General features: G+C 50.9%; 2 protein-coding genes, 1 non-coding gene and 1 pseudogene across 3 annotated transcripts; 2 read left to right on the top strand and 2 right to left on the bottom strand.

The window, feature by feature from the left end:
• Nucleotides 1-23,476, top strand: part of LOC132574436 (probable cation-transporting ATPase 13A5) — a 61,397-nt pseudogene extending 37,921 nt beyond the window's left edge.
• Nucleotides 6,923-6,997, bottom strand: TRNAN-GUU (transfer RNA asparagine (anticodon GUU)). The gene has a single exon. It is a non-coding gene; the product is annotated as a tRNA-Asn (tRNA).
• A 37,008-nt stretch (nt 23,477-60,484) lies between the features above and the next one.
• Nucleotides 60,485-142,192, top strand: LOC132574435 (probable cation-transporting ATPase 13A5). Its single transcript, XM_060242790.1, has 30 exons — nt 60,485-60,547; nt 65,776-65,949; nt 70,914-71,054; nt 72,221-72,291; nt 73,505-73,585; nt 74,988-75,057; nt 76,848-76,982; nt 81,180-81,252; nt 82,374-82,505; nt 99,998-100,168; nt 101,365-101,522; nt 101,937-102,125; nt 103,147-103,208; nt 104,489-104,639; nt 107,234-107,320; nt 107,810-107,975; nt 111,878-111,986; nt 112,614-112,738; nt 114,931-115,094; nt 116,692-116,805; nt 118,298-118,377; nt 129,571-129,613; nt 131,505-131,614; nt 132,682-132,778; nt 135,567-135,639; nt 135,969-136,143; nt 136,295-136,485; nt 139,920-140,008; nt 140,492-140,572; nt 141,986-142,192. The coding sequence occupies exons 1-30, from the start codon at nt 60,485-60,487 to the stop codon at nt 142,190-142,192; spliced, it is 3,582 nt and encodes a 1,193-aa protein (XP_060098773.1).
• Nucleotides 142,193-143,113: 921 nt separating this feature from the next.
• LOC132574434 (uncharacterized) lies at nt 143,114-271,315 on the bottom strand. Its single transcript, XM_060242788.1, has 68 exons — nt 271,248-271,315; nt 266,978-267,030; nt 266,750-266,899; nt 264,456-264,521; nt 263,432-263,610; nt 261,083-261,164; nt 252,357-252,419; nt 246,811-246,876; nt 244,374-244,433; nt 244,046-244,105; nt 242,646-242,887; nt 242,275-242,558; nt 241,906-242,183; nt 240,469-241,067; nt 237,843-238,413; nt 235,562-235,761; nt 234,985-235,455; nt 234,586-234,872; nt 231,037-231,265; nt 228,389-228,451; nt 228,181-228,269; nt 227,592-227,654; nt 227,038-227,103; nt 226,470-226,549; nt 224,056-224,205; nt 221,932-222,191; nt 221,762-221,843; nt 219,105-219,167; nt 218,575-218,643; nt 217,730-217,792; nt 217,519-217,581; nt 217,227-217,295; nt 212,536-212,777; nt 212,165-212,448; nt 211,791-212,068; nt 207,410-208,008; nt 202,743-203,316; nt 200,225-200,424; nt 198,670-199,050; nt 195,963-196,249; nt 192,739-193,010; nt 191,568-191,711; nt 190,011-190,273; nt 188,924-189,008; nt 184,625-184,750; nt 182,771-183,024; nt 180,603-180,783; nt 180,282-180,390; nt 177,938-178,032; nt 177,348-177,524; nt 175,215-175,417; nt 174,357-174,498; nt 173,115-173,365; nt 166,576-166,743; nt 165,127-165,254; nt 162,468-162,736; nt 158,996-159,213; nt 158,155-158,299; nt 155,445-155,695; nt 153,690-153,819; nt 151,597-151,771; nt 148,879-149,058; nt 146,416-146,546; nt 146,047-146,246; nt 145,712-145,850; nt 145,441-145,572; nt 144,377-144,473; nt 143,114-143,319 (listed from the first exon to the last, which is right to left on the bottom strand). Exons 1-68 carry the CDS (start codon nt 271,313-271,315, stop codon nt 143,217-143,219), a joined length of 12,801 nt encoding a protein of 4,266 aa, XP_060098771.1. The 3' UTR covers nt 143,114-143,216.
• Nucleotides 271,316-284,697: the final 13,382 nt, after the last annotated feature.

Genomic DNA, 284,697 nt, shown 5'->3' with positions numbered 1-284,697 from the left:
TCAGGGGGTGTGGCCTAATATGCAAATAAATTCCTGCTGGGCTTTCTCTACAAAAAAAGCCTTGCTTATCAAACCTGAATTAATGTTGTTAATTTAGCAGCATACAATGCATTTTATTTTTATAAGCAGAACTGCAAATCGAACTAGTACCTGAGAAAGAGAGAGGGAGAGAGCAAATGGCTGCACTCTAGGTCTATACACTGGAACAGTTTCGGTTCCCAAATGTGCCTCCAGGTTTGCTGGAGAGTTTAGGCCTCCCTTTTGGAGATGGCTGATCTTTGCCAGCAGGGATGGAGAGGCCACCTGACTTCTAAGTCTTGAGGCACAGGCCACTCTTCAGCCCTGACAAGATCACTGAAACCAGCCTTGCTGCTTTCCAGGGGACAACCTCCAGACAGCCGTCACAGTCGCTAAGAACTCAACATGATTTCCAACAGTAGCAAAGTGATCCTTGTGGAAGCCAATGAGCCAGAGGGGTCGATCCCAGCATCCCTTACCTGGCAGCTGATGGAGGACAAGCACCCACACCCCGCAGAGGGGAAAGTAAGCCAGCGACTGCAGGAGGCCCTTGGTTGCCCTGGGCGACAACTCCCTGGGGTGCCGTGAACTGGGGACCTCTGGGACAGTGGAAGGGGAACCCAGGGCCGTGCTAGGAAGTTCGTCCTTGTAAGATGGCGGGTTCTAAGCATCGAGGTGGGGGTGATAACAAGCTCTTTACTGAGTACAACGTGGGAGTGGCTGCACTACTAAGACTGGGGAAATGGAGCCAACGGGGCCAAACTTATGTACATCTCCGGGTTCCTGCGTAAGCACGTTATTGGGTCATTCAAACCGGTGGGGGCTTGTGATTGGTCCAGGGCAGCAGGGATTTCAATCCTGCTGCCCATTGTTCCAAGACCCCAAGCTCAGTCTATAAGGCTCCCATGAGCCAGGCAGGAACACCCATAGTCTTTACTGAAGTCCACATGCACAGCAGTCCCGCTGCCTCCCTGGCCCTTGCCCATGTGGGGAGGCGTCTAGGAGGCATTTCAGTCACAGACCCCGGGCCTTCAGGGAGAGCGCCGAGCTTCAGCCCCTGCTGCGCTGGTGGGGCCAGTCACCGAGGCATCTTGCGCAAAGCGAGGGAGGTGAAATGACCCAAGTTTCCTAGGGCAGCCATGTTGGTTTGCAGCACCTCAGAGACCCACCAGATTTCCCAGCTCCCCTCCCCCACCCCTCTCCCCCCTTCAGACTAGGACTACATCACTCAGAGATCTCCATTCGGACTCTCAACAGCTATATGCCCCAAATCCTGTTGTTTTTAAGGCTCTCATGGACTTGACTCAAAGTGAGACAAAATCCTGTCGGCTGGATCCAGTAGGTGCCTTGCAGCAGGACTGCTGTGTATGTGGACTTTCTGTCAATTGGAGAGCCAGTTTGGTGTAGCAATTAAGTGTGTGGACTCTTCTCTGGGAGAACTGGGTTGGATTCCCCCCTCCTCCACTTGCACCTGCTGGAATGGCCTTGGGTCAGCCATAGCTGTCTTATCTGGGAGAACCGGGTTTGATTCCCCACTCCTCCACTTGCACCTGCTGGAATGGCCTTGGGTCAGCCATAGCTCTCTTATCTGGGAGAACCGGGTTTGATTCCCCCCTCCTCCACCTGCAGCTGCTGGAATGGCCTTGGGTCAGCCAGAGCTCTCTTATCTGGGAGAACCGGGTTGGATTCCCCCCTCCTCCACTTGCACCTGCTGGAATGCCTTGGTTCAGCCATAGCTCTCTTATCTGGGAAACTGGGTTGGATTCCCCCCTCCTCCACTTGCACCTGCTGGAATGGCCTTGGGTCAGCCAGAGCTCTCTTATCTGGGAGAACCAGGTTTGATTCCCCATTCCTCCACTTGCACTTGCTGGAATGGTCTTGGGTCAGCCAGAGCTCTCTTATCTGGGAGAACTGGGTTTGATTCCCCACTCCTCCACTTGCACCTGCTGGAATGGCCTTAGGTCAGCCATAGCTCTGGCAGAGGTTGTCCTTGAAAGGGCAGCTGCTGTGAGAGCTCTCTCAGCCCCACCCACCTTACAGGGTGTCTGTTGTGGGGGAGGAAGGGAAAGGAGATTGTGAGCCGCTCTGAGACTCTGTCTTTAAAAGGGCAGCTTCTGGGAGAGCTCTTTTAGCCCCATCCACCTCATAGGGTGTTTGTTGTGGGGGAGGAAGGGAAAGGAGATTGTGAGCCGCTCTGAGACTCTTTGGAGTGGAGGGCAGGATATAAATCCAATATCTTCATCTACCTCACAGGGTGTCTGTTGTGGGGGAGGAAGGTAGAGGAGATTGTGAGCCGCTCTGAGACTCTTTGGAGTGGAGGGCGGGATATAAATCCAATATCTTCTTCTTCTTTGTTATTTGATTTGCCTTTTCCACTCCCTCTTCCCAGAAGAAAAAAAGTGGTTTCCAGAGCCCGCCCCTGCCCCTTTTTTCACTTGCACTGTGGAGTAATTCTCACTCGCTTCCCAGGACCTCTGCATCCCCATCGAGGAGAAGGCTGAGCAGGCACCGAGTTCCATTTTGCCATGACTGGGAAATCCTACCAGGTCCTCACGAAATACTTCAGCAGTTTGGTCCCAAAGGTAAGTTGCAAGCAGGGCGGGGAACACCCTGGCTGGGGGAGACTTTCCCTTCCTTCCTTCACGTCCCTTGCTTGGGAAATGAGTCCCTTTGGGATGGAGCCTTTGCACAGAAAGCAGACGGGGGGCTTTCTTCTTGTGGGATAAAGGGGAGGGGCTCTCTTGCTAGGAAAGGCATTTCTGGGCTTGTGAGCGGCACGTTTACCTTTCCACAGGTACTTCTGAATGGGACGGTTTTTTGCCAGGATGTCTCCTGGGCAGAAGTCCAGTCTTGTGGAGGAATTTCAGAAGCTGAAGTAGGTGTCTTGCTGGAATGTGTGTGGGTGGGAAGGGAAAGAAAAGGGCTTTCTCACAGAGGACCCTGCTTGGTGTCACCTGCTCCTCTGGCTTCTGTACGTGCCCTTCTCTCGAGCCACTTTGACCGTGGAGGCTGACCCAGAGATGACAAGGGGTGGGGCTTCCCCACACCCTCATTTCCCTCTCTTCAACCTGCCTGTTTCTTGGGGGGGGGGGGGTGGTGGTGGTCTGTTCCGTATGTGTTTTGCCCCCTCTAGTGGCTGATTCTATATTACACCGGGTAATGTCCAGCCTATCTCCATACAGATTTAAACTGCAGATTTTTATGCTGGATGTAAACTGGTATGATATTGAATTGGCCGCAAGAAGGGGGGAAAGCATGGGGAACAACAAAAAGAAAACAGCCCTGAAAAGACAGGAATTTATCAGAGAGGAGAATGAGAATACAGGAAAGCACAGCAATGCCTTTGCCTGGAAGGCTGATTGTGTCCCCCGCCTGTCTTTGAGGGACGGTCTTCATGACTCTGGGACCCTGACTGAATATCAGGGGTGAGGCCCCCACCACTTTCATTCCCACCCAGCCCACTCTGACGAAGAATTTAGCCCCCAGTTCTTATCATGCACCGACAACAGAAATAATGCCTGCAACTATATTTGTATGTTTTTAAAATGATGCTTCTAAAAATTATTTTAAATTATTTTTTTAAATTCTGTTTTTACTGTAATTGCTTTACTACAATTGTTTTTAATATGCCGTGCATCGCCTGGAGCCCTGCTATGGAAGGGGTTGGGCAGTCCAGACATTTACATCACCCGATCAGTCAGTCCTTCAAAAACATGCTGCCTTTGTGTCCTGACTTGGCTCTCTTGCCCACCTTCTCTTGGGCCTTGGCCACCGTCTTCTCCAAGTGCTCCTGACAGCTGATTCCACTGACCCAAGGCAGGTGTGAACAGGACTCGATCTACCTGTTTTGTGAGGGGGGGGGGCGCAAAATTAAAAAATGGCGCCCTCTTATGGGCCATTCTATCTTATGCTCCCATAGAATACAATGGGCTCCATACCCAATTTGGCGCCCCCCCCATTGGTGCCCAGGGCAAGCACCCCCCCTGCCCCCCTCCCCTAGATCCGGCCCTGGGTGTGAAACAACCTGACCTCATGGAGTTTAATTGGAATTTCTTCCGGAAAAGCCTCCGTCATCTTGAGTCACCCTTTTCAGGGCCTTTGGCCTCAGATGAACTTAGAAGAAGATGAAGAAGAACACAGATTTATACCCCGCCCTTTTCTCTGAATCAGAGACTCAGAGTGGCTTACAATCTCCTTTATCCTCTCCCCCAACAACAGACACCCTGTGAGGTGGGTGGGGCTGAGAGGGCTCTCCCAGAAGCTGCTCTTTCAAGGACAACCTCTGCCAGAGCTATGGCTGACCCAAGGCCATTCCAGCAGGTGCAAGTGGAGGAGTGGGGAATCCAACCTGGTTCTCCCAGATAAGAGACCTATGGCTGACCCAAGGCCATTCCAGCAGGTGCAAGTGGAGGAATGGGGAATCAGCTGGGTGAGCAGAGCGATGCTGGCATGGAAAGTTGTTTCTAGCTGGGGATCAAAAGACCTCCAAGCTCCTACACCTGGATGTTTCCCAGCCCTGTTCCTCTTTTGAGGCTGCAAAGGAGTAGCATAGATGCAACGAGGCAGCTTGCCTTTTCGAGAGCTAATAACTTGAGCAACCTCATTTGCCTGGTGGCGTTCTACCTTTGGCTTCCTGTGAAGGCCTGGCCTTTTCTCCGCCTCCCAGAGCCGCTCCTTTCATCCCCAGAGCACCTCTGGAACATGCCCGCTGGAGGGCACCCCCCCCTCACTTGAGTTTGGCAGTCCTAACTGTGCCCCCCCTCCCAAGTGCAGAACCCCCAGCAACCCCGGAGGTCGTCGGTGGAGCTTTGCTTCTGCTGCAGGGACCTCTGGCTCGTGGGGGCGGGGGGGAAACTTGCAGAGTTCCAAGATCTATGGAGTTAGGATCATTCCAAACGGAAGTGCTGCCCACAGAGATCGTGTCTGGGGGGGGGGGGCTGAGCACCACTCCCCCCGCAAGCTGTCTAACACTGACCTTCTGTTTTAGAGTTGCCAACCTCCAGGTGGGACCTGGAGATCTCCTGCTTTTGCAGCTGGTCTCCAGCTGGCAGAGAGAAGAAGACATTGGATTTATATTCCACTCTCCACTCAAGAGTCGCAGAGCGACTCACAATCTCCTTTATCTCCCTCCCCCACAACAGACACGTTGTGAGGTGGGTGGGGCTGAGAAGACTCTCACAGCAGCTGCCCTTTCAAGGACAACCTCTGCCAGAGCTACGGCTGACCCAAGGCCATTCCTGCAGGTGCAAGTGGAGGAGCGGGGAATCAAACCTGGTTCTCCCAGATAAGAGTCTGCACACTTCACCACTACACCAAACTGGCTCTCGCCCGCAGAAAATGGCTGCTTTGGAGGGTGGACTCTGGGGCATTGCAGCATGCTGAAGCCCCTCCCCTCCCCAAACCCTGCCCTCTCCTAGCTCCACCCCCAAAGTCTCCAGGTATTTTCCAGACCAGACATGGCACCCCTAGGTCCCCTCCAGCGGTGAGTGCGTCCTGTGATGCTGCTTGCTGCCTTTGGCTCCTTGCTGTGTGTGCCCGAGTGGTGGCAACGGCTGTCTCTTCTGGCGTCACTGGCACTTCCTCCTTCAGGACGGCTGGTCCACGCCAGGCTGGCAAAACAGAGATCTGTCCATCCCTGGGTGCGTCCGTTTGCAGACTCCCCTGATTCCAATGTACAAATGACTGGCTAATTTGTCTTCCCTCTTCTATTCCAGTTACTATGTGGGGATGTGCGGAGATGGAGCCAACGACTGCGGGGTAGGTTGCCCTCCAACTGTCCCCCCCCCTTTGGCTTAGCAATGCTGATGCCTTCCCGCGATGGGCAGGTGGCAGTGGGCATTCCCCCCCCCCCAAAAAAGGACGTATTTGTTGTTGTGTTGGGGGAGGGAATGGATTTGTGGGACTCATTAATAATAATAATAATAATAATAAATTTTATTTATATCCCGCCCTCCCCGCCTAGGCAGGCTCAGGGCGGCTGACAAGAGTTCGATAAAATTATACAATATAAAAATTAGATCGTATTTGTGCAACACGTTGTTTATGAAGTCATCTCTTGGCACATTAGTTTGCCTGCAGCAGAGAGCTCGTCCGAAGTTGAGTGAGAGATGCAGGACAGAGGGCAGCTGAAAGGGTAGGGGGGCAGGAACAGGGCTGGAGGGTGTATTTCTTTTTCAGCAGATGTCATAGATTAATGATGTGGGATCTGAAAAATGTCCCTGTTCTCCCCCCCCCCCCCGGGGGCTCCCCAAGGCAGGTGCCTCTGAACTTGATGTTGGAGGGTCAGGCACCAGCCCTGGTTTTAGGAAAGAAAGAATCATTTTGCAGTAGAACCAAGTGGGAGTCCAGTCACACTTCTTTAATGCCAACCAAGTTTTATTCCGGCCATAAGCTTTCTTGTGCCCACATGTGCTTCAGACCAACACGGCTGCATCTATCATTTGGCAGACATGTGCCGTGAAATAGCCCCATTGCCAGGTTCAGACACAGTGAATCCAGGATCAGATTTCATGCCGATTACAAAAGAGGCCGTCGTATAGAAAATCGCTAAGTAACAATTTTATATTATGCTCAAACATACATATTTTACGACATTTTATTCAATCTTAAAGCAGTGTATACAATTGCAGCAACACTTGTCTGTTTCTTCCCTCCAAAAAATAAAGTCCATAACACAGTCAAAAGCGTGTCCAGAAATTCTTTCCAATAGAGGGATCAGGAAATCTTTATAGCCTTCATAAAGAAGCCCCTTCTAGATTCCAAGACATATGAACGTATGAAGCTGCCTTATACTGAATCACACCCTGGGTCCATCAAAGTCAGTATTGTCTTCTCAGACTGGCAGCGGCTCTCCAGGGTCTCAAGCTGAGGTTTTTCACGCCTATTTGCCTGGACCCTTTTGAGTTGGAGATGCCGGGGACTGAACCTGGGACCTTCTGCTTAACAAGCAGATGCTCTACCACTGAGCCACCATCCCTCCCTAAAGGTCCCTAAGACTTTTCAATTCTGTTCTTCAGTTGTCAGTCTGTTAAATGGAAGTGATTTCCATTTAACCGATTTCAGTGAACTTCTCATACAGACACAAAGTTCACAGCTTACAACAATGAATCAATGGGGTTTGATTCATTGTTGTAAGCCAGGGGTGGCCAAAGGTAGCTCTCCAGATGTTTTTTGCCTACAACTCCCATCAGCCCCAGCCATTGGCCATGCAGGAGAGCTACCGTTGGCCATCCCTGTTGTAAGCTATGAACCATGTGTCTGTATGAGAAGTTCATTGCAATCAAGTTCCATTTAATTGTTGAAATCCATTTAACAGACTGACAACTGAAGAAGAACAGAATTGAAACGTGTTGGAATCTAGAAGGGGCATCTTTACGAAGGCTGTAAAGATTTCCTGATCCCTCTATTGGAAAGAATTTCTGGACACACTACTGACTGTGTTATGGACTTTATTTTTTGGAGGGAAGAAACATCGCGGTTGTATACACTGGTTTAAGATTGAATACAGTGTTGTAAAACATATATGTTTGAGCATAATATAAAATTGTTACTTAGCAGTTTTCTGATTGCTTTGACGCTAAGACCCCTTATTTTGGGCAGACGACAAAATAGGAGCTTTTGGGTGCTGGCCCCAATCCCGAGACCAGAAAAGCTGAATGCTGCACCACACCATGTACAGACCGAACAAGTGTACAGCGCTACTTATTTATGTCTATCAATGTTTGCCATCAGGCCAAGAAGAAATGTCCTGTTCCTTTAGCAGAAGTTTAATCTAATGCAGAAAAGGGCAGCTTATTAAAAGGACTCAGAGGCAGCAGTTTCAAAGCTGGCCACCTTCCAATATCTGCCCAAAGCAGCTGTAGATTAGTGTTGCAAAAACTGCCTGAATTTCAGATTTCATGCCTCTCCCCCAACCCCCCCCCACAAGATTCCTCTTGTTACCTCCATTTTGTTACAAGTGATGTGCAGAGAACTTAGGGTTACCGACCCCCAGGAGAGGGGGGGGGGGAACCATACAATGAACTGTGGAATAATAACGAACACCACTACAGAAGTAATAATAGCAATAGCTGTTCAATCTCTTAAGACTATATTTACTATTGTTTCTATTTACTGTTACTGTTATATTACTGTTATTGACTTTTTTTTTAAATGCTTACTATTGTTACTTCCGTAGTGGGGTTCGTTATGATCCCACAGTTCATTTGTATGTTTTTGCTCCTTACTGTGATACTCTCAGGTTGCCAGCCCCCAGGTGGGGCCTGGATATCTCCCAGAAGTATAACTGATCTCCAGAAGACAGAGATCAGTTCCCCTGGAGAAAAGGGAAAGGGGGGGGGGGATTCATGGCCTTATGATATGGACCTGGCATGCGTGACCGAGACCTGGGTGCACGAAGGGGAGACTGTAGCTCTCTCCCAGTTGGTTCCCCCAGGATTCTCGGTCGTTCACCAGTCCCGGACTAGCGGGCGGGGGGGAGGGGTGGCTATACTCATACGAGAGGCTTACTCCTTTCGGGCCCTCCCGCCTCCGGAGATCGGGGGCATTGAATGTGCCGGTTTGGCGTGGGACGTTGGGGAGGGGTTGGCAGTTTGGCTGGTGTACCGACCGCCTAACGCACCAGCCGGCGCCTTACCATCCCTGATGGAGGCCGTAGCAGGCTGGGCATTGGAGTACCCAAGGCTTTTGATCCTGGGTGACTTCAATGTCCATGCCGATGACATGTCCTCTAGTCAGGCGATGGACCTAGTGTCATCCATGGCGACGCTAGGACTCTCCCAGTTTGTTACAACGCCTACCCACCAGGCGGGGCACATGCTAGACCTGATCTTCGCGGCGGGAATTTTAGTGGACGATATTACTGCTCAGACAGTGCCATGGTCGGACCACTATGCTCTTAAGGCTCGTATGAATAGGCTGTGAGGCTTTTGCGAAATTTTTTGCAGATAAAGTCGCGTCGCTCCGCCGCGACACCCCCGCCATATTGGAGACAGTATCCGAACCCGAGGCTCCTTGCCTGTCTTCAGATTGTATTCTGGATGGTTTCGGCGCTCTCAGCTTGGAGGAAGTTGACAGGATCCTCTTGTCTGCACGCCCTACAACTTGCAATTCGGACCCTTGCCCCTCCTGGCTTATTAAATCTTGCCAGAGGGAGCTTAGGTATCCTATACGGGATATCATAAATAGATCCCTGATGGAAGGGCAATTTCCAACGCCTCTTAAGGAGGCAGTGGTCCGTCCCCTCTTAAAAAAACCAACACTGGATCCGGCCGAATTGGCACACTATCGGCCGGTCTCGAATTTACCCTTTTTGGGTAAACTCATTGAGAGGGCAGTGGCGTTGCAACTACAGAGTTTCCTGGAGGATGCTTCCGTCCTTGACTCCCATCAGTCGGGCTTCCGCCCAGGTCATGGGACGGAGACAGTGCTGGTTGCCCTGGTGGATGATCTCCAGCGGCATCTGGACCGAGGCGGCTCGGCGGTACTGATGCTGTTAGACCTGTCGGCAGCGTTCGACACGGTCGACCATCGGTTGCTGACTTGCCGTCTTGCCGACGTGGGGATTCAGGGGTTGGCTTTACAATGGCTTACCTCTTTCCTCAAAGGTCGGGGACAAAGAGTGGCGATTGGGGGTGAATTGTCCCAAAGATACCCGCTGGATTGCGGGGTCCCTCAGGGAGCAGTTCTATCCCCGATGTTGTTTAACATCTATATGCGCCCTCTTACCCAGATTGCCCGGAGATATGGGCTGGGTTGCCACCAGTACGCTGATGACACCCAGCTCTATCTACTTATGGACGGCCGGCCTGCCTGTGTCCCAGAAAACCTGGACCTGGCATTGCAGGCCGTGTCTAGATGGCTCAGGCTGAGCGGGCTGAAGCTAAATCCGACGAAGACAGAGGTCCTTTGCCTGGGTCGCCGTGGCCCAGGGAGGGAGATTCCCTTACCGGCCCTCGATGGTGTGCCTCTGTCAGCGGCACACAGGGTTAGGAGCCTGGGGGTGCTACTGGAGCCTACCCTAACTATGGAGGCCCAGATAGCAGCCACTGCCAAGTCCGCATTTTTTCATCTTAGGCGGGCAAGGCAGTTGGCCCCTTTCCTGGAGGGCGACGACCTGGCAACAGTGATCCATGCAACGGTCACCTCGAGGCTGGATTACTGCAATGCCCTCTACATGGGGCTGCCCTTGTGCCGAACCCGGAAGTTGCAGCTAGTGCAGAATGCCGCTGCCCGGCTGTTGTTAGGGCTCCCTAGACGGGAGCACATCCAGCCGGGGCTTCGAGGACTGCACTGGCTGCCGATAACATACCGAGTTCGGTACAAGGTGCTGGTTATGACCTTTAAAGCCCTTTATGGTCTGGAACCTGCCTACCTTAGGGACCGTCTCTCCCCACATGTCCCCCAGAGAGTGCTGAGGTCGGGGTCTCAGAACCTCCTTATAATCCCTGGGCCAAAGGAGGCCCGTCTGAAAGCGACCAGGGACAGGGCCTTCTCGATTGCAGCTCCCTGTTGGTGGAATCAGCTCCCGGAGGAGGTGAGGGCCCTGCGGAACCTTGAACAGTTCCGCAGGGCCTGTAAAACAACCCTCTTCCGGTTGGCATATAATTAACTGTGAGCAGAATGCCTGAATATTAAATCTTAAACATCAGATTACCGAATATTGGAAATTTGAAGGACTGATTTAAGTAATAGTAGCATAGTGTATATCAATGTGAGTTTTATGTATTTTTAGGCTTTTATGTATTTTATTGTATAATTTTAATTGTATTTAAATCGACCTTTGTTAGCTTTTATTGTTGTAAGCCGCCCTGAGCCCACCTCGGTGGGGTAGGGCGGGATATAAATCGAACAAAGTAAAGTAAAGTAAGTAAGTAAAGTTATCCCCTGCTGAGCTCCCTCTTCCAGCCCCACCCTCTCCAGCCCCTACCCCCAAATCTCCAGGAATTTCACAACCTGGAGTTGGCAGCTCCAGCAACGGAGAAGGCCTGGCCTGAGTTTGGGGGCTTCCAAACCCCCCACCGTGAGAGATCCGCAGGGGCTCCTGCTCCGTGCCTGGCCGCTACCGCTTCACGCTCTTCCCTTCTCCCCTTCTAGGCTCTGAAAATGGCCCATGCCGGGATCTCCCTTTCAGAGCAGGAGGCCTCAGTGGCCTCGCCCTTCACCTCTCAGATCCCCAACATCCAGTGTGTGCCAGAGCTGATCAGGTATTTATTTATTTTATTTATTTATTTATTTAATGAACTTATATCCCGCCCTTCTCACCGAAGTGTCTCAGGGCGGCTCACAACATAATGATTCATACAATTCCATTTAAAACATTTACAGATACAATAAAAGCATAGTTCATAAAACAAGATAAAATAAAGCCAGCGGTCTATAAGAGCATTTTGTTCCATCCAAAGATGTTCCATCCAGTATCAGTTAGGTGTTATAGGCCTGCTGGAAGAGGGCTGTCTTGCAGGCCCTGCGGAACTGCCCTAGGTCCCGCAGGGCCCGCACCTCCTCCGGCAGCTGGTTCCACCAGTAAGGTGCCGCTGTTGAGAAGGCCCGATCCCTGGTGGATTTTAGGCGGGCCTCCTTTGGCCCAGGGACTACCAGCAGATTTTGTGAGCCGGAACGTAGTACTCTCTGGGGAACGTGTGGGAAGAGACGGTCCCTAAGGTAGGCAGGTCCTAGGCCATACAGGGCTTTAAAGGTAATGACCAACACCTTGTACTGGACTCGGAATGTTACTGGCAGCCAGTGCAGATCCCGGAGCCCCGGCCGAATGTGCTCCCATCTTGGGAGCCCTAATAGCAGCCGGGCAGCAGCGTTCTGCACCAACTGCAGTTTCTGGGTCCGGCACAAGGGTAGCCCCATGTAGAGGGCATTACAGTAGTCCAACCTCGAGGTGACCGTAGCATGAATCACTGTTGCTAGGTCGTCGCGCTCCAGGAAGGGGGCCAACTGTCTCGCCCGCCTAAGGTGAAAAAAAGTGGTACCCCTTCCCTCCCTCCTTGGGGGTGGCACAAGCAGGGCGGGCCAGAGAAGGGCAGAGAGGCCTGGTCGGGGAGGGGCCAGGAATGGAGCTCCCAGCAGGCCTCTAAAATGAGGGTCCTGGCAGGGCGGGGGGGGGTCATTTGGATTTATTGATTTGATTTCACGCCCCCACCTTTGCCCCCTGAGCATCCCTCTTGACTTGCAGCATCCTTGGCTTGGTCTCTATGTTGCCAGGGGCTTCTTTCCCAAGTCCCAGAACGACCAGCTTCTCTCCTGGGCAGTTGCCCCCGGACCTTCTCCGGGGTGGGTGGAAGGGCTGGAGGCATCTCCAGGGCTGACTCTGCTTCTGGGGGTGCCTGAACTGCTCTTCGGCCTCTGTGGGGCTTTGAGCAGGGCCCGGCTACAGCCCTCCAAGAGCCTGTCCATCTCTCCCCCTAGAGAAGGCCGAGCCTCCCTCGTGTCCTCCTTTGCGGTGTTTAAATATCTGACTGTTTACGCCTTGATCCAGTTCGTGGGGATAGCTCTGCTTTATTGGGTAAGTACCTCAACATCTCTGGAGAGCTGAGAACAACTTCCAGCTAACACTGGAATCCTGAGCTGGAGGGAAGGGATCGCTTTGTCCCAAGCAATTGGAAGGTGGCATGAGGAGGGGCGCGGCTTCCTGTGGGCTTCCTCTCTTGTCTCTGGCAAACAGGTTGGAGGTTTTTAAGTGCTACAAAAGCCTGTGGGACCCACAAACAGCCACCAGGGAGGACTGAGGACACCCACCCCACCTGGCCCAGAAACAGTTTTTGACTTTCTGAAGGAGAGGTTTGTTTTCCTGCCAAAGAGCTGAAAGGGAGCGGCCAGTCCAGCCTCCAGGAAGGACCTCTTTAGGCAACCAGTAATTAAAATGTGGAATTTGCTGCCAGAGGATGTAGTGATGGCCACGGGTATAGAGAGCTTTAAAAGGGGATTAGATTCAGGGAGGAGGAGAGGTCCCTCAGTAGCTTCTAGCCATTGAGACTGAGGGCGCCTCCATGAAGAAGAAGAAGATGCTATTGGATTTATATCCCGCCCTCCACTCCGAAGAGTCTCAGAGCAGCTCACAATCTCCTTTACCTTCCTCCCCCACAACAGACACCCTGTGAGGTAGATGAAGATATTGGATTTATATCCCGCCCTCCACTCCAAAGAGTCTCAGAGCGGCTCACAATCTCCTTTCCCTCCCCCCCCCACAACAGACACCCTGTGAGGTGGATGAAGATATTGGATTTATATCCCGCCCTCCACTCCGAAGAGTCTCAGAGCGGCTCACAATCTCCTTTCCCTTCCTCCCCCACAACAGACACCCTGTGAGGTGGGTGGGGCTGAGAGGGCTCTCACAGCAGCTGCCCTTTCAAGGACAACTCCTACGAGAGCTCTGGCTGACCCAAGGCCATTCCAGCAGGTGCAAGCGGAGGAGTGGGGAATCAAACCCAGTTCTCCCAGATTAGAGTCCGCACGCTTAACCACTGCACCAAACTGGCTCTCTACACCAAACATGGTCAGAGGCACTAAACCCTCTCAATCCCAGAGCCAGGAGGCAACATCAAAGGAAGGCCTTCTCCTCTCAGCTGTGTGTTGGCCTTCCAGAGGGACTACTTGGCCACTGTGTGAGGCAGGAGGCTGGACTAGATGGACCCTCCCTGGTCTGACCCAGCAGGGCTCTTCCTATGTTCTTCTCAGGGGAAGGCCTCGGCCTCTCTGCCCTGTTGTTGGCCCTCCAGAGGAACTGAGTGGCCACTGTGGGAGACAGGAGGCTGGACTAGACGGACCCTCCCTGGTCTGATCCAGCAGGGCTCTTCTGATGTTCTTCTCAGAGGAAGGCCTCAGCCTCTCTGCCTCTTGCCCACCAGAGGAACTGGTTGGCCACTGTGTGAGACAGGAGGCTGGACTAGATGGACCCTCCCTGGTCTGACCCAGCAGGGCTCTTCTGATGTTCTTCTCAGGAGAAGGCCTCGGCCTCTCTGCCCTGTTGTTGGCCCTCCAGAGGAACTGAGTGGCCACTGTGGGAGACAGGAGGCTGGACTAGACGGACCCTCCCTGGTCTGATCCAGCAGGGCTCTTCTGATGTTCTTCTCAGAGGAAGGCCTCAGCCTCTCTGCCTCTTGCCCACCAGAGGAACTGGTTGGCCACTGTGTGAGACAGGAGGCTGGACTAGATGGACCCTCCCTGGTCTGACCCAGCAGGGCTCTTCCTATGTTCTTCTCAAAGGAAGGCCTCGGCCTCTCTGCCCTGTTGTTGGCCCTCCAGAGGAACTGAGTGGCCACTGTGGGAGACAGGAGGCTGGACTAGACGGACCCTCCCTGGTCTGATCCAGCAGGGCTCTTCTGATGTTCTTCTCAGAGGAAGGCCTCAGCCTCTCTGCCTCTTGCCCACCAGAGGAACTGGTTGGCCACTGTGTGAGACAGGAGGCTGGACTAGATGGACCCTCCCTGGTCTGACCCAGCAGGGCTCTTCTGATGTTCTTCTCAGGGGAAGGCCTCGGCCTCTCTGCCCTGTTGTGGGCCCTCCAGAGGAACTGGCTGGCCCCTGTGTGAGATAGGAGGCTGGACTAGACAGACCCTCCCTGGTCTGATCCAGCAGGGCTCTTCTGATGTTCTTCTCAGAGGAAGGCCTCAGCCTCTCTGCCCTCTTGCCCACCAGAGGGACTGGTTGGCCACTGTGTGAGACAGGAGGCTGGACTAGATGGACCCTCCCTGGTCTGATCCAGCAGGGCTCTTCTGATGTTCTTCTCAAAGGAAGGCCTCGACCTCTCTGCCCTGTTGTTGGCCCTCCAGAGGAACTGGTTGGTCACTGTGTGAGACAGGAGGCTGGACTAGATGGACCCTCACTGCTCTGATCCAGCAGGGCTCTTCTGATGTTCTTCTCAAAGGAAGGCCTCGACCTCTCTGCCCTGTTGTTGGCCCTCCAGAGGAACTGGTTGGTCACTGTGTGAGACAGGAGGCTGGACTAGATGGACCCTCACTGGTCTGATCCAGCAGGGCTCTTCTGATGCTCTTCTCAGGGGAAGGCCTTGGCCTCTCTGCCCTGTTGTTGGCCCTCCAAAGGAACTGGCTGGCCACTGTGTGAGGCAGGAGGCTGGACTAGATGGACCCTCCCTGGTCTGATCCAGCAGGGCTCTTCAGATGTTCTTCTCAGGGGAAGGCTTCGGCCTCTCTGCCCTGTTGCTGGCCCTCCAGAGGAACTGGCTGGCCACTGTGTGAGACAGGAGGGTGGACTAGATGGACCTTCACTGGTCTGGTCCAGCAGGGCTCTTCTGATGTTCTTATGAAGGCCTCAGCCTCTCTGCCCTGTTATTGGCACTCCAGAGGAATTGCTGGAAGGACCCCCTCCTGGTCTGATTCAGTTGGACTTTGCTTACATCTTTATGTTTGTAAGTCTCGAGGCATGATCTGCCCATACAAAGCCTCCCTGTCTGGTTATATCTTGGCCCCTCCCCAGATAATCTCCCAGGGCAATTTATTTTCCTCTGCAGAAACTGCCCTTCACATTTGGTAGCCCCTCCTTCCACACAGAAGCCTGATCCTGCAGCTGACAAAAGATCCCTGCAGAGCTTGCTCTTTCTCAGGAGTCCTGCAGCATTTAAACTTCCTGGAAATGTTGTAAGCGGAGAACAGATTCCACACAGGGCAGCAGGGCCCAAGACCAGCCTCTTCAGTCCTCAGGCTTCTGTTGGGCCATCTGCTATTTATTTCCACAAGCACGGGTGGGGGGGTGTGAGAAATTCCTAGACTCTGGGGCCTGACTAGGGTGAACATAAGAGAAGCCATGTTGGATCAGGCCAATGGCCCATCCATTCCAACACTCTGTACCACATAGTGACCAAAAAAACCAGGTGCCATCAGGAGGTCCACCAGTGGGGCCAGGACACTAGAAGCCCTCCCACTGTTTCCCCCACCCGCCAAACTCCAAGAATACAGAGCATCACTGTCCCAGACAGAGAGTCTCTCCTGTGGCTGGATGGTTGGATGTGCCATTCAAGGTTTAGGGAGGGGATGTGTAGGGTGGCCAGCGTTTGGTGCCAACATTCCGGGAGATGTGGGGAAGGGAGGAGCTTCAGTGGGGTGCAGTGCCCCAGAGTCCAAAGCAGCCATTTGCTCCAAGGGAAGTGATCTCTGTAGCAGTCTGGAGACTGCAGGTAAAACCAGGAGGTCTCCCGGCTACATCGGTAAGTTGGCAGCTCTCGGCCTGGTCTCTTGAGGGCTTTCCTGGTGCTAATGACTTGGGAACCCCTACAGCACCCGGACACTGAGGTGGGTTGTGTATGGGGGAGGGGGCCCTCTGGCAGCCATTTGTGGGTATCTTTTTCAGACCCCCCCTCCCAGTATCCTCTTAAGACATGGAGGCTGTCCCCTTTTGGCTGCACCTGTAGCAAGGAAAGCTTTGGCTGAGCTGGTTTTTCCCTTGCAGCAACTCCAGATCCTGGGGCGTAACCAGTTCCTTGTCCAGGACATCGGCATCACCATCGTCGTCTGCCTGACAAGTAAGCAGGCCGATTTCCCCACTGCCTGGTCCTGGGGCCTGAAGGCCTCTCCTGTCGCTGGAAGGCTGGATGTGCCATTCAGGGTGTAGGGAGGGGGTGTGAATTGGGCCAGCGGGTATTGTGGAAGGGGGGAGGTCAACTCTGCCTACCAGCTCAGTGCAAGCCAAGTTTCTGTCTTCTTGGCTACCTCTTGAGGCAGCTGTGTGGGGCCTGCTCTAGAAGACTGTGGAGTGGGAAGAGAGAAGGGGGCTCTGCCAGTGGCCCCCTGACTCCCCCCCACCACTGCCATCTTCCCTTTTCTTCCCACACTAGTGAGCTGGACCCACGCCTACCCCAAGCTGGCCCCCTACCGGCCCTCCGGCCAGCTCCTGTCTCCACCCCTGCTGCTCTCTGTGGTCCTCAACGTTTGCTTCACTGTGGTGGTGCAGGTCGGGGGCTTCCTGCTGGTGAAGCAGCAGCCCTGGTACATGAAGATTCGCAGCCACAGGTAGCTCCCTCACCTGCTTAATGGGGGGGGGGGACTGGAGGGCAGGAGGCAGCTTTCAGCTGTGGGGGCGTTGCGGGACAGGTGCTGGCTCCCAAGGAGTGCTGGGGCAGGCAGAAGTGGTGAGGATCAGGCCAGAAGTGGAGGGAACTGTTTGTGGGGGTTTTCTTCCCTTCCAGAGGATGCCCTTTAGCCAACCAGACTGTGACCCCAGACCTTGGCAATGTGATGGCCAACTCCACGGAGCCCTACCATCAGGTGCTGAGCTACGAGGACGTCACTCTCTGGCCGCTGGTCACTATCAACTGCCTCATCGTGGCCTTCGTCTTCTCCAAGGGGGAGCCTTTCCGGAAGCCCATCTACACCAACTGTGAGCCCCGCTTCTTCATCCCATCTGGGGCAGGCCCAGAAGCTGCAGCCCCCGCCCCCCCGTTGGGCCGGGAGGACCTGGCTGGAATTCCAAGGGGGGGGGAGACAAGAGCTGAGGGGTCCAGGGGGGCATTCTTCCCAGGAGCTCAGAGGAGTTCCAGGGGTTATTCCAGCCCTGTGAAGTTGGCCTCTCTTACTCCCCCAGTAGTGAAGAGGAGGAGAGTGGCTTGCTTGAGACCTGCTGAGATTTGAACCTGGGACTCTCTCCTGCTCTTGGGAAGGCAGACCACATCAGCATGGGCCAGTGATGGCAAGGAAAAGCAGAACATAAGAGAAGCCCTGTTGGATCGGGCCAATGGCCCTTCCAGTCCAACACTCTGTGTCACATAAGAACATAAGAGAAGCCCTGTTGGATCAGGCCAATGGCCCATCCAGTCCAACACTCTGTCACAAAGTGGCCAAAAAACCCAGGTGTCATCAGGAGGTCCACCAGTGGGGCCAGGACACTAGAAGCCCTCCCATTGTGCCCCCCAAGCACCAAGAATACAGAGCATCACTGCCCCAGACACAAGAACATAAGAGAAGCCATGTTGGATCAGGCCAATGGCCCCTCCAGTCCAACACTTTGTGTCACATAAGAACATAAGAGAAGCCCTGTTGGATCAGGCCAGTGGCCCCTCCAGTCCAACACTCTGTGTCACATAAGAACATAAGAGAAGCCCTGTTGGATCAGGCCAATGGCCCATCCAGTCCAACACTCAGGGTCACATAAGAACATAAGAGAAGCCCTGTTGGATCAGGCCAAAGGCCCCTCCAGTCCAACACTCTGTGTCACGTAAGAACATAAGAGAAGCCCTGTTGGATCAGGCCAGTGGCCCCTCCAGTCCAACACTCTGTGTCACATAAGAACATAAGAGAAGCCCTGTTGGATCAGGCCAGTGGCCCATCCAGTCCAACACTCTGTGTCACATAAGAGAAGCCCTGTTGGATCAGGCCAATGGCCCCTTCAGCCCTAAACTCTGTGTCACATAAGAACATAAGAGAAGCCCTGTTGGATCAGGCCAATGGCCTCTCCAGTCCAACACTCTGTGTCCCATAAGAACATAAGAGAAGCCCTGTTGGATCAGGCCAATGGCCCATCCAGTCCAACACTCTGTGTCACATAAGAGAAGCCATGTTGGATCAGGCCAATGGCCCCTTCAGCCCAAAACTCTGTGTCACATAAGAGAAGCCCTGTTGGATCAGGCCAATGGCCCATCCAGTCCAATACTCTGTGTCACACAAGGGCCAAAAAACCCCAGGTGCCATCAGGAGGTCCACCAGTGGGGCCAGGACACTAGAAACCCTCCCACTGTGCCCCTTCCCCAAGCACCAAGAATACAGAGCATCACTGCCCCAGACAGAGAGTTCCAGGCAGCAGGTAATAGGAAAGCCCCCAGCCTGAGTTCCTGGAGAGCTCCTGCCAATCTGAATAGTCTTTAGTGGACCAGGATAAGACACTTCCATGTGTTCCTCTGCTTGGCATGGAGAAGGTCGCAGGTCCAACCCACAGCAGCTCTAGGTGAAAGGGCCAGGAAACAGGTGATGGGAAAGACCTCACCATCTGCAAGTCCTTGAAGGGCTGTCATATAGAGGAGGGTGTGGAATTGTTTTCTGTGGCTCCAGAAGGTAGGACCCAGAACCAGCGGGTTGAAATTAAATTGGAAGAGTTTCTGGCTCAACATTAGGAAGAACTTCCTGACCCTTAGAGCGATTCCTCCATGAAACAGGCTTCCTCCTCAGGAGGTGGTGGGCTCTCCTTCCTTGCAGGTTTTTCAGCAGAGGCTAGATGGCCATTGGACAGCAATGTGGATCTGGTGAACTTAGGGGGAGGTGTTTGGGTGTAAGAACATAAGAGAAGCCATGTTGGATCAGGTCAGTGGCCCATCCAGTCCAACACTGTTCCACACAGTAGCCAAAAAAAGGAGGTTCACAAATGGGGCCTAGAAGCCCTTCCACTTTGCCCCCCCCTCCAGCAAGCACAAAGAATACAGAGCATCACTGCCCCCAGACAGTTCCAATAATATGCTGTGGCTAATAGCCACTGATGGACCTCTGCTCCATATTGTTATCCAAACCCCTCTTGAAGGTGGCTATGCTAGTAGCCGCCACCACCTCCTGTGGCAGTGAATTCCACATGTTAATCATCCTTTGGGTGTAGAAGGACTTCCTTTTATCCGTTCTAACCCGACTGCTCAGCAATTTCATCGAATGCCCACGAGTTCTTGTATTGCGAGAAAGGGAGAAAAGGACTTCTTTCTCTACTTTCTCCATCCATGCATAATCTTGCAACCTCTATCATGTCACCCCGCAGTCGACGTTTCTCCAAGCTAAAGAGCCCCAAGCGTTTTAAACCTTTCTTCATAGGGAAAGTGTTCCAACCCTTTAATCATTCTAGTTGCCCTTTCCTGGACTTTTTCCAGTGCTATAATATCCTTTTTGAGGTGCGGCGACCAGAATTGTACACAGTACTCCAAATGTTTCCTGTGTTGTGCAGGGGTTTTGGACTAGATGACCCTTCCAACTCTATGAGTCTATGATTCCTCTCCGTGAGACCCTGGGGAGGGATCCCTTGCCCCTCGGAGCAGACCACAGACCAGTGCCCTGGATCCAGTGATCCTGACATCTCCGAGGGCTAAACAGCAAGGAATGCTTTTTCTCCCCCATCACGCTAGCTCAAGTGCATCCCACCCCCCATGACTCTGGCAGGCAGAGGATGGACCGGAGGCCATGCCAGAGGGAACAGTCTTCTCACCGTACAGGCTGAACACAGGGAATTCCCACCCGCAGCATGTGCAGAGGGCAATTTGCTAAGATGGAGCTCAAAAGAATTCTACACAGCACGTCCTCCATAGCATCTCCATGACCGGAGGCAGTCTACCTTTGGAGGGGGGGGTGCAAAGAGGGCTGTGGCCTGCTTGGGGGCTTCCTGAAGGCCCCCTCTCTCACTGCTGCTGGATACTCTCAGCCAATGCTTCCCTCTAAGCTGTGGAGCGTTGTGAGCAAAAATTCTACTTTGTGAACTACTGGCATGAAAGTTGGGATCTGCTGCATACATTAGCTTGCTCTGGGGCCATTTTTCCTGAGCTAGGACAAAAATGTGTGAGCTGGAGGCTAAAAATCGGTGAGCTAGCTCACACTAACTCAGCTTAGAGGGAACACTGCTCTCAATTCCCAGCCCCTGGCTCTGCTTCTGCTGTTCCCTGGGGGCTCACCAGGTGCTGTCTCCCTTTGGGTCCCTTAGATGCCTTCAGCACGGCCCTCTGCCTGCAGCTCGGAGTCGCCCTTTTCCTGTTCTTTGCTGACTTTGAGAGCATCTACAAGGGCATGGAGGTGAGTGCGGGAGGCACCGACTGGCAGGCTGCAAAGAGCTTCCACTTGAGCTTTTCCACCGGCTCTCAAGCTGGTTCACTCATTTGTTGGGAGCACCACCCTACCAGGAGAGGAGGCCGTGTCTTGGCCTCTGCTGCCTTTGCAGGGCCCGGATGCGGCCTCCAACCAGGCTGGACCGCTGGGCATTGTGGCTCTGGCAGCCAGCCCCAGGAGGCTCTCTTGGACCCATGCAGGGGCCTGCTGGCAAAGGAGGGCTGACCAGACAGGGTATTGGGGACTGGCAGCGTGGTGCAGTGGGAAGAGGGCTGGACTAGGAGCTGGGAGACCTGGGCTCAGATCCCCCACTCTGCCATGACTTTGTGCTGGTCACTCCCTCTCAGGCTGGCCTACCTTACCAGGTGGTTGTTTTGAGGTTGCAGGGTGGGGGTGGCAGCCACATTGATTGCCCTAAGGAACTTGGTAGGCAGACAGGATGGGAGTGACAGAACAATCTCTGAGGGGGGTTTCTTTCTTCCCAGTTTCTCTGCACCCCGATGATCTGGAGGGTTTACATCCTGATAACGCTCGTGGTCTTGTTCTCTGTCTCGTTCTTCGTAGAGGTAAGCAGACATCCCTCCCCCCATTCTTTCCCTCCTGGAAATGATCTCCACTCTTCCCTTCTAAGCAGGGAGCACTGTGGCTGGCACACTATGTGTGTGTGTGTTTGTGGGGGGGGAGTAGGAAAAGGGTCCCTCTCGCACAGCCAGAATGAGATCCCAAGATGCACACGCAAGCTGGACACGATGCTGATCTCCCCCACACATCTGGATGGTGCTGGCCAACCTCTTGTTTTCACGTATCCGCACTAATAAAGGCAGGGCGTTTGGTTCCTCACAGTCTTGCTGCCACGTGGGATTCCCCTCCGTCGTCCTGTATGTAAAATGGGGAGCAGAGTGAGCCCTGCCTAGAGGGGCTTGCAGTCAGCGCCATCCAGGCAAAAACTCCATCTCCGCCCGCCCCCCCTATGACCCAGATTTCTAACTCAGAAAATAAAACTTGGAATCTCAAAATCGGCCACCCGCTTCAGAAAGCTGCCCTGAGCCCACCTCGAGGGATAGGGTGGGGGTATAAGTCCCTTTCAAGGACAGAGTCTCAGAGCGGCCTACAGTCTCCTTTATCTTCTTCCCCCACAACCCTGTGAGGTGGGTGGGACTGAGAGAGCTCCCCCAGAAGCTGCCCTTTCAGGGACAACCTGTGCCAGAGCTGTGGCTGACTCAAGGCCATTCCAGCAGGTGCAAGTGGAGGAGGGGGGAATCAAACCCAGTTCTCCCAGATAAGAGTCTGCTCACTTAACCAAGACACCGAACTGGAGGAGGGGACACTGTCTCTTGCATTCCTCTTGCCCTCCCCGCCTGACAACGCTGGCTTTTGAGCCTGGGATGCGTGGAAAGGAAGATGCCCAGTCCTGGATCCTTCTTGCTGCCCCAGCCCAGCCTCCCCGGTCGCATGCAAGGGGGTGTCGTTCGCAGAAGGTCTTTACAATGAGGCAGGCTAGAAGCTGCATCCCTCTTTTCTGGGGGGGCTCTTGAATTCCGGGTTCTGAGTTGCACACCTTGGACAAGGAGGCACCAGCCAGAATGGCAGACCGAGAGGCAGCCTGGTGTCGTGGTTAAGAACGGTGGCCTCTAATCTGGAGAACCGGGCAGTGTGTGTGGGGGGAGCTTGATTTTCCTCTCCTCCTCCTCCATGTGAAGGCAGCTGGGTGACCTTCCTTGAGCCAATCCCATTCTCTCAGGGTTGTCTCAGCCCCACCCACCTCACAGGGTGTCTGTTGTGGGGGAGGAAGGGAAAGGAGATTGTAGGCCGCTCTCAGACTCTGTCCTTGAAAGGGCAGCTTCTGGGGGAGCTCTCTCAGCCCCACCCACCTCACAGGGTGTCTGTTGTGGGGGAGGAAGGGTAAGGAGATTGTAGGCTGCTCTCAGACTCTGTCCTTGAAAGGGCAGCTTCTGGGGGAGCTCTCTCAGCCCCACCCACCTCACAGGGTGTCTGTTGTGGGGGAGGAAGGGTAAGGAGATTGTAGGCCGCTCTCAGACTCTGTCCTTGAAAGGGCAGCTTCTGGGGGAGCTCTCTCAGCCCCACCCACCTCACAGGGTGCCTGTTGCGGGGAAGGGAAGGGGAAGGGAAAGGTGATTGTGAGCCGCTCTTAGGAGAGAGAAAAGTGGGGTATAAAACCCAGCCCTTCTACTACTGCATGAGAGGAAGAAGAACATAAGAACATAAGAGAAGCCATGTTGGATCAGGCCAATGGCCCATCCAGTCCAACACGCTGTCTCACACAGTGGCCAATATATGTTTGTGTGTGTATATCTGTGTGTGTGTGGCCAAAAGGGATTGGGGGGGGCGCATTCTTGGGGAGGAGCGTGTGCCAGCAAAGATCTTGGGTGATGCCCTGTGGAGCTTCCTTCAGTAGAACGCAGATCTGGGCTGACTGGGACCTCTGGAGGGATGCGTCAAGATCCCAGATCCGGCCCAGTGCTCCTTCACTCTCTCCTTTTTCTCAGGATGGGCTCCTGCAGAACCGCCGCCTGTGGTTGTGGATCAAGGCGCTGTTTGGGTTCCGCTCCTCCAGCCAGTACCGGGTCTTGCAGAGGCAGCTCCTCCAGGACCCCAGCTGGCCTCCCATGAACCGAAGGGACTTTGCAGAGCCCGGCCAGGGAGGGGCCTACGTCAACCCCGCCTACGAGGGGGAGGAGTCCGCCAAAAAGTAGCGGCCGGAAAAGTGGCTGTCCGCTGAAAAGCAGCTGCTCCGTGCTGGTTCTTACCAGGAAGTCATCCTGGTCTGGGAGGCGCAACCTGAGAGCCAGCCTGGCAAAGTGGATTGAGTGTCTATTGAGGATCTGGAAGACTCAGGTTCGAATCCCCCCTCTGCCATGGAAGCTCTGCTTTGTGACCTTGGGCCGGTCACATACTCTCAGCCTCACCTGCCTCCCAGGGTTGTGGGTGGGAGGAAAAAATGGAGGAGAAGAGAAGAACGTAAGTCAGTTTGGGCCAGCCCCGTAGCCAGGATTTGAAGAATTGGGGGGCCCTGATTTTTTTCAGGGGGCACATAGTGGCCCCAACCTCCATGGCCTTCTCTCCTACCACCGCTGAGGAGGAAAGCTGCCAGTCCGCTGCCATACAGCCTCCCCCCTCCCCACAGCTGCCCCAAGGTGATCCCTTTCCACCCCACTTCCAGCAGCTCCGATGGGGAGCCACTCAGAGGTTTAGATACGTGCCGCACAGTCTCCTGCCCTTACCTGCAGCATGAGCCAGCTAGGCAAGCCCGGCAGAACAAGGGGTGGTGGTGGAAGGCACCACCAAGTCGCAGCTGACTTCTGGGGCTACAAGGCTTCCAATTCGGATTTCTTCCTGTCGGAGGGTGAGCCGAGGCTGCCCAAGAGCAGCTCCCACCCTCACTCGGGTGGCCAGCGAGACTAGGCCAGAAAACCCCTGCAGGAGAACATCACCTCTCTACTGATCCCCAGCCCCGGACTGCAGCCGGGACCTCCACTTGTGTGCGCCAGCCTGCCCTACCCTGCCCTGTCTGCAATGGAGCCATCCGCCCCCTACCCCCGCCGCCCCACTTGAGGGCCAGAACGGCCTCTTCTTGCAGGCGCCCTCCAGTCCAACGTCAGCCCAACGTGGAGCTTAACTTTCAGTCCTGGGTGCTGAAAGTGCCCCGTTGTTTCTGCTTGCTGAGGGGTCAGAGATTTCTTCCAGCCCCTAAGCAAGCAGAAGCAACCTGGAGCTTAACTTTCAGTCCTGGGCTCCGAAAGTGCCCTGTTGTTTCTGCTTGCTGAGGGGTCAGAGAATTCTGATGATGGCAGAATGGAGAAGGATGCAGCTGAGGCACTGGGGGCTGGTTAGGGGCCCCCAGTCAGGGGCCCTGCCTAGCAGTCAGGAGGCTGTGCCCCCACAGGCCCCCTTATAGCTATGGGCCTGGTTTGGGCCCCACAGGGGAGGCAGGCAGGGTATGAATGACAATAAATAAAGCTCTGTCTCTCATATGGAGGGCTGGGACAGCTTCTTCTCCCAGCCTTTCCTCTCGGTTGTCTCTTCCTGGAGAAGGATTTGGTCTGCCTCAGCTCAGGGCCTTGTCTGCTGTGGCCCCACTTTGTGGCGCACTCTTCCTTGGAAAGGGCCCCTCAGCTGATATTACCACACTTTGCATCCTTAACAGGCCGCCCTGAGCCTGTTTTTGTCAGTTTGGTGTAGCGGTTAAGTGCATGGACTCTTATCTGGGAGAACTGGGTTTGATTCCCCACTCCTCCACTTGCACCTGCTGGAATGGCCTCGGGTCAGCCATAGCTCTCATAGGAGTTGTCTTTGAAATGGCAGTTTCTGTCAGAGCTCTCTCAGCCCCACCCACCACACAGGGTGTTTGTTGTGTGGTGAGAAGATATAGGAGATTGTAAGCCACTCTGAGTCTCTGATTCAGAGAGAAGGGCGGGGTATAAATCTGCAATTCTTCTTCATATAAATTGAATAAAATAAAAAATAAATAAAACGTGGAGGCCTTGAATCTTTCCTCTTGGGCCATGGGCAGGCCTGGGTGGTGTTCTCAGGGTGGTGCCATTTTTGGGGTCCTTTCTTCTGTAAACTGCTTTTGCCTCCTTTGGTAAAGGGGTAGGGGGGCAGTGGGAGATACAGACTAATTCAGGGGTGGCCAATGGTAGCTCTCCAGATGTTTTTTGCTTACAACTCTCATCAGCCCCAGCTAGCATGGCCAATGTCTGGGGCTGATGGGGGTTGTAGGCAAAAAACATCTGGAGAGCTACCGTTGACCACCCTTGGACTAATCAATAAATAAAATGCCACTGTCTTCTTCACAAACAGTTTCCCCTTTTCTTTTAAAACCCTTTTTCCTTTTGGAGAAATAAAGGGAAAAGTTGCAGGCTGAATTCTGAGGGTTCCTAAAAAGACAGAAATCTGACCACCGGTGCTGTTGCCTTTGCTGTCCCCACCTTCTCAGCGCAGAGCTGTAGGCAGGGGCCAGACTCCCCCCCTCCCGCCCCCCACACCCCTAGTAATCTGCCTGCCAGGCATCCCCCCCACTGCCTCGGAGCAGGAGAGGTGGGGGGCTCAGAGGAGACCAGGAAGCCCCTCTCTGTCTGCGGGGGGGGGGGGGGATGCCCAGGGCAGAGGCCAGCATGAGGGAGGAGGAGGGTCCCACCTGACCCTTGGAGGGCCCTTAAAGGAGATGTTGCTTTTCTGGGTCCACAGAACTGTTTGGGGACAAGATGCGTTTTCTGATGGGACAGATTGGAAGCGACGGCCAGGTTTTTGCAGCGTGTTCCTTCAAGAACTGTCCTGTTTTTTAATCCCCCCCCCAGAAGCCCCGTTTGCCCATTGCCCTCTTCTCTCCCTACATGCCGGGAGCGGCAGCATAAAGCACAACACTGCAATCCTCTGGTGCTGCACAGCTGGGGCTTCCCCGACCGAGGAGATCAGGCGGCAGGCTGGCTTGCTGCTCCTTTTGCTCTCGAGTAGCTGCTGGGTCTGAATGGAAACGCCAAGCAGGCTTGGGGGTGAGTCACTGCTGGGCTGTTGCTTTGTGTCGAGGTGTGAACTCCCCCGCCTGCCTCCTCTTTCCAGCAATTCTGATGAGGCAAGGCTCCCGGATGGACGTGGGAGAGAGAGAGAGAGGCTCCTGCCCTGCGTGGAGGGCGGATTCAAGTGAAAGAGCTGAGTCAGACTTTTGGTCTGCTGGGCACTCACTTTCTCTCCAGCCCTGGGTCTCCAGAGCTTTCCTTGGATCTCTGTGGGATAAGCAGGGGCTCTCTCACCTGATGACTCCCTCACCTGTCCTTGTGTGAGGAGGACACGACCATGTGAGTCTCACTTCAGGGCTTTGGTTAAGAACATAAGAGAAGCCATGTTGGATCAGGCCAATGGCCCATCCAGTCCAACACTCTGTGTCACATAAGAACATAAGAGAAGCCATGTTGGATCAGGCCAATGGCCCATCCAGTCCAACACTCTGTGTCACACAGTGGCCAAAAAAATTATATATATATATATACACACACACTGTGGCTAATAGCCACTGATGGACCTCTACTCCATATTTTTATCTAAACCCCTCTTGAAGGTGGCCATGCTTGTGGCCACCACCCCCTCCTGTGGCAGTGAATTCCACATGTTAATCACCCTTTGGGTGAAGAAGGACTTCCTTTTATCCGTTTTAACCTGTCTGCTCAGGGATGGCCAGTGTGGTCGAGCACTTTGAGTTTTCTTTGAGTTTAACTTTGTTCACTTCTGTCCTGCCTCTGCTCCCATCTGGTTTCATGCCTGGTGATGGGACTGAAATGATGGGTGACGTGTGGCTTTGGGTGCCATCAGGCCTGCTGTCCTTTTGTGCCACCTTCTGGAACCAAGAGAGGCTGGTCTGTGGTGACCCTGCCAGGAGGGCAGGTTTCAGAGGGTGGTGCTGGGGGAGTGCTGCTCTGGCCTACAGGGTTCCCCCGGCTTCCATCTTGTCCCCCACCTGCTTCACAAGGTCTCCATAAAGCCACGGGGACAGGCCAGCCAGAGATCTGGGCCGAGTTGCCACCAATAGGCAGACAAAACTCAGCTCCATCTTGTGCTACTCGTGGAAACCACAAACAGGTGCCTGGTGGCAGTTTTGGAACAGATGAGGGCTAACAAGCTGCGACTTAATCCTGCCACAACAGAGGGGGGGAAGGGAAAGGAGATTATAGGCCACTCTGAGACTCTGTCCTTGAAAGGGCAGCTGCTGTGAGAACCCTCTCATCCCCACCCACCTCACACGATGTCTGTTGTGGGGCAGGGAGATAAAGGAGATTGCGAGCCGCTCTGAGACTCTTGAGTGGAGGGCGGAATATAAATCCAATGTCGTCTTCTTCTTCTTCTTCTAGAAATAGTTACAAACAACTCCAGTTGAAACGAAACAAAAGCACAAACTCCAAACTTCTTTCCCCTCCCCACCTCAGAAGATGGCTGCCCTTTCAGAGAATGGGATCTGCGATTGCTACAGAGCTCCCGCACCCCTAATCTCCAGGGATTTGCCTAGGCAGAGTTGGCAGCTGAACTTCTGACAGCTACGATTATCAGGCCAGGTATTCCCCCCACCTCCCTCTGCCCCACCCTGAGTGTCAGATCGGCATCTCAACGCCAAGGTTGTGGGTGAGCCATGTTGTGTCACCAGCAAAGGCTCGCCCAGGGCATGGCTCCGATGGGCACAGGATGGCTGGCTCCACCTGAGGAAATCCCCAGAGATCTGTGGGTGCAACCCCGGGAGGGCAGGGCTTGGGGAAGAGGGCCTCAGGGCAACACAGGGCCAGAGACCACCCACCCCCCCGCTCCTGAGCACCCTTTTTCTTCAGGAAACTGGATCTCTGTAGTCTGAGGATGAGCTGGAATTCCAGGGGAATCCCCAGGTCCATCATCTTTCACATGTGAAACCCCAGGCCCATTTGTAGTATCCCCCAATCCACCTATGACAGAGTCTAGGGGTTGAGTCTGGGGTGGGGGATCCCCCGCCCCTAATCAGGCTGGATGGGCAAACTGGAAACTGCGGTGTATTGATTAGCAAACACTAGAAATAAACCCCTGCTTTTTATGTTGCAAATAAATGCTTAAGCAATTTCTTTCATAATGATGCAATTATATTATTATCATCACAAACCAAAGTTCATTAAATGTCCATAGAAAAATCAAAAAGTTATTTCACACCACTCTTGTAAGGTAGTACTTTCAGAATCAGAATGTTATTTCACATCACTCTTGTAAGGTAGTGCTTTACAGTCCACTGTCTCAGTTCTCCTTTGCTTGAAGGACGTAGACAGCACCACGCTTGTATAGGATTCCTCCTATGGGTAGCTTCCCACCCCCCAAGTTTATTTCTTTGATTCGGACACTGCCACACGAAGAGCGAATCCGGTGCGTGCCTCGGCAGGCTGTGTTGCCATGTTTGTGGAGCAGGGTTGCCAACTCCCTGCTGGGGGATTTAAGGGTGGAGTCTGGGAAGAGGGGGGCTAAGGGGAGAAGAGGGACCCCTGCTGGACAGAAGGCCACACACTGTCTCCTGCCCTCTGAACTGGCACTTTTCTCAAGGGGAGAAGAAGAAGACTGCAGATTTACACCCCGCACTTCTCTCTGAATCAGAGACTCAGAGCGGCTTACACTCTCCTATATCTTCTCCCCCCACAATAGATGCCCTGCGAGGTGGGTGGGGCTGAGAGAGTTCTCATAGAAGCTGCCCTTTCAAGGACAACTCCTGAGAGAGCCTTGGCTGACCTAAGGCCATACCAGCAGCTGCAAGTGGAGGAGTGGGGAAGCAAACCCGGTTCTCCCTGATAAGAGTCCACACTCTTATCCACTACACCAAACTGGCTCTCTACATCAAACTGGCTCTTGAGAGTCCCTTGGACTGCAAGAAGATCAAATCAACAGGGCATAGAGGCCAAGGCCTTCATAAGAACATCAGAAGAGCCCTGCTGGGTCAGACCAGGGAGAGTCCCTCCAGTCCAGCCTCCTGCCTCACACAGTGGCCAGCCAGTTCCTCTGGAGGGCCAAAAACAGGGCAGAGAGGCTGAGGCCTTCATAAGAACATCAGAAGAGCCCTGCTGGGTCAGACCAGTGAGGGCGTATCTAGTCCAGCTAGTCTCACTCAGTGACCAACCAATTTCTTTGGAAAGCCAACAATAGAAGTCGCATTATGCCTAGCAGTCCTTCCTTCCTTCCTGGAGCTTTTTTTCCCCTTGCTTCCCTTCTGTCTTGTTTCTTGAAGCTTATTCTACATTGAAAGTGAAGATGAATACTATAGCTCAAGGGTGGCCAAACTTGCTTAACATAAGAGCCGCACAGAATAAACAAGAGATGTTTGAGAGCCGCAAGACATGAATGTCAGATGTTTGAGAGCCACAAGGAAGGAAGGTAGGAAAATAGATGGGGGAGAGGGGTGGAGGAGAGGTGGAAAGAAAGCAACTTTAACTTTAAATGCATTCCCCAAACCACTCGCTGGCTTGGTGAAATGATTTAAAGAGACAAATGCTTTCTCCAAGCTGGCCCACAGGACAGTGGGGACTTCAAGAGCCACACAATATGCATGAGAAAGCCACATGTGGCTCCCGAGCCACAGTTTGGCCACCCCTGCTATAAATCCATGGCTACCAACACTTTTTTCAAAGCTGAATTTGGCTGAAAAGTGCCGTGTTCAAGAACGTGGAGCCCCCTGTCCAGACCCACCCATGGGACAGAGTGTGAGAATAAAAGGAAAGGGCTGGGTGTGGAGATTCAGCTGAGCCCGGCAGGACACAGAGAAGTGGTGATATGGGAGGACCTCAAATTACATTGTTTGGCTTCTCCTGTTTGCTTTTTGGGGTGACAAGGCTTGGAACAAGACTGGATTGAGCCCCTTGGAGCATCTCATGGGGAAGACAGAAGCAGGGGGAGTGTGCCACCCACACGGACAAGGAGGCCGTGTCGACGCTGCTGAACAAACGGACGCTGCTATTGCAGACCTGTGAGGAGCTGCAACCAGAGAGAAGAACAGATTTCTACAGGGTTTTGTAAGATTTTGTGCTGTGTTGGAGCTGGTGCTTTGTGGCCACGAGGAAGGAAAGGAAAGGTCCCCTGTGCAAGCGCCAGTCGTTTCTGACTCTAGGGTGACGCTGCTTTCACAACGTTTTCACAGCAGACTTTTTACAGGGTGGTTTGCCATTGCCTTCCCCAGTCTTTTACACTTTTCCCCCGGCAAGCTGGGTACTTATTTGACCGACCTCGGAAGGATGGAAGGCTGAGTCAACCTTGAGCCAGCTACCTGAACCAGCTTCCGCTGGGATCAAACTCAGGTCATGAGCAGAGAGTTCAGATCACAGTACTGCAGGACTGCTGCTTTACCACTCTGCGCCACAGGGCCTGCGGCCGTGAGGAAGCTTTCCGTAAATGCAGACAGGTTTGCTTCAATGGCTTCTGCCTCTGGGCTTCACCCGCAGGGAGAGGGCTGTGGGATGCTGAGGCCTTTCAAACGCACACTGTCTTGACATTTTCAGTGAGTTATCTACCACGACCCCAAGATCTCTCTCTTGGTCAGTCTCTGCCAGTTCACACCCCATCAACTTGTATTTGTAGCTGGGATTCTTGGCCCCAATGTGCATTACTTTGCACTTAGCCACATTTAACCTCATCTGCCACGTTGACGCCCACTCACCCAGCCTCAACAGGTCCCTTTGGAGTGCCTCACAATCCTCTCTGGTTCTCACCACCCTGAACGATTTAGTGTCATCCGCAAACTTGGCCACTTCACTGCTCACTCCCAACTCTAAATCATTTATGAACAAGTTAAAGAGCATGGGACCCAGTACTGAGCCCTGCGGAAACATAAAAGAAGCCATGTTGGATCAGGCCAACAGCCCATCCAGTCCAACACTCTGTGTCACACAGTGGCCAAAAAACCTAGGCACCATCAGGAGGTCCATCAGTGGGGCCAGAGAACTCCAGAAGCCCTCCCACTGTTGGCTGCGGAATATGGTGCTTCCGGATGGCTCAACAGCCCCTGGGTCCACACTCTTTATGTCCAAGTAAATACAACAATGAGAACCATCAGTGGATATATGAAAACCACTCTGACCTACTGGCCACCCACCTCGTGCCACATCGCTCCCCCCACATGTCCAAAGGGAAGATGCTCGTCTCATGGATATAGAAAGATCATGGAAGACAGAGAGTTGCCTGTTCCCTAAAGACATGGCTGACGTGGGCCCTTCCAGATTAAGATCCTGACACCCAGCAATAAGACCTGAGCAAATCCTGCAATCACAAAATCACCAGTGATGGTGGCTGAATGTTCTGAATATTGCAAGGGGCAAGGACAGAAAACTAGAGTTCATTTGCTCTGGTTTCGCCCACATTTGCCACCCTCTGCCTTTCCCATCCCACCGTGTACCAGCTGCCACAGCTTGGCCCGCATCTATAGACCAGACTGAATGGTTTTGATAGTCATTCCTTTTCCCTAGGGAATCCTGGGAACTGTAGTTGTCTGAGAGGGGACAAGTTTCCTAGTAAGGGATCCTCTGCCCTCTTGCCAGACTTCAGTTCCCAGAATTCTGTGGGGCAAACCAAGGCATGAGTCTCCTTTTCCTCAGGTTAAACTCACAACAGCCCTGCAAGGTAGGTTTCCTCAGCTAGTAGGAATTAGAATGGGAATTCCCAACTTTGTTGAGCCTATGGGCAATGTTGGTCTTCTGAGGAAGGGTCTTGGAAGCCACCACCAAAAGGCCAGCAGGGGAGGAAGGGAGAAGACTTTGCCCAACGCCTGCTCGAGAGCAGCCAAGCCCATGGTGTGCTCCATCACCTGAGACAGCCAGCCAGACTTTTCCATGGTGAACTTTAATATATTTCCTTGGCTTTGTGACACAATCTACACTCCAGTCAAGCCCTGTATTGGCAGCAGAGACCGGAATATCTGTGAGTTGTGGTCCGGATATCAGCCCCAGCATCAAGGGCTGCTAATTGGGGCTGCATTCTTGAGAGGAACAAGGCGGTGCTGTTGCTGGGTGACTGAAGGCTATTTCTTTTTCCTTATGGAAAGGTTAAAAAAGAAAGCAAAACACCGACTGATCTGAAGAATACTTGAAGTTTCCTGGCATCCCTAATCACTCGTGTCGTCCTCTTTATTGCTGTATTGCAAAAAAAAAAAAAAGAAGAAGGGAAAGGACACACTGAAGAAGATGAAGATATTGGATTTATATCCCGCCCTCCACTCAGAAGAGTCTCAGAGCGGCTCACAATCTCCTTTCTCTTCCTCCCCCACAACAGACACCCTGTGAGGTAGATGAAGATATTGGATTTATATCCCGCCCTTCACTCTGAAGAGTCTCAGAGCAGCTCACAATCTCCTTTCCCTTCCTCCCCCACAACAGACACTCTGTGAGGTAGATGAAGGTATTGGATTTATATCCCACCCTCCACTCCGAAGAATCTCAGAGCGGCTCACAATCTCCTTTCCCTTCCTCCCCCACAACAGACACCCTGTGAGGTAGATGAAAATATTGGATTTATATCCCGCCCTCCACTCCGAGGAGTCTCAGAGCAGCTCACAATCTCCTTTCCCTTCCTCCCCCACAACACACACCCTGTGAGGTAGATGAAGATACTGGATTTATATCCCGCCCTCCACTCCGAAGAGTCTCCGAGCGGCTCACAATCTCCTTTCTCTTCCTCCCCCACAACAGACACCCTGTGGGGTAGATGAAGATATTGGATTTATATCCCGCCCTCCACTCCGAGGAGTCTCAGAGCAGCTCACAATCTCCTTTCCCTTCCTCCCCCACAACACACACCCTGTGAGGTAGATGAAGATACTGGATTTATATCCCGCCCTCCACTCCGAAGAGTCTCAGAGGGGCTCACAATCTCCTTTCTCTTCCTCCCCCACAACAGACACCCTGTGGGGTAGATGAAGATATTGGATTTATATCCCGCCCTCCACTCCGAAGAGTCCCAGAGCGGCTCACAATCTCCTTTCCCTTCCTCCCCCACAACAGACACCCTGTGAGGTGGGTGGGGCTGAGAGGGCTCTCACAGCAGCTGCCCTTTCAAGGACAACCACTGCAAGAGCTATGGCTGACCCAAGGCCACTCCAGCAGGTGCAAGTGGAGGAGTGGGGAATCCAACCCAGTTCCCCCAGATAAGAGTCTGCACACTTAACTGCTACACCAAACTACACCACACTTAACCACTACTCCACACTGCCCAGAGCCTGACTTTTTCCTGTTTTTAGGACATCCAATGGATAACACCTCTCCTTTGGGTGAGTTGTCAGCTGTCAGCAGGTACAGGTCGTTGGGCACAGGCTTTGCACAGGGGTCTTAGCCCAAACTTAGCTCCCCTGACCCCCTAAAGCCAAGAAAAAACACTCAGCCGTTCCCCTCTGCAGCACTCGCCTAATTCGGAGGGCTCTGTATTCTTGTGCTTGGCGGGGGGAGTTTTTTTGGCCACTGTGTGACACAGAGTGTTGGACTGGATGGGCCATTGGCCTGATCCAACACGGCTTCTCTTATGTTCTTATGTGACACAGATTGTTCGACTGGAGGGGCCACTGGCCTGATCCAACAGGGCTTCTCTTATGTTCTTATGTGACACAGATTGTTCGACTGGAGGGGCCACTGGCCTGATCCAACAGGGCTTCTCTTATGTTCTTATGACTGGAGGGGCCACTGACCTGATCCAACATGGCTTCTCTTATGTGACACAGAGTGCTGGAGTGGAGGGGCCATTGGCCTGATCCAACAGGGCTTTTCTTATGTTCTTATGTTACACAGAGTGTTGGACTGGATGGGCCATTGGCCTGATCCAACATGGCTTCTCTTATGTTCTTATGTGACACAGAGTGTTGGACTGGATGGGCCATTGGCCTGATCCAACATGGCTTCTCTTATGTTCTTATGTGACACAGATTGTTCGACTGGAGGGGCCACTGGCCTGATCCAACAGGGCTTCTCTTATGTTCTTATGACTGGAGGGGCCACTGACCTGATCCAACATGGCTTCTCTTATGTGACACAGAGTGCTGGAGTGGAGGGGCCATTGGCCTGATCCAACATGGCTTCTCTTATGTTCTTATGTGACGCAGAGTGTTGGACTGGAGGGGCCATTGGCCTGTTCCAACACGGCTTCTCTTATGTTCTTATGTGACACAGAGTGTTGGACTGGATGGGCCATTGGCCTGATCCAACATGGCTTCTCTTATGTTCTTATGTGACACAGATTGTTCGACTGGAGGGGCCACTGGCCTGATCCAACAGGGCTTCTCTTATGTTCTTATGACTGGAGGGGCCACTGACCTGATCCAGCATGGCTTCTCTTATGTGACACAGAGTGCTGAAGTGGAGGGGCCATTGGCCTGATCCAACATGGCTTCTCTTATGTTCTTATGTGACGCAGAGTGTTGGACTGGAGGGGCCATTGGCCTGTGCCATAGAGAAATAACGATTGCCATTTTAAAAGGGAGAAAAACTGTCAAAATTGTTAAAATTCAATATCTTTGCTCAGGAAGAAGGGAGAAAAACGGAACTAGTCTCATCTGAAAGAACTGGCTCTAAGCTATTGGATTGGATGCTAAACTTTATGTGGGGATTTTTTTAAGGTTTGGTGATTTTTTATATGTCAGTAGAAAGAATAACACGTGCAAGAGCCCAATCATTTGACAAGATGCAGTCTCAATTTGACGCTCTGGAGGCAAAAATGTTAAAAGCTATGGACAAATTGCATTTTGCAATAAAAAAAGATATTAAAAAAGAAGTTGGAGACCTTAGGAAGGAGATAGAGGGTTTTAAGGAAGAGACTCAAAATAAAGTGAAAGAGGTAGAGATGAAAGTGGATACACAGGCCTCTGCCTTGCTAAAAATTCAAGAAAAGGTCATAATACACGACTGTAAGTTGCTGGAGTCACAAGTGCGTCTAAGAGGGGTACCTGAAAAAGAAGAGACAGATTTAAAAGGCTATATGGTGGATATCATCACTGAGTACATAGAAGAAGACCCTGACAGATTTAAGAGTATGTTGGAGGGTGCCTATAGAGTCAACTCAGTTTATGCGAAAAATAAAGGCCTGCCAAGAGACATCGTCATAAGATTAAGATCAAAAGAGGTGGCAGAGAAAATCTTGAGGAAAGGGTACCAAAAAGCCTGGGCAATAGAAGGGAGCAGAGTTAAAATAATGAAAGAGCTACCAAGAGAAGTGATCAGCGATAGGAAAAAGTACAAGAAGCTAACCGATCAGTTGCGTGCAGAGGGCACAAGATATAGATGGATAATACCAGAGGGTCTTGGATTTGAACAAAATGGCAAAAGGATTACAATAAGAAGCGAACAAGAGATGCATAGCTTTTTTGAAGAAAATAAAGAACCAACATCATAATGGAGTACAAATTACTATCTTGGAATATAAATGGACTAAATTCACCACAGAAAAGAAGGAGAACATTTCATTGGATTAAAAAGCAAAAATGTAATATAATTTGTTTACAGGAAGTTCATATACAACGCAAGGACAGTAAATTTTTGTGGAATAGAAATTTGGGGTTGGAATTTTTTTCACTAGCAGAGCAAAAGAAAAGAGGGGTGGTTTTTTACATTAAAGAACAACTTGACCCAAAATTAATCTTTAAAGATAAAGATGGAAGATATATTGCTGTTGAGGTGACGATAGAGGCGAAAAAAACGTTACTACTAGGACTTTATGCACCCAATGGAGCGAAAGACAAATTCTTTAAAGACATAAATCGACAAATGGACGAAGAGACCTATGACCAGGTATTGATGATGGGCGATTTTAATGGGACAATACAAAATAACCTTGACAGATCAAGTCCAAAGAAGAATGATAAAGAAGGGAAGCTGCCCAATTCTTTCTTTGAGTTGATTAAACAGGAAAATCTAGAAGACATTTGGAGAAAGTTCAACCCTGAGGTAAGAGACTATACATTTTTCTCAGCAAGGCATAATTCTTTTTCCAGAATTGACATGTTGTGGGGTTCCCAAGGCTTGGGCCTCATAACAAAAAAAATTGAGATTCTTCCAAAGGTTTGGGCGGACCATAATCCAATATGCTGGTCCACAAAATTGCAAAGAAAATCAAGAAGATGGAGAATTAATGAGGATTTACTACAAAATAAAGACACTGTGTCATTCTTAGAAAAGGAGACTGCAGCATTCTTCCAAATAAATGAAACGGATGATATGGAGTATCAAACAGTATGGGACACTTATAAAGCAGTAATGAGGGGTATATTAATTACATTGAATAATAAAGACAAAAGAGCAAGAGAAGAAAGGCTGTCAGCACTGCAAAATGAAATAAATAAAAAAGAAAAGGACTTAAAAAAAAGACCAGGGAAGAAAAAATTAATAAAAGAAATTACGATATTACAATCCCAAGTTAAACATTTGCTGAATAAAGAACTAGAATGGAATTTAAAAAATTTGAAACAGAAATCGTTTGAAAGTGCAAACAAACCTGGTAAATACCTGGCCTGGCAATTAAAAAAGAAGAAAGAAAATAAGACTATAAATAAAATCATGGCAAATGGAAAAACAGTAGTGGACCAAGAAGGAATTAAAAGAGAATTCTTTAAATACTATGCAAACTTATTCAAGGGTGTGAACGTAAGTAAAGAAAAAGTGGAAGAGTATCTACGAAATATTCAGGTGGCACCTTTGACGGAATATATGAAAAAAATATTAAATGACCCAATAGAGAAAATTGAAATAGAAGCAGCAATAAAAGCAATGCAAGAGGGTAAAGCTCCAGGGCCAGATGGATTTACATCAAAATTTTACAAATCTCTTAAGGATGAATTAACACCCAAACTGTTGAAGTTGTTAAACACGATAAGAGAAGAAGGGAAAATCCCAAAGACTTGGAGGGAAGCTGTAATCTTTTTGATTCCTAAGGAAGATAAAGATAGCACAAACGTAAAAAATTATAGACCAATCTCATTGTTGAATAATGACTATAAGATCTATGCAAGAATCTTAGCAGAGCGACTGAAACAATACCTGACCAACTTTATAAACAAAGACCAAGCGGGATTTCTTCCTAAAAGACAAATAAGGGACAATGTAAGAGCTGTTATTAATGTCGTGGAATACTATGAAAAGCACCCGGAAAAAGAAGTGGCCTTATTTTTTGTTGACGCAGAGAAAGCCTTTGACAACTTAAATTGGGACTTTATGTTTGCGGTAATGGAAAAAATTAATTTAGGGGAACAATTTATAAAAATGACAAGAGCAATATATACAGATCAGCATGCAAAATTGTGTATAAATGCAGACCTTACCAAAGAATTGAAAGTGAGCAAAGGAACAAGGCAAGGATGCCCGCTATCACCATTGTTGTTTATAATGACTCTTGAAATTCTGTTACAACAAATTCAAAAAGATGAAAAAATAGAAGGTCTAAAAATTAGAAGATTCTCTTATAAATACAAAGCTTTTGCAGACGATATAGTGTTCATAATGGAGAATCCAGTTCAAGTGTCACCACTGCTGTTAGCTAAGATAAAAGAGTACGGAGAACTAGCAGGATTATACATAAATAAGGAGAAATCAAAATTCCTCTGTAAAGACATGCAACCAAATAAAACAAAAGAACTACAAAAGGTGACAGGTTGTGAAGTCACAACCAAAGTTAGGTACCTTGGAATAGAGATAACAATGAAGAACATTGATTTATTCAAAAACAATTATGAAAAACTGTGGTGTAAGATGGACAAAGATTTGATGAAATGGAATAAACTCAACTTGTCCTTACTGGGCAGGATAGCTGCAATCAAAATGAATATTTTGCCAAGGATAATGTATTTGTTTCAAACCATCCCGATTGTAAAAGAAGCAAAACAATTCAACAAATGGCAAAGGAAAATTTCTGATTTCATTTGGGCCGGAAAGAAACCAAGGATAAAGATGAAGATCTTAACGGATGCCAAAGAGAGAGGAGGTTTTCAACTTCCCGATCTAAGACTATATCACGATGCAGTTTGTTTGACATGGATAAAAGATTGGATAATGCTGTTAGACAAAAAACCTTTGTGGTTAGAAGCTCACGGAAATAGATTCGGCTGGCATGCATACATGTACTATGGGAAGAATAAAATGGATGGTTTTTTCTCTCACCACTATGTCAGAAATACATTACTAAATACTTGGATAAAATACAAGAAATACGGGGACGAGAGAAAACCACTATGGATAGTGCCAGCAGAAGTAATAAAAATAACAGCTGATTCTGAAGAAAAAAGAGAAATGTCATATAACCAACTGCTTAAGATTCAAGGAGATAAAATTGAATTAAAAACCTCAGAAGAGTTAAATAACAATTATGACTGGTTTCAAATGCAACAAATTAAAAGTTTGATGGAAAACGACATAAAATCAGAGGGAATTAGACGAGAACAAACAGAACTGGAAAGGGTCCTGTTAGGTGACAATGAAAAATTGATATCAAAAGTATATAAGTTATTATTGAAATGGTCTACAGAAGAAGAAGTAGTAAAGTCTCAAATGGTCAAATGGGCAATTAATGTGAATAGAGAAATACAAATGGAAACATGGGAGCACCTCTGGAAGAACTCAATGAAGATATCAACTTGTCAAAGCATTAAGGAGAACTGTTTTAAAATGATGTATAGGTGGTATATGACTCCGAAAAAATTGGCTAAGATAAGTAAGAAAATGTCGGATAGATGTTGGAAATGTAAAAAACATGAAGGTTCTTTCTTCCATATGTGGTGGACATGTGAAAAAGCGAAAGAATTCTGGAAGATGATACAACAAGAAATCACCAAAATTTTGGGTTATGATTTTAAGAAAATTGCAGAGACGTTTTTACTTGGATTACAATTAGAAAAATACCCAAAAGAAGATAGGACTTTAATTTGGTACCTGTTATCAGCTGCTAGGACTTTGTACGCGCAGCTTTGGAAGCAAGAAAAAATACCAGAGAAATGGGAATGGACCATGAAAGTTTTATCGTGGTGTGAAATGGACAAATTAACCAGAACACTAAGAGACTATGATCTAGAGATATTCAAAAGGGAGTGGAGAAAATTTAAAGGATATATGGAGAAAACTTGGAAAGTAAAGAAATATTGGACAATTTTTTAGTTGTAAGAATATATATATGGAACTTTGAGCAGTCAGAAGTGCCTTTAGTATGGATTTGAACTTATAACCTCGGGGAAGTCAATATTGGAGGGAGGGGGGATGGAAATGTCATATGGGTTAATGTGAAAAAAGGAAAAAAAAAAATAAGAAATAGATAAGTTTTGTAACCATATGCTACCAATAAATTGTTTAAAACACGTCAACACGGCTTCTCTTATGTTCTTATGTGACACAGAGTGTTGGACTGGATGGGCCATTGGCCTGATCCAACACGGCTTCTCTTATGTTCTTATGTGACACAGATTGTTCGACTGGAGGGGCCACTGGCCTGATCCAACAGGGCTTCTCTTATGTTCTTATGACTGGAGGGGCCACTGACCTGATCCAGCATGGCTTCTCTTATGTGACACAGAGTGCTGGAGTGGAGAGGCCATTGGCCTGATCCAACAGGGCTTTTCTTATGTTCTTATGTGACACAGAGTGTTGGACTGGAGGGGCCATTGGCCTGATCCAACAGGGCTTTTCTTATGTTCTTATGTGACACAGAGTGTTGGACTGGAGGGGCCATTGGCCTGATCCAACATGGCTTCTCTTATGTTCTTATGTGACGCAGAGTGTTGGATTGGATGGGCCACTGGCCTGATCCAACAGGGCTTCTCTTATGTTCTTATGTGACACAGCCGCCCTGAGCCACTTGTGGGAAGGGCGGGATATAAATCCCGAATAAATTTTTTTAAAAAAGAGTGTTGGACTGGATGGCCCATTGGCCTGATCCAACATGGCTCACGCTAACTCAACTTAGAGGGAACACTGACTATAATATAGAGGGTTCAACACATAGAAGAAGTGAGGTGGTAGTGATCATAGCTCTTGGAGGGTGTTTTGAGGAAAAGCATCAGATGCTTTGCTGCAAATCTGGTGGCTCTACCTCAAAGAACATCCCCCCAGAGCCCCAGATGCCCGCAGATCAATTCCCCATAGGGAATAATTTTTAAGCTGCGCCTTGCCAAAGGCTGAGCACATCTCACAGAGGTCTGAGAGGAGCAGAGCAGCTCTGATAGCTGAGACAGCTGGAGAAATTGCTGAGAATTTCTGAGTTTTGAAGGACTTCATTCTAAGGTTTGTGGGGCTGCCTAATATTCTAAGGTGTGATAGCTGGGGAACTGCTCTTTGTTTGGTTGACTGCTCTTTGTTTGGTTGGCTGGCCTAAGGGTGAAAGAGATTGAGAGTGATTGCTGCTGATTGCTGAGGAGTGCCTCTGCTCCACCTCTTTGCATTTTAAGCTGCGCCTTGCCAAAGGGCTCTTGGCCTGTGGCTCTTCGCCTAGGGGCTCTCTAAGGACCAGGAACTCAGATCCCTGATTTCCTTGTTCTCCCGATAAGGTAAGTTGAGGTAAGGTAAGTTGACCCTCCAGAAGGGGAGCCACTTAAACAAACAGCATTTAAAGAGGACCGTATATTTTAATATATATATATATATATATATCATGAAGATAGAATGCCAGCAGGGGGTTGGGGGCTTTCCAGTGTTTTGCACTGAGTGTCACATGTATGACTATCTGCCCAAAGGACAGAAGTCTTGGGTGTGTGCTCGATGCAAGGAGCTCCTGGTCCTCAGGGAACGAGTTTGTACCCTTGAGGCCGAGGTGACTGCCCTGGAGAAGCAGAGACGGTCAGTTAGGCACTTGGGGAAGACTCTCGGGGGCGTATTAGATGAGCCCCGCTCTGAACGTAGCAGCCCCGTTGCTGCCAGAGAGCGAGAGGGTCGAGAGGGAACAGGGCACCGGGCTGAGGACAAGGGGAATGCGCCCTCAGAAGGGACCTCTTCTTCGTTTGGTGAGCGGGTATCCTTTCGCGCCAAGGAACCATCCCTGAGAAGGGGGAGGGGGGGGGGTTGGTAGTTGGTGATTCGATCCTTAGGCAAGTAGACAGCTGGGTGGCGAAACCGCGTACTGACCGTATGGTGACTTGCCTGCCTGGTGCGAAGGTAGCGGACATTACGCGTGTAGTAGATAGACTGATAGACAGTGCTGGGGAGGAGCCTGTGGTCGTGGTGCATGTTGGCACCAACGATGTGGGGAAATGCAGTCGTGAGGTCCTGGAGGAAAAATTTAGGCTGCTAGGCAGGAGACTTAAGGCCAGGACCTCCAAGGTAGCCTTCTCAGAAGTGCTACCTGTTCCACGTGCAGGGCAGGAGAGACAGGCACAAATTAGAAGTCTCAATGTGTGGATGAGACGATGGTGTAAGGAGGAAGGGTTTAAGTTTGTTAGGCACTGGGATGCTTTCTGGAACAAGCGGGAGCTGTACAAAAGAGACGGTCTCCACTTGTCCCCGGATGGAACCAGGCTGCTGGCGCTTAAAATCAAAAAGGTGGCAGAGCAGTTTTTAAACTAAATCTTGGGGGAAAGCCGACAGGAGATGAAATGTCTCTGGTTCGGGAGGACTCGTCTCAAAGAGATGAAGGGTTAGCTGCTATTTTTCTACTGGGTAACGGACCAGAGTAGTCCACTGTGAGGGTGACAAACAATATGGACTGTCTGCCAGAGTCTCGAGGCGGCAGGAGGAAGGTGGCGGGCCTAGCTCGCCTGGGAAATTATAGATGTTTGTATGCAAATGCTAGAAGTGTTCGAAGTAAAATTGGTGAATTGGAATGTTTAGTGTTGGGAGAAAACATAGACATTGTGGGAATTTCAGAAACTTGGTGGAATGAGGAGAATCAGTGGGACACGGTGATTCCTGGATATAAGCTATATTGGAAGGATAGGGAGGGAAGGGTTGGAGGTGGGGTGGCTCTGTATGTCAGAGAAGATATATGGTCCAGTAAGACTGAGATCAGAGAATTAGATTCACTTTTAGAAATGCTTTGGGTTGAAATAGAGGGCCCAAAAGGAAATTTAACTATGGGAGTTTGTTATCGCCCACCAAATCAAAAGAGAGAGGACGATTATAATATGATGGAAGGCTTAAAGATAGCAGCTAAACGTAAAAACTGTGTCATAATAGGTGATTTTAACTACCCGCAGATTGATTGGGTCAATATGTGTTCTGGTCGAGAGAAAGAGATTGAGTTTCTTGATGCTCTCAATGACTGTGCTATGGAGCAGATGGTCTCAGAACCTACCAGGGGTGGGGCGATTTTGGATTTGGTCCTAAGTAATGCCCAAGACTTGGTGAGAGATGTAAAAGTGATTGCGCCACTCAGGGTGACCAGACCGTCCCGGGCTCCCGGGATTGTCCCTCCCCCGCGCCCCAAATCCCGCCTCCCGGCTTAGCTATACCGGGACCATTAAAAGTCCCGGTTTAGCTAAAATGGATCCAATGGTGAGGGCTCCACGTTACCTGCCAGCCTGCCCAGCCACTAGGGAGCAGTCTTGAAGTGGTCTGGGGGCGTGGCAGGCAGCTAGGGGCCCTCACCATTGGTCCGTGGGACGTGGCTGCCCACCCCCGCTTCCCGCGCTGTACTTTCTCTTCCTCCTACTCTGATCTGGGCTGGGCAGCAGACGAGGAGCTCGATCTGCTTTCCTTGCCCATTGCAGAGAGAGAGAGAGAGAAAGAAAGAGAGAGAGAGAAGAAAAAAGAGAGGAGAAGAAGAGGAAAACCCTACACTACAGTAAGTGTGGCCTTCCCCCCTTCCCCCCATTTGCCGAAGCCTGCTGGGCGGCTGGGCCCGCCGAGCAATCCGCGGCCTCGCCTGCCCTTCCCTGCCCTCCCCCCTCCCCCGCTAACCTGCTGGGCGGCTGGGCGCCGCGGCCCAGGCCGCCGAGCAATCCGCGGCCTCGCCTACCCTTCCCTGCCCGCTTCCCCCCCCCCCCCCCCCGTGCAGGGCAGACTCGCAGCACCAAGCCTCCCTATAAGCAGCTGCTTGCCAGGCTCACGGAGCCCAGCCGCGCTGTAGCGGCCAGTTCCCAGAGCCCAGGTCGTAGAGCGCGCTTGCCGGCTGAGCCTCCCTGCAGCAGTCACTTACCAGAGCCCCAGTCCCCAGCCTGGCTTGCAGGGCCCAGCCGCGCTGTCGCGGCTGCTTTCTAGATCTCAGGCCAGGCTTGCCAGCCAAGCTCTGCTATGCTGACCACTTCCCTGGAATAGTTCCATTCCCTTTGATGCATCTCTGCTTGTGGCCTCGGGGGAGGAAAGGAAGGGGGGGAGCATTACACATTTTTTAAAAAAAAAAAAACCTTTAAGAGAGAGAGGGGGGGGGGAAACCAGGGGAAAATCTCAGCTGATGACCCAGGACGGAGTAAGGTAACGGCAGCACGGAAGGGAAGGGAAAGCAGCTGAGGCGCATTCATTCCCTTCGCCTTGCTCACGGGCCCCTCTTCATGCTTGCAATTTGTGTCTTCCCCCTTTAAAACTCTTTATTTACCTCCTCCAAAATCGCGTTCCCTCAATCTCAGCCATCCTTCGTGTGTAATGAGAGCTTCCCCCCCCCCCTTTGTTTTTTTGGCAGTCCTGCACTTCCGTGACTGGCTTTTTCTGCCCACCGGTCAGAATCCGTTTATCTTGTCTGTCCTTCCATCCCGGCAGCACAGAGGCTCTTGTTTTCTTTCCCCTCCCTGTTAGAAGCCTCTTTTTGACCTCGTTTTGGGACGCTGTTTTCCACCACCCTCCCACTCTTTCGGATTCCCTAGCTGACCACCCCCTCCCCCAGCTTTTTCTTATCCTTTCCACCTCCTTGGTGATCTAGCTGTCCATTTAAAATGTTTACATTCCCTTTGGTGCCACCTTCTGAGGGCAGCTTCCTGGAGCTGTCCCTTGTGTTCTGGAACTTAAAAGAGAAAGGTAATGAGGTAAATAAGCTGTTTTCTTTTTCTTTTTCCCCCAATTGGCTTAAATAGAATTTGTGCAGTCAAGCACTTAGCATAGGTGAGGTGAGTGAGGCCATCAATTATCAGTTATGTTTCCACAGCCTTTAGATGCAAATCTCCCCCCCTTTTTGGGGGAGAGGGGTGTCTAAGTGAAGCAAATACTTAGGGCATAGTATACTCTAGATATATTCATGTCAGAGAATGAAGGTGTAGCATATTTGTTTGTTCTTGTTTGATTTCTATGAAAGGATTAGTTTTCCACCCATGACCCACAGACTATTGTTGTTTCACAGGCTGCATCCTGCTAACTTATTCTCCTGCTACTGCATAAGCACATGCTGTATAACCAACTGTAATAATTTTTCCAAAGTTACATATTTTAACAAAACAGAGGCTAAGTCAGTACCCTTTCCCCTTAAATAAGAGAGACACAGCTACTTGTGTGATTATTCAACTTGCGTGGGATTTGCGTGGGAATAAACAGTCCTTAAGGCATACCAGCCTCATGTCATATAGGGCTTTAAAGATCAATACCAGCACATTTGATTGGCCCTGGAAGGAAACTGAGAGCCAGTATAGGTGGAACAAGACTGCAGTGGTATGGTTCTTATAGAGTTGCCTAACTCCAGGTGTGGCCTGGAGAGCTCCCATCTCCAAACTATAGAGATTGGTTTCCCCTGGAAGAAATGTAGGGTTGCCAATCCCCAGTTGAGGGCAGGGGATCTCCTGGTTTGAGGACCATCCCCTGCTTCAGGGCTATGAGAAAGGGGGGAGGAGGGAAATGTCTGCTGGGCATTGTATTATGCCCTGTGGACACTGGTTCCCATAATGGAGTATAATGGGTATAATGGAGAATCGATCTATGGGTATCTGGGGCTTGGGGGCACCTGTTTTTTGAGGTAGATGCACCAAATTTTTGGCATAGCAGCTGGTGTCTCTCCTTAAACACCTCCCAGTTTCAAAAAGATTGAACCAAGGGGTCCAATTCTAAGAGCCCTAAAAGAAGGTGCTTCCATTCTCCATTACTTAAAATGGAAGGAAGGCAGTTAAAAAGAGTGCCGTCCCTTTAAATGTGATGACCAGAACTCCCTTTGGAGTTCAATTATGCTTGTCACAGCCTTGATCTTGGCTCCACCCCTAATGTCTCCTGGCTCCACCCCAAAGTCCCCAGATATTTCTTGAATTGGACTTGGCAACCCTAGGCCCCAGTGTAAGGCCCAGCACCTCGAGTTTCCTCGCGTCTTCCGGGAGGGGCTGCAGCGAATGAGCGTGGCGGAAAAGTAGCGAGTCGACCTTAGAATCAGCCTCACCCGAGAGGGAGCAAAGCAGACTTTTCAGCACAGGTGCTGTTTCAGGCAGAGGTAAGGCTTGCTGTTGCTATCTTCATGGGGAACTCCAAATCGATCAGGAAGAATGCTTTCTGGAGACCAGCCAGAGCAGTTTGCCTCTCCTCCCAGTGGGAGTACAGCCCTGGTCGGAGTTACTCCAGAGAAGCCCTGTCGAGCTGCATTACAGGACGTCACTAACTGCAGCCCGGCTGAAGTCCAGCCCGGTTAGGTCTGGACACCGCTCTTTCTGGGAAGGGCAGATCCATACAGGCAGCAGTGTTGGTCTGAAGTAGTGGAACAAAATAGGAGTCAATTCCACCTTTAAGACCAACTTCGTTTTATTCAGAACGTAAGCTTTCGTGTGCATGCACACTTCTTCAGACGCGGAATGAGGTGCAGTAAGCAGACACATATAGCTGGTGGGGTTTGGAATGCCAGGTGGTACAAAATTAAAACCCAATAGCAGAATAGTGAAATTTTACTATGTTACGTTCTGAATAAAATTAAGTTGATCTTAAAGGTGTAATTGACCCCTATTTTGTTCTGGGAAGGGAAGGAATCTTTTTCAAAGTATCTTTGTGAAGCCTTTTGAACTGTGCTATTCTATTGCTTGCATAGAAAAGCCCTCTGGAATAATTTAGTTTAGCTTAGCTTGTGGAAAGCCAGGAGTGTAGGTGCCTTCTGACCTCAGGCACACCATATGCAGGGTCCAGAATGGAGAAGGCACACGTACAGGCCAGCCATTGGAAGGACTGCAGAATGGCAGTAATATGCATGCCCCATCTAGCTGCCTATAAGAGCCACGACATGGCACTCTGCACCAGCTGGATTTCTGAATTGGTTTGGTGGGGAGAGCAATGCACAGTGCACTACAGTAGTCTAGTCTCAGTGTCACCGTGGCATGGCCAGATGAGCTGATTCAAATTCAAAAAACCTTTAATGGCATAAAATGCTGATTCAAGAGTTGGCTAGGCTGAGTTGGCTTCCCTGCCAGATATTTCTGTCTCTGTGTTAACTTCCATTAAGTTACTTCCAACTTATGGCAACCCTAAGAACTTCCTATTGTTAACAACCTTGCTCAGGTCTTGCAAGCTGAGGGCCATGGGTTTCTTCATTGAATCAACCCATCACATGCTTGGTCTTCATCTTTTCCCAGCATTATTGTCTTTAGTTGTAGATTTTTCAGGCTGTATGGCTGTGGTCTTGGCATTGTAGAACCTGATGTTTTGCCAGCATCTGTGACTGGCATCTTCAGAAGTATAACACAGAAGGCTAGAGTTCTCTCTGTGAGAAGTGAGAAGAAGATGGTAGGCAAATATTTTATAACTACTCAGGAAGGTGGGGTAGGGCTGTCGGTCACTTCCGGGTTCCTGTCCTGCATCTCGACCTGTGTTATTAGTGACAGGCTGCTTCGGCGTGCCGCTGCGCCGGCCCCCTGGGCCCCACAACGATGGGACCGATGCCACAGGGACGGGCTCGAAACACTCTATAACCCCTCAAAAGAACAGCAGTCTAGCTCGCTTCCCCCGAGCCCTGCCGCTATAAGCCTCAAGGGGGCTCATTTTGCGGCATCTCCCGGCGGGAGGGTGGCACCCGCACGGGACGCATATCAAATGAAAGAGGGGGCGCAGGGCTATCAGAAACAGCCGGCAGAGGGAGTCGGGAGAGCACCCCACTGGGGGATCCACACCCCGAAAGTGATGAAGGTGGCGCAGATAGAGCCAACAGAGCAAACAGGACAAAATAAATAGGCTGCATTATGCAGCACAGTTGAGAAAGTGCCTTATCCCATATACTGATGAAGTATATACAGGATTTCAGAACAAAATTGTTTCCGGCGGTGATATTTGGGGGATTTTTGGGGATGTCACAGGAAGTGCTGTGAAGTCACTTCCTGTTTCCGGCAGTGGCATTTGGGGGAAATGATGTCATTTGGGGGAAATGATGTCACAGGAAGTGATGTCACTTCCCATTTCCGGCAGGTGACGCGGGGAAATGATGTCACAGGAAGTGATGTCACTTCCTGTTTCCTGTGGTGGCATGCCATCACCGGAAGTGACGTCACCGGAAGTGACGTCACTTCCTGTTTCCGGCGACGCACGCGCTTCGCGCGCGCACACCCCTACCTCCCCCCCCCCCAACGTGTCCCTGGCTGGCCTTCAGACATTATGGTCACCCTAGCGCCACTTGGGAGCAGTGACCATAACGTTATTGATTTCACCGTTTGTATAAATAGGGAGTTGTCCAAAAAGACCGCCACAACCACGTTTAACTTTAAAAGGGGTAAATACACTGAGATGAGGAGGCATGTGAGGAGGAAACTGAAAGGAAAGGTACATACGGTCAAAACCCTTGGGGAAGCTTGGATGCTATTTAAAACAATAATCCTAGAAGCTCAGATAAAATACATACCACAAGTTAGGAAAGGCACAAACAGGCATAAGAAAAGGCCTGCGTGGTTAACAAACAAAGTAATGGAAGCTGTAAAAGGTAAGAAGAACTCCTTTAAGCGGTGGAAAACCAGTCCAAGTGAGATTAGTAAAAGGGAACACAGGCTGTTGCAAATCAAATGCAAGACTGTGATCAGGCAGGCAAAAAGGGACTATGAGGAGCATATTGCAAAAAACATAAAGACCAACAATAAAACTTTCTTCAAATATATTAGAAGTAGGAAACCAGCCAGGGAGGCAGTGGGGCCCTTGGATGACCATGGGGTAAAAGGATTACTGAAGGAGGATAGGGAAATGGCTGAGAAGCTAAATGAATTTTTTGCCTCCGTCTTCACTGTGGAAGATGAGAACTTTTTGCCCGCCCCAGAACCACTAATTTTGGAAGGGGTATTGAAAGACCTGAGTCAGATTGAGGTGACAAAAGAGGAGGTCCTACAACTGATAGACAAATTAAAAACTAATAAGTCACCGGGTCCGGATGGCATACATCCGAGAGTTCTGAAAGAACTCAAAGCTGAACTTGTGGATCTTCTAACAAAAATCTGTAATCTTTCATTGAAATCTGCCTCCGTTCCTGAGGACTGGAAGGTAGCAAATGTCACCCCCATCTTTAAAAAAGGTTCCAGAGGAGACCCGGGAAATTACAGGCCTGTCAGTCTGACTTCAATACCGGGAAAGTTGGTAGAAACCATTATCAAGGACAGAATGAGTAGGCACATTGATGAACACGGGTTATTGAGGAAGACTCAGCATGGGTTCTGCAAGGGAAGATCTTGCCTCACTAACCTGTTACATTTCTTTGAGGGGGTGAACAAACATGTGGACAAAGGAGACCCAATAGATGTTGTTTACCTTGACTTCCAGAAAGCTTTTGATAAAGTTCCTCATCAAAGGCTCCTTAGAAAGCTTGAGAGTCATGGAGTAAAAGGACAGGTCCTCTTGTGGATCAAAAACTGGCTGAGTAATAGGAAGCAGAGAGTGAGTATAAATGGGCAGTCTTCGCAGTGGAGGATGGTAAGCAGTGGGGTGCCGCAAGGCTCGGTACTGGGTCCCATGCTCTTTAACTTGTTCATAAATGATTTAGAGTTGGGAGTGAGCAGTGAAGTGGCCAAGTTTGCGGATGACACAAAATTGTTCAGGGTGGTGAGAACCAGAGAGGATTGTGAGGAACTCCAAAGGGATCTGTTGAGGCTGGGTGAGTGGGCGTCAACGTGGCAGATGCGGTTCAATGTGGCCAAGTGCAAAGTAATGCACATTGGGGCCAAGAATCCCAGCTACAAATACAAGTTGATGGGGTGTGAACTGGCAGAGACTGACCAAGAGAGAGATCTTGGGGTCGTGGTAGATAACTCACTGAAAATGTCAAGACAGTGTGCGTTTGCAATAAAAAAGGCCAACGCCATGCTTGGAATTATTAGGAAGGGAACTGAAAACAAATCAGCCAGTATCATAATGCCCCTGTATAAATCGATGGTGCGGTCTCATTTGGAGTACTGTGTGCAGTTCTGGTCGCCGCACCTCAAAAAGGATATTATAGCATTGGAGAAAGTCCAGAGAAGGGCAACTAGAATGATTAAAGGGCTGGAGCACTTTCCCTATGAAGAAAGGTTGAAACGCTTGGGACTCTTTAGCTTGGAGAAACGTCGACTGCGGGGTGACATGATAGAGGTTTACAAGATAATGCATGGGATGGAGAAAGTAGAGAAAGAAGTACTTTTCTCCCTTTCTCACAATACAAGAACTCGTGGGCATTCGATGAAATTGCTGAGCAGACAGGTTAAAACGGATAAAAGGAAGTACTTCTTCACCCAAAGGGTGATTAACATGTGGAATTCACTGCCACAGGAGGTGGTGGCGGCCACAAGTATAGCCACCTTCAAGAAGGGTTTAGATAAATATATGGAGCACAGGTCCATCAGTGGCTATTAGCCACAGTGTATGTGTGTATATAAAATTTTTTGCCACTGTGTGACACAGAGTGTTGGACTTGATGGGCCGTTGGCCTGATCCAACATGGCTTCTCTTATGTTCTTATGTTCTAATAATAGAGTGCCCAGTAGACATTCCGCCCCCCCCCCCCCTTTCTAAAGCCATACCATACCAAACCTTTAATGGCATAATAGATTCAGATAAAAATACACAGAATATAAAAATTTAAACATTGGAGATAAAATCAAAATAAAACCGAGCTTACAGATACATTCAAACATGGTCAGAATTAAATTTAAGGATGTCAGCCAGAAATTTTGCCACAGCCTCACTAACCACCCCCTCAGTATCACTCAATAAATAATAACAGGGTGGCAGAATAGACAAATCTGGAGAAAAAGAAAGCTTGCCAAATAAATCTTTACGGAGGTTATGGTAAAAAGAACAATCAAGCAATATATGCTGGATTGAGTCAGGGGTATTCGCTCCACAGGAGCAAAGTCTGTCGGCTAAAGGGACTCGCTGATATCTCCCTTGTAAAACTTTGGAGGGAAACGCGTTTAGTCTGGCCAACATAAATGCCCTGCGATGACTTGGAGTGGTTAGGTCTGATAGATAATTGGGCATTTTGCCACAAAAAGCATAAAGATCTAAGGAAGCTGGAGAGCAAGTATAAGGGAGAGTTGGCCGTAATTTCGTTTCCTCCAATTCCCACAGTCTCAGTTTAATACATCTGAAGATATATGACTCTTCAGAGGTAGAAAAATCATCTACCTCTAACCCCAATTGATTGAGTTTAGACAGAAGCAGTGCTGTCCAGGACGAAATATATGGGTCTCTTTTCATACAATCAAGGAGGCTGTTGGGATCTGTTCTAAAATGAATTTTGAGCCAGAATTTAAACACTGCAATCCAGGCTTTTGTCTCCACCAAAGACTGACCCACTTCAGAGCAGAGAGCAAAGTAGGACACACATTTTGGCAAACCAAGAATTTGTCTAAAGAATGAGGCTTGAATGCCCTCCACTTTCCTGGTAAAAGCTGAGATCCATATAGGGATACCATAGAGGATTTGGGCAAGCGTTTTGGCTTTGAATACTTTAATAGCTGCTGGAACTAATTGGTTGCCCCTTGCAAAGAAAAACTGTTTAATTTGAGCAGCTGAACACTTAGCCAAGTTGATGGTGTTGTTACGATGTGAAACCCAGCTTAACTTGTGGTTAAAAGTGATCCCCAAGTATTTAAAATTTTTTGTTTGCTCGATTGTTGAATTGCCAATAAACCATCTCTGTGGGCCCCAGCAATTTGAAAAGACAACTACTTTAGATTTGGCATAATTGATAGAGAGTGAATTACAATTACAGTAGTCATAAAAGGCGTTCAAATACCTTTGCAGGCCCACTCTTGTACAAGAGAGGATGGTAGTGTCATCGGCATAAAGTAATAAGGGGACCGCTCGGCCTGCAAGTTTAGGCGGATGACCATTGATAGGGGTCAAAAATTGTGCCAGGTCAGTTAAAAATAAATTAAAAAGATGTGGGGCCAGCACACAACCTTGTTTTACCCCCTTTAACACTGGGATTTTACTAGTCAAGTCACCACTAGAAGAAAATTTCACTTGGCAAAAGGTATTAGAATGAAGTTTCCTCAAGAGAAACAGCAAACGAGGGTCCATTCCCAGGTAACCTAGCTTGATCCATAGTTGGGCTCTATCTATTGAATCAAAAGCACCCTTCAAATCGATGAAGGCAGCATATAATTTTTTTGACCCGGTATGCATATATTTTTCAGCAAGGAAGGCCAGAGTGCAGCAGTGATCCATAGCAGATTTGCCTTTGGAGAAGCCAATCTGTTCAGGACCTATGATATTGCCTAGGCGCATCCAGTCAGTTAATCGGAGTTCTAAATGTTTTGCATACAATTTGCCCACTATAGATAATAAACTAATGGGGCGGAAGTTTTCTGGTAACTCCAACCCCCCCTTTTTGTATATTGGGATAATTATAGAGTCAAGCCAAGAGTCAGGGATGGAGCCATGCAGATCGATAAAAGAGAACAATTTTGCAAGGGGCAAGAGCCACCAATCGGCAAACTTTGTGAATACCTCAGCGGGAAGGCCATCAGGGCCAGGTGCTTTACCCGCTTTTAAATCCTTCAATAACTCACTGATTTCCTCTAGAGTTACTGGAGGCCAGACCGGCATATCAGTAACTGAGGGGTTTGCTAAGATGGGAGGGGATACACATGGGGCAGCAAAAATGTTAGAGAAGTAATCAACCCATGTTTGCTCAGAGATATTTGGGTCAGTAACAGAATTGTTTTTTAGATTACCTGAAATGATTCTCCAGAAGGCCTTATTATCGTTAGATTTTATCGAGTGGTAAAGTTGGTCCCATTTATTCTGAAGGAAAGCTTTCTTTTTGGATGTAGTAAGCTCCAGGTAGGCTGTCTTGTAAGCAATGTAGGCCTTAATTTTTGATTGGTCTTTGGAGTGACAAGCCTCTTTAAAATGAGCTCTCAGTTCTTGTTTCCAAGCTAAACAATCTGTATCGAACCAGCTGGAGAAACTAGACCTAGACAAGATCACCGGTTTAGCTTTGGCACTACAATAATCAATTAATAATGAAAATCCTGAAAGGATTGAATCATCTGAATTGGAATTAATGATTGAATCCCTTAATCTGCATAGCGCTTCAGAGCCAAAGAGGGAAGAAAACTCCCTTTCTAGGGCCGGGGACCACTTGATTTTTTTTAGAACATTCTCAGGGGCCTTCATGGATTGGGAAGGTGATATCATATTAACCTCCAGATCCAATCGTAGGGATAGAGTTAGGGGCAGGTGGTCACTTTCTGTGCGCGGATCGATGTAAAAGTTATCGATAGATGACAGAAGGTTGGATGAGCCCACACAAAAATCTATCACACTGCAACCCCTTGTGGAAAAAAAAGTAAAGTCATTTGCAGCTGGAAATTTGGAGAGACCATTAAATATTATAACATTGTGCGCTATGCAGAATTCAATTAATCTAAGACCCGCCTTATTGGTTAAAGTATCTTTAGAACAACGGGGTAAACATAGTTGTAGTGGAGGGGATTCAACCGCTTCAAAGCCAAAATGAGAGATCCATTTCTGATTGTTACTGCCTATCCGAGCATTAAAATCACCAAAAATCATGAGCTGAGCAGTATGGAATTTCCTAGACAAAGACGTCACATAGTCAGAAAATTTCTCCCAGACAGCATCAAACTCCAGCTCACCATTAGAAGGGGCTAAATAAACATTAATCATGATTAGGGTCAGTGCTGGGGAGGACAGCAATAAAGCCTGGGCAATTGGCGGGCAAGGATCCAAGAGGATCACCTTAAATGGTAAGCTGGATTTCACCAAAGCAGCCATGCCTGCTTTACTGCGACCTTTAGAGTGAGATCTATAAGCGGGGAGATTAAAAACTTTAAAATCCGTCAGTCTAAAACTGTCTTCTGCCCATGTTTCCTGAAGGAAGACACAATCAAAGGATTTCAAAAAGTCCAAAAAATCTGAGTCATTCGCTTTACTCTTCCACCCAGCAATGTTCCAGGAGATGATGTGGATCTTCCTTGTGGCTTCCCTAGCTGGTAGTCAATCGATAATGGATATCCTTTCTAGAACCCTGGAGTCATCAGTGAAAATACAACCATTATGTTGGGGTGCCCTTGAGCCAGTTAGAGAGAGTTCCATAGACAGATCAATTAAGTCAGCTGATGGGGGACAAGGGGGCAGGGAGTTGCCTGCAGGATCTAGGTTGATTGAAGGAACTGATTTCCCCGGCTCTAAAGACCTTTGCAGCTGCAGCTTAGTACCTTCAAGTCTTATGAGTATCGCCTGTTGATCTTTTGCTGGAAGACTCCCAAATGACTGCAAAAGGTCATCTTCTAATGAAACATTAAGGGGACTATGCGTCACATCCATAGAGGGCTGCACTGATGACTCATTATGCAACTCGGGGTTTGCTTGGGACTGACCAGATCTGGATACCTTAAGACACATTGCAGCCTTATATTTTGCCGCTGAAGATGATGCGTTCTTCAAGAGATGGGGATTACTTCGTGTCCTGACCCCTGCGGACAGGTTAGGCAGCAGAGCATTAGTTTGAGAGTTAATAAAAGATCGAACAGGGAAAACCCCCTTTGACCATAGGTAATTCTTTCGCCTCAAAATTAGTGAAGGAATGTTGGAGGATTGAAAGGTAAGCAGAATCCTCTGCATTTGAGACTGATCATTAAGAGATTCAATGGTAATCAAGTCAATTTTGTGATAGTTCAGATGAAGAAGTTCACAGAGATGGGATTTAGCTAAAAGTTTACTTCTCCAGCATGGGGTCTTCCTGCCATAAGGACAAACAGTGATGCAAACCTTATTGGGCTGTAGAACCAATTGTTGCACGTTCCTTTTAAGGCCCACGCTGACCTTAGACTCCGTAAAGGAGCTCCGGGGATCAACCTCCTGAGTTGCAGACGGACATCGCTTTAAAGGGGCTAGAGCACCAATAGAGGTATCATCCAGCTGGGCTAAGTAGACTTTATCCATTGACACTGATAGTCTCTTTAGTTCTAAAGAAAGGTCAAGAATTTGGTCTTCTAAACTCTTTAACTTTTTAAAGATACAATCCACTGTGCTTGCAATAAGGGTAATTGGGGCAAGTTCGTCAGAAGACATGGATCTTTCTTCATTATCATGCTGACTCTGCTGCACCTTTAAAGCCCCCACCCCAGATAGGAGTTGAGAGTCAACGCCATCCTCGTGATCAGACTCATTAGTCAATTCATTAGTCGGTTCCTCCTTTTCAGCAGGCTCTACCTCGTCTTCTAAAGGGGAGAAGCGATTCGATGTTTCAATAGCAAATGACGGCAGAGCAGATTTGGACTTATTGTTTAAGGTAAAAAAGTCCTCTATCCTGAACTGTTTGCAAAGTGGCAAAGAAGCAGATTCCTCCTCCACTTCTCTTGGCCGCTTGCCTGATGCCATTAAGAGGGTTCTGTTGGGTGGCAATTAGCCCTTTCCTGATAAAAATGAATAAAAAAATAAATAAATAAAACAAATACCAAACAACTAATGTCTTAAAACTTACAGATAAAAGCCACAACATCTGCTAAGAATATTGTAAAATATCTTTAAAAGCCAAATTTGTCAGAGCCAACTCTGTAGCCGACTGCACTCCGCCTTGTTGCTTTGCAGGAGTTGACTTAATTTCAACCTTCAGTTCAAATTAAAAGATTCTAAAAAAACAAAACAAAAAAAACACAAAACCCTGTCTTTGAGAGACAGGCTAAGACTATGTAAAACTTTATAAAACTTTATAAAACTTCAGCTGTAGGTCGTTAGCTGCAGCAGCTTCTGATTAGGAAAACGAAAGCAGAGGCTTATTGACTAATTAAACAACCAGAGCTTGGGAAAGACAAAACAGAGGCACCAAATATCAAAAGTGAGGTGATAGGATAAGATTATTTAAAAACAATTCCTTCTGTCAAGGCAAGATAAAAGTTAAAAGATTAAAACAACTTAGCGTTAGTAGGAGCGAAGAGACAAGCGGCTGCCTTCCTCCGAGTCTGCCCCCTTTCTAAAGCTTTCTGAAGCAGGGGGAGGGCCTCCAAACTGGAGAATTCCCTGCCCCTTCCCTCCCTCCCTCTCTCTCTCTCTCTCCCACGCACAGACACTTATTGGGTCTGGTTCCTCCACAACTTTACTTGCTCTGAAAACAAAAGCAAATCAAACAGAGGGTCTGTGCGCTGACAAAACTGATGCTGACCCTTCCCCATGAGGCGCTTTCTGTTTCCTGCTTCCTGCTCAACTTTAAAGACACACATTTTAAAAACAGCCGTGTTTGCAGGTTTCTAAACCTGCCGGAGCTCTAGAAGTACATGGTGACTGTGGGGGCGGGGCTGGCTGGCTGAGGGCGGGGGGAAGCCTGCAAAACCAGGGGGTCCTCTGCTGGTACCTGGGGATTGGGAAGCCTACGATTGGAGCAGGGCAGCAAGGATTTGAATCCTGCTGCCCCTTGTTCCCGAGTCCCCAAGCTCAGTCCATCAGGCTCCAATGAGCCAGGCAGGAACACCATACAATATGCACACTTCAGTTCACATACACAACAGCTACCCAGTTGTGCGGCCATCAATTAGGATGACTGGTCAGTAAGGGAGGAGCCAGGAGCTGGGTCTGCAAGAGAGCGGAGGCCTTCTTTCCTGAGGGCTCCATAATGCAGAGAAAGAGCTCTTTGTTTTAGATGGGGGGGACCATTCGCCTAACAGCCCCCCCACAGCCACCTCCCAAAACAGCAGGTCAGGAGCCATTCGGTTTGGCTTTACTCCACCTTGGGTTTTAGCGTAGACTTCCAGGCCACACTCTGGCTTATTCCTAAACCAGACATGGCTGGCACGTCCACTGAGGGGTGAAGGATGAGAAGGGAAGCCTTTTACCCCCAGTGCCCCTGGCGAGGGCGTATAGGGGCCCTTACAGGATATGGTCCCTCTACCCTCAGAAAAACCCTGCGGGGTAGGCCAGGCTGAGGCCCAGGGGCGCCCAGCAAGCTTTGAACTCTGGCCTCCTGGGCCTTGGCCTCTCACTCTACTCACTGTACCACACTGCTTCCTGCTGACTGACCACTCCCCTCCCCAGTAGGCAGCAAGAAGAAGAGTTGGTTTCCACATCCCACTTTCCTCTACCCAAAGGAGTCCCAAAGCAGTTTACAATCTCCTTCCCTTCCTCTCCCCACAACTGGCACCTTGTGGGCTGGTGGGGGCTGAGAGAGTTCTGAGAGAGAACTGTGACTGGTCCAAGGTCACCCAGCTGGCTTCATGTGGGGAGGGGACCAAATCCAGCTTTCCCGATTTGAGGCTGCCGTTCTTAACCACTCCCCCACACCGGCTGTGCGACCGCATCCTTCGCTTCTCCTCTGCCTGCTTCAGGCACCTGCTGAAGCATCTCTGGCCTCCACAAGGTCTTGCCACAGCAAATGTGGCTGCCTTTGGGGTGCCAGGGAGCACTCTGTGGGTTGAAAGCCACATATCCCCCTGTACCTGAGCATTCGCTCCATGACCAGCCAGGATCTGCCCCCTCGGGCTGCAGTCCTTGCCATTTCTAGGAGGAAATGAGGTCGCAGGAACGCAGCACACTTCCTGCCAGACACGGAGGGGTCAGATGGCAAGTGGGCAATTCCCTGGACTCATTCCAAGATAGCGGGGAACAGAGTGGTCTTTACCTTAAGGACCGCCTTTCCGCACATGTTCCCTGGAGAGCACTTTGGTCAGGACAACTAGAGCCAAGGCCTTTTCTGTTACAGCCCCAAAGCTGGTGGAACGAACTCCCTGAGGGCCCTGAGAGAGATTGCACCATTCCGCAGGGCCTGTAAGATGGAGCTCGCTCTTCCACCAGGCGTTTGGAAACGAAGGTCACAGGCCGCAGCAGATCCCGAAACAACTGTGCCACCTTGAACATGAACCTAAGATTGATCTTCCAATAGAACATCCAGCTGGAACAACAAATAGAAAATTCAGAGATCGTTATAGCACCTGAAACGGTTTTATGTTTTCTGTATCTTTTTATCTTTTATTTTTTTTATATTTCAATGTGGTTTTATGTTCCGTGTATTTACATGGGTGTGTAAGCCACCCTGCCTACTTTTGCGGGGAGGGTGGGATATAAATTGAATAAAAGGGGAAAAAAAGAAATAATTTTGGGACCACTCGAGATGCCTATGGAGCTGATTGGTGAGGAGAGCTGTCCTTCAGGGAGGTGTCCAATCCCCCATCTCTTTCAGGATCCCTGATAATCTTCTGAGGAGATCCCCCATCTCTTTCAGGATCCCTGATAATCTTCTGAGGAGATCCACTGGCAGAGCCAGAGAGGCAAGCTGCCCTCCCCAGTCCTTCCCTGCCTCCGGCCGGGTTCAAAGTCTGTGCTCTGTTCTACTCTGGAAAAAGCACCAGGGCATTCCTTCCGTGGAAGACTTGCAGGCTGATGCGTTTCTTGGCCCCCCCCTGAGAAGCACCCCCCACCCTCTGCCTCCAGTCCTGCCCAGGTAATACTCACCTGAGGGCCACTGAGAGTAATAGACCCACACCAGTACAGAAAAAGAAGACTGCAGATTTATACCCCGCCCTTCTCTCTGAATCAGAGACTCAGAGCAGCTCACAATCTCCTATATCTTCTCCCCCCACAACAGACACCCTGTGAGGTGGGTGGGGCTGAGAGGGTTCTCACAGCAGCTGCCCTTTCAAGGACAGAGTCTCAGAGCGGCTCACAATCTCCTTTACCTTCCTCCCCCACAACAGACACCCTGGGAGGCGGGTGGGGCTGAGAGATCTCTCACAGCAGCTGCCCTTTAAAGGACAGAGTTTCTGAGCGGCCTACAATCTCCTTTCCCTTCCTCCCCAACAACAGACACCCTGTGAGGTGGGTGGGGCTGAGAGGGTTCTCACAGCAGCTGCCCTTTCAAGGACAGAGTCTCAGAGCGGCTCACAATCTCCTTTACCTTCCTCCCCCACAACAGACACCCTGGGAGGCGGGTGGGGCTGAGAGATCTCTCACAGCAGCTGCCCTTTAAAGGACAGAGTTTCTGAGCGGCCTACAATCTCCTTTCCCTTCCTCCCCAACAACAGACACCCTGTGAGGTGGGTGGGGCTGAGAGAGCTCTCCCAGAAGCTGCCCTTTCAAGGACAGAGTCTCAGACCAGCCTACAATCTCTTTTCCCATAGGGTTGCCAAGTCCAACCCCAGAAATATCTGGGGACTTTGGGGGTGGAGCCAGGAGACTTTGGGGGTGGAGCCAGGAGACACTGGGGTGGAGCTAGGGGGAAGGGGGAAATGGTGCCGGGGAGCGTGGCGAGCCGCCCTGCCGCTGCCGCCTCTTCTCCGCTCGCCGTGGCTGCTCCTCTGAGATGGGCTCAGCCTGAGCCCATCTCGGAGGAGCAGCCACGGCGAGCAGAGAAGAGGCGGCAGCGGCGCGGCGGCCTCGCCCGCTCGGCCTTTGGGGTGGAAGCGGAGGGGGGGGGTGGAGGCGGGCCGGGGGCATGGTGAGCCACAAGTCCGGGTCCTAGAAGGGCCCGGATTCACGGCTCGCCATGCTCCTGGCCTGCCTCGCCCTCCCCTGCGCTGCTGCCGCCTCTTGGCTGCTCCTCCGAGATGGGCTCAGCCTGGGCCCATCTCGGAGGAGCAACTGCGGTGGGCGAGGAGGGGGCCTCGCCCGCTCCAGGATTGGGCGGCTCGCCGTTTCCCCCCTCTCCCCCCGCTTCCATTTTTTTGGGGAGCAGGGGAAGAGGGTGGAAATCCTGGGGTCCCCTGCCAGGGCGGGAGGGTTGGGAAGCCTATTTCCCTTCCTCCCCCACAACAGACATCCTGGGAGGCAGGTGGGGCTGAGAGAGCTCTCCCAGAAGCTGCCCTTTCAAGGACAGAGGCTCAAAGCGGCCTACAATCTCCTTTCCCTTCTTCCCCCACAACAGACACCCTGTGAGGTGGGTGGGGCTGAGAGAGCTCTCCCAGAAGCTGCCCATTCAAGGACAGAGTCTCAGAGCTGCCTACAATCTCCTTTCCCTTCCTACCCCACAACATATACCCTGTGAGGTGGGTGGGTCTGAGAGAACTCCCTCAGAAGCTGCCCTTTCAAGGACAGAGTATCAGAGCTGCCTACAATCTCCTTTCCCTTCCTCCCCCACAACAGACACCCTGTGAGGTGGGTGGGGCTGAGAGAGCTCTCCCAGAAACTGCCCTTTCAAGGACAACCTCTGCTAGAGCTCTGGCTGACCCAAGGCCATTCCAGCAGCTGCAAGTGGAGGAGGGGGGGAATCAAACCCAGTTCTCCCACATAAGAGTCCGGGCACTTAACCACCACACCAAACTAGCTCTCCAGCACCCTCCTCTGCTTCCAAGTCAAGAGATAAGTGCTGCTGCCTAGTCTGGAGTTCCACATCCGGGGCTTTCCCAAATGGCTCTTTGCTGTCAGTTGTTCTTGGTGCCCAGGATTCGAACCCTGAGCAGTCCCGGAGGGGCCAGCTGGGTTCATGAGGGGGGGGCCAGCCTGATGGGTGCTACACCTGTGGGATCAGATCGCAAAGAGCAGGAGACTGAAAGCTGCTGTGCTTGGGGAACAGCTGCATTACATGGGGGTGGGGGGGCTCCTTCATGGCAAAGAGAGGCAAATTCCAGGCGAAGGGGTGCATCGCCTGTTGAGTGACTCAACAGGTGATGTGCCCCCCATTCCAGCCACCTCCTTCCCGGCCTTTCAGGCTGCTCTGCAGATCTCGGGGAAAGGGGGGTCTGAAGATTTCTCCCCCCCCCCCAAAAAAAACCCTGCTAGCCACAGCACTCCCTAAGCTGGACAACTCTAGGGTGACTCCAACCAGGAAGGGAAGACAAAGAGGCCGTTGCATAAGTGAGCCGAAGAGGCTCAACAAGTTTCTGCAGCTGTGCTTTTCACAAGAAGGTAGAAGGTGTGTGCACGCTCCTCCGCTCTTAAAGGCAGCCGGCACCGCATGAGAGAAGGGAGGTTGTCTCCTGGCCTGAGTTCAAGTCACACACGGCGGTGGCCTGTCTGCTCATCCCTCCAAGAGCGAACAATCTGCCAGGCAGGATGGAGAAAAAGCCCCAAGCGAATCACCGCGCCCTGCTCAACGAGGGGAAGGAGGATGAGATGGTAAGCATTCCTTTGTCCGGACCCCCAGCGGAGAGGGGTGGGGGTGGGTTTTTTGGGGGGGGAGGGACTGAGCAGGATGTCTCTGGTCCTAGGTGAGCCACAGAGCCCTGTGCCAGGCGACTGGTTTCTAGCTGAAGTGGTTCAGAAACGAGCAGGTGGAAAAGCTGCTGGCTTTGAAGTTCTGGGGCAAATCTTCCCCAGCCTCTCCCCTCTGCCCCTGCCCCCTGATTCAAGGCATTCTCGGTAAGGCCTGGTGTTCAGGGCCACTTGGTAAGGGGAGGCTCCTGGCCCTCTGAAAAGGCCTGGCCCAGTCTTGGTGGCACCAACTGGGGCTGGCCACTGAGGTCTCCATTATTGCCCCATCCAAGTGCCTGGCCCTCTGCGGAGCAGGAGACAGACAGATACTGCGATCTCGAAACTGGAAGGGAGAGCAAAGGAAATGAAGGGACAGGGAGACCGAAAGGAACGGGGAAGAACCTGCATCCATTCCTGGGCTCTGCGTGAGGGCTGAATTGCTGCAGAGGAGGAGGAAAGCCCGCGTAAGCCGTTTAGCTGCAGGGAAAGGGCGTCAGAGAGCAAAGGAGGAAGGGCCGGCCCTGGGTGTGCCTGGTGCCCACAGGTTCAGGAAACAGCTGCCTGTGCTTGGGGTGGGCATCTGGACACATCTGGCTGGTGACCCTAAGCAGTCCTCATCCCGCCAGGCCATTCATTGCTGCAGCCCTCCAGGCCCTGCCCTGTTCTCTGCCTGGGAAGGATGCGGCCGGGCCCTGCCTCCTCTGGGGCTGGAGGCTGCTTTTTGCATCTGCCATCTGTGTTCGCTGGCTGCCTTTGTTGCACTGGGCACTCTTCACCCCCTTCAGCCTCCGCTGCCCAGCTGAGGAGCTTGACAGATCCTGGTGGCACCAGAAGCCCAGATCCCTCTCAGCAAAGTTCTGGCTGGGCTGGAACAGAAAGGGTCACCTGGGAAGCTGCTCCCCTTGGCGGGCAGAGATCATGGTGCAAATGTGGCACCCGATGGTTCTGTGAGATCTCCCCCTGGGCGAGAGCTCTGTTGTCCTGGGTTGAGTCTCTGGGGGCTGAGGCCGAAAGGTCTGCTGCTGGAGGGGGCCATGCCTGCCTCTGGCTGTCTCCCCAAGGAGGGTCTCCCTTCACAGGCTGCAGTCCCCTCTTTCACTGGGGACTTGGGGTAGGGGTTAAGGAGGGTTGCCAGGTCCAATTCAAGAAATATCTGGGGACTTTGGGGTGGAGCCAGGAGACATTGGGGGCACAGCCAGCAGCAAGGGTGTGACAAGCATAATTGAACTCCAAGGGAGTTCTGGCCATCGTATTTAAAGGGACCGCACACCTTTTAAACGCCTTCCCTCCATTAGCAATAATGAAGGATAGAGGTACCTTCTTTTTGGGCTCATAGAACTGGACTCCCTGCTCCAATCTTTTTGAAACTTGGAGGGTCTTTTGAGGAGAGGCCCTGGATGCTATACTACACATTTGGTGCCTCTACCTCAAAAAACAGGCCCCCAGAGCCCTGCGGCTCAATTCTCCATTATACCCTGTGGGCATCAGTCTCTGTAGAATATAATGGAGTGCCCAGCAGACCCCCCCCCTTTCTGATGACTCTGAAGCAGGGGGAGGGGCTCCAAACCGGGGGGTCCCCTGCCCCCACCTGGGGAATAGAGCAACCAAGAAACCACAGTGTACATTTTAGGTAAACTAGGAAAACAACACTGTGAAATTAACCTTTGACGCAAATGTACACAAATGCTTTATTTAGCCAATCCACTGGAACTAAACAAAAGCAATCATCAAACAAAAATCAAAATGTCTCAACAGAGCTCAAAGTTCAGCTATTATTTCTCCAGTTCCAAAGAAATTATCTCAATGCTGTGATTGGAAAAAGTGCAGAAAAGGGCAACTAGAATGATTCAAGGACTGGAACACTTTCCCTATGAAGAAAGGTTAAAACGCTTGGGGCTCTTTAGCTTGGAGAAACATCAACTGTGGGGTGACATGGTAGAGGTTGACAAGATTATGCATGGGATGGAGAAGGTAGAGAACGAAGTACTTTTCTCCCTTTCTCACAATACAAGAACTTGTGGGCATTCGATGAAATTGTTGAGCAGTCAGGTTAAAATGGATAAAAGGAAGTACTTCTTTACCCAAAGGGTGATTAACATGTGGAATTCACTGCCACAGGAGCTGGTGGTGGCTACAAGCATAGCCAGCTTCAAGAGGGGATTGGATAAAAATATGGAGCAGAGGTCCATCAGTGGCTATTTGCCACAGTATGTATACATATATATATGTGTGTGTGTGTGTGTGTATGTATGTGTGCGTGTGTATAAATATATTTGGCCACTGTGTGACACAGATTGTTGGACTGGATGGGCCATTAGCCTGATTCAACATGGCTTCTCTTATGTTCTTATGTGACACAGAGTGTTGGACTGGAGGGGCCATTGGCCTGATCCAACATGGCTTCTCTTATGTTCTTATATGACACAGAGTGTTCGACTGGATGGGCCATTGGCCTGATCCAACATGGCTTCTCTTATGTTCTTATGTGACACAGAGTGTTGGACTGGATGGGACACTGGCCTGATCCAACATGGCTTCTCTTATGTTCTTATGTGACCCAGAGTGTTGGGCTGGATGGGCCATTGGCCTGATCCAACATGGCTTCTCTTATGTGACACAGAGTGTTGGAGTGGATGGGCCACTTGCCTGATCCAACATGGCTTCTCTTATGTTCTTATGTGACACAGAGTGTTGAACTGGATGGGCCACTGGCCTGATCCAACATGGCTTCTCTTATGTTCTTATGTGACCCAGAGTGTTGGGCTGGATGGGCCACTGGCCTGATCCAACAGGGCTTCTCTTATGTTCTTACGTAACCCAGAGTGTTGGACTGGATGGGCCATTGGCCTGATCCAACAGGGCTTCTCTTATGTTCTTATGTGATCCAGAGTGTTGGACTGGAGAGGCCATTGGCCTGATCCAACATGGCTTCTTTTATGTTCCTATTGATTGGTAATATATCCTGCTGTCTGTAAACTTTCTTGCTGAAAGACATAAAGCTTACATTCTTGCTTGCACGTTAACAACTTCCAGGGGGTGACTAGAAATCTCCTGGGATTAGAACTCATCTCCAGGAAACAAAGATCAGCCCCCCTGGAGAAAATGGTTGCTTTGGAACGGGGATTCTATGGTGCTATTCCATGTTGAGGCCCCTCCCCAAATTCCTCCATGCTCAGGGTCCACCCCCCAAATCTCCAGGAATTTTAACGGTTCATGCAAACAAGAATGTAAGCTATACTAGTGAGCTGTTGCCTTAGCACAGGAAAGTAAAGGTCCCCTTTGCAAATACCAGTCATTTCTGACTCTGCGGTGACGTTGCTTTCACAATGTTTTCATGGCAGACTTTTGACGGGGTGGTTTGCCATTGCCTTCCCCAGACCTCTACACTTTCCCCTCAGCAAGCTGGGGACTCATCTTACCCACCTCGGAAGGATGGAAGGCTGAGTCAACCTCAAGCCGGCTATCTGAAAACTCAGCTTCCGTCGGGGATCGAACTCAGGTCGTGAGCAGAGCTTAGGACTGCAGTACTGCAGCTTTAATACTCTGCGCCACGGGGCTCTTTGCCTTAGCACAGGTTCCTGATTAAAATACAGGCAGCCAGTGGAAGTGGCAGATGAAACACGAACAGAACCTTGGACTCGTGTAGCCACACCTCTTGGATGGAGGACTGCTACCTCAACATTATTTAAATATATGCTATTCCCCAAACCCACCCACCCCAATCTCCAGGAATTTCCCAACTCCAAATGAACAGGGCACTAAGTAAGGAATCCCCACCCCAATTTTGAGGTGGGATCTTTAATAATAATAATAATAATAATAATAATAATAATAATAATAATAATAATAATAATAATAATAATAATAATAATAATAATAATAATAATAGGTCCCGCAGGGCTCTCACCTCTTCTGGAAGTTAATTCCACCATTGGGGGGCCATTGCTGAGAAGGCTTGCTCCCTCGTTGATTTCAATCTAACCTCCCTTGGTCCAGGGACTTTTAAAAGGTTTTGAGAGCTAGATCTCAGTGCTCTCTGAGGAACATATGGGGAGAGGCGGTCCCTAAGGTAGGCAGGTCCTCGGCCATATAGGGCTTTAAAGGTAATAACCAGCACCTTATAGCGGACTCGGTACACAATTGGCAGCCAGTGCAGATCCCGCAGCACAGGCTGCACATGTTCCCACCGAGGTAGTCCCACTAACAGCCTGGCCGCTGCATTCTGCACTAGCTGCAGTTTCCGCGTTCGGTATAAGGGCAGCCCCATGTAGAGGGCGTTACAGTAGTCTAGCCTCGAGGTGACCGTTGCATGGATCACAGTTGCCAGGTCTCTACGTTCCAGGAAGGGGGCCAACTGCCTCGCCCTCCTAAGGTGGAAGAAGGCGGATTTAGCGGTGGCAGCTATCTGGGCCTCCATTGTCAAGGATTTAGCATTATAAGAGCCCCGTGGCACAGAGTGGTAAAGCTGCAGTGGTGATGTGACATCACCCAGAATCGGAAAGGACTGGTGCTTGCAAAGGGGACTACCTGTGAATTTAGGGGGAGGTGTTTGTGAGTTTCCTGCATTGTGCAGGGGGTTGGACTAGATGGCCCTGGAGGTCCCTTCCAACTCTATGATTCCTCAGTGGAACAGGCTTCCCCCTCAGGAAGTGGTGGGCTCTCCTTCCTTGGAGGTTTTTAAACAGAGGCTGGATGACCATCTGGCAGCAGTGAAGATCCTGTGAATTTAGGGGGAGGTGTTTGTGAGTTTCCTGCATTGTGCAGGGGGTAGGACTAGATGGCCCTGGAGGTCCTTTCCAACTCTAGGATTCTATGAGTCTAAGCAAGCAATCCTCACCCCAATTCTGAGGTGGACTCTATTGCATTATACCCCATGGAGGGCCTTTTCCTCCTCAACCCGCCTCCCCCCAGCCTCTGCTCCTGAGTCACCGGAAACTTCTGAACTTGGAGGCAGCAGCTCAGCCAGTGAAGCCACTGGGGAGTGGGGGAGGCCAGGGTTTTGCACAGAGACTCATTGGCTTGATAAGCGTGGAGGTGCTCCTGGCTTCCCTCCACCTGCAGATGACTGGGGGGGAAAATAATACCTGTCCAAAATGCTCTCGAGAAAATGCCTCAGGGTCCTTCACACCTCTTCAAATTGATGTCCTTCACAGGAAATATTTGGCTACAAGTCCCACTGGTTCCGGAGGGCCCTGTGCATCGCTGGCCACCTCCTGTCCTGCGGGGCTCTCCTGCTCGTCTTTTACTGGAAGCCGGCGTGGGACGTCTGGGCGAACTGTGTGCCGTGCGACTTGCAAGAGGCAGACGTGGTGTTGCTCAGAGCCACGGTAGGTTAAAACATCAGAGAAGCCATGCTGGATCAGGCCAATGGCCCAACCAGTCCAACATTCTGTGTCACACAGTGGCCAATATATGTGTGTGTGTATATATATATATCTACACACACACACACACACATCTGTCTGTCTGTCTGTCTGTCTGTCTGTCTGTCTGTCTGTCTGTCTGTCTGTCTGTCTATCTATCTATCTATCTATCTATCTATCTATCTATCTATCTATCTATCTATCTATCTATCTATCTATCTATCTATCTATCTATCTATCTATCTATCTATCTATCTATCTATCCATCCATACATACATACTGAGGCTAATAGCCATTGATGGACATCTGCTCCATATTTCTATCCAATCCCCTTTTAAAGCTTGCTATGCTTGTAGCCGCCACCACCTCCTGTGGCAGTGAATTCCACATGTTAATCACCCTTTGGGTGAAGAAGGACTGGCTAAGGAGAGCCAGTTTGGTGTAGTGGTTAAGTGTGCAGACTCTTATCTGGGAGAACTGGGTTTGATTCCCCACTCCTCCACTTGCACCTGCTAGCATGGCCTTGAGTCAGCCATAGCTTTGGCAGAGGTTGTCCTTGAAAGGGCAGCTGCTGTGAGAGCCCTCTCCAGCCCCACCCACCTCACAGGATGTCTGTTGTGGGGGAGGAAGGTAAAGGAGATTGTGAGCCGCTCTGAGACTCTTCAGAGTGGAGGGCGGGATATAAATCTAATATCTTCTTATTCTTCCTTTTATCTGTTTTAACCCAAGTGCTCAGCAATTTCATTGAATGCCCACAAGTTCTTGTATTGTGAGAAAGGGAGAAAAGGACTTCTTTCTCTACTTTCTCCATCCCATGCATAATCTTGCAAACCTCTATCATGTCACCCCGCAGTCGACATTTCTCCAAGCTAAAGAGCCCCAAGCGTTTTAACCTTTCTTCATAGGGAAAGTGTTCCAAACCTTTAATCATTCTAGTAGCCCTTTTCTGGACTTCTTCCAGTGCTATAATATCCTTTTTGAGGTGCGGTAACCAGAATTGCACACAGTATTCCAAATGAGACCACACCATTGATTTATACAGGGGCATTGTGATACTGGCTGATTTGTTTTCAATTCCCTTCCTAATAATTCCCAGCATGGCGTTGGCCTTTTTATTGCAATCGCATATTGTCTTGACATTTTCAGTGAGTTATCTACCACGACCCTAAGATCTCTCTCTTGGTCAGTCTCTGCCAGTTCACACCCCATCAACTTGTATTTGTAGCTGGGATTCTTGGCCCCAATGTGCATTACTTTGCACTTGGCCACATTGAACCTCATCTGCCACGTTGACGCCCACTCACCCAGCCTCAACAGATCCCTTTGGAGTTCCTCACAATCCTCTCTGGTTCTCACCACCCTGAACAATTTAGTGTCATCCGCAAATTTGGCCACTTCACCGCTTACTCCCAACTCCAGATCATTAATGGTTCCTTTCCTTCTCCCAGGCAGACCACATCCTCGGATGTTATGACCAGAGCAGGCTGTACTCAGCATGCCCAGGTGTGCTAAGCTCCCAGCTCAGAAGTGAGAGATCCGCTGTGTTGCAAAGTTAGCCTTCTGGAACATCTTTTTATAGGCTTTAAAATTTCTAAGGCTTATGGTAGCATGAATGATTTGAAAATGTGCAAATGCCTAAGGAAATACCAGGCTCAAGCTGATGAGCATGGTGTGAGTGTGAGCCACTTTCTTCCTGCACAGCTGTTTATCATTGTAGCGTGAAAGGTATTTTATTTGTTATTTGCTGCAGAGGACCTGAAGCCAGACTTGTTACTTTCAGGCAGAAAATTGCTGTGGAAACATGATACAGTTAATTCTTGCCGAGGTTTGACTGGCTAGAAGGAGATCATAGGCAGACACAACAGTGTTAACATCTTCCAGCGGATGGCTGGAAATCTCCTGAATTAGAACTCATCTCCAGGCCACAGAGATCATCTCCCCTGGAGAAAATACTCTACAAGAAATACAAAATAGAACTGTGATATAAGGGCTACCGTACTTTTACTGACAAATTTCACGATAATAGACAATAAAATCAATTTTCATACAGCATGTAATTAACTAATAATAGATGTGTTTCGTGTTGCCACTTCTTCAGTATTATTAATGTCTTCTTGTTAAGTTGTATGTAGGGAAGGAGTAAGCCAGTATCTTTTCTTAAAATCTGCTTTTTATCACCCTCCGCTGTTGTTTCAGCCCAGTTAACAACACTAACTAACAAACACAGACCCCAATTTGTGCTTCTTCTAATCTGCTACATACCAACTCATTGCCCACTTTCTCTATTTAAGGATGGCTTGGCATTCCAATTTTGTCCGATGAAGTCTGCTTAGAGCATACGAAAGCTTACATTCTGAATAAAACTTAGCTGGTCTTAAAGGTGACACTTGTCTATTGCTTTGTTCTATTGTTGGCCAAAACACTGTCCTTGAGGGAAACACCCATTGTTGGAAGGAACGTTTCTATATGGAGCTGCCAATCATTTTTCTTTTGTTCTGGAATAAAGCCGTCGTTTCTAAAGTTGTCATAATGCTCTCAAGATGTGAGCAATGCAGCAATGAGACTTCATGAAGGAAAATAATCATGAATTTCTTACAAACCATTCTTCGTTTTAAGCAGGAACACAGCCTCTTCCTCTTATTGACAGCTGCTTTGGAACAGGGATTCTATGGCATTAATACCTGCTGAGGCCCCTCCCCTACTCAAATTCCTCCTTAGGGTTCAACCCCCAAATCTCCAGGTATTTCACAACTGGAGCAGACACCCATCCATTCTAACAGCCCTAGCCACTGAAAGGACCCTTGTTTGGTGGGAGATGAGAGCCAGTATGGTGTAGTGGTTAAGTGTGCGGACTCTTATCTGGGAGAACGGGGTTTGATTCCCCACTCCTCCACTTGCACCCGCTGGAATGGCCTTGGGTCAGCCAGAGCTCTGGCAGAGGTTGTCCTTGAAAGGGCAGCTGCTTTGAGAGCCCTCTCCAGCCCCACCCACCTCACAAGGTGTCTGTTGTGGGGGGAGAACATATAAGAGATTGTGAGCCACTCTGAATTTCTGATTCAGAGAGAAGGGCGGGGTATAAATCTGCAGTCTTCTTCTTCTTTCTGAGCAGCTATTTCCCCAGCAGTCTGGGCTGCTCGATATTTCTCCTGGTTTTGAGGGGTTCAAAATGGCTTTTCTGAGAAGGATTTTGTGCACTGTTTTTTGCCTGAATTGTGGACCCCCAACAAGCTTGAGGGAAAGCAGGTCCAAGATTGGATTTATATCCCACCCTACACTCTGAATCTCAGAGCGGTCACACTCTCCTATGTCTTCTTCCCCCACAACAGACACTCTATGAGGTGGGTGGGGCTGAGAGGGCTCTTACGGCAGCTGCCCTATCAAGGACAACCTCTATGAGAGCTCTGGCTGACCCAAGGCCATTGCAGCGGCAGCAAATGGAGGAGTGGGGAATCCAACCTGGTTCTCCCATATAAGAGAGCTCTGGCCGACCCAAGGCCATTCCAGCAGGTGCAAGTGGAGGAGTGGGAAATCCATCCCGGTTTTCCCAGATAAGAGAGTTCTGGCTGACCCAAGGCCATTCCAGCAGCTGCAAGGGGAGGAGTGGGAAATCAAACCTGGTTCTCCCAGATAAGAGCTCTGGCTGACCCAAGGCCATTCCAGCAGGTGCAAGTGGAGGAGTGGGGAATCAAACCCGGTTCTCCCAGATAAGAGAGCTCTGGCTGACCCAAGGCCATTCCAGCAGGTGCAAGTGGAGGAGTGGGGAATCCAACCCGGTTCTCCCAGATAAGAGAGCTCTGGCTGACCCAAGGCCATTCCAGCAGGTGCAAGTGGAGGAGTGGGGAATCAAACCCAGTTCTCCCAGATAAGAGAGCTCTGGCTGACCCAAGGCCATTCCAGCAGATGCAAGTTGAGGAGTGGGGAATCAAACCCGGTTCTCCCAGATAAGAGCTCTGGCTGACCCAAGGCCATTCCAGCAGCTGCAAGTGGAGGAGTGGGGAATCAAACCCGGTTCTCCCAGATAAGAGAGCTCTGGCTGACCCAAGGCCATTCCAGCAGGTGCAAGTGGAGGAGTGGGGAATCCAACCCGGTTCTCCCAGATAAGAGAGCTCTGGCTGACCCAAGGCCATTCCAGCAGGTGCAAGTGGAGGAGTGGGGAATCAAACCCATTTCTCCCAGATAAGAGAGCTCTGGCTGACCCAAGGCCATTCCAGCAGGTGCAAGTTGAGGAGTGGGGAATCAAACCTGGTTCTCCCAGATAAGAGCTCTGGCTGACCCAAGGCCATTCCAGCAGGTGCAAGTGGAGGAGTGAGGAATCCAACCCGGTTCTCCCATATAAGAGTCCTCCCACTTAACCACTACACCAAACTGTGACCCGAGAGCTCCTCATCCTCTTGGAGGCAGGGAAGTTCTTGAACCCGGAAGAGAAGGGACTGGGGGAGTCTTCCTGAGGGTGGGTAATCCATGCTTGACCCTGGTAGCTTCAGAGACTCCCACATGAAATGATTTGTGAAGTTCTTGGGAGAAAGGTGAGAACGACAGCGAACCTACCCATTCATTTACTCCCTGCCACCTCTTTGGAGTTCTGCTTGAGGAGACTGACAGTTAAACGCCAGCCATTAAGAGACACTCTGTTGGGCAGCAGAGGCATAAAAGTCAGCCGTAAAACAGAGCAGGCCATTCAGCCACTGAACAAGCTGCTTTCTGTTTGTGCAGATGCCTTTTCTCTAGGTTAAATATCTGCAGGGCATTTGAACCACTTGCCCTCGGTCCCCTGAGGTCTGTACCGCTCAAGAGTTCTTGGCAAGGCAGCTTCAGCCACAGAAGCGATCGTGCTTCCCTTAACCCTGATTCGAGGAGGTTCATAACACAGAAGCAGACTATTTTTAAGATCTGCATCCCAAGGATGTGAATGTTTCCCCCCCTCCAGGATGAGTTTCAGAGATACACGAGGAAGAAGGTGATCTGGATTGACTTGTCGAAACTTCTGGATGAAGATAAACTGAATCGCGTCCTTAGTGCTGACAAAGAATGTGTCCTATCCAAAGCTGTAATGAAGCCGCAATTGAAAGTAAGTACCGCTTGTGGTGGGGCTACATGCAGGCTGTGGGGTGAAGGGCAGACAAGGAAGAAGCCTCTCCCCAACTCATCCCGTAGTGGAGGAGGAAAGATACATCTTTGGGGAGAGCCAGTTTGGTGTAGTAGTTAAATGCATGGACTCTTATCTGGGAGAACAGGGTCTGATTCCCCACTCCTCCACTTGCAGCTGCTGGAATGGCCTTGGGTCAGCCAGAGGTCTCTTATCTGGGAGAACCGGGTTTGATTCCCCACTCCTCCACTTGCAGCTGCTGGAATGGCCTTGGGTCAGCCAGAGCTCTCTTATCTGGGAGAACCGGGTTTGATTCCCCACTCCTCCACTTGCACCTGCTGGAATGGCCTTGGGTCAGCCAGAGCTCTCTTATCTGGGAGAACCGGGTTTGATTCTCCACTCCTCCACTTGCACCCGTTGGAATGGCCTTGGGTCAGCCATAGCTCTGGCAGGAGTTGTCCTTGAAAGGGCAGCTTCTGGGAGAGCTCTCTCAGCCCCACCCACCTCACAGGGTGTCTGTTGTGGGGGAGGAAGGTAGAGGAGATTGTGAGCCGCTCCGAGACTCTGAAATTTGGAGTGGAGGGTGGGATATAAATCCAATATCTTCTTCTTCACCATCATCTCACATTACGTCTTCCTGAGGTTAGAGGTGGGCCTTTCTTGCCCCCTCAACCATTTACTTCCCCCAGAATCCCACTCTGCTGACCTTAATAGAACCAAAGGTCTCCAAGTCCCTGGGTTGGGGGTCATGAACGGGCGAGTGGGCATTGGATGATGGGTAGCCCTCTTGCTCCTCCTCAGGGCCCACAAGGAAGGTCTTTGGAAATGCCACTGCTTGTGTGGATGTGGGGGTGCACTTTGGGCCCCTGGGCACTGTAGGCATCCTCTGCAGTCTGCAGTCTGCTCTGTGGGGGAATCAATCCTTAAGTGCTGGATCTGCGTTGCAGAATGGAGGGGTGACCCCCACCTTTGCTGAGGCAAAGAAGACCCAGGTCAGGCCCAGAGAACCACCACAGATGCCCACAAGTCCTCATGCATCTGCAGAGCCCAGATCCAGCCCAAATTACAGCTGGGAAGGGGGAATTCAGTAGCAGCCAGAGACTTGATCTGGGGATACCTGATGGCTGTCTTACACCCCGTTCATGTAGGTGAGATACATCCGGGTACAAAAAATCCGCTATCTATGGGACATCTCCACAAAACAGTTCCATAGAATTGGGTGAGTTTTAATATAATTTTTTAAAAAATCTTCATATTCAGAGGCAGTCAGCTTCTGAATCCCAGAGCCAGATGTCTCTCGGCCTCTGTGCCCTGTTGTTGGCTCTCCAAAAGAACTAGTTGGCCACTGTGTGAGACAGGAGGCTGGACTAGATGGACCCTCCCTGGTCTGACCCAGCTGGGCTCTTCTGATGTTCTTCTCAGGGGAAGGCCTCGGCCTCTCTGCCCTGTTGTGGGCCCTCCAGAGGAACTGGTTGGCCACTGTGTGAGACAGGAGGCTGGACTAGATGGACCCTCCCTGGTCTGACCCAGCAGGGCTCTGCTGATGTTCTTTTCAGGGGAAGGCCTCGGCCTCTCTGCCCTGTTGTTGGCCCTCCAGAGGAACTGGTTGGCCACTGTGTGAGACAGGAGGCTGGACTAGATGGACCCTCCCTGGTCTGACCCAGCAGGGCTCTTCTGATGTTCTTCTCAGGGGAAGGCCTCGGCCTCTCTGCCCTGTTGTCGGTCCTCCAGAGGAACTGGTTGGCCACTGTGTGAGACAGGAGGCTGGATTAGATGGCCCCTCTCTGGTCTGACCCAGCAGGGCTCTTCTGATGTTCTTCTCAGGGGAAGGCCTCAGCCTCTGTGCCCTTTTCTTGGCCCTCCAGAGGAACTGACTGGCCCCTGTGTGAGACAGGAGGTTGGACTAGATGGACCCTCCCTGGTCTGACCCAGCAGGGCTCTTCTGATGTTCTTCTCAGGGGAAGGCCTCAGCCTCTGTGCCCTTTTCTTGGCCCTCCAGAGGAACTGACTGGCCCCTGTGTGAGACAGGAGGTTGGACTAGACGGACCCTCCCTGGTCTGACCCAGCAGGGCTCTTCTGACATTCTTCTCAGGGGAAGGCCTCAGCCTCTGCCCTGTTGTTGGCCCTCCTAAGAAACTGGTTGGCCACTGTGTGAGACAGGAGACTGGACTAGATGGACTCTCCCTGGTCTGACCCAGCAGGCTCTTCTGATGTTCTTCTCAGGGGAAGGCCTCGGCCTCTCTGCCCTGTTGTCGGTCCTCCAGAGGAACTGGTTGGCCACTGTGTGAGACAGGAGGCTGCACTAGATAGATCTTCACTGCTCTGACCCAGAAGGGGTCTTCTGAGGTTCTTATGACTTGTTGGTTGGAAGTTCTGCATAGTAAAAGGTCTCCGCTTGTGGTGTGATTTGCCTTGGATTTCCTCTTTCCCAGGTCACTGGAGGACAGCAACACGTGTTATGAAATCCATCACAAGTTTGCTGAGGGGCTGACCACGGAAGAGCAGGAATTCCGGTATTGCCCCTGTCTAGCCAGCTGCTGCCTCAGAGCTACGGTTGCCAGGCTGAGGCTAGGAAGCTCCTGGGGAATTGGGAACAGAGCCCAGGGAGGACCTGGAACCCAGCGGGCCACGATGCCATGCAGAGTCCACTCTCCAAAGCATCCATTTTCCTCCAGGGGCATGGATCTCTGTAGTCTGGAGAGGAGTCATAATTCCTTGGGGAGATTCCCAAGTCTCACCTGGAGGTTGACGTGAATGCATTCAGAGACCTCTGCCACTTTTGTCCGGCGGGTCTGCTAATAAATGCCTTTAGAATATGAGGTCTCCTGTACAAATCTCACCTCAGTCCCAGACTCTTAAGGCTGGGGTGTCGAACTCATTTGTTATGAGGGCCGGGTCTAATATCAATGAGATTTTGTCAGGCCGGGGCTTATGCGTACCTACGGTATTTAAGATTAGGTAGCAGAAATATAAGCTTTATAAAGGACACAGACAAACACAAAGTTGTTGTTTTTTTTTTTAAAAAAAACCTTTAAAATAAAACATGCTTAAAACATTAGCACTCATTGATCTTAAAGGTGCTTTCTTTATATTTCTCCCATGGGATTCAGGGAACTGGACAAAGGAAGCTCTGGCTCTTTCCTTCCTTTCCCAGGGGACCAGGAGGGGGAGGAGCCTCAGCCAATAGAAGGAAGAGGGGCTTGGCTCAGTAACTCTGCTGTGGGATTGAGAAAGCCTGGCAAAGCGAGCTCTCTCTCGCCCCGCCCCCTTTCATCTCCAAGCAAGGAGCCATCCCTCAGCCAATAGAGAAAATAGGGGCTTTGCTCTGTAGCTCCTGTGCAATTGAGCAAGCCTTGCAAAGCAAGCTGTGATGCAGAAGGAAGCAAGAGAGAGGGAGAAGGAAGCAGATGGCAGCCAGTTGCTTGGGGGCCTGATAGGAGCCCTCTGGGGGCCTGATTTGGCCCTCGGGCTGCATGTTTGACATCCCTGATTTGGGTGGTCTCAAACATAAGAGGGTTATTCTCTCCCCCCTCCTCCTCTTCGGGAGAGGCAAGAGGAACCACCTGCCACTCATGCGGATCTCAGTGGAGTCTTGGAGAGTGGACTTCTGCAGTGCTTAGCTGGAGGAATCTCCGGAGGGGGGGGGGGGGCAGAGCATCTCAATGAGTGATTCTGAGGCTCAGAGAGCTGGGCGTTTTCCCCTCCCATGCTTTCTGAGATCTCCTCTAAACCTGAAGGTGGCACTCAGGAGGTGTCTGAACACCCCCCACCACCACCACTTGGTATCACCGGTCACCCCCTCTTGAGCCTCATTCTTTTGCTTCTCCCCCCCTCCCCCTCCCCCAAAGCCCTGTCATGTTGGCTGTCTTACAGCACAGATTTTAATGCCCTGTCCTCCTCCTCTTTCTTTCTCAGGAAGTTAGTTTGTGGGCCTAACACCATTGAAGTGGAAATTAGCCCCATCTGGAAACTGCTTTTTAAAGAGGTAACCGGCATCTTTGCAAAAAGGTCTTTCTGACCTACAGCCTCATTTTTTTTTAAAGGAGTTTAAAAGTTTTATTAGTTTTCTAGAAATTGTGGGCAAAGGGTAAGAGGGGACAGAAAATAGTAGGTACAGATCAATCTTAGCCTGCATATAGTATACTTTCATAAAATACAAGTCTGCATTGAAAATACTTTCTTAAAATACATAAGTTGTCACACATTATTATCTCTTAATTTTACATCATCAATATTTTGATATTGTAAGTTTTCTTATTAAAATATCTATTCAAATTGACATTTCCAACAGAGAGAATCTTATAATACATGTGCTTGGTGGGAAAGGTTTAAAGGATTTGCGTAGTGCCAACATGCTGTGACCCTCTGAGCCCTTCCAGCCCCCGGAGTTTGGCTCAGCTTCCAGGGATGAAGGTTGCAGCATTGGCCAAGGGGGGAGAGCTTTGGGGGTGGGGTGGGGGGAGGGCTTTCTCTCTGAACCGGAGCTCTCACAGGCTGAACAACTACTGCTTGGCAGGGAGCCTCTCAAGCCAGACCATTTGTTTGCTTATAAAATGTCATCCGTGTATATTTATTTGCACAGGTACGTGCGCCTGTACAAGGAGCTGACAAGCAGTGGTTTGCCAGAGGAGAAGGGGAGGGAGGGGCGTGGCAGTTGAGAAGGGACACGCAGGGGGGAACGCAGCCGCAAGGACAAACAAACAGAGGCTGCGATCACACACGCTTTCAATGCACTTTTCGACTGGATTTTATGGTGCGAACTGGCAAAATGCGATTGGAAAGTGCGTTGAAAGTGAATTATTGGGTGTGTAGGATCGCAGCCAAACTATCTTCCCTGCCTAGGGTTGCCAAGTCCAATTCAAGAAATATCTGGGGACTTTGGGGGTGGAGCCAGGAGAATTTGGGGGTGGAGCCAGGAGCAAAGTTGCGACAAACATAATTGAACTTCAAAGGGAGTTCTGGCCATCACATTTAAAGGAACTGCCCACCTTTTACATGCCTTCCCTTCACTGGAAACAAGGAAGGACAGGGGCACCTTCTTTGGGGACTCATAGAAGTGGAGCTCCTAGTCCAATCCTTTTGAAACTTGGAGGGTATTTTGAGGAGAGGGGCTGGGTGCCATGCTGCGGATTTGGTGCCTCTACCACAAAAGACAGCCCCCCAGAGTTCCAGATACCCACGGATCAATTCTCTGTTATACCCCATGGTAATTGGTCTCCACTGGGAATAATGGAGTGCCCAGCAGACATTCCCCCCTCCCCACTTTCTGATGACCCTGAGCCAGCCATGGTTCTCTCAGCGCTCTCCCTGCCCCACCTGCCTCACAAGAGGGGGAGAGAAAGGTGATTATAAGTCGCTTTGAGGCTCCTTAAGATAGAGAAAAGCAGGATACAAAAAGCAACTTCTGCTGCTGCTTCTTTTTCTTCTTCTTCTGCTTTTGCTCCTCCTTCTCCTTTTTCTTCTTCTTCCCTTGAGTTCTAGTATTTTGGAAGAGGGAGCAAAACTCCTCTCTGTCCGCTCTTTCCACTGTGTGCATAATTTCATAAGGCTCCATCATGCCCGGCCTTCGTTGTCTCTTTTCCAAAGTGAAACGTCCCCGACTCTCCTCGGAGGACGGGTGCTGCAGCCCAGGGGCCACGTTGTGTGTAGCTCAACAGAGGGAGGCCAGCAGAAGACACATTAATTGGCCTCTCATGTGGTTGCCTGTCGTGGAAACCCCCCTCCCTGTGCCGCTGAAGCCTGCCTGTGACTGCGGGGCTTCTCTTGTATCTCTAGATCCTGAACCCCTTCTACATCTTCCAAGCCTTCACCCTGACGCTGTGGCTGGTCCAAGGCTACTTAGAATATGCCTCCACCATCATCCTCCTGTCCATCATCGCCATCACCCTCACTGTGTACGACCTGCGGCAGGTAAATTGGCTGCTCTGCTGGCCTTCTCTGTCCTCTGTGAGGGGGAGAGCAAAGGAGGTTTCTGCCTTTGCTTACAGAGGGAGTGGGAGGGATGGTGGCTCAGTGGTAGAGCATCCGCTTGGTAAGCAGAAGGTCCCAGGTTCAATCTCCAGCATCTCCAACTCAAAACGGTCCAGGCAAGTAGGCATGAAAAACCTCAGCTGGAGACACTGGAGAGCCATGAATGGGGCTGTGGCTCAGTGCTGGAGCATCTGCTCGGTAAACAGAAGGTCCCAGGTTCATTCCCCGGCATCTCCCAACTAAAAAGGGTCCAGGCAAGTAGGCATAAAAAACCTCCGCTTGAGACCTTGGAGAGCCGCTGCCAGTCTGAGTAGACAATACAGACTTTGATGGACCCAGGGTCTGATTCAAAAGGTAAAGATAAGGTAGTCCCCCGTGCAAACACCAGTCGTTTCTGACTCTGGGGTGACGTAGCTTTCACAACGTTTTCATGGCAGACTTTTTACAGGGTGGTTTGCCATTGCCTTCCCCAGTCCTCTACACTTTCCCCCCAGCAAGCTGGGTTCTCCTTTTACCGACCTCGGAAGGATGGACGGCTGAGTCAACCTGGAACCGGCGACCTGAACCCAGCTTCTGCCAGGATTGAACTCAGGTTGTGAGCAGAACTTAGGACTGCAGTACTCTGCGCCACGAGGCTCTTCCTGATTCAGTATAAGGCAGCTTCATATGTCTCTCCCAGCCCTGCACTGGGAGGTGGAGGGGGGGGGGAACGGGGGCTCCATCACTCCCCACAGACAGGCTGGCCCAGGAGGCCTTGTGATCCCAGGTCTGCTGTTCAAGGGCATTGGTGCAGTGCCATTCCCATGGCAGGATGCCACTCAGGACAAAGCTGGCATGCAGCTGCACAGACCAGGGTGGAAATGCCCCCAGGAGATGGAAATACGTACCAGTGGGAGGACTGTTGTTCAGCCATGTCTGGCTTTCTTCGCAGTGCATTCCAGTGCACAAGCACATAAACAATGTGCCCTGTATTCATGGCAGCTTTGGCAAAAAAAAACAAACACAGGCCTTTGCCAGGGCTTCGCAGTTTGGAGCTCAGGAGTGTGAGACACACCCAGCTAGAGCTGGATTATCCTGGGGTGAACCCGGTGGATTTCTGAAGCCTGCAAGGCCTGCCCAGCTCTGGAGTCCCTCAGGACTTGCACGGTCAGGAGTGGAGGGAGTCTTTGCCCTGTAGAAGGGAGTGATAGTGCAGAACATTCCCTGTCTGTCGTTTCCGTGTGAGGGGCTTCAGCCACGGATGCACCACAGTCAGGAGTGGGGGTGGTGGTGGGGAAGCCCTGCTGAAGACCTGTCTACCTTAGGGACCGTCTCTCCCCATATGAACCCCAGAGAGCACTGAGGTCAGCTGGAAAAAACTTGTTGACCATCCCCGGACCAAGAGAGGTGAAGCTGCAATGCACCCGCAATCGGGCCTTCTCCTCTGTAGCCCCGAACCTATGGAACCAACTTCCAGAGGAAATGCGGGCCCTGCGGGACCTTGAACAATTCCGCAGGGCCTGCAAGACCTTCCTCTTCCGACTGGCTTTCGCTGATGAAGAAAGAAATTGCTAATGATTACCGCCATTATAAATGAACAAATAGCATTAGCACTTTTATCAATTTAATTAATTAATGTTAAACTTATTAGAATTTTTAATGCTTAATGTTAATGTTAAATATAACCTTGTCTTTGTATAAGGGAAATTTGAAGGATGTTGTTAGCCGCCCTGAGCCTGCTCCGGCGGGGAGGGCGGGATATAAATAAAATTATCTATCTATCTATCTATCTATCTATCTATCTATCTATCTATCTATCTATCTATCTATCTATCTATCTATCTATCTATCTATCTATCTATCTATCTATCTATCTATCTATCTATCTATAGAAAGGGGAATGGAGGAACTCCAGACAAGAGGAGCTGGTTGGGGAAGGGTGTATATATATGTGTGTGTGTGTGTATAAATTTTTTTTTTTTGGCCACTGTGTGACAGAGTGTTGGACTGGATAGGCCATTGGCCTGATCCAACAGGGCTTCTCTTATGAACTTAAGGGATGGATCGGAACCGATCCTCAAAGCACAAATGGAAAGCGCACTCCAGGGTAGTTTCCAGGCTGCACCCAGTACCAGGAAGAAAGTGCCCCCCCCCATCTTCAGAAGCTTTACTTCATTGACATAAGGGTCGGTGGCTCAGTGGTAAAGCATCTGCTTGGTAAGCAGGAGGTCCCAGGTTCAGTCCCCGGCATCTCCAACTAAAAAGGGTCCAGGCAAGTTGGCGTGAAAAACCTCAGCTTGAGACCCTGGAGAGCCGCTGCCACTCTGAGTAGACAAGACTGACTTTAGGGAGGGATGGTGGCTCAGTGGTAGAGCATCTGCTTAGTAAGCATTAGGTTCCAGGTTCATATGATCTTTAAGGGGAGGGATGGTGGCTCAGTGGTAGAGTGTCTGCTTGGTAAGCAGAAGGTCCCAGGTTCAATCCCCGGCATCTCCAACTAAAAAGGGTCAAGGCAAAGAGGCGTGAAAAGCCTCAGCTTGAGACCCTGGAGAGCCGCTGCCAGTCTGAGTAGACAAGACTGACTTTAGGGAGGGATGGTGGCTCAGTGGTAGAGCATCTGCTTAGTAAGCATTAGGTTCCAGGTTCATATGATCTTTAAGGGGAGGGATGGTGGCTCAGTGGTAGAGTGTCTGCTTGGTAAGCAGAAGGTCCCAGGTTCAATCCCCGGCATCTCCAACTAAAAAGGGTCAAGGCAAAGAGGCGTGAAAAGCCTCAGCTTGAGACCCTGGAGAGCCGCTGCCAGTCTGAGTAGACAAGACTGACTTGGATGGACTGAGGGTCTAATTCAGTATATTCATATGTTCGTATGTTCATATGACAGTCAGGGTATAAAGCAGAGTCTCAGTAGGGGGGGGCAGATCTGGGGGGGGGAGGAGCTAAAGCTGGGAAGAGGTTTGCAAACTCAGGAGTTGAAGAGGGAAACTGTGAAAGCTGGCTGTCATCCAGTGATACCGATAAGGCAGTAGGGGGAAGTGCTTAATTGCCTTCAGGACCACTCATTGCCTCGCTGCGACAAGCGCTCTTGGAAAGGAGAAGAGAGCCAGAGTACAGCAGCCCCTTCAAGACCAACTTGCTTAATGTAAGAGCCTCACAGAATAAACTTCAGATGTCTGAGAGCCTCAAGACAGGAAGGAAGGCAGAAAGGCAAATAGATGGGGGGGAGGTGAAAAAAAAGCAACTTTAAATTCAAATGCATTCTCCAAGCAGCTGGCTGGCTTGGCTTGGAGAAGTGATTGAAAGAAAGAAATGCCTTCTCCAAGCTGGTCATTGGGGCGGTGGGGGCTTCGAGAGCCACACAATGTGTGTGAAAGAGCCACAGGTGTCTCCTGAGCTGAAGTTTGGCCACCCGCGTTCAAGACTAACCAAATCCGTGGCAGGGGAGCAGGAGCTTTCGTGAATCACGGCTCACTCCTTCTGATACCTTGGAAAGGGTGAGATCCGCATGAAGGGGCCTCCTCTCTCTCCCACATGTTGCTGTCTGGGGCTCAAGACTGCTGGGAGGGGCTCTCCTGGCCATCCCACCAATCAAAGAAGCTCACTTGGTGGGCAGAAGAAAGGCCAGAGGGCCTTTTTAGTGGTGGCCCCATGGTTTTAGAACAACCGCCCCAGGGAAGTGTGCCTGGCCCCATCATTTTTGGCCTTTAGAAGGCAGCTGAAGATGGTTTTATTCAGGATCACATTTGAGTAAGTTACTGGCAGACCTAAATTTCAAATTTTAAATTTATACCTTTATGGTTTTATGTGTTGTACGTACATTGTAAGCTGCCTTGAACCCTGTAAGGAAAAAAGGCGGCTGATAAAGGTTTTAAATAAATAAAATAAGAATGTGGGGGAGATGATGGAAGCAGTCTATCTGACCAGGGACGGTCCTGAGTGAGCTTCTTTCCCCTGACTGTCCGGCTTCTTCAGCCTCTCTGCAGCCCAGGCAAGGAAAGAGCGGGTGGGGCCACAATCCTAATCCTTTTACGTTTCCCTTCGCCAAGCCAGTCTCCGGAGCGTGCCCCTCCTCCGCCCCACCCCATTCCTGCCAGGCTGTGTGCAGGTATAACGAGGAGGAGGCCCCCTCCGGCATCTCACCTTCCGCTTTCCCATCTGCAGCAATCCATCAAGCTACACAACCTGGTGGAAGAACACAACAACGTCACAGTCACAGCCTGGATTAAAGATGAAGGTGTGTGTTGCAACCCTAGTGGCTGCCCTCCGCTGTCCCCCCTTCTTTCCTGGCGTCTCTAAAAAATGCAGAAGTATTGCTGGCTGCCAGTTGGATGGCACCTCAGGGCATTCTGCCTCTCCTTGCTGGGTGGGTGGGCAGGAGCCTGGGGGCTCTGTGGGGGCTCCTTGGTCTCGTCTGGAGGGTTGCCAACTCCAGGCTGGAAAATTCCTGGAGACTTGAGGGTGGAGTTTGGGGAGGGAGGTCAGGAGGGATGTGATTCCATGGGAGTTCATGCCCTGAACATGCCATTTTCTCCAGAGGAACTGATCCCTGTAGTCGTGTGTGTGTGTGTCAAATATCATTCCAGGAGATCTTCAGGCCCCACCTGGAGGATGGCAACCCTAGGGCTACAGTCCAGAAACAAGTCAAGGTGCTGGTTTTGGCCAGCCGAGTTCTGTGGGGCTGAGGCTTTCTGTACCAGAGAGAGCATCAGGGCACCTTCCTGGCAGTGCCCACCAGGAACATGCCCACCAGGAACATGCCACGGAGAGGCCTCCTTCGTGTTGGCTCCTCAGATCTGGAACTCCTTGTGTTGGGGATCTGTCAGAGGCTGAGAATCCATTCTTCTTATTTGGCTCCTTGTGGGATGTGAGAAGGCTGCTTTTCCTTGCAAGTGGGCGTCACCCCCACTGAGCCCAAAGACAGAGCAGGAGTGTAGGGATGGACACAAACCAGCTCTCAAATGAAAATTCATGATGGATTTTGGGCAGTTCGTAGTTTGCGAACTAAACAGCCGCCATGAACTTCCACCAATTTTACAGCCATTTGTGAGCAGTGTGTGGCAGTTTGTGAAGAGCAGAAGGCAGGGGCTTAAATGGCTGGGAGCCATGAAAAACAGCTGAGCAATGGGGAGCAGAAAGCAGGGGTTTAAATGGCTCTAAGCCACTCAACCCCCTATTTTCTGCTCCCTGCTGATTTTCCTGAAGAAGCCCCTGCTTTCTGGTTCATCTCAGTTTGTGCCCATCCCTATAGGAGAGTCACCCAGGTGTCAATTTGGGCCCATCCGTATCAGCAGCCCCCTCGAGTTCTCCAGGACTGCGTTCTGACCCCCCCTCATCCTTGGTCTTGCTTCCCTGCAGGTCGCCGTCAGATGAAGTCTTCTTCCTTGGTGCCGGGAGACATCCTCCTCTTAGAAGGCCAGAAGCATTCCCTGCCCTGCGATGCTATCCTCCTGGACGGCAGCTGCATCATCAACGAGGGGATGCTGACAGGTACCGAGCAGGGGAGGGGCTCTGTTCTGGACAGGAAGCGCTGAGCGATATCAGGGGCTGTCATGATCTGTGCTAGGCCTGCCAATCCCCAGGTCCCAGCAGGGCTTCTCCTGCTTTCCCAGGCTCCTTCCTGCTCTCAGTCAGCTGGCCAGTGGGGGAGGGGGGAAGCCCTGCCCACACAGCCCCCATGTGTCTTTCCATCTCTGGAGGCTTCAGACTTCACTTGGAAAGGCTTCCTCTTGGGATGGCGTGTCTGTGTCTTTAAGGCTGAATGGGGGCGGGGGGAGCAGGCGGAACAACGTGGCTGTGAGAGCAGCCCAGACCCTCCTTTGGTTGCACAGCCTTTTCAGGGGTTGTTTGCATAGGAAACGTGAACCTTTGGTTGCTCTGTGTTACTTTGAAGAAGCTGGAAGTTCAGCAGCTCGTGAGTAGAGATGCCAATCCCCAGATGGGAACAGGCCCTCCCCCACTTCAGAGTCGACAAGGGGAGAAGGAAATGTCTACTGAGCACTTCATTATTCCCTATGGAGATCAATTCCCATAGGGTATAACAGAGAATTGATCTGGGGGTATCTGGGGCTCTGGAGGGGCTGTTTTTTTAGTTAGAGGCACCACATTTGCAGTATAGCATCTGATGCCTCTCCTCAAAATGCTCTCCAAGTTTCAAAAAGATTGGACTAGGGTGTCCAATTCTATGAGCCCCAAAAAGGTGCCCCTATCTTTCATTATTTCTAATATAGGGAAGGCATTTAAAAGGTATGCAGTCCCTTTAAATGTGATGGCCAGAACTCCCTTTGGAGTTCAATTGTGCTTGGCACCCTCAACGTCTCCTGGCTCCACCCCCAAAGTCCCGAGATATTTCTTGAATTGGACTGGGCAAAGAGGGCCGGTGCTAGGGTTTTTGGTGCCCTAGGCGAGCTGCCCACGAGTGCCCCCACCCCGAAATTTAAAAAACAGAGAACTGTAGGAGAAATGAAAAAACTTGAAACTATTTACATTTTTCATTTACGGTTTTTTATTTTAAATTTTATTTCTTTTTAAAAAAAAATTGCGAGATGAAGCAATAAAAATTGTGAGAATACTGGATCTCACCATTATATCAGAAATAGTTTATTAAATACTTGGATAAAATATAAGAAATATGGTGACGAGAGAAAACCGCTTTGGATAGTGCCAGCAGAAGTAATAAAAATAACAGCTGAATCTGATGAAGAAAGAGCGATGTCATATAATCAACTGCTCAAGATTCAAGGAGATAAAATTGAATTAAAATCTGCAGAAGAGTTAAATAATAAGTACGACTGGTTTCACATGCAACAAATTAAAAGCTTGTTGGAAAATGACATTAAATTGGATGGTATTAGACGTGAGCAAACAGAACTGGAAAGAGACCTGCTTGGAGATAATGAAAATTAATATAAAAAGTATATAAATTATTATTGAAATGGTCTACAGAAGAAGAAGTAGTAAAGTCTCAAATGGTTAAATGGGCAATTAATGTGAATAGAGAAATACAAATGGATATGTGGGAGCACCTTTGGAAGAATTCGATGAAGATTTCAACCTGTCAGAGTATTAAGGAGAACTGTTTTAAGATGATGTATAGGTGGTATATGACTCCGAAAAAGCTGGCTAGGATGAGTAAAAAGATGTCGAATAGATGTTGGAAATGTAGAAAACACAAAGGTTCTTTCTTTCATATGTGGTGGACTTGTGAAAAAGCGAAAGAGTTTTGGAAGATGATACAACAAGAAATCTCCAAAATTTTGGGCTATGATTTTAAGAAAACTGCAGAGACTTTTTTGCTTGGATTACAATTAGAAAAATTTTCAAAGGAAGACAGGACTTTAATTTGGTATTTGCTCTCAGCTGCTAGGACATTGTATGCGCAGCTGTGGAAACAAGGAAAAATACCAGAGAAATGGGATTGGATTGTGAAAGTTTTATCGTGGAGTGAGATGGACAAATTAACTAAAACTTTAAGAGACTATGATTTAGATATATTCAAAAAGGAGTGGAAGAAATTTAAAGGATATATGGAGAAAGAGTGGAATGTAAAAAGACATTGGACAATTTCTTAGTATTAATGAGAAAAGAAAAATATTGAACTTTGATTGGTTAGTGGCACCTTATAATTGAATTTAAATTTATAACTTCAGGGAAGTCAAATATTGGAGGGAGGGGGTGTTGAAATATCATATGGGTTAGTATAGAAAAGAGATAATTAAATATTGTAGCCATATGTTATTAATAAATTGTTAAAACACAAAAAATTGTGAGAATACTACTTGATCCTTTTAGCTGGAGGTGCCAGGGACAAGACCTTCCCACGACCATTTCTACTCGATCCTTTTAGCTGGAGGTGCCAGGGACAAGACCTTCACACGACCATTTCTACCTGATCCTTTTAGCTGGAGGTGCCAGGGACAAGAGCTTCCCATGACCATTTCTACCTGATCCTTTTAGCTGGAGGTGCCAGGGACAAGACCTTCCCATGACCATTTCTACTTGATCCTTTTAGCTGGAGGTGCCAGGGACAAGACCTTCCCATGACCATTTCTACTTGATCCTTTTAGCTGGAGGTGCCAGGGACAAGACCTTCCCATGACCATTTCTACTTGATCCTTTTAGCTGGAGGTGCCAGGGACAAGACCTTCACATGACCATTTCTGCTTGATCCTTTTAGCTGGAGGTGCCAGGGACAAGACCTTCACACGGCCATTTCTACTTGATCTTTTTAGCTGGAGGTGCCAGGGACAAGACCTTCCCATGACCATTTCTACTTGATCCTTTTAGCTGGAGGTGCCAGGGACAAGACCTTCACACGGCCATTTCTACTTGATCTTTTTAGCTGGAGGTGCCAGGGACAAGACCTTCACACGGCCATTTCTACTTGATCCTTTTAGCTGGAGGTGCCAGGGACAAGACCTTCACACGGCCATTTCTACTTGATCCTTTTAGCTGGAGGTGCCAGGGACAAGACCTTCACACGACCATTTCTGCTTGATCCTTTTAGCTGGAGGTGCCAGGGACAAGACCTTCACACGGCCATTTCTACTTGATCCTTTTAGCTGGAGGTGCCAGGGACAAGACCTTCACACGACCATTTCTGCTTGATCCTTTTAGCTGGAGGTGCCAGGGACAAGACCTTCACACGGCCATTTCTACTTGATCCTTTTAGCTGGAGGTGCCAGGGACAAGACCTTCACATGACCATTTCTGCTTGATCCTTTTAGCTGGAGGTGCCAGGGACAAGACCTTCCCATGACCATTTCTGCTTGATCCTTTTAGATGGAGGTGCCAGGGACAAGACCTTCCCATGACCATTTCTACCTGATCCTTTTAGCTGGAGGTGCCAGGGACAAGACCTTCACACGGCCATTTCTACTTGATCCTTTTAGCTGGAGGTGCCAGGGACAAGACCTTCACATGACCATTTCTGCTTGATCCTTTTAGCTGGAGGTGCCAGGGACAAGACCTTCACACGGCCATTTCTACTTGATCCTTTTAGCTGGAGGTGCCAGGGACAAGACCTTCACATGACCATTTCTGCTTGATCCTTTTAGCTGGAGGTGCCAGGGACAAGACCTTCCCATGACCATTTCTGCTTGATCCTTTTAGCTGGAGGTACCAGGGACAAGACCTTCACACGACCATTTCTACTTGATCCTTTTAGATGGAGGTGCCAGGGACAAGACCTTCACATGACCATTTCTGCTTGATCCTTTTAGCTGGAGGTGCCAGGGACAAGACCTTCACATGACCATTTCTGCTTGATCCTTTTAGCTGGAGGTGCCAGGGACAAGACCTTCCCATGACCATTTCTGCTTGATCCTTTTAGCTGGAGGTGCCAGGGACAAGACCTTCACACGACCATTTCTACTTGATCCTTTTAGATGGAGGTGCCAGGGACAAGACCTTCCCATGACCATTTCTGCTTGATCCTTTTAGCTGGAGGTGCCAGGGACAAGACCTTCACACGACCATTTCTACTTGATCCTTTTAGATGGAGGTGCCAGGGACAAGACCTTCCCATGACCATTTCTGCTTGATCCTTTTAGCTGGAGGTGCCAGGGACAAGACCTTCACACGGCCATTTCTACTTGATCCTTTTAGCTGGAGGTGCCAGGGGCAAGACCTTCACATGACCATTTCTGCTTGATCCTTTTAGCTGGAGGTGCCAGGGACAAGACCTTCCCATGACCATTTCTGCTTGATCCTTTTAGCTGGAGGTGCCAGGGACAAGACCTTCCCACGACCATTTCTACTCGATCCTTTTAGCTGGAGGTGCCAGGGACAAGACCTTCCCATGACCATTTCTACTTGATCCTTTTGGCTGGAGGTGCCAGGGACAAGACCTTCACACGGCCATTTCTACTTGATCCTTTTAGCTGGAGGTGCCAGGGACAAGACCTTCCCATGACCATTTCTGCTTGATCCTTTTAGATGGAGGTGCCAGGGACAAGACCTTCCCATGACCATTTCTACTTGATCCTTTTAGCTGGAGGTGCCAGGGACAAGACCTTCACACGGCCATTTCTACTTGATCCTTTTAGCTGGAGGTGCCAGGGACAAGACCTTCACACGGCCATTTCTACTTGATCCTTTTAGCTGGAGGTGCCAGGGACAAGAGCTTCACACGGCCATTTCTACTTGATCCTTTTAGCTGGAGGTGCCAGGGACAAGAGCTTCACACGACCATTTCTACTTGATCCTTTTAGCTGGAGGTGCCAGGGACAAGACCTTCACAAGACCATTTCTACTTGATCCTTTTAGCTGGAGGTGCCAGGGACAAGACCTTCACACGGCCATTTCTACTTGATCCTTTTAGCTGGAGGTGCCAGGGACAAGACCTTCCCATGACCATTTCTACTTGATCCTTTTAGCTGGAGGTCCCAGGGACAAGACCTTCCCACGACCATTTCTACTTGATCCTTTTAGCTGGAGGTGCCAGGGACAAGACCTTCCCACGACCATTTCTACTTGATCCTTTTAGCAGGAGGCTCCAGGGACAAGACCTTCACAGGACCATTTCTACTTGATCCTTGTAGCTGGAGGTGCCAGGGACAAGACCTTCAAATGACCATTTCTACTTGATCCTTTTAGCTGGAGGTGCCAGGGACAAGACCTTCACACGACCATTTCTACTTGCTCCTTTTAGCTGGAGGTGCCAGGGACAAGACCTTCACACGACCATTTCTGCTTGATCCTTTTAGCTGGAGGTGCCAGGGACAAGACCTTCCCACGACCATTTCTACTTGATCCTTTTAGATGGAGGTGCCAGGGACAAGGCCTTCCCACGACCATTTCTGCTTGATCCTTTTAGCTGGAGGTGCCAGGGACAAGACCTTCCCACGACCATTTCTACTTGATCCTTTTAGATGGAGGTGCCAGGGACAAGACCTTCCCACGACCATTTCTGCTTGATCCTTTTAGCTGGAGGTGCCAGGGACAAGACCTTCCCACGACCATTTCTACTTGATCCTTTTAGATGGAGGTGCCAGGGACAAGGCCTTCCCACGACCATTTCTGCTTGATCCTTTTAGCTGGAGGTGCCAGGGACAAGACCTTCCCACGACCATTTCTGCTTGATCCTTTTAGCTGGAGGTGCCAGGGACAAGACCTTCCCACGACCATTTCTGCTTGATCCTTTTAGCTGGAGGTTCCAGGGACAAGACCTTCATACGACTATTTCTACTTGATCCTTTTAGCTGGAGGTGCCAGGGACAAGACCTTCCCACGACCATTTCTACTCGATCCTTTTAGCTGGAGGTGCCAGGGACAAGACCTTCACATGGCCATTTCTGCTTGATCCTTATAGCTGGAGGTGCCAGGGATAAGACTTTCACACGACCATTTCTACTCGATCCTTTTAGCTGGAGGTGCCAGGGACAAGACCTTCACATGGCCATTTCTGCTTGATCCTTATAGCTGGAGGTGCCAGGGATAAGACTTTCACACGACCATTTCTACTCGATCCTTTTAGCTGGAGGTGCCAGGGACAAGACCTTCACATGACCATTTCTGCTTGATCCTTTTAGCTGGAGGTGCCAGGGACAAGACTTTCACACGACCATTTCTGCTTGATCCTTTTAGCTGGAGGTGCCAGGGACAAGACCTTCACACGACCATTTCTGCTTGATCCTTTTAGCTGGAGGTGCCAGGGACAAGACTTTCACACGACCATTTCTACTTGATCCTTTTAGCTGGAGGTGCCAGGGACAAGACCTTCACACGGCCATTTCTACTTGATCCTTTTAGCTGGAGGTGCCAGGGACAAGACCTTCACACGGCCATTTCTACTTGATCCTTTTAGCTGGAGGTGCCAGGGACAAGACCTTCATACGGCCATTCCTATTTGATCCTTTTAGCTGGAGGTGCCAGGGACAAGACCTTCACATGACCATTTCTACTTGATCCTTTTAGCTGGAGGTGCCAGGGAAAAGACCTTCACATGACCACTTCTGCTTGATCCTTTTAGCTGGAGGTGCCAGGGACAAGACCTTCACATGACCATTTCTGCTTGATCCTTTTAGCTGGAGGTGCCAGGGACAAGACCTTCACACGGCCATTTCTACTTGATCCTTTTAGCTGGAGGTGCCAGGGATAAGACTTTCACACGACCATTTCTACTCGATCCTTTTAGCTGGAGGTGCCAGGGACAAGACCTTCACATGACCATTTCTGCTTGATCCTTTTAGCTGGAGGTGCCAGGGACAAGACCTTCACACGGCCATTTCTACTTGATCCTTTTAGCTGGAGGTGCCAGGGACAAGACCTTCACACGGCCATTTCTACTTGATCTTTTTAGCTGGAGGTGCCAGGGACAAGACCTTCACACGGCCATTTCTACTTGGTCCTTTTAGCTGGAGGTGCCAGGGACAAGACCTTCCCACGACCATTTCTGCTTGATCCTTTTAGCTGGAGGTGCCAGGGACAAGACCTTCCCACGGCCATTTCTACTTGATCCTTTTAGCTGGAGGTGCCAGGGACAAGACCTTCCCACGACCATTTCTGCTTGATCCTTTTAGCTGGAGGTGCCAGGGACAAGACCTTCACACGGCCATTTCTACTTGATCTTTTTAGCTGGAGGTGCCAGGGACAAGACCTTCACACGGCCATTTCTACTTGGTCCTTTTAGCTGGAGGTGCCAGGGACAAGACCTTCCCACGACCATTTCTGCTTGATCCTTTTAGCTGGAGGTGCCAGGGACAAGACCTTCACACGGCCATTTCTACTTGATCTTTTTAGCTGGAGGTGCCAGGGACAAGACCTTCACATGGCCATTTCTACTTGGTCCTTTTAGCTGGAGGTGCCAGGGACAAGACCTTCCCACGACCATTTCTGCTTGATCCTTTTAGCTGGAGGTGCCAGGGACAAGACCTTCACACGGCCATTTCTACTTGGTCCTTTTAGCTGGAGGTGCCAGGGACAAGACCTTCCCACGACCATTTCTGCTTGATCCTTTTAGCTGGAGGTGCCAGGGACAAGACCTTCACACGGCCATTTCTACTTGATCCTTGTAGCTGGAGGTGCCAGGGACAAGACCTTCCCACGACCATTTCTGCTTGATCCTTTTAGCTGGAGGTGCCAGGGACAAGACCTTCACACGGCCATTTCTACTTGGTCCTTTTAGCTGGAGGTGCCAGGGACAAGACCTTCCCACGACCATTTCTGCTTGATCCTTTTAGCTGGAGGTGCCAGGGACAAGACCTTCACACGGCCATTTCTACTTGATCCTTGTAGCTGGAGGTGCCAGGGACAAGACCTTCACACGGCCATTTCTACTTGATCCTTTTAGCTGGAGGTGCCAGGGACAAGACCTTGTACGTGCGAGAAAGATGCTCGCCCACTGAGCTCTGGCTCCCACCCCATGGCTCTGTTAAAGTAAAGTAGGAAGAATGAGTGGCAGCAATAAACTTCAACAGAAGCCAATTTTTAGAAACTGTAATTGGCTCTTCTTCAGTTTTTACAATTGGTTAATTTATCCCTGCCGGGCTCCAAGGACCGCACTGTGGAGGTGCCGCTTGCTTTCGTAAAACCAGCCAGGCAGCTTCTGCACTCCATGGAGCCTGTTTTCCATTGGGGGAGGCAAATTCCAAGGAGCACACGCTGCATGTAGGGAGAGGGGGCGCCTCTTGGCACCCCATAGGCCAGGTGGCACCCTAGGCAGCCACGTACTTGGCCTACTCCTATGCACCAGCCATGTTGACAACCCTAATCTGTGCTGTGCTGAGACGGAGGCCTATTAGGCCTAAGGAGCCTGTGTCTCAGTTGGGAGAGACAGCCTACAATTCCCAGAAGGCTCGGTGCTGGTTTCAGCCAATCAGTGTTGAAGTAGGCTCTGAGGAGAACTGTTTCAGAATAAACAATTTTATTAGTAACATATGGTAGTAGAACTATAACTACAACTTATAAAAAGCTTAATATATATTAAGAAAAAGACCATCATTCTACCCCACATCTTACTTTCTCCCACCCCTCCCCCAATTACTTGACCCCCGCCAGTGTTATTTTCTTTAAAAAAACAGATATTAAAGGTACCCTTAACTATCAAGAAAAAAAACGAAACAAAAAAGAAACATAGGGAAGAAGAACCCCCTTCAAGAGTTGTATTGTTATCTTAAAAATCTTAATCCTCAAAAATTGTCCAATGTCCTTTTATTTTCCACTCTTTCTCTACATATCTTCTGAATTTCTTCCACTCTTGGTTAAAAAGTTCTAAATCACAGTCTCTTAATTTTCTTGTTAATTTGTCCATTTCACTCCATGACATAACTTTCATAATCCAGTCCCATTTTTCTGGTATTTTTTCTTGCTTCCACAACTGCGCATACAATGTCCTAGCAGCTGAGAGCAAGTACCATATTAATGTTCTATCTTCTTTTGGAAATTTTTCCATTTGTAATCCCAGCAGAAAAGTCTCTGCCTCTTTATTGAATTCATATCCCAGGATCTTAGATATCTCTTGTTGAATCATTTGCCAAAACATTTTAGCTCTTTCACAAGTCCACCACATATGGTAGAAAGAACCTTCATGCTTTTTACATTTCCAGCACCTATCTGGCATCTTATTGTTCATCTTTGCTAATTTTTTTGGAGTCATATACCATCTATACATCATCTTAAAACAGTTCTCTTTAATACTATGACATGTTGCGAGTTTCATGGAATTTTTCCACAGATATTCCCAAGATTCCATCTTTATTTCTTTATTTACATTAATTGCCCATTTTATCATTTGAGATTTCACTACTTCATCTTCTGTAGCCCATTGTAAAAGTAATTTGTACACTTTTGAAATTAATTTCTCATTATCTCCAAGCAGAACTCTTTCCATTTCTGTTTGTTCTTTCCTTATTCCTTCAGCTTTGATATCATTCTCCATCAAACTTTTTATTTGTTGCATTTGAAACCAATCATATTTATAGTTTAGTTCTTCTGCAGTTTTCAATTCTATTTTCCCGCTTTGTATTTTTAGTAACTGGTTGTATGATAGTTGTTTTTCCTTGACTGTTTTGGCCGTTAACTTTATCACTTCAGCCGGCACTATCCATAAAGGTCTCCTCTCATCACCATATTTCTTGTACTTTATCCACACATTTAATAAGCTACTCCTTATATAATGGTGAGAGAAAAGACCGTCCATCTTCTTTTTTCCATAGTACAAATATGCATGCCAGCCGAATTTTTTTCCATGGCCTTCTAACATTAGAAGTTTTTTATTTAATAACGTTATCCATTCTTTTAACCATACTAAACAAATTGCTTCATGATACAGTTTCAAATCTGGTAATTGGAATCCACCTCTCTCTTTCGCATCTATCAGGACTTTCATTTTAATTCTAGGTTTCCTCCCGGCCCACACGAATTCCGAAATTTTTCTTCGCCATTTATCAAATTGCTTAGCATCTTTCACAATGGGGATGGTTTGAAACAGATACATAATCCTTGGTAAAATATTCATTTTTACTGCAGCTATTCTACCCAACAGTGACAAATTGAGCTTGTTCCACTTTAGCATATCTTCTTCTATTTTACGCCATAGCTTTTCATAATTGTTCTTAAACAAATCAATATTTTTCATTGTTATCTCTACCCCTAGGTATTTTACCTTAGAGGTAACTTCACAACCCGTTAGTCTTTGTAGTTCTTGTTGTCTATTTTTCTGCATATTCTTACATAAGATTTTTGATTTTTCTTTGTTTATATAAAATCCCGCCAACTCCCCAAACTCTTGTATTCTCATTAACAACAAAGGTGTAACTTGTAAAGGATTTTCATTTATAAACATTATATCATCTGCAAATGCTCTGTATTTATAGGTAAATCCTTTTATTTGTAGTCCTTCTAAATCTTTTTCTTCTTGAATCTGCATTAGTAAAATTTCAAGAGTCATTATAAACAGCAATGGCGAAAGCGGGCAGCCTTGTCTGGTACCTTTACTAATTTTCATTTCATCTGTGAGATCTGCGTTGATGCACAGCCTTGCACTTTGTTCAGAATATATTGCCTTTATCATTCTTATAAAACTTTCTCCAAGCTCCATTTTTTCCATCACTGCAAACATAAAGTCCCAATTTAAATTGTCAAATGCTTTTTCTGCATCCGCAAAGAATAGCGCTACTTCCTTTTCTGGATGTCTTTCATAATATTCTACAATATTTACAACAGTTCTAATATTGTCTCTTATTTGTCTTTTGGGAAGAAAACCGGCTTGGTCCTCTTTTATAAAATTTATCAAATATTGCTTAAGACGTTCTGCCAGAATTCTTGTAAATATTTTATAATCATTGTTCAAAAGTGAAATTGGTCTGTAATTTTTCACATTTGTAACATCTCTTTCTTCTTTAGGTATCAAAGAAATAACAGCTTCTTTCCATGTATTTGGTACCTTCCCTTTGACTCTTATTGCGTTCATCAGCTTCTGTAATTTTGGTATTAATTCATCTTTAAACATTTTAAAATACTTGGCTGTATAACCGTCTGGCCCGGGAGCTTTATCATTTTTCATCACGTTGATTGCTGCCTCAATTTCTATTTTTTCAATTGGGTCATTCAAAATTTTTCTCATATTCTCAGTTAATGGCTCAATTTTTATTTTCTGTAGATATTCATCTATCTTTTTTCTCTTTACTTCAGCACCTTTAAACAGCTTGGCATAATACTTAAAAAATTCTCTTTTTATTCCCTCTTGAGTAACTACGTCTCTTTCATCTATCACAATTCTATTAATTATTTTATTTTCCCTCTTTTTTTTCAGCTGCCACGCCAAGTATTTCCCCGTCTTATTTGCTCCTTCAAACGATTTTTGCTGGAGCCTTTTCAAATTCCATTCTACTTCTTTGTTTAATAAATGTCTTAGTTGAGTTTGCAATATTGAAATTTCCCTTAGAATTTTCTTTTTCCCTGGTCTTTTCCTCAGCTCTCCTTCTTTTTTCTTTATTTCATTTTGAATATCCAGTAGTTGTTTTTCTTTTCCCCTTTTATCTTTATTGTTCAAAGTAATCAGCAACCCTCTCATTACTGCTTTATAAGCATCCCAGACCGTCTGAAAATCGATATCTTCTTTATCATTCACTTGGAAAAATTCTTTAGTTTCTTTTCCTAGGAAAGTCACTGTTTCTTTGTTCTGTAGCAAGTCTTCATTCAATCTCCATCTTCTCAATCTTTTGGACAGTTTTGTAATCCACATTATTGGGTTATGGTCAGTGCCAATTTTAGGCAAAATCTCTATCTTTCTTGTTATGAGGCCTAAATCTCTGGTTCCCCATAGCATGTCAATTCTAGAAAATGTCTTATGTCTTGCAGAAAAAAAAGTATAGTCCCGCACTTCAGGGTTAAACTTTCTCCATATGTCCTCCAAATTTTCCTGTTTTACTAATTCAAAAAAAGACTTTGGCAATTTTCCTTCTTTTCCACTATTTTTTTTCCCTCCGGATCTATCCAATGAGTTCTCAACTGTTCCATTAAAATCTCCCATTAAGAGTATTTGATCGTAGGTCAACTCATCTAGTTGTTGTGTAATGTCTTTAAAAAAAACATCTTTTGCACCATTAGGTGCATATAGTCCCAATAACAGCGTTTTTTCCCCATTTGATGTTATTTCCACTGCTACAAATCTTCCATCCTTATCTTTAAATACCAATTTTGGCTCCAGGTCTTGTTTAATATAAAAAACTACTCCCCTTTTTTTCTGGTCAGCTAACGAAAAAAATTCCCTTCCCAATTGTTTGTTCCATAAAAATTTATAATCCTTTTGTTTAATGTGGACTTCTTGCAAACAAATTATATTACAATTTTGCTTTTTAATCCAATGAAAGGTTGCCCTTCTTTTTTGTGGTGAATTTAGTCCATTAACATTCCAAGACAATAGTTTGTAATCCATCATGGTGCAAATTCTTTATTTTCTTCAAAAAATCTCCTCAGTTCTCGGGCATTTGTGATCGTGACTCTCTTCCCCTGAAGTTCAAAGCTCACACCCTCGGGGATTATCCATCTATACCTTGTGCCATTGTCTTTCAATTTTTCTGTCAACTTTTTATATGTTCTCCTGTCATTTATCACTTCTTTCGGTAGCTCCTTCATAATTCTCACTCTGCTACCTCTTACTATCAATGATTGTTCAAAGTTTCTCTTCATAATCCTTCCCACCATTTCCTTTGTCATGAATCTTACAACCACATCTCTTGGTAAGTTATTTTTTTTGGCATATAGCGAGTTGACTCTATACATGTGATCATACATGCTTTTAGTCTTATCAGGGTCTTCTTCTAAGAATTCTGCGATTATGTTTGTTATATATCCTTTCAAATCATCATTCTCTTCCTCAGGTACTCCTCTCAAACGTAGCTGATTTTCCATTAATTTGCAGTCGTGAATCGTCACTTTTTCTTGTACTTTCAGCAAGGTGGTATCATGTATTTTAACTTTCTCCTCCACCTCCTGTACTTTCTTGTCTATTTTCCCAATTTAGTTTTTGAGGTCATCCACTTCTTTTTTAATCACTGTAGTAAGTTCTTCCTTCAACTCTTCCATCATCTTCTTAACTCCTTTCATAATCCTGGCTTCCATAGCCTCCATTTGGTCTTGCATTTTATCTAATGAAAGGGCTCTTGTTCGGGGCTGCCTGGGCTCTGACATTTAAGCAAAGAGCAAGGGGGATGCAATTAAAATACCAAAAATTTCCGTCGCACAATTTGCAAGTTTGACTACCAAGTTCAGAAGGTCTAAATTTTCTCTCTCAATTAAACTTTGTTCTGTTTTCTTCTGAGCTTCCCAGGCCCAGATATAAATTTTTGAAGAATTTTTCCCCTTTAAAAAAATGACGAAATTTTTGACCTCACCAATTTAAAATCTGACAGTCAGGTTCAATAGAGCAGGGCTTGCCCTTTCCAGCAAGCCCAATTTCGCTGGTTTCTGAGCCCCCAAAGCAAAGATATTTAACAAAAAAGTCTTTAAAAAATCCAAAATGGCGGCCGCGATTTTTTCTCCTTTTAAAGATTTTTTTTCCCCTTTTAAAATCACCCCAGGAGCCCACCAATAATGTAGTCAATAGTTCTTATCTTCTTACCCTTTTCCCTGTCGTTTCTGTCACTTTTTAAAGTCCCAAATCTTTTTAAAACGATGTTTTAAATTAGACCTCCCAGCAATGGCTGCCGATGTTTCTCTATGATGTAGAGTAGGCTTTTTTCTTTACTGCTTCCTGTCTCTGTCACCTTCAACCTTATAGATTGCTTGACGCACTTCCTGTCTTGCTCAGTAGAGTTAGAGGACTGTTCCAGTATATTCCTGCGCAGTATGGTTGTTTACATTCCACAAATCGTAAGTAGACACAACAATGATTTCTCTTCAATTTTTAGCAGTTTTTAACACTGTCTTTTATGTCAAAATAGTCCAAACTTCACCCTTCCCTTCTTCTACTTGCAAGTTTTATATTTTCCCCTTATTTCCACCTTTAAAACGTCTCTTTAGTCTGTAAATAGCTCCGGAGTGAAAGAAGAGTTTCTGTACCTTTTTTCCTCTGTTTATCCAAGTTCCACTGGTCTTCCAAGACTTTAGTTGTTTAAAAATGTCCCAGAAGGTTAGGATCGTGACGAGCTTATGCCAAATCAATGGCTCTGAGAGATCTTGCAGATGATAATTTTGCAAACTTCTGAGACTCCTCAAAGCCTCAAAGGACCCTTCTCCAAAGCTCCTTTTCAGCCAAGGTAAATCTCTTCTAAAGTTTTTAGTGCAAGTCTTGGACCTTTCTCTCACTGAGAAAGGTAGGCAGTGGGCTTTGGTTTGCCCTCCACTACCCCGAACAAGACCTTCAGCTTGCTCCCGTTACGAGAGACAACTCAGCTCGCCATTTTCCTCCCCGGAAGTCCTGAGGAGAACTGTTTAAAAGCTCTCTCAGGAGACAGAGGGTGGTCTTTCCCCCTGAGGGGTCCAGCAGGCGGGAGGGCTGCTGTGTGGGGGGAAAGACCCTCACTCTGAGGGAGAGAGAGCAGGCCGAGGCCTGGGCCTAACAGACTTTAGCAGTTCAGTCTAGTCACGTTAGGGACTTTATGTTTATTTCCCTTCACCCATGTTACTATAGCTTTAAAGCACTTTACCTGTTCACTTGCCCTTTATTGATTTTCCTGTGTGAAATAAACCTTTTTGCTGTTCTTTGTTCCTTTGCCTGGGCTACACGCCTATTTTCTTGACCAAAGCAACAAGAAGAAGAAGAATTGCAGATTTATACCCCGCCCTTCTCCCTGAATCAGAGACAGAGTGGCTTACAATCTCCTTTCCCTTCCTCCCCCACAACAGACACCCTGTGAGGTGGGTGGGGCTGAGAGGGCTCTGACAGCAGCTGCCCTTTCAAGGACAGAGTCTCAGAGCAGCCTACAATCTCCTTTCCCTTCCTCCCCCACAACAGACACCCTGTGAGGTGGGTGGGGCTGAGAGGGCTCTCACAGCAGCTTCCCTTTCAAGGACAGAGTCTCAGAGCAGCCTACAATCTCCTTTCCCTTCCTCCCCCACAACAGACACCCTGTGAGGTGGGTGGGGCTGAGAGGGCTCTCACAGCAGCTGCCCTTTCAAGGACAACTCCTGCCAGAGCAATGGCTGACCCAAGGCCATTCCAGCAGATGCAAGTGGAGAAGAAGACTGCAGATTTATACCCCACCCTTCTCTCTGAATCAGAGACTCAGAGCGGCTTACAATCTCCTTTATCTTCCTCCCCCACAACAGACCCCCTTTGAGGTGGGTGGGGCTGAGAGGGCTCTCACAGCAGCTGCCCTTTCAAGGACAACTCCTGCCAGAGCAATGGCTGACCCAAGGCCATTCCAGCAGCTGCAAGTGGAGAAGAAGATTGCAGATTTATACCCCACCCTTCTCTCTGAATCAGAGACTCAGAGCGGCTTACAATCTCCTTTATCTTCTCCCCCCACAACAGACACCCTGTGAGGTGCGTGGAGGTGAGAGAGCTCTCCCAGGAGCTTCCCTTTCAAGGACAACTCCTACAAGAGCTCTGGCTGACCCAAGGCCATTCCAGCAGGTGCAAGTGGAGGAGTGGGGAATCAAACCCGGTTCTCCCATATAGGAGTCCGCACATTTAACTACCACACCAAACTGACTTCAGGGGCATTTGGAAGGGCTTGGGAGGGGACTCTGGGCCTTCACAGGGGACCCTCATTCCAGCGTGGAGGCAGTGTCAGGCGGCACCCACATCTGGGTCATGACAGGGGTGTCGCTGAGGTCAGTCACTGCAGGAAGGCCTACAACCCCTGCAGCCACAGCGTCTTTCTTAGGGAGGGACTGTGGCTCAATGGAAGAGCCTCTGCTTGGCACACAGAAGGTCGCCGGTTCAATCCCCAGCAGCATCTCCAGTTTAAAAAGGACCAGACCGGAGGGGTTGTTAAAAGACCTTCTCTGCCTGAGACCCTGGAGAGCGGCTGCCCGTCTGAGTAGACAAGACTGGGCCTGATGGATAGATTGCCTGATTCAGTATCAGGCACAGGGTTGCCAAGTCCAATTCAAGAAATATCTGGGGACTTTGGGGGGTGGAGCCTGGAGAATTTGGGGTTGAAGCCAGGAAGAAGGTTGTGACAAGCACAACTGAACTCCAAAGGAAGTTCAGGCCATCACATTTAAATGGACTGCATACCTTTTGGAGAGCCAGTTTGGTGTAGTGGTTAAGTGTGCGGACTCTTATCTGGGAGAGCCAGGTTTGATTCCCCACTCCTCCACTTGCACCTGCTAGCATGGCCTTGGGTCAGCCATAGCTCTGGTAGGAGTTGTCCTTGAAAGGGCAGCTGCTGTGAGAGCCCTCTCCAGCCCCACCCACCTCACAGGGTGTCTTGTTGTGTGGGAGGAAGGTAAAGGAGATTGTGAGCCCCTCTGAGACTCTTCGGAGTGGAGGGCAGGATATAAATCCAATATCTTCATCTACCTCACAGGGTGTCTGTTGTGGGGGAGGAAGGTAAAGGAGATTGTGAGCTGCTCTGAGACTCTTTGGAGTGGAGGGCAGGATATAAATCCAATATCTTCATCTACCTCACAGGGTGTCTGTTGTGGGGGAGGAAGGGAAAGGAGATTGTGAGCCGCTCTGAGACGCTTTGGAGTGGAGGGGGGATATAAATCCAATACCTTCATCTACCTCACAGGGTGTCTGTTGTGGGGGAGGAAGGGAAAGGAGATTGTGACCCGCTTTGAGACTCTTCGGAGTGGAGGGCGGGATATAAATCCAATATCTTCATCTACCTCACAGGGTGTCTGTTGTGGGGGAGGAAGGGAAAGGAGATTGTGAGCCGCTCTGAGACTCTTTGGAGTGGAGGGCGGGATATAAATCCAATATCTTCATCTACCTCACAGGGTGTCTGTTGTGGGGAAGGAAGGTAAAGGAGATTGTGAGCCGCTCTGAGACTCTACGGAGTGGAGGGCGGGATATAAATCCAATATCTTCTTCTTCTACCTTTTAAATGTCTTCCCTCCATTAGAAACAATGAAGGATAGAGGCACCTTCTTTGGGGGCTCATAGAATTGGACCCCCTGGTCCACTCTTTTTGAAACTTGGAGGGTGTTTTGATGAGAGGCATTGGGTGTTATGCTGCAAATTTGGTGCCTCTGCCTAAAAAAAACAAGGCCCCCAGAGCACCAGATACCTGCAGATCAATTCTCCATTATTCCCTATGGGAATCTTGCCTGTCTGTTTCCTTCTCTTAATTGCTTACTAACTGCTATTTTCTCCATAACCAAAGTTAGTCATTATTTCCTGAGCCAGATTTCAAAAGAAGGGAATGTTTTTTGTTTCCAGTGGCTTGTGACTAGCAACCAGATTTTGCAGAGCATCGCCAGAATTCTTTTCTAAGGATTCTTCCTTTTGGCCTAATATTAATTAATTAATTACTTAATTTGTGGGCTTCGGTGCCTGCACTTTGGCCTTCCGGTCCCACATGTGCAGAAGCCATTGGGAGCCAGGCAAGCCTGCTGAGCTGGGTGGGCCGTGGGGTGTGTTTCAGGTGAAAGCATCCCAGTGACCAAGACCGCCCTGCCCCACACGGAAAACACCCTCCCCTGGAAAATGCACAGCGTGGAGGACTACCGGCGGCACGTCCTCTTCTGCGGCACAGAAGTCATCCAGACCAAGCAGACCGCCAAAGGGCCCCCCAGAGCAGTCGTGTTGCAAGCAGGTGAGAGGGGGCTCCTCACTGGAGGGGGGGTGGGGGTGGATCAAACCAGGTGGACAAGGAGAGCCATGGAAAGAAAGCAACCACCACTGCACAATTCCTCAACCACCGTGCACTTGCTCGACTGGAACCGTGTAAGAGAAACAAGCTGACAACTTCAGACAGAGTCGACTGGCCCTCCAGAGAGGCATGCTCAGGGCCTCTGGGAACACAGGAACAGCCCTGCTGGGTCAGACCAGGGAGGGTCCATCTAGTCCAGCCTCCTGTCTCCCATAGTGGCCAACCAGTTCCTCTGGAGGGTCAACAACAGGGCAAAGAGGCTGAGGCCTTCGTAAGAACAGAAGAGCCCTGCTAGGTCAGACCAGGGAGGGTCCATCTAGTCCAGCTTCCTGTCTCACAGAGGGGCCAACCAGTTCCTCTGAAGGGCCAACAACAGGGCAGAGAGGCCGAGGCCTTCCCCTGAGAAGAACATCAGAAGAGCCCTGCTGGGTCAGACCAGTGAGGGTCCATCTAGTCCACCCTCCTGTCTCACACAGGGGCCAACCAGTTCCTCTGGAGGGTCAACAACAGGGCAGAGAGGCTGACGCCTTCATAAGAACAGAAGAGCCCTGCTAGGTCAGACCAGGGAGGGTCCATCTAGTCCAGCCTCCTGTCTCACACAGGGGCCACCCAGTTCCTCTGGAGGGCCTACAACAGGGTATAGAGCAGGGGTGTCAAACATGTAACCTGGGGGCCAAATCTGGGTATGGATGGAGAGTATGGCCTTCCTCTGGAGTTGCCTCCTGGCTCTGGGATTCAGCAGTGAACATGGAGGTTCCTTTTATTCCGCGTCTAGTAGCTGTCGATGGACCTCTTCTCCATGAATCTGTCTAACCCTCTTCTAGAACTTCCGACGCCTGTGGTCTTCACTACATCTCCCAACAGTGAATTCCACATTTCAGTCACTCACTGTGTAAAGAAGTATTTCCTTTTCCCCATCCTGAAACTGCTTCCCATCAGCTTAATTGGGTGCCCTCAAGTTGGGTCACCGTATTACTCTGTCTGTAGCAGTAGAAAAGAGCAGGAGTCCAGGAGGACCTGAAAGACTCGCAGGGTGTGAGCTTGCAGGCTTCACCGCTCCCTGCTTCAGAGACTGCTCACTCCTGTGCTTTGCCTCTCTCTGTGACCCTCTTTCCTTCCGACGGGACATCTTGCTGCAGGCTTCAACACGGCCAAGGGAGACCTGGTGAGATCCATCCTCTACCCGAAGCCCCTGAACTTCAAGATCTACAGAGACGCCTTCAAGTTCATCTTGGGCCTGGTCGTGATCGCCATCCTGGGCATGGTCTACGCCATCTATGTTTACACCAGCCACAAGGTGAGGTTGAGGTTGGAGAAGAGGGTGGGAACCAGGGAGCGTGAGAAAGAGGGGCTCCTGTTGGCAAGGGCTGGGCCAGGCCTTTTGCCGAATCTCAGGCTCATTTGGGCAGAGTGCCAGATTCTCTTCACCCCCTCCCATGTTGCAGCCAGGCTCTCCTTGGGGCCATCTGACAACACACTGTTTTGTGTCCTCTGCGTTGGCCCTAACAAGAGGTGTGAGATGGGCTTTGGTTTTTAAAGAGACAGATCAGATTGTGGATGTCCAGAAGTGTCTCCCTAGTTCCACCTCCGGCTGACCCTCTCCCCCCACTCTCCAGGAGACCAGCTGCCCCAAGGCAAAGCTCCCCCCCCCCCCCGCTGGCATGGGACAGCACTCTGTCTTGACCACCTGGGGGGCTCTCTCTTCCCCCAGCAACCCGGATCACTCACGCTGGTCATGGCCCTCCTCCTGCTGACCATTCCGGTGCCCCCGGCCCTCCCTGCCGCCCTCACCACCGGCATCGTTTATGCCCAGCGGAGGCTGAAGAAGAAGAAGATCTTCTGCATCAGCCCTCAGAGGATCAACATTGGCGGGCAAATCAACCTGGTCTGCTTTGACAAGGTGCGTGGGGAGCCCCCCCCCCCGTATGTGCAGGCTGAGGAGGGGGGGATGGAGTGGCTGAGGGAAGTTGGGCTATCTGGAGCAGAAGCCAGAATGCCTGGGCAGGAACTGAGGAGTTCCCCCCTTCAAGTCTGCCCCGAATTCCTGGGCTGGACAGCAACCCCCCTCCTTCCTTCCTTTCCTTCCCCCTCTCTCTCTTCCCTCCCTCCCTCCCTCCCTCCCTCCCTCCCTCCTTCCCTCCCTCCCTCCCTTCCTTCCTTCCTTCCTTCCTTCCTTCCTTCCTTCCTTCCTTCCTTCCTTCCTTCCTTCCTTCCTTCCTTCCTTCCTTCCTCCCTCCCTCCCTCCCTCCCTCCCTCCCTTCCTTCCTTCCTTCCTCCCTCCCTCCCTCCCTCCCTCCCTCCCTACTTCCTTCCTTCCTTCCTTCCTTCCTTCCTTCCTTCCTTCCTTCCTTCCTTCCTTCCTTCCTTCCTTCCTTCCTTCCTTCCTCCCTCCCTCCCTCCCTCCCTCCCTCCCTCCCTTCCTTCCTTCCTTCCTTCCTTCCTTCCTTCCTTCCTTCCTTCCTCCCTCCCTCCCTCCCTCAGCCTCTCCCATCCCACCTTCCACTGGCAATGTGGGGATAAGGTGATCAGCCTGCCCTACAAGACAGTTGTGAAGCTTGAGAAAATTCTTCTTTTTACTTTCTCGATTTATACTCCCCCTGCCTTTTCTCCCCCAGGAGGGTCCTAAGGCGTCTCCCACCATTTCCCTCTCCCCTGCTTGATTCTCAGAGCAGCAGCCCTGAGAGCCAGTCTGAAGTTGGGGAGAGAGGGGTGGCCTTAGACAGGGGCAGGGGGCACCTTGGTTGAGGGTGGGGAGGAGAGGGGAAGGAAGGGAAGCTCTCCCCCTCCTGATGCCCTTGCTCTGCCCCACCCCACGTTATGGATGCCCTTGAAGCGGAACAGCTGCTGAGTTGCCCTGATGGGCATGGTTGGCAGATGGGGGCCCCGGCACTGAAGTGGTTGTGCTGTTTCCTTGAATCTAGACTGGCACCCTGACGGAAGACGGCCTGGACCTCTGGGGCACCATCCCTTGCCCACACGGCAGGTAGGACTCCCAGTGAGGGCTGGCCTTCGACCGTGACTGGCACCCTCAGCAAGCCCCCCCCCCGCACTGATGACGTCACTGAGTCACATGGGGTGCCCAATATGGCGCACCCGGAAGTCTGGCGCCCTAGGCAATCCCCTCGTTTGCCTCGTGGGAGGGCTGGCCCTGGGCCCAGTCCGCCCCCAGTCGGATCCCAGGGAGTGGATTGCTGAAATTGGCAGGGCTCTCCTGCCGTTGTGGAAGGGGCAAGGAAGCTGCCGGGCACTGAAGAATCAGACCCTGGTTCATCTTGGTTCATCTTGGGTTGCCAGCCCCCAGGTGGGGACAGGGGATCCCCTGGTTTGGAGCCCCCCCCCCCGTCCTTCAGGGTCATCAGAAAGCGGGGAGGGGAGGGGAGGGAAATGCCTGCTGGGCACTCCATGATTCCCTATGGAGACCGATTCCCTTAGGGCATAATGGAGAATTGATCCATGAGTATCTGGGGGGGCTATTTTTTGAGGTAGGGGCACCAAATTTTCAGCATAGCATCCGGTGCCTCTCTTCAAAACATCCCCCAAGTTTCAAAAGGATTGGACCATGGGGTCCAATTCTACGTGCCCCCAAAGAAGGTGCCCCATCCTTCATTATTAAAGGCATTTAAAAAGTGCGTGGTGCCTTTAAATGTGATGGCCAGAACCCTGGAGTTCAATTGTGCTTGTCACACCCTTGATCCTGGCTCCACCCCCAAAGTCCCCAGATATTTCCTGAGTTGGACCAGGCCCCACGCAGCTCATCCAGGCCAGTTCTGTCCGCTCAGCCTGGCAGCTGCTCTCCGGGGTTCATCCGGCACATGTGAACAACTTTCGTAACACTGGAAGCTCCTGGCACCTGAAACCCTTTTCCTCCCCCCCCCCACACCGGTCCAGCCAGATGCAGCAAAGACCCTGACAGCCCCCCCCCCCATCCTCCCCCTGCTGGCATCTGCGGAGTGGGCAGGGGAAGGAGGAAGAGGCCCCCTGGGGCAGGGCAGGGAGAATGTTAATCCCAAGAAGTTCAAGGAACAGGCTGCTCACCCCGCCCCCCCCCCCCCCGCCCAGCCTCCCAGCCCTTCCTCCAGCTGGCTGCGTGCCAGGCCTGGGGATGGGGCAACCTGCCTGCCCCTGCTGCCCCCCACAGATGCCCAGTGTTTCAGTGGGGCTGGGAGCAGCACCAATTCCTGGACTCAGCAAGGATTCTGGCCGCCTCCAGGGCAGCCCGTGAGTGCTGAGCAAGCCCAACGCAGTCCCTCCGCTCTCTCCCAGCTTCCAGAAAGCCCACCGTTTCTCCTCTGGCCAGCCCGTGCCCTGGGGGCCGCTGTGCCAAGCCATGGCCACCTGCCACTCGCTGCTGGTCCTGGAAGGGAAGATCCAGGGGGACCCGCTGGACCTGAAGATGTTTGAGGGCACTGGCTGGGTGAGTCCTCCTGCCTTGGGGAAGGAGGGCGGCTGGCTGGAGGAAGGAAGGGAGCTCCAGGAAGGGCTGTCTCTCTCTTCGATCCCAGTTTGGTGTGGTGGTTAAGGGTGCAGACTCTTATTTGAGAGAACCGGGTTTGATTCCCCACTCCTCTGCTGCTGGAATGGCCTTAGGTCAGCCATAGCTCTCGCAGAGCTTCCTTGAAAGGGCAGCTTCTGTCAGAGCTCTCTCAGCTCCACCCACCTCACAGATATGTACTCAGTTTACTCCTGCAGGGTTTCCAGGTTCTCCCCTCCCCAGCCACTGGTGGGAGATTGTTTTTATATCTTTATTTTAGGTTGTGATCCACCCTGAGCCTGCTCACGAGGAGGGCAGAATATAAATTTGAATAATAAACAAACAAACAGGGAGGGAAGGCTGGAGGGTGGGGTTGCCAGATCCAGGTTGGGAAACTCTTGGAGGTTTGGGGGTGCAGCCTGGGGAGGACAGGGACCTCCCCTGTGGGGCACAGTGCCATAAAGTCCGCCCTCCAAAGCATCCATTTTCTCCAGGGGGGAGCTCATCTCTGCTCTCTGCAGAGGAGCCGTAATTCCCAAGGATCCCCAGGTGTCACCTGGAGGCTGGCATCCCTGAACTGAGTGGGCTCCTTGGAGCCAGAGCTGAGGGGGAGGGGTGTGCTGGGGTTACTGGGAGGCCAATTCTGACCTCAGATCAGGGCTCACCTGAGCCACACCCGGAAGCCCTGTTCCTTTTGGCACAGGTAGAGGTGTCGGGTGAGAGGGTGGCACCATGCCAAGGTGTCGGAGTCCTAAGGGGATGGGTTGCACTTGCAGTGACCTCTCAGGGCTGCCAACTGAAAGGGCTCTTGAGGTCAGCCGAAAGCCAACCAGGCGCCTCCCTTAATACTTACAAAGTCTCAGTTTTTGGAACGGGTTTCCACGCTCTGCCATGTCCCTCGTGGAGTTTCAGCCTGCTGTTCCCAGCCTCTACCCTGGTGATTGACGCAGAGAGTATGTTACCACAGCTCCACCGACATGTGAATGTGAGTTCAGACTGACCACAGGAAATTTGCTTGCGTGTTGGTGCAAGGAGTGGGAAGCTCTGATCTTTTCACTTAAGAGGTGACTCTGAGCAGCCAGTTTCAGTGGGGAATGGATAACAGAATGCTGAGAAGTCCTTTTCTCCCTTTCTCACAATATGAGAACTCGTGGGCGCTCAATGAAACTGCTGAGCAGTCAGGTTAGAATGGATAAAAGGAAGTCCTTCTTCATACAAAGGGCCATTAACACATGGCATTCACTGCCACTGGAGGTGGTGGCGGCTACAAGCATAGCCAGCTTCAAGAGGGGATTGGATAAGCATATGGAGCAGAGGTCCATCAGTGCCTCTTAGCCACAGCATATGGTTGGAACTCTGTCTGGGGCAGTGATGCTCTGCATTCTTGGTGCTTGGGAGGGGCAACAGTGGGAAGATTTCTAGTGTCCTGGCCCCACTGGTGGACCTCCTGATGGCACCTGGGGTTTTTGGCCACTGTGTGACACAGTGTTGGACTGGATGGGCCATTGGCCTGATCCAACAGGGCTTCTCTTATGTTCTTATGTGACACAGAATGTTGGACTGGAGGGGCCACTGGCCTGATCCAACAGGGCTTCTCTTATGTTCTTATGTCTGGGGCAGTGATGCTCTTTATTCCTGGTGCTTGGGGGGGGGGGGCACAGTGGGAGGTCTTCTGGAGTTCTCGCCCCATTGGTGGACCTCCTGATGACACCTGGGGGTTTTTGGCCACTGTGTGACATATGGACATATGAAGCTGCCTTATACTGAATCAGACCCTTGGTCCATCAAAGTCAGTATCGTCTACTCAGACTGGCAGCGGCTTTCCAGGGCCTCAAGCTGAGGTTTTTCACACCTATTTGCCTGGACCCTTTTTTGGAGATGCCAGGGATTGAACCTTGGACCTTCTGCTTACCAAGCAGATGCTCTACCTCTGAGCCACCGTCCCTCCCCTTCTCTTATGTTCTTATGTCTGGGGCAGTGATGCTCTGTATTTCTGGTGGTTTGGGGGGGCACAGTGGGAGGGCTTCTGGAGTTCTGGCACCACTGGTGGACCTCCTGACGGCCCCTGGGTTTTTTGGCTGCTGTGTGACACAGAGTGTCGGACTGGATGGGCCATTGGCCTGATCCAACATGGCTTCTCTTATGTTCCTTCCTTCCTTCCTTCCCTCCCCTCCCTCCATTTCTCCATTCCTCCCTCCCTTCCTTCCTCCCTCCCTTTTTCCCTTCCTTCCTCCTTCCCTCCACACCTCTCTCCCTCCCTCCTTTCCTCCCTGTCTTGCGGCTCTCAAATATCTGGCGTTTATTCTATGTGACTCTTATCTTAAGCAAGTGTGGCCGCCTGTGCCATATAAGCTGAGACTTGGATGTAGCTAAAGTAGAGATTTGGATGCAGAGAGCCCAGAGCTGCCCAGATCCAGGCCCCTGCCTCCTGTCTGTGCTTTGTGCCCCCACCTGCAGCCCCCCCTCCCTGGCTAGAAGCTGCAAAGCCTCCAGGATGCCTTCACTGACCCTTGTGCCTTCTGCTTTGGGGGCTTCAGGAAATGGAAGAGGCCTCTCCAGAGCCCAGTAAAACCAGCACAGCGGATGAGCACACCGTCATCAAACCAGGACCAGACGCTGCCCCGGTATGTACTGAACCTTCCTCTGGAAAGCCATTGCTGGGGTTTAAGAAGCAAGCCATTTTAGCAGGCCTTCGGGAAAGGGCAGGTTATGATTTAGGGGAGTGGGGTGGGGGAGAACAAGACAGTGGTAGGAATGCAACATCTGGAGACTTTTGAGGTTGTGCAGAGGGGAAGATGGAGGGTTGCAGCAAGCAAAAGGATTGGTGCATCTGAGAGGGAGAAATCTTTGGATGTAAAAACTGGGTTTTTAAATGTCCCTATGGAACTCTGGGAAATGTGGTTGTCTGAGAGGGCCCTGAAGAAGTGGGCCTGTGAGGAGGGCGTCTCCCTGTGATCTCAGCTCCCAGGGACAAACATACGGGAGAAGACGGAGCAACATTCTCAGAAGAGAGATGGTTGTGTCCCACTCAAGATGTCTCCATCCCCCACTTGCCTGCAGATCCCGAACTTAGCTCTCCCTGTTCTCTCCCCCCACCTCACCCCCGCTTCCAGGCCTCCGTGGAAGGGATGGTGGTCTTGCACCAGTTCCCTTTCTCCTCCACTCTCCAGAGGATGTCCGTCGTTGTGCAGGAGGTGGGGAAGGACTCCTACGACCTCTACATGAAAGGAGCTCCAGAGATGGTGGCCAGTTTTTGCACAGAGCAGAGCGGTAAGGGTGGTGGGGGAAGGGAGAGAGAGATGGGGGGGGTGGGGTTGGGGGCAGGCTCTGTGGGTTCCTTCCTGGTGCAGGTGAGGGCAGCTTTACCCACTAGGTGTGCTGCGAGAAACGCCAGAGAGGAGGGGGTTGCTTACAGGGAAGGTGCATATCGGTGCACGCGTGTCTGGAGCCCTGTTCCCTATAGAATCTAATCACGGGAAAATCACAGACCGTAAGAGACAGAAAAACAACCAATAGGCTCACGGCTATAATTACTGGAAAGTGTTAATATAGTAAATAGAAAAAAACAAAATATGATTTGACGATACAGTCAGTTATTCACAAAGTGTAGTGCACAGAATTAAAGATGCATATTATTTCAAACAGCTTGACTCGTGAGAAATACCGCAAAGGTGGCTGGGTAAACATCTTCAGTACTGCACCGAAATCCACTGTAAATTCATCGAATTTTTATTAGGGGTATCTCCCTCTTCCTTGAACAAGTGGAAATGGTTAGCACCAGCCACCTCACTGTTTCCAATAACGGGGCCACAGGCTGGAACCGGCCGTTTCACTATATTAAGCTTCGTCTGGTGTTCAAACCGGGGTGAACAATGTACGATTCCATTGCGTTTCAGCAAAGGCTCAACGAGTCGAATTGTGCTGGCTCTTCCAGCACAATTTGGATCATTGAGCCTTTGTTGAAATGCAGTGGAATCGTACATTGTTCACCCCGGTTTGAACGTCAGATGAAGCTTAATATAGCGAAACGGCCGGTGAGCCTATCGGTTGTTTTTCTGTCTGGAGCCCTGTCCCAGCTGTGTTTCTGATGTCCAGGAGAGTGCTGGGAGATGCGGGAAGATTTGCCGTGAGGTGCAAGAAGGGGGCGGTGATGATGACGAACCTGGGCAGCTGCCCTTTCACTCCCGGCTGCTTCCACGTGCCGAGGCTTTGGCTTCCTGTGATGCAACAGTTGTGCTTATTTTGGATATCTGGAGCGGTTTCATGATCATCTGCATGGTTTCCCATGCAAGGCGAGGCGGGCAAACGAGGGAGCCAAACCCGACAGAGGAGAGGGCATCCAACGGGGTATTAAAGGATGAGCCACAGTTATGAAACCCAGATGGAAACCAGATTGATTAGTCACAGGAGCTCAGGGTTGTGGGCACAGCCTGCGCAAGATGACTGAAGGGCAAGGAAGACTTCCTGCTGGCACAGGCACCCGAAACGGGCACAGGGCCGCTTGCCAGGATGCCTTGGCACTGAGGCTGCTGCCTGTTTCCCCCAACCTGAGGGGGGGGGGGGGTGTCTCCAGTTTGAAAGGCGGTTTCCACCTGAGCCAGTCGCAATCACAGAAGGGCAGGGCTCTGCTGACTAAAGCCAGGCCAAGCAACGCCCCCTCCCTGCAAACACGGCCCAGGCATTGGGATGAGACTGGCCTCCATCTTGGCGGCTTGAAATAGGGTTGCCAATCCCCAGGTGGGGGCAGGGGACCTCCCGGTTTGGAGGCCCTCCCCCCGCTTCAGGGTCATCAGAAAGTGGGGGGGAGGGAAATGTCTGCTGGGCACTCCATTATTCCCTATGGAGACCAATTCCGCAGGGGTGGCCAACGGTATCTCTCCGGATGTTTTTTTGCCTACAGCTCCCATTAGCCCCAGCCAGCATGGCCAATGGCTGGGGCTGATGGGAATTGTAGGCAAAAAAAAAATCCGGAGAGCTACCGTTGGCCACCCCTGCCATAGGGAATAATAGAGAATTGATCCACAGGTATCTGGGGCTCGAGGGAGCTGTTTTTTGAGGTGGAGACACCAAATTTTCAGCACAGCATCCAATGCCTTTCCTCAAAACACTCTCCAGGTTTCAAAAAGATTGGACTAGGGGGTCCAATTCTATGAGCCCCCAAAGAAGGTGCCCCTATCTTTCATTATTTCTAATGGAGGAAAGGCATTGAAAAGGTGTGTGGTCCCTTTAAGTGTGATGGCCAGAACTCCCTTTGGAGTTCAGTTGTGCTTGTCACACCCTTGCCCCTAGCTCCACCCTTAAAGTCTCCTGGCTCCGCCCCCAAAGTCCCCAGATATTTCTTGAATTGGACTTGGCAACCCTATCTCGCACCCAGTGCAGCCTGGGGGGTGGTTGAGAGCGGCAGACTCTAATGACAGGGCCGGATTAAACCCCGTGAAGGCCCCCCCAGGCAGTCCAGATCTCGGGGGGCCTCCTTGCAAATGATCTCAGAGTCAGAGCTAGGGTTGCCAATCCCCAGGTGGGGGGAGGGGATCCCCTGGTTTGGAGACCCTCCCCCCGCTTCAGCATCGTCAGAAAGCGGGGGGAGGGGAGGGAAATGTTGGCTGGGAACTCTATTATTCCCTATGGTGATTTATTCCCATAGAAAATAATGGAGAATTGATCTGCGAGTATCTGGGGCTCTGGAGGGGCTGTTTTTAAAGATAGAGGCACCAAATTTTCAGCACAGCATCTAGTGCCTCTCCCCAGAATACCCCCCCCCCCAAGTTTCAAAAAGATTGGACCAGGGGGTCCAGAATTTCTATGATCCCCAAAAGGAGGTGCCCCTATCCATTATTTCCTATGGAAGGAAGGCATTGAAAAGTAAGTAAGTAAAGTAAGTAAAGTAAAATTTTATTTGTATCCCGCCCTCCCCGCCTAGGCAGGCTCAGGGCGGCTAACAACATTTCATACATATACAATAATAAATATAAAAACTTTAAATTTAACATATTTTAAAAACCAGTTAATGTATTTAAATTCATAATTTAAATTGATCTGACAGCAGTGGTGGCGTTCTGATGCTAGTTTCTGCCAGTTTGAATAATTCCATGATGACATAGGTCCTTAAACAGGACCATGTTGGCGGGTCCTTGATTAACAACAATTCAGCAGTCGATGTATGCTCGTTTAAAGAGGACAGTCTTGCAGGCCCTGCGGAACTGATCAAGGTTCCGCAGGGCCCGCACCTCCTCAGGGAGCTGATTCCATAGGGCAGGGGGTTGAAAAGGCCCGTGCTCGAGTAATCTGAAACTTGATCTCTTTCGGCCCAGGGATAGTCATTTTATTTTTCCCGGCTGACCTCAGTGCCTCTGGGGTCCCTCAGGTAGGCCGGTCCTCGGCCATATAAGTCTTTAAAGGTAATGACCAACACTTTGCACTGGAACCGGTATGTAATTGGCAGCCAGTGCAGTCCACGCAACCCCGGCCGTATGTGCTCCCATCTCGGGAGCCCCAACAACAGCCTGGCTGCTGCGTTCTGCACTAGCTGCAGCTCCGGGTCCGGCACAAAGGTAGTCCCAAGTAGAGGGCATTACAGAAAAGGTGTGCCGTCCGTTTAAATGTGAGGGCCAGAACTCCCTTTGGAGTTCAATTATGCTTGTCACAGCCTTGATCTTGGCTCCACCCTAATGTCTTCTGGCTCACCCCCAAAGTCCCAGATATTTCTTAAATTGGACTTGGCAACCCTAGTCAGAATACCTTCTCACAAGCCCCTTTGACAAAGCTGTGGGCAGGTGCATGGTGTCCCACAGGCAGCCTTGGTGTCTGCTGCCCCTGAGGCAACCCTTCCTGCCCTCCTCATGCTGAGCCAACTGTTGTGAGGAGGATAAGGCAGCCATTCCCTTTCCTGGGGTGGGGGGGGGGGAGCACAGAGGTGGAGGCTCTCTTTGGATATCCTGTGGCAGGACACTGCTTGGGCCCTCCTGGCTTCCCTTAGACTGCGGGGCGGCTGCTCCCACACCGCATGGGGACTCATCCAGGACAGCAGGCTTGCGGGCAGTGACGCCCCACAGCAGCAGGCCCTGTGGGGCGATTTTGTGGCAGGGCAGCAGCACACCACCCTCAGCCGTGCCTTCCCATGCTGCGCGCTTCTCTGTCTCTCTCTCATGGGAGTTGCTTCCTGTCCCCTCCACAGTTCCCAGGACTTCCTCGCGAGCTCCAGGGCTACACCTCGCAAGGCTTCCGCGTCATCGCTCTGGCCCACAAGGTGCTTGCCGTGGGGGAGGACGGCGATCTGGCTGGCCTGGAAAGGTGAGGCTTGCTGAGACGCTCCCGTAGCCAAGGAGGCCAGGTTAGGCCAGAGCTCTGCCCACGGAGAGGACGTTATTGAGACAAGGCTGAGGATCTGATGCCCTCTTGTCCACCTCAGAGGGTGCGCAGACAGGTCCACAAGGAGCCCTCTGCTCTTTTCCCCAGGACAGGATGTGTGCACATGTCCAGTCAAGCTTCTGTTTGATGCCCTGTTTCCAGGAGGCTGATCTGTTGCTCTCATCATATGGCCAGCTCGGTGAGGGTGGGTAAGGGGTGGTTGGGAGGGTCTGGATGGGGCCTTTGGTGCTGGCCAAGGGGCAGTTATTCTTCTTCCTCATGGCTCTGCTTCCAGCCCCGATCCTTGAAGCCCCAGGAGGGGCCTCTTCAGCCGGGGACGTGGCCCTGGAGGCAATTGAAGGTCCCACCATCCCTGGGCCTGCTTTTTCAGCCTGTCAATAGCCTGAGAGGTTCTGCTGTCAGTCTCTGCTTCTTTTTTGGGACTGCTGCAATAGCGGCAGGGGAGTGGCAGGATCGTGGCCTCTGTGCCCTAGGAGCTCACAGCGTAGCCTGCCTTTGTCCCCTGAGGAAGTGACCCCCTCCCCCTTCTTTCCTTTTGTCCTGCCCAAGGGAGGAGGTGGAATTTGGCCTGACCTTCCTGGGCCTGCTGGTCATGGAGAACCGGCTGAAGAGCGAGACCAACCCCGTCCTGGAGGAGCTCATGGCCGCCCGCATCCGGACCGCGATGGTCACAGGTACCAACGTGGAATGCGCAGAAAGGCTGGAAATTGGAGAAAATCTGAAATACTTTCACTGCTTACTTTCTTACCAACTGGGCTTTTTTGGAGCAGGGATGCAGTTCTGGCTGGCTCGGTGTCAGGGGGTGTGGTCAAATACGCAAATGAGTTTCTGCTGGGCTTTTTGTACAAAAAACCCCCGTGTGAAACAATTGTGATACCAAGGGGCGTAGCCTGATATACAAATGAGTTCCTGCTGAGCTTTTTCTATAAAAAGCCCTGCTTATCAAACCTAAAGTAATGGTAATCTAGCAACATAAATTGCATTAGATTTCTATAAGCAGAACTGCAAATAAAACTAGTACGAGAGAGAGAGAGAGGCAACTATTAGCATCAGCTGCAGCATATTAATTGATGCCATAATTACTCACAATTAAGCAATAAAAATAATCCCGAGAATATATTGTGAGTAAACAGATCGAGGTGGGTAGCCGCATTGGTCTGAAGCAAGAAAACAAAGTCTGAGTCTAGTTGAGCACCTTTGAGACCAACAAAGTTTAGTTCTGGGTATGCACAGGAAAGCTTCTGGAGAGCCAGTTTGGTGTAGTGGTGAAGTGTGCAGACTCTTATCTGGAGAACCGGGTTTGATTCCCCACTCCTCCACTTGCACCTGCTGGAATGGCCTTGGGTCAGCCATAGCCCTGGCAGAGGTTGTCCTTGAAAGGGGAGCTGCTGTGAGAGACCTCTCCAGCCCCACCCACCTCACAGGGTGTCTGTTGTGGGGGAGGAAGGGAAAGGAGATTGTGAGCCGCTCTGAGACTCTTCGGAGTGGAGGGCGAGATATAAATCCAATATCTTCATCTACCCCACAGAGTGTCTGTTGTGGGGGAGGAAGGTAAAGGAGATTGTAGGCCACTCTGTGACTCTGTCCTTGAAAGGGCAGCTTCTGGGAGAACTCTCTCAGCCCCACCCACCTCACAGGGTGTCTGTTGTGGGGGAGGAAGGTAAAGGAGATTGTAGGCCACTCCTTGAAAGGGCAGCTTCTGGGAGAATTCTCTCAGCCCCACTCACCTCACAGGGTGTCTGTTGTGGGGAGGAAGGGGAAGGAGATTGAAGGCCGCTCTGAGACTCTGTCCTTGAAAGGGCAGCTGTTGTGAGAGCTCTCTCAGCCCCACCCACCTCACAGGGTGTCTGTTGTGGGGGGAGGAAGGGAAAGTAGATTGTAGGCCACTCTGAGACTCTGTCCTTAAAAGGGCAGCTTCTGGGAGAACTCTCTCAGCCCCACCCACCTCACAGGGTGTCTGTTGTGGGGGAGGAAGGTAAAGGAGATTGTGAGCTGCTCTGAGACTCTTCAGAGTGGAGGGTGGGGTATAAATCCAATATCTTCTACTTCTTCTTCTAGCCAGACTTGAACTTTGTTTGTCTTAAAGGCACCCCTGGACTCAAACTTTATTCTGTTGTTTATTGTATTGGTCACACTAATGTGTTTGTGTCGACCCTTGGTTTGTGAGCCGTCCTGAGCCTACCTTTGGTGGGGAGGGCGGGATTTAAATTAAATTAATAATAAATAAATAAATGTCATGATCCTAAGATTAAGAATCAGCAGCCTGCAGGCTTCAAGGATGCCTCTCTTCTGCAAATACCTGAGGCCTTGACTAAAGTTTGCAAGAGTTGTTCCCAAGTCCCTTCCAAGCTACAGGGTTGGACTGGGGGAAAAACAGAGGGGAAACAGATGCTAATCCCTGTGCTATAAGATTGCTCACTCCCAGTTGGGAAATTCCTGGAGATTGGCAAGGGGAAGCTGGAGCCTGAGGTGGGTGAGATTTTTTTTTTTGGGGGGGGAGTTTCCAGACAGTCTTCAAGGGCATCCCCATGTAGACTGCATTGCAGCAGTCTAAGTGTGAAGTCATGGGAGACTAATGTTCCAGACACAGTTGCTGCATCCCCCCAGCCCAGGTGTGCAGAAGTCCCAGCAGAGTTCTTTGGTTCCTGGCCCATCCTCCCTGCCAAGAATCAACTATATACTGGAACAGTTTCGGTACACAAATGTGCCTTCAGGTTTTCTGGAGAGTTCAGGCCTCCTTTTTGGAGATGCAGGTGGCTGATCTTGGCTAGCAGGGATGGAGAGACACCTGGCTTGTAAGGCTTGAGGTACAGACCAAATTTGCAGCCCTGACAACATCGCTGAAGCCAGGCCTGTTGCTTTCCAGGGGACAACCTCCAGACAGCCATCACAGTCGCTAAGAACTCTGGCATGATTTCCAACAGTAGCAAAGTGATCCTTGTGGAAGCCAGTGAGCCGGAGGGGTCGATCCCAGCATCCCTTACCTGGCAGCTGATGGAGGACAAGCACCCACACCCCGGAGAGGGGAAAGTAAGCCAGCGACTGCAGGAGGTCCTTGGTTGCCCTGGGCGACAACTCCCTGGGGTGCCGTGAACTGGGGACTCCGAGACTGCGGAAGGGGAACCTGGGGGGCCATGCTGGCAGGGTTGTCCTGCTGCCTCCCTGGCCCTTGCCCATGTGGGGAGGCATCCAGGAGGCATTCAGTCCCAGACCCCAGGCTCGGCATGGCCTTGAGCCGCTGCTGCGCTGGTGGGGCCGGTCACCAAGGCATCTTGCGCAAAGCAAGAGAGGCGAAATGACCCAAGTTTCCAAGGGCAGCCATGTTGGTTTGCAGCACCTCAGAGACTGAGCAGACTTCCCCGCCCCCACCCCCCTCCAGGAGAGAGGGACCAGGAGAGAAGGACTCAGAGATCTCCATTCCTGGGCTGGATCTACATATTTTTAGGTGCCCCCGCTCAAAAAATGGTGTGTGTGGGCAACATCAGCACAAGACTGCTGCCTCCGCCCACCACCAGGAGAGGAAAACAAGGGGCTGCTTTTCCACCCTTTGAGAGGGGGTGAAAGAAGCCGATCTGCCTCCCTCTCCATTTAAAGACCCCCAACGGCCAGCTCCAAGTCCAATTCAAGAAATATGTGGGGACTTTGGGGGTGGAGCCAGAAGACTTTGGGGGTGGAGCCAGAAGACATTGGGGTGGAGCCAGGAACAAGGGTGTGACAAGCATAATTGAACTCCAAGGGAGTTCTGGCCATCACATTTAAAGGGACAGCACACCTTTTTAAATGTCTTCCTTCCATAGGAAATAATGAAGGATAGGGGCACCTTCTTTTGGGCCTCATAGAACTGGACCCTCTGGTCCAATCATTTTGAAACTTGGGAGGTACTTTGGGGAGAGGCACTAACTACTATACTGAAAATTTGGTGCCTCTACCTCAAAAAACAGCTCCCCCAGATCCCCTGAAACCTCCAGATCAATTCCCCATTATACCCTATGAGAATCAATCTCCAGATAGGGAATAATGAAGTGCTCAGCAGACGTTTCCCTCCCCCACCACCCCGTTTGTGGCGACTCTGAAGCCACGGATTGGTGTCTCTACTCACGAGTTGCTGCCAACTTCTTCAAAGTAACACAGACACACCATCCCAAGAGGAAGCCTTTCAATCGGAGACTGAAACCTCCAAAGGCACATGGTCCTCTGGGTGCGGGGCTTCCCCCTGCCGGCCAGCTGACTGGGGGTGGGAAGGAGTCTGGGAAAGCGGAAGAACCCCCGCTGGGACCTGGGGATTGGCAAGCCTAGCTGGCGGGGTCTTTAAATGGGGAGGGATGCAGGTCCTGGGTTCCGGCCTTGCTCCACCCACCTACCCCTCAGGCGGTGCTGGGGCAAGCTACCCCCTCTGCCTCCCCCCACCCCCGATCTGGCCCTGCTCCATTCTGACTTGAAACTGAGGAAGGGAGCTGAGACTCTCAGCCCCAAATCGTGTTAGTTTCTAAGGTTCTCATGGACCTGACTCAAAGTGAGACAGAACACTGTCCTTTATTTTATCTATCCATTCATTCCCTCTCTCCAGAGCCCCTTCCTGCCCCTTTTCCTCACTTGCACCGTGGAGTAATTCTCACTCGCTTCCCAGGACTTCTGCATCCCCATCGAGGAGAAGGCTGAGCCAGGCACAGACTTCCATTTTGCCATGAGTGGGAAATCCTACCAGGTCCTCACCAAATACTTCAGTGGTTTGGTCCCAAAGGTAAGTTGCAGGGAACACCCTGGCTGGGGGAGACTTCCCCTTCCTTCCTTCACGTCCCTTCCCTGGAAAAGAGTCCCTTTGGGATGGATTTATTTGCAAAGGAGAGTCAGTTTGGTGTAGTGGTTAAGTGTGCGGACTCTTATCTGGGAGAACTGGGTTTGATTCTCCACTCCTCCACTTGCAGCTGCTGGAATGGCCTTGGGTCAGCCATAGTTCTGGCAGAGGTTGTCCTTGAAGGGGAAGCTGCTGTGAGAGCCCTCTCAGCCCCACCCACCTCACAGGGTGTCTGTTGTGGGGGAGGAAGGGAAAGGAGATTGTGAGCTGCTCTGAGTCTCTGAGAGCCAGTTTGGTGTAGTGGTTAAATGTGCAGACTCTTATCTGGGAGAACCAGATTTGATTCCCCCCTCCTCCACTTGCACCTGCTGGAATGGCCTTGGGTCAGCCATAGCTCTGGCAGAGGTTGTCCTTGGAAGGTCAGCTGCTGTGAGAGCCCTCTCCAGCCCCACCCACCTCACAGGGTGTCTGTTGTGGGGGAGGAAGGTAAAGGAGATTGTGAGCCGCTCTGAGACTCTTCGGACTGGAGGGCGGGATATAAATCCAATATCTTCATCTACCTCACAGGGTGTCTGTTGTGGGGGAGGAAGGGAAAGGAGATTGTGAGCCGCTCTGAGACTCTTCGGAGTAGAGGGTGGGGTATAAATCCAATATCTTCATCTACCTCACAGGGTGTCTGGGTGTCTGTTGTGGGGGAGGAAGGGAAAGGAGATTGCAGGCCGCTCTGGGACTCTGTCCTTGAAAGGGCAGTTTCTCAGCCCCACCCACCTCACAGGGTGTCTGTTGTGGGGGAGGAAGGGAAAGGAGATTGTGAGTCGCTCTGAGACTCTTCGGAGTGGAGGGCGGGATATAAATCCAATATCTTCATCTACCTCACAGGGTGTCTGTTGTGGGGGAGGAAGGGAAAGGAGATTGTGAGCCGCTCTGAGACTCTTCGGAGTGGAGGGTGGGATATAAATCCAATATTTTCATCTACCTCACAGGGTGTCTGTTGTGGGGGAGGAAGGGAAAGGAGATTGTGAGCCGCTCTGAGACTCTTCGGAGTGGAGGGTGGGATATAAATCCAATATCTTCATCTACCTCACAGGGTGTCTGTTGTGGGGGAGGAAGGGAAAGGAGATTGTGAGCCGCTCTGAGACTCTTCGGAGTGGAGGGCGGGATATAAATCCAATATCTTCTTCTTCAATCTATCTAAATATATTGTTTATACTGGTCTGGTTTTACATGAATATTTTAAATTGTTTTGACTATGTTGTTGTCCGCCCTCAGCCTGGCTCTGGGAAAGGGCAGAATAGAAATTGCCTAAAATAAAATAAAAGGAGCCTTTGCAAAGACAGCAGACGGGGGCTTTCTTCTTGCAGGATAAGCGGGGTGGGGGGGCTCTCTTGCTGGGAAAGGCATTTCTGGGCTTGTGAGCTGCACGTTTACCTTTCCACAGGTACTTCTGAATGGGACGGTGTTTGCCAGAATGTCTCCTGGGCAGAAGTCCAGTCTTGTGGAGGAATTTCAGAAGCTGAAGTAGGTGCCTTGCTGGAATGGGCGGGGGGGGGGAGGGAAAAGAAAAGGGCTTTGAGTGTTACCTAGGTTTGCCAATCCCCAGGTGGGGGCAGGGGATCCCCCATTTTGGAGGCCCGCCCCCCACTTCAGGGTCATCAGAAAGCAGGAGGGGGGGAGGGAAATGTCTGCTGGGCACTCCATTATTCGCTATGGAGACCGATTCCCATAGGGAATAATGGAGAATTGATCTGTGGGTATCTGGGGCTCTGGAGGGCCTGTTATTTGAGGTAGATGCACCAAATTTGCAGCATAGCATCCAATCCCTCTCCTCAAAAGACCGTCCAAGTTTCAAAACGATTGGACTAGGGAGTCCCATTTTATGAGCCCCCCCCCAAAAGGTGCCCCTACCCTTCATTATTTCCAGAGGAGGGAGGGCATTTAAAAGGTGTGCGGTCCCTTTAAATATGATGGCCAGAACTCCCTTGGAGTTCAATCATGCTTGTCACACCCTTGTTTCTGGCTCCGCCTCCAATGTCTCCTGGCTCCACCCCCAAAGTCTCCTTGCTCCACCCCCAAAGTCCCCAGATATTTCTTGAATTGGACTTGGCAACCCTAGTGTTACCTTCTTCTCTGGCTCCTGCTCTTCTCTGAAGCCACTTTGACCCTGGAGGGTGACCCAGGGATTACGAGGGAGGGCTTTCCCACACTCTCTTGTACCTTCCTGTTTCTCTGGGGAGGGGGGGGGGTGTCTGTTCCACAGGTGCTTTGCTCCCTCTAGTGGCTGATTTGATATTAAAAAGGTAGTCCCCTGTGCAAGCACCAGTCGTTTTCGACTCTGGGGTGACGTTGCTTTCACAACGTTTTCATGGCAGACGTTTTATGGGGTGGCTTGCCATTGCCTTCCCCGGTCATCTACACTTTCCCCCCAGCAATCTGGGGACTCATTTGACCGACCTCGGAAGGATGGAAGGCTGAGTCAACCTCGAGCCGGCTACCTGAACCCAGCTTCCGCTGGGATCAAACTCAGGTCGTGAGCAGAGGGCTCCGACTGCAGTACTGCAGCTTTACCACTCTGTGCCACGGTTTATGTCCAGCATATCTCCATGCAGATTTAAACTGCAGGTTTTTATGCTGGATGTAAACTAGTATGATATTGAATTGACCTCTAGAAGGGAGAAAAGATTGTGGAACAACAAAGCAACAACCCTGAAGAAACGGGAACTTATAAGAGAGGAGAATGAGAATACAGAAAAACCCAGAGGCTGATTGTGTCCCCCGCCTGTCTTCATGACTCTGGGGCTGCGAGTGAAAATCAGGGGTGAGGCCCCCACCGATTTCATTCCCACCCAGCCCACTCTGAAGAAGAATGCAGTACCCAGTTCTCATCATGCAACAAACAAAAAATGTCTGCAACTATATTTGTATGTTTTTAAAATTATGTTTCTAAAAATTATTTTAAATTATTTTTAAAATTATGTTTTTATTGTAATCATAGAGTTCACTACACCGGGAAGGAGAGGCTATGTATTGCGCATACACTTTCCCTGGGAGGGCAGGATACCCAAGAGGGAGCCCACCCCTCCCCCCCCCCAGGGAAAGTGTATGCGCAATACATAGCCTCTCCTTCCCGGTGCAGTGAACGCCGCGTGGTCACTGTCCGGCTATGCCTGGCAGATGGTCACTGCAACAGCCTCTCCTGCATTACTGCATCCATGGCAACACCTTCCCGCTGGTCCCCCCCGTTTCTCACAGAGTTTGCCACGTCATGGTGCAACCGAATGTCCGGCGGTATAACCGGATGGGCAGGCTGGGCTCACCAACCTCGCCAGCCAAGAGAAGGAAAACTCTAACATCAAACCCGAGCAGATAGAGCTCGTTAATGTAACACCTACCACCTGGAGGACTCGCTGCCGGCGTCCCGGCTTACTGGGCCATGGCAGATGACCCCAAGGTGAAAGGGTGGAGCCAGTACCGCGCACACTGTGCTTCACCTAAAAATTCCTCTGCACAGGCCTGAAGGGCATATCCACATCCACAACCCACAACACACCAAGTCCTGCAGCGATAGGCAAGGGGCGAAACGGCAGGTGGAAGATGCCACTGGAAGCCGCAGTCCCGATCCTGCATGTAGGCGGTTCAGGGTATTGGTCGCCTGATGCTAACCCGGAGACAAAAGCATCTTTCGGCAGCACCCTGAACGACCAAGCAGCCTTATCTAGGGACAGCACTGCTTGCTCCACACGGAGAGGGGCCTAGAAAAGGTGGCCTAAACAAAGCTCGTCTCCCCCACCCCAGTTGGCTAGCCACGGTCAACGGGCATCCTTACTTGCGGTCAAAAAATAACAACAAAGAAAAGGCATGCACCTGCCTCACAAAGTGTGCAAAGACTTAAGCTTGCGTGTTGGAACATCAGAACCATGCTTGACACAGTAGACAGTCGTCGCCCTGAACGACGCTCTGCTCTAGTTGCCCACAAACTTCTCAGGTTGAATATTGACATAGCAGCTCTCAGTGAGGTCCGTTTCCCTGTGGAAGGTAGTCTTCAAGAACATGGTGCTGGCTATACCTCTACTGGTCGGGTAAGTCAAAGGCTGAGAGCCGCCTTTCTGGCGTTGGCTTCATGGTCAGGAACTCCATTGCCTCCAAACTCGAAAACCTGCCAACAGGTCACTCAGATCGCATCATGTCCATGCGCCTCCCACTTCAAAACAAGCAGCATGCAACACTCTTCAGTGTGTATGCCCCAACCCTTCAAGCAGATCCTGCAGAAAAGAACAAGTTCTATGCTGATCTACGCAACCTCGTACGGAAGACCCCTACAGAGGACAAGGTGATCATCCTTGGCGACTTCAATGCCAGAGTAGGTAAAGACTCGGAAGCCTGGAAAGGAGTACTTGGCAAACACGGCATTGGCAACTGCAGTGATAACGGGCACCTCCTGCTAGAATTCTGCACGGAGCACCAGCTCACCATCACCAACACTATCTTTCAGCAGAAGAACAGCCTGAAGACAACCTGGATGCACCCACGGTCCAAACACTGGTACCTTATCGACTACATTCTGGTGCGCCAGAGAGACCTTCGAGATGCCTTACACACCCGAGTAATGCCCAGTGCGGAATGTCATACGGATCATCGTCTTGTACGCTGCAATCTCCGTCTTTACTTTAAACCCACACCCAGGAGAGGAGGTATCCCTCGGAGGAAGCTTCAGGTTGGCAGCCTTCAGTCAGCCAACCTCAGTCTAATGCCGCTATAATGTAGGGATTCAGCACTTTAAAATGGTTTTAATAATTTTAATTGTAATATGTTTTTTAAACTGAAAATGTTAAATTATGGTTTTATATATTGTACTGGTTTAATTGTGTAGATACTGTGAGCTGCCCTGAGTCTGCTTGCGGAGAGGGTGGGATATAAATCAAATGTAATAAATAAATAAATAAAATAAAATAAAATAAATAAGCCGAAGTTAAAGCTGCCTTCCAGGCAAAACTCCAGTCAAGAATTGAGGACCCCAGTTGCCCCACAGACCCTTCTCCAGAAGCACTCTGGGAACACCTAAAAACTACCATCCTGTTGATCTCTGAAGAAGTCCTCGGGTTCTCCACAAGGAAGAACAAGGACTGGTTTGATGAGAACAATCAAGAGATCCAAGAATTACTAGCGAAAAAGAGATCTGCCTACCAAGCACATCTTGCTCAGCCCTCCTGTCCCGGGAAAAAAGCAATCTTTTGCGCTGCATGTAGCAACCTCCAGCACAAGCTTTGAGACATTCAGAACGAGTGGTGGACCAAGCTTGCAGAGAGAACCCAGCTGTGTGCAGACACTGGTGATTTAAGAGGGTTCTATGAAGCCCTGAAGGCAGTATATGGCCCATCATATCAGGCTCAGAGTCCCTTGCGTAGTGCAGACGGCCAAGTGCTCCTCACAGACAAGGCATCCATACTGAACCGGTGGTCGGAGTATTTTCAGGCTCTCTTCAGTGCCAACCGCGTAGTTCAAGATTCAGCAATCCACCTCACCCCACTTCAACCAGTGAAAACAGAGTTGGATGAGATCCCCACCCTAGAAGAGACTGTTAAAGCCATCAAGCAACTGAAAAGTGGCAAGGCAGCGGGAGTTGATGGAATCCCACCAGAGATCTGGAAGCATGGGGGCACAGTACTACATAGCACACTTCACAAAGTATTTGTCACCTGCTGGGAACAAGGCAAACTACCACAGGACTTTTGTGATGCAATCATCATCACTCTACACAAGAACAAAGGAGAAAAGTCAGACTGCTCCAACTACCGGGGGATAACCCTGCTCTCCATCGCAGGCAAAATCCTTGCCAGAATACTCCTGAACAGACTGGTGCCCACCATTGCAGAAGAACTCCCCCCAGAGAGCCAGTGCGGCTTCAGAGCTAACAGGAGCACCACCGACATGGTATTTGTTCTCAGGCAGCTCCAAGAGAAATGCAGGGAACAGAACAAGGCTCTGTATGTGACTTTTGTCGACCTTACCAAAGCTTTCGATACCGTTAGCAGGAAAGGCCTGTGGCAAATCTTGGAACGTTTAGGATGTCCCCCAAGGTTCCTCAGCATGATCATCCAGCTACACGAAGACCAGCGAGGCCAAGTCAGACACTGCAACGACCTCTCGGAGACCTTCCCAATAGGCACAGGTGTAAAGCAAGGCTGCATTCTCGCGCCAACTCTCTTTACGATCTTCTTTAGCATGATGCTTCAAAGAGCCGCAGTAGATCTAGATGATGACGATGGTGTCTACATCCGCTATCGCACTGATGGCAGCCTGTTCAACCTGAGGCGACTAAAGGCTCACTCCAAGACAATGGAAAAACTCATCCGAGAGCTACTGTTTGCTGATGATGCTGCACTCGTCTCCCACTCGGTATCAGCTCTGCAGCATATGACGTCCTGCTTTGCAGAGGCTGCCAAGCTATTCGGCCTAGAAGTTAGTCTGAAGAAGACAGACGTTCTCCACCAGCCTGCACCCCAGGAAGATTATCACACTCCCTGCATCACTGTGGGTGAATCAGTTCTGAAGACAGTCCAGCAGTTCAGCTACCTGGGGTGCATCATCTCCTCAGATGCCAAGATCGACAAGGCGATTGACAACAGGCTGGCAAAGGCAAATCGTGCATTTGGCCGACTTCACAAAAGAGTGTGGAGCAACAAGCATCTGAAAAAAGGCACAAAGATCAATATTTACAAAGCGGTTGTGATGACAACCCTCATCTACGGCTCCGAATCATGGGTTTTATACTGTCATCACCTGCGACTCCTTGAGCGCTTTCATCAGCGCTGCCTTCGCACCATCCTCAACATCTACTGGAGTGACTTTGTGACCAACACTGAAGTCCTCAAGAGGGCAGAGGTTACAAGCATCGAAGCACTGCTGTTGAAGACGCAGCTGCGCTGGGCAGGGCATATTTCTAGGATGGAAAACCACCGCCTTCCCAAGATTGCTCTGTATGGCGAACTTTCCACCGGCCATCGAAATAGAGGGGCACCAAAGAAAAGGTACAAGGACTTCTTGAAGAAATCCCTTGGCACCTGTCACATCAACCATCACCAGTGGTCTGACCTAGCCTCAGATCGCAAAGCATGGAGGCACACCATCCTCCAGGCTGTCTCTTCCTTTGAGAACGCACGCATAGCTGGTCTTGAGGACAAAAGGAGATTGAGGAAGAATCGCACTGCTACAGCACCAACCCCAAATCAGACATTTCCATGCAGCCACTGTGACCGGATCTGCCTTTCCTGCATTGGTCTTGTCAGCCACCAGCGAGCCTGCAGCAGACGTGGACTACTGCACCCTTCTTAAATCTTCATTCGCGAAGTCAAGCCGAGAGAGAAGAATCATAGAGTAGAAGCATAGAACTGTAGAGTTGGAAGGGAACAGAACAAGGCTCTGTATGTGACTTTTGTCGACCTTACCAAAGCTTTCGATACCGTTAGCAGGAAAGGCCTGTGGCAAATCTTGGAACGTTTAGGATGCACCCAAGGTTCCTCAGCATGATCATCCAGCTACATGAAGACCAGCGAGGTCAAGTCAGACACTGCAACGACCTCTCGGAGACCTTCCCAATAGGCACAGGTGTAAAGCAAGGCTGCGTTCTCGCGCCAACTCTCTTTACGATCTTCTTTAGCATGATGCTTCAAAGAGCCGCAGTAGATCTAGATGATGACGATGGTGTCTACATCCGCTATCGCACCGATGGCAGCCTGTTCAACCTGAGGCGACTAAAGGCCCACTCCAAGACAATGGAAAAACTCATCCGAGAGCTACTGTTTGCTGATGATGCTGCACTTGTCTCCCACTCGGTATCAGCTCTGCAGCATATGACGTCCTGCTTTGCAGAGGCTGCCAAGCTATTCGGCCTAGAAGTTAGTCTGAAGAAGACAGAAGTTCTCCACCAGCCTGCACCCCAGGAAGATTATCACCCTCCCTGCATCACTGTGGGTGAATCAGTTCTGAAGACAGTCCAGCAGTTCAGCTACCTGGGGTGCATCATCTCCTCAGATGCTAAGATCGACAAGGAGATTGACAACAGGCTGGCAAAGGCAAACCGTGCCTTTGGCCGACTGCACAAAAGAGTGTGGAGCAACAAGCATCTGAAAAAAGGCACAAAGATCAATGTTTACAAAGCGGTTGTGATGACAACCCTTATCTACGGCTCCGAATCGGTTTTTTACCGTCATCACCTGCGACTCCTTGAGCGCTTTCATCAGCGCTGCCTTCGCACCATCCTCAACATCCACTGGAGTGACTTTGTGACCAACACTGAAGTTCTCAAGCGGGCGGAGGTTACCAGCATCGAGGCACTGCTGTTGAAGACGCAGCTGCGCTGGGCAGGGCATATTTCTAGGATGGAAAACCACCGCCTTCCCAAGATTGCCCTGTATGGCGAACTCTCCACCGGCCATCGAAATAGAGGGGCACCAAAGAAGAGGTACAAGGACTCCTTGAAGAAATCCCTTGGCACCTGTCGCATCAACCATCACCAGTGGTCTGACCTAGCCTCAGATCGCAAAGCATGGAGGCACACCATCCACCAGGCTGTCTCTTCTTTTGAGAACGCATGCATAGCTGGTCTTGAGGACAAAAGGAGATTGAGGAAGAATCACACTGCTACAGCACCAACCCTAAATCAGACTTTTCCCTGCAGCCACTGTGGCCGGACCTGCCTGTCCCGCATTGGTCTTGTCAGCCACCAGCCAGCCTGCAGCAGACGTGGACTATTGCACCCTTCTTAAATCTTCGTTCGCGAAGCCAAGCCGAGAGAGAGAGAGAGAGAGAGAGTTGGAAGGGAACCCCAGGGTCATCTAGTACAACCCCCTGCACAATGCAGGGAACTCACAAAAACCTCCCCCTAAATTCACAGGATCAGCATTGCTGTCAGATGGCCATGTAGCCTCTGTTTAAAAACTTCCAAGGAAGCAGAGCCCACCACCTCCTGAGGAGGAAGCCTGTTCCACTGAGGAACTGCTCTAACGGTCAGGAATCATAGAGTTGGAAGGGACCTCTAGGGTCATCTAGTCCAACCCTCTGCACAATGCAGGAAATTCACAACCCCCTCCCTCTACATTCACAGGATCCGCATCACTTTACTCTAATTGTTTTTAATATGTTGTGCATCGCCTAGAGCCCTGCTATGGTAGGGATCGGGTGATCCATAAATTCAATCAGTCAATCAGTCCTTCAAAAGTGTGCCCTTTGTGGCCTGACTTGGCTCTCTTGTCCACTGCCTCCTTCAAGTGCTTTTGCATCTCCCGGCAGCTGAATTGCCTGACCTGAGTCAACCTGCCCTCAGAGAGTTGAATGGGAGCTTCTTCCCAGAAAGCCTCCTTCAGTCCTTAAGTAGAGTCACCCCCTTCAGGGCCTTTTGCCTCAGATGAACGTAGAAAAGTGGGGCTCTTCTGCTCAGAATTGCACATGCTCAAAGGTACTCTGGTCCTTAGCTCTGGCTCACTTCTGTCCTGGAGGAGCCACGCTGTCAGGGAAAGTTGTTTCTAGCTGGAGATCAGCCAGGAGGGTAAAAAAAGACCTCCAAGCTCCTATGCCTGGATGTTTTGCCTCCTGAAGGAGGGGGGATGGCTGACCTCCCCACTGAAGAAGTCGGCCTTCAGGAAGGCTGGAGATTTGCTAGGGTTGCCAAGTCCAATTCAACAAATATCTGGGGATTTGGGGGGTGGAGCCAGGTGCAAGAGTGTAGCAAGCATAACTGAGCTCCAATGGGGGAGTTCTGGCCATCACATTTAAAGGGATTTCACGCCTTTTAAATGCCTTCCCTCCATTGGAAATAATGAAGGATAGGGGCGCCCCTTGGTCCAATCCTTTTGAAACCTGGAGGGTGTTTTGAGGAAAGGCACTGGATGCTATGCTGCAAATTTGGTGCTTCTACTTAGAAAAAGAGCCCCAGAGCCCCAGATACCTGTGGGTCAATTCTCCATTCTACCCTATGGGAATCGGTCTCCATAAGGAATAATGGAGTGCCCAGCAGACATTTCCCTCCAACCCCTCCCCCTACTTTCTGATGACCCTGAAGCAGGGGGAGGGCCTCCAAACCAGGGGATCCGGCCCGCAGAGGGTTCCAATCAGGCCCTCCAGCAACTGGCTGCCGTCTGCTTCATTCTGCCTTCCCTGCTGTGTTCAGTCGCCATTTTGTATTTCTCCCCAGCGATAAGCCTGCCAGCAAAGCAGCCTTTCTGGGCTCCTTCTCTCTCCCCCCTCCCTTTTCCCAAAGGGAGGAGGAGCCTTAGGCAATGAAAGAGCCTGGCGCTATAGCTCTGCTGGGTGATTAAGTTTGTCAGACTCAACTAATCACCGTGCAGAGCTACTGAGCCAAGCCTCTCTTCCTTCCTGGCTGAGGCTCCTCCCTCTCCTTGTGCCCTGGGGGAAGGAAGGAAAGAGCCAGAGCTTCCTTTGCCCAGTCCTCACCATCGGGAGAAATACAAAGAGCACTTTTAAGACTAGTGAAGTTTTATTGAAGGTATGAGCTTTTTGCCTTGTTACAGAGAGAGAAGGGGGGAGGGAGATTTGTTGAGCTTGTTATGGGTGCAGCTGGATTCCCCTCATCTTTTTCATTGGAGCTTTTTCATGCCCTCTGGTCTTTCTCAATAGGAAAGTATGTGAACTATTTAGAAGAGAAATAACAACAAGCTAGCATGTGTGTGTCTTACCCAGGAAATTTCCATTGCTTTTTCTTTCACATTTTCCTTTGATTGGGGATCTTGAATTTAGGCTTCCCAGATAGTAGGCTGATACTAATCGTATATGACTGTCTCTGTTCTTGTACTGCCACATAAGAGTTGTAGTTATTTTTCTGGAGAAGACTATAGTTTTACAGACAAGAACATAGCCCTCAGTCTATGCCATGGCACCTTCACATAATCTTGACCAACATATGAAGCAATTTATGTACAAAAGCTCACAATGCCCAGCCGCTTCATGTTTTCCTCTGGGTCTGAGGCTCAAAGCATTGACTATGAAATCCTTGTAATGAATGTCAATAAATCAAAAGTAGGTTTCCAACTTATAGATGTGCACACTTGAACAACACTTGAACAGCATATTCAAGATTGGTACAGCACAGATCTTGTCTTCTGTTTCTGATGCAATAATTCATAGCAAGAGATGACATTTATCAGATTGCAAAACAAAATATTGCAAGAGTGCTAATGTTTTAAGTAAAAAAAAAATATGTGTTTGTCTGCGCCCCCTTTATACAGGCACACATGGCCTGGCCCGACAAAGTCTCATTCATGTCAAATCTGGCCCTCATAACAAATGAGTTCGACACCCCTGCTTTACAGCATATTCTTGTAAATTTCACTGATATTGACTTTTTTATACAACAGGGGTCGCCCCTGCTTCCCACCTGGGGTTTGGCGACCCTACGGCACTCTGAGTGGGGAAATTCTTGGAGATATCCAGGTAGAGCCTGAGAGTAGAGTTTGGCTTGGGGGGGGGGGCTCAGTAGGGTAGACCCCCCCCCCTGAAGTGGCCTTTTCCTCCAGGGGAACTGATCTTTCTGTAGCCTGGTGATAAGTTGTAATTCCAAGAGACTCCCCCCCTCCCCTGTTGAGTTTGGCAGTCTTAACTGTATCCCCCCTCCCAAGTGCAGGGTCCTCAGCAACCCTGGAGAGCCAGTTTGGTGTAGTGGTTTAGTGTGCGGACTCTTATCTGGGAGAACCGGGTTTGATTCCCCACTCCTCCACTTGCACCTGCTAGCATGGCCTTGGGTCAGCCAGAGCTCTGGCAGAGGTTGTCCTTGGAAGGGCAGCTGCTGTGAGAGCCCCTTCCAGCCCCACCCACCTCACAGGGTATCTGTTGTGGGGGAGGAAGGGAAAGGAGATTGTGAGCCGCTCTGAGACTCTTCGGAGTGGAGGGTGGGATATAAATCCAATATCTTCATCTACCTCGCAGGGTATCTGTTGTGGGGGAGGAAGGGAAAGGAGATTGTGAGCCGCTCTGAGACTCTTTGGAGTGGAGGGTGGGATATAAATCCAATATCTTCATCTACCTCACAGGGTGTCTGTTTTGAGGGGGGGGAGGGAAAGGAGATTGTGAGCCGCTCTGAGACTCTTCGGAGTGGAGGGCGGGATATAAATCCAATATCTTCTTCTTCCAAGAACTGTGAAGTTATGATCATTCCAAACAGAAGTGCTGCCCACAGAGATCACGTCTGGGGGGGGCTGAGCACTACTCCCCCTGCCAGCTGTCTAACACTGACCTTCTGTCTTAGGGTTGCCAGCCTCCAGGTGGGGCCTGGAGATCTCTTGCTTTTACAACTGATCTCCAGCAGCTGGCAGAGAGCATCTTGCCTGCAGAAAATGGTTGCTTTGGAGGGTGGACTCTGGGGCATTGCACCACGCTGAAACCCCTCCCCTCCCCAAACCCCGCCCTCTCCTAGCTCCACTCCCAAAGTCTCCAGGTATTTTCCAGACCAGACCCCTAGGTCCCCTCCAGCGGTGAGTGCGTCCTGTGATGCTGCTTGCTGCCTTTGGCTCCTTGCTGTGTGTGCCCAAGCGGTGGCAACGGCTGTCTCTTCTGGCGTCACTGGCACTTCCTCCTTCAGGACGGCTGGTCCACGCCAGGCTGGCAAAACAGAGATCTGTCCATCCCTGGGTGCGTCCGTTTGCAGACTCCCCTGATTCCAATGTACAAATGACTGGCTAATTTGTCTTCCCTCTTCTATTCCAGTTACTATGTGGGGATGTGCGGAGACGGAGCCAACGACTGCGGGGTAGGTTGCCCTCCAACTGTCCCCCCCCCCCTTCGGCTTAGCAATGCTGATGCCTTCCCGCGATGGGCAGTGTCAGTGGGCATTCTCCCCCCCCCCCCCAAAAAAGGACAGATTTGTTGTTGTGTTGGGGGTGGGAATGGATTTGTGGGACTCATTAAAAAATTAGATCGTATTTGTGCAACACGTTGTTTATGAAGTCTTCTCTTGGCACATTGGTTTGCCTGCAGCAGAGAGCTCGTCCGAAGTTGAGTGAGAGATGCAGGACAGAGGGCAGCTGAAAGGGCAGGGGGGCGGGAACAGGGCTGGAGGGTGAATTTCTTTTTCAGCAGATGTCATGGATTAATGATGTGGGATCTGAAAAATGTCCCTGTCCCCCCCCCCCCGGGGGCTCCCCAAGGCAGGTGCCTCTGAACTTGATGTGGAAGGTCAGGCACCAGCCCTGGTTTTAGGAAAAAGAATCATTTTGCAGTAGAACCAAGTGGGAGTCCGGTCAGACTTCTTTAATGCCAACCAAGTTTTATTCCGGCCATAAGCTTTCTTGTGCCCACATGTGCTTCGGACCAACACGGCTGCATCTATCATTTGGCAGACATGTGCCGTGAAATAGCCCCATTGCCAGGCTCAGACACGGTGAATCCAGGATCAGATTTCATGCCGACTACAAACTAGGAGCTTTCTGGTGCGGGCCCCAATCCGAAGACCAGGAAAGCTGAATGCTGCACCACACCATGTACAGACCAAACAAGTGTACAGTGTTTATTTATGTCCCGGCCTCAGATTCAGTGGCAGCTCCTGTACCTTTCTGAGAGATCCACCTCCTTGTCCATTAAATAGTAGGTGCAGCTGCATAACAATCCCTGGATGAGCTCCACCACCTATTTTTCTACAAAACGATCCCTGTTTATGTTTATCAAAGTTTGCCATTGTGCCAAGAAAAAATGTCCTGTTCCTTTAGCAGAAAGTCAAATGAAATGTAGAAAAGGGCAGCTTAGAAGAAGAAGACAACGAAGACAAAGACGACAAAGAAGAAGACAAAGAAGAAGAAGACGATGGAGAAGACGAAGATGAAGAAGAAGACGAAGAAGATGATGTAGACAAAAAAGACGAAGAATAAGAGGAAGAAGATTGCAGATTTATACCCTGCCCTTCTCTCAGAGATTCAGAGCGGCTCACAATCTCCTATATTTTCTCCCCCCACAATAGACACCCTGAGAGGTGGGTGGGGCTGAGAGGACTCTCACAGCAGGTTCCCTTTCAAAGATAACTCCTGCGATAGCTCTGGCTGACCCAAGGCCATTCCAGCAGCTGCAAGTGGAGGAGTGGGGAATCAAACCCGGTTCTCCCAGAAAAAAGGCCGCACACTTCCCCACCACACCAAACTGGCTCTCTCAAGGGCACAGAAGGACACAGAGAGGGAGTGGTTTCAAAGTTGGTTAACCTGTCCTGCACTTTCCAATATCTGCCCAAAGCAGCTGTGGATTAGTGTTGCAAAAACTGCTTACAGTTCGTATTCCATGCCTTTCCCCCAAACCTGGAATTCTTTTGTTACTTCCATTTTGTTACAACTTGAGTGATGTGCAGGGAAGGTCGGGTTGCCAACTCCCACGTGTGGCCTGGATATCAGGAGAATAACAGAGATCAGTTTCCCTGGAGAAAAGGGAAGGGGGGGAATCCATGGCATTCTCCCCTGCTGAGGACGCTCCCCAAGCCCCGCCCTCCCCAGGCCCTACCCCCAAATCTCCAGGAATTTCACAACCTGGCAGCTCCAGCAACGGAAGAAGGCCTGGCCTGAGTTTGGGGCTTCCAAACCCCCCACCGTGAGAGATCCGCAGGGGCTCCTGCTCCGTGCCTGGCCGCTGCCGCTTCACGCTCTTCCCTTCTCCCCTTCCAGGCTCTGAAAATGGCCCATGCCGGGATCTCCCTTTCGGAGCAGGAGGCCTCGGTGGCCTCGCCCTTCACCTCTCAGGTCCCCAACATCCAGTGTGTGCCAGAGCTGATCAGGTACCCCTTCCCTCCCTCCTTGGGGGTGGCACACGCTGGGCAGGGCCTTTGGGGCGGGCCAGAAAAGGGCAGAGAGAGAGGCCTGGTCGGGGAGGGGCCAGGAATGGAGCTCCCAGCAGGCCTCTAAAATGAGGGTCCTGGCAGGGCGGGGGGGGGGGGGGGAGGGAAGGACATAGCAGTTCCTGTTAGAATCAGGCCCCCCACCAGTGTTCTCTCCAAGCTGAGTGAGTGTGAGCCAGCTCACCGTTTTTTAGCCTCCGGCTCACACATTTTTGTCTTAGCTCAGGAAAAATGACCCCAGAACAAACTCATTTATGAGCGGCTCACAACCTGAGGGCCAGCAGCTCACAAAGCAGAACTTTTGCTCACAAGACTCCACAGCGTAGAGGGAGTATTGCCCCCCACCAATGTTCCCTCTCAGCTGCGGAGTCTCCTTTGTGAGCTCCTGGCATTAAAGCTGTGAGCTGCTGCATCCATGAGTGTGCTCTGGGGCCCTCCTTCCTGAGCTAAGGCAAAAATGTGTGAGCTGGAGGCTACAAATCGGTGAGCTGGCTCACGCTCACTCAGCTGAGAGGAAACCCTGCAAGTCTGACTCTAGAGGGAAAGGCCCTGCTTGCCACTGTGTTCAGGGGACTCCTGACCCTCCATCCATTTCGAGCTCTCTTGGCCTTGGGTGACCTTGGGTCAGTCCCACCGACCACACAGGGCTGTTGTTGCTCAGCTGGAGGAGGGGAGAACAAAAGCCCTCGAGCTGCTGGAGGGAGTGGGGAAAGCCTGTGACTGATGGGGAGAGGGCTGGTGTGCGAAGCCGGCGCCCTTTGCCCCCTGAGCATCCCTCTTGACTTGCAGCATCCTTGGCTTGGTCTCTGCATTGCCAAGTCCCAGAACGACCAGCCTCTCTCCTGGGCAGTTGCCCCCGGACCTTGACCGGGGTGTGTGGAAGGGCTGGAGGCATCTCCAGGGCTGACTCTTCTTCTGGGGATGCCTGAACTGCTCTTCGGCCTCTGTGGGGCTTTGAGCAGGGCCCGGCTGCAGCCCTCCAAGAGCCTGTCCATCTCTCCCCCTAGAGAAGGCCGAGCCTCCCTCGTGTCCTCCTTTGCGGTGTTTAAATATCTGACTGTTTACGCCTTAATCCAGTTTGTGGGGACATCCCTGCTTTATTGGGTAAGTACTTCAACTTCTTTGGAGAGCTGAGAACAGCTTCCAGCTAACACTGGAATCCTCAGCTGGAGGGAAGGGATCGCTTTGTGCCAAGCAATTGGAAGGTGGCACGAGGAGGGGCGCGGCTTCCTGTGGGCTTCCTCTCTTGTCTCTGGCAAACAGGTTGGGTTTTAAAGTGCTACAAAAGCCTGTGGGACCCACAAACAGCCACCAGCGAGGACTGAGGATGCCCACCCCACCTGGCCCAGAAACTTTCTGAAGGAGAGGTTTGTTTTCCTGCCAAAGAGTTGAAAGGGAGCGGCCAGTCTCTCCTTCAGGAAGGACCTCTTTAGGCAACCAGTAATTAAAATGTGGAATTTGCTGCCAGAGGATGTAATGATGGCCACGGGTATAGAGAGCTTTAAAAGGGGATTAGACAGATTCAGGGAGGAGGAGAGGTCTGTCAGTAGCTTCTAGCCATTGAGACTGAGGGGAAGTCAGAGGCACTCAACCACTGAATCCCAGAGCCAGGAGGCAACATCAGAGGAAGACCTCGGCCTCTCTGCCCTGTTGTTGGCCCTCCAGAGGAACTGGTTGGCCACTGTGTTAGACAGGAGGCTGGACTAGATGGACCCTCCCTGGTCTGACCCAGCAGGGCTCTTCTGAGGTTCTTCTCAGGGGAAGGCCTCGGCCTCTCTGCCCTGTTGTTGGCCCTCCAGAGGAACTGAGTGGCCCCTGTGTGAGATAGGAGGCTGGACTAGACGGACCCTCCCTGGTCTGATCCAGCAGGGCTCTTCTGATGTTCTTCTCAGAGGAAGGCCTCAGCCTCTCTGCCCTCTTGCCCACCAGAGGAACTGGTTGGCCACTGAGTGAGACAGGAGGCTGGACTAGATGGACCCTCCCTGGTCTGACCCAGCAGGGCTCTTCTGATGTTCTTCTCAGGGGAAGGCCTCGGCCTCTCTGCCCTGTTGTTGGCCCTCCAGAGGAACTGGCTGGCCCCTGTGTGAGATAGGAGGCTGGACTAGACGGACCCTCCCTGATCTGATCCAGCAGGGCTCTTCTGATGTTCTGCTCAGAGGAAGGCCTCAGCCTCTCTGCCCTATTGCCCACCAGAGGGACTGGTTGGCCACTGTGTGAGACAGGAGGCTGGACTAGATGGGCCCTCCCTGGTCTGACCCAGCAGGGCTCTTCTGAGGTTCTTCTCAGGGGAAGGCCTCGGCCTCTCTGCCCTGTTGTTGGCCCTCCAGAGGAACTGAGTGGCCCCTGTGTGAGATAGGAGGCTGGACTAGACGGACCCTCCCTGGTCTGATCCAGCAGGGCTCTTCTGATGTTCTTCTCAGAGGAAGGCCTCAGCCTCTCTGCCCTCTTGCCCACCAGAGGAACTGGTTGGCCACTGAGTGAGACAGGAGGCTGGACTAGATGGACCCTCCCTGGTCTGACCCAGCAGGGCTCTTCTGATGTTCTTCTCAGGGGAAGGCCTCGGCCTCTCTGCCCTGTTGTTGGCCCTCCAGAGGAACTGGCTGGCCCCTGTGTGAGATAGGAGGCTGGACTAGACGGACCCTCCCTGGTCTGATCCAGCAGGGTTCTTCTGATGTTCTGCTTAGAGGAAGGCCTCAGCCTCTCTGCCCTATTGCCCACCAGAGGGACTGGTTGGCCACTGTGTGAGACAGGAGGCTGGACTAGATGGACCCTCCCTGGTCTGATCCAGAAGGGCTCTTCTGATGTTCTTCTCAGGGGAAGGCCTCGGCCTCTCTGCCCTGTTGTTGGCCCTCCAGAGGAACTGAGTGGCCACTGTGGGAGACAGGAGGCTGGACTAGATGGACCCTCCCTGGTCTGACCCAGCACGGCTCTTCTGATGTTCTTCTCAGGGGAAGGCCTCGGCCTCTCTGCCCTGTTGTGGGCCCTCCAGAGGAACTGGCTGGCCCCTGTGTGAGACAGGATGCTGAGCTGGAAAGACCCCCACTGGTCTGATCCAGCAAGGCTTTTCTTACATCTTTACATTTGTAAGTCTCAGGACATCCCTGCCTGGTCATTTCTTGACAACCCCCCCCCCCCAAGATAATCTTGCAGGGCAATTTGTTTTCCACTACAGAAACTGCCCTTCACATTTCCCAGCCTCTCCTTCCGCACAGAAGCCTGATCTTGCAGCTGAAGAAAGATCCCAGCAGGGCCTTCTCTCTTGAAGGAGGAGTCCCGCCACATTAAAACTTCCTGGGAATGTTGTGAATGGATGAGCAGATTCCACACAGGGCAGCTGGTCCCTAGGCCAGCCCCTTCAGTCCTCAGGGTGGGGCTTCTGTCGTTAATGGCCATCTGCCATTTATTTCCACAAGTGTGTGTGTGCGGGGGGGGGGGGGGGTCTGTTTTAACCAGGGAAGCTAGAAATTCCTAGACTCTGGGGCTTGACTAGGGTGGCCAACACTTGGTGCCAACATTCCTGGAGATGTGGGGAAGGGGAGGGACTTCAGAGGGGTGTAATGCCACAGAGTTCACCCTCCAAAGCAGCCGTTTGCCCCAGGAGAAGGGATCTGGAGACTACAGCTAATACCAGAAGGTCTCCCTGCTACACAGGTAAGTCAGGAACTCTCGGCCTGGTCTCCTGAGGGCTCTCCTGGTGCCAATGCCTTGGGAATCCCTACAGCACCCAGGCACTGAGGTGGGCTGTGTATGGGGGAGGGGGCCCTCTGGCAGCAATTTGCGGGTGTCTTCTTCAGACCCCCAAGTGTCGTCCTGAGACTTTGAGGCTGTCCCCATCTCTTTGGATGCACCTGTGGCAAGGAAAGCTTTGGCTGAGCTGGTTTTTCCCTTGCAGCAACTCCAAATCCTGGGGAATTACCAGTACCTCGTCCAGGATATCGGCATCACCATCATCGTCTCCCTGACAAGTAAGCAGGCCGCTTTCTCCACCGCCTGGTCTGGGCTGAGCTGCCTCTGGGGCCTGAAGGCCTCTCCTATGACTGGAAGGCTGGATGTGCCATTCAGGGTGCAGGGAGGCGGTGTGAATTGAGCGGGGGGGGGGGGGGGGGTTGTGGATGGGGGGAGGTCAACTCTGCCCACCAGCTCAGTGCGAACTAAGTTTCAGTCTTCTTGGCTACCTCTTGAGGCAGCTGTGTGGGGCCTGCTCTAGAAGACTGTGGAGAAGAGGGAAGGGGGCTCTGCCAGTGGCCCCCTGACTCCCCCTCCACCACTGCCATCTTCCCTGTTCTTCCCGCAGTGTGCTTGACCCACGCCTACCCCAAGCTGGCCCCCTACCGGCCCTCCGGCCAGCTCCTGTCTCCGCCCATGCTGCTGTCCATGGTCCTCAACGTTTGCTTCACTGTGGTGGTGCAGGTCGGGGGCTTCCTGCTGGTGAAGCAGCAGCCCTGGTACATGAAGATTCGCAGCCACAGGTAGCCCCCTCACCTGCTTAGGGGGGGGAGGGACTGAAGGCAGGGGGGCAGGTGCCGGCTCCCAAGGAGTGCTGGGGCAGGAGGGGCAGGCGGAAGTGGTGAGGATCAGGCCAGAAGTGGAGGGAACTGTGGGGATTTTCTTCCCTTCCAGAGGATGCCCGTTAGCCAACCAGACTGTGACCCCAGACCTTGGCAATGGGACGGCCAACTCCACGGAGCCCGACCACCAGGTGCTGAGCTACGAGGACGTCACTCTCTGGCCGCTGGTCACCATCAACTGCCTCATCGTGGCCTTCGTCTTCTCCAAGGGGAAGCCTTTCCGGAAGCCCATCTACACCAACTGTGAGCCCCGCTTCTTCATCCCATCTGGGGCAGGCCCAGAAGCTGCACCTCTCCCCCCTTGTTGGGCCAGGAGGACCTGGCTGGCATTCCGAGGGGCGGGAGACAAGAACCGAGGGGTCCAGGGGGGCATTCTTCCCAGGAGCTCAGAGGAGTTCCAGCGGTTATTCCAGCCCTGTGAAGTTGGCCTCTCTTACTCTCCCAGTAGTGAAGAGGAGGAGAGTGGCTTGCTTGAGACCTGCTGAGCTTTGAACCTGGGACTCTCTCCTGCTCTTGGGAAGGCAGACCACACCAGCATGGGCCAGTGATGGCAAGGAAAATCAGAACACAAGAGAAGCCATGTTGGATCAGGCCAGTGGCCCCTCCAGTCCAACACTCTGTGTCACATAAGAGAAGCCCTGTTGGATCAGGCCAGTGGCCCATCCAGTCCAACACTCTGTGTCACATAAGAGAAGCCCTGTTGGATCAGGCCAGTGGCCCCTCCAGTCCAGCACTCTGTGTCACATAAGAGAAGCCCTGTTGGATCAGGTCAGTGGCCCCTCCAGTCCAGCACTCTGTGTCACATAAGAGAAGCCCTGTTGGATCAGGCCAGTGGCCCCTCCAGTCCAGCACTCAGTGTCACATAAGAACATAAGAGAAGCCCTGTTGGATCAGGCCAGTGGCCCATCCAGTCCAGCACTCAGTGTCACATAAGAACATACGAGAAGCCCTGTTGGATCAGGCCAGTGGCCCCTCCAGTCCAACCCCCTGTGTCACACAGTGGCCACAAAACCCAGGTGCTATTAGGAGGTCCGTCAGTGGGACCAGGACACTAGAGGCCCTCCCACTGTGCCCCCCCAAGCGCCAAGAATCCAGAGCATCCCTGCCCCCAGAGTCCCAACAATACGCTGTGGCTAATAGCCACTGACAGGGCTTTTTTGGAGCAGGAATGCACAAGAACACAGTTCCTGCTGGCGTGGTGGCAGGGGTGTGTGGCCTAATATGCAAATGAATTCCTGCTGGGCTTTTTCTACCAAAAAAGCCTTGCTTCTCCAGATGCTTATCCAATCCCCTCTTGAAGCCGTCTATGCTTGTAGCCAGCACCACCTCCTGGGGCAGTGAATTCCACGTGTTAATCACCCTTTGGATTTCTTTCTATCAGTTCTAATCTGACTGAGTCAAGTCCTGGACAGGGTGGGGCTGTGACTCCATGCTGGTGGTGGCAGGAGGGACCAACGAAGCCATTGGGCGTGGGGTTGGGGGCTGCGTGTTCAAAATCCAACTCATGCTTCATAGGCCTGCAGGTTGACTTGACCAGGTGCACCTACAGAGGTCACCCTTGAGGGACCCCCCCCTCCCTGTGCTGTGTGTCTGCTGCCTTTCTGGGCTATTGCTCTGGAGGCCGCCTAAGCCTTTGCCAGCCTCCCTGGCCAATTATCCTCCATGTGGCTCAGTAGCAGCGCCTGCTAGGCAGAAGGTCCCAGGGCCAGTCCTCAGCATCTCCAGGAGGAAGGCGCTGGGTGATGAGAAAGACCTCCTCTCCCTGAGGCCCAGTCGGAGCAGACAAGACTGACCTCGATGGACCGAGGAGGTCTGACTCAAAGCTTCCTTTAAGGAGAGGCCGTGGCTCAGTGGCAGAGCCTCTGCTCACCCTGCGGAAGGTCTCAGGTTCAATCCCCAGCAGCAACTCCAGTCGAAGGGTCCAGGCAGCAGGGGATAGAGAAGACCCCAGCCTGAGACCCTGGAGAGCTCCTGCCACTCTGGATAGTCCTCAGTGGACCAGGAGAAGGCGATTCCATGGGCTCCTCTGCTTGCAATGGGGAAGGTCCAACCCACAGTAGCTCCAGTTGGATGGGCCAGGAAATGGGTGATGGGAAAGACCTCCTCTCCATGAGACCCTGGGGAGACCCTGCCCCTCTGAGCAGACAATACTGTCATGGACCCGTGTCCTGGATCAAAGAGAGCCAGTTTGGTGTAGTGGTGAAGTGTGCGGACTCTCATCTGGGAAAACCGGGTTTGATTCCCCACTCCTCCACTTGCAGCTGCTGGAATGGCCTTGGGTCAGCCAGAGCTCTCTTATCTGGGAGAACTGGGTTTGATTCCCCACTCCTCCACTTGCAGCTGCTAGAATGGCCTTGATCAGCCAGAGCTCTGGCAGAGCTACCCTTGAAAGGGCGGCTTCTGTCAGAGCTTTCTCAGCCCCAGCACCTAACATAAGAACATGAGAACTTCCTGACTGTTAGAGCAGTTCATCAGTGGAACAGGTTTCTTTCTGGGGAGGTGGTGGGCTCTCCTTCCTTGGAGGTTTTTAAACAGAGGCTAGAGGGCCATCTGACAGCAATGAAGATCTCGTGAATTTAGGGGGAAGTGTTTGTGTTTCCTGCATTGTGCAGGGGGATGGACTAGATGACCCTGGAGGTCCCTTCCCACTCTAGGATTCTATGAGTTAGAGCGATTCCTCAGTGGAACAGGCTTCCTCCTTGGGAGGTGGTGGGCTCTCCTTCCGTGGAGGTTTCTAAACAGAGGCTGGATGGCCATTTGACAGCAATGAAGATCCTGTGAATTTAGGGGGGGGGGGTGGTGTTTGTGAGTTTCCTGCATTGTGCAGGGGGTTGGACTAGATGACCCTGGAGGTCCCTTCCCACTCTAGGATTCTGTGATTCATCTCTGTGAGACCCTGGGGAGCCCCGCCCCTCTGAGCAGACAATACTGTCACAGACCCGTGCCCTGGATCTTCATGACATCTTCATGGGCTAAAGAGCAAAGAAGGCCTTTTCTCTCCCGTTGTGCTAGCTCAAGTGCAGCCCCCCCCCATTACTCTGGACTGGAGGCCATGCCCGAGGGAACAGTCTTCTCACACTGCAGGCTTAACACAGGGAATTCCCACCCGCATCAAGTGCAAAGGGCCATTTGCTAAGATGGAGTTTCAAAAGATTCTACATGTGGCATCTCAATAGTTTCTCCACGGGGGGAGGGGGGAGCAAAGAGGGCTGTGGCCTGCTTGGGGGCTTCCTGAAGGCCCCCCTCTCACTGCTGCTGGATACTCTCAGCCAGTGCTTCCCTCTAAGCTGTGGAGCTTTGTGAGCAAAAATTCTACTTTGTGAACTACTGGCATGAAAGTTGGAATCTGCTGCATACAACAGCTTGCTCTGGGGCCATTTTTCTTCACAGAATCCTAGAGTTGGAAGGGACCTCCAGGGTCATCTAGCAACCCTCTGCACAGTGCAGGAAACCCACAAACACCTCCCTTAGGATCTTCATCGCTGTCAGATGGCCATCCAGCCTCTGTTTAAAAACCTCCAAGGAGCTAGGACAAAAATGCGTGAGCTGGAGGCTAAAAAACTGTGAGCCAGCTCACAGTCACACAGAGAGAACACTGCTCTCAATCCCAGCCCCTGGCTCTGCTTCTGCTGTTCCCTGGGGGCTCACCAGGTGCTGTCTCCCTTTGGGTCCCTTAGATGCCTTCAGCACGGCCCTCTGCCTGCAGCTCGGAGTCGCCCTTTTCCTGTTCTTTGCTGACTTTGAGAGCATCTACAAGGGCATGGAGGTGAGTGCGGGAGGCACCGACTGGCAGGCTGCAAAGAGCTTCCAGCCGAGCTTTTCTACTGGCTCTCAAGCTGGTTCGTTCGTTTGTTGGGAGCACCGCCTTTGCAGGGCCCTGATGTGGCCTCCAACCAGGCTGGACCGCTGGGCATCGTGGCTCTAGCAGCCGGCCCCAGGAGGCTCTCTTGGACCGATGCAGGGGCCTGCTGGCAAAGGAGGGCTGAGCAGACAGGGTATTGGGGACTGGCAGCGTGGTGTAGTGGGAAGAGGGCTGGACTAGGAGCTGGGAGACCTGGGCTCAGATCCCCCACTCTGCCATGACTTTGTGCTGGTCACTCCCTCTCAGGCTGGCCTACCTCACCAGGTGGTTGTTCTGAGGCTGGGGGGTGGGGGAGGTGGCTGCTACGTCAGTTGCCCTGATCAACTTGGCGGGCAGACAGGATGGGAGTGACAGAACAATCTCTGAGGGGGGTTTCTTCCTTCTCAGCTTCTCTGCACCCCGATGATCTGGAGGGTTTACATCCTGATAACGCTCGTGGTCTTGTTCTCTGTCTCGTTCTTCGTAGAGGTAAGCAGACACCCCCCCATTCTTTCCCTCCTGGAAATGATCTCCACACTTCCCTTCTGAGCAGGGGGCCCTGTGGCTGGCACACACCATGCAGGGGGGGGGTGTAAGGAAGAGGGTCCCTCTCACACAGCCAGAGTGAGTTTCCAAAGACACACACGCAAGTTGATGCTGATCTCCCCCACACATCTGGATGGTGCTGGCCAACCTCTGGCCTTTGCAAATCCACACCAAAAAAGGCGCAGGGCATTTGGGAGAGCCAGTTTGGTGTAGTGGTGAAATGCTTGGACTCTTATCTGGGAGAACCGGGTTTGATTCCCCACTCCTCCACTTGCAGCTGCTGGAATGGCCTTGGGTCAGCCACAGCTCTCTTATCTGGGAGAACAGGGTTTGATTCCCCACTCCTTCACTTGCAGCTGCTGGAATGGCCTTGGGTCAGCCAGAGCTCTCTTATCTGGGAGAACCGGGTTTGATTCCCCACTCCTCCACTTGCAGCTGCTGGGTCAGCCAGAGCTCTCTTATCTGGGGGAACGGGGTTTGATTCCCCACTCCTCCACTTGCACCTGCTGGAATGGCCTTGGGTCAGCCATAGCTCTGGCAGAGGTTCCTTGAAAGGGCAGCTGCTGGGAGAGCCCTCTCAGCCCCACCCACCTCACAGGGTGTCTGTTGTGGGGGGAGAAGATAAAGGAGATTGTGAGTCGCTCTGAGAATCTGATTCAGAGAGAAGGGCAGGGTATAAATCTGCAGTCTTCTTCCTAGTCTTGCTGCTTTGCAAACTCCCCTGTTGTCCTGTGTGTAAAATGGGGAGCAGAGTGAGCCCTGCCTAGAGGGGCTTGCAGTTAGGGCCCCCCAGACAAAGACTCCATCTCCCCCAAATTCCTAACTCAGAAAATAAAACTTTGGAATCTCAAGGTCGGCCGCCCACTTCAGAGCCCTCCCGGGAGTTCCTTCCAGGGCTCCCAATGAAGGGAACCAGAGCAGCCCGGCCCAGGTTGTCTCCAGGGCTCCCCAGCGGGAGATGAGCTTGTGGAGGGGTTGAAGTGTTGGACTAAGAAAGCTGGGTGCAAATCTCCCCTCTGCTGTGGAAGCTCGCTGGGTGACTTTGGACCAGTCCCAGTTCTCTGAGTTCTTCAGCCCCACCTGCCTCGCAAAGTGGGGAGGGGAAGGGAAAGGTGATTGTGAGCCGCTCTTAGGAGAGAGAAAAGTGGGGTATAAACCCCAGCCCTCCTTCTTCTTCTGCACGAGAGGAGAAAGAACAAAAGCGATGGAGGGGGGGGGGTTCTTGGGGAGGAAAGCCAAGATCTTGGGTGATGCCCTTCCTTCAGCAGACCGCAGAGCTGGGCTGGCTGGGACCCCTGGAGAGATGGGTCAGGATCCCAGAACCAGCCTGGTCCTCCAACGCTCTCTCCTCCTCAGGATGGGCTCCTGCAGAACCGCCGCCTGTGGTTGTGGATCAAGGCGCTGTTTGGGTTCCGCTCCTCCAGCCAGTACCGGGTCTTGCAGAGGCAGCTCCTCCAGGACCCCAGCTGGCCTCCCGTGAACCGAAGGGACTTTGCAGAGCCCGGCCAGGGAGGGGCCTACGTCAACCCCGCCTACGAGGGGGAGGAGTCCGCCAAAAAGTAGCTGGCCAGCTGGTGGTGGAGAAGGACTTGCTAACTTATATCTACAGGGTAGGAGTGGAAATGGAACTTTTGGGGGCAAAGAAGACCCCTGGAGATGCGGACGGCTCCTGCTGCAGCACTTTTGGCACACGCTGACTGTTTTTTTTAAAACAAGGTCATTTCTACTTTTTTTTTAATTTAAGGTTTATTCCCTTTTTGAGCACTTGTTTGCTTTTTCCCCTGCCCAGTGTTGAACTACTTAAAAATCTGCGTTCGGCCCATGGGTAGAGGCAAGAAGAACCCATTCAAGAACGTAAGAGGAGCCATGTTGGATCAGGCCAGTAGCCCATCCAGTCCGTGCTCTGTATCACACAGTGGCCAAAACCCAGGGGCCATCAGGAGGTCCATCAGCAGGGCCAGAACTCCAGAAGCCCCCCCACTGTTGCCCCTACGAGCATCAAGAATACAGAGCATCCCTGCCCCAGACAGAGTATTCCATTTATAGTGCCTTGTGGCTGATAGCCATTGATGGATCTCTGCTCCATGTTTTCCCAGTTGAAGCTCTCTGTGCTTGCAGCCATCGCTTCCTGTGGCAGTGAATTCCACATGTGAATGACAATTTGGGTGAAGAAGGACTTCCTTTGCCCTGTTCTAAGTTTACTGCTCGTTAATTTCAAGCACTTCGAAGCTGGAGAAGAAGACCATTCGGAGATTCTAATTAGGACCCACTTTGTGGCAATAAAGTCAGGTCTGATTATTTAAAAACATTTCTCGAAGAAAACAAAGCAATTTCCTTTTTGTGTCCTTTGAGAGTCAAGTGGCTGAGAAAGGGGGTGGTGTGGAGTGATGGTTTCCCAATGAAAAGGACACAGAAATGTATGGAAGGCAGCAAAATCTAAACGTCACCCTTGAGGCTGGCCGAAGGAACGTCCAGAGAAAATTGAGAAAAATAGCTATTTATTTATTTATTTGGAGGAAGGGTAGTGGGGGGGGGGAGCCCAGAGGTGGGTGTCCCCAAAGTGCTGAGAATTGCAGAGCTGCTGGTCTCAGTCCTTCTCAAAGGCCAGGTTGCTCACAGAAATGGGGTCTTGAGCACGGGCAGAGAGGATGGAGGGATCCAAGGCGCGCCGTTCTTCCCCAGGGCGTTTCCTGCAAGGGAGAGAGAGGAGATGGAACTACGGGACTGGGAGTCTCATCCTCAGCCCCCCAACACCCTCTTGGTGGGTTTTCTGCTTGCTGCTGTTCCAGATTGCTCATTCCACTGGGGGGGGGGTAGGGGGAGAATGGGGTTTGCTCCTCTTTGCTGCTGGCTCTGGCACGGTCTCCCGACACCCGCTGCCCAGCCAAACCCTCTGGCTTCTGCGGAGGGTGCCCAGCCTGACCTCTTGGCCCTGACCTTCCCTTCCTCCCTTCACTGCTCCAGATCACATGGGGCTGGAGGGATCCCACCGATCTTTCCTGCTCGTGGTGGCATTTAACTCCAGTGTTGCGGAGATCAAGCCCATCGTATCTTTGGTACTTCTGCTCAGCTGCCTCCAGCTGTCTGGTCCAAAGGGGAAACGCCCACCCCATCCTCAGGCCACGGAGGCCATTTCTTCGCCAGGGGTGGGGAACGTCTGGCCCGAGGGCCGTTTACAGCCCTGGCGATCACATGGTCTGGCCCTCAGGGATTGCTGGGCCAAACTGACTGGCCAGCAAAGATTGTAGGGCGCAGATTGCAGCAGCCTCTCTGGGCCGGGCTGGCTGGCCAGGATCACTGTGGGGCCGGGGAAAAGTCTAATATGCTGAGATTAGGGGATGTGGTCTAACATGCTAATGAGTTCCTGCTGAGCTTTTTCTACAACCTGGACCTAGGCATTTGCCTATGGCAGCGGGCCGGGTGTGTGTGTGCGCGCGCGCCAAATCAGGTTCTCCCCACATGACTTCAAATAGAAAAACAATTATTTGCATAAATTTTGCCGGCCTGAATCATTCTCCCTCAGCGGATCACTGTTTTTTAAGTTGATAATTTTGTACGGCCCACGAATGATATTATAAATATCCAAATGGCACTTGGCAGAAGAAAGGTTCCCCACCATTCTAGGCCCAGGGGCCGTCTGTGGTTCCTGCTCCATCGTGTTCTGGCCCTCTCCGACCTGGTGCCCCACACTCTCCCCTTCCCCTCTGTAGTCCTCCCCCCTCTCTCCACCTCTCACAAAGGGCTTACCTGGTGCGTTGGGAATACAGCACTGTGCCAATAATCAGGGCCAGCAAGACAAGGCCGGATACGACTCCCCCGATGATGTAGGCGGTGAGGTGATTATCTGAGAAAAGAAGGACATGGAGGAGGAGACATGGAAGGACAGTGGGCTGGCTAGACTGGACATGGCCAGCATGGTGAATAAGGCCCCCTCTCCTCCCCCCAACCCTGGCTGAGCAGGGACAGAGTTGATCCGCTGTGGGGGCCGCAGGAGCCTTGTGTGGCTTCTCTCCCTGTCAGCCGCACAAGCACTGCCCACGACGTGTGCTTGTCTTTGTCTGCACTCAATGCCAGTTTAAGAATAAGACCCCAGGTGCTCTGGGCATACAGTGGGGGAGGGGGCAGGTGTGCCATGTCACAGGCTCTGGCCAGGAGGTGCCTGCACCAAAACAGACACCCTCACGACATGCTCCCAGGCTAAAGTGCAGAGTGCAATGGAAACCAGAGGATATACGATGTGAATGCACACACATCCAGGCCATAAGGCAGGGGTGTGAAATTTGTTTGTTGTGAGGGCCGGATCTGACATAAAGGAGACCTCTGCAGGCCGGGCCGTTCGTGCCATAAAATGTGATGCCAGGGAGCAGGCAGAGACAAACACAATTAAAGATTTTTTTTTAAAAAAAAACTTAAAATAAAACATGCTTAAAAGATTAGCACTCTTGCAATATTTTGTCTGTTTAATAGTTTCTGATAACTGACTCTCCTTGCTCTGAATTACTGCATCGGAAAACAGGAGACAACGTCTGTGCTGTAGCAATCCTGAGGATGCTGTTCGGGTGTTGTTCAAGTGTGTAAGCTGCAAACCTACTTTTGATTCGCTCGCGGGCCTGATAGGACCCCTCTGGGGGCCTGCTCTGGCGCCTGGGCCGCATGTTTGACATCCCTGCCATAAGGTGACTCAGAGCAGGGGAAGCTAAAGCTAGTTTTGCACTCTTTGGCAAGGGAGAAGCAGAGCTGAACTCCAGGGCCTCTCCCATGGGGCTTGCTCTTTCATGTGCAGAGTGGAGGGGAAGGGAGAGGCATCCTACCTGTCTGAATCTTTTCGACATCGCAGAGGAAGCCCTGGTGGGATTCTGGGCAGGAGCACGCAAAGCCTAAGGTCCCGCCAGCTTCGACACAAACCCCGCCGTTCAAACAAGGGCTTGAGAGGCAGGGGCCATCTGTGGAGGAGAAAGGCTCTGAGCAGGGGCTCCCGGGGCCTACCGACCCCTCCGCTGACCACTTGTCTGGAGAAATGTTGCCCTGCACCCCTCCCCTGCTGCCCTCTGCTGCGGCACGATCATTTTGCACCGGACTCACCCGTGTAGCAGCCGCGGGTGAAGTTGACTATAGTGCAGATCTGGTCCGCGGCACAGGCCACCTTGGAGCAGGAGAGGCCGGAGCTGTCCGGACAGGTGCACACCTGGCTGCAGTCCTCATTCATGGCACTCTCGCCAGCCTGGAGGCAAAGGACCGAGGGTGACGCTTACCTTGGGAAACTCAGGCGCCAGGAGTCCTGCGGCATTGTGGGGCTGCAGCAGCCAGCACGGGACCACAAGGATCCACCCAAGACTGAGGTGTTCAAAATTAACTTTTGTGCTCGAGGATAGGACAGGTGAGGCCTCAGGCAGCCCGGGGGCACCGTGGCCGCGTACCTTGTAATAGATGCCTCCGAAGGCGTAGCCACACTGGGAGTAGGGCACGCAGTCAAACCCGCTGAGGACGTATCCGGGCAGGCACTCGCAGCCGTCCAGGCAGGGGCTCTCACACTCGCCTGGAGCCGCGAGATCCGAGCACGAAGCCGGGCAGGCGGGCACGCAGAGGCTGTAGCGGCTGTTGCGGGGACACTGCTGGGCTGCAGAGGCAAGAGAGAGCCGCCGGTTACACCAGGCCAAGCGGGCCCTGCTCCTCCCCTTGCGGGTAAGCGAGCCCAGGAGTGGCGGGATGGGGGGTGAGCCGAGGGGGCCCTGAGGAGGGGGCTGCAGGGTCTCTCGCGTGCCCAAAGGGTTCTCTGCTGAACTCACCGCAGGAGGCGATTTCCCTCCAGCTGCCCATGGCGACGCCCTTCTCCTGGCAGGCCCACACGTACTGCTGCAAAGTGCGGCACAGCGCTATGCTCCTGTTGGCTTCCACGCACATGTCGAAAAGGCAGCTCCTGCAGGGGGGGGGGTGGCAGGGAGACGGGGAGCGTCACCCACAGGAGGCAGGACTCCTCCCCGGCTGCTGGAGTGGGAGCTCCTCAAGCCCTTTGCCAGCCGAGAGGGGGAGGGCCTTCTCCTCTGCAGCCCCCTCGGTCAGGGCCTTGGCCACTGCTGCGGTGGCCCCCCAAGGCCAGAAGGGCCCCTTCGGACTGGCAGAGCTTCTCCGCCGTCTTTCCCGTCGCCTCCTGCCTGGTCCTTTCAGCTGGCGCCCAGGGACTGAGCCTGGAGCCTTCGGCATGCCCAAAGCAAGCCACCGTCTCCTGGGAGGGTGCCCTTCCTCTGCCAGGGTCTACTCTGATGGGCAGGGCCCTCCCCCCCCCCACTACTTCCTCCTGCTCACCGCAGGTCCTAGCACCACCCACTGCCTGGACTCCTCCATCCCCTAACAGTCACCAAAGGGGACTTTCTCTGGGGACTCCCAAGGAACCAAGAGGGCTTCACGCTGGAGGCTGGGGAAGCTGAATTTGGTCCTGCTTCTGACCTTGATGGCCTCAAAGGTGGGAAATGGAGACTGCAGCAACCTGCTCCACCCCCCACCCCACCAGCTTCCTCTGGCCCCCCACTCATTCCATGTCAACCCTTGTCCCAAATGACCATCAAGTGTCCTAAATTCTCCTGCCTCTGAGCCCTCTGTGTATACATACACACACATATATTGGCCACTGTGTGACACAGAGTGTTGGACTGGATGGGCCATTGGCCTGATGCAACAGGGCTTCTCTTATGTTCTTATGTGACAAAGAGTGTTGGATTGGATGGGCCATTGGCCTGATCCAACAGGGCTTCTCTTATGTTCTTATGTGGCACAGAGTGTTGGACTGGAGGGGCCACTGGCCTGATCCAACAGGGCTTCTCTTCTGTTCTTATGTGACACAGAGTGTTGGACTGGAGGGGCCACTGGCCAGATCCAACAGGGCTTCTCTTATGTTCTTATGTGACGCAGAGTGTTGGACTGGATGGGCCACTGGCCTGATCCAACAGGGCTTCTCTTATGTTCTTATGTGACACAGAGTGTTGGACTGGATGGGCCATTGGCCTGATCCAACATGGCTTTTCTTATGTTCTTGTGTCTGGGGTAGTGATGCTCTGTATTCTTGGTGCTTGGGGGGCACAATGGGAGGGCTTCTAGTGTCCTGGCCCCATTGGTGGACCTCCTGATGACACCTGGGTTTTTTGGCCACTTTGTGACAGTGTTGGACTGGATGGGCCACTGGCCTGATGCAACAGGGCTTTTCTTATGTTCTTATGTGACACAGAGTGTTGGACTGGAGGGGCCACTGGCCTGATCCAACAGGGCTTCTCTTATGTTCTTATGTGACACAGAGTGTTGGACTGGAGGGGCCACTGGCCTGATCCAACATGGCTTCTCGTGTTCTTCTGTGACACAGAGTGTTGGACTGGAGGGGCCACTGGCCTGATCCAACAGGGCTTCTCTTATGTTCTTATGTGACACAGAGTGTTGGACTGGAGGGGCCACTGGCCTGATCCAACAGGGCTTCTCTTATGTTCTTATGTGACACAGAGTGTTGGACTGGAGGGGCCATTGGCCTGATCCAACAGGGCTTCTCTTATGTTCTTATGTGACACAGAGTGTTGGACTGGATGGGCCACTGGCCTGATCCAACATGGCTTCTCTTGTGTTCTTCTGTGACACAGAGTGTTGGACTGGAGGGGCCACTGGCCTGATCCAACAGGGCTTCTCTTATGTTCTTATGTGACACAGAGTGTTGGACTGGAGGGGCCACTGGCCTGATCCAACAGGGCTTCTCTTATGTTCTTCTGTGACACAGAGTGTTGGACTGGATGGGCCATTGGCCTGATCCAACAGGGCTTCTCTTATGTTCTTATGTGACACAGAGTGTTGGACTGGAGGGGCCACTGGCCTGATCCAACATGGCTTCTCTTGTGTTCTTCTGTGACACAGAGTGTTGGACTGGAGGGGCCACTGGCCTGATCCAACAGGGCTTCTCTTATGTTCTTATGTGACACAGAGTGTTGGACTGGAGGGGCCACTGGCCTGATCCAACAGGGCTTCTCTTATGTTCTTATGTGACACAGAGTGTTGGACTGGAGGGGCCACTGGCCTGATCCAACAGGGCTTCTCTTATGTTCTTCTGTGACACAGAGTGTTGGACTGGATGGGCCACTGGCCCGATCCAACAGGGCTTCTCTTATGTTCTTATGTGTGACACAGAGTGTGGACTGGAGGGGCCACTGGCCTGATCCAACATGGCTTCTCTTATGTTCTCCTCCTGCCAGGGAGGGCAGAGCAGGGGCAGCGCTTACAGCAGGAAGGGCTCCGGAGGGACGTGCGGGAAGCAGGCGCGGAAGGGCCCCTTTGGATCGGCCAGCATGCCGCAGCTGGAGCTGGTGTTGAGGGCGCTCAGCTGCCCGGGGGAGCACCCGGGGGTGAAGCCCACGTCCAGTTCAATGGCCTCCAGCTCTTCCTCTGAGAGGGTCCTTCGCCTAGAAGAAAAGAGGTGGGGTGAGAGAGAGGGAGGGAGGGGCCGTGCTGGAGCTGGAGCCTGGATTGCCCACTGAAGGAGGCCGGCCTGAGGTAGGCCAAGGAGGCCTCTCTGCTCCCACCCCTTTCGAGCTCTTCTGGTGGCAGTTCGAATCCCACGGAGAATGCAAAAGGTCCATTCAAAAGCCTTGTGCCTTTTGGAAGCTGAATATGTCTCAGTTTGGTGTCATTGCTGTGAGTTTACAGGATGGCTCTTGGAAGATGCTCGTTTGTGAAATGCGGTATATAAAGTTGACAAACACGTAAAGGGAACTTTGTACCTTTGGAGTCTGTTTTTGAAGATTGGATCAACCACAGCTTGTGAAATTGACTGCGATGGAATTTCCAGGGGAAGCCTTTTTGAATGGAACATTTGCATTCTCCATGGAATCTTCTTGAAAATTATTGTGGAATCTACCCCCTCATGAAATATACTTCCTGTGTATTTGGGGTATCGGTATAAATTATTTGGACACTTTATCGTTGCTGATTCGTTTTGTGTAGACACAGTGGTTTTGCTTTGATGTCTTCTGGCCAAAGCCCCATCCCTGGGTGACATTTCTGGAAAGCGTCTGATCCACATCATTCAAATCCACCCCACCCTGCACACGCACAAGGCACACGCACACACACACATTTGTGGCTGGAACTGCCAATAGCCCTCCAGGCAAGCAAGTACCACCAAGCTGGCATCACCATTTCCAGGCATTTATAAAAGCCGAATGGCAGAATACCCCTGGAGGGGGGCAGGAGCATCTTCAGCCAAGGAAGAGGGAACCTGGCTGCAGCCGGGGTGGGCCAGACAGCATAGGAACCACCTGGAGCCCATGTGGGCTTGTGGCGGGGACAGACTCCTTCAGCCTCCCTCCCTCACACCCAGCTACAGCCACATCACAGAAGAAGACGTTGAAGACACTGGATTTATATCCCACTCTCCACTTCGAAGTCTCAGAGCGGCTCACAATCTCCTTTCCCTTCTTACCCCACAACAGACACCCTGTAAGGTGGTTGGGGCTGGAGAGGGCTCTCCCAGCAGCTGCCCTTTCAAGGACAACTCCTGCAAGAGCTATGGCTGACCCAAGGCCATTCCAGCAACTGCAAGTGGAGGAAGGGGAAATCAAACCCGGTTCTCCCAGATAAGAGTCCGCACACTTCACCACCACACCAAAGTGCACATCTCCAGAGGTGCCTGTCCACACAACACTGGCCTTCATGGGACCACATCAGGCACCCAACCTCTCCATGCCCTTCAGGGACAGCTCCAGTCACCCCACAATGGCTCATTTGCCCTGGAGGCACCCTGCCATTTGCTGTTCTGCCCAGGGGCAATTTGTAGAGCATGGAGAGGCCTTGACCCAGGGATTCTGGGGGGCAGGGCCTGAGTGCCTGGTGCTCTGGGCACTGCGGCAGATTGGGGGGGTGGGCAGGGAAGAGTGGAGAGCCAGTTTGGTGTAGTGGTGAAGTGTGCGGACTCTTATCTGGAAGCACCGGGTTGGATTCCCCACTCCTCCACTTGCACCTGCTGAGATGGCCTTGGGTCAGCCAGAGCTCTGGAAGAGGTTGTCCTTGAAAGGGCAGCTGCTGTGAGAGCCCTCTCCAGCTCCACCCACCTCACAGGGTGTCTGTTGTGAGGGAGGAAGATGAAGGAGATTGTGAGCCGCTCTGAGACTTCTTCTCCTGCCTGCCTGCAGATGGTGGGGGGTTCCGATTGCCAGGGACCAGGCAGCACCAGGACCTGCTCAACTTCCGAGGGGCCAACCCAGCTGGGTGGTTGGTTGTCCTGGGCGTGTATTTTTATTTATTATTTATTTATTAATTTCATTTATATCCCGCCCTCCCCCACCTTGGCAGGCTCAGGGCGGCTAACAGCAATCCATAAAAACACACCATAATAAATAAAACATTAGAATTACATTATAGAACAATAAAACATTAAAACATTAAATTAAAAACCAGTCTAGTAGATACAATTATACTGCGGTATAGATCTTTGGACCGCATTGGCGGATCTTTAATTACCATTTTTCTTAGCAGTCCGAATATGCTGATTTAAAAAGGATGGTCTTGCAGGCCCTGCGGAACTGTTCAAGGCTCCGCAGGGCCCGCACCTCCTCGGGGAGTCGGTTCCATAGGGTAGGGGCCGCGATCGAAAAGGCCCGTATTCTGGTGCTCTGATATTTAACTTCCTTCGGCCCAGGGATAGTCATTAAGTTTTTCCCCGTTGACCTCAGTGCTCTCTGGGGTTCATATGGGGAAAGACGGTCCCTCAGGTAGGTGTACCCCCCCCTTCAGGTGTGGCCTGAGATGGACCCTCCCCTGCCCACCTGGGAGACCTGCTCAGAGTCAGCAGATGCTGCTGGGCCCGGGGATTGTCCCCGCTGACTCTGCAAGGAGGTCCAGTGTGTCTGTTCTGGCCCCAGCGTGTGTGGAGGGGGCAGAGGGGGAGAATTCTGGCCAGGGCAGCCCTTGTGGGCTGTGGCTTCTGCCCCCCGCCCCCGTACCTGACCCGGGCTTGTCCTCCTCCTCTGATGACCGGGACTCTCCAGCTCTCCCCGAAGGTGTTGACGTCTTTGACCAGGGTGCCGTTGGGTGTGGTGAAGTCATTCTTGTATTTGCCATCGAAATTGCCACACAGCCCCTCGACGTTCTTCTTGTAGGGGTTGGGGAGTGTGATGTCTGGAAAGCAGATGGTGGAGCCAAGAGGGTCATGCCTTACAAGGGGCTCCAGGCCCCCCAGAAGCAGCTCTCCCGGCCCAAAAGCTCTGAGTTCCAAGGCCCAAGATAGAGGGTGAGTGGTCAACGAGGGATGCTCTGCACATGCTCAGAGGCAATGGAATTGGAATTGGCTATTGCCATGTCTCAGGGTTATGCCTTGCCACTGAACTCAGACATATCTTGGGACTATCACCTTAGAATGGAATCCTAGAGTTGGAAGGGACCTCCAGGGTCATCTAGTCCAACCCCCTGCACAATGCAGGAAACTCACAAACACCTCTCCCTAAATTCACAGGATCTTCATCACCGTCAGATGGCCATCTAGCCTCTCCTTCAGGGAAGGAGAGCCCACCACCTCCCAAGGAGGAAGCCTGTTCCACTGAGGAACCACTCTAAACTCACAAACACCTCCCCCTAAATTCACAGGATCTTCATTGCTGACAGATGGGCATGCAGACTCTGTTTAAAAACCTCCAAGGAAGGAGAGCCCACCACCTCCTGAGGAGGAAGCCTGTTCCACTGAGGAACCGCTCTGTCAGGAAGTTCTTCCCAATGTTGAGATGGAAACTCTTCCAACTGGTCCTGGTCCTACCTTCTGGGCCACAGAAAACAATTCCACACCATCCTCTAGAGGACAGCCCTTCAAGTCCTTGAAGATGGTGATCCTATCACCTCTCAGCCGCCTCCTCTCCAGGCTAAACATCCCCAGCTCCTTCAACCTTTCCTCATAGGACTTGGTCTCCAGACCCCTCGCCATCTTAGTCGCCCTCCTCTGAACCCGTTCCAGGTTGTCTATATCCTTCTATATCCTACTTTGTTGCTCTTAAAGGTGAAACTTGACTCCTACTTTGTTCTACTGCTTCAGAACAACACGGCTGCCCACTTGGATCTAGCTTCCCAGAATATCTCCCTTTAAATTCATAGGATCCTTGTTGCTGTCAGATGGCCATCTAGCCTCTGTGTAAAAACTTCCAAGGAAGGAGAGCCCACCACCTCCCGAGGAAGCCTGATCCACTGAGGAAGCGTTCTAACAGTCAGGAAGTTCTTCCTCATGTTGAGCTGGAAACTCTTCTGATTTAATTTCAACCTGTTGGTTCTGATCCGACCTTCCGGGGCCACAGAAAACAATTCCACGCCATCCTCTATAGGACAGCCCTTCAAGGACTTGATGGTGATCATATCACCTCTCAGCCGCCTCCTCTCCAGGCTAAACTTGCCCAGCTCCTTCAACCTTTCCTCATAGGACTCGGTCTCCAGACCCCTCACCATCTTCATCACCCTCCTCTGGACCCCTTCCAGCTTGTCCTTAAAACGTGGTGCCCAAAACTGAACACAAGACTCCAGGGGAGGTCTTAACTTGCAACTGCCTCATGCTCCTTTCAGGCCCCTTTCAGTTCTTCCTCCTCCCACTTTGTTCCTTCCATCCAAGAACTTGGCCGCAACGGAAACAGGGCTGAGTCCACACCACCCTTTCTGGATGGTTGTGCAGCTATAGCGCTTGGCACGCCTCCAATGTGCCTTCCACACAGGTTGTATTCCCACATTTGGGTGCAAATGTGGGGGGGGGAGGAGGGCTGGCTCCACAGGTGCAGTTCTGCCATCCCCTCCTCCAGTGGGTACCCCTAGCTCAAGAGTCTGGGGGTGAGGGGGGTGGACTAAGCTGCCCTCGGTGGCCCCAACAGAGCCAATTTAAGTCCAGCTTCTTGCAAATATTCTCACGCCGATTGCATGGGGTGGGTTCTACTGAGCTGCATTGTCAGCGTTGACCCCCCTCTCCCCCTTTGGGACAGAGGGAGAAGCAGCCTCTCTCTGGCACCTCGGGTACTTTGGCATCCCTGCCACCCTAGCCGTATCGGAGTCTTGCAGAGCGCCAGGTTACCTGAGTTCTCAGCCCCATCAAAGGTGACCGACAAGCCAAAATCGGTCTCCAGGAAAATCCTCGTTGCTCGCAGGTGCAGGCGAAGACCCTCATGAGGCTGGGCAGGAGGCTCTGTTAGTACGCCGTCCAGCTGAGCGGGAGAGAGAAATGAATCTCACACCTTCCTCCAAAATTCTTTAAGGATCTTTAAAGAAAACCTTTTAATGTGCTTTAACCATTAGACCCCCCTCCTGCCCAAACTGCCTTCGAATCGCCTCTGGTGCAGATGGGGGTCGTCGCCATCAATTGTTTATCATATTTCTGCCCACCTGATCTTCAACAGAAGCCGCACAATCTATTATTAAGGGTGATTAACACGTGGAATTCACTGCCACAGGAGATGGCGGCGGCTGCAAGCACAGACAGCTTCAAGAGGGGATTGGATAAAAATATGGAGCAGAGGTCCATCAGTGGCTATAAGCCACATATAGATGGAACTCTGTTTGGGGCAAGTGATGCTCTGTATTCTTGGTGCTTGTGGGGGGGCACAGTGGGAGGGTTTCTGGAGTTCTGGCCCCACTGGTGGACCTCCTGATGGCACCTGGGGTTTTTGGGCCACTGTGTGACACAGAGTGTTGGACTGGAGGGGCCATTGGCCTGATCCAACATGGCTTCTCTTATGTTCTTATGTGACACAGAGTGTTGGACTGGAGGGGCCACTGGCCTGATCCAACAGGGCTTCTCTTATGTTCTTATGTGGCACAGAGTGTTGGACTGGAGGGGCCACTGGCCTGATCCAACAGGGCTTCTCTTATGTTCTTATGTGACACAGAGTGTTGGACTGGAGGGGCCATTGGCCTGATCCAACATGGCTTCTCTTATATTCTTATGTCTGGGGCAGTGATGCTCTATTCCTGGTGCTTGGGGGGGGGCACAGTGGGAGGGCTTCTAGTGTCCTGGCCCCACTGATGGACCTTCTGATAGCACCTGGGTTTTTTTTTGCCATTGGCCTCATCCAACATGGCTTCTCTTATGTGTGGGGCAGTGATGCTCTGTATTCCTGATGCTTGGAGGGGGGCCACAGTGGGAGGGCTCCTTATGTTCTTATGTCCTTTTACCGAGAATTCTTACTGCTAAGGTTTTAAGGAACTGTTTCTGTTGTCCATCTCTAAGCTGTGACCTGCCCTGAGCCCGCTGGCGGGGGAGAGGGGGATACAGGTCAAATAAAACCAAATTAAAAATCAGGTTTTTGTGACTCCTCGGGTGCCCCCCCCCCCCAGGTTCTGTTGCTACTTCCAGTTCTCACCGGAAGTGACAGTTCTTCTCCCTGCTCCCTCAAAGGCTCCCCCCTAGCCCAGAGACCCCCCCTCCAGTGGCCAAGAGAGCCGCCTCCTCTGCAGGCTAAACATCCCCAGCTCCTTCAGCCTTTCCTCACAGGACTTGGTCTCCAGACCCCTCACCATCTTTGTCGCCCTCCTCTGGACCCGTTCCAGCTTGTCTAGATCCTTCTTAAAATGTGGTGCCCAAAACTGAACACAAGACTCCAGGTGAGGTCTTACCAGAGCAGAGTAAAGCGATACCATCACATCACGCGATCTGGACACTAGACTTCTGTTGATACAGCCCAGAATTGCATTTGCCTTTTTAGCTGCCGCATCACACTGTGAACCCATGCAGGAGCCTGCCTCCAAGGAGAGCTCGGTAGCCCCAAACACAACCCCCAGCACGGCAGTGTCTGGGCAGAGCACTGGTGCATGACCCCACCGGCCTCCTTACCACCACCTTCTTCCCTTGGCCAAAGAGCACCGTGTGGTTGTAGACCGTGATCCGCAGCTCTTTGAGGAAGGTGATTCCGCTGGTCCCTGCCTGAAACTTGTTCTCCCCCTCGATGCTGAAGTCCTCCAGCCGGGCCGGAGCGCCAGGGCGCCTGGCAACCACCACGTAGGTGTGCTGCCCTTGGAAGTGGTGCAAGAGGCCGTCGAAGGTCATGTAGTGGGGGTCCCCAGTGATCAGGCACTTCCCGAAGCCTGAGGGGAAAGGAGAGCGGGGAGGTGACATCCACACAATGCCCAAAGCACCCTGCAGAAGAAGCTCAAGCTCAAAGGAAGGTGGAAGGTCATTTCCACGTGGGAAACCTGCCTGAGATTCTGGGATCTTCTCCCTGATTTTGTTCACAGAAAATTAGGATATAACAATGTCCCGTCAGAGACCTAAAAGCATCTTCACATTCAGTTTGATGTAGAGAGCCAGTCTGTTGTAGTGGTTAGGGATGCGGACTCTTATCTGGGAGAACTGGTTTGATTCCCCACTCCTCCACTTGCAGCTGCTGGAATGGCCTTGGGTCAGACAGAGCTCTGGCAGAGGTTATCCTTGAAAGGGCAGACTCTTATCTGGGAGAACCGGGTTTGATTCCCCACTTCTCCACTTGTACCTGCTGGAATGGCCTTGGGTCAGCCAGAGCTCTCTTATCTGGGAGAACAGGGTTTGATTCCCCACTCCTCCACTTGCAGCTGCTGGAATGGCCTTGGGTCAGCCATAGCTCTCTTATCTGGGAGAACCAGGGTTGATTCCCCCCTCCTCCACTTGCAGCTGCTGGAATGGCCTTGGGTCAGCCAGAGCTCTGGCAGAGGTTATCCTTGAAAGGGCAGACTCTTATCTGGGAGAACCAGGTTTGATTCCCCACTTCTCCACTTGCACCTGCTGGAATGGCCTTGGGTCAGCCAGAGCTCTGGCAGAGGTTGTCCTTGAAAGGGCAGCTGCTGTGAGAGCTCTCTCAGCCCCAACCACCTCACAGGGTGTCTGTTGTGGGGGAGGAAGGGAAAGGAGATTGTGAGCCACTCTGAGACTCTGTCCTTGAAAGGGCAGCTTCTGGGAGAGCTCTCTCAGCTCCACCCAGCTCACAGGGTGTCTGTTTTGGGGGGAGGAAGGGAAAGGAGGTTGTAAGCCGCTCTTAGATCTGGAGTGGAGGGCAGGTTATAAATCCAGTATCATCATCCCTCTTTGACTAAATGCCTTTGTTGCTGCTGCAGGGGGGGGGGGCTGGCGGGGGCTGCAGGAAAACAGGGAGATTCCAGTCTGGAAGAAGAAGCACCTCAGGGTGGGTTTCAGGGCCGAAGCTTTCCAGAGTCCAAGCGGAGCTCTGACTCTCCAAATCTTATTCCCTGGACCTCTGGTTGGTCTCTCAGGGGATTTCAGGCTCAAATCTCCCTGTTTTCCTTCAGCCTCAAGAAACCTGTAGGACTCCCAAAGCTAGATCCCTGTGGAATTCCAGAAGGAAGGTCTCAAACCAATCCAGGTCGGATCGCTGAGCTCTGGAATACGCCCCCGCCCCCCCTGCCCTGCCCAAGTTTATTCCAGAGCAGCTTCACTGCAGTTCCTCCTGGGAAAGGAGGTGGGGAAAGGGACCCTCTTCCTCCCCTGAGCTGCCAGGAGACACCTGGGTGAGCTCTCTCTCTTGCCCTTTCTTCCAGAAGCATGGGGTGGGGGGGGAGTATGTGGTCTCCCCTCCTCGTTTCATCTGCACAGCCGCCCTGTAAGGCAGGTGAGGCTGAAAGGCCACGAGGAGTCCCAGGCCACCCAGTGAGCTCTGTGGCGGACGGGGATTGTAAGGTTCGTCTCCCAGGGCCTGGGCTGAAACTCGAACTCAAGGGTGGCCAAACTTGCTTAGCGTAAGAGTCACATAGAGCAGGGGTGGCCAAGGGTAGCTCTCCAGATGTTTTTTGCCTACAACTCCCATCAGCCCCAGCCATTGGCCATGCTGCCTGGGGCTGATGGGAGTTGTAGGCAAAAAAAACATCTGGAGAGCTACCCTTGGCCACCCCTGCTATAGTGGGTTCAATGCATGGCAGAGGCGAGGTGGTGGTAAAGCATCAGCTCTTTATCGATTATGGCAGGGGTGTCCAACGGTAGCACTCCAGATGTTTTTTGCCTACAACTCCCATCAGCCCCAGCCAGCCAATGGCTGGGGCTGATGGGAGTTGTAGGCAAAAAAAACATCTGGAGAGCTACCGTTGGCCACCCCCAGGGCCATAGCCAGGATTTTACAAGTCAGGGGGCTTTTTAAAAAGTGTGTGGGGGGGGTCACCCATTCCCATCCCCTGCAGGCCTGGCTGCTTCTCCGCAGCTTTTTCGGACAGGAGCATAGAATATAGCGCAGGGGTGGGCAAGGGTAGTTCTCCAGATGGTTTTTTTTTTTGCTACGACTCCCATCAGCCCCCGCCAGCATGGCCAGTGGCTGCAGCTGATGGGAGTTGTAGGCAACAAACATCTGGAGAGCTACCCTTGCCCCCCCCCCCACATAGAATCAACGTCAGATGTCTGAGGGAGGGAAGGAAGGAAAGGAAGGAAGGAAAAAGAGATGGAGAAGAGAGGCAATTTCTTTGCTTTAAGTGTAAACGCATTCTGCAAGGCACCGGCTGGCTTGGCAAAGCGATCTAAAGACAGAAATGCCTTCCCCTTGCCGGGAGGGGTGGGGGGGGGGCTTTACCTGTGGCTTTGCAGCTGTACTTCCCGTTGTTCTTCAGCTGGCAGATCTCCCCGGGCTGGCACTCGAAGCTCTGGCAGGCGAGGCTCCCTCCCGCGCGGCAGCGGCACTTCTGGCTGCAGTGCGGTTTCACCCAGCTCTCCCCCACCTGCCCGGACAGGTGAGGCTCTCGTGAGCCCAGGCTCTCTTTCCCACGCCCCCCCCCCCAATCCCACCCCCGTGCCTGCACCGATGGCTGCTCTGGCGCAGGCTCCACCACGCCGGCCGCTCCCGGCGCCCCTCCAGCCTCGTCCGGCGGCGCCCGGCCCGCTCCCCTCCCCTCCCCTCGACGGCTCTGCCGGGGCCGCCCTGGGTCGCCTACTGGCCAGCAGAGCTGCCTCTTGGTCCCCCCCCCCGCCCCGGGCGGAGAGGCGGCTGCGGGGAGCCTTCGGGGGTTCATCTCCTCCCGCCCCGTCGAAAGCCCGAAGGCTGGCTGAGGTCCCCTCTCCGCTAACTGGATGGCCGTGCTCCTTTGCTGGACGGCCTCTTCCTTCCTGCCCGCCTTTCCTCCTGGAGCAAGGCGGCTTCTAGGTCCCACCTGCCCAACTGGAGCCTTTCAATTGGAGACTGAAGCCTCCAAAGGCACATGGTCCTCTGGGGGTGGAGCTCCCCCCCCCCCGCCCGCTGACTGGGAAGGAGCCTGGGAAAGCGGAAGGACCCCCGCTGGGACCGGGGGATTGGCAAGCCTATCTCTTATGGCCATTCTACCTTATGTCCCACAGAATACAATGGACTCCATACCCAATCTGGCGCCCCCCTCCATCGGTGCCCGCCCCCCCAGATCCAGCCCTGCAATTATGCCCACCTTGTGGTAGGCGCCGTCCTGGTCGCGGCAGCCGCACTCGCTGAGGGCCACGCATTGGTCGTCGCTGAGCACGAAGCCTTCGTCGCAGGCGCAGCCCTCCAGGCAGCCCGACGCCGACGCCGCCTTCTCGCACACGGCCTCCGCGTAGATGTCGCTGCACGTGGGCGGGCAGGGGGGCGCGCAGGGCGTGTAGTGGCTGTGGGGAGGGCACGGCAGCGCTGCGGGGGAGGAAGGAAGGAAGGAAAGAGGCTGCAGCCCCAGAAGGCCGGGAGGACCGTTGCCATCTCCCGGCTGGGACGTTCCGGGAGATTTGGGGGTGCAGCCTGGGGAGGGCGGCGTTTGGGAAGGACCCCTCCCCAAATTCCAGCAAGTGCACCCCTCCCAAGCAGCCCTTTCCTCCAGGGGACTGGTTTGGGGACCAGCTGCAAATCATAGAGCTCTCCAGCACCACCTGGAGGTTCCCAACAGTATTTTTATTTATGTATTTATTTTATTGGATTTATATCCCGTCCTCTCTCCCAAAGCAGGCACAGGGAGGCTCACAACAATGAAAACATTTACAATTCTGAACTCTAACAGCTGAAAACATTAAACAGCGAATAACTGGAACTGTCTGGGGCAGGAATGCTCTGTATTCTTGGTGCTTGGGGGGGCACAGTGGGAGGGCTTCTAGCTCCACTTGTGAACCTCCTTTCTTTTTTGGCCCCTGTGTGACACAGAGTGTTGGACTGGAGGGGCCATTGGCCTGATCCAACATGGCTTCTCTTATGTTCTTATGTGACACAGAGTGTTGGACTGGAGGGGCCATTGGCCTGATCCAACATGGCTTCTCTTATGTTCTTATGTGACACAGAGTGTTGGACTGGATGGCCCATTGGCCTGATCCAACAGGGCTTCTCTTATGTTCTTATGTGACACAGAGTGTTGGACTGGATGGCCCATTGGCCTGATCCAACAGGGCTTCTCTTATGTTCTTATGTGACACAGAGTGTTGGGCTGGATGGGCCATTGGCCTGATCCAATATGGCTTCTCTTATGTGACACAGAGTGTTGGACTGGATGGGCCACTGGCCTGATCCAATATGGCTTCTCTTATGTGACACAGAGTGTTGGACTGGAGGGGCCACTGGCCTGATCCAACAGGGCTTCTCTTATGTTCTTATGTGACACAGAGTTTTGGACTGGAGGGGCCATTGGCCTGATCCAACAGGGCTTCTCTTATGTTGTTATGTCTGGGGCAGTGATGCTCTGTATTCTTGGTGCTGGAGGGGGCACAGTGAGAGGGCTTCCAGTGTCCTGGCCTCACTGATGGACCTCCTGATGGCATCTGGGCTTTTTTGGTCCCTGTGTGACACAGAGTGTTGGACTGGATGGGCCATTGGCCTGATCCAATATGGCTTCTCTTATGTTCTTATGTCTGGGGCAGGGATGCTCTGCATTCTTGGTGCCTGGGGGGGGGCAGAGTGAGAGGGCTTCTAGCTCCACTTGTGAACCTCCTTTCTTTTTTGGCCCCTGTGTGAGTGTTGGACTGGATGGGCCATTGGCCTGATCCAACATGGCTTCCCTTATGTTCTTAATTAAAACGTTAAAAGCAATTTTTGGTGCTAGTGTTGTTTCCAGCGTATTCAGCCCTCTTCAGGAATCCTCATATTCCAGTTGAAGGCGAGTTGAAACAAAGTTGTGTTAGGAGCCTTGCAGAACTGGGGAAGGTCCCGCAAAGCTCTTCCTTCTGTACTGCAGGAGCCCTGGCTGGGACATGAGCTGCCTCTTCCTCCTCCCCCAACCCCACTCCCCAAACCACACGCAGGGGCTGCCTGGGAATCTCAAGCAGGCCAAGCAAAGCCAGCTGAGGTCCTGGTGTGTGGGGAGGAGTCTTCCACGCCTGCACCCCTGGGGCAGGTTCTGCCACATCGGGTGACTCACGTTTCTTCTGGTGTGGCAAGCTCCGGTGTTTGTCACACGGCAGTGCGTGCAAGCAACACATTTCCCACATGAAACTGAGGTCGCCCACACAGTCACCTGCAGCTGGCATCACACCTTCTGCAGTGTCAGCTTCTGGAGCAGGACTCGCCTTCAAACCCATTTCAAGCATTCAAACGTCGAATCCGGGGTCATCTAGTCCAGCCCCCTGCACAGTGCAGGAATTTCACAAACACCTCCGCCCACGCATACACCCTCAGTGACCCCTGCAGGCTCCAGGCCAAGAAGCTGGCAGCAGCAACCACAACAACCCTCCACGATCCCTGGCCAAAGCGGCCTGGAGAAAAATCACTGCCTCACCCTAAAGTCAGGGCTTTTTTTGTAGCAGGAACTCCTTTGCATACTAGGCCACACCCCCTGATGTAGCCAGTCCTCCTCTGTCCCCTATCAAGCAAACCAAGATGGAGATTGTTTTCTCGTCTTCTTTAGTAGGTTCTTAAAATCATACCAACCAAATGTGTCGGCCTTTGTTGTTTCCCGTTTCTTGATGAATCTGCAAAACTCCAAGCCTTCCCCCATCCCATGGCTTTATGCTGTAAATCTTTTTCTCAAGCAAGTTGTATTGGAAGGGCAATGGTAAATCATACCTGGCAGAGCGCCCCATAAGCTCGTGGAGGATTGGCTACATCAGGGGGGTGTGGCCTAGTATGCAGAGGAGTTCCTGCTACAGAAAAAGCCCTGCCTAAAGCAGTGAACAGCGTTCCCCGAAGGGTGTCAGAAAGGGCCACAAGAACTAGGCCCTGGTGCAGCGCTTCCTGCCCCCCTTCTCGTCCTTCAAATGATGCTTCTAAAACTAACAAAAAGCCAGCAGTCGCGAGGTAGTCCTGGGCGGGTGTGTGTGTGTGTGACTCTCCCCCTGGAGGGAAGGACCAGGCCTCGGATTCAGCAGGAGCTCACAGGAGCACAGCTCCTGAACCTTTCCGAGGGTTCCCCCTCTTCCTCCCCACAGCCATCCTGAGATTAGGAGAGCGGGCAGCCAGCCAGCCCCCAGGAGCTTTGCTGCACCCCCAGAAGCCCTCGTTAACCCCTGGAGAAGAAAGCCCGCGTCACCCTTTCTCCACTTCTTATGTGACTTTGGGCGGCACGTGACTTCCTGGCCTTTTGACTGGGGAGAAGGTGGCCCAACAGAGCCCCAGACGAGCGAGGCCTGCTTGGGCTGGCTGGATCTCTAGCCAGCCCAAACAGGCCTCGCTCGCTTGGGACTCTCCTTTCTTGCATCGGGTCACTTTTGGGTGGGAGGGGGACAGCATATGCTAATGAGTTATGCTAATGAGCTCTGCCACCTGTTTTTCTACAAAATGACACCTGGGTAGGACCCTCGCATTGCTTCCCGTGCAGAGGCCTGGCTGCTCAGCCCTCATCTGAGGGGGGCATTTCCTAGCCATTCCCTGGCTGCCCCCCTCCCCCCCAAGAGAATCCCCGCTGGTCCCTGGGGCAGCCCTCCTGCTCCACACCAAGCCCACCCCCTGCCCCTCCGCGTCCCCCTCCTTACGGCAGAAGGTCTGGTTCCTCCAGCTGAGCATGACACCCTCCGCCTTGCAGGCGTCCGCATAGGCCTGCACAATGGCACACAGGGTGGATCGCATCCCGTCGTACTTGCACATGTCGTACACGCAGGTCTGAACAAAGAGCTCCGGCTTGACCCGGCTGTGGCACGCCACAAAGACACCAGACTGCAGGGCGTGGCACTGCTCTTCGATGGCCGGCCGGTCCTGTGGGCTGCAGGGGGGGCCCAGATCCTCCCGTGTGTCTGGCAAGCAGCTGCAGCAGAAAGACGCGAAAAAGACTGCAAATCTATACCCCGCCCTTCTCTCTGAATCAGAGCGGCTCACAATCTCCTTTATCTCCTTCCCCCGCAACAGACACCCTGCGGGGTAGGTGGGGCTGAGAGAGCTCTGACAGAAGCTGCCCTTTTAAGGACAACTCCTATGAGAACTATGGCTAAACCAAGACCATTCCAGCTGCTGCAAGTGGGGGAGTGGGGAATCAAATCCGGTTCTCCCAGATAAGAGTCCGCGCACTTAACCACTACACCAAACTGGCCACATTCTCCATGGCTACGACAAACTGAGAGGGTCTCAGGGACAGACTCAGAAACCCCATGAGGGCTGCCTCCACCCTGGCATGGCCAGGAATGGAAGACAGCATCAAGGGAAGGCCTTGGCCTCTCTGCCCCGTTGCTGGCCCTCCAGAGGAACTGGCTGGCCACTGTGTGAGACAGGAGGCTGGACTAGATGGACCCTCCCTGGTCTGATCCAGCAGGGCTCTTCTGAGGTTCTTCTCAGGGGAAGGCCTCGGCCTCTCTGCCATGTTGTTGCCCCTCCAGAGGAACTGGTTGGCCCCTGTGTGAGACAGGAGGATGGACTAGATGGACCCTCCCTGGTCTGACCCAGCAGGGCTCTTCTGAGGTTCTTCTCAGGGGAAGGTCTCAGCCTCTCTGCCCTGTTGTTGGCCCTCCAGAGGAACTGGCTGGCCACTGTGCGAGACAGGAGGCTGGACTAGATGGACCCTCCCTGGTCTGATCCAGCAGGGCTCTTCTGATGTTCTTCTCAGGGGAAGGCCTCGGCCTCTCTGCCCTGTTGTTGGCCCTCCAGGGGAACTGGCTGGCCTCTGTGTGAGATAGGAGGTTGAACTAGATGGACCCTCCCTGGTCTGATCCAGCAGGGCTCTTCTGATGTTCTTCTCAGGGGAAGGCCTTGGCCTTTCTGCCCCGTTGCTGGCCCTCCAGAGGAACTGGTTGGCCACTGTGTGAGACAGGAGGCTGGACTAGATGGACCCTCCCTGGTCTGACTCAGCAGGGCTCTTCTGAGGTTCTTCTCAGGGGAAGGCCTCAGCCTCTCTGCCCTGTTGTGGGCCCTCCAGAGGAACTGGTTGGCCTCTGTGCGAGACAGGAGGCTGGACTAGATGGACCCTCAGTGGTCTGATCCAGCTAGGGTTGCCAAGTCCAATTTAAGAAATATCTGGGGACTTTGGGGGTGGAGCCAGGAGACTTTGGGGGTGGAGCCAGGAGACATTAGGTGTGGGGCCAAGATCAAGGCTGTGACAAGCATCATTGAACTCCAAAGGGAGTTCTGGCCATCACATTTAAATGGACGACACACCTTTTCAATGCCTTCCTTCCATAGGAAATAATGAAGGATAGGGGCACCTTCTTTTGGGGCTCATAGAATTGGGCCCTCTGGTCCAATCGTTTTGAAACTTGGGGGGTATTTTGGGGAGAGGCACTAGATGCTGTACTGAAAATTTGGTGCCTCTACCTTAAAAAACAGCCCCGCCCTGAGCCCCAGATATCCACGGATCAATTCTCCATTATTTTCTATGGGAATAAATCTCCCTAGGGAATAACAGAGTTCCCAGCAGACATTTCCCTCCCCTCCCCCCCGCTTTCTAACAACCCTGAAATGGGGGGAGGGCCTCCAAACCGGGGGATCCCCTTCCCCCACCTGGGGATTGGCAACCCTAGATCCAGCAGCGCTCTTCTGATGTCCTTCTCAGGGGAAGGCCTCGGCCTCCATGCCCTGTTGTTGGCCCTCCAGAGGAACTGGGCTGGCCACTGTGTGAGACAAGAGGCTGGACTAGATCGACCCTCACTGGTCTGATCCAGCAGGGCTCTTCTGATGTTCTTCTCAGGGGAAGGCCTCGGCCTCTCTGCCCTGTTGTTGGCCCTCCAGAGGAACTGGCTGGCCCCTGTGTGAGACAAGAGGCTGGACTAGATGTCCCCTCCCTGGTCTGATCCAGCAGGGCTCTTCTGATGTTCTGCTCAGGGGAAGGCCTCAGCCTCTCTGCCCTGTCGTTGGCCCTCCAGGGGAACTGGTTGGCCACTGTGCGAGACAGGAGGCTGGAATAGATGCACCACTTCATAGGGTCATGAAGTCAATAGGTGTAAATATAAAGGCAGGCTAACAATTCCTTATATAAAAACCTGGCCATGTGGGCTTATGACAAATGTCATGTTCCCCCCCCCCACCTCCCTGTCATAACAGTGTTGACAGATTGCCAATGAAAGCGGAGATGCTGGAAGCCAGAGATGGGGGGGGGTGGGGGGGTGTTTCTCCTTACTGGATTTCCTTCCCTTAAATTATTACCAGGCCCTTGTACATCACCAAGAAATGTGGATAAAAGAGAAGAAGAAGACGAAGCAGAGCGCTTACCCAGCCTCACTGTCCTCGTTCACTTTCCAGCTATTTCCAAATTGAGTGACATTCTTGGCCTGGACTCCTTCAGGCATTAGCAGCTCGTCTTCGGTCTGGCCGTTGTAGTTCCCACACAGGCCACAAACCTGCAGACCCACAAGGAGAGCTGATCAGAGGTGGGGGTCAGTTGTGGTCTGGCTGGAGGGTGCCCCACTACACATGCACACTCCTTCCATGAGCACTGCCAGAGATTTTTATATCCTTTGTCTATGAAGACCATCACACATAAATGCCCCTGGCCCCATGACAGCATTACAGTCCTTGCATCTAAATGACAAAATCCAGGGGGCGGCTCCCGGCTCGAATGTCAGACGCATGGCTCCGTGAACAACCCCATGAGGATTCATTCATTCATTCACTCACTCACTCATTCACTCACTCACTCACTCATTCATTCATTCACTCACTCACTCATTCATTCATTCACTCATTCACTCACTCACTCATTCACTCATTCATTCACTCATTCACTCACTCATTCATTCACTCACTCACTCATTCACTCACTCACTCATTCACTCACTCATTCACTCACTCATTCACTCACTCATTCATTCACTCATTCATTCACTCATTCATTCACTCACTCAGTCATTCACTCATTCATTCACTCATTCACTCACTCATTCATTCACTCACTCACTCATTCACTCACTCACTCATTCACTCACTCATTCATTCACTCATTCACTCACTCATTCATTCACTCAGTCACTCATTCACTCAGTCATTCATTCACTCACTCATTCACTCACTCATTCACTCACTCATTCACTCACTCATTCATTCACTCATTCATTCACTCACTCACTCATTCACTCACTCACTCATTCACTCACTCATTCACTCACTCACTCACTCACTCACTCATTCACTCACTCATTCACTCACTCATTCATTCATTCACTCATTCATTCACTCACTCATTCACTCACTCATTCACTCACTCATTCACTCACTCATTCACTCACTCACTCATTCACTCACTCATTCACTCACTCATTCACTCACTCATTCACTCACTCACTCATTCACTCACTCATTCACTCACTCACTCATTCACTCACTCACTCATTCACTCACTCATTCACTCACTCATTTATTCACTCACTCATTCACTCACTCATTCATTCACTCACTCACTCATTCATTCACTCATTAATTCATTCACTCAATCATTCACTCACTCATTCATTCACTCATTCATTCATTCACTCACTCATTCATTCACTCATTCACTCAATCATTCATTCACTCACTCACTCATTCATTCATTCATTCACTCATTCATTCAACAGCCTTAACACCCCCCCCCCACATCATGTGGTGATGCTCCAAATAGGGGCACATGCACAGCAGACACTGATGTGCCGAAAGCAGAGCAGGACCCTCCATGCACACACCCACCTTAGCAAAGTAAGAGCTGGGCAGGCTGATTTCCAAGTAGAGATTCCCGTCGTATTTCACAACCAGCCCGAAGTCTGTCTCCACCACCATGTAACTGCCCACATTCCCCACGGCCACGTTTCCTCGGGAACGGCTCTCCACCGGGGTGTAGACTCTCTCGTTGTTGAGCTGGGGGCAACAGGCAATTGTCAGTGAGGGACACAGACTGTCTCATCAGATGAGGCTCTGGCTCAGTGGGAGACTCAGTGGAGGAAGGAGGGGGGGGGTCCGCCTCAGGTGCGGCTTGAGGAAGACCTTCAAAGGTGGGGGGGGGCACAAAAACATTCTGCGTTCTGAACAAGGTCTGAGTCCGGGGGCACCTTTACAGCCAAGCAAGTTTTGTTTGCAGCATAAGTCTTCATGTGCAAGCACAGAACAGAACCTCCTCAACCACTTGTTATGGGGTGGGTGGGGTTGTTGGCAGGAAGGGCCATTTAGAGTCATGAAGCATAAATACTGAGTGATTACAGCTGAGGTTGGATGTAAGAAGATCTGCAAAAAGGTCATGGTAGTCCCCTGTGCAAGCACCAGTCAGTCCTTTCCGACTCTAGGCTGATGTCGCATCACAATGTTTTCATAGCAGACTTTTTACGAGGTAGTTTGCCCTTGCACACCCCCCCCCCCCCCCCCCCCAGTATAGTAGAAAGAGCAGCATAGTAGAAACCCTTTGGTAATATCATGAACAGATGGCACTAGGTTCTGTTAAGCTTCCAGCCAGCGTTCCCTCTAAACTGAGTGAGTGTAAGCTAGCTCACAGTTTTTTAGCCTCCAGCTCACACATTTTCGTCTCAACTCAGGAAAAACGGCCCCAGAGCAAACTAATTTATACAGCAGCTCACAGCTTTAATACCAGGAGCTCACAAAATAGAATTTTTGCTCACAAGACTCCACAGCTTAGAGGGGACATTGCTTCCAACCGCACCCCCCTTTCTTGGACTGTGATCTGTGCTTGACATCAGCGGGCATTCCCACAATGCACTGGATTCTCCCGGGCTTGCCAAAATGCCCACCCCCACTTTCAGTATCTACTGCACAGATTCTCTGGTTTGACGTTAGTTCTTTGGAAACAATGGGAGATGGGGGCACCTTCCTGAGCGATTCCTCAGTGGAACAGGCTTCCTTCTCAGGAGGTGGTGGGCTCTCCTTCCTTGGAGGTTTTTAAATAGAGGCTAGATGGCCATCTGACGGCAATGAGGATCCTGTGAATTTAGGGGGAATTTGTGAGTTTCTGGCATTGTGCAGGGGGTTGGACTAGATGACCCTGGATGTCCCTTCCAACTCTACGATTCCTGACCGTTAGAGCAGTTCCTTAGTGGAACAGGCTTCCTCCTCAGGAGGTGGTGGGCTCTCCTTCCTTGGAGGTTTTTAAACAGAGGCTAGATGGCTGTCTGACAGCAATGAAGATCCTGTGAATTTAGGGGGAGGTGTTTGTGAGTTTCCTGCATTGTGCAGGGGGCTGGACTAGATGACCCTGGAGGTCTCTTCCAATTCTATGATTCTATGCCTGTTAAGAGTGGTTCCTCAGTGGAACAGGCTTCCTTCTGGGGAGGTGGTGGGCTCTCCTTCCCTGGAGGTTTTTAAACAGAGGCTAGATGGCCATCTGACAGCAATGAGGATCCTGTGAATTTAGGGAGAGGGGTTTGTGAGTTTAGAGCGGTTCCTCAGTAGAACAGGTTTCCTCCTCGGGAGGTGGTGGGCTCTCCTTCCTTGGATGTTTTTCAACAGAGGCTAGATGGCCACCTGACAGCTATGAAGATCCTGTGAATTTAGGGGGAGGGGTTTGTGAGTTTCCTGCATGGTGCAGGGGGTTAGACTAGATGACCCTGGAGGACCCTTCCAACTCCATGATTCTATGGGTTTAAATTAAATCAAAAGAGTTTCCAGCTCAACATTAGGAAGAACTTCCTGACCGTTAGAGTGGTTCCTCAGTGGAACAGGCTTCCTCCTTGGGAAGTGGTGGGCTCTCCTTCCTTTGAGATTTTTAAACAGAGGCTAGATGATCATCTGACAGCAATGAAGATCCTGTGAATTTAGGGGGAGGTGTTTGTGAGTTTCCTGCATTCTGCAGGGGGTTGGACTAGATGCCCCTGGAGGTCCCTTCCAGCTCTTATGATTCTAATAGAGCAGTTCCTCAGTGGAAGAGGCTTCCTCCTTGGGAGGTGGTGGGCTCTCCTTCCTTGGAGGTTTTTAAGCAGAGGCTGGATGGCCATCTGACAGCAATGAAGATCCTGTGAATTTAGGGGGAGGTGTTTGTGAGTTTCCTGCATTCTGCAGGGGGTTGGACTAGATGCCCCTTGAGGTCCCTTCCAGCTCTTATGATTCTAATAGAGCAGTTCCTCAGTGGAAGAGGCTTCCTCCTTGGGAGGTGGTGGGCTCTCCTTCCTTGGAGGTTTTTAAGCAGAGGCTGGATGGCCATCTGACAGCAATGAAGATCCTGTGAATTTAGGGGGAGGTGTTTGTGAGTTTCCTGCATTCTGCAGGGGGTTGGACGAGATGCCCCTGGAGGTCCCTTCCAGCTCTTATGATTCTAATAGAGCAGTTCCTCAGTGGAAGAGGCTTCCTCCTTGGGAGGTGGTGGGCTCTCCTTCCTTGGAGGTTTTTAAGCAGAGGCTGGATGGCCATCTGACAGCAATGAAGATCCTGTGAATTTAGGGGGAGGTGTTTGTGAGTTTCCTGCATTCTGCAGGGGGTTGGACGAGATGCCCCTGGAGGTCCCTTCCAACTCTAGGATTCTATGACCTTCTTTGTTCTTAACATCCAGTCTGTTGAAGCTTGTGGTCACTATTTTGTGTGTTAGTAAAAATAAGTACAAAGGCAGACTCCTAGCTCTCAAGAATGCCTTGAGGATGTCTGGGTTGGCCAGTTCTTGGCCTTCAAAATGGAGAACAGATGTCCTCCCAAGGGCCTGCTCAGAACACAAGGTGGGGGGGGGGTGACCCTGTTCAAGGGAAGAGGCACTGGGAAGTGGTCCGCCGTTGCCTCCCTCCACACTGGCTTTTCTGAGATCTGATGCGATCAGGCTAGGCTGGGGCTGCCCAGGTCAGGGCTAGGCTGGAGTCCTGTGAGTGGCCCAAGGTCATCCCAGCAAGCTTCCATGGTATGAGTGGGGATTTGAACCTGGATTTCTCAGATCCTAGACTGACACTTTAAGCTCTGCACCACAGCGGCTCTCGTGACGGAACAGCCTGCTGGAATTTGATGTGCTTTTTTTTTTTTTTACTGGAATGATCATAGATATGAAGTTAATTTGGGTTCACTCCAGTGGCAACTTTAAGAACAGAGTTTGTTCTGCTGCTTCAGACCAAGAGTAGCAGTTACCCTCCTGAATCTATGTTCTGGCCATTATGGTTCTTCATTATATTTCATGATCGTTGCTGAAAATAAATTTGGCCCTACAGAGCAGGGGGGGCAACGGTAGCTCTCCAGATGTTTTTGCCTGGCTGGGGCTGATGGGAGTTGTAGGCAAAAAACATCTGGAGAGCTACCGTTGGCCACCCCTGCTCTAGAGGAGGGATTCAGGCCAGAATAGCCCCAGCCGGACCTGATCTCATCCGATCTCAGGAGCTAAGCAGGGTCGACGCAGAGGCGGGGAATGGCAAGCCACTTATGACCATCTCTTGCCTTGTAAACCCCAGGAGAGGTCCCCCTAAGCCCATCTAAAATACAAAAGTCCACTGTGCCCTACAGAAAAACCACAGCCCCCTCCTCAAAATGCAAGTCCTCCGAACTACAGAACTCAGAGGGTCGGTTTCCCCTCCCAAGCACCCAAAGAGTCAGTTGCATAGAATCCCAGAGTTGGAAGGGACCTCCAGGGACATCTAGTCCAACCCCCGGCACAATGCAGGAAACTCACAAACGCCTCCCCCTAAAGTCACAGGACCTTCCTTGTTGTCAGAGGGCCATCCAGCCTCTGCTTAAAAACCTCCTAGGAAGGAGAGCTCACCACTTCCCAAGGAGGAAGCCTGTTCCACTGAGGAACCACTCTAAACTCACAAACACCTCCCCTTAAATTCACAGGATCTTCATTGTTGTCAGATGGCCATCTAGTCTCTGCTTAAAAACTTCCTAGGAAGGAGAGCTCACCACCTCCCAAGGAGGAAGCCTGTTCCACTGAGGAACCACTCTAACGGTCAGGAAGTTCATAGAATCATAGAGTTGGAAGGGACCTCCAGGGTCATCGAGCCCAACCCCCTGCACAATGCAGGAAATTCACAAATACCTACCCCTAAATTCACAGGATCTTCATTGCTGTCAGATGGCCATCTAGCCTCTGTTAAAAAACCTCCAAGGAAGGAGAGCCCACCACCTCCCGAGGAAGCCTGTTAGAATCATAGAAGAGTTGGAAGGGACCTCCAGGATCATCTAGTCCAACCCCCTGCACAATGCAGGAAACTCACAAACACCTCCCCCTAAATTCACAGGACCTTCATTGCTGTCAGATGGCCATCCAGCCTCTGTTGAAAAACCTCCAAGGAAGGAGAGCCCACCACCTCCCAAGGAAGCCTGTTCCACTGAGGAACTGCTCTATCAGAGTCATAGAATCTTAGAGTTGGAAGGGACCTCTAGGGTCATCTAGTCCAACCCCCTGCACAATGCAGGAAACTCACAAACACCTCCCCCTAAATTCACAGGACCTTCATTGCTGTCAGATGGCCATCCAGCCTCTGTTGAAAAACCTCCAAGGAAGGAGAGCCCACCACCTCCCAAGGAAGCCTGTTCCACTGAGGAACTGCTCTATCAGAGTCATAGAATCTTAGAGTTGGAAGGGACCTCTAGGGTCATCTAGTCCAACCCCCTGCACAATACAGGAAACTCGCAAACACCTCCCCCTAAATTCACAAGATCTTCATCGCTGTCAGATGGCCATCTAGCCTCTGTTAAAAAATCTCAACGGAAGGAGAGCCCACCAGCTCCCAAGGAAGCCTGTTCCACTGAGGAACCACTCTAAACTCACAAACACCTCCCCTTAAATTCACAGGATCTTCATTGTTGTCAGATGGCCATCTAGTCTCTGCTTAAAAACTCCCTAGGGAGGAGAGCTCACCACCTCCCAAGGAGGAAGCCTGTTCCACTGAGGAATCACTCTAACAGTCAGGAAGTTCATAGAATCATAGAGTTGGAAGGGACCTCCAGGATCATCTAGTCCAACCCCCTGCACAATGCAGGAAACTCACAAAGAACTCCCCCTGAATTCACAGGATCTTCATTGCTGTCAGATGGCCATCTAGCCTCTGTTGAAAAACCTCCAAGGAAGGAGAGCCCATCACCTCCCAGGGAGGAAGACTGTTCCACTGAGGAACTGCTCTATCAGAGTCATAGAATCCTAGAGTTTGAAGTGACCTCTAGGGTCATCTAGTCCAACCCCCTGCACAATACAGGAAACTCGCAAACACCTCCCCCTAAATTCACAGGACCTTCATTGCTGTCAGATGGCCATCCAGCCTCTGTTGAAAAACCTCCAAGGAAGGAGAGCCCACCACCTCCCAAGGAAGCCTGTTCCACTGAGGAACTGCTCTATCAGAGTCATAGAATCTTAGAGTTGGAAGGGACCTCTAGGGTCATCTAGTCCAACCCCCTGCACAATACAGGAAACTCGCAAACACCTCCCCCTAAATTCACAAGATCTTCAGCGCTGTCAGATGGCCATCTAGCCTCTGTTAAAAAATCTCAACGGAAGGAGAGCCCACCAGCTCCCAAGGAAGCCTGTTCCACTGAGGAACCACTCTAAACTCACAAACACCTCCCCTTAAATTCACAGGATCTTCATTGTTGTCAGATGGCCATCTAGTCTCTGCTTAAAAACTCCCTAGGGAGGAGAGCTCACCACCTCCCAAGGAGGAAGCCTGTTCCACTGAGGAATCACTCTAACAGTCAGGAAGTTCATAGAATCATAGAGTTGGAAGGGACCTCCAGGATCATCTAGTCCAACCCCCTGCACAATGCAGGAAACTCACAAAGAACTCCCCCTGAATTCACAGGATCTTCATTGCTGTCAGATGGCCATCTAGCCTCTGTTGAAAAACCTCCAAGGAAGGAGAGCCCATCACCTCCCAGGGAGGAAGACTGTTCCACTGAGGAACTGCTCTATCAGAGTCATAGAATCCTAGAGTTTGAAGTGACCTCTAGGGTCATCTAGTCCAACCCCCTGCACAATACAGGAAACTCGCAAACACCTCCCCCTAAATTCACCAGATCTTCATCGCTGTCAGAAGGCCATCTCGCCTCTTTTCAAAAGCTCTTTGAAATGAAATCGCTTTCCTGACAACACCCACCAGGGAGGAAGCTCTGTGTTTGTAGTGGCCGCTTATTCCACCTCAGAGAGGCCACCACTGGGAAAGTCCCTGCTCAGCCTGCCAGTGACCTCAGGAATCTTTTTGAATGGGTTCTCTCCTGCCCAGTGCCTTTGCGGCTGGAATGTTAAACATTGCAGTGGTCAAAAGCCACCAGACTGAAGGGATACGGTCCCACCCCTGTGGCAAGTGTGAATTCCCCCTCCATACCAGGACCCTCTTGTTCTTCTGAAGGGTGACCCGGGTGCCGTAGACATCCACGTAGATCTCCCGGAGATAAGTGGCTCCTCTCAGGCCTCGGTCTTCATTCCGGCCGCTGACGGCGAAGGGGGTGGGGCTGCCGCTGCTGCTGCTGTTGCAGACGGTGACGAGGGTGTAGGTGCAGGTGCCCAGGAAGGTGTGCATCACCCGGTCGAAGGTGTAGTAGTGGGGGTCACCCACCACGTGGCAGGAGGCTCGCTCTGCGGAACGGAAACATTCGGGAGCTCAGAGCCACAGGCAGAAGGGCCGGCTGGAGTACTTCTGTCCCCAGTTTATGAGGCCAAGAGGCGTCCATGAGTCTGGGCCTGCCCAGCTGGTCTAGGGGAGACTGAAACGGGGAGGCGGCTCCTGGGTCCTGTCCATCCCACCATGCCTTGCAACTCACAGATTATCATTTCGGTTCAGCATGACACCTCTCGGCAACATTTTATTAATTGTTGGTTTATTATCTATTTCTGGTGAATATTTAGATGCTAGTAAAGAGTGCTCAAGGCAATGGACAAAATCGGTTCCAGAAAACAAGGCAAAGAGTTCCCCTTCCCTTGCTCCTCAATCCACACTGCCCCGAGGGAGACAGAAGGGAGGGGGCCAGGCAGCCCGCTCTGCGGAGGAAGACAAGAGCCTGTCCCTCTAGGGGTACGGAACAGTGCTTCTCCAGATGTTTTTTGCCTACAACTCCCATCAGCCCCAGCCATTGGCCATGCTGGCTGGGGCTGATGGGAGTTGTAGGCTAAAAACATCTGGAGGGGCACTGTTCCCTACCCCTGCTAGCCACTCCTCTCTGGTTCTTCTCCCTTCTTTCTATCACAGCAACCCAGTTAGGTAGACCAGACTGAGAGAGTGACTGGCCAAAGGTCACCCAGCCAGTTTCCATGGCAGAGGGGGATTTGAACCTGGGTCTCCCAGATCACGGTCTAATACTTTAACCCCTGGATCTATCCACTTTGATCCCACCCTCCCTCTAAGAAGTTCTGGGCAGTGTTCCTGGATCTCCCTTCCTCATTTCATCCCCACAACAACCTTGTGAAGACGGCCAGCTGGAGAGAGAGGGATCAGACCCAGGTCTCCCAGCCAGCCTCAGAGCAGAGAGGGGGTTCGAACTCGGGCCTCCAAGTTCCCACTGGGCTTTTGCTGAGTCTTTTCTACTCAAGCTGGCAGCTGCCATGAGGGGCAGCCCATCCCCGAACTCACCCTTGGGGTGGCACCCCAGCACGCCCTCCTGCAGCTGGCACTTCTCTTGCACGCCGCACTCCCACGGTTGGCAGGTGATGTTGTTGCGCTCACAGGTGCAGCGCTCCCTGCAGGCGTCGTCGGTGAACCAGGCCTCGCCGAGCTGCCCGGGAGAGGAGAGGGAGGGTTACGTCTGGAGCGTGGAGGACGAATGTGGGTCTACCCGCCCTCTCTTCACAGCATCCTCCTTCCCCATTCAGGACAGGCCATGGGCACAAGGAGAACTTCCTCACCCCAAGCACTGTCTGATCTGATTACATCAAACCTGCTGTGTCAGGGGTGGCCAATGGTAGCTCTCCAGATGTTTTTTGCCTACAACTCCCATCAGCCCCAGCCATTGGCCATGCTGGCTGGGGCTGATGGGAGTTGTTGGCAAAAAACATCTGGAGAGCTACCGTTGGCCACCCCTGTGCTATGTTACCATCGAGACCAACAGATGTGGCTGGTGCCTGTTAAGATTATGTGAATGTTTAACTTCTGGTGCCCCCCGCCCCCCCGCACTGATAATGTTACCAAGTCACATGGGTGGCATCCAATTTGGTGCCCCCAGAAGGCTGGCACCCTAGCCGATCACCTAGCTTGCTTAGTGGCAAGGCTGGCCCTAACTCTGGGGAGCCTCTTGCCTCTGATAGGCCCCTGGCTCTCCAGCCACCCAGAGTCCCCCTGGGCTTTTGCTTCTCCCTTGCTTCCTCTCTCTCTCTCTCTCTCTCTCTCAGATTGTCCGCCCCTCCTATGGTGAGTGGGGCACAAGGGCCTCACACAAAGGCAGCCCCCCCCCACACTGCTGCCTTCAGCCTCAAGGGCTCAGGGAGAGCTTGCCTGGTGGTACTGATCCTGGGCATCGACACACCCACAGCGGTTCTCTGGCACGCATCTGTCTCCGCTCAGCACGAAGCCCTCCTCGCAGAAGCAGCCCTCCACCGGCAGTGGGCTGCAGGGACCGACCTCGGAGAGCATCGCGCAGCTGGGGGGGCACCGATCCCCGCAGCTCTTGTAGAGGCTTCCGGCAGGACAGGTGATGGCTGCCAGGAGGAAGAAGGGGGACAAGGTCACAGGGAGTCGTTCCCCCCCCCCCTTGGGGCCATCGGACAGAGCTCAGATCTGGTGGGTGGGGGGGAGAGGAAGCCCAGCCCAGCTCTCCCCTGCACGTGCGCCTCCCTCCAACCTAGGGTTGCCAATCCCCAGGTGGGGGCAGGGGATCCCCCGGTTTGGAGGCCCTCCCCCCACTTCAAGGTCGTCAGAAAGCAGGGGGAGGGGAGGGAAATGTCTGCTGGGAACTCTTTTATTCCCTATGGAGATTTATTCCCATAGAAAATCATGGAGAATTGATCCGCGGGTATCTGGGGCTCTGGGGGGGGGGGAGCTGTTTTTTGAGGTAGAGTCACCAAAATTTCAGTACAGCATCTAGTGCCTCTCCCCAAAACAACCCCCATGTTTCAAAATGATTGGACCAGGTGGTCCAATTCTATGAGCCCCCAAAGAAGGTGCCCCTATCCTTCGTTATTTCCTATGGAAGGGAGGCATTGAAAAGGTGTGCGGTCCCTTTAAATGTGAGGGCCAGAACGCCCTTTGGAGTTCAATTATGCTTGTCACAGCCTTGATCTTGGCTCCACCCCTAATGTCTCCTGGCTCCACCCCCAAAGTCTCCTGGCTCCACCCCCAAAGTCCCCAGATATTTCTTGAATTGGACTGGGCAACCCTACTCCAACCGGCAGTAAGGGGACGCTTTTGAGGCAGAGTTCCAGAGAAGCAGCCTGCAGAGCTCTGCCCAGAGCACAAAGAAGCAGGAAAGAGCAGGAAGGGCCCTCCCCCCTCCCCAAGCAGTAGGATCCCCTCGCCCCCCACCGCCGCTGCCGCCACTTGGCCTGTGCCTCTGAGGCCCAGCTCATCCCTCCGACCTCTGCAGGCCTGGAACAGGAGGAGGCCGGCCCACTCGCCGGGCAGAGTTCGACAGATGGTGCTCCCAGCCCACAATGCCTGAGGTGGATGGAGATAACCCAGCCAGTAACACAAGGTGTGGCCCAGATGGCCAGGCTAGCTAAGCAGGGTCAGCTGTGGTTAGGACTTGGATGGGAGACCCCCAGAGAAGCCCAGGGTGGCTAAGCAGAGGCAGGCAAGGGCCAACCTACCTCTGCTCATGGAATCAGAGTCAGAAGGGACCTCCAGGGTCATCTAGTTCAACCCCCTGCACAATGCAGGAAACCCACAAACACCTCCCCCTAAATTCACAGGGTCTTCATTGTTGTCAGATGGCCATCCAGCCTCTGCTTAAAAACCTCCAAGGAAAGAGAGCCCACCACTAAAGCCTCATGAGGTGGAAACAGGGGTCGTTTTGTAGAAAAATAGGTGGCGCAGCTCATTAGCGTAAGTCAATGCAGACCCGTCATCAGCCAAAAGCAACCCAATGCAAGAAAGGAGAGCCCCAGGCAAGCAAGGCCTGTTTGGCTGGCTAGAGATCTAGCCAGCCCAAGCAGGCCTCACTCGCTTGGGGCTCGCCTGGGCTGCCCCCCAGTCAAAATGCCAGCAAGCCACCCACTGCCCAAAATCACATAAGAAGTGGAGAAAGGGTGGGGTGGGCTTCTCTGGGGGTTAATGAGGGCTGCTGGGGGAGTGGCAAAGCCCCCGGTGGCTGGCTGGCTGCCCGCTCTCCTCATCCAGGGATCGTTATGTAGCTGTGTCTACCATTCAATGGACAAGGTGGGTGGGGAGGAGGAGGGGGCCATCCGAAAGGTTCAGGAGCTGTGCTCCTGTGAGCTCCTGCTGAATGCAAGGCCTGGGTGGAACATCACAGAGGTCTCCGTAAGTTAGCTTTGACTTGAGGGCACTTTCCACCAGCACCAGCAACACAAAACAACAGGAAAACAAATTTGGTACTAAACATTCAAGCAGGAGCAGCAGCAAACAGTTTAAGCACCTTTGGACCCCCCCCTGCCAACCCCCCCCCCCACTCACGGCAGAGGGTGGCATTTCTCCACTCCACGCACACGCCAGCATTAGCACATGACTCCGCATAGGCCTGCAGTCCATAGCAGAGGGAGGTGAGTTGCCCGCCAGTAAGGCACACATCATAAATGCAGTTCTCATAGAAAGATGAAGGGTCTAGCAGGTGGTGGCAGCTGCCGAAGACTCCTGGGAAAGGGGAAGGCGAGAGAGAGAGAGATGTCCGTTGATTTCAAGCTGGTGTGCGTGTGTGTCACAAGCGCAACTTTTATAAAAGCAAATCTGCCAAGCTACTTAGAACTGACAGAATGAAGAGGGATGGAATGCTCTGGCCGACAGTCCATCTGTTTTGATCCCAATTCCCAGTGGCTCTCCAAAGCCTCAGCTGTAAGGTCTTTTGTGAGGCCAGCTGGGGGGGGGGGGGGTCGAAGCGGGGACCTTCGGCAAGCAGTCCAAGTGCCTGTGAAATTCAGCAGCTCAAAAGCCAGCCAATGTGGGGCTGACGCACAATCAAGGGCGTGGGCAAGGTGAGCCCTGTGAGTTGCAAACCCTTCCTCCTGACGGGGTCCAGCCGCCCTCTCTCCGCAGAACCAACGACCCACCTGTAGGATCTCTGATAATGCTGCAGGCTGAGTCCCTCTTGATTTCCTCCTCCTGCTCTGGGCTGCACTCTGGCGGTGGGAGAGTGGAACAGGATCTGGTCGAAGGAGGGAGCAGAAAGCTGACTTGGCTTGAATCTCATTGCCTGGTCATTTCAGCAGAAGGCAATTGGGCCCATGACTAGGGTTGCCAATCCCCAGGTGGGGGCAGGGGATCCCCCGGATTCAGGTCATCAGAAAGCGGGGGGAGGGGAGGAGAGGGGAGGGGAATGTCTGCTGGGAACCCTGTTGTTCCCTATGGAGATGTATTCCCATAGGAAATAATGGAGAATGGGTCTGCGGGTATCTGGGGCTCTGGGGGGGGCTATCTTTTGAGCTAGAGGTCCCAAATTCGCAGCGTAGCATCTGGTGCCTCTCTCCAAAATACCTGCCAAGTTTCAAAAAGATTGGACCAGGGGATCCAATTCTATGTGCCCCGAAAGAAGGTGCCCCTATCCTTCATTATTTCCTATGGAAGGAAGGCATTTTAAAAGGTGTGCGGTCCCTTTAAATGTGATGGCCAGAACTTCCTTGGAGTTCAATTATGCTTGTCACACCCTTCTTCCTGGCTCCACCCCCAATGTCTCATGGCTCCACTCCCAACGTCTCCTGGCTCCACCCCCAAAGTCCCCAGATATTTCTTGAATTGGACTTGGCAACCCTACCCATGACAGAGGATGTTTCCTTTACCAGACTGTTTCAGAGCTCAGACGTAGGGGATGGCCCACCCCGTGGAAAGTGGATCATGAGCCCACAGCACACACCTCCCAGATCCTTTGACAGAATGGCTGCAAAGACCTCCAATTTGCTTCAAGAGTCTTTGCTGCTGCCACCTTTGAATCAAAGGAGGCATCTTCCAGAATGGCGAGGAGTTACATGCTGGATGATTCGGGACGTTAAACGTCTTTGCCAGCTCTCCGTCTCATCAAATAGTCTCAGAAGCCTGCTCTTTGCATGCTACGCTCAGTTAAGCTACTGGTCCTGTAAGAAATGCTGTTTCCAGTGGAGGCCCCAAGCGGCTTTCCCCTCATTCCACACAAGCCACAAGCCCCCAAGGTGGGGATAAGTATGGCTGCTGGAAGGAAGACTTTGAATACTGTCAGAGCCAGGCGGGTCACAGCAGAACAAACTCTGAGTCCTGGGGCACCGTTGAGACCAGCGGAGTTTTATTCAAGTTATGAGCTTTCGTGTGCATGCACATTTCTTCAGGTATGGTTCAGATCTGAAGAAGTGTGAGTGCACACAAAAGCTTACAGCTTGAATAATACTTTGTTGGTCTTATAGGTTTATAGGATTTATATCCCCCCCTCCACGGGCAGAGTGGTAAAGCTGCAGTACTGCAGTCGGAGCCCTCTGCCCACGACCTGAGTTAGATCCCAGCAAAAGCTGGTTCAGGTCGCTGGCCCAAGGTTGATTCAGCCTTCCATCCTTCTGAGGTCGGTAAAAGGAGAACCCAGCTTGCTGGAGGGAAAGTGTAGATGGCTGGGGAAAGCAATGGCAAACCACCCTGTAAAAAGTCTGCCATTAAAACGTTGTGAAAGCAACATCACCCCAGAGTCGGAAACGACTGGTACTTGCACAGGGGACCTTTCCTTTCCTTTCCTTTCCTTTCCTTTCCTTTCCTTTCCTTTCCTTTCCTTTCCTTTCCTTTCCTTTCCTTTCCTTTCCTTTCCTTTCCTTTCCTTTCCTTTCCTTTCCTTTCCTTTCCTTTCCTTTCCTTTCCTGTCCTTTCCTGTCCTGTCCTGTCCTGTCCTGTCCTGTCCTGTCCTGTCCTGTGCAAGCACCAGTCGTTTCTGACTCTGGGGTGACGTTGCTTTCACAACGCTTTCACAGCAGACTTTTTATGGGGTGGTTTGCAGAGTGTTAAAGCTGCAGCACTGCAGTCCTAAGCTCTGCTCACGACCTGAGTTCGATCCCCGGCGGAAGCTGGGTTCTCAGGTAGCTGGCTCGAGGTTGACTCAGCCTTCCAAGGTCGGTCAAATGAGTACCCAGCTTGCTGGGGGGAAAGCGTAGATGACTGGAGAAGGCAATGGCAAGCCACCCCGTCAAAAGTAGCAGCAGCAACAGGGAGGACCCCCTCCCCCGCTTGCAGACCCCAAGGTCAGTGCCAGAAGGAAGCCCTCCCCCCCATACAGACTCTGAGCTGGATCCTTCGGGCAGTCAGGTCTTGGCACAGGGAGGGTGGCTGAAGAGGAAAGGCAGGCCCCAGTCCTTTCCCAGTCTCTGGCACGGGCTCCACCAGCTTGCTGCCCTCTCTGCCATCCCCTTCGCCTCCCAGAGGTGGGCCAGGCACCACATGGTTACCTACTCAGAGACGTTGTCCGGAACAAGCCAGCTGTCGCCCAGGACAGTGGAGTCGCTGGCAGGCTGTCCGTCAGGCTTCAAGTTGTCGTCGCTCGGATCCTGGTTGTAATTACCTTTGCGTGGTAGGAAAGAAACAGAAGTGAGACCTTCCTCTCTGGGTTGCTGCCCACCCCCCTGCAGCCAGTGAACCTTGTCCTCTCTGTTGGCCAGTCTGTGTCTCTGATGCGATGCCCCTCGGGAGGCCAGAGCTGGGCAAGTTCGTTTGTCCAAGTGCCACATCTGGGCCCCAAGGCTACAAACCTGCCCCACTGGAGGGAGGACTCACCACACAGGCCGCAGAGCTGCCCTTTGTAAGCGGGAGGCACCGACACTTCCACGTAGTGGTTCCCATCGAATCTGACCCCCAGGCCAAAGTCCGTTTCCAAAAGGACGAAGCCTCCGCTGCTCTGGACAGTGATCTTGCGGCCTTCGATGGACACTGGCAGGCTCCTTCTTGTTCCATTGACCTGAGCACCATGGGAAAGAGTTGGCCACCAAGCTTGAAGCCCTGCCGCCCACCCCCACTGCCCACGGCACTCTCTCTGATTGGTTCAGAGTGGCCTTTGGTTTCTCCTGTCTGGGTGTCACATCCGGAGAGCTGACCTTCTGGAGATGTCCTTTGCCTCTGGGGCCTCCCTTTTGGTAACCTCCAGGAATCTAACAGCCTTCGTTTGGTGTAGTGGTTAAGTGGGCGAACTGTCATCTGGGAGAACCAGGTTGGATTCCCCACTTCTCCACTTGCAGCTGCTCTTGGGTCAGCCACAGCTCTCTTATCTGGGAGAACCGGGTTTGATTCCCCACTCCTCCACTTGCAGCTGCTGGAATGGCCTTGGGTCAGCCAGAGCTCTCTTATCTGGGAGAACCAGGTTTGATTCCCCACTCCTCCACCTGCACCTGCTGGAATGGCCTTGGGTCAGCCAGAGCTCTCTTATCTGGGAGAACCGGGTTTGATTCCCCACTCCTCCACTTGCAGCTGCTGGAATGGCCTTGGGTCAGCCAGAGCTCTTGCAAGAGTTGTCCTTGAAAGGGCAACTTCAGTCAGAGCTCTCTCAGCTCCACCCACCTCACAGAGTGTCTGTCAGGGTGGGGATAGGTAAAGGAGATTGTGCCCGCTTTGAGATTTAGAGTATAGGAAAGGAAAAAGGAAAGGTCCCCTGTGCAAGCACCAGTCGTTTCCGACTCTGGGGTGACATTGCTTTCACAATGTTTTCACGGCAGACGTTTTATGGGGTGGTTTGCCATTGCCTTCCCCAGTCTTCTACACTTTCCCCCAGCAAGCTGGGGACTCATTTGACCAACCTTGGAAGGATGGAAGGCTGAATCAACCTTGGGCCGGCTACCTGAATCCAGCTTCCGCCGGAATCGAACTCAGGTCGTGAGCAGAGAGTTCAGACCACAGTACTGCAGTACTGCTGCTTTACCACTCTGCGCCACGGGGCCTCTTCAGAGTATAGGGCGAGATATAAATCTAATATCGTCATCGTCTTCTTCTTCTTCTTCTTCTTCTTCTTCTTCTTCTTCTTCTTCTTCTTCTTCTTCTTCTTCTTCTTCTTCTTCTTCATCTAGCTGCTGAGTTTCCAGGGCAAGGTTGAGACAGGGCAGCTAAGGAGGGGGGATTACAGCAATTGCATTTTTGATTCTGATGACATAGGGTTGACATCGTTTGCCAACCCAAGCCCCAGGGTTGGGGGCGGGGGCCAAATACAGGAACAGAATTTTCTGCAGAGTCCATTTCAAACTCCTTCATATATCCACTGTAGTCTCCCACAGTCCAACCCACACCCCCAAGACTGCATTTTTCTGCACAGTATATATAGCAAAACCCAGTGCTAAGATTCGAAATGCTGAATTCTGAGACCTGCATAAATTGTGCAAAGAAAACTTTCTTTATCCTGGAAGATAGATCCAAGCAGGCAGCTGTGTTGGTCTGAAGTAGTAGAACAAAATAAGGAGTTGATTGCACCTTTAAGATCAACTTAGTTTTATTCCGAACTTATATTCTGAATAAAACTAAGTTAGTCTTAAAAGTGCAGTCGTCTCCTATTTTGTTTCTTTATCCTGCCATTTTTTGCTCTTTGGAACATGTCAGGCAGCCCACACACACACACACACACACACACACCTGGCCACAGAGGCCCTACTTGGTAAGCCTGTCAGGTTTCTCCAGGCCCTCCTGATGATCCTTCCAAGCTACCCTGAGTGCTATTTTTATAAGAAAATGAAAGGCAATTCAGAAGATGAACTTCTGCGCCCAGCCTGGTCGTCTGCAGTGGAACTGCAGCTGATGCATTTGCTGCCAGCCCTTGGACTGTTCAGCCCTCTCCACTCCTGTTGAATGCAGATGGGGACGCTTTGGAGCTGGGGACTTTGGCCTCTATGCATTCTGTTTCACACACGGCACTCCTGTCACTGGACTAACACGATTCCTACCAAACAGGAAAGAGTTCTCCTTACATTCACTTTCCGGTTCTTCAGCAAGGAGATCCGACTCCCATAGGCTTCCACGTGCACAGAGTTGATGTAAGACACATGCGTGGAGGCGCCCCGGAGTTCGTTTGTGGCAGACACTTGGAAGGCGGCAGGCACGCCACTGAGGTTGCCGTGGCAGACTTGGGCGAGGGTGTACGTGCAGATGCCCATGAAGTGGTGGACTCGGCCATCAAAGGTGGTGTAATGGGGGTCTCCTGAGGCACTGCAGGTGGCACGGCCTGGGAAGGAACGAACAAGCCAGAAGCCCTTTAGTGTATCGTTTCAATTGCCAACAAGCAGGTCTGCAAATCTTAATGCCAAGAAAAAAAACCAGGAATCAGAAGCAAAAGACAGAATGGGCCTTGCAGGATCAGGGCAACGTTCTACCAAGTCCAGCATCCTTCTGCTTCCAGCAGTGGCCAACCAGGTGCTTCCAAGAAGCCCCCAAACAGAGAATGTCAGCCACAGTGCTGCTCAGTTGCACGCCCCAGAAGGTATTTCCTGCAGCCCTGAATGCTAAACTTTGAGAGTGCCAAAGCAAAGAGTCTTCTTGAGATGACAGAGGCTCATTCTGATAACAGGGAACCAACTTATGACTCTGTTCCGCCATCAGCGCACATGCTGTGGTCAAAACAACAACACAGTAAAGCCAACTGTTGCGCTAGCAGAGCTGGATTCGACCTCATTCATCTCTTATACAAGTGGAAAGTGAAAAAGACCGCTGACTATGACCACTGGATGTCACTCCTATATCTTAAAAGCATTAAATGACAATTTATTCTGTACAGAAGTCCAGTCTCTGTCTTGTTTGGTTTGCAGTCAGAACCAAAATGGTATTCTAATAATCCAATGTATGAAGGCACAATTAGATACAGTCCCAACTTCCAATAGCCTCACTCCAATAATTTCTAATGTCAAGCTTGACACACACTTCTGAAAAAGAGTGGACTATGTAGAATCTTGAAAATGATGCGTTCACTGGATGAGAAATGTCGCATTTCAAGTGGCTCTTATTTATTTATGTATCTATGAATGTTGATTTGTATTCTGCCCTTTCCCATGAGTGGACACAGGGCGGATAACAACAAAAGTTAAAACACTAAAAAACTCCAAGCTAAAATCAATGGATACAATAAAACAAACAACATAAGAACGTGAGAGAAGCCATGTTGGATCAGGCCAATGGGCCATCCAGTCCAACACTCTGTGTCACATAAGAACATAAGAGGAGCCATGTTGGATCAGGTCAGTGGCCCATTCAGTCCAAAACTTTGTGTCACATAAGAACATAAGAGAAGCCCTGTTGGATCAGGCCAGTGGCCCCTCCAGTCCAACACTCTGTGTCACATAAGAACATAAGAGAAGCCCTGTTGGATCAGGCCAGTGGCCCATCCAGTCCAACACTCTATGTCACATAAGAGCATAAGAGAAGCCATGTTGGATCAGGCCAATGGCCCATCTAGTCAAACACTCTGTGTTACATAAGAACATAAGAGAAGCCCTGTTGGATCAGGCCAGTGGCTCATCCAGTCCAACACTCTATGTCACACAAGAACATAAGAGAAGCCATGTTGGATCAGGCCAGTGGCCCATCCAGTCCAACACTCTGTGTCACATAAGAACATAAGAGAAGCCCTGTTGGATCAGGCCAATGGCCCATCCAGTCCAACCCTGTGTCACACAGTGGCCAAAAAAACCCAGGTACCACCAGGAGGTCCATCAGACAGGGCTTGGGTGAGGAAGTTCTCCTTGTGGCCTCCCCCCCTCCCCTCCCGCAGTGCATTGTGTGCACTAATGTTTGTGGTGTGGAGGAGAAGGAGCCCCCTGCAAAGGACTCACCTGCAAGGGAAGGGTGGCTGAGGGTTGTCCCAGGAGGTGTGGATGTTGCCAGGGAGGTGGAGCCTGGGGAGGAAGTTGAAGCAGGAGGCTCTGAGTAAACTGGTTGGGGGCTTTTAGTGGGTGTGGCTGTTTGGGAGGGAACAAGAGATACAGGCACAGCTAGGAGGTTTGGAGATGCTTCCCTCTTCCAACCAGGCCCTCCTCCCCACATCCCACTTCCTGACAGGGAAGCAGCTTTCATGGGGTAAGGAGCGGTTCAAAAGGTGCCTGGTCTACTGCGAAACATGGGCAGACTTCATGCTGTCTGGGAAGACAGAATGCAGGGCCGAGCAGCGTGGCCCAGTGGTGCCTCCTTCCACACAGACACACCTCCTCCATTCAGGAGGTCTGACACTTACTGGTGGTGCTTGCTTCTTATAGAATCCTAGAGTTGGAAGGGACCTCCAGGGCCATCTATCCAAACCCCTGCACAATGCAGGAAACTCACAAACACCTCCCCCTAAATTCACAGGATCTTCCTTGCTGCCAGGTGGCCATCTAGCCTCTGTATAAAAACCTCCAAGGAAGGAGAGCCCACCACCTCCCGAGGAGGAAGCCTGTTCCACTGAGGAACCACTCTAACGGTCAGAAATTTCATAGAATCCTAGAGTTGGAAGGGACCTCCAGGGTCCAACCCTCTGCACAATGCAGGAAACTCACAAACACCTCCCCCTAAATTCACAGGATCTTCATTGCTGTCAGAGGGCCATCTAGCCTCTGTTGAAAAACCTCCAAGGAAGGAGAGCCCACCACCTCCCGAGGAGGAAGCCTGTTCCACTGAGGAACTGCTCTAATGGTCAAGAAGTTCATACAATTCTAGAACTGGAAGGGACCTCCAGGGCCATTGAGTCCAACCCCCTGCGTGATGCAGGAAACCCACAAACCCCTCCCCCTCAATTCACAGGATCCTCATTGCTGTCAGAGGGCCCTCTAGCCTCTGCTTCAAAACCTCCAAGGAAGGAGAGCCCTCCACCTGCTTCTGGCAGAGTGGTGATCTCAGCAAGGGGGGTGGGTTGTGACTTGGGTGTGGCTTCTGGACTCAAAGTCTGGCCTGGGACACAAAGTCAGACATGAGTGCCATAAATCACCTTCCGCCTGGAGGCACTGAGCTGTAGGCGGTTGACTGACTTCTCCTTTGCCATGAAAATGTCCTTCTAATGTCATTTAATCTACTACCTGGCCATATCCTGGAGCAGTGAATCCCATATACTAATTGTGCGTTTCCCCTTTTACCTCTTATACAACAGCATGTTTCTCTACAACCTTTCAGTATGGAAGCTTTCCCCAGATTTGGCCATCAGACACTTACTGGCAGTGGTTGCTTCTGGTGGAGTTGTGATCCCAGCAAAAGGGGTTGATCCGAACCCAGATGTGGTTCCTTGACTCGTGGCCTGGCCTGAGACACAGACAAGAGTAGAACGTGAGCCCCCAAAGCCACCGTCTGCCTAGAGGCCCTGGGCTGCGGGCCACGGATTGACCTCTCTTCCACCCTGAAAGTGTCCCACACTCTCCTAACGTCATCTCATCTAAATGGGTGTCCAGGAAGACACAGCAGAAAACCCATAAAGGGTCAGGTAAGTCAGCGGCAGGCAGAGAAGAGGGAAGGCAGGCTGCAAAGTACAGATCAGACATTTACAGCATCTTTGTCTTTTTTTGGAGAATTCCTGTTGCTTGACCCAAAGAGCTCACTGAAAGCAAAAACAAAGCCAGGACAATTGCAGGGTGAAAAAGCTCCAAATCGGTCATAAGAACATAAGAACATAAGAGAAGCCATGTTGGATCAGGCCAACGGCCCATCAAGTCCAACACCCTGTGTCACACAGTGGCAAAAAATGTTATATACACACATACACTGTGGCTAATAGCCACTGATGGACCTGTGCTCCATATTTTTATCTAAACCCCTCTTGAAGGTGGCTATACTTGTGGCCGCCACCACCTCCTGTGGCAGTGAATTCCACATGTTAATCACCCTTTGGGTGAAGAAGTACTTCCTTTTATCCGTTTTAACCTGTCTGCTCAGCAATTTCATCGAATGCCCACGAGTTCTTGTATTGTGAGAAAGGGAGAAAAGTACTTCTTTCTCTACTTTCTCCATTCCATGCATTATCTTGTAAACCTCTATCATGTCACCCCGCAGTCGACGTTTCTCCAAGCTAAAGAGTCCCAAGCGTTTCAACCTTTCTTCATAGGGAAAGTGCTCCAGCCCTTTAATCATTCTAGTTGCCCTTCTCTGCACCTTCTCTAAAGCTATAATATCCTTTTTGAGGTGCGGCGACCAGAACTGCACACAGTACTCCAAATGAGACCGCACCATCGATTTATACAGGGGCATTATGATACTGGCTGATTTGTTTTCAATTCCCTTCCTAATAATTCCCAGCATGGCATTGGCCTTTTTTATTGCAAACGCACACTGTCTTGACACTTTCAGTGAGTTATCTATCATGACCCCAAGATCTCTCTCTTGATCAGTCTCTGCCAGTTCACACCCCATCAACTTGTATTTGTAGCTGGGATTCTTAGCCCCAATGTGCATTACACTGCACTTGGCCACATTGAACCGCATCTGCCACGTTGACGCCCACTCACCCAGCCTCAACAGATCCCTTTGGAGTTCCTCACAATTCTCTCTGGTTCTCACCACCCTGAACAATTTAGTGTCATCCGCAAACTTGGCCACTTCACTGCTCACTCCCAACTCTAAATCATTTATGAACAAGTTAAAGAGCATGGGACCCAGTACCGAGCCCTGTGGCACCCCACTGCTTACCGTCCTCCACTGCGAAGACTGCCCATTTATACTCACTCTCTGCTTCCTATTACTCAGCCAGTTTTTGATCCACAAGAGGACCTGTCCTTTTACTCCATGATTCTCAAGCTTTCTAAGGAGCCTTTGATGAGGAACTTTATCAAAAGCTTTCTGGAAGTCAAGGTAAACAACATCTATCGGGTCTCCTTTGTCCACATGTTTGTTCACCCCCTCAAAGAAATGCAACAGGTTAGTGAGGCAAGATCTTCCCTTGCAGAACCCATGCTGAGTCTTCCTCAATAACCCGTGTTCATCAATGTGCCTACTCATTCTGTCCTTGATAATGGTTTCTACCAACTTTCCTGGTATTGAAGTCAGACTGACTGGCCTGTAATTTCCCGGATCTCCTCTGGAACCTTTTTTAAAGATGGGGGTGACATTTGCTACCTTCCAGTCCTCAGGAATGGAGGCAGATTTCAATGAAAGATTACAGATTTTTGTTAGAAGATCCACAAGTTCAACTTTGAGTTCCTTCAGAACTCTCGGATGTATGCCATCCGGACCCGGTGACTTATTAGTTTTTAATTTGTCTATCAGTTGTAGGACCTCCTCATTTGTCACCTCAATCTGACTCAGGTCTTTCAACACCCCTTCTGGGGCGGGCAAAAAGTTCTCGTCTTCTACAGTGAAGACGGAGGCAAAAAATTCATTTAGCTTCTCAGCCATTTCCCTATCCTCCTTCAGTAATCCTTTTACCCCATGGTCATCCAAGGGCCCCACTGCCTCCCTGGCTGGTTTCCTACTTCTAATATATTTGAAGAAAGTTTTATTGTTGGTCTTTATGTTTTTTGCAATATGCTCCTCATAGTCCCTTTTTGCCTGCCTGATCACAGTCTTGCATTTGATTTGCCACAGCCTGTGTTCCCTTTTACTAATCTCACTTGGACTGGTTTTCCACCGCTTAAAGGAGTCCTTCTTACCTTTTACAGCTTCCATTACTTTGTTTGTTAACCACGCAGGCCTTTTCTTATGCCTGTTTGTGCCTTTCCTAACTTGTGGTATGTATTTTATCTGAGCTTCTAGGATTATAGTTTTAAATAGCGTCCAAGCTTCCCCAAGGGTTTTGACCGTATGTACCTTTCCTTTCAGTTTCTTCCTCACATGCCTCCTCATCTCAGTGTATTTACCCCTTTTAAAGTTAAACGTGGTTGTGGTGGTCTTTTTGGACAACTCCCTATTTATACAAACGGTCCAGATTCCATACAGCATAAAGATGGTAAATGCATCACTTGCCACCCCCTGCACCCCAGAGAGGACAGCTGCCGCCGTCCCCTTCCGCAGTACCTGTTGGGCTTGGCGTGGCTGGATCAGGGAGGTCACCTGGAAGGAGAACAAAGACATCAGAGCTGGGTTGGAACTCTGCAGAAGGGTCGGCAACTGGCTTGCTTGGGATCCAACTCCCCCAGCTCTAAGAGACCCCTGAGCATGGGCAGAGGGCAGGCACTTGCCTAAGCAGCAACCGGGGTCAAGGGACACCTCGTCCACAGCCAGCTCCATTCCGTTGCCTGAACCTGTCACGCCTTCCAGAAGGATCTGTGGGGAAACAAGGCATGGTGAGGGCAAGTTGGAGGCTGGAGGGGAGGCCCCGGGAAGCTGCAGCCATCCCAGCCCCTCTTCTTTCCTAGCCCAGGAGATGGAGAACAGTTTTCAAGATGGCTGCTGACAATTGCTTCCTGTATGCCCCTAAGAGAATCACAAAATCACAGAGCTGGAAGGGACCCCCAGGGGCATCTAGTCCAACCCCCTGCTCAGTGCAGGACATTCACAAATTCCTCCCCTTAAAATCAGAGAATCAGCATTGCTGTCAGCTGGCCATCTAGCCTCCGTTTAGAAACTTCCAAGGAAGCTTGCAGAAGGGTCCCAGCCAATGCTCCCTCTAAGCTGTGGAGTTTTGTGAGCAAAAATTCACTTTGTGAGCTGCTGGCATTAAAGTGCTGAGCTGCTGCATACATTAGCTTGCTCTGGGGCAGGTGTGGCCAAACTTATTTAATTTAAGAGCCACATAGAATCAATGTCAGATGTCTGAGAGCGAGACGGGAAGGAGGGAGGGAGGGAAGGAAAGGAATTGGAAGAGAGAGGTGGAAAGAAAGCAACTTTATCTTCAAATGCCACCAGCTGGCTTGGCTTGGAGAATTGGTTTAAAGAGAGAAATGCCTTCTCCAAGCCAGCCAATGATGTGGTGGGGGCTTCCACAGTATGTGTGAAAGAGCCACAGTTTGGCCTTCCCTGCTCTGCGGCCATCTTTCCTGAGCTAAAACAAAAACAATGCGAGCCAAAAACTCTGTGAGCTGGCTCACACTAACTCAGCTTAGAGGGAACACAGGTTCCAGTCTGTGGGGAAAGACTCCGAGGTTCCTCATCTCCTTCTCTGGCAGATCAATCTGTGTTACTTCACTGTTTTGTCCCTTCATAATTCAAAGGAGCGGAACATTTATGACAGACAGCCGAGATCACAGACAGCGTTCCCTTTTTTTACACATCCCATGCATCCCTGTTGAACCTTCTCTCCTGGTCCAGGAATTGAAATCCACTGACCTGAAACCTCCCCGCAAGGTGCAAATCCACCTCCGCCGGCTGCCAGCTGTCGCGCTCACTCCCCGACGCTAACCACACCAGAAGGGGGTCGGCCTCCCCTTCCTGAACCAGGTAGACCTTCAGGGCCTCTTCCTCGGATGCTCCAGCCAGGCGGTACCAGAAGCGGAAGCAGACGGGCCTTCGGGCCGAGCATCCAGGGCTGAGGAGTTGTGTGGACTTCTCGGTTGCTGCGATGTGGCTGTTTGCAGAGATGTAGTAGCCTCCTATAAACAGATGGGAAGGAGATGGGCAACGGAGGAGCGCCTGGTCCACTCCGCCCCATCGGTGCCATTCGGGGGACAGGTGGAACCCTTGAGCCGTAGGGATTACAGACCCTGGACACTGATAATGTCCGCCCTGGAACACATCCAACTGGTGGAGAGCCAGTTTGGTGTAGTGGTTAAGTGTGCGGACTCTTATCTGGGAGAACCCGGTTTGATTCCCCACTCCTCCACTTGCACCTGCAAGCATGGCTTTGGGTCAGCCATAGCTCTGGCAGAGGTTGTCCTTGAAAGGGCAGCTGCTGTGAGAGCCCTCTCCAGCCCCCCCCCACCTCACAGGGTGTCTGTTGTGAGGGAGGAAGGGAAAGGAGATTGTGAGCCGCTCTGGGACTCTTCGGAGTGGAGGGCGGGATATAAATCCAATATCTTCTTCTTCTTCTTCTTCCCCTCCCTACACATCACATCCACCCCGTAACAAACTGCATTCCTTTTTCATTTAATTTCTGTAGATGAAAGTCAATGTTTCATTTTTGGGTGGAATTGGATTTATATCCCGCCCTCCACTCCAAAGAGTCTCAGAGCGGCTCACAATCTCCTTTACCTTCCTCCCCCACAACAGACACCCTGTGAGGTGGGTGGGGCTGGAGAGGGATCTCACAGCAGCTGCCCTTTCAAGGACAACCTCTGCCAGAGCTATGGTTGACCCAAGGCCATTCCAGCAGGTGCAAGTGGAGGAGTGGGGAATCAAACCCGGTTCTTCCAGATAAGAGTCCACACACTTAACCACTACACCAAACTGGCTCTGGAATGACAGAAGCAGAAGAAGAAGAAGACTGCAGATTTATACCCTGCCCTTCTCTCTGAATCAGAGACTCAGAGCGGCTTACAATCTTCTATATCTTCTCCCTCCCACAACAGACACCCTGTGAGGTGGGTGGGGCTGAGAGAGCTCTCCCAGAAGCTGCCCTTTCAAGGACAACTTCTACAAGAGTTATGGCTGACCCAAGGCCATTCCAGCAGCTGCAAGCAGAGGAGTGGGGAATCAAACCTGGTTCTCCAAGAAAAGAGTCTGTGCACTTCACCTCGACACCAAACTGAAGAGCAGAACACATGCTGACCCCCCACCCCACCCCATCCCGCTGCAGGGCCTCTCATTTCCATTGGCAGAAGGCGGTAAGTTTCCAGGGCAGACTCTCCTAGGGAAGGCAGGGAAGGACTGAGGGGCTCATCTGATTTCTTCCTAACCCCCCCTGCCCCCCATGGATTTTGGTTGCTGGCTCTGACAGGTCAGACTTACCCAATGATGTATTACAGGGATTTTCGATGTCTCCGGAGATGGTCAGATTGCAGTGCTGTGTGCGAATCCAGTCGGCATCATCCGTCACCAATTGCTGCCACTCGCAAAAGTCTTCCTCGAAGGAGCAGTTGAAGAAGCAGGACTCTGTCAAGAAATTGGGGGATCAGTGAGGGTGGGGGGAAGGATCACTGGGCCTTGAGTACCTTTCAGCACAATTTGGGGTTTGGGTGAGGATCAAACACATCCAGACAGAGGAAGCCTTTTATGTCTGGGGGGGGGGGGAGAGCAGGGGGGGGTGGGGACAGCCTGGGAAAAAGTGCAAAAAGGCAATGGCCACTCTCTGGAGATGGCCTCCCCCACTTCAGCAGGGCTTTTATAAAACGTGCACCAGACTCCAAACAGACAGCACCCAGGGGTGGGGGTGGGGGGGGGCAGGAACATTTGCACAGTTCTAAAGGTTTAGTATAGGACAGGCAAGACATTGACAAAAGGCTGAGGCCTGGCTCCTCCAGAACTCCTGCCCCGGCCTGGTTCATACATTTCGGTTTTTTAAAAATCTCTCGCACTAAATAAAGTTGTCTCAGAGTTCAGGACACTTCTTGTGCGATGCTTGAACATAACGTTTCCCTGCATTTTTCTGCTGTCAAATCCCCTGTTGGAAGGCCTTTTCTCCTGCTCGGGGTAGGCTTTTAGGTGTCACGACGTGTGACAAAATGTTACCTTATGCAACAAAGCATATGCGCATGCACATTGCGTGCACAGGAAATGCACAGGTGATTTGCAGCTAAGTTTGAGTCCAGGAGCTTTTTTAAAAGGTCAAGGTCGCCCCCTGTGCAAGCACCAATCCTTTCCCACTCTGGGCTGACGTTGCTTTCACGTTTTCACGGCAGGCTTTTTACAGGGTAGTTTGCCCTTGCCTTCCCCAGTCATCTGCACTTCCCTACCCAGCAAGCTGGGGACTCCTTTGACCGACCTCGGAAGGATGGAAGGCTGAGTCAACCTGGAGCCGGCTACCTGAACCCAGCTTCCGCTGGGATCAAACTTAGGTTGTGAACAGAGAGCTTCGACTGCAGTACTGCAGCTTTCCCACTCTGCACCACGGGGCTCTGGCAAAAGGGTATCCCTTGCCTCCAGACCAGGGACTGCAAGAAAACCAAGGGTAATGGCTCACCACAAAGTGTCCCGGCCTCCCAGTCGCCCAGCACGACTCCAGCTGCCCGGCAAGCAGCAGCATAGGATTGCAGGACCATGCAGAGCTGTGCGGGGCTTCCTCCTGTGGCGCAGGCATCGTAGAGGCAGCTCTCGAGGTACGACTGGGGAGGGACAGCGTCATGGCAGGGCGAGAAGGGGCCGTCCTTGGCGGAGAGCCTCCGGCAGTGCTCCTGGGCTGCTTCTTGCTCAGACGGAGGGCATGGAGCCGGAGGGAGAGGGGTCGAGTCACACCTGAAAGAGGCCAAAGGAAGCTGGGTTCATGCAGGAGCCCGCAAGAAGGGGTGGGGGGACCAGCTGCTGCACCAAACTGGAAGGGCTTCCAAAAGCCAAAAGGCTACTTTTCTGTGACAGGTTGGTGGCTTTCCAGCCATGACTGGCCAGCTGTGATCAGCTGACTCCTGAGCACTGGGAATAAAAACGATTTATAAATCACAACCGCAGCAGCGTTATGGCGTCATTTCTGGGTGGAACCCAGTCTGGCCTTCAGCAGGGACTCTAGGCAAAACCACAGAGTTTCCACTCCGCTGAATCCTAGAGTGGTGTGATGTCACTTCTGGGTTTGACCTGGAAATGATGTCATGACTTGGCTACATCGAACCTGTCCCTGTCACTGGTAACAAGAAGTCTGAGTGCCTCAGCCACAGAAAGGCAGTCCCAGGAGAAGCCCAGGCTGCTGGTCTGTAATAACTGATGGCTGGGAAATCCAAAGAAGAAGCAAGAAAATATTAGGTGAAATTGTTTGCTTGGTTGGATACTCAAGACTCTTCAGATTCTCTGGTGTGAACTGATTTATTTTTGCTTTTTGCCTGTATTTTATATTATAAAATTTACCTTTACAGGAATTGTCAAAACTATTCGATTATAACAAAAAAACCTTATATTATAAAATTTTAAAATGGATGATATACAGCCTTAGACAAAATACTATGGGACAATTTATGTAAAGGAAATATAGTAGAATCATACTTGTGTGGGTTTTTTGAAAGTATTTTATACAAAACAAGGTCAGAATGTATTGTGCTTTTATCCTTTTCTTTCCCCTCCTCCTGTCCCCCGACCTTTTTCTGAAACCAATAAACCTTTTGAAAACTGGGAAAAGGATCTTGGGCTCAGACATTGCGGCGTTCCACCTGCTCACCAGAAAAACTTTGCTCACAGCAGCAACCCAAAGGCTTTACACTGCTGCTACCCTACCTGTGCCTCAGAATGGAGGGGAGGCTTTGAGGTGCTCAAGCAGCCTTGCCCCCCCCCCAATCTCAGGAGGCTGTGTGGGTTCCCTTGCTTGCTCAGATGAGCCTGTCGCAGCCCCCTGTACTTGGGTCAGCCACAGAGGGGACCCTCAGCACCTGCCATCCAAGTCACTACTTAGCCATGGAGCCCCCAAGGGGCAATCAGGCCATTCTGGCAAAGGCAGGATTGTGTTTCGGGGCGACTTTGAAAGCCACTCAAAGGCCAAGAGAAGCACAGCCGATCCAACGCCCAGCTCTGGAACACAATAACGAATTCTGCAACACTGCCAAGAAAATCAAACCTACGTCCAGAGTCGATAGATCCAGACGGGCAGCCGTGTTGGTCTGAGCAGTAGAACAAAGCAGGAGTCCAGTTTCACCTTTAAGACCAATGAAGTTTTATTCAGATCGTAAGCTTTCCTACGCATGCCCTTGTCTGAAGAAGTCTGCCTGCATACAAAAGCTGACATTCGGAATAAAACTCTGTTGGCCTTGAAGGTGTGACTGGACTCCTACTTTGTTCTGCATCAAGAGTGTCAAGGCACCCTGGGCTGGATCCCACCCTCACACCCGAGGAGAGTAGGGCCAAGTGGGTGGCTGTGTTGGTCTGAAGCAACATCAGAGAGTGTGAGTCCAGTCAGGCACCTTTTAAGACCAAAAATATTTAAGGATTACAGCATGAAAGACCAAAATAAAACTAACACATCAAAATAAAATTAACATAAAGAACAATCTTCAAAATGATGACAAAATCTTATTGCGGACTAGGACTTCATACTGGACTTCTCATGGACTTGATGGTTTCCATTTGAGAACTAATAATGGACTTTGTGAATTAATATCTTTGTTTATTGGACTTTATGGACTCTGCCTGTTGCTTTCGTGCTCCATGTTAAGAGGCAATAATATACAATAAGATTTTGTCATCATTGGCATTTTTGAAAAGTGTTCTTTATTTGTGTGCTGTTGCAGCTAACAGTGTGTCAGTTTTATTTTGACCTTCTAAGACCAACCAAGTTTTATTCTGGGTATAAGCCTCTGTGTGCATGCACATGGAAGCCGACACCCAGAACGATACCTTGTTGGCCTTCAAGGTGCCTGACTGGACTCCGGCTCTGTGCTGGAAGAAAGTGCCCTTGTCAACAGAACAGTCCTGCAGGATCCAGCCCTTTCATAGAATCCTAGATTTGGAAGGGACCCCCAGGGGCATCTAGCACAATGCAGGAAACTCACAAATATCTCCCCCTAAATTCACAGGATCTTCATTGCTGTCAGACGGCCATCTAGCCTCTGTTTCAAAACCACTAAGGAAGGAGAACCACCACCTCCCGAGGAGGAAGCCTGTTCCACTGAGGAACCGCTCTAACGGTCAGGAAGTTCTTCCTAATATTGAGCTGGAAACTCTTTTGATTTAATTTCAGCCCATTGGTTCTGGTCCTACCTTCCGGGGCCACAGAAAACAATTCCACCCCATCCTCTATAGGACAGTCCTTCAAGTCCTTGAAGATGGTGATTATATCACCTCTCAGCCGCCTCCTCTCCAGGCTAAACTTCCCCAGCTCCTTCAACCTTTCCTCATAGGACTTGGTCTCCGGACCCCTCACCGTCTTTGTCGCCCTCCTCTGGACCCCTTCCAGCTTGTCTAGATCCTTCTTAAAATGTGGTGTCCAAAACTGAACACAATACTCCAGGTGAGGTCTTACCAAAAGCGATACCATCACATCATGTGATCTGGACACTAGACTTCTGTCGATACAGCCCAAAATTGCATTTGCCTTTTTAGCCACCTCATCGCACTGTTGACTCATGTTCAGCATATGGTCCACTAAGACCCCTAGATCTCCCCCATCCCATAACCATACACTGGATTTTCCCTACCTAAATGCAGAACTCTACATTTATCCCTTTGCCAACAGCATTGGGCTCTCTTGCAGGTCTGGAGGGCTCTACTCACGGCCACAGGTCGTCCGGCTCCCTCCAGCTGTTTCCAAATACGTTGACATCCTCCAAGATGGCTCCCGTCGGTGTGGTGAAGTCGTCCCACGCTACTCCCGTGTAGGTCCCACATAGGCCGCACACCTTCTCTCGGTACTTCTCACTGACACTGACCAGAAGGTCCTGGTCGCCATCAAACCGGATCGTCACCCCCAGAGTGGTGTTCAGCCGCAGGTACGAGCCCACCAGTTCAATGGCTGCTCCGGGGAGAGTCAGCAGGGGGACTTTGGCCAACACACCGTTGACCTGAGGAGAAAGCACAGGATTGCAAGGCCCAAGTGAGCATCCCCTCAAAACCTCTCATAGTCCTGTGGTCATTGCGAAGGTGGTAGCGAGGGGAAGTCTTTTCTAAGCATCCGTGCAGAGTCTAATTCTGCTACACGTCTGGGTGTTTGACAATGGGGGGTAGTGCTAGGGGTGCCAGCCTCCAGGTAAGGCCTGGAGATCTCCCTCTTTTACAACTGATCTCCAGCTGGGAGAAATCGGCTCCCCTGGAGAAAATGGCTGCTTGGAAGGGTGGGATTTGCGGCATCATGCCATGCTGAGGCCCCTCCCCTCCCCAAACCCCGCCCTCTCCAGGCTCCACCCCCAAGTATCCAGGTATTTCTCAGCCCAGACGTGGCAACTCTGGGCAGTGCCCCAGAAGCCCTCCTCCCCAGCAAGCTATTTAATTTAGCATCCTTGAGCCTTCTGCAGAGCCACAGATGGGGCTTCCCTGACCCCTCCCTGTTGTCCTCGCCAGTCATGGTCACCTGCACTAGATTGCCTGGAAAGCTGGATTCGAGTTCCGGGGCACGAGCTTACAAGAGCCAAACCTCTCTGTGTCAGATACAAGCTGGAATCAGGCCCCTAGCCAGGGTCGGAATTCCAGCAGGAGCTCCTTTGCATATTAGGCCACATCCCCTAATGTAGCCAATCCTCCAAGAGCTTACAAAAAAGAGCCTTGTAAGCTCCGGGAGGATTGGCTACATCAGGGGTGTGTGGCCTAATATGCAAAGGAGCTCCTGCTAGAATTCCACGCCTGCCCGTAGCCACAGGGAGCCCGTGGGGGGCACTGCCCCCTGAGTTTCAGGCAGGAGCCCATGACTCCCAGAGAACCCTCCAGGCCACAGCCGACTTTTCTTTGCCGTGGCTGAGCTGGTGAAGCAGCAGCCAGAGACAGGAGGACTGAGCAGGGCCCAGGGCTTTGCAGCAGCAGAAACAGCAAGGGGAGAGGCAGAGGCAGCTGCGTGGAATGGGCTGAGCAGGGGGATGGATGCAGCTGCCGGGTGCGAAGTGCCAGGGTAGGGGAGAGGGAGGCGGGAGGAAACCCCCCTCCTAGCAAGCAAGGGGCAGGCCCTTCTTGACGCCAAAGTTTTAGCGTTGGCTGCCTCGACTTGGCCACATTCAGGGCCTCCAGCTGTTGCCCCCACCCAGGAAAAGTTTTGAGAAGCGGCAAGCCCCCAGGGGAGGAGAAAGGGGACCCCCTTTAAAAAAGGCCCCTGACTTTTAAGATCCTGGCTATGGCCCTGGTCAGAACGGAGGTCTCTGAGGTTATGCCTGGTTACTTGTGGCAACTGTGGCTGCTGCACAAGATGACTCCAAGCTAGACTTAGCCCCCCAAGGTTCTGTTGCCCTGATGGAGAGAGTGCCCTCTCCTGACAAGCAGAGGTCACAACAATGGGCCAACCTCATAAACGTCACCCAGTGGGCATTGTCACACCAACAGGCCCAGCCAGGAGGTTCCCCTTCACCCCAGGAAAAGAGGTGCCGGAACTCTCAAGAGGGAGATGAAGGAGAAACACAAGGGTGCCCTTCATGAACTATTAAACAAAGAATTCTGTTTCCATGAAGAGGTTCTGGAACTCCATTCTACCACGTTACCCCAGAAGAAAGGCCTGGGCAAAGATGGTGGCACCAAGGTCTGGGGGCCCCTCTGGCAGAAGGGGAGCGATGCCTGCCAACTAGCAAGAGGGCCTGTGGCCGGCACGGGGAGGGCAGCTATGCCACTACAACACTCTGTGCTTTTACTATAGCATCTCCTGTGATTACTAGAGATACTCTACGTAGGGGATGTTATAAGAATATAAGAGAAGCCATGTTGGATCAGGCCAATGTCCCATCCAATCCAACACTCTGTGTCACACAGGGACCAACAAAAATCAGGCACCATCAGGAGGTCCATCAGTGCGGCCAGGACACTAGAAGCCCTCTCACTGTGCCCCCCCCCCCCCAAGCACCAAGAATACAAAGCATCTCTGCCCCAGACAGAGAGCTCCAACAATACCCTGTGGCGAATAGCCACTGATGGACCTCTGCTCCAGATGCTTATCCAATCCCCTCCTGAAACTGTCTATGCTGGCAGCTGCCACCATCTCCTGTGGCAGTGAATTCCACATGTTAATCACCTTTTGGGTGAAGAAGGACTTCCTTTTATCCATTCTAACCCGACTGCTCAGCAATTTCATTGAATGCCCACAAGTTCTTGTATTGTGAGAAAGGGAGAAAAGGACTTCTTTCTCTACCTTCTATATCCCAGGCATTTGTTGGATTGTTGGAGTGAACAGCTCAGCATGCCCACCCCACTGCCCAGGATACTGCCCCTTGCATGCCCCATGGTATATTCGAGTCTGGAAGAAGAAGGGATGAGGGAAAGATCAAGCCCCCCCCCCCAGCAGCATGCTTACATAGACGGCCCTGCCCTTCTGTAGGGAGACATGCAGGCCTTCCAGGGAGAGAGCCACCGAGTTGAGGGCTGTCCAGCTGGGGTTCCCTCGGTGTTCGTTGCGGGCTGTGATGCTGAACGCAGCAGAGGTGGGGCCGCAGGTCGTCACCAGGGTGTAGTTGCAGGCCCCCTGGAAGTGGTGCAGCCTCCCGTCGAAGGTGGAGTAGTGAGGGTCCCCGTAGACGTGGCACGTGGCAGAGCCGGCTGGGTAGCAGCCTCTCAAGCCGCCCTGGACTTTGCAGACCTCCTCAGGGCCACAGGCCATGGCCGAGCACACCATGCTGCCGTTTGTGTGGCACACGCAGCGACTTGTGCAGTCCTCAGTTGTGAACTTCTCACCTTGCTGCAGGGAAGAAGACACAAACACATTGCGGCTGGGTGCCTCTTCTGTCTTGTGTGGGTTTGATTTAGATGATTGTTACTGGCAATGAGGAGGTTATGGAGGCTTCCTTGAAGCTCGAGAAAATATCAGGGAAAAAGAGGTGTTTTGTTACCCCCACCCACCAAACTTTGTTGAACTTCCCAAAACAAAACTGGTGTCCCAGGGCTTATCTCCTTCCCAGAGGGGAAAGGACCTTGGAGATGGTAGCTTCAAAGGCCACAAATGGTTTCTAGGCCATGTGTGAGATTCTTCTCCTTGCGGTTACAGAAAGCTTTGGAATTAGGTGCTTGCTACATTTCTCACGGTTAGTAAGCAGGGGTCATAGTAAGGTACATCATGGCATTAGTCATGTCAAGCATTTCTAAACTACAATTCAGGCTCAGTAAGTTACACGTCTGACAACTGGAAACTTTGGGAAACACTGAAAAATATTACCATGATTTCCGTTTCTGTGCTACTGGGAAAATCTTTTTATGATGAGGTTTTACTCCTACAAGATTATTATTATTATTATTTGTTTATTTATATTCTGCCCACTCCCCCATGGGGCATGAAGTTCCTGTAGACCCAGCCAGTTCCCAAATCCCGTTCCGCACCGGAGAGCGAGCAAGCTCTCATCTCCAGTGGGCCGCTCTTAGCTTCCTCTCAGAGATCACAGAGGGGCAGCCCTTGGCAACTCTCTCTCTCTCTCTTTCTCTTTCTCTCTCATATTAGTATTTGGGGTGTTCAAAATTTTGCTTGTAGAAAAGTAAGGCATTTATACTTTTCCATTTCCTAAATACGACAGTAATTGTATAAGTTACAAATAATGCATTTTATTTTGAAGCAATAAAACAAGTTTACCCTGTAAAAAGCCTGCCGTGAAAACGTTGTGAAAGCAACATCACCCCAGAGTCGGAAACGACTTTTGCTTGCTCCTTTACCTTTACCCATGGGCCACCACAGTTGTCGGGGGAGAGCGCCATATATAAATAGATTAATGTGTCTGCCCATCACAAAAAGGATGATGCACATGCTTATAACATGAGAAAAGAAAGCAAAGAATCTCGGAATTCCAGACAGCAGATCCAACACCTGCTTGGCAGACAGCGCTGGGACCAAGGTGGGTCACACCGAATGCTTAGTTCTCACTCACGTTGTAGTACTGGCCAGAGTAAACACAGCCGCATCGGGAGAGAGGCACGCAGTCTCCACCGCTGAGCACCCATCCGGCGTTGCAGGCGCAGTCTTCAACGCAGGGCTTGGTGCAGTTCTGCGGGGCATGGGGCTGCAGACACGTGGCAGGGCAGGCAGTAGAACAGGCCTCGTAGTGGGTGTTTGGAGGGCAGTTGAGAGCTGCAAGAGGGGTGAGGGCGAGGAAAGGGTTAGCATTGTCCAGGAAACACTCCGAAGCCCCCAAACTGGAACTGGGACCTCCAGGTTTCATAGAATCAGTGGGAAGGTACTCCAGATTCATCTAGTCCAACCCCCTGCACAATGCAGGGAACTCACTTCCCTCTATACCCCCAGTGACCTCTCTCCGTACCCAGAAGATGGAAAAACCCCTCCAGGATCCCTTGCTGAACTGGCCTAGGAAAAAAATGCTACCTGACCCCAAAGTGGCAATCATCCTTTCCCTGGGCATGTAAGAAAGGGCCAGGGGGACTCCTATTCCTTTATTTGATGCATCACCTCAAGAGCCAGTTTGGGGTAGTGGTTAAGTGTGCAGACTCTTATCTGGGAGAACCGGGTTTGGTTCCCCACTCCTCCACTTGCAGCTGCTGGAATGGCCTTGAACTATTGCAGGAGTTGTCCTTGAAAGGGCAGCTTCTGGGAGAGCCCTCTCAGCCCCACCCACCTCACAGGGGGGGGGAGAAGATAAAGGAGATTGTGAGCCGCTCTGAGACTCTGATTCAGAGAGAAGGGCGGGGTATAAATCTGCAGTCTTCTTCTCCACTTGCACCTGCTGGAATGGCCTTGGGTCAGCCATAGCTCTGGAAGAGGTTGTCTTTGAAAGGGCAGCTGTTGTGAGAGCCTTCTCAGCCCCACCTACCTCACAGGGTGTCTGTTTTGAGGGGAGAAGGCATGGGAGATTGTGAGCTGCTCTGAGTCTCTGATTCAGAGAGAAGGGTGGGGTATAAATCTGCAGTTGTCTTCTTTTTCTTGGGAGGTTTTAAAGCAGAGGCTAGATGGACACCTGACAACAATTCCGATTCTATAACTGTCTCTTGCCCTCTACCATAGTTTATGCCAATTGTATCATATTTTCATTTATTTAAAACAGGGGTGTCGACTCATTCATTATGAGGGGCGGATCTAACATAGATGAGATCTGGTTGGGCCAGGTGTGTCATCCAATGCAATGACAGGAAACAGAGGTATAGACTTTATAAAGGACACAAACACAATTAAAGATTTATTTTTTTTAAAAAAAAACCTTAAATAAAAGCAAGCTGTTCTACAGAAGGAAGCAAGAGAGAGGGAGAAGGAAGCAGATGACAGCCAGTTGCTTGGGGGCCTGATCCAGCCCATGGGCCACACATTTGACACCCCTGCTTTAAAACATTTCTTAGCTACCTTGTGGCACTTAAGGGGGCTTGGTAGGAATGGAAAGTGCTGTCCAGTCGCAGCCGACTTACGGTGACACCCCCAAGTCAAGCCAGGTCCCCAGCCACGGAGGGAGAAGAAGTCTCTTAGAAGGCTTTTTGATGATGAGGAGGATATTGGATTTATATCCTACCTTCCACTCCGAAGAGTCTCAGAGCAGCCTACAATCTTGTGAGGTGGGTGGGGCTGAGAGGGCTCTCACAGCTGCTGCCCTTTCGAGGACAACCTCTGTCAGAGCTCTGGCTGACCCAAAGCCCTTCCAGCAGTTGCAAGTGGAGGAGTGGGGAATCAAACCCGGTTCTCCCATATAAGAGTCTGCACATTTCACCACTAAACAAGCTAGAGCTCTGGCTGACCCAAGGCCATTCCAGCAGTTGCAAGTGGAGGAGTGGGGAATCAAACCCGGTTCTCCCAGATAAGAGAGCTCTGGCTGACCCAAGGCCATTCCAGCAGTTGCAAGTGGAGGAGTGGGGAATCAAACCCGGTTCTCCCAGATAAGAGAGCTCTGGCTGACCCAAGGCCATTCCAGCAGTTGCAAGTGGAGGAGTGGGGAATCAAACCCGGTTCTCCCAGATAAGAGAGCTCTGGCTGACCCAAAGCCCTTCCAGCAGGTGCAAGTGGAGGAGTGGGGAATCAAACCCGGTTCTCCCATATAAGAGTCTGCACATTTCACCACTAAACAAGCTAGAGCTCTGGCTGACCCAAGGCCATTCCAGCAGGTGCAAGTGGAGGAGTGGGGAATCAAACCCGGTTCTCCCAGATAAGGGAGCTCTGGCTGACCCAAGGCCATTCCAGCAGGTGCAAGTGGAGGAGTGGGGAATCAAACCTTGTTCTCCCAGATAAGAGAGCTCTGGCTGACCCAAGGCCATTCCAGCAGGTGCAAGTGGAGGAGTGGGGAATCAAACCTTGTTCTCCCAGATAAGAGAGCTCTGGCTGACCCAAAGCCATTCCAGCAGGTGCAAGTGGAGGAGAGGGGAATCGAACCCGGTTCTCCCAGATAAGAGTCGGTGCACTTCACCACTACACCAAACTGGCTTTTTTTGATACTCTGCAGCATCAATACTCACGGCAGAAGGTGGAATTCCTCCAGTGGGGGAGATCTACTTCAGCTTCTTGACAGGCATCCGAGTAGGTCCCCAGAGCATTACAGAGAATCTGCTGGCTGCCCTGCAAGGCACACAGGTCGAAGACGCAGCTCTCGAAAAAGGTCTCGGGGTTGATCACCCGATGGCAGGTGGCAAAAGGCCCCTCGGAGCTGGTCAGCAGCCCGCAGAAGTTCTCTGTCTTGTAGAGCTCTTCCTGCTGCGGGGTGCACGGACGGGTCACGTCAGGAGTGCCGCAGTTTGGATTGTCGTGCTCAGCACCTGCCACTCTCCAGCTGTTTCCCAGCTCATTCGTGCTCCCGGCTTGCTGCCCATCGGGCATCAGATAGTCATCCTGCCGGCGGCTGTTGAAGTTCCCGCACATGCCACAGGTCAGGTTGGCATAGGAGGTGGGCAGCCTGATTTCCACAGAGTGATCCGTGTCGTAGGAGACAGTCAGCCGGAAGTCCGTTTCCAGAGTGACGTAGCGTCCGCTCCTGCTCACCACGACCGAGCCGTTAGCCCTTCTGATGGGGAGGGTCGTCCATTGTTTGTTGACCTAAAGGGCAAAAACAGCCATGAGCAGCAGTGCGTGGGTGGACTCTCTGAAGACCACCTCAAAGAAATCACACGGCATCCTCCCACCAAATATGCCTGGCGTTTCACACCGGGAGCACCAAATGTAGGTGGAGTGGTTCGATAAAGAGGAGCAGCTGCTTGGCTCTGTTGGCAATCCTTGTTGTCAGAGAAAATGTATTTTTAGAGACAGACTTGTGGTAGACAACTCACAACCAAAGCAATACAACGCAACCAAACAAGCTGTTGACAGAAAGGGTTAGTTAGATGGCAGTGCTTCCACACGACAACCGGGAACTTCCAGTCTACGATTTGTGGGGCAATCATAACAGCATAAGAAGAGCCCAGCTGGATTAGACCAAAGGCCCATCCAATCCAGCCTTATGTTTGCCCAGGGATCCACCAGCTGCCACTACAAAGCCCACAAGCAAGATCGCTGCAACGGCATCCTTCTTCCCAGGGCATATTCCCAGGGGAGGGACGGTGGCTCAGTGGTAGAGCATCTGCTTGGGAAGCAGAAGGTCCCAGGTTCAATCCCCGGCATCTCCAAAAAAGGATCCGGCATCTCCAAAAAAGGGTCCAGGCAAATAGGTGTGAAAAACCTCAGCATGAGACCCTGGAGAGCCGCTGCCAGTCTGAGAAGACAATACTGACTTTGATGGACCAAGGGTCTGATTCAGTATAAGGCAGCTTCATATGTTCATATTTTGGAGGAAAAGCCCAGCAGGAACTCATTTGCATATTAAGCCACACCCCCTGACATACATCACCATTGTTTTGCACAGGGCTTTTGTATAGGAAAAAACCCAGCAGGAACTCATTTGCATATCAGGCCTCACCCCCTGACATCACCATTGTTTTGTGCAGAGATTTTGTGTAGACAAATCCCAGCAGGAACTCATTTGCATATCAGGCCACATGTCCTGACCATCACCATTGTTTTGCACGGGGCTTTTTTGTAGAGAAAGCCCAGCAGGAACTCATTTGCATATCAGGTCACAACCCCTGACGTAACCATTGTTTTGCACGGGGCTTTTGTGTAGAAAAAGCCCAGCAGGAACTCATTTGCATATCAGACCACACCCCCTGACAGCATCGTTGTTTTGCATGGGGCTTTTGTGTAGAAAAAGCCCAGCAGGAACTCGTTGGCATATTAAGCCACAGCCCCTGTCACCAAGCCAGCTGGAGCTGCATTTCTGTGCGTTCTGGCTCAAAAGCAGCCTTGCTCCTTCCCGGGATCCCCAGCCTCTGATCCAGACAGGCATCCTCCCCCTGGGATGGAGGGAGAAGACGGCCACTAGGACTAGTAGCCATTGATAAACCTCGTCCTCCATGAATTTGTCCACTCCCCTTCTAAAGCCTTCCGTGTTGGTGGCCATCACCATATCCTCTGAGAATGAGTCCCACAATTAATTACGCACTGTGGGAAGAAGTACTTCCTTTGAACATAAGAACATAAGAGAAGCCATGTTGGATCAGGCCAATGGCCAATCCAGTCCAACACTCTGTGTCACATAAGAACATAAGAGAAGCCCTGTTGGATCAGGACAGTGGCCCCTCCAGTCCAACACTCTGTGTCACATAAGAACATAAAAGAAGCCCTGTTGGATCAGGCCAGTGGCCCATCCAGTCCAACACTCTGTGTCACAGAAGAACATAAGAGAAGCCATGTTGGATCAGGCCAGTGGCCCCTCCAGTCCAACACTCTGTGTCACATAAGAACATAAGAGAAGCCATGTTGGATCAGGCCAGTGGCCCCTCCAGTCCAACACTCTGTGTCACATAAGAACATAAGAGAAGCCCTGTTGGATCAGGCCAGTGGCCAGTCCAGTCCAACACTCTGTGTCACATAAGAACATGAGAGAAGCCATGTTGGATCAGGCCAGAGGCCCCTCCAGTCCAACACTCTGTGTCACATAAGAACATGAGAGAAGCCATGTTGGATCAGGCCAGTGGCCCCTCCAGTCCAACACTCTGTGTCACATAAGAATATGAGAGAAGCCATGTTGGATCAGGCCAGAGGCCCCTCCAGTCCAACACTCTGTGTCTCATAAGAACATAAGAGAAGCCATGTTGGATCAGGCCAGAGGCCCCTCCAGTCCATCACTCTGTGTCACATAAGAACATAAGAGAAGCCCTGTTGGATCAGGCCAATGGCCCCTCCAGTCCAACACCCTGAGTCACATAAGAACAGAAGAGAAGCCATGTTGGATCAGACCAGTGGCCCATCCAGTCCAACACTCTGTGTCACATAAGAATATGAGAGAAGCCATGTTGGATCAGGCCAGAGGCCCCTCCAGTCCAACACTCTGTGTCACATAAGAACATAAGACGTATAAACAATTTTTATTAGTAACATATGGCAGTAGAACTATATCTACAACTTATAAAAAGCTTAAGATAAAAAAAAAACATCATTCTACCCCACATCTTACTTTTCTCCCACCCCTCCCCTCAATAGTTGACCCCCGCCAGTGTTATTTTTTTTTTAAAAAAAACAGATATTAAAGGTACCTTTAACTATCAAGAAAAAACAAAAATTGATTAAGAAAAAGATCCCCCCTTCAAAAGTTATATTCTTGTCTTAAAGGTCTTAATCTTCAAAAATTGTCCAATGTCCTTTTATTTTCCACTCTTTTTCTACATATCTTCTGAATTTCTTCCACTCCCGATTAAAAAGTTCTAAATCGCAGTCTCTTAGTTTTCTTGTTAGCTTGTCCATTTCACTCCATGACATAACTTTTATAGTCCAGTCCCATTTTTCTGGTATTTTTTCTTGCTTCCACAACTGCGCATACAGTGTCCTAGCAGCTGAGAGCAAGTACCATATTAAAGTTCTATCTTCTTTTGGAAATTTTTCCATTTGTAATCCCAGCAGAAAAGTCTCTGCTTCTTTGTTAAATTCATATGTTCTTATGTGACACAGAGCGTTGGACTGGATGGGCCACTGGCCTGATCCAACAGGGCTTCTCTTCTGTTCTTATGTGACACAGAGCGTTGGACTGGAGGGGCCACTGGCCTGATCCAACAGGGCTTCTCTTATGTTCTTATGTGACACAGAGCGTTGGACTGGAGGGGCCACTGGCCTGATCCAACAGGGCTTCTCTTCTGTTCTTATGTGACACAGAGCGTTGGACTGGAGGGGCCACTGGCCTGATCCAACAGGGCTTCTCTTATGTTCTTATGTGACTCAGAGTGTTGGACTGGAGGGGCCCTTGGCCTGACCCAACATGGCTTCTCTTATGTTCTTATGCGACTCAGAGTGTTGGACTGGAGGGGCCACTGGCCTGATCCAACATGGCTTCTCTTATGTTCTTATGTGACACAGAGTGTTGGACTGGATGGGCCATTGGCCTGATCCAACATGGCTTCTCTTATGTTCTTATGTGACACAGAGTGTTGGACTTGAGGGGCCATTGGCCTGATCCAACATGGCTTCTCTTATGTTCTTATGTGACACAGAGTGTTGGACTTGAGGGGCCATTAGCATGATCCAACATGGCTTCTCTTATGTTCTTATGTGACACAGAGTGTTGGACTTGAGGGGCCATTGGCCTGATCCAACATGGCTTCTCTTATGTTCTTATGTGACTCAGAGTGTTGGACTGGAGGGGCCATTGGCCTGATCCAACAAGGCTTCTCTTATGTTCTTATGAGTCCCGAGGCCCCTGTGGACAGAGATGAAGTGGACTTTGAGCTCCAAGACTTCTGTATAGGAAACAACCCAGCAGAGCCAAATTGTCCTTCACAAGAAGAGATTTAGGAATATGCCACAGGAGGGAATACATACGAAAGCACCACGTTAGACAGGAGATCCTCACGGTTGTTATACAGAAGTCTCCAATGAGGAGGGGAAAGAAAAGGCACAGCTCAAATAAAGATTAAAAGTACTGATTAATATTATCTAACTTTTCCAAGAATGATTGATTTGTGGAGGAACACAACCTTGAGTTGTGAGGGAATTCTGGGAGGAAACAAATGCTGCATCTCAGGGATTTTATTTTTACTGAGCAGGGTAGGAAGAAGAAAAGGCATCCCCTGTTTAGCCCAGACTGGAGACCTTCCCCACCACTTACCAGCACTTGACTCGGCTGCCGCTTCACAATCTCGATCTGCTGCCCGTAGACCTCCACCGAGACCCTTTGGACGTAAGACACGGAGGGGTTCCCATGATTCTCGTTCTTCGCCTCAATGTTGAAGAAGGGCAGACCGCTGGAGTTGGCACACAACTTGGCAAGGGTGTAGGTGCAGTTGCCCATGAAGTGAAGGGTCTCTTTGTCAAAGGTGTTGTAATGGGGGTCGTTGTGCACTCGGCAGATCCCAAACGTCTCAGGGTAGCAGCCCGGAACCCCGTTCTGAATCCCGCAGAAGGTGTCTTTCGGGCAGGATGCATTGGAGCACTTCATTCCACCGCCTCGACTGGGGCACGTGCATTTAGTGGAGCAAGTGTCATCGGTCCAGAATTCCGAGCCCACTGGGTAGTGCTTGTCCTCATGCCAGCATCCACAGAGTTGCCTTGGCACGCACTTGCCGTTGTTGAGAAGGAAGCCACTGTCGCAGACGCACCCCTCCACACATGGCAGGCCGCAGGTGGTGGGAGCCGTGGGGTCCACGCAGGTGGCAGGACAGGGGCTTGCGCAGGGCTCAAAGTGGCTGTTGGGAGGGCAGGAAACAGCTGCAGAAAGCAAGAAGATCTCTCTTTAATCACAGGAGATTGTAGACCATTCCCAAAGGGTGAGCCCTTTCCACCACTCCTGTCTTGGAGGGTCAAAGTTTGCCCCATGCTCCATGTTTGGGCCGCTTCCCACGTTATGATTTCGAAGAGTTCACCAGGTAGGGTGTGGGGACACTAGAAATAGGAACTCTTCAGGAAGTCCTGATGGGCCCCGCTTCCCTGTTCCCTACTCACTCAAGCCAATGTGGCATCAACTCCAACGTGGCTACAAGTGGTGGGGCAGGATCTAAGAACAACACTTGCAGACATCTGGGACAATATTCCTACCCAGCCTTCCTCTAGCCTCAAAGCCATTTTCGTTTCAATGGGATTTTTTCTGCTGGAAGATCTGAAGCTATCAGGGATCTCCAAGGACCAGAATAGAATCACGGGGCCCAGCTGCTGGCCTCGTTTGGTAGAAGATGATGACTACTATGGGGGTCTGCTATAGACCACTTGGGGGTCTGCTATTGACCACCAAGCCAAGCAGAGGACTTGGATGAGATACTTTTACAACAGATTGCAAAGTTCTCCAAGAGAAGAGATACAATGATCATGGGAGATTTCAATTACCCGGACATCTGTTGGAAGTCCAACTCTGCTAAAAATGAAAAGTCAAATAGATTCCTGACTTATCTTGTTGACAACTTTTCTTTTCCATAAAGTGAGGAAAGAAACAAGAGAATCTGCTTGAAGAAGTGGAAATAGTGGGCATCCTGGGCAGTAGTGACTATGTGATTTTAGAATTTATAGTCTTAGGAAAGGGAAAAACTATACGTAGTCAGACTTATAGGCTGGACTTCAGAAAGGCAAACTGCCAGATGAACTGCATCCAAGGGTTGTAAAAGAGCTTGTGGGTGTAATTTCTGAGCCTCTGGCTATTATTATTGAGAATTCTTGGAGAACAGGAGAAGTGCCGGAAGATTGGAGGTGGGTAAATGTCGTCCCTATCTTCAAGAAGGGGTTAGTGTAGAAAAGAGATAACTAAATATTGTAACCATATGTTATTAATAAATTGTTAAAACATCCAGAAGGGGAAAAAAGAGGATCCGGGTAACTACCAGCCCGTCAGCTTGACGTCTATACCTGGAAAAGTTTTAGAACAAATCATCAAACAGTCGGTCCTGGAACATTTAGAAAGAATGGATGTGATTACTAAGAGCCAGCATGGTTTTCTCAAGAACAAGTCATGTCAAACTAACCTGATCTTTGACACCAAGATACAAACTTCAATTCAAGTAAACTCTGAATGCTAACAAGTAGGAACTTTCCAAAGCTGGCAAAGTTAAGAACATAAGAGAAGCCATGTTGGATCAGGCCAATGGCCCATCCAGTCCAACACTGTGTCACACGGTGGCAAAAAATTTTATATACACACATACACTGTGGCTAATAGCCACTGATGGACCTGTGCTCCATATTTTTATCTAAACCCCTCTTGGGTGGCTATACTTGTGGCCGCCACCACCTCCTGTGGCAGTGAATTCCACATGTTAATCACCCTTTGGGTGAAGAAGTACTTCCTTTTATCCGTTTTAACCTGTCTGCTCAGCAATTTCATCGAATGCCCACGAGTTCTCGTATTGTGAGAAAGGGAGAAAAGTACTTCTTTCTCTACTTTCTCCATCCCATGCATTATCTTGTAAACCTCTATCATGTCACCCCGCAGTCGACGTTTCTCCAAGCTAAAGAGTCCCAAGCATTTCAACCTTTCTTCATAGGGAAAGTGCTCCAGCCCTTTAATCATTCTAGTTGCCCTTCTCTGGACTTTCTCCAATGCTATAATATCCTTTTTGAGGTGTGGCGACCAGAACTGCACACAGTACTCCAAATGAGACCGCACCATCGATTTATACAGGGGCATTATGATACTGGCTGATTTGTTTTCAATTCCCTTCCTAATAATTCCCAGCATGGTGTTGGCCTTTTTTATTGCAGATGCACACTGTCTTGACATTTTCAGTGAGTTATCTACCACGACCCCAAGATCTCTCTCTTGGTCAGTCTCTGCCAGTTCACACCCCATCAACTTGTATTTGTAGCTGGGATTCTTGGCCCCAATGTGCATTACTTTGCACTTGGCCACATTGAACCGCATCTGCCACGTTGACGCCCACTCACCCAGCCTCAACAGATCCCTTTGGAGTTCCTCACAATCCTCTCTGGTTCTCACCACCCTGAACAATTTAGTGTCATCCGCAAACTTGGCCACTTCACTGCTCACTCCCAACTCTAAATCATTTATGAACAAGTTAAAGAGCATGGGACCCAGTACCGAGCCCTGCGGCACCCCACTGCTTACCGTCCTCCACTGTGAAGACTGCCCATTTATACTGACTCTCTGCTTCCTATTACTAAGCCAGTTTTTGATCCACAAGAGGACCTGTCCTTTTACTCCATGACTCTCAAGTTTTCTAAGGAGCCTTTGATGAGGAACTTTATCAAAAGCTTTCTGGAAGTCAAGGTAAACAACATCTATCGGGTCGCCTTTGTCCACATGTTTGTTCACCCCCTCAAAGAAATGTAACAGGTTAGTGAGGCAAGATCTTCCCTTGCAGAACCCATGCTGAGTCTTCCTCAATAACCCGTGTTCATCAATGTGCCTACTCATTCTGTCCTTGATAATGGTTTCTACCATCTTTCCCGGTATTGAAGTCAGACTGACTGGCCTGTAATTTCCAGGATCTCCTCTGGAACCCTTTTTAAAGATGGGGGTGACATTTGCTACCTTCCAGTCCTCAGGAACGGAGGCAGATTTCAATGAAAGATTACAGATTTTTGTTAGAAGATCCACAAGTTCAACTTTGAGTTCTTTCAGAACTCTCGGATGTATGCCATCCGGACCCGGTGAAAGTTCCACTTTCTGGTTATAGAAAGTGTAATGAGCAGATCAGCAGCAAGAAAGGAGGTGGAGTTTCTGCAACCTAGAGAAGCAGACAACCCTCATTTGCAACCTTTATACATGGGAGAAGTCAGGAACGAGGATGAGAGAGCTGGTACTCTGTAAACTCCCACAAGAACAAGCAATTACGTTTGCAAATTTTACTTTGCATGGTGCAGAGTAGAAAGTGCTAGTTGTCTGTGAAATCCGACAGCGGCAAAATTCATTTGCAACTCTGTGCTGGGTTTAGCAGGAGACAAAACATCCATTCCATACACAAGCATGGCCCAAAAACATGCTTATCTTTATATCTAAGTTAAATGCAGTACTAGCAGGTAGGGATGAAAACGGTTAGATGTTTACAGTTTGTCTATCGCTAAACGGTTAGCCAGCCTTGCTTTGCAAATGCTACAGGCAGACCTTGGAAATCCTGCAGGGACAGAGCTCAACAAACACATGAGGCTGGTTGCTGGGGGTGGAGCTGAGAAAAAAGTGGAGCTGGGAAAGTGCATCATTAAATTTTACTTGTATTCTGCTACTTCTCTATTCCAGTTACCACAAGATCATGCTCTTGCAGCTGCAGGTCAAAAAGCCACTGCTTGAATATATTTTAATCACAATTTCCCTGACTTCAGACCAATTTCCATGACTTTCCCTAACCAATTTCCATTTCCCTGACTTTCCAGAAAGTGGCAACCCTGTAGATGTAATATTCAATCGACCACTAGAGAGAACAAAACACATGTGAATGAGTAAAACAACAACGAAACAACAGGAACACAAAGGGGAGGGGGGGGGGAAGAATGTGAAAAAGCCAATTCTTTCTGTGAGGCCCCTGAGCTGGCTGCTCCTCAGGACTTACGGCAGAAGGTGCCATTCCTCCAAGATTCAACCGGGACCCCCAGGGACTGGCAGGCATCTGCGTAGGACTGCAGACTCCGGCAAAGGGAATCGGGATCCAGGCGCAGCTCGCACTGGTCGTAAACGCAGCTGGTGAAGTGGCTGGTAGGCTCCAGGGTGCCGTGGCAGTGGCGGAAGGGGCCTGTTGCATCGGTGAGGAGTCCACAGAACGAGCTGCTCTGGGCCACTTCCTTCTCCTCCTCCGTGCAGCTGGGGCCGGATCCTGAACCTGAGGAGCAACTGAAGACAAGCAAAAGCTCCAGGTTGATCTACGGACTGACCGCCATTGCTCTTTTCAGAAGAAGCCCCCCCCCCCCTGGAAGGTGGAGTGCAAACCTGGTGTGGTTGGCAACTTGCCAGCTGTTGCCCAGGCTGGTGGAATCCGGCTCCAGCTCTCCGTCGGGGTTCAGGAAGTCGTCTCGGGGGTTCTCGTTGTAGTTCCCGCACAACCCGCAAACATGACCCTGGTAGGGACTCGGGAGCGTCAATTCCACTTGGTGGTCTCCGTCGAACTTGACCCTCAAGCCAAAGTCTGCAGAGACCACCGTGTAGAAGCCGCTGGAGGAGATCTGCACACCGGGCGTTGGGGTGCTGGGCACCACTTCCCGCTCCCCGTTGACCTGCAGAGAGAATCAGACCAGTCCTTTCAAGGCTGCTGCTAGACGGTCCTTGCGGGACATTCATTCTCACCCCCCACCAAGACAAACCTTGACTGTTCGCCCCTTCTCCAGCAGGATCCGCACCCCGTGCACATCGACCGTCACGCTTTGGACATAGGAGACCCGGGTGTTGCCCCCGCGGTGCTCGTTGGTGGCTTCCACGTTGAAAGAGGGCAGAGAAGTGTTGTGGCCACACAGCTGGGACAAGGTGTAGGTACAATTGCCCATGAAGTGGTGGGTTTGCTTGTCAAAGGTGTAGTAATGGGGGTCCCCCGACACCGTGCAGGATCCTGTGGGGAAGGAAGGCAGAGTCAGGCCTCAGCTGCTCCCTTTGGGAAGAAGAAGGAGGCCAGGCGTGGCTCAGCATCATCTCTTTAGGTCTTGCCACAAGCCCCACAAGATGGAGACAACCTTTGAGGTGCCAGTCTTCCCTTAGAATCATAGAGTTGGAAGGGAGCTCTGGATCACCAAGTTCAACCCCCTGCACAATTTATTCATTTATTTCCGTAGATTTATAGGCCGCCCTTTCCCATAGGGGACTCAGGGCGGCTTCCAACAGTTTAAGAACAATTAAAACAGTTAAAACAGTTTTAAATTATCAAAGATTTCAGGTTTTCACGGCTGGTAACATCATTAGGATTTGTAGAATCTTTCGGGCTCAAGTGCCGTTTTCTACTGGAGAAAGTTTTTCTTCCAGACGTTTCGTTCTCGGCTGCAGAGAACTTCCCCAGTTTTAAATTAAGACAATTAAGTCACAGCTCCCATTAGTTGGGGCAGCATGGAAGGTGTGGGCAGATCAATTAGGCATACTTGTCCCAACCTAGATGTTCAAAATCTCAGCTATTTAAGCAATCAGTGCAGGGAGAGCCGGTTTAAATGATAAGGACGTCCACCTGCCTCAGCCATAGGCCTGGTGGAACAGCTCCATCTTACAGGCCCTCTGGAATGGTAACAAATCCAGGAGGGCCCGAACCTCCACAGGGAGCTGATTCCACCTCGTCGGGGCCAGGGCCGAAAAAGCCCTGTCCCTGATCGAGACAAGCCGGACGTCCCTTGGCCCAGGGATGGTCAGAAGATGTTGGCTGGCCGATTGTAATGACCTTCGGGGATCATATGGGGAGAGATGGTCCCGCCGGTATGCTGGTCCCAGGCCGCGCAAGGCTTTAAATGTCAGTACTAAAACCTTGAAGTGGATCCGGTACTCGATTGGTAGTCGGTGCCAACTGTGCAGCATCGGCTGACTGCTAGCCCATACAGACGATTCAGACAGCAATTGTACTGCCGCGTTGCAGGATATTCACAAACACCTTCCCCTAAATTCACAGGATCTTCCTTGCTGTCAGATGGCCATTTAGCCTCTCTTTAAAAACCTCCAAGGAAGGAGAGCCCACCACCTCCCGAGGAAGCCTGTTCCACTGAGGAATCGCTCTAACACTCAGGAAGTTCCTCCTAATGTTGAGCCAGAAACTCTTTTGAATTAATTTCAACCCTTTGGTTCTGGTCCTACCTTCCGGGGAAACAGAAAACAATTCCACACCATCCTCTATAGGACAGTCCTTCAAGTACTTGAAGATGGTGATCTTATCACCTCTCAGCCGCCTCCTCTCCAGGCTAAACATGCCCAGCTCCTTCAAACTTTCTTTCACTTGGTCTCCAGACCCCTCACCATATTCATTGCCCTCCTCTGGACCCGTTCCAGCTTATCGAATAATAGAATCATAGAGCTGGAAGGACCTCTAGGGTCATCTAGTCCAACCCCCTGCACAATGCTGGAAACTCACAAAGACTTCCCCCTAAATTCACATTATCTTCATTGCTGTCAGATGGCCATCTAGCCTTTGTTTAAAAACCTCCAAAGAAGGAGAGCCCACCACCTTCTGAGGAAGCCTGTTCCACTGGGAAACCACTCTAAGGGTCAGGAAGTTCATAGAATCCCAGAGATGGAAGGGACCTCCAGGGTCGTCTAGTCCAACCCCCTGCACAATGCAGGAAACTCACAAACACCTCCCCCTAAATTCATAGGATCTTGATTGCTGTCAGATGGCCATCTAGCCTCTGCTTAAAACCTCCAAGGAAGGAGCGTCCACCACCTCCTGAGGAAGCCTGTTCCACTGAGGAACCGCTCTAACACTCAGGAAGTTCTTCCTAATGTTGAGCCGGAAACTCTTTTGAATTAATTTCAACCCGTTGATTCTGGTTCTACCTTCCGGAGCCATAGAAAATACCATCCTCTATATGACAGCCCTCCAAGTCCTATCACCTCTCAGCAGCCTCCTCTCCAGGCTAAACATGCCCAGCTCCTTCAACCTTTCTTCATAGGACTTGGTCTCCAGACCCCTCACCCTATTCATTGCCCTCCTCTGGACCCGTTCTAGCTTATCGAATCATTGAATCATAGAGCTGGAAGGACCTCTAGGGTCATCTAGTCCAACCCCCTGCACAATGCTGGAAACTCACAAACACTTCCCCCTAAATTCACATTATCTTCATTGCTGTCAGATGGCCATCTAGCCTTTGTTTAAAAACCTCCAAGGAAGGAGAGCCCACCACCTTCTGAGGAAGCCTGTTCGACTGAGGAACCACTCTAACGGTCAGGAAGTTCATAGAATCCTAGAGATGGAAGGGACCTCCAGGGTCGTCTAGTCCAAGCCCCTACACAGTGCAGGAAATTCACAAACACCTCCCCCTAAATTCATAGGATCTTGATTGCTGTCAGATGACCATCTGCTTAAAAACCTCCAAGGAAGGAGAGCCCACCACCTCCTGCGGAAGCCTGTTGCACTGAGGCATCGCTCTAATGGTCAGGAAGTTCTTCCAAATGTTGAGCCGGAAACTCTTTTGATTTAATTTCAACCCATTGGTTCTGGTCCTACCTTCCGGGGTCATAGAAAACAATCCACACCATCCTGTAGATGACAGCCCATCAAGTACTTGAAGATGGTGATCCTATCACCTCTCAGCTGCCTCCTCTCCAGGCTAAACATCCCCAGCTCCTTCAACCTTTCCTCATAGGTTCCTCCTCCAACCTTTTTGACGGTGCGTCGCTGATACCAGTGCGCAGGGTCAAAAGCTTGGGAGTGCTTCTGGAGCCTTCCTTGACAATGGAGGCACAGATAGCTGCCACTGCCAAAGCCGCCTTTTTCCATCTTAGGAGGGCGAAGCAGCTGGCCCCTTTCCTGGAACGTGGCGACCTGGCAACAGTGATCCATGCAACGGTCACCTCGAGGTGGGACTACTGTAATGCCCTCTACATGGGGCTGCCCCTGTACCGATCTCGGAAACTGCAGATGGTGCAGAATGCGGCAGCCAGGCTGTTAGTGGGACTACCTCAGTGGGAACATGTGCAGCCTAGGCTGCGGGAACTGCATTGGATGCCAATTGTGTTCCGAGTTCGTTACAAGGTGCTGGTTATTACCTTTAAAGCCCTATATGGCCGAGGACCTGTCTACCTTAGGGACCGCCTCTCCATATATCCCCCAGAGAGCCCTGAGATCTAGCTCCCAAAATCTTTTAAAAATCCCTGGACCAAGGGAGGCCTAATTGAAAACAACTCGGGAGCAGGCCTTCTCAGTAACGGCTCCTCATTGGTGGAACCAATTGCCAGAGGAGGTTCGAGCCCTGCGGGACTATGATCAGTTCCGCAGGGCCTGCAAAACTAGCCTTTTTCAAATGGCCTACAAGATTGAATCCTGAAATGACATCTAGCCATCTGATATACATCTAATATGTTCGCATTGTAGCACCTTAACTGTAATGGTTTTAACTAATTATTCATTAATTATTTATTTAATGTATTTTAATGTATTTTACCATATAATGTATTAAATGTAATCATGGTACTTCCATGTCTGTGAGCCGCCCTGAGCCTGCTTCGGCGGGGAGGGCGGGATACAAATAAAAATTATTATTATTATTATTATTATAGGACTTGGTCTCCAGACCCTTCACCATCTTCGTTGCTTTCCTCTGGACCCCTTCCAGCTTGTCTATATCCTTCTTAAAATATGGTGCCCAAAACTGAACACAAGACTCCAGGTGAGGTCTTATCAGAGCAGAGTAAAGCGATACCATCACATTATGTGATCTGAACACTATACTTCTGTTGATACAGCCAAAAATTGCATTTGCCTTTTTAGCCACCGCGCCACACAGTTGACTCATGTTCAGTGTATGATCCACTAAGACCCCTAGATCCTTTTCGCACAGACTACTGCTAAAACAAGTCTCCCCCATCCTATAACCCACCTAAATGCAGAATTTTGCATTTATCCCTGTTGAAATTCTTTTTATTGATTTTAGCACAGTTTTCCAGCCTGTCAAGGTCATCCTGTATCCTGTTTCTGTCTTCTGTGTTTGCAACCCCTCCCAATTTAGTATCATCTGCAAATTTAATACGCATTCCCTCTATTCCTTCATCCAAATCATTGATAAAGATGTTGAACAAAACCAGGACAGATCCTTGAGGCCCTCCACTTGTCACTCCTCTCCAAGAGAATGAGGAACCATTCACAAGCACTCTTGAGGTGTGATCTGTCAACCAGTTACAGAGCCACCTAACAGTAACAGGACCCAAACCACATTTTACCAGCTTGTCAACAAGGATAGTATGTGGAACTTTATCAAAAGCCTTACTGAAATCAAGATTAAATGATGTCTACAGCATTCCTCCGATCCAGCAAGGTTGTTACTTTCTCAAAAAAAGAGGAAGGGGCACCCTGGAGGAGACTAGCCGTACTCACCCCAGGTGATGGGGACAGAGGTGGTGGTGGTGGTCGTCGTAGTCGTGATAATCTCAGGTGCTGTGGTTTCTGTAACAAGACAATGACATTTCTTCTTTTATTCAGGCTGAGAGCACACTCAGAGAAAACAACAACATACTCCAACTCTGGCACAGATACACCTTCCAAAAGAGATTAGTTTTCCTCTGCTTAGCAAGGGGGATGAGGTGAAGGCTGTGGCAGGCCTGTGATCCTGTGTCCTGTTTCCTGATCCCAAAGCCCAGTCAGAAAAGGCTAAATAAGCATCGCTCACCTTCCACTGGAAGTGCTGTGGGAGCTGTTGATGTTGCAGGCGCGGGTGTGGAACTGGAGGCAGCTAGAAGATGGAATGAAAGTGACACACTGAGAGACAATGAATGCTGATTTAGAGGGAGCAAAAGCTAGAGGGCAGGACTGTGATCCCGTCTCCTGCTTCCCAGTCTCAAAGCCCAGTCAAAAAAGGCGAAGTCACCACCACCACTCACTTTCCACTGGAAGTGCTGTGGGAGCTGTTGATGTTGCAGGGGCGGGCGAGGAACTGGAGGCAGCTAGAAGGTGGAGTCAAGGGACACACTGAGAGGCAAAGCAGCAGCGTCCAAATCATGCAGACCCCCCCAGAGTGGCTTTCTAATCTTTCAGCCAGAAGTCCACTTTCCATCCGACAACTCACTGAGGAACAGCTTCAGGTCCCTCGTGTACTATTTGTGACACTATTTATGCAGCGGGGAATTCAGGTTGTGGTCGTTCTCGCAGCCCCTCCTCCATTCCATCCCTGCTGATGACTGTCCACTGGAAGATGGCATGACCCCCTCCGACAGAAGTGCCCCCAACAAGTTTGTGCAGCTGCTTCTATTGTTCTGGTGACAAACATGTCTCAAGACTTTGATATCTTGACTCCGGAGAGGAAAAGTACAACAGAGCAAAAGGCAGGATGGTGGTTGGGGGTCTTGGTTCCTTATTACGTCTAAGCCCAGCCTTCGAGCACTAAAAATAACAAAATGTTGTACTGCCTAATCCTACCCACGTTCACCCAGAAGCAGGGGCTCTCTGCCAGTGTACTGGCATGAAACAAATATTGTCATTTGACGAGGGTTGAACAAATCTAATAAGCATTCCCTGTATTCCTTCATTCAAATCATTGATAAAGATGTTGAACAAAAGAGGTCCCAGGACAGATCCTTGAGGCACTCCACTTGTCACTCCTCTCCAAGAGGATGAGGAACCATTCACAAGCACTCTTTGGGTGTGATTTCTCAACCAGTGACAGATCCACCACTTTTTTCTCAAAAAAAGAGGAAGGGGCACCCTGGAGGAGACTAGCCGTACTCACCCCAGGTGATGGGGACAGAGGTGGTGGTGGTGGTGGTCGTAGTCGTGATAATCTCAGGTGCTGTGGTTTCTGCAACAAGACAATGACATTTCTTCTTTTATTCAGGCTGAGAGCACACTCAGAGAAAACAACAACACACTCCAACTCCTGCACAGATACACCTTCCAAAAGAGATTAGTTTTCCTCTACTTAGCAAGGGGGATGAGGTGAAGGCTGTGGCAGAAGAAGACCTCAGCAGAACTGAATCCCTGAATGCACGGATGCCCCCTGTGGCTCAGGGCTGGTCTTTGGAGCTTCTGCGGGCCAGAGTCACCATCGCTCACCTTCCAATGGAAGTGCTGTTGGAGTTGTTGATGCTATTGGGATGGCTGTGGAACTGGAGGCAGCTAGGAGATGGAATGAAAGTGACACACTGAGAGACAATGAATGTTGATTTAGAGGGAGCAAAACTAGAGGGCAGGACTGTGATCCCATCTCCTGCTTCCCAGTCTCAAAGCCCAGTCAGAAAAGGTGAAGTCACCACCACTCACCTTCCACTGGAAGTGCTGTGGGAGCTGTTGATGTTCCAGGGGCGGGCGAGGAACTGGAGGCACCTTGAAGGTGGAGTCAAGGGACACACTGAGAGGCAAAGCAGCAGCGTCCACATCATGCAGACCCCCCCAGAGTGGCTTTCTAATCTTTCAGCCAGAAGTCCACTTTCCATCAGACAACTCACTGAGGAACAGCTTCAGGTCCCTCGTGTACTATTTGTGACACTATTTATGCAGCGGGGAATTCAGGTTGTGGTCGTTCTCGGAGCCCCTCCTCCATTCCACCCCTGCTGATAACTGTCCACTGGAAGATGGCATGACCCCCTCCGACAGAAGTGCCTCTAACAAGTTTGTGTAGGTGTTTCTACTGTTCTGGTGATAAACATGTCTCAAGACTTTGATATCTTGACACCAGGGAGGAAAAGTACAACAGAGCAAAAGGCAGAACTGTGGTTGGGGGTCTTGCTTCCTTGTTATGTCTAAGCTCAGCCTTTGAGCACTAAATATAACAAAATGTTGTACTGCCTAATCCTACCCACGTTCACCCAGAAGCAGGGGCTCTCTGCCAGTGTACTGGCATGAAACAAATATTGTCATTTGACTAGGGTGGAACAAATCTAATAAGCATTCCCTGTATTCCTTCATTCAAATCATTGATAAAGATGTTGAACAAAACAGGTCCCAGGACAGATCCTCGAGGAACTCCTCTTATCACTCCTCTCTAAGAGGATGAGGAACCATTCACAAGCACTCTTTGGATGCTTGGAGAAGACCATTCCTTGGAGAAGACCACTGATGCTGTCCTTCAAAACCCTTCCTCTTTGCATATTGGAAGGATGGACAATTAGAGCAAAAGCAACCATCAGCCCCGGGAGTGGTCCGGTTGAAGTGGAATCAGGATAGGTCCTAGAGCATCCAAGGCTCACAGCGCCTCTGTCTGCCAGTGTAAAACCTCATCTTCTAACCTCCAAAAGAGCCAGTATGTGAAGCTCCCATTCTGAACGTATTTGCTCTCCCTGCCCTATAAAGGCATGTAGTGAGCAATTCCTCAAAGCAAAGACTCCCCAGGCCCTGCAGCTTAGGAGGAGGAACAAAAGGACCAGGAAGGGGCAGACTGGAGGAGACTAGCCGTACTCACCCCAGGTGATGGGGACAGAGGTGGTGGTGGTGGTCGTAGTTGTGATAATCTCAGGTGTTGTGGGTTCTGTTACAAGACAGTGACATTTCTTCTTTTATTCAAGCCGAGAGCACACTCAGAGGAAACAACAGCAACAACAAAACATTCCTTTCTGAAGTCCAACCTATAAGTCTGACTACATACAGCTTTCCCCTTCCCTAAGACTGTAAACTCCAAACTCACATGGTCACAACTCCCCAAGGTGCCCGCTATGTCTATTTCTTCAATCAATTCTTCCTTGTTGGTGAGAATCAAATCCAAGATAACAGATCCCCTTGTTTCCTTCCTCTCTTTCTGGAAAGGTAGTTGTCAGCAAGACAAGTCAGGAATCCTGACTTGTCTTGCTGACAACTACCTTTCCAGAAAGAGAGGAAGGAAACAAGGGGATCTGTTATCTTGGATTTGAATCCAACCAACAGCTCCGGGAGTGGTCTGGTTGAAGTGGAATCAGGAGAGGTCCCAGAGCAGCCAAGGCTCACAGCGCCACTGTCCGCCAGTGTAAAACTTCATCTTCTAACCTCCAAAAGAGCCAGTGGGGAAAGCTCCCATTATGAACGTATTTGCTCTCCGTGCCCTATAATGGCATGTAGTGAGGTGCCAGACGAAAGGATTTCTGATTGACACATCTTCTGGGGAACTGGGATTCCTCCCCTCTATCTTCAAAGAAATGGGATGCCTCCCTCTTTGCCTAACTGCATGGCTGAGTCATTCTCCTATGGGAAACCCACCTCCCAGGCAGCAATTTCTCAAAGCAAAGACTCCCCTGTGTGGCTTATTCTTCATTCCCCAGGCCCTGCAGCTTGAAAAGGGGAACAAAAGGACCAGGAAGGGGCAGACTGGAGGAGACTAGCCGTGCTCACCCCAGGTGATGGGGACAGAGGTGGTGGTGGTGGCCGTAGTCGTGATAATCTCAGGTGTTGTGGGTTCTGTAAGAAGACAATGACATTTCTTCTTCTATTCAGGCTGAGAGCACACTCAGAGGAAACAACAACACACTCCAAGTCCTGCACCTTCCCAAAGCACCTTCCCACTCCAACACACTCCAAGCACCTTCCCAAAGAGAGGAGCTTTCCTCTGCTTAGCAAGGGGGAGGAGGTGAAGGCTCTGGCAGGAGAAGACCCCAGCAGAACTGAATCCCTGAATGCACGGATGCCCCTTGGGGCTCAGGGTTGGTAAAAGGCTGCTCTTTGGAGCTTCTGCAGGTCACAGCGGAGATGGGGGGATGCCTGTGGCAGGCAGGCCTCTGCCAAGACGTTTAGCAGTTTATAGGGCAAGAACATAATGGGAATTCTACCTGAAAGACCTTGGGAGGCCTTATGAAACATGCCCCAGATACTTCCCTCCACCTGAACGCTCAGAAACAGACACGGAGAAGCCCCAAGAACAGCAAATGGTCCATTCATGGGCCACCTTGTCGTTTCCTTTGTGGCATTCCCCCACCTAGACTAGAGCAAGGCCACCGGCCTCCACCGTGTCTTACCTGGGCATCCACTGGTCATAGAGATGTCATCCACGGCTATATCGCTGCGGAAGTCTTCCCCCCGCACGCCTTCTAGGAGGAGCTAGAGAAAGAGAACATCTCCGGTCAGTTTCATGGGAAGGTTTGGCTCTGCACTGCCCGTCCTGACCAGCCTGCCCCATGCCCATTACCTGCACCCTTCCTCTGTGGGGCACGCTGACTTCCGCCTCCTGCCACCTGTCCCCCCTGTTGCCCGTCTGGGACCAGAGCAGGACGGGTGCCGTGCCGTCAGACACCACATAAACGCGCAGTGCCATCGTGCGAGCCACTCCGTACATGTGATACCAGAAGCGGAAACAGTGGGGCCCCTGGGAGATGCAGGGGGGGCTGAGCAGGTGTGCCACGTCCCCTGGGTTGGCATCAGTGCCCTTCAGGTAGATGAAATACCCCCCTGGAATAGAAGACTGTGTGAATACGCATGAAGGACAAGCAGAGACAGCCTCTCCTCCCTCCATTCATAGCAACACAACCTGGGCTGAGGCAAAATGTCCCTTTAAGAGCAGGTCAGAACTGACTGCTGACTATGCCTTTCTGACTGCTTTTGAGTGGAGGGGAGGGCCTTGCAAGGTGAGATTTCCAAGTACAGACTCCACCCTCTGTGTTCAGAAAAGGTCTAGCCAGCCCGCCTGAGACTGACTGCAGAGCAATGCAGTGCTCAATCTAAGGGGCAGGCCAGAGTCATTGGTTAAATCCATCTAAGACAGAAATCCTGTGTCTGGATCGGGGATGGGGGGGGCAGGGAGTGGGATCAGGCCCCCACCGTTCATTGGTACTCCATTAATGCCATCGACGGAGGTAAAGAGCTTGGGGGTAGTCCGGGTTTCCACCTTATCTACGGAGGCCCAGGTTGCTTCCACTGCAATGACCGCCTTTTTCTATCTGAGGCGAGCCCGGAAGCGAGCTCCCTATCTGGCACCACGTATTTTAGCCACAGCGATTCATGCAACGGTCACCTCCAGATTAAAGTATTGTAACTCCTCTACGTGGGACTACCCTTGACTCTGCTCCGGAAACTCCAGCGGGTGCAGAACGCAGCAGCCCAGTTCTTAGCATTGAGGCCTATATGGGCGCGAGTGCAGCTGGTGCTGCGCAAACTGCATCGGATCCATTTCAAGGTGTTGCTCCTTACATTTAAGTCTGGGGGCCTGCACATCTTTGGGACTGCCTCTCCCCATAGGAGCCTCTGCCCCCCTCACCCCCCCTGACTTTGAGATCATCGACACAACATCTTCTTGTGATCCGTGGGCCTACGGAAACCCGACACCCGGCTTCAACGAGGAACAGGGCCTTTTCAGTCTGGGCCCCCACCTGGTGGAATGAGCTCCCGTTGGAGATCTGCGCCCCGCAGGACTTACCTAAGTATTACAGGGACTGTAAGAGGGAGCTCTTCCGCCAGGTGTCCTCTGAAACCTTCCCCCAGCACTTTACTATCCTTGTGCTTGAGCTGGTCAAGGGTCTGAATCACAACCTTCAGTGGTGTGACGTCAGTGACCTGAAGCTGTGCTACGTGGTGTCAACCGGCTGAAGTCGTACCAACTGCTGAACTGTGGCCTCTGGCTGTACTATTTTTAGAGTTATGACCCTCTATTGATGCATTACATTTATGAGATATGTTAAATTTGTTGTGTTTCATTGGATATGTTTTATTTATTGTTGCTGCAACGTTTCAATGTTGTAAGATGCCCTGAGCCCACCTTGCAGGAATTGGGTGGGGTATAAATTGCAAATTAAATTAAATTAAAAATTGGGGGCCGTAGGCTTGGGAGGGAAATGACTGGCCCCTTGTGGCTCGGACGTCTGTCTTCCTGCCCTTTCCCATGTTCCAATAACAGCCACGCTGTGAAAACTCAGGTCAGACTACTGCTGTGTCCCACCAGACGAAGAAGAAGATGAAGAAGATATTGGATTTATATCCCGCCCTCCACACCAAAGAGTCTCAGAGCGGCTCACAATCTCCTTTACCTTCCTCCCCCACAACAGACACCCTGTGAGGTGGGTGGGGCTGGAGATGGCTCTCACAGCAGCTGCCCTTTCAAGGACAACCTCTGCCAGAGCTCTGGCTGACTCAAGGCCATGCTAGCAGGTGCAAGTGGAGGAGTGGGGAATCAAACCCGGTTCTCCTAGATAAGAATCCGCACGCTTAACCACTACACCAAACTGGCTCCACACCAAAGGGCCCATCACTTCTTGCCGAAGGGCTGCACCACCCATGGGGCCATTCTGCCCCACTTCCTTCCAGGGGGATGACTGGATACCTCCTGTGGTGTGGTCGAAGGAGGGGCCGGTTGTCGGAGAGGGTGTCGGGCCCTTGTGTCGCGTCCAGTCAAAGCTGTCGGAGTCCGACTGGGTCCAGGAGCAGAAATCCACATCAAAGGAACAAGAGAAGTCACAGGTGGTTGAAGGGCCTGGCCGGGCAAGAGAAAAGAGGAGAACGTGTCTGTCTGCAGAAATATCAGTTGTGAGGCCTCTTGAGAGCCATGTGGGGCGGTGCGGTTTTCTTAAAATGGAATTTGCGTCTGGCCCTTCCTGGGATGGAACGGCTGCTGCTGCTCTGTTAGAGCCAAGCCTGCCGTGTGAGAAAGAAATCAACACAGCCGGGCTGTTCCACTGTCCCTCGTTGCTCCCAGCTCTGGGAAGAACAGGATGTGGCTATTAGTAAGTAAGTAAAATTTTATTTGTATCCCGCCCTCCCCCGCCGAAGCAGGTTCAGGGCGGCTAACAACATAATGACCAATGGTACATTAATAAATAAAACAGTAATAAACAACACAATGACCAATGGTCCCTATTAGCCATAAGGAACTCTCTGTGTGGGGCAGAGATGTTCTGTATTCTTGAGGCAGTGGGAGGGCTTCTAGTGTCCTGGCCCCAGTAGTGGATCTCCTGATGGCACCTGGTTCTTGTTTTTTTGGCCACTGTTGGACTGGATGGGCCGCTGGCCTGACCCAAGATGGCTTCTCTTATGTTCTGATTTGTGAGGCTCCTTTTCCTATCTGGCCCTCTGCTCCCTGCTTTCTCCCCCCTCCTTCCCCGGTCTTCTCCACGTAGGGGATGCCACCTCTCACTCCCAGCATGTAGCCAGTAATGGCATGGGTCCTCTACAGCCGCTATGGGGCCCAGAGTTCCCCAGAATCCCCTTCCCAGGCACACCTCTGTTCCCCAAGGACGCAGATCAAGCGTCTACCAGACCAGTGTCTCGGAGGTGGTACCCGGAGCAGGACCGGGCCAGCCTCCCCCCTCTGCTTCTGTCCTTTACAGGGGCCCCCTTTTCTGGGTTCTGGGGACTGTCCTGGTCCAGTTCACCTACCTGGTTCAGGAGTGGAAATGAAGTGTGTGGATGGCTCCGTTGGGAGGGTGGAAGGAGCTAAGCAAGGAAGGAAACAGGCATAAGTAGAAGTAAATCAATTTACTTGCGTGTTAGCAAAAATTCAGCAGAAGCGCTTTTGTGTGCTAATAAAGTCAACATGGTGACGAACAATCAGGCCTCATTTTGGGCAGGAGCTCACAGCAGCAGAGCTCCAGAGCCTCAAAATTTTATTGTGCTCTTTATTTCTTAACCCGCCCCCCCCCAGAATACTTGCTTCTGGGCTTCACTGTTCAACCCCCCCCCTCCCACCGATGAGAATTTTGTTGAATTTTAAGATTTGTCAAACTTTCTAATACTTTTCCCCACAAAAAATGGGGAAATCACCAAAACCTATCATGCAGACAGATGGAAATCTTCATCCTGCCACAGCGGCTGCAGAGGAGAGGAGGAAGTGCCTCCGCATTGTCTCTTTAGATCTTGCTGTGACGGAATTGTAAGGGTTAATAGAAAAGCTAAGGAATCAGGGAGTCTGAGTCATGTGATCTGAGGGTGGGGGCCAGAGTGCTCAAAACTCTCAGGCTGAGTGAGTGACAGATAACGGCTGGAGAGTCAACGGTCAGCAACTGTCAGAGGGAGACAGTTGAAGTGGGCAGTATATGGTCAGCGGGAGAGCTGAAGAGAGAGCTGATACAGAGAGCTGTGAAGAGACTTCTGGTGAAGTGGAGCTCGCTGTTAGCTCTGTGGAGACAGCCAGGTGGCTGAGAGTGACAATCGAGTGTCACAGTGAAAAACCTGAGTGGTCACAGAAATACTCTACTCTTAAGAACTAACAAGGTTGCTGAGGGAGAGATGTGGGTCTGAGGAGTCAGGAGGGCTGGGAGCAGACACACCAGTCGACTCAAGAGACCAGACACATAAAGCGCAAGAGGCCAACCTAATTAGAGTTTGGAGAGTGAAGAATCTAAGAACTGTGGACCCTGAGATACCTCAGTGAAACTCTGTATTGTAAAGCCTGAACTGTTTGGCAACTGTTATTCATCCAAGATACAAAATAGCCTATGTAAATACACCCCCCCCCCCCCAGCTGAAGACTGCCTGTAAATGAAAATCTGTGGTTAACTGTTAAGTTCTCTGGTGCCTGAGTATTTGGAATCAGCAGCCAATCAGCAGTGGTCCCCTACATACATAGTTATCCGTCTATCTGAAAATAAAAGAGAACCCCGAAGAGACTAGAAATCCTTATTATACCCACCCCCTTTACTCAGTAGTCGTGAGGTAAAACCAGAAGAAAGAAACAGAGGCTGCAGGAGGGGTTGGAGTCGCCATAAGTCGCCTTAAGTGGTGCAGGGCGGTTATACTTGCCACAAGTCTCCACTAGATGGGCAGCCTTTGCGGTGCCCGTCTTCCCTTGGCAAAGGCCATTCCCATCCTCCTCCTGAAGCCTTGGGAAGCAGGAAGGGAGGACTACGAGGGCAAGAGTGACTGACAGGCGTGAGAATGCTGGGGCTGAGGCCATATCAGGGCACATCCTGAAGCGCCTCCCAAAACTTAGAGCGCCTGTGTCTGCCAGCGCAAAACCTCCTAACCTCCAAAACAGCCAGTTTGGAAAGCTCCCATTTCGGACATCTTTGCTCTCCATGCCCTATTCTTGCATGTAGCTCAGTGCCAGACTGAAGGCGTTCTGATTGACGCTTCTTCTGGGGTACTGGCTCCAGAACTGGGATTCCTCCCATTTGTCTTGGAAGAAACGGGTTGCCTAGCCAGATGGCCTAGTCCTTCTCTCACGTGGGAAACCCACCTCGCAGGCAACGATTTCGCAAAGCAAAGACTCCCCTGTGTGGCATAACCTCCTCTCCCCAGGCCCTGCAGCTTGGGAGGGGGAACAAAAGGACCAGGAAGGGGCAGACTGTAGGAGACTAGCCGTACTCACCCCAAGTGCTGGGGACAACGGGTGTCGTAGTGGTGGTGGTTGTAGTGCTGTCTGGTGCTGTGTCTTCTGCAAAAAGACAATGGCATTTCGTCTTGTGTCCAGACTGAGAGCACACTCAGAGAAAACACTACCACCACCACATACCAACTCCTGAAGAGACACCCCTTCCCAAAGAGAGGAGCTTCCCTGTACTTAACAAGGCAGGGACGGTGAGGGACAGTGGCTCAGTGTCAGAGCATCTGCTTGGGAAGCAGAAGGTCCCAGGTTCAATCCCTGGCATCTCCAAAAAAGGGTCCAGGCAAATAGGTGTGAAAAACCTCAGCTTGAGACCCTGGAGAGCCGCTGCCAGTCTGAGAAGACAAGACTGACTTTGATCGACCAAGTGTCTGATTCAGAATAAGGCAGCTTCATTTCTTCATATGTTCCAGGGGGGTGAGGCGAAGGCTGTGGCAGAAGAAGGCCCCAGCAGAGCTGAACCCCTGAATGCACGGATGCCCCCTGGGACTCAGGGCTGGTCTTTGGAGCTTCTGCAGGACACAGGAAGGATTGCTCACCTTCCACCGGCAGTCCTGTTGGGGTGGCTGATGCTGCAGGGGCAGGTGTGGAACTGGAGGCAGCTAGAAGATGGAGCAAAGCGACACACGGAGAGGCAATGAAACCCTTAGCCAGATCAGGCATCCCCACAGACACCTCCAAGGCGGCTCTCGATCTCTTCCAGCCATTTTCTGTCCAACACCTCACTGCAGAGCCGCTTCAGGGCCCTCCAGAAGACCCCACCCGAGAGCTCCGTCTGCCTGGAAGGAATCCGGCACAACCACCCGCCTCCCCCTGCCCAGGAGCTCATCATCATTCTTCCCACCCCACCCCCCTCCAGGTCAGGCCAGGTGAAAGGAGCTCTTCCTGAAGTCTCCAGGAAAGCCTGCTCTAGGGTTGTTATCACCTTCCCAAACTCTGTCCCCAGCCTTGCCGGAGGGGGGCATGTGGATGTGTGCCCAGACCCTGAAAGCCTGTCCGGAATGCGCCTTTTGGCAACCTGCTATGTTGCCCTGGAGTGAGCAAAAGCTGGAGGGCAGGCCTGTGCTCCTGTGTCCTGTTTCCTGATCCCAAAGCCCAGTCAGAAAAGGCTAAGTAAGCATCGCTCACCTTCCACTGGAAGTGCTGTGGGAGCTGTTGATGTTGCAGGCGCGGGTGTGGAACTGGAGGCTGCTAGGAGATGGAATGAAAGTGACACACTGAGAGACAATGAATGTTGATTTAGAGTGAGCAAAAGCTAGAGGGCAGGCCTGTGATCCCGTCTCCTGCTTCCCAGTCTCAAAGCCCAGTCAAAAAAGGCGAAGTCACCACCGCTCACCTTCCACTGGAAGTGCTGTGGGAGCTGTTGATGTTGCAGGGGCGGGTGAGGAACTGGAGGCACCTAGAAGGTGGAGTCAAGGGACACACTGAGAGGCAAAGCAGCAGAGTCCAAATCATGCAGACCCCCCCAGAGTGGCTTTCTAATCTTTCAGCCAGAAGTCCACATTCCATCCGACAACTCACTGAGGAACAGCTTCAGATCCCTCGTGTACTATTTGTGACACTATTTATGCAGGGGGGAAATCAGGTTGTGGTCGTTCTCGCAGCCCCTCCTCCATCCCACCCCTGCTGGTGACTGTCCACTGGAAGATGGCATGACCCCCTCCGACAGAAGTGCCCCCAACAAGTTTGTGTAGCTTTTTCTATTGTTCTCGTGACAAACATGTCTCAAGACTTTGATATCTTGACTCCGGAGAGGAAAAGTACAACAGAGCAAAAGGCAGGATGGTGGTTGGGGGTCTTGCTTCCTTATTATGTCTAAGCTCAGCCTTGGAGCACTAAAAATAACAAAATGTTGTACTGCCTAATCCTACCTCCAGTGAGAGCCAGTTTGGTGTAGTGGTGAAGTGTGTGGACTCTGATCTGGGAGAACTGGGTTTGATTCCCCACTCCTCCAATTGCACCTGCTGGAATGGCCTTGGGTCAGCCAGAGCTCTCTTATCTGGGAGAACCGGGTTGGATTCCCCACGCCTCCACTTGCAGCTGCTGGAATGGCCTTGGGTCAGCCAGAGCTCTCTTGTCTGGGAGAACCGTGTTTGATTCCCCCCTCCTCCAGTCCACTCACACCTGCTGGAATGGCCTTGGGCCAGCCAGAGCTCTCTTATCTGGGAGAACCGGGTTGGATTCCCCACGCCTCCACTTGCACCTGCTGGAATGGCCTTGGGCCAGCCAGAGCTCTCTTATCTGGGAGAACCGGGTTGGATTCCCCACTCCTCTACTTGCACCTGCTGGAATGGCCTTGGGCCAGCCAGAGCTCTCTTATCTGGGAGAACCGGGTTGGATTCCCCACTCCTCCACTTGCACCTGCTGGAATGGCCTTCGGCCAGCCAGAGCTCTCTTATCTGGGAGAACCGGGTTTGATTCCCCACTCCTTCACCTGCACCTGCTGGAATGGCCTTGGGTCAGCCAGAGCTCTCTTATCTGGGAGAACCGGGTTGGATTCCCCACTCCTCCACTTGCACCTGCTGGAATGGCCTTGGGTCAGCCAGAGCACTCTTATCTGGGAGAACCGGGTTTGATTCCTCACTCCTCTGCTTGCACCTGCAGGAATGGCCTTGGGTCAGCCAGACCTCTCTTATATGGGAGAACCGGTTTTGATTCCCCACTCCTCCACTTGCACCTGCAGGAATGGCTTTGGGTCAGCCAGAGCTCTCTTATCTGGGAGAACCGGGTTGGATTCCTTACTCCTCCACTTCCACCTGCTGGAATGGCCTTGAGTCAGCCATATCTCTTGTAGCAGTTGTCCTTGAAAGGGCAGCTGTGTGAGAGTCCTCTCAGTACCACCCACCTCACAGGGTGTCTGTTGTGGGGGGGAGTAGATATAGGAGATTGTGAGCCGCTCTGAGTCTCTGATTCAGAGAGAAGGGCGGGGTATAAATCTGCAGTCTTCTTCTTCTACCCACTTTCACCCAGAAACAGGGCCTCTCTGCCCGTCTGCTGGCATAAAACAAATATTGTCATTTGACCACCTGACATTTGACTAGGGTTGAAGTTTGTTAGATATTCCCCAAAGCCAAATGGACTCTGTCGAAGGGTTAGAGAGTGACGCTGTCTAGGATATTACGAGATGACCTCTCACCACATCTGCAAATGGAAACTAGACTGAAAGGAATGAAGAAGAAGAATAATGCAGATTTATACCCCACCATTCTTTCTGAATCAGAGCGGCTCAAAATCTACTTTATCTCCTTCCCCCACAACAGACATCCTGTGAGGTGAGTGGGGCTGAGAGGGCTCTCTCAGCAGCTGCCTTTTCAAGGACAATTCCTACAAGAGCTCTGGCTTACCCAAGGCCTTCCAACATTTGAGAAGAAGATGGAATCAAGATGGGAGAACCGGGTTTATCTGAGAGAACTGGGTTATCTGAGAGAACCGGGTTTGATTCCACCCTCCTCCACATGTACCTGCTGGAATGGCCTTGGGTCAGTCATAGCTCTCTTATCTGGGAGAACCGGGTTTGATTCCACCCTCCTCCAATAGCCATAGCTATTGCAAGAGTTGTCCATAAAAGGGCAGTGCTGCCAGAGCTCTCCCAGCCTCACCCACTTCACAGGATGTCTGTTGTGGGGGGAGGTAAAGGATATTGTGACCCCTCTGAGACGCTGAGATTCAGAGAACAGAGTGGGATATAAATGCAATTTCTTCTTCTTCTTCTTCTTCTTCTTCTTCTTCTTCTTCTTCTTCTTCTTCTTCTTCTTCTTCTTCTTCTTCTTCTTCTTCTTCTTCTTCCGTATCACCTACTGCCTGGTCCTTTTAATTGGAGAAACCGGGGATTGAACCTGGGACCTTCTGCATTTCAAGCAAGGCTTTGCCACTGAGCCACACCCCCCTTGTAATGTTGACAAATCCCACCGCCACAAGCCACCCGCACCGTCTCCACTCACCACACACGGTGCCCTTCCTCCAGTCGCCCAGGTTCACACCAACCAATTGGCAAGCTGCAGCGTAGGCTTCCAAGCTCTTGCAGAATTGCGCCACGTGTCCCCCCGTGGCGCACTGGTCGTAGATGCAGGTTTCAAAGTAGATCTGTGGGGGGATGCTCCTGTGGCAGGCTCCAAAGGGCCCACTGGAGGTCATAATCACCGAGCAGAGCTCTTCGAAGGCAGGCTCCTGCGTGGAGTTGCAGGGCGGGGGGGCTGGGCCAGGAGAGGTGCACCTGGAAGGCAGGCAAAGGAAAGCTCCATCAGCTTTGCTGAGCCTTGAGAAGACAGGCACCTAAACTCTATGCTCCGTTCTATGATAACAAGCGCTTCTCGCTAGTAGAAAGAGGAGCCCCCAAAGACTGAACAAACACAGGACTGTTGGATGTAATTCCTAGTGAGTGGTCAAGAAGGCTAAAACATGGAGTGTTGCATAGCTCCCTTCCTTACTGGCTGGCTGGCTGGCTGGTCAGAAGAACCTGGCTCCTAGATCCAGGCGGGCAGCTGTCTTGGTCTGAAGCAACAGAACAAATTTGGAGCCCAGTAGCACCTTTAAGACCAGCAAAGTTTTAATCAGAATGTCAGCTTTCGTGTGCATGCACACTTCGTCAGACAATGAAGTGGGTTACAGAGAGCAGTGCTGTCTATAGCCGGTGGGCAGTGGTGAAGCAGGCAAAAGAGTAGAAAGTTAGAAGCCCATAGCTAAAGAGCGGAATGAAGAAATTAAAAGAATAGCATCAGTTATGAGGGAAAACAGCAAAGGCAAAAAACATGTCAGATATGGAGAAAGATGGTGAGAGCCCACAGTGAGAAGGCAATAAATGCAGAGTCAAGCACGGGTTGAACTGAGAACATCTTTTTCTTAGAGGCGCTTCTGTCCACCTAATTTAGTTTGTAACATGTAGCATAGCTTAAGAAAAAATAGAACAATCAACAGACTCTACTTTTATTGCCTTCTGAGGCGGACTCTCACCATCCGTCTCCAATTCTGACATTCATTCATTTCATTAGATTTGTATCTTGCCCTCCCCTTACGGGCTGAGGGCGGCTAACATTTAGATGTTGTTTAATATCTACATGTGCCCCCTTGCCCAGATTGCCCGGAGATATGGGCTGGGTTGTCACCAGTATGCTGATGACACCCAACTCTATCTATTGATGGACGGCCGAACTGACGATGTCCCTGAGAATCTGGACCGGGCGTTGCAAGCCGTGGCAGATTGGCTCAGGCTGAGTGGGCTGAAATTGAACCCAGCGAAGACAGAGGTCCTTTGCCTAGGCCGCAGCGTCCCGGAAGGGGGGATTCCCCTCCCAGCTTTTGACAGGACGCCACTGGTACCAGTGCGGGAAGTCAGGAGCTTGGGAGTGCTACTGGAGTCCTCCTCGACAATGGAGGCCCAGATAGCGGCCACTGCCAAATCCGCCTTTTTTCATCTTAGACGGGCGAGGCAGTTGGCCCCCTTCTTGGAGCAAGGCGACCTGACAACAGTGATCCATGCGACGGTCACCTCGAGATTGGACTACTGTAATGCCCTCTACATGGGGCTGCCCCTGTACCGAACGCGGAAACTGCAGCTGGTGCAGAATGCAGCAGCCAGACTGTTAGTGGGACTACCTCGGTGGGAACATGTACGGCCAAGGCTGCGGGAACTGCACTGGCTGCCAATTGTGTACCGAGTCCGTTACAAGGTGCTGGTTATTACCTTTAAAGCCCTATATGGCCGAGGACCTGCCTACCTTACGGACCGTCTCTCTCCATATGTTCCCCAGAGAGCACTGAGATCTACCAGTAGTTCACAAAATCTTCTGAAAATCCCTGGGCCAAGGGAGGCCAAGCTAAAAACAACAAGGGAGCAGACCTTCTCGATAATGGCACCCCAATGGTAGAACCAGCTGCCAGAGGAGGTGCGGGCCCTGCAGGATTTTAACCAGTTCCGTAGGGCTTGTAAAACCGCCCTCTTCCAACTAGCCTTTTAAGCTGAACTTAGCAGTAACATCAAGCCATCTTTATATATACTGAGTTTGTAGCACCGTTAAGTTTTACTGGATTTTAGACTATTTATGTAATTTAATTAATGCATGAACAGTTTTATATTGTTGTTGCTTGATTTTATTGTTGTTGTATCATGGTGTGTACCATGTCCTGTAAGCCGCCCTGAGCCTGCCTTGGCGCGGAGGGCGGGGTATAAATAAAAATTTATTATTATTAACATTTTTAAATCAACAATTCAACTTAAAAACAAGACAATAAAGCAGCAATATACCAACAGCATACCATCCAAGGTTCATTTACCATCGCTGCTATTGTTGCATTGGCGCTCACGTTGCTGACATTATTACTGCTATTATGTTGGCCTGCAGATGTTGTTATCATAGTGCCAGTGGGGCTCTTTATGGTGTGGATATTATAATGCAGAGGTTGCCTTCCTCAGGTGTTAAATGCAAGCCGAAAGAGTTTACTCTTGCATGTTTATTGCCTTTGCTGCCTTCCCACACAACTGATGCTATCCAGACCAAAGTTGCTATTTTTTCAATTTGTTAATTTCACTATTTTGCCACTGGATTCTAACTGTACTATTTTGCATGCTTAATCCATGCCCACCAGCTCTACGCAGCTCTACTCCCTGTACCCCATTTCATTAAATGACAAAGTGTGCATGCAATGTGTGCATTAACTGACAATTTGCACATTAACTAACATTCTGAATAACACCTCTTTGACTTAAAGAAGCTGCTGGACTCCAACCTGTTTCGTGTTAGCTTCCCTCCAGAACATGTGGAATTCACTGCCACAGGAGGTGGTGGCGGCCACAAGTATAGCCACCTTCAAGAGGGGTTTAGATAAAAATATGGAGCACAGGTCCATCAGTGGCTATTAGCCACAGTGTATGTGTGTATATAACATTTTTTGCCACTGTGTGACACAGAGTGTTGGACTTGATGGGCCGTTGGCCTGATCCAACATGGCTTCTCTTATGTTCTTATGTTCTAAGGTACCAGTGTAGGTCCATGATGGGAACTGGGTGACAGAAAGCCAATGTACAAGAGTCTGCCTTTCCATAGAGGAAGATGGGTAAGGTAGTTTGCAGCTCCATCCTTCTGTGCCATGGCTCCCCCAAAGCACTACAGGAGAACCATTACACAATTTGTGTGTGTGTAGTGTGTACATTTGTGTGTTTGTGTGTACGAGTATAAAGCAAGAGCTAATTCTGGATCCAAAAGGTCCGTGTCAGGCCTCTCTAAATAAATAAATTTCTTTGCCACCTGCAGGGAGTCAGCCTCAGCCTGCCATACGAGGCTTTCTTGTCTTGGGCCATTCCCGGCACGAGGGCTCTGTGTGAGTGAGTCAGTGATGGAGGGAAGGGAAGGGACCGTCCTTCACGCTCGTCCGCTTATGCAAGGCTTGTCATAGCCCCGTGTGGAAGGCGGGGTGCTGTATATATGTAAGAGTGATGGAGCCCTGGGGTTCAGGAAAGGCCATTCCAGGCTTTGCCTAGGAAGGCAGAGATCACCAGGCAGCTTTTGGCGACCCTCCTGGGTGTCCTGCAGCACTTACGCCCACTGGTCATCCTCCACCCTCCAGCTGCTGCCGAACACATCGGGGTTGAGTTCCAGGGTGCCATCTGGCTGCTGGAAGTCATCCAGCTGGCTGCCAGAGTAGGTGCCACACAGTCCACACAACTGGTGCTTGTGTCTTTCGTCCACCTGGACGAAAAGGTCTTGGTCGCCATCAAACTTCACCAGGAGGCCACCAGGACTGTGGATGACCACGTAAGGAGGCCTTTCCTCGACTTCAACCCCATGAGGCAAGCTCACAGGGACAGCGACTCTGCTGCCGTTCACCTGGGGAAAGGGGAGAGAAGAGAGACTCAGCCGACTGCAGACTGAGTGCAGAGCACAAACTGGGCCTGGACCGGATGCCAGCTGTGGGCTGCGTGTTGTGGGATCGCAATACAGAGCAGTCGGTTTGCGCAGCCAGGTCCACAGCAGCGATCCCACAAAAAACCACAGCCACGTGCTTACGATTCCCGAGCGCCGTACTCACATAGACCTCTCTGTTCTTCCTCAGAGCAATGTGCAGGCTCTGAACGGAGACGGCCACCGAGTTGAGAGCGGTCCAGGTGGAGCTCCAGCGATGCTCGTTCCTGGTCGTCACAGAGAACGGCTGGGCGGTGTTTGTGCAGGTCTTCACAGCTGTGTAGTTGCACCCGCCTTGGAAGTGGTACAGCTTCCCATCAAAGGTGACATAGTGTGGGTCGCCGTAGATGTGGCAGTGGGCCGTCGTCGGCGGGTAGCAGCCCAGGATCCCGTTCTGCACCTTGCAGATTTGGTCTGCTGGGCAGGTCTCTGTGCTGCAATTTAAGACCCCGTTTCCTAGGCAGCGGCAGTGCTTCTCGCAGTCACGTGTCCAGAAAGTTTCCTCTTTCTACAGAGGCAAGCAACAAAGAAGTGTTAGGTGTGTGGATCAGTTCCACGACTCACCGCACGACCCTTTCAAGGCCAAACATCTTGAACGGAGCACAGGTACAAACCTCATAATACTGGTCGTCCATTAGGCAGCCACAGTTTGCCACAGAGACACACTGCCCCCCGCTAAGCACAAATCCTTCCCGGCACTCGCAGTCCTCCACACAAGGCTTGCTGCAGTTCTGTGGGGCCAGGGAGTCGGAACATGTTGCCGGACAAGCGCTTGCGCACAAGCTGTAGTCGCTGTTGGCAGGACAGGGGATCGCTGGAAAGCAAAGGCACAACCATGGTCACGTTGGGAGACCCTCGCCGAGAGCCTGGGGGTCTGCATTTCTTTAGCACAAGTATTCTGTGCTTCTCAGCCACAAGGTCACTCAGGGACTCAGCTGGGTTCGAGGAAGGTGCTGGGGTTCCTGCATTGTGCAGGGGGTTGGACTAGATGACCGTGGAGGTCGCTTCCAACTCTGTGATTCTACGATTCTGATTGTATGAAAGTCCTCCAAGAGAAATGCAACATTTGAAAACACAACTGTTTCTTCCAGCCTCCTCTCCCGTTCCCCAGACATCAGTCTTTGCTGCTGAATGAATGCTTTTGGATAAGGGAGTGAGCAATGAAGAAACATTGAGACTGTTGGAAATATATATCTGTTGTGTATGTCCTTTGCAATGTTCTAAAGTTCCAGTCATTATAGGGTTAACACTGTGCCTGATTCCCTATTGTCTGCATGACCTGGGGAGAAGATACTGACTGCTGTCAATCAAGGTCTAGAAGCGGGAAAACCTGTTTGTTCTGTTTGGTCAGTTAGTCAGGTGAGCTCAGAGAGGACAAGAAGGAGGAGGAAGTGGTCTTCCATTAAGCACATCATCTTCTAGTGAAAGCATGTAGTTCTACAGTGTTTGTTATTTTCACCTCCCAGTACCCTTTCACTGTAGTAATAAATATGTTTTTGCTTTTTCATGTTAAATGCCTCTCAATGATGATTTGATCCAGTGATCCGTCGCACTGTCTGAGATAAAGAAATAGATTTTCAAACAGAATCCCCTATCCAAGACCACTGGGAAGCGAAGATGTCCTGTTTGAGATCTTACAACAAAAAATGCAAGCTAGCGATCAATTTACTAAGAAGTATATAGAAACCAGTCCAAATACCCAAAACATGTACGTTCAAGTCTATGAAGTACTTGTTTCTTTCCAGTCTTCATCAGACCTGGGACCAATATTGATTCAATTATATATTTTCTTTACACAATTTTTCAAAAAAGAGGGACGTAGAGCGCAAGAAGCCTCAAACTGAGCTGCAGCCAATGTGAAATTGCTGCTGGAGACGCTCTGCATCCCTCTTTTTTGAAAATTGTGTAAAGAATCTATATAATTGAATCAATATTAGTCCCAGGTCTGATGAAGACTGGAAAGAAACAAGAACTTCATCGATTGGCTTGTCACCACACTACATTGGGACCTGAATGTACATGTTTTGGATATTGGGACTGGTTTCTATATACTTCTTAGTAAAATGGTCACTAGCTTGCATTTTTTGTTGTATTATCCATTATAGTGATCTCTCTCGGATTGTATTCTGTTTGAGATCTTAGCAAAGCCACCTGCAAAGCTTCAGCAGCTCTAAGGTCTCCTCTCAAAGCATCAGGTTCTCTGTAGATCTCTCTATCCATCCACTTCCCCCTGTTTTTGAAGGGAAACGTAAGCCCTGACACCAGAGACTGGACCTGGGTCCTTCTACATGCAACCCTTATGCTCTGCACTGCTGGGCCGTGAACCCTCCACATACAGCTCAGAGGGGACTCATTCTGCATGTTCTCCCAGATAAGGTGAACAGATATCTTCACGGTATCTTTGGTTTTTCACCATCAAATCTGTGGCAGGAACGAGAGAACAACTGATGGTCAGGCCTGAACTGCCTACTCCAAATTGACTCAGGCCAATTTCCCACTCGCCTTCTGCCACTCTCACTCTCCTTTCCTCTGTGGGGCTTCTGTTGGATTTCACACTATCTGTCACAACTCGCTCCACCTCTTTCACGCAGTAAACAAGACCCTCTAAAAACTGGTTTCTGTTTGCCACACGGAAAAGGCAAAACGAGTCACAGCTCCAGGGGAGAGTGTGTGAAATCTGACGGAAGCCCCGCAGAGAAGAGGAGCGTGAGAGCGGCAAAAGGCTAGTGGGGGGTCGGTCTTGGTGTTCCCCCCAAACAGGGGCTGCAGTGGAGAGCCACCTCCGAAACTTTTAGGAAACAAAGCATCTGTTTGCTATTGGAAACTCATTAGTGGCATCTATCCAGAACAACCCCTCCGTCTCCTCCACAAGTGCTTTCCTGGAGAGCTACTCACGGCAGAAAGTGGCATTCCTCCAGTTGGGAAGGCTCACACCGGCTCTTTGGCAGGCATCGGAGTAGGTCCCCAGATCATTGCAGAGCATCTGCTGGCTGCCTTGCAAGGCACACAGGTCAAAGATGCAGCTCTCGAAAAAGGTCTCAGGGTTGATCACCCCATGGCAGGCGGCAAAAGGCCCCTCGGGGCTGGTCAGCAGCCCGCAGAAGTTCTCTGTCTTGTAGAGCTCTTCCTGCTGCGGGGTGCACACAAGGGGCGGGTGAGGGTCGCAGTTTGGATCATCGTGCTCAGCGCCTGCCACTCTCCAGCTGTTTCCCAGCTCATTCGTGTTCCCAGCTTGCTGCCCGTTGGGCATCAGATAGTCATCCTGCCGGCGGCTGTTGAAGTTCCCGCACATGCCGCAGGTCAGGTTGGCGTAGGAGGTGGGCAGCCTGATTTCCACAGAGTGATCCGTGTCGTAGGAGACAGTCAGCCGGAAGTCCGTCTCCAGAGTGACGTAGCGTCCGCTCCTGCTCACCACGACCGAGCCGTTAGCCCTCCTGACGGGGAGGGTCGTCCATTGTTCGTTGACCTAAAGGGCAAAACCAGCCATGAGAACCATCGCGTGGGTGGGATCTCTGAAGACCACCTCAAAGAAATTACATGGCATCCTCCCACCAAATATGCCTGGCGTTTTTTACTGGGAGTACCAAATGTGGAGGGAGTGGTTAGATGAAGAGGAGTAGCTGATTGACTCTGGTGGTTATTGTAGTCAGAAATGGTGCATTTTAAAAAAGAAAATCTATGTGCCATTCCAGAGATTAATGTGAGTCAGCTCACAACTAATATAATACACCAAAACCAAACAAGCTGCCCCCAAAGGGCCATTTCTGTCCTGCTGGATGCTCAGCCTTTTTCACCAGTCTGTCTGGCACTCAGCCTAGCTGACTGGAGCGCCTTCTAGGCATGACCAAATGCACAGACCCGTTAAGCACTTAAATCCTCTTCATTGTACTTAGGGTTGCCAAGTCCAATTCAAGAAATATCTGGGGACTTTGGGGGTGGAGCCAGGAGACTTTGGGGGTGGAGCCAAGATCAAGGCTGTGACAAGCATCATTGAACTCCAAAGGGAGTTCTGGCCATCACACATCAAGGGATGGCACACCTTTTCAATGCCTTCGTTCCATAGGATATAATGAGGGATAGGGGCACCTTCTTTTAAGGCTCATAGACTTGGACCCCCTGGTCCAATAGTTTTGAAACTTGGGGGATATTTTGGGGAGAGGGACTAGATGCTGTACTGAAAATGTGGTGCCTCTACCTCAAAAAAACAGCCCCTCCCCAGAGCCCCAGATACCCGCGGATCAATTCTCCATTATATTCAATGGGAATAAATCTCCATAGGGAATAACAGAGTTCCCAGCAGGCATTTCCCTCCCCTCCCCCTGCTTTCTGATGACCCTGAAGCGGGGGAGGGGAGGGCCTCCAAACTGGGGGATCCCCTGCCCCCACCTGGGGATTGACAACCCTATCCTAGAGAGGACAGGAAGCCAATCCACCAGGGTCTGTCCCAGAATGCTTCAGGAGGGTGGGCACTTCCTGGGCAGGAATTGAAGTTTACATTCATGTTTTTGGGGGCAGGGGAGTGCAGTTCAAGGCAGTTCTCAGTGGGTGCTGGAAGAAGCAGAGCTGTGCTCCTCGGCCAAAGGGGGAGGCCACGTTGGAGAGCATGCGTGACCATCTCATTCTCAACTGGAGTAACTAGTGTTGCCAGCCTCCAGGAGGGGTCTGGAAAACTGCTGCTTTTACATTTGAGCTCCAGCTGGGGGGAATCAGCTCCCCTGGAGAAAATGGTTGCCTGGAAGGGTGGAGTCCAGGGTATCTTATCATGCTGCGGCCCTTCCCTTCTCCAAACCCCGCCCTCTCCCAAATCCGCCCCCAAAGTCTCCCGGTATCTTCCAATCCAGACCTGGTAGCCCTGAGAGTAACTCAGTAAGGGGCCTGCCCCACATCCCACCCTGTGGAACCGAGCAGAGCCAGACTGTCCTTCAGGAGAACAGCTTTAGGAATCTGCCACAGGAGAGAATATGTGTGGAAGGAGCACGTCAGATATGAGATCCTCATGGAGTTTGCACAGAAGTCTCCAGTGAGGAGGGGAAAGCAAAGGGGTGGTTCAGCAAGACTAGAAATACTGAATAGTGTAAACTGTCAGGAGAAACGTTAACAGGGTGAGTGGCAAGGCAATATTGACAGAGAACAAATGCCGCATCCCAAGGATTTTATGTTTCCTGAGCAGTGGAGGAAGAAGAAAAGGCTGGAGAGCCAGTTTGGTGTAGTGGTTAAGTGCACGGACTCTTATCTGGGAGAACTGGGTTTGATTCCCCACTCCTGCACTTGCACCTGCTGGAATGGCCTTGGGTCAGCCAGAGCTCTGGCAGAGGTTGTCCTTGAAAGGGCAGCTGCTGTGAGAGCCCTCTCCAGCCTCACCCACCTCACAGGGTGTCTGTTGTGGGGGAGAAAGGTAAAGGAGATTGTGAGCCACTCTGAGACTCTTCGGAGTGGAGGGCGGGATATAAATCCAATATCTTCTTCAATATCTTCTTCATCCCCTGTTTAGCCCAGACTGCAGACCTTCCCCACCACTTACCAGCACTTGACTCGGCTGCTGCTTCACAATCTCGATGTGCTGCCCGTAGACCTCCACTGAGACCCTTTGGACGTAAGACACGGAGGAGATCCCACGATTCTCGTTCTTTGCCTCAATGTTGAAGGAGGGCAGGCTGCTGGAGTTGGCACACACCTTGGCAAGGGTGTAGGTACACGTGCCCATGAAGTGAAGTGTCTCTTTGTCAAAGGTGTTGTAATGGGGGTCGTTGTGCACTCGGCAGATCCCAAACGTCTCAGGGTAGCAGCCCGGAACCCCGTTCTGAATCCCGCAGAAGGTGTCTTTCGGGCAGAACGCAGGGGAGCACTTCATTCCGCCGCCTCGACTGGGGCACGTGCATTTAGCGGAGCAAGTGTCATCGGTCCAGAATTCCGAGCCAACTGGGTAGTGCTTGTCCTCGTGCCAGCATCCACAGAGTTGCCTTGGCACGCACTTGCCGTTGTTGAGAAGGAAGCCACTGTCACAGACGCACCCCTCCACACATGGCAGGCCGCAGGTGGTGGGAGCCGCGGGATCCACACAGGTGGCAGGACAGGGGCTTGTGCAGGGCTCAAAGTGGCTGTTGGGAGGGCAGGAAACAGCTGCAGAAAGCAAACAGATCACTCTTAGACCTCAGGAGATGATAGACCATTCCCAAGCACCAGCCCATTTCCCCCTTTCTGTTTCCCTAGAGCCCAAGTCCTTCTCTTGCTTTCTTTTAGGGCACTTCCCACATTACGCTCTTCAGGAGTTCATTCTGGGTAGGAAGGGGGGATGCAAGAAAAGTGGACATCCCAGAAGAATGGTCTTCAGAGAACTGTGACAGCCTTCAGTTTCCCATTCCCTCTCCCTTCGGGGCAAATGTGGAGTTGATTGCAACATGGCTGTGCCTTGTGTGACAGGACGGAAGAAGAATTTTGGGGGACAACATTCCCACCCAGCCCTACTCTAGCCTCCAAGGCATGTTAGCTTCAATGAGATTCCATCTCCTGAGAGATCCAAGGCTATCCGGGACACCAAGGACCATAACAGCGTCATAGAGCCAAGCATCCAGCTCCCTTTGGCCTGTGACGATGGCTACAAAGACTTCCAAGGACAGTGGAGACAGGAAAACTCTCTCCACTGTGGAGCAGCAACACCATCCTTCTTGCTAAGGAGACCTGCAGCTGTCGGTCCCGTCCTGGTCACCACAAGATAATTTAACATGGGGAAAAGAACGCCTGAAATATGCCTTCATGTTTTGACTCAGCCTGACTTGAAAACTCTCTTGCTAACCCAGGAATTCAACGAGGACTGAAAGGAGGCAATTTTCTCTGAGAGGAAGGGTACGATATCGTTGATGAGAAGAGTATCCCCCCATCTGCTTGACTTGTGACCCATCCCTCCTGTACACATGTTCTGCCCGCGAGGCCCCGGGGCTGGCTGCCCCTCAGGACTTACGGCAGAAGGTGCCATTCCTCCAAGATTCAACTGGGACCCCCAGGGACTGGCAGGCATCTGCGTAGGACTGCAGACTCCTGCAAAGGGAATCGGGATCCAGGCGCAGCTCGCACTGGTCGTAAACGCAGCTGGTGAAGTGGCTGGTGGGCTCCAGGGTGCCGTGGCAGTGGCGGAAGGGGCCCGCCGCATCGGTGAGGAGTCCACAGAATGAGGTGCTCTGGGCCACTTCCTTCTCCTCCTCCGTGCAGCTGGGGCCAGATCCTGAACCTGAGGAGCAACTGAAGACAAGCAAAAGCTCCAGGTTGATCTACGGACTGACCGCCATTGCTCTTTTCAGAAGAAGCCCCCCCTGGAAGGTGGAGTGCAAACCTGGTGTGGTTGGCAACTTGCCAGCTGTTGCCCAGGCTGGTGGAATCCGGCTCCAGCTCTCCGTCGGGGTTCAGGAAGTCATCTCGGGGGTTCCCGTTGTAGTTCCCGCACAACCCGCAAACATGACCCTGGTAGGGACTCGGGAGCGTCACTTCCACTTGGTGGTCTCCGTTGAACTTGACCCTCAAGCCGAAGTCTGCAGAGACCACCGTGTAGAAGCCGCTGGAGGAGATCTGCACGCCGGGCGTTGGGGTGCTGGGCACCACTTTCTGCTCCCCATTGACCTGCAGACAGAATCAGACCAGTCCTTTCAAGGCTGCTGCTAGACGGTCCTTGCGGGACGTTCATTCTCACCCCCCACCAAGACAAACCTTGACTGTTCGGCCCTTCTCCAGCAGGATCCGCACCCCGTGCACATCGACCGTCACGCTTTGGACATAGGAGACCCGGGTGTTGCCCCCGCGGTGTTCATTGGTGGCTTCCACGTTGAAAGAGGGCAGAGAAGTGTTTTGGCCGCACAGCTGAGACAAGGTGTAGGTACAATTGCCCATGAAGTGGTGGGTTTGCTTGTCAAAGGTGTAGTAATGGGGGTCCCCTGACACCGTGCAGGATCCTGTGGGGAAGGAAGGCAGAGTCAGGCCTCAGCTGCTCCCTTTGGGAAGAGGAAGGAGGCCAGGCATGGGTCAGCATCATCTCTTTGGGTCTTGCTGCAAGCCCCACAAGATGGAGACAACCTTTGCGGTGCCAGTCTTCCCTTGGAGAAGACCACTGATGTCCTCCTTCTAAGCTCTTGGTAAGCAGGAAGGGAGAAGGACTAGAACAAGAGCAACCGACAGCCCTGGGCGTGGTGGGATTGAGACGAAATTAGGGTAAATCCTGGCGCTCCTATAGCACAGAGCGCCTCTGTCTGCCAGTGTCAAACCTTGTGTTCTAACCTCCTAAACAGCCAGTATGGAGTGGCCTTGGGTTAGCCTTAGCTATCGCAGGAGTTGTCCTTGAAAGGGGAGCTGCTGTGGGAGCCCTCTCAGCCCCACCCACCTCACATGGTGTCTGTTGTGGGGGAGGAAGGGAAAGGAGATTGTGAGCCGCTCTGAGTCTCTGTCCTTGAAAGGGGAGCTGCTGTGAGAGCCCTCTCAGCCCCACCCACCTCTCAGGGTGTCTGTTTTGGGGGGAGAAGATATAGGAGATTGTGAGCCGCTCATAGTCTCTGATTTAGGGAGAAGGGCGGGGTATAAATCTGCCCCCACCTCACAGGGCGTCTGTTGTGGGGGGAGAAGATAGAGGAGATTGTGAGCCGCTCATAGTCTCTGATTTAGGGAGAAGGGCGGGGTATAAATCTGCCCCCACCTCACAGGGCGTCTGTTGTGGGGGCAGAAGATAGAGGAGATTGTGAGCCGCTCTGAGTCTCTTATTCATGAAGAAGGATGGGGTATAAATCTGCAATTCTTCTTCTTCCCATTTTGAACATATTTGCTCTCCACGTCTTATACTTGCATGTAGCTAAGTGCTAGACTAAAGGATTTCTGATTGACACTTCTGGAGAACTGGCTCCAGAACTGGGATTCCACCCATCTACCTTAGAAGAAATGGGTTGCCTCACCCTTGCCTAGCTGGATGGCCTCTCGCAGGGGAAAGCTGCCTGCCAGGCAGTGAGTCCTCAAAGCAAAGACTCCCCTGTGTGGCTTATTCTTCATTCCCCAGTCCCTGCAGCTTAGGAGGGGGAACAAAAGGACCAGGAAGGGGCAGACTGCAGGAAACTAGCCGTACTCACCCCAAGTGATGGGGACAGAGGTGGTGGTCGTAGTCGTGATAATCTCAGGTGCTGTGGTTTCTGTAAGAAGACAATGACATTTCTTCTTTTATTCAGGCTGAGAGCACACTCAGAGGAAACAACAGCAACAACAACAGATTCCAACTCCTGAACAGACACGCTTTCCCTAAGAGAGGAGCTTTCCTCTGCTTAGCAAGGGGGGTGAGGTGAAGGCTGTGGCAGAAGAAGACCCCAGCGGAACTGAATCCCTGAATGCACGGATGCCCCCTGGGGCTTAGCCCTGGCTGGTGCAGGACTTGTCTTCTGCAGAACAGTCACCATCACTCACCTTCCAATGTAAGCCCTGGGGTAGTTGATGCTGCAGGGCCAGATGTGGAACTGGAGGGAGCTAGAAGATGGAATGAAAGTGAAACATTTAGAGACTGTCAAGCATGGTGGAATTCCATCGTTAATTCATTGCTTTATGGTCCTGCCTAACCTGGTCTGTGAAGTATCATGGAGGACCTAACTTTGTTAGCTTGTTATTCTTTTCCTTCCCCCCTTCCTTGCTTTATGGCTTATAATTAGAAATAGTGAGAATTGAAACTAAGTAGTCAGCACCTTCCCATACATTCCAGTAGGGGAGTGAGAGACATCTGGAGAAGCAAGGACACAGTCCTGATAACGGTATGGGAAAGTAGACAGTTATGATTGTTTATGGGTAAATGCTACCCCGCAACCAGTTTGGTGTAGTGGTTAAGTGTGCGGACTCTTATCTGGGAGAACCGGGTTTGATTCCCCACTCCTCCACTTGCACCTGCTAGCATGGCCTTGGGTCAGCCATAGCTCTGGCAGATGTTGTCCTTGGAAGGGCAGCTGCTGTGAGAGCCCTCTCCAGCCCCACCCACCTCACAGGGTGTTTGTTGTGGGGGAGAAAGGTAAAGGAGATTGTGAGCTGCTCTGAGACTCTTCAGAGTGGAGGGCGGGATATAAATCCAATATCTTCTTCTTCTTCTTCCCTTGGAATCCCTTTGAAGTAGCCCTTAAAAGTATTGTATCAATGTATTGTTGGCATTACTCTCAAGAACCTGTTACCAAAGTATCGGTCTATCAATAAACGCAGTCTTTGTATCAACTTCGACTCGTCATTGAACCCGCATGCTTGACAGAGACAATGAAGGGGAGTTGGTCAAGACCTGTGGCCAAATCATGCATTCCCATAGATGCCTCAAGGGTGGCTCTCGAGGAATGCAGCCCAACAACCTCTTCTTCCTGACCGGGAGTTTTATCAACATCCCATCCGCCACCACTGCCCAGGTCAGGCCAGGTAAAAGAAACTCTTCCATAAGTCTCCAGGAAAAGCTTGCTCTAGGGTTATCAGCCTCCCAAACTCTGTCCCTTGCTACATTTCCCCAGCCTCACTGGAGGGGTGCGTGTGGATGTGTGGCCAGACCCTCTCTCTGTATCTCAACTGGTCACTTTGGGAAGAGGAAGAAGGCCAGTCCATGGCTCAGCATAAGACCCTTCGATCTCATCACAAGCTTCCACAAGATAGACAAGCTTTGCAGTGCCAGTCTTCCCTTGGAGAAGTCCACTGATGCCGTCCTTCTGAACTGTTGGTAAGCACGAAGGGAGGACTACTAGAGCAAGAGCAACTGACAGCCCTGGGAGGGGTGGGATTGAGGCCAACTCAGGACAAGCCCTGGAGCTCCCAAGGCTCAGAGTGCCTCTGTCTGCCAGTGTGAAGCCTCATCTTCTAACCTCCAAAAAAGCCAGTACGGAAAGCTGCTGATTAGAAAATCCTTGCTTTTCACACCTTATCGTTGCATGTAGTAAGGGGTCAAACGAAAGGATTTTTTTTTTGTAATAAACATTTTTTATCAGTAACATATGGTAGCAAAACTATATCTACATCTTATAAAGACTTAGAAAAGAGAAATTCTTCTACCCCATATCTTACTTTTCCCCCACCCCTCCCCCCGTTACTTGACCCCCGCCAGTGTTATTTACTTAAAAAAACAACAACTATTAAAGGTATCTTTAACTATTAGAAAACCAAAAGTTATACTTTTGTTTTTTTTAAAAAAAATGGAAAACTTAATCATTATCAAAAATTGTCCAATGTCCTTTTATTTTCCACTCTTTTTCTACACATCTTCTGAACTTCTTCCACTCCAACTTAAAAAGCTCCAAATCATAGTCTCTTAATTTTCTTGTTAATTTGTCCATTTCACTCCATGACATAACTTTTATAATCCAGTCCCATTTCTCTGGTATTTTTTCTTGCTTCCACAGCTGCGCATACAATGTCCTAGCAGCTGAGAGCAAGTACCATATTAAAGTTCTGTCTTCTTTTGGAAATTTTTCCATTTGTAATCCCAGCAGAAAAGTCTCTGCAACTTTGTTAAATTCATATCCCAAAATCTTAGAAATCTCTTGCTGAATCATTTGCCAAAACATTTTAGCTCTTTCACAAGTCCACCACATATGGTAGAAAGAACCTTCATGCTTTTTACATTTCCAACACCTGTCTGGCAAAACTAAAGGATTTCTGACTGACACTTCTGGAGAACTGGGATTCCTCCCATCTATCTTGGAAGAAATGGGTTGCTTCACCCTTGCCTAGCCAGATGGCCCCTCCATGGGAAACCGGCCTGCCAGGCAGTGAGTCCTCAAAGCAAAGACTCTCGTGTGTGGCTTATTCTTCTTTCCCCAGGCCCTGCAATTTAGGAGGGGGAACAAAAGGACCAGGAAGGGGCAGATTGCAGGAGACTAGCCATACTCACCCCAAGTGATGGGGACAGAGGTGGTGGTGGTGGTCACAGGCGTGATACTCTCAGGTGTTGTGGTTTCTGTAACAAGACAATGACATGTCTCCTTTTATTCAGGCTAAGAGCACACCAACAACACACACCAACTCCTGCACAGACACCTCTTCACAAAGAGGGGACCTTTCCTCCCCTTCCCGAGTGGAGTTAGGGGAAGGCTCTGGCAGAAGAAGGCCCCAGCAGAACTGAATCTCTGAATGCACAGGTGCCCCCTGGGTCTCAGGGTTGGTAAAAGGCTGATCATTGGAGCTTCTGCAGGTCACAGTGGAGATGGGGGGATGCCTGGGGCAGGCAGGCCTCTGCCAAGACGTTTAGCAGTTTATAGGGCAAGAATTCACTGTCACAGGTGCTGGGGTGGGGGGCACAGTGAGAAAACTTCTAGTGCCCTGGCCCCACTGATGGACCTCCTGATGGTGCCTGGTTTTTTTGGCCACTGTGTGACACAGAGTGTTGGACTGGATGGGCCATTGGCCTGATCCAACATGGCTTCTCTTATGTCTGCGGCAGTGATGCTCTATATCCTTGGTGCTTGGGGGGCACAGTGGGAGGGCTTCCAATGTTCTGGCCCCATTGATGGACCTCCTGATGGCACCTTGTTTTTTTGGCCACTGTGTGACACAGAGTGTTGGACTGGATGGGCCATTGGCCTGATCCAACAGAGTTTCTCTTTTGTTCTTATGTCTGGGGCAATGATGCGCTGTATTCTTGGTACTTGGGCAGGGGGCACAGTGGCCGGGCTTCTAGTGTCCTGGCCCCACTGATGGACCTCCTGATGGCACCTGTTTTTCCCAATTCTCTTTCGCCCTAATTAATAAACTTTACTTTTAAGACTAAAACACATGTGTACTGTGTTTTTCTTATGCTCCTATATATTTTTAATACCCAGCAGTCTCCCATAAAGTTGCCAACACTGTGTGCCTGGGATCTCCCAGAATTATACTGGAGCTCCATATAGAGATCAGCCCCCCCCCCCTGGATAAAATGGCTGCATTGGATGGTGAACGCAAAGGCCTTCGAACCCACTGAGGTCCCTCCTCTCCCCAAACCCAGCCCTTCCCAGGCTCCACTCCCAAATTTCCAGGAATTTCCTAAACTGAAGGTGACAACTGTTAAATAGTGGGCCTGATACATGAAGAGGTGAGGTTTGCAGTGATCATAGGTCTTTATTCAGGTTACAGCATGATCTGTTAGAACTAAAGACTGCCTAACTGGGCCAATGTGGCCAACTATATACTACATGCAGGGTTCCTGGCACTAGAACGTCAGTGTCTGGGGCAGTGATGCTCTGTATTCTGGGTGCTTGGGAAGGGGGGCACAGTGGGAGGCCTTCTAGTCTCCTGGCCCCACAGATGGACCTCCTGATGGCACCTGGTTTTTTGGCCACTGTGTGACACAAAGTGTTGGGCTGGATGGAACACTGGCCTGATCCAACATGGCTTCTCTTATGTTCTTATGTGACACAGAGTGTTGGACTGGATGGGCCACTGGCCTGATCCAACAGGGCTTCTCTTATGTCCTTACGTGACCCAGAGTGTTGGACTGGATGGGCCATTGGCCTGACCCAAGATGGCTTCTCTTATATCCTTAAGTGACACAGAGTGTTGGACTGGATGGGCCATTGGCCTGACCCAAGATGGCTTCTCTTATGTCCTTAAGTGATACAGAGTGTTGGACTGGATGGGCCATTGGCCTGACCCAAGATGGCTTCTCTTATGTCCTTAAGTGACACAGAGTGTTGGACTGGATAGGCCATTGGCCTGACCCAAGATGGCTTCTCTTATGTCCTTAAGTGACCCAGAGTGTTGGACTGGATGGGCCATTGGCCTGACCCAAGATGGCTTCTCTTATGTCCTTAAGTGACCCAGAGTGATGGACTGGATGGGCCATTGGCCTGACCCAAGATGGCTTCTCTTATGTCCTTAAGTGACACAGAGTGTTGGACTGGATAGGCCATTGGCCTGACCAAAGATGGCTTCTCTTATGTCCTTATGTGACACAGAGTGCTGGACTGGATGGGCCATTGGCCTGATCCAACATGGCTTCTCTTATGTTCTTATGTGTGACACAGAGTGTTGAACTGGAGGGGCCATTGGCCTGACCCAAGATGGCTTCTCTTATGTCCTTATGTGACACAGAGTGTTGGACTAGATGGGCCATTAGCCTGACCCAAGATGGCTTCTCTTATGTTCTGATTTGGAAGGCCCCTTTTCCCATCTAGCCCTCTGCTCCCCCCTCTCTCCCTCATCTTCTCCACGAAGGGAATGCCACTTCACACTCCCAGTATGTAGCCAGTGATGGCCTGGGGTCCTCTCCAGCCACTATGGGGCACAGAGCTCCCCAGCATCCCCTTCCCAGGCACACCTCTGTTCCCCAAGGATGCCAATCAAGCGTCTACCAGACCAGTGTCTCGGAGGTGGTACCCAGAGCAGGACCGGACCAGCCTCCCCCCTCTGCTTCTGTCCCCCACAGGGGCCCCCATCTCTGGGTTCTGGGGACTGTCCTGGTCCAGTTCACCTACCTGGTTCAGGAGTGGAAATGAAGTGTGTGGATGGCTCCGTTGGGAAGGTGGAAGGAGCTAAGCAAAGAAGGAGATAGGAATCAGTGGAAGCCAATCAATTTACTTTGCCCGTTAGCAAAAGTTCAGCAGAAGTGCCTTTGTGAGAGAATGAAGGCAACACGATGACAAACAATAGTGGTGGAGAAGCTGTCTGAACAACACGGAATATATTTCTCACTATCTGTTTGTGTGTGAGAGAGATCAAAATGGGAAGCCACTTACAGAATTTTTGAGTAAGGTTAAAGCATATGAAAACATTTTCAGTGAAGGCATTTTCATATGTATAATGCACCTGGGTTTTTTGGCCCCTGTGTGACCCAGAGTGTGGGACTGGATGGGCCATTGGCCTGACCCAAGATGGCTTCTCTTATGTCCTTAAGTGACACAGAGTGTTGGACTGGATGGGCTATTGGCCTGACCCAAGATGGCTTCTCTTATGTCCTTATGTGACCCAGAGTGTTGGACTGGATGGGCCATTGGCCTGACCCAAGATGGCTTCTCTTATGTGTGACACAGAGGGTTGAACTGGAGGGGCCATTGGCCTGACCCAAGATGGCTTCTCTTATGTCCTTATGTGACACAGAGTGTTGGACTGGATGGGCCATTGGCCTGACCCAAGATGGCTTCTTTTATGTGTGACACAGAGGGTTGAACTGGAGGGGCCATTGGCCTGACCCAAGATGGCTTCTCTTATGTCCTTAAGTGACACAGAGTGTTGGACTGGATGGGCTATTGGCCTGACCCAAGATGGCTTCTCTTATGTCCTTATGTGACCCAGAGTGTTGGACTGGATGGGCCATTGGCCTGACCCAAGATGGCTTCTCTTATGTGTGACACAGAGGGTTGAACTGGAGGGGCCATTGGCCTGACCCAAGATGGCTTCTCTTATGTCCTTATGTGACACAGAGTGTTGGACTGGATGGGCCATTGGCCTGACCCAAGATGGCTTCTTTTATGTGTGACACAGAGGGTTGAACTGGAGGGGCCATTGGCCTGACCCAAGATGGCTTCTCTTATGTCCTTATGTGACACAGAGTGTTGGACTGGATGGGCCATTGGCCTGACCCAAGATGGCTTCTTTTATGTTCTGATTTGGAAGGCCCCTTTTCCCATCTAGCCCTCTGCTCCCCCCTCTCTCCCTCATCTTCTCCACGAAGGGAATGCCACTTCACACTCCCAGTATGTAGCCAGCGATGGCCTGGGGTCCTCTCCAGCCACTATGGGGCCCAGAGCTCCCCAGCATCCCCTTCCCAGGCATACCTCTGTTCCCCAAGGACGCAGATCAAGCGTCTACCAGACCAGTGTCTCAGAGGTGGTACCCAGAGCAGGACCGGGCCAGCCTCCCCCCTCTGCTTCTGTCCCCCACAGGGGCCCCCATCTCTGGGTTCTGGGGACTGTCCTGGTCCAGTTCACCTACCTGGTTCAGGAGTGGAAATGAAGTGTGTGGATGGCTCCGTTGGGAAGGTGGAAGGAGCTAAGCAAAGAAGGAGATAGGAATCAGTGGAAACCAATCAATTTACTTTGCCTGTTAGCAAAAGTTCAGCAGAAGTGCCTTTGTGAGAGAATGAAGGCAACACGATGACAAACAATAGTGGTGGAGAAGCTGTCTGAACAACACGGAATATATTTCTCACTATCTGTTTGTGTGTGAGAGAGATCAAAATGGGAATCCACTTACAGAATTTTTGAATAAGGTTAAAGCATATGAAAACATTTTCAGTGAAGGCATTTTCATATGTAGAATGCACCTGGGTTTTTTGGCCCCTGTGTGTCCCAGAGTGTTGGACTGGATGGGCCATTGGCCTGACCAAAGATGGCTTCTCTTATGTCCTTAAGTGACACAGAGTGTTGGACTGGATGGGCTATTGGCCTGACCCAAGATGGCTTCTCTTATGTCCTTAAGTGACACAGAGTGTTGGATTGGATGGGCCATTGGCCTGACCCAAGATGGCTTCTCTTATGTCCTTATGTGACCCAGAGTGTTGGACTCGATGGGCCATTGGCCTGACCCAAGATGGCTTCTCTTATGTTCTTATGTGTGACACAGAGTGTTGGACTGGATGGGCCATTGGCCTGACCCAAGATGGCTTGTTTTATGTTCTGATTTGGAAGGCCCCTTTTCCATCTAGCCCTCTGCTCCCTGCTCCCCCCTCATCTTCTCCACGAAGGGGATGCCACTTCACACTCCCAGTATGTAGCCAGTGATGGCCTGGGGTCCTCTCCAGCCACTATGGGGCACAGAGCTCCCCAGCATCCCCTTCCCAGGCACACCTCTGTTCCCCAAGGATGCAAATCAAGTGTCTACCAGACCAGTGTCTCGGAGGTGGTACCCAGAGCAGGACCGGGCCAGCCTCCCCCCTCTGCTTCTGTCCCCCACAGGGGCCCCCATCTCTGGGTTCTGGGGACTGTCCTGGTCCAGTTCACCTACTTGGTTCAGGAGTGGAAATGAAGTGTGTGGATGGCTCCGTTGGGAAGGTGGAAGGAGCTAAGCAAAGAAGGAAATAGGCATCAGTGGAAGCCAATCAATTTACTTTGCCTGTTAGCAAAAGTTCAGCAGAAGTGCCTTTGTGAGAGAATGCAGGCAACACGATGACACGCAATAGTGGTGGAGAAGCTGACTGAACAACACGGAATATATTTCTCACTATCTGTTTGTGTGAGAGAGAGATCAAAATGGGAATCCACTTACAAAATTTTTGAATAAGGTCAAAGCATATGAAAACGTATCTGTGAAGGCATTTTCATATGTAGAATGATGATAGTAATTGATTTATAATTGAATCAATATCAGTCAGCTTGCTTTTCATATGCTTTCTAATCATGTTAAAATGTGCTGAATAAAGAGCGCCTTTATATTACGTTTGAGTTAATTTTTTTAAAAAAGTCCATATGATGGAAATAAATCTGGAAAGTTTTACGGGCTTCTGTGAGGACTGGCTTTTCTTACCTTCGGCTGGGAGTTTGGTTGGGGTTGTTGATGCTGTGGGTGTGGATGAGGCACCAGAGGTGGCTGGAAGATGGAAGAAGAAGATACTGAACTGATATCCCACTCTGAATCTCAGAGTCTCAGAGCGGCTCACAATCTCCTGTATCTGCCTCCCCCACAACACACACCCTGTGAGGTGGGCGGGGCTGAGAGAGCTCTCCCAGAAGCTGCCCTTTCAAGGAAAACTCCTACGAGAGCTGTGGCTGACCCTGTAATGCCAATAAAGGTTTTTGGAATTGGCTGACCCAAGGCCATTCCAGCAGCTGCAAGTGGAGGAGTGGGGAATCAAACCCGGTTCTCCCAGATAAGAGTCCACACACTTAACCGCTATGGCTGACCCAAGGCCATTCCAGCAGCTGAAAGTGGAGGAGTGGGGAATCAAACCCAGTTATCCCAGATACGAGTCCACACACTTAACCACTATGGCTGACCCAAGGCCATTCCAGCAGCTGCAAGTGGAGGAGTGGGGAATCAAACCCGGTTCTCCCAGATAAGAGTCCACACACTTAACCACTATGGCTGACCCAAGGCCATTCCAGCAGCTTCAAGTGGAGGACTGGGGAATCAAACCCGGTTCTCCGAGATAAGAGTCCACACACTTAACCACTATGGCTGACCCAAGGCCATTCCAGCAGCTGCAAGTGGAGGACTGGGGAATCAAACCCGGTTCTCCGAGATAAGAGTCCACACACTTAACCACTATGGCTGACCCAAGGCCATTCCAGCAGCTTCAAGTGGAGGAGTGGGGAATCAAACCCGGTTATCCCAGATACGAGTCCACACACTTAACCACTATGGCTGACCCAAGGCCATTCCAGCAGCTGCAAGTGGAGGAGTGGGGAATCAAACCCGGTTCTCCCAGATAAGAGTCCACACACTTAACCACTATGGCTGACCCAAGGCCATTCCAGCAGCTTCAAGTGGAGGAGTGGGGAATCAAACCCGGTTCTCCCAGATAAGAGTCCACACACTTAACCACTATGGCTGACCCAAGGCCATTCCAGCAGCTGCAAGTGGAGGAGTGGGGAATCAAACCCGGTTCTCCCAGATAAGAGTCCACACACTTAACCACTATGGCTGACCCAAGGCCATTCCAGCAGCTTCAAGTGGAGGAGTGGGGAATCAAACCCGGTTCTCCCAGATAAGAGTCCACACACTTAACCACTATGGCTGACCCAAGGCCATTCCAGCAGCTGAAAGTGGAGGAGTGGGGAATCAAACCCGGTTCTCCCAGATAAGAGTCCACACACTTAACCACTATGGCTGACCCAAGGCCATTCCAGCAGCTGCAAGTGGAGGAGTGGGGAATCAAACCCGGTTCTCCCAGATAAGAGTCCACACACTTAACCACTATGGCTGACCCAAGGCCATTCCAGCAGCTTCAAGTGGAGGAGTGGGGAATCAAACCCGGTTCTCCCAGATAAGAGTCCACACACTTAACCACTATGGCTGACCCAAGGCCATTCCAGCAGGTGCAAGTGGAGGAGTGGGGAATCAAACCCGGTTCTCACAAATAAGAGTCTGTGCACTTAACCACTACACCAAAATCAACAGTAAGGGATGAAGTCTGCTGAAACTCTTGGCCAAATCATCCCTCCCCACAGAAATCCAAAGGATGCTCATCTCTCACTTTGGGGGCAGAAGCCCCCTTTTTCTCCCTCCTTGAAGACCTTTTCTGCCACCTCCTGCCCTCTTTGGGACCCTGAGAAAGCTGGTAATTGCAGATGAGGACTGGCTGCAAAGTTCTGCTCCAGCAATGAGTTGCAAGATTGTTTAGAGAACAGATGAGTTTGTACATGAATATGCGGATATATTACTAAAGCTGCAAACACCATTGTGTGGCAACTTGACGGTAGAGAGGAATTTATTTATTTAGACATTTTGGCCGCCCTTCCCTGCCAACGGTGTTAAGAAGCTATTTAAGGAAGTGAAAGCAAACTCTGGAGCCCAAAACCTTGAGCAACCTGAAGACGTAAGGTGGCCGAAAGAGAATGGGGGGTGAGGAAGAATGACCCTCATTGCCTGCTGGAACATCTGAACTCTTCTCCCTGCATGTTTCTGAGTATCTTTGGGCTCTTTAGCTTGGAGAAACGTCAACCGCGGGGTGACACGATAGAGGTTGACAAGATTATGCATTGGATGGAGAAAGTAGAGAAAGAAGTACTTTTCTCCCTTTCTCACAATACAAGAACTCGTGGGCATTCAATGAAATTGCTGAGCAGTCGGGTTAGAATGGATAAAAGGAGGTACTTCTTCACCCAAAGTGTGATTAACATGTGGAATTCACTGCCACAGGAGGTGGTGGCGGCTACAAGCATAGCCAGCTTCAAGAGGGGGTTAGATACAAATATGGAGCAGAGGTCCATCAGAAGAAGAAGAGTGTGTTTTATACCCCACCCTGCACTACCCGAAGGAGTCTCTGAGCAGCTTACAACAGGGCTGTAGCCAGGATTTTAAAAGTCGGGGGCACCCTTTGCTATCCACTGCAGAGCTTGCTGCTTCTCAGAAGCTTTCTGGGGTAGGGGCAAAAGCTGGAGGCTCTGAAAGTGGCTGAGTCAAGACAGCCAACCCTAAAATTTTGGAATCAAAAAGAAACTGACCACTGTATGCAAGCCAGGGGGGAGGGGAGGGGGGGTCTTCTACCTCACTTTCCCCCACCCTGGCACTTTGTAGCCATCAGCTATATCTGTCCCCGCCCCCCCCACCCCCATGGCTTATTTCACATGGCTTCCTCCATCACCCTCGTCTCTGCTTGCTGTTTTTGCTGCTGCACTGCACTGTGCCCCGCTTAGCTCTCCTGGATCCAGCTGCCACTCATGACGCTTCACTGGCTTAGAGATGGCAAAAAAGAAACAGGGAAAAGCAGGCTGCATCCCAGCAGGCCTTCTGAGAGTCAGGGGGCCCTGCCTGGAAGCGAGGGGACAGTGTTCCCGCAGCCCCCCTGTGGCTACAGGCCTGGCTTACCATCTCTTTCCCTTGTTCTCCCCACAATGGACAGTTTGTGAGCAGGGTTCCCTCTAAGCTGAGTCAGCGTGAGCTAGCTCACAGATTTTTAGCCTCCAGCTCACACATTTTTGTCTTAGGAAAAATGGCCCCAGAGCATAATAATTTATGCAGGAGCTCACAACTTTAATGCCAGTAGCTGTCATGTTCTGAGGGTGCAGGCAGGTAGGAGTCCAAGGCCAGTCCAATGTCAAAGTCCAGGAAGTCAAGCAGGAGCCAATTCACCAATGCAGAATCACAAACCGGAATCAGAAGTCAGTGTCCAAAAGCCAAAAGGTCAGGGTGCCAAGGAAATCAAGCAGGTCAGGATCAGGAAGGAGCGTGGATGCAAGCCAGAGAATAGACTTGGTGCTTCCACAAGGTTACCAGGTTCTGGATGGGAGCTATATGGGAGTCTCAATCAGCCTGCTCCCTGGGTGGCAGTGACTCTGCTAGAACTCAGGGCTGAGAGATCTGAAGCATCGGCGTGCCTCATGTCTTCGCTCTGAAAGTTCTTTCCGGAGCCTGCTTCGAACTCTTGAGATGGGAAGAGGAGAGCTTGGAGGAGATTGATCCTCAACAGCTGATACTGGTGCCTGGAGAGTGATTGATGGGCCAGCTGCTGTTTGTTCAACTGAAGAACTGACTGGCAACTCTTCCAGGTCTGTTAACCTTTCCAGCTCCTCCTCGTCAGGGCTCATGACAGTAGCTCACAACTTTAATACCGGTAACTCACAAAGTAGAATTTTTGTTCACAAGACTCTGCAGCTTAGAGGGAAAATTGCCTGTGAGGTAGATGGGGCTGAGAGAGCTCTGAGAGAACTTGCGACTGACCCAAGGTCACCCAGCTGGCTGCATGAGGAAGAGGGGGTGGGAATCAAACCCGGTTCTCCAGATTAGAGTCTTAACAACTACACCAGCCCTGTGCCTCTTAGTCCTTGGTTTGTGCTCAGTTTTCTTGGGTGAGCTGCCTCACTGGATCTGCGACTGGCCTGAGGTAACAGCTAGCTCTCTCAGTTACAGTGCATTTTTTCCTACTCCTGTGAGCCACTGCGTCCACTGAGGGAGAAAACTGGGGAAAGAAACATTGAAGTAAAAAATGATCCAATTGTTTTAAAATGGGAGGACTTGCTACCATGATTTTAAATACTGGCTTGTGATTTTTGGAGCCTTTTCTCAGGACGAGGTAACGTGTGGAAACAGAATAATTCTCAGCAGGACTGCCAGTTTTCAGCAGGTGCATTGAGTGTACTTGGCAGCCTCATCCTAGCTCTGGCTACACTGAGGTAAATCCTACAGATTTCAGTGGGATTACTTCTGTTGAATCCCTTTTTTTGTCTAACAAGCGAGACAGAAAGTCTGGCAACCATAACTACGCTTGTCTCATTGATTCAGCACAGCACTGAAGTCCCCGCCCTGAGCCTACCTCGGTGGGGAGGGCGGGGTATAAATTTAATAAAACCTAAACCTAATTTACCCTTGAAGCTGCCTCCTACTGAGTCAATCCCTCAGTCCGTCAAGATCAGAATTGTCTGCTCAGACCGGCAGCCGCACTCCAGGGTCTCAGACGCCTACTGCTCCTTGATGCCGTCTCACTGGAAATGCCGGGGGTTGAACCTTCGGCCTGCAAAGCAGATGATCTGCCCCTGAGCCTCAGCCCCTCCCTTTCCAGCATTCTCCTTCTGGGGGCAAAATCCAACTCCCGCTGCTGACGATGACGGCTCAGGCTGCCTTTTGGAGCAGTGATTCAGCCTCTCCCTCAACTAGTTTGTTCGTCAGCGGGGCACTCCTTGCGGAAGAGGACAAATATATGTCCCCGTATCTCCCCACGTCTGCCCAGGAGATCACTACTATCTGGCACACAGCAGCTGCTGATTGTCCCTGGCCTGAGGGATATCCGTTAGGGCCAGAGCCTTTTCGGCCTTGGCCCCAGCGTGGTGAAATCAGCTCCCCTTGGAGATCTGGGCCCTCACTGAACTGTTACCTTTGTATAGGGCCTGTAAAACGGAGCTATTCTGCCAGGCCTTCAGTTGAGACAGTGGGCATCCTACTTTATTGGGCGTTCCTTCCATCGGCCAACCCTATGCTACAGTACTAGCCCTGCTGTAATATTAAACTACCTCTTCACCGTGCCAGATTCTTAATCTATATAACAGGTGCCTCTCTGAGCCACCACCTGTAGCTGTTTATGATCAAATCGTATTGTTTTATTGATATGTTATGTTTTGCTATTTATATTGTTTTATAACGTCAGTCCTAAGGGAAATCAACCCAGACTGTTGCCTGGAAGGTCAGATGCTGAAGCTGAAGCTCAAATACTTTGGCCACCCAATGAGAAGGGAGCACTCGCTGGAGAAGACTCTTGAGAGTCCCTTGGACTGCAAGAAGATCCAGTCAGTCAGTCCTCAGGGAAATCAACCCAGACTGTTCCCTGGAAGGTCAGATGCTGAAGCTGAAGCTCAAATACTTTGGCCACCAAATGAGAAGGGAGCACTCGCTGGAGAAGACTCGAGAGTCCCTTGGACTGCAAGAAGATCCAGGCAGTCAGTCCTCAGGGAAATCAACCCAGATTGTTCCCTGGAAGGTCAGATGCTGAAGGTGAAGCTCAAATACTTTGGCCACCCAATGAGAAGGGAGCCCTCACTGGAGAAGACTCTTGAGAGTCCCTTGGACTGCAAGAAGATCCAGTCAGTCAGTCCTCAGGGAAATCAACCCAGACTGTTCCCTGGAAGGTCAGATGCTGAAGCTCAAATACTTTGGCCACCCAATGAGAAGGGAGCCCTCACTGGAGAAGACTCTTGAGAGTCCCTTGGACTGCAAGAAGATCCAGTCAGTCAGTCCTCAGGGAAATCAACCCAGACTGTTCCCTGGAAGGTCAGATGCTGAAGCTCAAATCCTTTGGCCACCCAATGAGAAGGGAGCCCTCACTGGAGAAGGCCCTGATGCTGGGAAAGACAGAAGGCCAAAGAAGAAGGGGACGGCAAAAGAGGAGATGGCTGGACAGCGTTACTGATGAAACAAACACAAATATGAGCAGACTTCGGAGGATGGTGGAAGACAGGAGGGCCTGGTGTGACTTTGCCCATGGGGTCGCAAAGAGTCAGACTCAACTGTGCGACTGAACAACAACAACATAATGTTGCTATCCACCCTGAGCCCTGTTGGGGATGGGGCGGAATATAAATAGTCTAAAATAAATGTCTCCTGTTCAAATTCTTTGGGCAGAAATGTACTGTAGGCTTCGTCTTGTCAGCCAGGATCCTGGGTGGGGTTGTGGTTTTTTTTTGTAGTCCTGTAACTTAAGTCTTGTTAGCACTAGTTGGACCCAAGAAAAAAGATCAGCTCAGCTGTTTAAGGGCTGTTCGTGGTCTAGAGCAGGGGTGGCCAAACTGCGGCTCGGGAGCCACATGTGGCTCTTTCACACAAATTGTGTGGCTCTCGAAGCCCCCTGCCCCACTGGCCAGCTTGGAGAAGGCATTTCTCTCTTTCAATCACTTTTCTAAGCCAAGCCAGCTGGTGGCTTGGAGAGTGCATTTAAAATTAAAGTCACTTCCTTTCTTCCTCTCCCTCCCTCTCCCAATCTGTTTGTCTTCCTTCCTTCCTGTCTTGCGGCTCTCCAACATCTGAGGTTCATGTCTTGCAGCTCTCAAACATCTGATGCTTATTCTGTGTGGCTCTTATATTAAGCAAGTTTGCCCAACCCCCACCCCCACCCCCAGCCTAGACAGCTATATTCAGCTAGCTCCTGTCTATAGGAGTCCCAAGTTCTCTGCCCCCTGAATATATTAGACAGGCATTGGTTTGGTTTTGTGCAAATGTTCCTTTGGTATGATGCAAGGGCTTTGGTGAAGGGTTAACTGGAGTGTTTCTTCCCCTCAAAAGCTTGAGGAAGAGAGGATGCAAATTCTTCCTTGTGGAGCAACCAAGTTTTCTGGAGGATTGGTCCAGGTTCTGAATTCAAAGAGCCATTTCAGAAAATAAGGGAGAGACAGTCGCTTTCAGGGAAAAGGACAGGCAAGGGCAAAAAAGCAGGGACATGAACTCTAGTTGCACGAACTCCAGCAGCAAATGCTGACTCCAGGATTCTCCCACCCAGGTCAAGAGTTAAAAGTCAGCTGCTTCTCAGCCAACTAAACTATGATCCTCCTGTCTGGCAGCGGGCCCTTACTCCCCAAGGACGGCATGAGCTGTCTTGCACGCCTCCCTTCCCACCCCAGCTTCTCCTTAGAATTATAGAATCATAGAGTTGGAAGGCACCTCTAGGGTCATCTAGTCCAACCCCCTGTACAATGCAGGAAACTCACGAACACCTCCCCCTAAATTCACAGGATCCTCATTGCTGTCAGATGGGCATCCAGACTCTGTTTAAAAACCTCCAAGGAAGGAGAGCCCACCACCTCCCGAGGAAGCCTGTTCCACTGAGGAACCGCTCTAACGGTCAGGAATTTCTTCCTAATGTTGAGCTGGAAACTCTTTTGATTTAATTTCAACACATTGGTTCTGGTCCTACCTTCCAGGGCCACAGAAAACAATTCCATACCATCCTCTATAGGACAGCCCTTCAAATACTTGAAGATGGTGATCATACCACCTCTCAGCCTCTTCCTCTCCAGGCTAAACATCCCCAGCTCCTTCAACCTTTCCTCATAGGACTTGGTCTCCAGACCCCTCACCATCTTTGTCGCCCTCCTCTGGACTCGTTCCAGCTTGTCTATATCCTTCTTAAAATGCGGTGCCCAAAACTGAACACAAGACTCCAAGTGAGGTCTTACCAGATCAGAGTAAAGCGATACCATCACTTCACGTGATCTGGACACTATATCTTTGTTGATACATCCCAAAATTGCATTTGCCTTTTTAGCCACTGCATCACACTGTTGGCTCATGTTCAGCGTATGATCCACTAAGACCCCTAGATCCTTTTTGCACAGACTACTGCTAAGACAAGTCTCTCCCATCCTACAACCATGCATTGGATTTTTCCTACCTAAATGCAGAATTTTACATTTATCCCAGTTAAAATTCATTTTATTGGTTTTAGCCCAGTTTTCCAGCCTGTCAAGGTCATCCTGTATCCTGTTTCTGTCTTCTTCTATGTTTGCAGCCCCTCCCAATTTAGTATCATCTGCAAATTTAATAAGCATCCCCTCTATTCCTTCATCCAAATCATTGATAAAGATGTTGAACAAAACAGGTCCCAGGACAGATCCTTGAGGCACTCCACTTGTCACTCCTCTCCAAGAGGATGAGGACCCATTCACAAGCACTCTTTGGGTGCAATCTCTCAACCAGTTACAGACCCACCTAACAGTAACAGGATCCAAGCCACATTTTACCAACTTGTCAACAAGGATAGTATGTGGAACTTTATCAAAAGCCTTCTGAATGCACAAAACTGCCCCTTGTCTGTCCCTGGAAAAAGCACAAACGGGCTCCAGGGCCGTGCGAGAACCAGAAGACAAGCCGGATTGTGTCACACCAGAGAGGGTCAGGTGCCCCAGCTCATAGCAGGCCCTTCCTGGCTCATTTTGTGGTTTCCCTCAACCGGGCTGGCTGGACTCTGCCTGGCTGTAGGTCTCTCCTGCCTCGGCCCCAGCTGGGCTGTTTGAAAGCAAGCAAATCCTCCACAAGGCCATGCCAGCGCTTTGCAAACATGAGGAAAACCCTCTTCGGAGGGCTGCAGAAGGGAGAGAGGAGTCACTCACAGCAAGGCCCACGCTGGACGGCCACGTTGTCCACAGCAGTGTCCCCGTATTCCGTCAGGCCTCGGACTGCCTCAAAGGCTACCTGGGGGGGAAGTAGATCAGAACCACGTCAGAGCCTTTTGCTAGCCGGGACTAGAGTTCGAATCCTGCTGCAGGGACTGATTTGCAGCCAGAGGCGGAGAGGGCAAAAGAACTTATATCACATTGAATTTATTTAAATTAAAAAAAGAATGTCATGAGAGCCCTGCTGAACCAGGCAAATGACAGGGTGGTCTGTCTACCCGGGGCTATATCTGTTGCATCACAGAAATTTGGCTCTAGGAGACAGAGAAAGCCCTGTTGCGTGGCTGCCTGTTCACCCTTCGCCTTTGTCACCTTTGTCTGACGAAGCGTGCACGCGCACAGAAGCTTCCATTCTGAGTAAAACTTTACTGGTCTTAAAGTTGCTGCTGGATTCAAATGTTCTTTTGCTTCAGACCAACACGGCTGTCACCTGGATCGGCTCACCCTTTAGTTGAGACTGTAGCAGGAAGGAGACTTGACTCCTCCCTGCCTGCCTCTTTTGCTGGGAGTTGCCCAAGAAGCGCAGCCAGGTGCCAAGGCCACTGAAGCCTCCAGCCCAGTACGATGCTATCCTCCAAGGGGGCATCAGCTCTGTTACTGCCCCGGGCAAGGGTACCACAGCTGTGGAGCGTCTCCCCAGGGAGACACTGAAATAGGGTTGCCAAGTCCGATTCAAGAAATATCTGGGGACTTTGGGGGTGGAGCCAGGAGACATTGGGGGTGGAGCCAGGAGCAAGGGTGTGACAAGCATAACTGAACTCCAAAGGGAGTTCTGGCCATCACATTTAAAGGGACCGCACACCTTTTCAATGCCTTCCCTCTGTTGGAAATAATGCTGGAGGACAGATACCTTTAAAGAGGGATTCGACTGATCCAGGTAGGAGAGGTCTGCGAGTCTGAATCCCCGAGCCGGGAGGCAGCATAAGGGGAAGGCCTTGGCCTCTATGTCCGGCTGTTGATCTTCCAGAGGAACTGGTTGGCCACTGTGTGAGACAGGCGGCTGGACTACATGGACCCTCACTAGTCTGACCCAGCAGGGCTCTTCTGATGTTCTTATGAAGGCCTCGGCCTCTCTGCCCTGTTGCTGGCCCTCCAGAAGAACTGGTTGGCCACTGTGTGAGACAGGAGGCTGGACTAGAGGGACCCTCACTGGTCTGATCCAGCAGGGCTCTTCTGATTTTCTTTTTCGGGGAAGGCCTCAGCCTCTCTGCCCTGTTGTTGGCCCTCCAGAGGAACTGGCTGGCCACTGAGTAAGACAGGAGGCTGGACTAGGTGGACCCTCATTGGTCTGACCCAGCAGGGCTGATGTTCTTCTGAAGACCTCAGCCTCTCTGCCCTGTTGTTGGCTCTCCAGAGGAACTGGTTGGCCACTGTGTGAGACAGGAGGCTGGACTAGATGGACCCTCACTGGTCTGATCCAGCAGGGCTCTTCTGAGGTTCTTCTCAGGGGAAGGCCTCGGCCTCTCTGCCCTGTTGTTGACCCTTCAGAGGAACTGGCTGGCCACTGTGTGAGACAGGAGGCTGGACTAGATGGACCCTCCCTGGTCTGATCCAGCAGGGCTCTTCTGATGTTCTTATGAAGGCCTCGGCCTCTCTGCCCTATTGTTGGTCCTCCAGAGGAACTGGTTGGCCACTGTGTGAGACAGGAGGCTGGACTAGATGGACCCTCCCTGGTCTGATCCAGCAGGGCTCTTCTGATGTTCTTCTCAGGGGAAGGCCTTGGCCTCTCTGCCCTGTTGTTGGCCCTCCAGGGGAACTGGCTGGCCACTTTGTGAGACAGGAGGCTGGACTAGATGGACCCTCCCTGGTCTGATCCAGCAGGGCTCTTCTGATGTTCTTCTCAGGGGAAGGCCTTGGCCTCTCTGCCCTGTTGTTGGCCCTCCAGGGGAACTGGCTGGCCACTTTGTGAGACAGGATGCTGGACTAGAGGGACCCTCCCTGGTCTGACCCAGCAGGGCTCTTCTGATGTTCTTGTGAAGGCCTCAGCCTCTCTGCCCTGTTGTTGGCCCTCCAGAGGAACTGGCTGGCCACTGTGTGGGACAGGAGGCTGGACTAGATGGACCCTCACTGGTCTGATCCAGCAGGGCTCTTATCTTCCTAGTGCATCAAGGAGCCACCTGCATCCTTCCCAGCCATCTCAATGTCCCCAGGGTGCTCCAGCCTCCTTCTAATGCATGGTGTGTCTTCACGGGCAGACATTACCTTCACACGTGTCTCCCTCCAGAAATGCACAGAAGTGAATCCATAGAGCCAAGAGGAGCTCTGATTTCCCCTCCGACTCCACACCTGGGATTCCCCGTCCTCCTCCAGGACGATGACGTTCAGCTCATTCTGGCTCTCCAAGCCAAGCATGTGGTACCAGAAGTTAATGCAAAGTTCCCCCGACACCATGAGCTGCGGACTCTCGAGCCTGTTGGTCTCAAAGGGCACAAGGTTGCTGGCTTCTTGGTAGATGAAGTACCCCTCTGCAAGAGGAAGAGAACACAGAGGGAACAATTAGCTTCCCCAAGCTGGCGCTGGCTGGAAAAGACAAGAGGATGGCTCAGCATGGCTCAGAAATGCCGCAGTAAACTGGGGGTGAAATACACTGAACCGTACAAAGGATCCTGTTTCCTGCCCTTCAAGTCAGGTACAAAAATCTCAGCAAGAATAGCAGCGATTGTATTGAAGAGAAGGGCACCGTTTACCCTAGAACACGGCTTGACATGCTGATGTCACATCCTGGTTTTCACCTGGAAGTGATGTCAAGGCGTTGCACTGCTGGAGTGAGCGATGCTGCAAGCCTGGACATGGGAGGGGCACCACATCACTCTTGAGAGCTTATAGGTATTATCTTCAAGAATGGGATGTCTCTCTTTGTCTTAACCTGGGAGCTGCCCTCTAACCCCTCCTCTCTTTTTGTCCTCTCCCTCTTCGCACATGGCCTTCCATGGACAGACATGTCCCCGCAGGTCTCTCCTGTAGAGACGATGCCCTCCTGCTCCCACGCCCACGATGCTGGACAAGCTGGCCATTTGTAATAGGGGAAGTACCCTTTAGATTAAGTACCCTTCTTTCTCTCCTTTCTAATGTGAACTGCATCTGCTTGAAGTAATGTGAGTTTACCTTTTTTGCAACCCCTCCCCCCAAAAAAACCCCCACACCCTTCTTAGGAGATTTCTTTACTGCCCTCAGGCTGGGTAAGCTCTGCCGTATGAACCAAATCTTCTCTGGTTCTACGAGCTCACAGTGGGGTACATGGTTCTCCCTTTTCCCCATTATTCATGCCACAGACTTGTGGGGCAGGCGAGGCTGAGACGGTGTCCCTCACTTGTGAAGTGTTTCCTTGGGAGCAACTGCAACCGCAGCACGAGGGTCTGCCCAGGGTCACTATAGTCTGTAGAATCCCAAAAGCATAGAGTTGGAAGGGGCCACAGAGGCCATCTAGTCCACCCCCCTGCTGAAGGCAGGCTCAGCCAAGAGCATCCCTGACAAGGGTGAGTCCAGCTGCTGCTTGAAGACTGCCAGGGAGTGGGGGGGGGAGCTCACCACCTCCCTCGCTAGCTGATTCCACTGTTGAACTACTCTCAGTGCAAAAAAGGTCTCCCTAATACCCAGCCGGTACCTTCCTGCCCTTAATTTAGACCCATGATTGCGAGTCCTGTCCTCTGCTGCCAACTGGAACCGCTCCCTGCCCTCCTCCTCTAAGGGACAGCCCTTCAGACATTTCAGGAGAGCCATCCTATCACACACACACCCCACACACACCCCTCTTCTTTTCCAGACTGAACCTTCCCAGGTCCCTCAGCCTTTCCTTGCAGGGCATGGTCTCCAGGACATGCCTTGCTATGGCAGCCATTTTCTGGCTGGCTCCACTGCCTTGTAGGGATATGTACCCGCTGTTTATGCTGTTCAGTCATTACAAAGTTGTTGTTAGTAAGCAGGAAATGACCTCATTGATCTGTAACCAATTAGAAGTTAGCCCAAGAAAATTTGTAGGTAGTATTAGTTAAATGAGTTAGTTATAGACTTGTAATTGGCTAATCAATGCATAGGAGAATGTTTTGCATTTCGTTATTAGTTAGGGTTGCCAGTCTCCCAGTGGGACCTGGAGATCTCCCGCTTTTCCACCTGATCTCCAGCTGGCTGAGATCATCTCCCCTGGAGAAGTGGCTGCTTGGAAGGGTATTGTACCATCCTGAGGCCCCTCCCCTCCTCTTGTCTTGTATTATAGCACCTTAATTGTAATGGTTTTTAATTTATTTATTTATTTAATGGTTTTCAATTTATTTATTTATTTATTTTATGATTTATGTATATCCCGCCCTTCCCAACAAGTGGCTCAGGGCAGCTGAGTATGTAATGTAAAGTAATGTATTTTACTGTATAATGTGTTGTTGTAATCATGGGCCGTTTTCCCACTCACGTTTTACTGGCGCCACGACCATCCTGACGCCGGCGAATCTGCCTGGATTTCGCATCAGAAGCTCCGGCGCTCCCAGAAGCGCCGGCTACTTCCGTCGCTAAGCCAGCGCAAACGGAAATCGCAAAGATGCAGGAAAACGTTTGCGCTGGCTTAGCGACGGAAAGCGCCGGTGCTTCTGGGAGCGCCGGCGCTTCTGTTGCGAAATCCAGGCAGATTCGCCGGCGTCAGGATGGTCGTGGCGCCAGTAAAACGTGAGTGGGAAAACGGCCATGGTATTTTCCATGTCTGTGAGCCACCCTGAGCCTGCCTCGGCGGGGAGGGCGGGATATAAATAAAATTATTATTATTATTATTATTAAACCCCGCCCTCTCCCAGATCCACCCCCAAAGTCTCCAGGTATTTACCAACCCAGACCTGGCAATCCTATTAGTCCAGTTCCTGCCTTTGTTTTCTGAGCAAGAAGAAGACTTAATTACTGTTTTAGCCATGTGATAGCCAGCATATAGCTGTAAGGACCAGAATACTTTCTTTTGTTCTCTCCAAAGTCTCCCTCCCCCCCCCCACACACACTTCGTTTTCAGTAAAGTCATTTTCTCTTTTTTCCAGCAAACACAATGACTCGGCTCTTACTTATTTTTAGGGTTGCCAAGTCCCTGCTTCCCATAGCAGGGGGCTGTCGTGCGTGCGCAAAGCACTTCGCACAGCACAATGACGTCATCCGGCAGTGATGTCATCAAAATGGCGGCGCGCGTGTGGGGCCTCTATCGTTTTCCTGGATGCTTTAGTCATTTGGGAGGTAAAAACTCTATGGTGCCTATTGCTTTCCCTCCCAAATGGCTAGAGCATCCGGGAAAACCATAGAGTTTCCCCGGAAACGCCTAAAGCAACCCCGCACGTGTGCCATCATTTTGATGATGTCACTTCTGGGTGACGTCATAGCACCAGCACTGTAGGCAGAGGTTCCCCCCGTTGGGACCAGGGGCATGGCAGCTCTACTTATTTTTAAGGAACTTCCCAATACTCCTGTGGTAGCCGTTTTGTTGCTGCGCCCACCGTGCCCTGTCTGAATTCCAAATGCGGCTGCAGGCTCGAAAGGGTTGGGGGCTTCTCCTTGTGATCCTTGTATGAAAACTGCCTGCCACGTTCTCTTTGTCCCACGTACTCTGCGTCTTTGGTGGACGTTTGGACTTGCACTTACTTCCATCCGGATAGTCCCCCTCTGGGCCTGTTCCAGGGGTGGGGGTGGCGTGTTTGGTCCGGATCCAGGTTCCTTGGCTGGTACCACAGGTCTGTGTCCAGTCACAAAACGGTTGGGAGTTGTTGTTGAAGTCACACCTGGCCAGGTAATCTAAAGCACAGAGAACATGCGTGAGGGCCTTTGAAGCAGAACCAAGAAGACCCCTTGGCCAAAGGAGAGGCACCTTACCTGTTCCAGGATCCCAGGTTCCTGAGCCGGGGACAGGGTCTTTTTGCTGCACTCTGTGAAGGGAGGCATAGACATTCAGCTATAAGTACCTCAGAAGGAAGTTTCAAAGGTGAGGCCATGTTGTTCTGCAGTAAAGGTAGTTTCCTGTGGAAGCACCAGTCGTTTCCGACTCATAAGAACATAAGAGAAGCCATGTTGGATCAGGCCAATGGCCCATCCAGTCCAACACTCTGGTCGTTTTCGCACTCACCTTCCACCGGCGCGACCCCCCTCTTCACCGCGCAGGATCTGCGCGGATTTCGCACAAAACGCTGCGGAGCAGCCAGAAAAGCCGGAAGCTCCCGTCGCAAAAGCTGCGCAAACGCCAAACTGCTTTTTGACGGTTTCAGTTTGAGCGGCTTTTGCGCCGGGAGCTTCCGGCTTTTCTGGCTGCTCCGCAGCGTTTAGTGTGAAATCCGCGCAGATCCTGCGCGGTGAAGAGGGGGGTTGCGTCGGCGGAAGGTGAGTGCGAAAACGACCTCTGTGTCACACAGTGGCAAAAAATTTTATATATACACACACACTGTGGCTAATAGCCACTGATGGACCTCTGCTCCTGTGGCCGTGAATTCCACATGTTAATCACCCTTTGGGTGAAGAAGTACCTCCTTTTATCCATTCTAACCCGACTGCTCAGCAATTTCATTGAATGCCCTCGAGTTCTTGTATTGTGAGAAAGGGAGAAAAGGACTTCTTTCTCTACCGTCTCCATCCCATGCATTATCTTGTAAACCTCTATCATGTCACCCCGCAGTCGACGTTTCTCCAAGCTAAAGAGCCCCAAGCGTTTTAACCTTTCTTCATAGGGAAAGTGTTCTAAACCTTTAATCATTCTAGTTGCCCTTTTCTGGACTTTTTCCAATGCTATGATATCCTTTTTGAGGTGCGGTGACCAGAATTGCACACAGTATTCCAAATGAGACCGCACCATCGATTTATACAGGGGCATTATGATACTGGCTGATTTGTTTTCAGTTCCCTTCCTAATAATTCCCAGCATGGCGTTGGCCTTTTTTATTGCAATCGCACACTGTCTTGACATTTTCAGTGAGTTATCTACCACGACCCCAAGATCTCTCTCTTGGTCAGTCTCTGCCAGTTCACACCCCATCAACTTGTATTTGTAGCTGGAATTCTTGGCCCCAATGTGCATTACTTTGCACTTGGCCACATTGAACCTCATCTGCCACGTTGACTCCCACTCACCCAGCCTCAACAGATCCCTTTGGAGTGCCTCACAATCTCTGGTTCTCACCACCCTGAACAATTTAGTGTCATCTGCAAACTTGGCCACTTCACTGCTTACTCCCAACTCCAAATCATTTATGAACAAGTTAAAGAGCATGGGACCCAGTACCGAGCCCTGCGGCACCCCACTGTTTACCGTCCTCCACTGCGAAGACTGCCCATTTATACTCACTCTCTGCTTCCTATTAATTAGCCAGTTTTTGATCCACAAGAGGACCTGTCCTTTTACTCCATGACTCTCGAGCTTACTAAGGAGCCTTTGATGAGGAACTTTGTTCAGAGGTGGTCAATAACAATAATTTAAAAAGGTCAAGGTAGTCCCCCATGCAAGCAGCTGTTGTTTCTGACTCTGGGGTGACGTCGCTTCACAACGTTTTCACGGCAGACTTTTTACGGGGTGGTTTGCCATTGCCTTCCGCAGTCATCTACACATTCCCCCCTGCAAGCTGGGTACTCATTTTACCCACCTCAGAAGGATGGAAGGCTGAGTCAACCTTGAGCCAGCTACCTGAAACCAGCTTCCACCGATAGCGAACTCAGGTCGTGAGCAGAGCTTAGGACTGCAGTACTGCAGCTTTACCACTCTGCACCACTGGGCGAAATAATTATTTGCAAGTAATGTGTAATTCAGATCACACACACAATAGGGCTATGCCATCCCATCCTTTTCTTATGGTTTATTTTACTTTTGTGCTTTTTTGATATCTACAGCATTTGGGGGCTTCTCTCCAGTGCAAGATCCGTTATGTGCCCTTTTCAAAGATGGTGGGAAAGCAGCGTGACAAGCAGCAGAAAGGCTTCCTGGGTGTTACAGGTCATGCTCCACCACTCTTGGAATCTTTGATTTAAATTTTAACTTACAAAAATAATTACTTACACACATGCGCATGCGCTTGTAAAAACAAAGCTGATTAAAAACAATGTTGGTTGCCAGAAACTCAAGTTCCAAGTACCCCTCCCCGCCCCCCGGGAACCTTAAGTACCACAGTGGTTGAGGAATGGATTGCCCAAAGAGCCACGGGCCTGACACCCAATCAATGCCTTCACTTCTAAGGAGCATATCTTTAACAGAGGGGAGAATGCACCATGCTCCTTACCTGTGGCAATTCATTGCATAAGAACATAAGAGAAGCCATGTTGGATCAGGCCAGTGGCCCCTCCAGTCCAACACTCTGTGTCACATAAGAACATAAGAGAAGCCCTGTTGGATCAGGCCAATGGCCCCTCCAGTCCAACACTCTGAGTCACATAAGAACATAAGAGAAGCCATGTTGGATCAGGCCAATGGCCCCTCCAGTCCAACACTCTGTGTCACATAAGAATATAAGAGAAGCCATGCTGGATCAGGCCAATGGCCCATCCAGTCCAACGCTCTGTGTCACATAAGAGAAGCCATGTTGGATTAGGCCAATGGCCCATTCAGTCCAACACTCTGTCACATAAGAACATAAGAGAAGCCATGTTGGATCAGGCCAATGGCCCATCCAGTCCAACACTCTGCGTCACACAGTGGTCACAACCCCCCCCCCCCAAGTGCCATCAAGAGGTTAACCAGTGGGGCTAGAAGCCCTTCCACTTTGCCCCCCCCCAAGCACCAAGAATACAGAGCATCACTGCCCCAGATAGAGAGTTCCAACAATACGCTGTCGCTAATAGCCACTGATGAACCCCTGCTCCAGATATTCATCCATCCCCTCTTGAATCTGGCTACGCCTGTAGCTGCCACCACTTCCTGTGGCAGTGAATCCCATGCGTTAATCACCCTTTGGGCGAAGAAGTGCTTCCTTTTATCCGTTCTAACCTGACTGCTCAGCAATTTCATTGAGTGCCCACGAGTTCTTGTATTGTGAGAAACGGAGAAAAGGACTTCTTTCTCTACCTTCTCTATCCCATGCATAATCTTGTCAACCTCTTTCATGTCACCCCGCAGTCGACGTTTCTCCAAGCTAAAGAGCCCCAAGCGTTTAATCTTTTCTTCATAGGGAAAGTGTTCCAACCCTTTAATCATTCTAGTTGCCCTTTTCTGCACCTTTTCCAGTTCCCTATAGCTATACACTCACAATGTTTGTGTGTGTGTGTGTGTGGCGGGGGTGGAGGGGACCCTGACAGCCATTCATCAAATGGGCAAAAACATCTTAAAGAAACCAAGAGCTTTTGGATTACTGATCCCCAAACAATAAAAAGTGAAGTGGACTATAGAGAAGGAAGAGAAGATAATTCTGTTGTTTGTACTGGAAGACAGCTCTGCAAACAAATCAGAGCAAGCCACTCCAAAGTTATTTTTTCCAAGTAAACAGAAGGTTGTTTCAGACTTAGATCCCTGGATCAGAGTCTCTTACAAACAGCTGGCAAAGACAAGGGAAAGAGCTGTGCCAGTGTGGCAGCCAGCATTCCCACCTAAAGGTGGCGGAGGGAGGATTAGGGTTGCCAAGTCCAATTCAAGAAATATCTGGGGACTTTGAGGGTGGGGCCAGGAGACTTTGGGGGTGGAGCCAGGAGCAAGGTTGGGACAAGCACAATTGAACTCCAAAGGGAGTCTTGGCTCTCACATTTAAAGGGACTGCACACCTTTTAAATGTCTTCCTTCCATAGGAAATAATGAAGGACAGGGGCACCTTCTTTGGGGGCTCATAGAATTGGACTCCCTAATCCAATCTTTCTGAAACTTGGGGGGTATTTTGTGGAGAGGCACTAGATACTATACTGAAAATTTGGTGCCTCTACCTCAAAACACAGCTCCCCCTGCCAAGAGCCCCAGATACCCGCGGATCAATTCTCCATTATTTCCTATGGGAATCAGTCTCCATAAGGAATAAAAGAGTTCCCGGCAGGCATTTCCCTCCCCCCCCCTTCCACTTTCTGATGACCCTGAAGCGAGGGGGGCCTCCAAACCGGGGGATCCCCTGCCCTCACCTGGGGATTGGCAACCCTAGGAAGGATATAATGAGCAGCAGCAACTGGCAGGAGAGTTGGCAGAGCTTACCTGTGGGCGCCTGCCACCAAGAGGCATAAGAACGCCAACCAGTGCTGGAGATGGCGGAGGGTCTCCATTCTGCGTGGATGATCTGAAGGCTTTCCCCCACACCTGCAGCATAATATTAATCCATTGCTTTTGCAAGCCCGGAATGAGTGGAAAGGACAGTGACTCAGAACCACCTCTAATATTGGCAGGGGTGGAGCGGAGGTAGCCATAAAAGAATACATGTCATAGGAAAGGTGGCTGTCATCCAAGAACGCATATTCATACCTTCTTCCTCTACCGTAAATGCAGATCAGAAGTCCAGATTTTGAGGTGTAGCCTAATCTCAAGAGCAGGCTTTACTTCTGGGAGTCTTGGGAAGTGGTTGTTCCCACTGACTTTGGATGGATAGAACCAAGTTGTGGAAATTCCAGCTATGTCCAGATGTGAGAGCAAATGAGTTTTTCCAGGCACCGCAAAATGAGCCTTAATGCAAAATATCATTGCCCGAAAGGCTTACATGTGACTGTAGGAATGTTCCCCTTCTGTGTGTCTCCTGGGCAGTTCTTTTTGGGACCCCTGGCACTGGGGAAATCTGCTCCTGGGTCTGGGCAGCACTTCAGAGAAGAGTGCGGAGGTCCCCAGAAATAGACATAAGCTGGATACAGAAGAAGGAGGAGGCGGAAGAAAAAGTAGTAGTAGAAGAAGAAGGAGGAGGAGGAAAAAGAAGTAGTAGAAGAAGAAGAAGAGGAGGAGGAGGAGGAAAAAGAGGTAGAAGAAGAGGAGGAGGAGGAGGAAAAAGAAGTAGTAGTAGAAGAAGAAGAGGAGGAGGAAAAAGAAGTAGTAGTAGAAGAAGAGGAGGAGGAGGAAAAAGAAGTAGTAGTAGAAGAAGAAGAAGAGGAGGAGGAACAAGAAGTAGTAGTAGAAGAAGAGGAGGAGGAGGAGGAGGAAAAAGAAGTAGTAGTAGAAGAAGAGGAGGAGGAGGAAAAAGAAGTAGTAGTAGTAGTAGAAGAAGATGATATTGGATTTATATCCCACCCTCCACTCTGACTCTCAGAGAGTGACTCACAATCTCCTTTTCCTTCCCTCCCCCCACAACAGACACCCTGTGAGGTATGTGGGGCTGAGAGGGCTCTCCCAGAAGCTGCTCTTTCAAGAACAACTCCTGTGAGAGCTCTGGCTGACCCAAGGCCATGCTAGCAGGTGCAAGTGGAGGAGTGCGGAATCAAACCTGGTTCTCCCTGATAAAAGCCCACACACTTAATCACTACACCAAACTGACATGCAATTGTGGGGGATTGGTGAGAGGAGAGCACATATCCGTACACAGGAATAATAGAACAACTGATGCATGCATCCTAACTTCTACTTGATTCTAGGCAGTGCTGGTCTAATTGGATGAAGTGGAGAGTGGTTGTGTGTTAGACATACAGGCCTGTCCACGGTGGTTTCAATGAAAAAAGGACAGAGGAGGCTGTGGGAACAGGACAGCAACCAGTTCATGATCTCCAAGGTCTATGTGCTGGGCCATCGTCAGGGCAGGGGACTGTGGACTGAGAGTATCTTGCTATCCAGCTTGCTGTTCCATTTGCTGGTCCACATACTGGGGGTCCCTGATGCCATCTTTATACCCCACAATGTGTAGATGGAGGGGAAATGTTCCTCAAAATGGGGTTGGCGTGGAGCCCAAAGTTTAAGCCTGATCTGTTGATCGAGTGGATAACGATTAGGTGGGTAAGTGTTGTCTCCAGTGGGGGGGTGACGGGGGGTGGGGGAGTGGCAATGTCGAAGACCAAACTGAGCCATGTTCTCACCATTTGCTGGGTTTCAGAGGGAAAGGACCATAAGGAAGGCCGAGCGCAGAAGAATAGATGCTTTTGAGCTGTGGTGCTGGAGAAGACTCTTGAGAGTCCCTTGGACTGCAAGAAGATCCAGTCAGTCAGTCCTAAGGGAAATCAACCCAGACTGTTCTGTGGAAGGTCAGATGCTGAAGCTGAAGCTCCAATACTTTGGCCACCAAAGGAGAAGGGAGCCCTCACTGGAGAGGGACTCAGGAGTCGCTTGGACTGCAAGAAGATCCAATCAGTCAATCCTAAGGGAAATCAACCCTGACTGTTCCCTGGAAGGTCAGATGCTGAAGCTGAAAGCTCAAATACTTTGGCCACCCAATGAGAAGGGAGCACTCCCTGGAGAAGACCTTGATGCTGGGAAAGACAGAAGGCCAAAAGAAGAAGGGGACGGCAAAAGAGGAGATGGCTGGACAGCATTACTGATGTAACTAGCACGAATTTGGGCAGACTTCGGAGGGATGGTGGAAGACAGGAGGGCCTGGCGTGACTTTGCCCATGGGGTCCTCTAAGAGTCGGACTCGACTGTGTGACTGAACCACAACAACAGAGGGAAAGGTAGTTCTATGAATAAAAGCGTCAGCCGAGAGATGGATGTGTTTCATGCTTCACCATCAAACATCTGCAGATGCTGTTGTGCATTTGGAGTATAAAGAAATCATTTAACGGAGACAACTGCTGTCAACTTGAGGGGGCGGGGGGGGGGGAGGGAAGAAGTGTTTGTTCCCAGGGAACTTGCTGCTTGATGTCCTCCCTTCTCTTGCGAAAGGGAGGAAATGTCTCCGAGTCCTGACAATCCCCTCACCACCCAAGAATAAGTGGCCACTTGGTTTTATTCCAAAGGAGAGACCAAATTAAGAAATAAAAAGGCAGTGCCTTTCCGGGGGATGGGGAGGACAGCATTCTGGGCGTCAGGTTTAAGGGCCTAGCCTGTAGGCTGCGCCACTCATGACCCAGCTGCTAGGATCTAAGGAAACAATAAGCGCGTGCAGAGTGTTTTTAGGGACTATGCAACTAGACGTGTCACTCCTCACTACATTAACTATCAAAATGTGGAGTGTGTAGGGCGGCCCAACCAGGTCTTTCAGCACTTTCGTGTTGCCAGGTTTTGGATTACTGATCCCCAAACAATAAAAAGTGAAGTGGACGATAGAGAAGGAAAAGAAGATAATTTTGTTGTTTGTACTGGAAGACAGCTCTGCAAACAAATCAGAGAAAGGCCACTCCAAGGTGGCATTTAGTGTTGCCAGGTCTGTGTTGGAAATTCCCTGGAGACTTTGTGGGTGGAGCCGGGAGAGGCTGGGGTTTGGGGAGGGGCGCGGCCTCAGCATGGGACAACGCCCCAATGCCATTGTGTGACACAGGTCGTTTTCGCACTCACCTTAATCAGCAGCGACGACCCTCTACACCGCGCAGGATCTGCCGCGGATTTTCGCACTAATTTGCCGCGGAGCACCCGGAAGAGCCGGAAAGTCCCGGCGCTTTTTGCGGCACAAACGGAAACTGGTTTTTTGGCGGTTTCCGTTTGCGCCACAAAAGCGCCGGGACTTTCTGGCTCTTCTGGGTGCTCCACGGCAATTAGTGCGAAATCTGCGCAGATCCTGCGCGGTGAAGAGGGTCGTCGCTGCTGATTAAGGTGAGTGCGAAAACGACCACAGTGTTGGACTAGGTGGGCCACTGGCCTGATCCAACATGGCTTCTGTTATGTTCTTAACATATAGTAACAATATTTATTTGACCATTATTCACATCCATACAATAACAGAAATCCTCACTTCCTCTTGAACATATGAACATCTGAAGCTGCCTTCTACTGAATCAGATCCCCCTGGGTCCATCAAAGTCAGTATTGTCTGCTCAGACTGGCAGCGGCTCTCCAGGGTCTCCAGCTGAGGTTTTTCACGCCTACTTGCCTAAACCCTTTTTAGTTGGAGATGCCGGGGGTTGAACCTGGGACCTTCTGCTCACCAAGCAGATGCTCTACCCCTGAGCCACCGTCCCTCCCTCCAGAACTGTCTACTCAGACTAGCAGCTGCTCTCCAGGGTCTCAAGCTGAGGTTTTTCACACCTATTTGCCTGGACCCTTTTTAGTTGGAGGTGCCAGGGATTGAACCTGGGACCTTCTGCTTACGAAGCAGATGTTCTACCCCTGAGCCACTGTCCTTCCCTCTTCTTTAAATAAGAGCAACAGTCCCTTCTCTCTTTTTCTTCGTGTTGGAGCTTTTAGCACCCACTCTTTCTTGCTCCCGCGGTGAACTTTTTCAAGCCATCAAACAGTCCATAAGAACTGATAATATTAATTCAACAGGGAAGTCACTTCCTCAAGTACAGATGAAGAGCCTTTAGGACTGGAAAGAAGAAACAGATAGCAGGACAAAGTATAGATCCATATTGTCAGAACTTGAAGAACTTCAAACGAGACCCATTACTTTGTTGCAAAAGTATAGGACGTTTATTGAGAACTGTGTTCAGAGAAGGCACAAGTTGATACTGATAACGGACTCAGCGATAAATACATTCTTTATGCAGTTGTTACAGAAACAATAAAACCATTTCTCACACTCTGGGAGACAGTTGTCTGTTCCCAGGGGCGCTTATCTCCAAAGGGAGGAAGGAGTCCTGCTGTGAGATTCTAGCAGGCCAGCTTCAAAGGACACCTGCAGATGTTTTCCAGAGACTATCTGTCACCCTTCAGTGGTTACAGTTTGTTTGAAATGCAAAGCATTTAGTTAGTGGCTCTAGTTACAAGGACACAGGGTTAGTATACAATTACAATATGGAGTCGGTTAGGCTAACATTACCAAGCTTGGCAGGCATAATAGTTACAAGTTCTAACACATATAACGTTTTCTCCTGCGGCTCATAAGAATTCAAGTCTTTGTACTGAAACTGCCTGTTACTGAAAGGCATGTCCATTTGCTCAGTCTGGCTGAACCCACACCGCCACCCCACACCCACACCCACCAACCACCACCACCGGCTCTAAATTGAGTTCCCATGAAACCTGTTTGTTACAGCAAGGGAGCAGTTTCTCAACTTAAAAAATTAAGTGCTCTGAGCCAGTTTATATGTTTCTGTCACTTACCATTCACGGACAGGGTGCAGACACAGTTCAAGTGCCCAGACACATGTAGCGATTTCTCTTATCTGGCGATAAGGAAATCTCTGGTTTTCCAATGATTTCTTAGAAATCAACTGAACCCAATACCCTAGGTGAGGGCTAACCAGTGCAGAGTAAATTGATACCAGATCGCACAAAGGGATGGTATCATTTTTCTTGGCTCTGGTTAAACCTCACCTAGAGTTCAGTTTTGGGCCGCACCACAATTAAAAAAGGATATAGACAAGCTGGAGCATGTCCAGAGGATGGCAATGAAGATGGTGAGGGGTCTGGAGACCTATGAAGCCCGCCTGAAAGCCACCAGGGAAAGGGCTTTCTCCATTATGGCTCCCGTATGGTGGAATCAGCTGCCGGAAGAGGTGAGGGCCCTGCGGAACTTGGCGCAGTTCCGCAGGGCCTGTAAGACGACCCTCTTCCGGCTAGCCTATACCTAGCCTATATTTAGCTAGGATAACAACCTGAGGTAACTGGCCAGCCATCTGTTTACAGGAAACTGAATTACTTTGTTTTTAATGTTTTAACTGTTAACTGTTTAATTGTTTTATATTTGAAATTGTTTAAGTGTTATGCTGATTAACTGTTGGAAGCCACCCTGAGCCATTTGTGGGAAGGGCGGGATATAAATCCCAAATAAATAAATAAATAAATGAGGAAAGGTTGAAGGAGCTGGGGATGTTTAGCCTGGAGAGGAGGCGGCTGAGAGGTGATAGGATCACCATCTTCAAGTACTTGAAGGGCTGTCCTATAGAGAATGGTGTGGAATTGTTTTCTGTGGCCCCAGAAGATCAGACCAGAAGCAACGGGTTGCAAGTTTCCATCTAAACCTTAGGAAGAACTTCCTGAGAGCTAGAGCAGTTCCTTGGTGGAACAGGCTTCCTCCTCAGGAGGTGGTGGGCTCTCCTTCCTTGGAGGTTTTTCAACAGAGGCTAGATGGCCATCTGACAGCAATGAGGATCCTGTGAACGTGGGCAGATTATGAGAAGGGGGGTGGGAAGGGTTGCATCAGTGCTTAGTTCTCGTGGCCCTTTCTGACATGCCCAGGGAAATGCTGGTTGCCACTTGGGGGTCAGGACGCAATTTTTCATCAAGCCAGTTTGCCCAGGGATCCTGGAGGAGGGGGGAGGGTGTTTTTTGCCATCTTCGGGCATGGAGCAGGGGTCACTGGGTGTGTGTGGAGAGGAGGTACTTGTGAATTTCCTGCATGGTGCAGTGGGTTGGACTAGATGACCCCGGAGGTCCCTTCCAACTCTATAATTAGAATCCTAGAATCATAGAGTTGGAAGGGACCTCGATGGTCATCTAGTCCAACCCCCTGCACAATGCAGGAAACTCACAAACACCTCCCCCTAAATTCACAGGATCTTCTTCACTGTCAGATGGCCATCTAGCCTCTGTTGAAAAACCTCCAAGGAAGGAGAGTCCACCACCTTCCGAGGAGGAAGCCTGTTAGAATCATAGAAGAGTTGGAAGGGGACCTCGATGGTCATCTAGTCCAACCCCCTGCACAATGCAGGAAACTCACAAACACCTCCCCCTAAATTCACAGGATCTTCATCGCTGTCAGAGGGCCATCTAGCCTCTGTTGAAAAACCTCCAAGGAAGGAGAGCCCACCACCTCTCAAGGAGGAAGCCTGTTCCACTGAGGAATCGCTCTAACGGTCAGGAATTCTCTAAGTCCCTCCTGGGGCTCCACCTGGCAAGAGAGGCTGAGCCCCCGTCCTGGTTCAGACCTGGATTCCTCTTGGGCTCTGCCTTCCTGTACTGAGAATGTGGATGTTGGGAGGCAACGAGATTTTATGCCTTGATTATGGGAGCATAAAATGTTACTGCAAAGGATGATAGCTCTGAAGGTCCGTTGAGAAATGCGCTCAAAGTCTCTTTTGGTGTTCTGTCTACAAGTGCTCAGCAGCTCCACGTTGGATGCTGTGTCCTGCAGGAGATTTCTCCCATGACCCCGATGACAGGATAAGAGTGGCATTGTGGGTGGAGGTGCTTGGATTCCGGCTGGCATTCAGACAAGGAATGACTTTGCATCAGTCTTTGCCTCTTATCCAACATCACAGAGGCTGGATGGCCATCTGACAGCTATGCAGATCCTGTGAAATTAGGGGGAGGTGTTTGTGAGTTTCCTGCATTGTGTAGGGGGTTGGACTAGGTGACCCTGGAGGTCCCTTCCAGCTCTATGATGCCTGAACGTGAGAGCGGTTCCTCAGTGGAACAGGCTTCCTTGGGAGGTGGTGGGCTCTCCTTCCTTGGAGGTTTTTAAGCAGAGGCTAGATGGTCACCTGACAGTAATGAAGATCCTGTGAATTTAGGGGGAGGGGTTTGTGAGTTTCCTGCATTGTGGACTAGATGACCCTGGAGGTCCCTTCCAGCTCTATGATTCCTGAACGTTAGAGTGGTTCCTCAGTGGAACAGGCTTCCTTGGGAGGTGGTGGGCTCTCCTTCCTTGGAGGTTTTTCAACAGAGGCTAGGTGGCCACCTGACAGCAATGAGGATCCTGTGAATTTAGGGGGAGGTGTTTGTGAGTTTCCTGCATTGTGGACTAGATGACCGTGGAAGTCCCTTCCAACTCTATGATTCTATGATCACAGGGTTGCTATGAAGTGGGGGATGGAGCGACCCTAGTAAAACTAAGCAATAGTCAAGTTGCACCTTTAAGACCAACGAAGTGCTATTCAGAATGTAAGCTTTCATGTGCTAGAAGTGTGATGAATGTGCTTCTAGCACATGAAAGCTTATTCTGAATAAAACAAAGCAGGATTCAAGTGCACCTTTAAGACCAACTTGACTCCTGCTTCGTTCTACTGCTTCAGACCAACATGGCTGCCCACTTGGATCAATTCTGAATAAAACTTTGTTGGTCTTTATAATACAGTGAGCCGCTTGGTCGGGGAGGGCGGGATACAAATAAAATGTGACTGACTGACTGACTGACTGACTGACTGACTGACTGACTGACTGACAGTGGGTTCAACACATGGAGAAGAGACGAGGCAGCAGTGATCAAAGCAAAGCTCTTGTATTAAGTAGAAGAAGAAGATATTGGATTTATATTCCACTCTCCACTCCGAAGAGTCTCAGAGCGGCTCACAATCTCCTTTCCCTTCCCCCCCACAACAGACACCCTGTGAAGTAGATGAAGATATTGGACTTATATCCTGTCCTCCCTCCGAAGAGTCTCAGAGTGGCTCACAATCTCCTTTCCCTTCCTCCCCCACAATAGACACCCTGTGAGGTAGATGAAGATATTGGATTTATATCCCGCCCTCCACTCCGAAGAGTCTCAGAGCGGCTCACAATCTCCTTTCCCTTCCTCCCCCACAACAGACACCCTGTGAGGTAGATGAAGATATTGGATTTATATCCCGCCCTCCACTCCGAAGAGTCTCAGAGCGCCTCACAATCTCCTTTCCCTTCCTCCCCCACAACAGACACCCTGTGAGGTAGATGAAGATATTGGATTTATATCCTGCCCTCCACTCCGAAGAGTCTCAGAGCGGCTCACAATCTCCTTTCCCTTCCTCCCCCCCACAACAGACACCCTGTGAGGTAGATGAAGATATTGGATTTATATCCCGCCCTCCACTCCGAAGAGTCTCAGAGCGGCTCACAATCTCCTTTCCCTTCCTCCCCCCCAAAACAGACACCCTGTGAGGTAGATGAAGATATTGGACTTATATCCCGCCCTCCACTCCGAAGAGTCTCAGAGCGGCTCACAATCTCCTTTCCCTTCCTCCCCCACAACAGACACCCTGTGAGATAGATGAAGATATTGGATTTATATCCTGCCCTCCACTCCGAAGAGTCTCAGAGCGGCTCACAATCTCCTTTCCCATCCTCCCCACAACAGACACCCTGTGAGATAGATGAAGATATTGGATTTATATCCCGCCCTCCACTCCGAAGAGTCTCAGAGTGGCTCACAATCTCCTTTCCCTTCCTCCCCCACAACAGACACACTGTGAGGTACATGAAGATATTGGATTTATAGCCCGCCCTCCACTCCGAAGAGTCTCAGAGCAGCTCACAATCTCCTTTCCCTTCCTCCCCCACAACAGACACCCTGTGAGGTAGATGAAGATATTGGATTTATATCCCGCCCTCCACTCCGAAGAGTCTCAGAGCAGCTCACAATCTCCTTCCCCTTCCTCCCCCACAACAGACACCCCGTGAGGTGGGTGGGGCTGAGAGAGCTCTCCCAGAAGCTGCCCTTTCAAGGACTGAGTCTCAGAGTGGTCACAATCTCCTTTCCCTTCCTCCCCCACAACAGACACCCTGTGAGGTGGGTGGGGCTGAGAGGGCTCTCACAGCAGCTGCCCTTTCAAGGGCAACCTCTGCCACAGCTATGGCTGACCCAAGGCCATTCCAGCAGCTGCAAGTGGAGAAGAAGACTGCAGATTTATACGCTGCCCTTCTCTCTGAATCAGAGACTCAGAGCGGCTCACAATCTCCTTTATCTTCTCCCCCCACAACAGACACCCTGTGAGGTGAGTGGGGCTGAGAGAGCTCTCCTAGAAGCTGCCCTTTCAAGGACAAAGTCTCAGAGCAGCTCACAATCTCCTTTACCTTCCTCCCCCACAACAGACACCCTGTGAGGTGGGTGGGGGTGAGAGGGCTCTCACAGCAGCTGCCCTTTCAAGGACAACTTCTGCCAGAGCTATGGCTGACCCAAGGCCATTCCAGCAGGTGCAAGTGGAGGAGTGGGGAATCAAACCTGGTTCTCCCAGATAAGAGAGCTATGGCTGACCCAAGGCCATTCCAGCAGGTGCAAGTGGAGGAGTGGGGAATCCAACCTGGTTCTCCCAGATAAGAGAGCTCTGGCTGGCCCAAGCCCATTTCAGCAGGTGCAAGTGGAGGAGTGGGGAATCAAACCCAGTTTTCCCAGATAAGAGTCCGCTCACTTAACCAGTACTCCAAACTGGCTCTCCAGAATGGTAGCAGCTGAACTCAAGACTGCCTAACAGGGCCAACTATATACACTTCAAGGTTTCCATCCTAGGATGCCATTGGACCATTCAAACCAGCAGGGGGGCCATGATTGCAGCAGGGATTTGGATCCTCCTTCCCCTTGTTCCTGAGTCTCCAAGCTCAGGCCTACAGGCTCCAATGAGCCAGGTAGGAACCTATTAATACATACTCTTGGTCTGCATACACAACAGTCTTAAAGGCGCAACTTGACACTTGCTTTGTTCTGCTGCTTCAGACCAGCACAGCTGCCCACCTGGATTTATCCTAGTAAAACTGTGAGCCTTTTTAAAACACACACACACACACAAAACAAAACCTTCAAATACAAGTACAAGATAACCAGGCATGCTCAGCAAACACATAGCAACTAATAGTCTTCTCCCGTGGCCTCTAAAATGTGAAAATAGCATTTTCTGTAAAACTCATAAAAGAGATGAGAAGTCAACAATGTAAACATCATCAATATATCTAATTCTCAATGTGGCCCAGTGTCTGGATACTTATATCTGGAGAGCGGAACCCTGGGAGAACAAGAGAGAGCTCTTTTTTTGGACATCAAGACACAGCTGACATGGCGGCTCAAGAAGGTCTTCAAAGCAAACAATGTTCAAAGGTGGTTTGCCATTTCCTTTGTCCACATCACGGCCAGGGTACTCCTTGGAGGTTTCCCATTTGAATACTAGCCGGGGCTGACCCTGTTAGCTTCTGAGATCTTGGGAAAAAACACACATTCTCTCCGTTTACAAAATAATGGTAATGTATAATATTTAACAGAGCTCCGTGGTGCAGAGTGGTAAAGCTGCAGTACTGCAGCCCAAACTCTCTGCTCATGACCTGAGTTCGATCCTGGCAGAAGCTGGGTTCAGGTAGCCGGCTCCAGATTGACTCAGCCTTCCAAGGTCGGTAAAATGAGTACCCAGCTTGCTGGGAGGAAAGCGTAGAACAGGGGTGGCCAACGATAGCTCTTCAGATGTTTTTTGCCTACAACTCCCATCAGCCCCAGCCAGCATGGCCAATGGCTGAGGCTGATGGGAGTTGTAGGCAAAAAACATCTGGAGAGCTACCGTCAGCCACCCCTGGTGTAGATGACTGGGGAAGGCAGTGGCAAACCACCCTGTGAAAAAGTCTGCAGCGAAACGCTGTGGAAGCAATGTCACCCCAGAGTCGGAAAAGACTGGTGCTTGCACAGGGGACGACCTTGACCTTTTTATAATATTGAACAAAACACCTTAACTTTGCAATACACTAATGCAATTCAAAAACCATCCGGTGCACAACATAGCTACTCTCTAGAATTCATAATAATTTTATGTGTATGTGTGTGTATATATATATATACACACACACACACATATATTGGCCACTGTGTGACACAGTGTTGGACTGGATGGGCCATTGGCCTGATCCAACATGGCTTCTCTTATGTTCTTATGTGACACAGAGTGTTGGACTGGATGGACCATTGGCCTGATCCAACAGGGCTTCTCTCATGTTCTTATGTGACACAGAGTGTTGGACTGGATGGGCCACTGGCCTGATCCAACATGGCTTCTCTTATGCTCTTATGTGACACAGAGTGTTGGACTGGAGGGGCCACTGGCCTGATCCAACATGGCTTCTCTTATGTGACACAGAGCGTTGGACTGGAGGGGCCACTGGCCTGATCCAGCATGGCTTCTCTTATGTTCTTATGTGACACAGAGTGTTGGACTGGATGGGCCATTGGCCTGATCCAGCATGGCTTCTCTTATGTTCTTCTGTGACACAGAGTGTTGGACTGGATGGGCCACTGGCCTGATCCAACATGGCTTCTCTTATGTTCTTATGTGACACAGAGTGTTGGACTGGAGGGGCCACTGGCCTGATCCAACATGGCTTCTCTTATGTGACACAGAGCGTTGGACTGGAGGGGCCACTGGCCTGATCCAGCATGGCTTCTCTTATGTTCTTATGTGACACAGAGTGTTGGACTGGATGGGCCATTGGCCTGATCCAGCATGGCTTCTCTTATGTTCTTATGTGACACAGAGTGTTGGACTGGAGGGGCCACTGGCCTGATCCAACATGGCTTCTCTTATGTGACACAGAGCGTTGGACTGGAGGGGCCACTGGCCTGATCCAGCATGGCTTCTCTTATGTTCTTATGTGACACAGAGTGTTGGACTGGGTGGGCCACTGGCCTGATCCAGCATGGCTTCTCTTATGTTCTTATGTGACACAGAGTGTTGGACTGGAGGGGCCACTGGCCTGATCCAACATGGCTTCTCTTATGTGACACAGAGCGTTGGACTGGATGGGCCATTGGCCTGATCCAGCATGGCTTCTCTTATGTTCTTCTGTGACACAGAGTGTTGGACTGGAGGGGCCACTGGCCTGATCCAGCATGGCTTCTCTTATGTTCTTATGTGACACAGAGTGTTGGACTGGATGGGCCACTGGCCTGATCCAGCATGGCTTTTCTTATGTTCTTATGTGACACAGAGTGTTGGACTGGAGGGGCCACTGGCCTGATCCAACATGGCTTCTCTTATGTGACACAGAGCGTTGGACTGGATGGGCCATTGGCCTGATCCAGCATGGCTTCTTTTATGTTCTTCTGTGACACAGAGTGTTGGACTGGAGGGACCACTGGCCTGATCCAACATGGCTTCTCTTATGTTCTTATGTGACACAGAGTGCTGGACTGGATGGGTCATTGGCCTGATCCAACATGGCTTCTCTTATGTTCTTATGTGACACAGAGTGCTGGACTGGAGGGGTCACTGGCCTGATCCAACATGGCTTCTCTTATGTTCTTCTGTGACACAGAGTGTTGGACTGGAGGGGCCATTGGCCTGATCCAACAGGGCTTTTCTTATGTTCTTCTGTGACACAGAGTGCTGGACTGGATGGGCCACTGGCCTGATCCAGCATGGCTTCTCTTATGTTCTTATGTGACACAGAGTGTTGGACTGGAGGGGCCATTGGCCTGATCCAACAGGGCTTTTCTTATGTTCTTCTGTGACACAGAGTGCTGGACTGGAGGGGCCACTGGCCTGATCCAACATGGCTTCTCTTATGTTCTTCTGTGACACAAAGTGTTGGACTGGATGGGCCAATGGCCTGATCCAACATGGCTTCTCATATGTTCTTATGATAAGTCTGGCGATAAAAAAGAACCGGTCCAATTTTGTTTTGGATGTGCTATCCTTCTTCAAGGGACCATCTTGCCATATTCACAGGTTCAGTAGACTTGAAGTGCCAAAATTTCCCGGCTTCCTTAAGTTTTTATTTGTTTTTATATATTTATGGAATGCTGTCAGCATTCAACTGAATTTTGCTTTTATTGCCAGATGGGTGACCCCAGGCCTCAGATTCAGCGGGAGCTCACAGGAGCACAGCTCCTGGACCTTTCTGAGAATTCCACCTCCTCCTTCCCACCTTGTCCATTGAATAGGAGGTGCAGCTGCAGAACAATCCCTGGGTGAGCTCCAGCACCTGTTTTTCTCCAAAATGACACCTGGGTGACCCCCACCCCCACCCCCATGTAGGGCTT

Source organism: Heteronotia binoei, chromosome 6, assembly GCF_032191835.1.
Source record: "Heteronotia binoei isolate CCM8104 ecotype False Entrance Well chromosome 6, APGP_CSIRO_Hbin_v1, whole genome shotgun sequence".
NCBI classification, from domain to species: Eukaryota; Metazoa; Chordata; class Lepidosauria; order Squamata; family Gekkonidae; genus Heteronotia; species Heteronotia binoei.
This window is presented reverse-complemented; position numbering and strand designations above follow the sequence as displayed.

What these genes read in the sequence shown, in the direction of transcription:
- LOC132574435 (XM_060242790.1), top strand. Translation starts at nt 60,485, where the DNA reads ATGGAGAAAAAGCCCCAAGCGAATCACCGCGCCCTGCTCAACGAGGGG. An exon ending in CACACCCCGGAGAGGGGAAA is followed by an intron (nt 115,095 to 116,691) that starts GTAAGCCAGCGA and finishes CTCGCTTCCCAG; the next exon opens with GACTTCTGCATCCCCATCGA. An exon ending in GAGGAATTTCAGAAGCTGAA is followed by an intron (nt 118,378 to 129,570) that starts GTAGGTGCCTTG and finishes CTTCTATTCCAG; the next exon opens with TTACTATGTGGGGATGTGCG.
- LOC132574434 (XM_060242788.1), bottom strand. Translation starts at nt 271,315, where the DNA reads ATGGAGACCCTCCGCCATCTCCAGCACTGGTTGGCGTTCTTATGCCTC. An exon ending in CCCAAGGAAACACTTCACAA is followed by an intron (nt 263,611 to 264,455) that starts GTGAGGGACACC and finishes TTCCTCTTGCAG; the next exon opens with AGGGGTACTTCATCTACCAA. An exon ending in CAAGTTGCCAACCACACCAG is followed by an intron (nt 242,184 to 242,274) that starts GTTTGCACTCCA and finishes GCTTGTCTTCAG; the next exon opens with TTGCTCCTCAGGTTCAGGAT.